The sequence below is a fragment of the Anopheles nili genome, chromosome 3 (assembly GCF_943737925.1).
Source record: "Anopheles nili chromosome 3, idAnoNiliSN_F5_01, whole genome shotgun sequence".
In the NCBI taxonomy this organism is placed as follows: Eukaryota; Metazoa; Arthropoda; class Insecta; order Diptera; family Culicidae; genus Anopheles; species Anopheles nili.
The window spans coordinates 65,344,480-65,596,271 of NC_071292.1; the positions used below are offsets into that span (position 1 = coordinate 65,344,480).

General features: G+C 48.7%; 16 protein-coding genes across 17 annotated transcripts; 8 read left to right on the plus strand and 8 right to left on the minus strand.

Moving 5' to 3' along the window:
• Window positions 1–21,726: 21,726 nt before the first annotated feature.
• On the plus strand, window positions 21,727–24,666 carry LOC128723548 (ras-like GTP-binding protein RhoL). The gene is made up of 4 exons (XM_053817301.1): window positions 21,727–22,152; window positions 22,288–22,402; window positions 23,503–23,617; window positions 23,690–24,666. The coding sequence occupies exons 1-4, from the start codon at window positions 22,040–22,042 to the stop codon at window positions 23,911–23,913; spliced, it is 567 nt and encodes a 188-aa protein (XP_053673276.1). The 5' UTR covers window positions 21,727–22,039; the 3' UTR covers window positions 23,914–24,666.
• Window positions 24,667–24,805: 139 nt separating this feature from the next.
• LOC128726049 (nuclear pore membrane glycoprotein 210) lies at window positions 24,806–37,011 on the minus strand. Its single transcript, XM_053819833.1, has 8 exons — window positions 36,845–37,011; window positions 35,515–36,637; window positions 33,285–35,445; window positions 31,296–33,220; window positions 31,090–31,228; window positions 30,831–30,881; window positions 30,405–30,566; window positions 24,806–24,915 (listed from the first exon to the last, which is right to left on the minus strand). Exons 1-8 carry the CDS (start codon window positions 37,009–37,011, stop codon window positions 24,806–24,808), a joined length of 5,838 nt encoding a protein of 1,945 aa, XP_053675808.1.
• Window positions 37,012–37,587: 576 nt separating this feature from the next.
• LOC128724826 (angiogenic factor with G patch and FHA domains 1) lies at window positions 37,588–40,264 on the plus strand. The gene is made up of 6 exons (XM_053818548.1): window positions 37,588–37,743; window positions 37,813–38,049; window positions 38,107–38,238; window positions 38,512–38,905; window positions 39,003–39,512; window positions 39,577–40,264. The coding sequence occupies exons 1-6, from the start codon at window positions 37,588–37,590 to the stop codon at window positions 39,978–39,980; spliced, it is 1,833 nt and encodes a 610-aa protein (XP_053674523.1). The 3' UTR covers window positions 39,981–40,264.
• Window positions 40,265–66,818: 26,554 nt separating this feature from the next.
• Window positions 66,819–112,287, plus strand: LOC128724827 (uncharacterized). Its single transcript, XM_053818549.1, has 7 exons — window positions 66,819–66,999; window positions 91,441–91,635; window positions 91,699–92,738; window positions 92,817–92,949; window positions 95,169–95,396; window positions 110,478–110,599; window positions 112,111–112,287. Exons 1-7 carry the CDS (start codon window positions 66,819–66,821, stop codon window positions 112,285–112,287), a joined length of 2,076 nt encoding a protein of 691 aa, XP_053674524.1.
• A 2,354-nt stretch (window positions 112,288–114,641) lies between these two features.
• LOC128724828 (uncharacterized) lies at window positions 114,642–118,260 on the minus strand. Its single transcript, XM_053818550.1, has 3 exons — window positions 118,240–118,260; window positions 115,874–116,039; window positions 114,642–115,816 (listed from the first exon to the last, which is right to left on the minus strand). Exons 1-3 carry the CDS (start codon window positions 118,258–118,260, stop codon window positions 114,642–114,644), a joined length of 1,362 nt encoding a protein of 453 aa, XP_053674525.1.
• A 1,816-nt stretch (window positions 118,261–120,076) lies between these two features.
• LOC128724829 (cuticle protein 8-like) lies at window positions 120,077–122,041 on the minus strand. Its single transcript, XM_053818551.1, has 3 exons — window positions 122,036–122,041; window positions 121,566–121,706; window positions 120,077–121,478 (listed from the first exon to the last, which is right to left on the minus strand). Exons 1-3 carry the CDS (start codon window positions 122,039–122,041, stop codon window positions 121,206–121,208), a joined length of 420 nt encoding a protein of 139 aa, XP_053674526.1. The 3' UTR covers window positions 120,077–121,205.
• Window positions 122,042–143,902: 21,861 nt separating this feature from the next.
• LOC128723660 (sarcosine dehydrogenase, mitochondrial) lies at window positions 143,903–147,602 on the plus strand. The gene is made up of 7 exons (XM_053817421.1): window positions 143,903–144,044; window positions 144,728–145,977; window positions 146,045–146,242; window positions 146,310–146,452; window positions 146,514–146,619; window positions 146,678–147,268; window positions 147,337–147,602. The coding sequence occupies exons 1-7, from the start codon at window positions 143,903–143,905 to the stop codon at window positions 147,595–147,597; spliced, it is 2,691 nt and encodes an 896-aa protein (XP_053673396.1). The 3' UTR covers window positions 147,598–147,602.
• Window positions 147,603–149,232: 1,630 nt separating this feature from the next.
• On the plus strand, window positions 149,233–152,346 carry LOC128725973 (basic helix-loop-helix neural transcription factor TAP). The gene is made up of 3 exons (XM_053819748.1): window positions 149,233–149,311; window positions 149,968–150,212; window positions 151,759–152,346. Exons 1-3 carry the CDS (start codon window positions 149,233–149,235, stop codon window positions 152,344–152,346), a joined length of 912 nt encoding a protein of 303 aa, XP_053675723.1.
• A 550-nt stretch (window positions 152,347–152,896) lies between these two features.
• LOC128725894 (glutamate-rich WD repeat-containing protein 1) lies at window positions 152,897–154,333 on the plus strand. Its single transcript, XM_053819668.1, has 2 exons — window positions 152,897–153,893; window positions 153,955–154,333. Exons 1-2 carry the CDS (start codon window positions 152,897–152,899, stop codon window positions 154,314–154,316), a joined length of 1,359 nt encoding a protein of 452 aa, XP_053675643.1. The 3' UTR covers window positions 154,317–154,333.
• A 74-nt stretch (window positions 154,334–154,407) lies between these two features.
• Window positions 154,408–157,331, minus strand: LOC128724831 (mismatch repair endonuclease PMS2). Its single transcript, XM_053818552.1, has 5 exons — window positions 157,227–157,331; window positions 157,001–157,160; window positions 155,653–156,938; window positions 154,588–155,577; window positions 154,408–154,527 (listed from the first exon to the last, which is right to left on the minus strand). Exons 1-5 carry the CDS (start codon window positions 157,329–157,331, stop codon window positions 154,408–154,410), a joined length of 2,661 nt encoding a protein of 886 aa, XP_053674527.1.
• Window positions 157,332–164,462: 7,131 nt separating this feature from the next.
• LOC128726205 (regulator of G-protein signaling 17) lies at window positions 164,463–182,911 on the minus strand. The gene is made up of 7 exons (XM_053819998.1): window positions 182,887–182,911; window positions 182,608–182,799; window positions 182,365–182,373; window positions 165,285–165,365; window positions 164,811–165,039; window positions 164,618–164,739; window positions 164,463–164,553 (listed from the first exon to the last, which is right to left on the minus strand). The coding sequence occupies exons 2-7, from the start codon at window positions 182,796–182,798 to the stop codon at window positions 164,463–164,465; spliced, it is 723 nt and encodes a 240-aa protein (XP_053675973.1). The 5' UTR covers window position 182,799; window positions 182,887–182,911.
• Window positions 182,912–191,152: 8,241 nt separating this feature from the next.
• LOC128722919 (ribosome biogenesis protein BOP1 homolog) lies at window positions 191,153–194,333 on the plus strand. Of its 2 annotated transcripts, XM_053816612.1 has the most exons (6): window positions 191,153–191,364; window positions 191,454–191,579; window positions 191,628–193,014; window positions 193,089–193,576; window positions 193,655–193,950; window positions 194,016–194,333. In XM_053816612.1, exons 1-6 carry the CDS (start codon window positions 191,233–191,235, stop codon window positions 194,167–194,169), a joined length of 2,583 nt encoding a protein of 860 aa, XP_053672587.1. In that variant the 5' UTR covers window positions 191,153–191,232; the 3' UTR covers window positions 194,170–194,333. The 2 variants fall into 2 exon arrangements, with proteins under 2 accessions (XP_053672587.1, XP_053672586.1); XM_053816611.1 differs by having other exon boundaries at window positions 191,454–193,014.
• Window positions 194,334–194,707: 374 nt separating this feature from the next.
• On the minus strand, window positions 194,708–195,289 carry LOC128724832 (myeloid zinc finger 1-like). Its single transcript, XM_053818553.1, has one exon. The coding sequence runs from the start codon at window positions 195,287–195,289 to the stop codon at window positions 194,708–194,710; it is 582 nt and encodes a 193-aa protein (XP_053674528.1).
• A 1,120-nt stretch (window positions 195,290–196,409) lies between these two features.
• LOC128724833 (uncharacterized) lies at window positions 196,410–200,827 on the minus strand. The gene is made up of 3 exons (XM_053818554.1): window positions 200,777–200,827; window positions 198,749–200,714; window positions 196,410–198,694 (listed from the first exon to the last, which is right to left on the minus strand). The coding sequence occupies exons 1-3, from the start codon at window positions 200,825–200,827 to the stop codon at window positions 196,410–196,412; spliced, it is 4,302 nt and encodes a 1,433-aa protein (XP_053674529.1).
• Window positions 200,828–203,381: 2,554 nt separating this feature from the next.
• On the minus strand, window positions 203,382–207,290 carry LOC128723536 (tyrosine-protein phosphatase non-receptor type 4). The gene is made up of 9 exons (XM_053817290.1): window positions 206,609–207,290; window positions 206,334–206,542; window positions 206,114–206,266; window positions 205,892–206,046; window positions 205,479–205,823; window positions 204,765–205,399; window positions 204,045–204,672; window positions 203,790–203,967; window positions 203,382–203,713 (listed from the first exon to the last, which is right to left on the minus strand). The coding sequence occupies exons 1-9, from the start codon at window positions 207,288–207,290 to the stop codon at window positions 203,426–203,428; spliced, it is 3,273 nt and encodes a 1,090-aa protein (XP_053673265.1). The 3' UTR covers window positions 203,382–203,425.
• Window positions 207,291–213,376: 6,086 nt separating this feature from the next.
• Window positions 213,377–216,734, plus strand: LOC128727842 (AP-2 complex subunit mu). Its single transcript, XM_053821789.1, has 5 exons — window positions 213,377–213,558; window positions 213,657–213,819; window positions 213,893–214,622; window positions 214,698–214,836; window positions 214,916–216,734. The coding sequence occupies exons 1-5, from the start codon at window positions 213,382–213,384 to the stop codon at window positions 215,021–215,023; spliced, it is 1,317 nt and encodes a 438-aa protein (XP_053677764.1). The 5' UTR covers window positions 213,377–213,381; the 3' UTR covers window positions 215,024–216,734.
• The last annotated feature ends 35,058 nt before the right edge of the window (window positions 216,735–251,792 follow it).

Here is a 251,792-nt window from a genome sequence, read left to right on the forward strand (position 1 = left end):
TACCGGGTAGTGTTCGGCCTTCGTCTAGGCTCGATGCCCGGCGGACAGCATCAATAGTAACGGGGCGGTTATTTCTGTCCATATATAGTTGCCCCGTGTGCCTGATGCGCTTTCTTCGCCCACGTCTAATGCCCACATACGCTGCTAACGCTCGCAAGCGGTCCAACGAGGAACTGGCTGCTCATAAGCAGTAAAGTAATTGAACATTAATGCTGCTTGAATATTTACGATTACAAAATCTGACGCGTTTATTTTACTCCACGGTACGATTACTCGGATTTATATTCATTTGCGCTGAGCAACCGTAGCAGCAGCACCGACCAGCAGCAGCGCAATCGTGCCCGAAACGGAAACGATGCTGTTACGTTGTTTCGTCCTGCAACAGCGCAGCCACCCATCGACGCCACCAGCGCCACGCAGCGCAATTGGGTGGGCAAGAAATCAGTTTACCAAGAAATTCCGTGCCGCCATTGCAGGGAGTATAAATTCACCACCGAAATCGCCCGGGCTGAAGGCACCATGTACGCGTGTAAGGCTATGCCAACCAAGCGGGCTAGTTCGCTTTGGGCCAGTTTTCTTTGGCTGGCGCTTCCACACACGCGCACGTGGGCAGCCTTTCCCAAGGGTGCTAACTCAATTGAAACAAGAGTAGTTGCCCGAAGCGTACGCTAGATAAAGCATATTTTCCCTACTGCTTCCCGCTGCGGTGGCCGATTGCGTATGCAGGTTATGCTCGCCCCGGCGAGAGTCCTCGACGCGAGTCCTCGCGCGCGCGCTCGCTCGCCCGGTGCGCCAGTAAGAACAATCGAGATTACGGCTCGTATAAATTCCGTTCACAATCTAGCAGCAAATCTGATTTCTTATCGAAGCGCACCGTGGCGTGGCATGAAGAAGCTGTGGAAACGCCATGGCAGCGCGGTGGCACACCAACGCGGATTTTGACGATATCCGCTGCCTGAAGCCGAGTGGAGCATTATTGAGTGCGCTTCCGAGGGACGAGCAGAAAAAGAGGTGGGTTCGCACTTTTTCTTCTCCTTTATTCGGTGCCGCAGCTCGCAGTGCAGTGAAGCCTCGGAAAGGACACGAGGCTATTTATGCTACCGTTGACTCCAGCGTCGATAGCGATGCTGCAGTACTTGCGGCTGGTGCAAGCCGCTGGGATAAAGCCAGCAAATGGAAAGGCATAATCTTTTACTGACTGCACATTGGCTATTAATTTCGCTCCAGTTCGTCTTTTCTATCTCGTCGGAGCATATTGCATTACTCGATGGAATTGATGGAACGCGCAACTTTTACTACGAGATGACTTTAATTGAAATGAGAGTGCAAAATTGCGTTAACCTTTAAGAGTATAACTTTCCAACCATTCAACGAATGCAAACTTAACTCATGCACAAATTTCATTCGCTAAATGTATTCTCCTTCAACGAAATTCGACGTAAAACTAATTGATGGGTTCAGAAAAGCGGTAACAGCATAAAAGGTCTCTCGTACAGACTTTTCGCTTTATTCGCCAGAGCGCATTATGCAAGGGTAGGCTAATTTATAATGCATGCACAACCACAGAAAGACACGACACGTGCGCATGCATAGTGCGGATCCATGATGGGTCCTTTTTGTCCCATAACGTAACCGACGACAACGATTATGCCCGTACCGGGCGAGTACATAACATTCGTTCTAGTCCCTTCATTTTCTCACCCGACTGGTTCGCAGCTTCCGCCCGAAACGAACGCTCGCCTTCTGGAGGAGAAAATTTAATAATGACAGTAATGTACCCTGCCACCCTGCGACCGGATGTGATCGGACTCGGCGTTTTGGGGGGCTCCAATCAGTGCCAGCAGCAGAAATAAAATACAAACAGTAGCACGAACTTTTGCGAACGTTACAAATTAGTAAAATAGATTAGCTACGCTTCGAAGCAGGCGGAAAGAAAGCCCGGTACTGACAAGGGAGCAAATCTTCGGTCTACTTGCCAGCAGCACCAGCCTGGCTCTCGTAGCAGGCAAAGCTACTTTTCTCGCACGGAATTTTCCGAGTCCTTTCGGTACGAAAACTTTTCGGACCACGACCGACGGACACCGAGCTCGGCACCACAGCCCGGCCCTGGTCCGGTTCCGGCGTCAACGCAAACGCTTGCCAGAGGGTGGGACAAATTTTGATCGAGCTTCGGGCACGATATCGGTCCAGAAGCTCAAATCGAAGTGGCCACGCTGGCGTCACACCGAGGTCAACATACATTATGTAGGGCTGGAAGGATACTCGCCGCCCCCATCGCCGGATGCTCGGGTGGATGGCTTCCGTAAGCTTGTTAGATTACACTTTAATTGGATGGGTTTGACCGTACGAATGCGATAATCGAATCGAGTCGATCCTGCAGCACGGTCACGGTGTGGGAAGAGCACGATGGAAATTATCTATTTTGTATGCTAGCGAGCATTTCGGAATCAAACAGTTTCGAAGTGCATTTGTTTGTTGCTTCTACCAATCACAACCTTCAGTCGACGAATTAAACCGTCCCACAATCTGTTCAAGATTAAAGAGCATGGCGCGAAGGAAATTGATTTCAATGTGAAGAAAAAATAGAGGGCTTTGATATGATAAGCGAAAAAAAAACTCTTTAAAAAACTATGGAAAATTGACATTCTCGCAACATTTGAAGGACGAACGGAAGGATGCTTATCTTTTGCGCATGTTATGGAATAGTTTACTCACAACTGCTCGACTTCAAAGAGAAAGCGATTCACATCGTGAAACGAGGCATTCTCGCTTACCAAACAATACCCTACCAGACATCTGGCCAATCGATTCCATTTCGCATGCATATTGTTTTTACAGCCCTAACAGCCTATCATTGCCCACTGATCAAGCACATGCAAAGGTCAGGGTACCACCCGCAGATACAAATACGCTCGAATTTCCATTCGCTTCTCAACCGTATTTGTCGCTGGCTGTCCACCCCAATGAAACTCGATAGTTTTCACCAAGCCATACTCAAAAGCCGCCCCCGCTTTGGACCGCTTTCCTTCTGCCGCTGCTCCTGCGAGATCATCCACCGTACGTGGAATGGAAACATGTTGGATTTTATTACATACGCTTCATGCCGTTTGGATCGTCATCCACCCTCCTGAGCCGTGTGTTTGTGTGGGGTCGCAAAATATCATCCACAAACAGGGCGCAATGGCCCCACATACAGCGCTGACCGGTGATGGCTTCAATTTCCATACTTTTCCCACTGGCTAACCCAAGGCCATTCGCCGGCCAGGAACCCCTGCCGGTCTTGGGGGTCCGGGTTCGATCGCACTACCGCGAACAATGATAAATATTTTCCTGGCAAACTTTTCGATTATGTATCCGGCCATGCTTTACGCCGCCCAGCTGCACTCACACGCACACGCCACGTGGCGCGCTGGGGGAACGCTGTGTTTGTTTTAGCTCACCAACAAAACATTGCCCGGGCTTCCTTTTGTAACCATCCCGGGCGAAGCCCTTGGCCATCCTGGACTTGTGCGCACACTTTGGCACTGTGTAATTCGTGCACCGGGCGCGTAGTGCTGTGGGTTCTGGATAGCATATTACTGTGAGGTGAGGTCGAACATCACGAGAGCAAAGAGAGAGAGAGAGAGAAAAAAACACGGAATACCAAAGAAAAACGTGTGAAAAAAAAATACATCACTGGGACTCTTCAGTGCTTGATTAAAAGCAAACACATATCAGCAATAAATAATGCCTAGTGATGCCACTTCGTTTCCTTTCTGCCATGGTCACACTGCAGGCTGCGGAAGTGAAGTAAAATGGTAACACATTTCGACGCTAAATGGCTCCCGCTTCCCAGTTCAGCAGCATCCTCTGACGGTTGGAGGTGTTAACTTGCTTTGTTTTTATTGATTCAATCATATTTATTGTGCGTTTATGCAGTGCACGAGGAAACCATCCAACGACGGTAGTGCAGGGAATTGCCAGTTGACATTTAACAGCAAGTGAAGGCTAGTCGTTTGAAGTAAATAAGCATAGTTTTGAGGGGGCTGCTGCAGCAGTTACGGTCCGTTCGCTGGCTATGGCAGCAAATTTCAATTAAATGTAAAAAAAAACAGCATAACAATGTCAGTGTACAAGATCAAAGGAATTTTGCGTGAACAAGCAACAACAAAAATTCGATGCATGATGACACAAATTTACACACATCAAAGCGAAAAAAAAAATAACTATAATTGCCTCCCGCATGAACTTCCATGGTGAGCTTGATTTGCGAAAAGAAAGGTATCCATGCGTTAAATCAAAATGTTTATCAACGTCAGTAACCCTTATCTCGGGGATAAATTATGCGTGTGCTTCTTGAAAGAGTATTTAAAAAGCGTTATTACAAAAAATTATCCCTAAATATTCAAAAGCGCACATGAATAATAGTAATTCCATCCGGTTATGTCAAATAATCGATGGTTTTCATTTTAAATGAAGTTAGTACAATCCGCACAAAAAAGTTAAGTGAGCAAGTTTTCCTTTAGCATCAAGCATGGTGACCAATAAGTGACTTTTTTATACATTTCCCTTCCATCTCTAGCGGCATTTGCGACGCAGTTTCGCATTGCTATCTTAAGCTCGAGCTCACTCGCACGATGGAAAAGATTATTCAAATTGTCTCCAAAGCATCGCCTGCGTTTTGCAATTGGAAATTTACCCACGGAGCAGCAAAACCGCTCACAGTGAGCCGGAGCTCGGAACACACGAGCGACGTAAAGTGATCTCGACCGTGGTAAAATGATATGCGAATTGATTTCGTGGCGAAGAATACGGTCGCGAGCGACGAGTGCTTTTTGAGGAAACGATTTTCCTTCAAGCGCGCACACCACTAACAATCGCCTCAAGTCGCCTGCTCAACATCCCTAATCCTTCCGACACTGAATCGTCATACGAATCCTTCCCGCCAGCCCACATCGACCGGAAACACTCTGACTACGGCCGTTCGACGCAAATTGCCATTTGCAAGCGAGCTTCAATAGTCAATCGCGGCCGGTCGCGCCACATTCGTCCGTGCGTTGGGTTGCGGTGCGGTCGGTTTGCCGGACGGTGGCTCGGGACAATAGCGAATGAAATTGGCCGCAAAACGGAACCGAACCGGAAACGATACGTACGGATGTCACATTTGACGTTCCGATCGAGCGATACGGTCCGTCGATGTGGCGGCCTTTGTCGGTGATTCTCCAGCCCTGAACGCAGGTGATACCGAAGCGGTGGATCGTGTTAGATACTACCTTCGCAGAACGAGCGAGCGAATAGTCGACGATGAATGCAGGCTCGTGAGGTACAAGAAAGCCTTCACGCACAACGTAGCACTCGGAAGGCTACGTAGCAAGTTCACGGTGGTAACATAATGACACCAATCGATAATCACAAAATTGACACATCTAACGCTGATAACGGTGGTGGAAACAAATCTAGGAAGCGTGGGGCAATGTGGTGCTAAATTGTAATAATGTGATTAAACAATAGTGTATCACGTACCGTGGATATTGCTTTGAAACAGACGTAACAATGTTGGTGTGCTGCTACATCAATCGATTTAAAAAACGACAAATAAATAATGTCCAGCAAATGGGATTTTTTTCGCTCTCTAATGAATAGAATGCTACATTTATATGAAAAACCCTTGTAACAACAGTGCGCAATGTATGCTAAATACATTCGCGTTATTAATTATCAACGGCATATTCAGCGGCTAGTGTAGCTTTGAGTGCGTTTAAAAAGCGCTTTTCACTGTTTGTTCATGCTGTTGCTCGGTGCCGGCCACGCGCCCTTGATCAATATTTGCCCTCTCTCATATCAATTGCGCAAATATTAAGGTAATCATTGCACCGCAGCATGGCGCCAACTACACCGCACACGAACAGCACTCGTTTGGTTAGGCCAACCAGACCCTCGCGATCGCACAGCACGCGGCTGACAAACACAATTCCAAGCTAAAGAGGGAGCGAACGAAAAAACGATTCCACGTGCCATTCATCGGCGGTGGTAACGGCTGGGCACATCTGGTCCCGCTGAAAGGCGAACAATCGGTGGCATAATATTGAACTATTCCGCTTAATTAGAAGCAATATCTATTACCATTAGAATTGATATGAGCCAGCCCGGTTGGTGGTTGGGAGCGACAGCAAGCGTGACGTAAAATGAGCCACCCGTGATGCTGAGAATAGCTTGGTTGGTATGCAAAAACGGTACTCGTTCATTCACGTACCGAGACGGTTAAAAAAATCGACCAATAAAAAGGTCCCTTTCATACGTGCTTCATGAGAGCGGAAGAGTGTTGCAACGATAATTCAGCGAATACTGAAATTGATTTTATAGATATACAAAAGCCCTACTGGTATAGTAATATATTGGTAAAGTAAGCCCTACTGGTATAGTAATATACTGGTAAATAGTAATTGTATGAAAATTTCGATAAATGAAAATTTATTTCCATTATCTATTAGGTGTTCAGCATTGTAAAAGTGCTTTAATAAATTGGTTATAGTATTGAATTGTACATAACTGTAGAGATTTTATATCTACGAGAAATCAGTCATTGCTTGCCATACCTCATATTACTTGCTAATTTTATATCTGTACCGATATCGTAACCCAACGATAAATTTAATGCGAATCACGGTAAAACTCCATAACGGTACGCATCGCCGATTATTAGGTTTATCTATTCCCTCCGGTCGTTACTTACGCTTAGCTTCTTCGCAACGATTTCATCTTTTCTCCCGGGCCCGGTCTTCAAATGCCAGCCGAAGGGGGACGATTGGCCATGTTCAACAAATGGCACACTTTTTATTCCACCGCCACGACCCGAGCGACGAGCGAATCGTATGACGATGAAATAATCTATCACTCGGGGCGTCGAGCGGCGGATTCCGAGCGGAGATGGAAGAAAAAAAAGAAGAAAAAAATGGCGATTGCAAAAACGAGGAGGCAAAAATTGCAGAAAGGAGAAAGTGATCAGTGATCAGCCCACAAAAGCTGTCCCCCGTTCCAGCTATCGAGCGTCCGGTTGGGCGCACGGGATTTCCGGCTGCCCGTGCCCTAATGGACTGCCATGTACATGAACCCGGGTGAAGGTCCGGCGCTATCGTGGAATGATAAATATTTCCCATTTTTTACCCGTTTCGAGCAGGTGCGGGATGGCGCAGCGCATCCCAGGACGCCCCAACAGCTGCTGCGTGACCTTTTTCTACCGCCTCAGCCTCGCCATCCAACCCGGAGGGATGTCCTTCCGTCATTATCATTTTTTTTGCTCCCATCTCCCGTCACTGCTGCGTCCCATTTTCCCATCGTGGTCCCGCACGCCATCTTATCTACTCCCGCCTCCGCTTGTCCCAAGCATGAGCAGCAAATCCTGCTTCACCGCACGTACCACGATTGTCGCGGTTCATCAAAATTAGTCATTTGTATGCAGCGCAGCCAGCAGCACTTGCAAGTAGGGATGAAAGTCTTCGCTTTATCGCAGTCTAATGACCGTCGGGTTATGCTTCGGTTTTGGCCACATTGACATCGGAGCCAGTTACAGACGGGTGGTCCCATTTCAGCCACCGTCCTGGGAGGACGGAGAAAAGGATCAACTGGATCTAGCAGCACGTGCCCGGAACATTAGGGCAACGATCAGGATAGCCAATTCGGGTCGAAAGCGCCGTCAGCTTGCAGTTAAAATGGGAACCACGCGTACGGTTGAGCTCTGATGCGCTGGCCTAATGAATGGTTTTTGGTTGATGGATGGTTTGAAAGTTTAATAAATAACACCCGCGAGAAGCGAAACTCCCGCGGCCAGGCACGGGAAGGTTGATTGGCTCGCAATAAGTTGCGCGAAGGAAAACATTTGCAATTTGGTTGAAATATCGCCCAAACAGCTTTCAGGCGAGCCTTTTCGTGTAGCCGTTCGCACAACGATGCGCGAAATTTGTACATTTAATTGCAGAAAAAGCACGCACATGTTGAACTGTTCAATCTGTAGCGAACAAAAATGAAATTCGTTCTTAATGAACACGGCTGGGGCGGGTAAAAATGAGCAACTAACAGGTTAGATGAGGTGATTTTGCCTCTATCCAAATATGATTAATCATTCCAGAATAGAGCCAGCGTCCATATCCGATATCATTTTCTGTCAGGGACAATCAACAAATCAATAGTGCTTCCTAGAAACGACATTGCATAAGGTAATCAATCAGGGTTCAGTAGCTAATAGAGAGGCAAATCACCGATAATCACAATAATGCCTAATGATGTATACCCTGATACAATGATTCTGCATGATTAGATACGTGTAATCACAACTGGTGATGAGATGAAGTAAATGACAGCAGCATAATGTTTGTGAGGGCATAGACGATTATTTGCTATGAAGCGAAACGATTAATCGGTAAATAAAAAGCACAAAAGCAAGTAAAATAATTGAATCATTGAATGTTTAAAATATAATTCACACGTTCAAGTGCAGGAAGCAGCACATTGTTTTCATATGCCAGCCGAATGTGAGGGACTGGGCGCCTCCATCGTAAGCCATAGAGCAAAAATAACCAAACCAATCTACATCGCCTACTTATTCCACGCCTTCCAATCCATAACCGATTTGCAAAACGTGTTTGAATCCCCAAAGTAAGGCTTCACTTACTCGCTTTGCGATCGGCTTCTATAAACTTTCCGTAAGCACCGAGTGGTATCCGGACACGCTCAGCCTTTGGGCTTTCCCAAAAAACCGGCACCCGAAATCCACACGTACAAACAGCCAGCCGAGTCGGTGTGGTTCAGCAAAGCATTTGATGCGGACAGCCACCCTTTAACCGGTGGTGCCAAGTGCCAAAATTTGCCACAAACAGAGAGGATGGTTTATGGATGGAAGTTGAAAGCTAAAACAGACAAGTTACACAGCTAACCAACCAAAAGCCGGAAGCCATTCCGTGGTGCACACATTTCGAATCAAGCTGTGATCGGCTTGATTGAAAGCTGCTTATCGATTTTGGATCCATCCGTCAGCCGGAAAGGGTTCGATCACCCAGAAATATTGCTGGGATGTGAATGAGAGCAATGCGTTCAGTTCGCCCTCGCTGTGAAGTCTCAAATAAGCATTTCTCAAGCAACTCTAAAGCCAACAGACGATGAACTGCTGTTTGTTTTCCTAGAATTGATTAAACCCAGATTAGAATTCCTTGAAAACCAGCATTTTCGAACAATTAAAAAAACTGCAACAACCACGGAGTGGATGCACCTATGCCGCACAACTATGTGTTTCAATATAGGTCCAACAAAATTAAAATATATGCAATGCTGTACCTTTCGGACATTAAACTACATTTTTTCAATCTTTTAAGGACTATTTTACTTCCCTGAATATTAAATCTCATCATCGATAAGTGCATAGCAACGCAAAGTAACTAATTCGTTGATCACATTTAAAATTCCAGGCAACAAAAGCTTTCAACAATTCTTCTTAATTTTATTTCTGGGTCCTCCCTCAGAAATTCTATGAATTGTTTCAGATTCAAAACATTATTTCTCCTCTTCTGGCCTATCGCCGTGATGGGGCGGATTCCCAGCTATGAATGTGAGTGACTTTAACGGAAAAATCCCTTAAACGTGACCGAGACGGGTGCCTGTGTGGACAGGTGCGTTAAATATTCAACCGACGTTACAGCGCATTTCGTTTTTACTGTCATCATACATCAAACTAGACCCATCAATCCATCTCGTGATCCGAGGGAAAAGGTAGGCGTAAACTCAGTAAATATAACACAATACGCAAAATTGTTGCTCCTTTCCGGTGAACAACACCAAACGCGCTCGCTCCGTATGTTGTCCGACTGACGCAGGAGGCGTTGATTTGGAACATACGGTGAATCTCTTGAGTACATACTGACACGGCTCATCCAATCCGGGGAAGTACGCGTGTAATGGAAACGCGCCGTTTTATGGGCTGCATGTGTATCGCAGAAATTGGCTACCATTGGAGCTCGTTTTGATAGTGAAATATTTTGACATTTAACAACGGCTTGATTGACTAATGACCGACAGTTTGGCGAATTGAATTATGACAGAGAACGCAGCGAAGCCATTTTGGTGAAGGGGCGCAACGCTACACGCGTCGTTGGGACGTTTGGACGAAGGGCATGATAAATCAATGCCAACGATTGATGTGTCGAAGCGAAGCGCTGCGAATACGCGAGTGGATAGTTAATTTTGTGTTGATTTGCCTGTTAATTCTCGCCAATCATTTACACACATTGCGGAGGCACACAAAGTGAACGTCGCCGGTAAAGACGGCTTCGTTCGTTTACTTAAGGTTTGTGTGTGCTCCCATTGGGAGGTTAATTAATGGCACTGGATGAGGCGGCAAATGACTGTCATTTCCATTCCCATCCCCAGGGGCCCGTCCGGTTGGGTAGGGCAAGGATTTGTCAGGGAGATAATTCTGTTCGTACAGTGGATGGAACAGAGGAAAAAAAACTGAAAGCTCGTAGTAGATGTGCACCGTAAATAAGGCAAGGAGCTTTAATTTCTCATGTGACAAAGCATAACACAAGCCCATTTTCTTTTTTGACGAAACCCTAAGCATTAAAGAATCCTAGAAGCAACCCAAGACAAAATTCATTAAAAGATAATCAAACAACAAATTATATTGCTTAACTCTTGATTATCGAGCTGATTAGCTGGAGGTATTACCATCTAAATTAATCCTGCCTAAACAAGCACCTCTAGTAGAACGTGTAAAATTCATATCCTGCACAGGACACGCCACGAAAGGCCACGGGAATAAATCGTTCCGAAGCGGACCAGCAGCAGCACCCCGAAAACCAATCTCACCAAACTGATGACACGATCTTCACTTCTAATGCACTCATTAGTGTCGCAAGCAGGCGAGTTATAATTCAACAGCCGCAGAAAATAGTGGCTTTAAATAAAACATGCCCTTTGGGACATGCCCTGCGGAACATGCTAGGAATCACCGAACCGGTAATGGTAGGTCTTGCGAGTAGAATCGGAAGCTGGGAAAAATGCTAGTCCTGCTAGCTCATTTACTGCTTCCCATCTTCCATTAATTTTTGCGTACATTTGTGGTTGCATTCGTAGTGCGATGTTTCGTCTAAAGCCCTTCAATCTAAAGTCACGACAGTCCAGCGCAGTTCGCTTGAGAAAACCGCAATCAACCAGCGTTTGTGTTAGAATGTCGTTCGTTTAGAAACCTCAGCATGCAACCGCAGCCCAGCACCAGAGGGACAGACGCCGCTCCGATGCGCTCGTAGTGTGTGTAGTTAAAGTAAATAATTACTGCTTAATTATGTACGAGCGCCGAGCAGCGGTAAGAGCGTTCGCAGCAACTCCCGAGTTTCCGACCACCAGCTTCGACTGTTTCGTGCGCCACGTGAACATGAGCGCACACACACGAATGTTGCGGTTGCAGAAATTAAGCAATCATCGTTATAGTCAACAGGCGAAAAAAGTGGTCATTTGTGGAACAAAAATTTAATAATCTTTACGAACCGGAAACAGCAAACGAACGCGCTGGTTGATGTTTCGAATTACTCCGATTGCACGGAGCGTAGCAATTACAGCCGTTACACGTTGCAACATGGGTTTTTGGAACCCATTACGTAAATATTTCGAGCACAAGCTTAACGAAATAAATGAGATATACGTGTGTTCTATATCGCTTTCCCATTCGCACCTCATTTCCGTGCCCGTCGGGTCGCTGTTGGTTTTCATCATCACATCACTAACATGCCATTTCTAGCTCAACAAAGGCAGTTCTTGCAAGCATTCCATAACTAACCAGCAACGGCCACCATTCGAATCGTGCTCGTTATGACGAATTCGTTAATTCCGAAACATTCCAGCCAGCGCATTGGCGGTCTCTTGGAAATTCTTGGAAAAACGCGTCATTACGGTTGGATGGGTGAGTTTGTAATTAAATCACATACATAACCCAGACGCTTCTGCATGAAAGGTGTAGAAAAATATGGTTTACAATGTTTAATACGCTTTATTTGAAGGTTTTGCAAAAAGTACAATTTCAACATTCGCTCCATGCACAAGTCTCATTTTCTAGCCCACAAAGAGCAACTGATTCGAACACTTCACTTCATCTGCAACTACCGTATATTGAGATTCTGTTGGGTACAACCAATGGCAAATGGCACAGGTGTGAAGTGCGGGATACGAACGATTGCAGAACAACTTTTCCTTCCCATCAACATGCTTCCAATTCGATCTTCACACGATCGCAACCCACTACAAGGGACTGCGAGAATGCAATGCAACCGATGTGGGAAGTTCTCAAATGCATGCATGCACTCGGTGCAGCTGTGAAACAGTGGTGCAATAACTACAATACCCGAAAGTAAAGCTTGCCAACCAACCCGACCATGAAACGAGCCGTGGATAAAGTTTAGCAGGATCCATGTTCTGTTACCAGTGAGGGATACAAAAGACGACACGGTGTTCCTGCTCAGCTCCTTCTCAGTTGCAGGACGTTACAAAAGGAAGCACGACAGTCCGTAAGCAGCGCCAACCAATGCTGTTATCTTCTTCTTTTTTCGAAGGATTCAAAGGCGAGCTTCAGCATTGCCGCCTTGCTTGGTTGGGATCTTTTATATTTTGCTTCCGTTTGTTTTCAAACCCACACGAGAACTGCCGGTTGCAACTAAACGAGCGCATACAGCAGCTCGTTGATCCCGTTCGGTCATGTCGAATCCTCTTCGTGATGCATCCGCGAATCTTGGTTCGCTCGTTAGAGGTTTCTGATGGCATGAGCTTGGGATTTGTATCGAGACAATAGAATTCACGTTTCGGCCACCCGTCAGTACCTCCACGACCATGATGTTTAAATTTGTAAAGCAAAGGCAAATGAACGAAAATTGAATCATAAAGCTTCCTACTACTACCAAACACGTTCATATCACGTACGGTAAATATCGCTATCGTCTTGCGAGCATTCTTACATTGTCGCTCAAGCGTTCTAAAAACTGTCACGATTTTACGGGATAGTGAAAAGATCGAGATCCGGCTCCCAAAGCAACTGTTGAACGAGTAATTTACGGACTGAGTTTGAAACCAGACTCATGGATTACCTAGTGTAAGCAACCCCGAACGATGCCAGATTGAGGAGATTGGGTAGCGCTTCAGCCGGAAGCACGCGGACATCATTCGCCAACCGGGCTTCCCTTCGGTGCTGACACCGAGAAACTTTACCGTCGCGCTACGGCAAAGCGCTCGAATATGTTTCAGCTCAAGCAAACGAAATTTCCGCTCAGCGTGTACCTCCAGACCGGAGGTCCGTGAAACTCGGCGCCACGTGCACGGAAGTGTAGCGTTAGTTTGTGCTCCATAAATTAAAAGAACCGAACAGGAAGGGATACCGTGTGTTTACTCGCGTCAACGTCGCCAATGCTGTGAACATCACGTGGCAAGGGGTTTGTTTTATCCCTCAGCGCCACCGTCACCGCCGTGTCCGTAATGTGTAAATGAACACTTTCGCTGGGTGGACTCCGGCCTTCGGGTCGGCAACGGAAAAGTTGCACAATCGACGCGCGTCCAGACAACCGGGCCCAAAGCGATCCGGCGAGCAAGAATGAACTTCTCCGTTCGTCTGCCATCGCCAACGGGTCTGGCAGATGGGGAATATGTTTTCAATTTTCTCGTAACAATGAGACAATTGGATGCGGCAACGAGTCCGTTTGCTTCGGTTTACATCATCAGCGAAGCAGATTGTCGGAGTGAAAGAGTTGCGAAAACCTCGAAATTGAATGTGAAACATGGGTACTATTATAGATCGTCAAATTCATAAAAAATTTAAGCTGCAAATGAGCTCTAGGTCCAGTTGTTACCGAACACAGCATCGTACAGCTTCATCAGTATCAATGTCACATATTATCTCGTCATCCATTCGGTTGGCACAACATATATCGCCGACTCTTATCAAGATGCACTCTGTTGCTTCACCTGACGGTAACACGGCATCATTGTATGAAAATGGAAATATAAAAACTCTACCTCACACGTGTCAGTGCCATTCGGCAAGATTAAATACAGAAACAGGTACTTAATTTTCGCAATACCAATTTATTGCTACCCATCGATGACCGTCCATTAATCAAAGGCGTGTGTCATTTAAACGAGCCCGAGGGTACGCTCATATCTTCCACCTCGCTGAGTGCCCAGCGGGTTCGAAGAGAAAAAAAAAATTCCCACCCACCGGGGCCGCGAATGGATTTCCGAGCGGTCACTTAAGCACATAACAGCGCCGTTAAAGTGAGAACATCCACCGCCGTCCGCGGTTCACCAGCGGAATTGGCGCCACCATCGAATCCCAACTCGCTCCCGGGGACCGGATCTGGTTGGGGGCTCAACAACTGTAAAACAATAACCGAACAGCTGAACCGCAATCGGCATACAAACCGGCGCACGCAAGACGGAAGTGGAAACGAAAGCATTCCGGGCTTCTGAATTATCCTATTAATTACCGTTATTATCTGCATTAATCACGATGACAGTTTTAAATTGATTATTTTTCAAACGCGTGACGGGGCGCCCTGGGTTCGCTGCTGGACCACACGATGGTACCTTAAACGTCCCAACAACGGGGTTTGGTGTTTGCGAGCGGACACGGATTTTGTGATATAATGAATTGATAGTGGCCCATCGTGCGTAAGCCCGGTCGCGGTGGTACGCCCACGGAGGATGGTGGAAGTTTTCCACAATCGACGGCTTTTCCGAGGTCAGCTTTCGTGGCACCTTTTCCCCTGGAAAAAGGGCTTGTGGGTGTGCCCGAGAGAGGTGTTCCGTCTACCTCCAGATTTACCGGTGGAGATAGCAGCCGGGGATGAGTTTTTGCGTCGCATTAAATGCTCATTTCATGCCGACTCAGTGGCCAAGTGGCGCCGGGAAGCCTGGTGTTGGTGCTGACTCAGTGCGAACACCTGTGCGATGGTGGTTCCGATTATGGAGTCGGCATCCGGAAAGTATTGACCCTCCTGGAATTGTGCTTTGTGGAAGGGATATATGAAGGGCTGGTGAACCGTTCGAAAGAATAAATGACATATATTTAATTGCAATTCAGGGCAGCAAATGAAAAGCAACTATCAAAAAGTTTTAATTTAAGCTATTTAAATTAAATTTAACTTTACCAGTATTCGTTATCAACAATTAGAAAACAACCACACAAAAATTGGAACAACAAATTTTCTCCATCAAGTCACCATTACACAAATATTAGAGATGAGTTTTTTTTTCCAAAAATTGCAATTCTATCTGCAACATAAAAGGCTTTTAACCGATGGATAGGACATCGCTTAATATCCTACAAAGCATCTCATTGCCCTGCATAGCTCCAAAACAGGTACTCAGTACGTTATCGTACCTAAAATTGGCACTGCTGCTGCTCATCTGAAAACACTCCAGCGACCCCAGAGCGAGTGTTGTTTTAGTACCGCTACTATCTGCCCATCACAGCATTCCCTAGCCACTAGCTTGCACCAAATCACCGTAGCCACTCGCCGTTTTCGGTTCGATCAATTTCATATACGAATAATTTTCTGCATCGACACGTGATGCACCGGTCCTCCGAGCGCAGGTGCACCTGCAGGTACTCGATGCAAAACGCGAACGCGAAGGCAGCTTTTGCCAACCGTAATTACGCCGATAATGTTAATGATGTTTAAAATCGAGTCCATCGTCTGCACTAGCCGCTGGTTAGCTGCATAAACTCCGGTCTAGCTATAAACCGACCGACCGACCGACATAAACCAGCCTCAGAACCAGCCAGCATCATGCACCGGTACAACGTGACCCGCAAGAGTGTGTCCACCTTCAAAAGCAAAACCAAAAAGAAAGCCCACCACCCTTGCGCATCGGAACGGCAACCACATTGACAGCTAAGCGGTGAAAAATATGACAGGCACACCGCTCATCATCCGCTCCACTCGGGGGCACGTAACGCAATGATGCAAATGTGGCTCCCGAGTGCACAGGAAAAGCGACCCACGCGAGAAGCATATTTTTGCGCGCCCAAGCACTTACCGCCCGCTACAGGGCCACCCACGGGCATCGCTTAGTGGCAGGCTTTCCCGGAGGGTGCGCAAAGGTGTAATTGGTCGCATGGAAGCGGAAAAAAATAATATCAATTAGGCTTTCGCTCTAACCGCACCGTATGGAGGGTCGCTCCGTGGTGTACCGACCCGTCGAGGCTCGGTGGCAATTCTCTGCAACTTTCGCTTCGGGCTGGTATGCGGTATCGTTGACGTACCACCGGGACCATGGTCGGGTTTCTCGCTCCTCGGGGTACACAAACAAACACACTCAACTGTGGCCAGGACCGTGGGTAGGCAAAACGAGCGCAAATTGAATTGCGCTTTCTGGAGAGCTGATTTAAATATTCCTATCGGCACTTTATTCAATGACCGGTAATCGTGGATAATTATGTTCATGCAGTGCAGGCAAATTTGAAATGCATTTTCCTCATGCAGTGCTCGTTGGCCACGTTGCACTAGATGGGCACATTTTGTTGCATCGTTCTTCCGCGTGTTGTACACCTGTATCGGGAAAATTGAGCTTGAAGGCGTAACTGGTATCTAGTGTAGATTTATTTTCTTATTGGTTTGAAAGCGCAAAGCAATACGACGAAAAACTAACTGAGTTGTAATAAATTGGTTTAATGTAAAAGAAAAAAAAATTCTAATAGCAAATTTCAATCTTGCCAACACCATTTTTGCTTTGTTGCCAACAAGCGCAGACCGCAATTAGTTGCCGCTCGGATGTAAATCACTTCAATTATAATTTTTCCTCTATTTTCCTATGCAGCATGTTCTCAATTGATTTATATAGTACATTAATTATTGCTGAAAAATGGCCACGATCATCGCGCTCGTTTGCCACTGCGCACTGTGGTCAGATAGTTGTATGAATCAATGTCCAAAGCAAAATGCCACAAAGCAAACTGCAAACCCCTTTCGCATTCAAATAATGGCTTTGGTCGTTTCTAAACAAAAATAAAACGCACACAAAACTCGGCATTCAATGCTACCGATATTGAAATGGGACATAAATGAAACGATTATTACCGTCAGCTCATGGCCGAGCGCGGGATCAACATCCGGCCGTTCGCCCGTTACGGTGCGCAGATCGAGTCAAGATAATCAATTATTGCACGAAACCGGAGCGTAATCGACGTTAAAACGCGGTTACCGATGGAGGTGTAAATGTGCCGATGCGTGGGCATAAACATCCACCTCCGGTGCCGCAAATCGGGACTAATAAATATGGATTAATCAAGCTTACAGGGACGCGTGGAACGTGAGCTTGCGCTACCCCGGGGGAGCAGTTCGGGTTTCCGGTTGGGCGCGTGTGGGCATATAAAGTACCCTGCAAATCGTTGGTTTTTCATCCCGGTTTCATTCTAGGAAAACGTAGTGCAAAGTTGTTTTTTTTTGCATTTGTTTGTTTGACCGCCCATACTCTCCCACACGGTCCCGGGGACCTATGGGGAGGTTGTTTTATGGAGCAAATTAGCAAATATTTATTAGCAATTGCATAACACAGCCCATAAACATTCGCGGGCGACAAATGGTTTTTTTGCTTGGTTCATCTCGCTCGTATTTCGCTTCCCAAAGCTATGAAAAGGACCGCGACCAGCCGGGACAGGTTAGCCATGTTTTGTTCCTTCCTTGCGCACTATTTACACCGATGCCCAATTAGCCATGATATCGATCGATCGATCAGCCAGCCATCGGACCGCGAACCCGGTTGGGCCATGGGAGCCATATTCGTGCGAATGCGTTCACTGTTTGCGCCCCATTTTGTGCGTCTACCGTGCGGTCAACCATTTGTTAGCACGTTAATTCATGTCACTCCGGCGAAGGGAAACCTCCGACCGAACGCAATGCGAACCGAAATCCGGAGTGTATGCGGTTGATGCCCGTTGCCACGCGTTGGGGTCATGGGGCTCTGCCGGCGTTCTGGCCACAAGCTAACAAAACAGCCCAAGCTTTGGTCTGCCTCGAGCCACCCCTTGTTGTCCAAAAAACGCCCCCACCATCTCTCGACGGTGCTGAAACCGGATAGAAGCACCGGAATCGGATATACTGGTGCACCAAAAATCCACCGTCGACGAAGCTTCGTGCGAGAGCGAACGCATTCGAATGACGGCGCACCGGTGTACGAGTGTGGTTTTCGCGGTTCCACCCGCCGACCTGGACCGGCACGTGCACGTGTGGGGCTGAGAACCTGCTTCCTAGTGCTGCCCGCGCCTGGTAACTGGCCCAGTACGATGGCGTGTTTGCTTTTAATCAAATTGTTTCCCCACCGGTACGCCATGAATTGACATACGCCACAAAGGGGTACTCTGGCCCGAAAAACCCTTCAGTGTGCGCTGGTAGCAGCACAAGGCACATGCCGACATTCCTCAAAAATGAGGTTAAATTAACACCTCACCGGGGAGGGTGCATAAGCACAAAGTTCACGAAACATGAAACGGCGTTACACGTCATTAGACACCGAATGTGAGCACAAAAAAGCCTCATGATTATAGCAATAATGAAGTAGGCCTTGTTGTTCACACTTTTTTCTATGCCTTTTTTTGCGTTACAACCACCAATACGACCGACTGCCTTGTTTCATGTATTTCGAAGCAAGCAACCAAACAGACTATAATCCCTGCAAGGGTTTTTGACCGGCTTGTGGTTTTGATCTTCAAGTCCGTTTGGTTTCGTGCGGCCAAACGATGGAAATCCCGTTTCTCGGGAATTCGCGGGAAATTGTGCGGCACTAACATCGATCCAAGGGAATTCTGGCCACCGTGTGTTGTTTACACTCTAGCCTCGTCGAGGATGGCCAGTGAGCTGATCGAGCCACTCGATGAAGCGCGCTGCTTCGTTTATCTACTTTCGAACCGTCGGCCAATCGAAAGAAGTTTGAACAGCTGCAGCTGTCTGCTGCGGGGATAAAATCCATCAGATCGCACGTTCGCGGAAAACCCGCGTACTAGAATCCCGGTCGATGGCGTTTCGAAGGCGATATGCATCTCGCCGTTGATGAGAGCGAGCGGATCTGTTGGATGCCACGTCGATGCGTCTGATTGTTACTCGCCATCCCGAAAGCGCACCGGAAAAGTGCTCCCTGTCTCTTGGTGTTGCATTGACGCAGCATCGCTAAAAACCATCCCGGACACGTTCGTCACGACACGGTGGAAATCTCAACCCCGGAAGGTAATCGTATCACCGTCCGGTAGCCGCGTATCTCTGATGGAAAGGATCCGCCACCGAACGCCATATCCCGGAGCCCATTTCAAGCACCACGCGTAATAGAGTTGAACGGTTTCTCGTCGACGGTTGGACACACGCGAATGTCACAGCTCGCGTTGCCGTGGTTCCTCGCCCCACGCTAACGCAGAATGTATGGATACAATCCTTTAAGGTACCCCATTTGCACCCGTCAAACGCGAATGTCCGACTCGGTTCGTGTCGTGTGCTGCCATGTAAAACGGCTTCCACCAACGTGCTCGAAAAACGCGCGTCAACGTGCACTTGCTCACCTGCAGAGCTACACCTCCATAAAACCCGGTCGGAGGGTCAGTAATGGATGGCCTATCTAATGCGATTAGCGCCGGATCCGCCGCTCAAGCCGGCCAGCGTTCACGAGGGCGCTACGCTGCGGCAAAACCCCTTTTAACCCGTACGCAAAGTGTGCACCGGGCGGGTGGTTTGCAGAACGCGATAAGGCACACTCATTACCATGCAACCTTACCGTAATTCTTTGCGAACCATCTCGAACCCACCGGGGTACCGCTAATACTAATCCGGGGCCAGTACCGAGACCGGAACAGAACCGCATGTTAGCTAATTGCACGGTGAGATCGCAGGATAACCGGGTACGGGCTTAATATCCGAGTCGGTAACCGATCAGCTATCTGCAACCAGCACGTAGTGCCGAATGATTCCTCTCACTCGGAGAATAATGGATGCGGGATGCATCCATCGATTGCAGGCTTTGAAATTGAAAGAATATCAAATGGCTCCCATCTGGCGGAGGTTTGTAACGTTGCACGAGTGCAACTGAAGTAATTCACTGTTGTCGATGGAGGCGCCTGGTGGTTTGTACCATTCACTTCGTGTTGCGGCTCTACAAACCACCAGGCGTCTCCATCGACATCATTGATCAAGTTGAATGAATTTAATTACTTTACAACGCTCTTCAACCGGTCATTTTTCTAACGAGGCATTATATATTTTAAGCTTCGATGAATAAATCTTATTTACATTACAATTTTACATTTGAATTCTTTTCCGCTTTTTTTCGGATCGGAATTGAAAACTATCGAAAAATCTTTTCTGGGATATTTTTAACACCTGAAATCATTTGTCTGGTGTGATAAATCTGCAAAAAAGTATTTTGATCATATTCAATCAAAATTATGTATTATTTTAAACCGCGGAAACAATTACAAAACCATGTGAAGCAACATAACACCCTTTCCAAAGCTTATTTCACCCGGCCTTATTATGGAAGTATACTAATCTGGTACCGGTTATCGTCGAAACAGTTTTACAATAATCGCGTCACTCAAAGTCACTTTTGCGGGTATAATTTATCACTCAACGCTCAATGCAATCGCTTATTTTATCCCATCGATATCGCTTTGAAGCGCAAGGCTCGCTAGCTTTTTGCCCTCCACCAGACTCCACAAACGTGCCAGATGAGCTTTCCAAAGAGAAACTACTATCCAATGCTGGCCAGCATCCGGTTCGCTGCTGTATAGCTCACAGCGATAAGCCCTATCAAAGGCATCGAACGATACGGTGCGCGTGCGTTGAGCTGAAAACGAGCATGAGAATGCAGTAGCTTCCCACAATCTGACCTCATGACCGGAGAACGGATGCATATTAAACGCACACGGCTGGTTTGTGTTTGGGTAACCCCGTTTCGAGACGTTCATTTAGCACTCGCTTCCCACAGCTACAGTAGACGGCCAAAGACAACAGGAGAGTGGACCTAAGCAATGCTAATTTGACCAGCAATGTACTTTCTTCGTACAGGACTATCTAACTGGAACATACATGAGCCAATTTTTGACAATCTTCCACAACCCTTTCTAAGTGCACCACAGTAACTACAAGAGGAGTATGCACGTTTATCACAGAAAGTGCGAAAGATTCGAACACCACTGTGGCACAACATTGTAACGCCTTTCCTCCCACGGGTGCCCGTCTTATCGCTTATCTTTCCCGCTAACTCACACCGACATCAAACGTGAAACGCAGCCGATAAACGCAAACAGACTTGGTTCACCAACGGTCACTCACCACCAACCACTACCAACAACATGGCCGGGTGATTCCCGAGCCCGGCAACGGTAGCTAAACGCGCGCACGGATAGATATTTATGGGACCGCATCGAGTTGGCCCAGCACGGGGCACGATGGCACGAAAGGTGCGATGTTTGTTGTCACAGTTTCCTTCGTTTCGCTTATCGCACAACCACTCGATTAGATGCCGAGTGTGTGTGGGGGGTGGCACACTCATATTAGTCACCGTCAGTTGCACACCGTGGTGGCCTGGAGGCGTAGACACCCCCCCCCCCCCCCTTTAGAGAGCGACCGAGACAGGGTGATAGATAAGGGCACAAACGGCCTGCAGGAAGTGTCGGTCGGCAATCGTCCGGCGCGGTCAGTGTGTTGCCACTGTCGACGACGCCACCACAGTCGATAACGGGCCGGTGGGCAAATTTCCGTACATTAGAGCTGAGCACGGGATTCATCGGGTTGCATCGGGGTTTGATAGTCACCCGTACAGGAAGTGAGTGCCCGCAGTGGAGCGAGATCCGATACGAGATTCGATCACCCGGAAAGGCCGCTTATTCGGCCGCACGGTAGCACGCCTCAGCTTAGGCACTGTTGCATCGTTCAGCAAATTAATGTGCCGGAGTTGCATCGTTCACCAAGCATTTTGCATTGTGCCGTTGGGGAGGTAAGCATAAAGCCACCAGGAAACAACAAAACACCTCACTGGAGAGGCGGAAACTATGGCCACGCGAATATTCAACATCGTCGTCGTCGGGGATGGTGCCGTGGGCAAGACCTGCCTGCTGCACGCCTACACGGACAAGTCGTTCAAAAACTTCTACGAACCCACGATGTAAGTATGGCCCGGAGCAAGAAGGCAAACTCACGACGGCAAACCCCATCACCCGAGTGAGTGCATTTGTGTTTTCTCCTTTTGGCTGGCATCAACGGACGGGCGTTTACGATCGGCGAAAAACGATACACCCAGATATGATAAGGAATCAATTGAAATGATACTCGACGGGCAGAAATACACCATCCAGCTGCATGATACGGCTGGCCAGGAAGAGTACGACAAAATCAGACAACAGTTTTACAAGCGGGTAAGCTTTATCACACTCTACGTGATGTTGCGTAAAGCATTAATGGAACTTTTTCTACGAAGTACCTACATGCTGTAATATACGATTGTTTCTTGCGTGCACAATCTAAATTGCACCTGCATGATTTGCAGAACATCTGAGCATCCTATTTCAAATCTAAAGATATAAATATGATTCGCACAATCCACGCAACAATGTAGGGTAATCACAGCGCACAAAAAGGAAGGGTTTGAATATAGATTTAAAAGAAACGCTCCACTTGTATTCCACGTACAATATTTACGCTTCATTTTTCTACGTATATAAATATTTCACAGAACACAAAGCCCTGCAGCACAAATTGATGTTGCTGGGAAGCAGAACGTCATAAGCAGATACTCTATAGTGTCGAGCTAAGGGTTGAGTGTCTCGAGTTTTCTAGCGAAAAAGCTCAAATGTGTTTTCAACTCCACTGCAACTGAATTGAAAAGAGCGCGAAAAGATCACTCTCAAGGCGAACAACAAAGACGCTGTTACACATGTGGTTTGCCACGCACATGCTAAGAAAAGAAAAGGCTACTAGGATGAAAAATATCTACCTTTGATGCAAGCCTTCCCGCAGAGTACTGCTACAAGTGTCTGAAATAAGCTTTCGTCGAGCTTTTGATCTTTTAAATCAAATGCAAACATCACTCACTTCCTTTGAAGCTTTCTAATTGTTATTCTTTGCAGAAAATAACTGCGTTATGTTTAAAACTATATAAGATCAAAAACATAATAACGTCACAGATAAGAGAATTTTTTGTTTGAAGGTTAGTAAGTGATGAAGAATTTCCTTGATATCAAGCCACTTGTGGAACAACTTTCGACAGTTTTGTTTAGCGCCTGAGTTTGTATCCGTTATGCGGATTGCCCATCGTTATGATTAACCATGCGCCTCCATCAACCCAACTAGGATGGGGCTCGTGCGTGTGAGCATTGCATAGAATTGCACAGAAGTTACTATTTAACCTTCCTAGAGTCTAGGTATCCTTAAACCGTAAACAGAACATAAGTTCAACACGCAATTCGCTACATTTTCAGTTGATGATTATTTTTTTTTCTTACATCTCCCCCCGCAGGCCGATTGTTTCCTCCTGTGCTACAGCATCGACAATTCGGTTTCGTTCGAAAACGCGGCAACGAAATGGATTCCCGAAATCAAAACCAACCCACCCATACCTATCGTGCTCGTCGGTAAGAAGCCGAAGATTCAAACTCAATTCGTAAGGGACTACTGACGTGAAAAAGCATCCGTTTCTTTCGCAGGCACCAAACTGGACAAGCGGAAGGGCAAAAACGACGAGGTCACTACGAATGAGGGTGAGAAGCTGAGGCGAACGATTAACGCAAACTCGTTCGTGGAGTGCTCCGCGAAGGCAAACATCAACGTTGAGCTCGCCATCGAGGAAGGCGTGCGGGCCTGTCTGATGGGTGTACCGATACCGGAACCAGAGGATAACTGTGCCTGTTGCGGTTGCGTTACCTCGTAACCGGCGGAATATGGGGAAATTGTCCTCTCGTCGCTTCTCTCACGTTAGGGTTAATGAACGCTTGACCACCACATCCACCGACGACAACGACGACGACGACGACGACGATGGCGGAGATGGAAAACTCGACACGAGACGCTTTGTTTTAGTTTGGAGGAAGTTTAATTGAATTTATTTCCTAAACTAGCGAAGAGTCTGAAGTATGTACACACCGCTGCTGCTTATGATTTCAGTACGTTTACATAGTTGCCCTGCCGCAATCTCCTTCGAACAAATGAGCACACGGTCACGAGATGACATTTTGGCGCCGCCGTCGTTAGCTCCCGCAATTAACAGTATTCCAGGATCAAACTCAAACACCAACAACTTCTTAACGCTAGCGGAGAAACGCAAGCGAAGCCCCCGAAGGGAGAAGAACACTTCACTCCCCGTGAAAAACTATAACTAGGACACACCAACGCAAAAAATAAAAAGAATTTCTCGCCGTAAATGTTTGCCACAGCAACCAAGTACGTAAAAAAAGAAACTGTCAGAAACGTCCAATAGATAAATCGGAAGGAATAGGCTTACATATTAGAGGAGAAAAATAGAAAACCGTTTGTGGTAATTAGGTAAGTTTGTCAATTCGTTTTCGTCGAATTACATTTCCGAAAGAAATCCAATGGTTTAAACACGCACTCAAGAAAAAAAAAGAAAACTTAAATTAATCCATGCTACATTGAGCTGATAGTAACGAAATGCCTAACGGAAATTCCCTCGAGTTCCACGATACCATCATGCGATCTAACGCAGGTTAACGACATGAAGCGGTGAACGGCTTTTTACCAACTTTCTCAAATGCTCCTCGCGAGGCTAGATGGCTGACAGGGGGAGGATACTTCCTGTGCTATATTTACAGGTAACGTCGGTTTACTCGCTTCTGGGGCGAGATTATGGTCGCATCGCCGTATATCGGTGACCCGTGGGAGCCTCCGCTCGTGTTGAAATCGTGACTTAGATTGCCTTGTAGAGGAACAAAACAGAACAACAAGAATATTAAATTACTAAAGAGTTGAATGAATGATATATCGCTAAAAATAACCACAAATTGAAAGCTGTGAATAACACATCAACACAAAACTACTTCAAGCGATGCTTCCTTGCAACATAAATGTAATTACGTTATAAGCTACTGTTAATTTTTAAAATGCCATGCAATGATTGATTTATATTCAACACAACACGCACCGACAGCGTTCAAAAATATATTGCGATCAATAAAAAAATATTGACGTAACGATACTAATTGGTAGGCAGCAGCATACGGGCAGCAGATGATTGACGTACGATGACGGCAGCGATACTAAAAAAATCGCATCATTAGCCTTTCAATCATGCCCAATGGCACACGTCGTAACGAGCCGAACGCTATTTTTTCGTTCACAAAACCCCTCTAACAACAGCTTTCATCTTCGTTCGCAACAGAATGAGCGCATCACCGGGTGAATGCAGTTTCTCAGATTTTTCCTGACATTTTCCTGAACGAAATTAATTCAAACAGGCGCGTGTCAATGCCATCATGCGTACCTAAAGCGCCTCCCACGGTAGGCACCGCGGTATTTGTCAAGTGCGGTTTCGTGCACAAATTTCCTCGCTCAAATTTCTCGACTTTTTACCGGAAATCAACCTTCCGGCGCATACAGAAGAGGGTTGAGGGAACTAAATGAACTCCCCCGCAACCCGTACGTACCGAAGAATGGAAGTAAGATAAGCTTTTATCGGAAAGGGGGAACGCGCGAACGCCGCGTTGTTTGGTTTGGAAAATAAATTGAACGGAGTAAATATTTTCCATCGCAGCGCACGCGTTGTTACGCGCTTGGCTTAGTGGTGGTTTTTGGGGCAGAACCGAGCCAAACATCGATCCGGGGTACGTGAGAAAAGGAGGCCTACCACACGTACCCGCCACCACCCGTGTATCCTTCCGGAAACAAACAAACTAGACAATCGGCCGTCCTTGATTTCACGTTCCACCGAGTTCCACAGAAACCACACACACACACACACGGGCGCATGTTGCGGAACTCGGTGGCTCCGTGGTGAGGGAAGTTTTCAGCGCACACTGCAAACCGTAATCCTCGTGCCAAATCCCGTGCCAGTAGCGTGCGAGCTTTAAGTATTCCGCGTGAGTGCGATGTTTAAATCTTGTTTACTGCGCACCACGTGAAACATCTGGAATGTCTCCACGATGGTTTGGGGTACGCCCTCTGCCATTCTTTCACCATTAATACCCTTCCCAGCGCTAGAAGGGCTAGGCACTCTGCACTGCCCGCACTGTGTGGTTGTGTATTGCGCACTGATTATGGGCCCGGTAAAATTATTACTCCATTCTCCGGACGCTTTACGATGGGAACCACGGGCGCGTTCAATCCGGTTATGACCGGCATCATAGCCCGTTTGCTAGGATGGCAGATTGATCAAGTGGTGCTCACGTAAAGCTTCCGGCACACCAAATCGCATTTCGAGGGCGAACAAAAATACCCTTTACTTTACGAGAAACCCGCCCCGCGGTATGGGAGATTTTTTTTTATTACCAACTAACGGCATGCTAATGCTGGGGATTGGCTTTAAATGCCGGGTGCATTTAACCGTACTTGCAAGGTGCAGAGAAAGGGCACAAAAAAAAACAGTTCCAACAAATAAAAGCAAACGTGCCGTACACGACGACGAGGTTTGCAACACAATTGAATAAAGCGGCACATATCCTGTTGGCATAAATCTCGTCCTGACGTCTCACGCACGCAATCAGAACAAGGACCCTTCGGGAGGGAAAAAGGGCAAACCGTAACACAATCGCGCAAACGCTTTCACGCTTCCCGGAAGGTGTAACCGTATGTCATCAAAATCCAATCAATCAAACTTTACCGCAAAACTACAACAACGAGGCCGTTCGCGTTGTTCGTGTGGGCCAAGCCACGTGGTGCTGTAAATCACCCGACGGCCCTATTTCAGAACCGCCCGATTTGGCGGGCCGACGTAACAAACGCCTACACCGACCGAATGTGGTTCTGCTGCCGACATCGAACACAATTCGAGACATGCCCCCTATTTGCGTTCGAATGCAGCCCCCACACATCCAGTGCCGGATAAGCCGAACGCGCTTTTCCACCAGCGACACCTACGTTCGCCACCCGCGTCTCCGTACACTTAATCATCCAGGATACACAGCACTCCAGGATATACAGCGAACTTGGTCTCTCGGCCAACAAAAATCCTACACCCTTCTCTGCAAAGGAAACAGCAGCGGCGGCGGCAGCAACAACACGACCGGTGCCGTTTTTGGGCGTCCCGCTTTGAAAGCTTTCAAGTTTTTTTTTTTTTTCTTACGCCACTCCACCCCCTGCCAGGACCTGATGGTGTCAAAAAGGCGAATTCCGGACGCGAAGGCGCGTGTTCGCCACGCACACGCGTGAAACGCCTCACAAGAAAACTTCCGATTCTACGCGACCGCATATCAGCGAAACGTCAGCAAACAAAATGAAATATGTAGATTTCTGGCCGGGCATTAGAAATCCGCTGGCATCGAGGGGGAAACGGTGCACATACGCACACACGGCAACAGAAAAGCATCGAAAATAAATACACACCGATTTCTATGCGACCAAACAAAAAAAAACGATCCACTTTACAACCGGAAGAACCCACGGTACACCACGCACACCGCGACGATCCCATGGAGAAGCAATTCGGAGGCGAATTTTGTACCCCCCCTTTCTGTCGGAATTGCCGCTGAATGCTAAATATATCAACGATGTGACACGTTAAGGGAGAAAACTTGCTTCCTGCTTCTTTGTCGCCTCCTTGTGCTTTCTCGCATCGCGGCAATTGTATCGAACTTTAGCGTGGAAGAAGACACCGGCTCTTCACAGCAAGCTTGCGACAACAACAACAAAAAAGCACACAACCGAACCGAAGTAGATCGACTTTAGCCCGGCACGCACACACGCGCTTCCTTGCATGCGGAAACGCACGGCACATACGCATTTGAAATTCAAATGTAAACGGAACATAAACGACAAAAATCAGTGCCCAAGGACCTGTGCTGGCTGTTCCCTGTTCGTGCCATGTGCGCCCCTGGTCCCTGGGAGCCGCACTCGTCCTGGGAGATTCGTTTCCTAGCCTTCCTTCGATATGCCTGCGAACACGTACAGCTGGTTACGCATTGAAACATTTCCCACACACGCGATAGGTATGCGCCAAACACGCGACCAAACAAATAAATATATACAACGGAAGCGCTTGAGAGCGAAAGAAAGAAAAAGGAAAAACCCCGAGACGCAAACAAATGCTAGGCGCGACTACGGACGAGGAATGGTAATTGGTTTATCAATTGCGTTCATTCAACGCCCGATAGACTGCACCACGAGCACCACCAGAATGATGGTGCGCCTTGACGAACTGATTAACAGTGAGCAGTCACTGCCGCCCGGAAAGCGCCATCCTTTTCCGGCAAGTTCCATCCCCCACGGGCTGCACTCGGCACAAAAGGCACGTAAATGGAGGGAATGGTAAAGCAGAACATGATGGGATGGAAATTGTTTCCCTACCATCTTGTGTTTTCGATGCTCTCGTACCTTTTGCCACCCCCCTCGGTGGCGGTGGGTGGACCCATTTGATTGATGTCCACGATAGTAAACAAATTATCTTCCACTTTACGAGGTGACAGAACAAAAAAAAATCGAGCTTCATCAACCAGGAACTCCGCTCCATTAACTGCCTTCGTTAAATTTCAAATTGCGCAATTAAATTTTCCACCACCCGGTCGAGACAAACGGGGACTCGGGAAAATAACGAAAACAAAAAAAAAGCAACACGAGCAGCACACGCCGCCGCCGGCTAAGCCTTCCTAATCAAATAAACGCGCTCGTTTATGAATTTGTCAAGCATGCAATCAACTCTGAGGGGCAATTCCCGCCGTAAGCGCAACTCCAACAACAACGGTTGATCGTGGGGTGTGGGTGTCTGTGTGTGTGTGAGAGAGAGAGAGAGAGAGAGAGAGAGAGAGAGAGAGAGAGAGAGAGGTGGTCAGCCGGATCAAGCCGAACCAGCGGGAGGTCCCCGCCCATGTGAGGGGGTGGCAAAAAAAATCAAAGAACCTGCACTCATCCATTACTCGCAGCTCAGCAACGTTAACGCCTACACTAACGAGCCCCAGATCTCACGAACCGACCCCTCCCCGATGCCACGGGGTGGTTCCGTGGGAAGGGCGAAGGGGAGGAGAAACATTTTAATTTATACCCGGTTTTATTTTACAACCCACCCGCGGTAATGTACCGGACAGCAGCGCGCGGCAGGAGGTGTGAACGGAAAATATAGCGTCCATTTTTCATCGTCCTTTCCGGTTCCGCACGCGCCTGGTGACTTTGGCCCGGTTCCGTTGCACTTCCACAGACCGAGTGTGGCGGGAACTGTGTGTTAAGCTTTGCAAACCCGGGAAACGCTTATCGCTTTTGGAATAATTCCGCGATCGCCCGAAAGACCAAAAGAAAAGCCACGCGGTTCAGTGGATGAGGGTACAAATGGGGGAGGGGGTGGACGAAGGGTTACGTTCCCGGGCGGGGAAATTATGGCTCCAGAAAACGCCCAAAACCCTCAGTGGGTTGCGCCGCTGGCGAAGATATGGATAGCACGAAATATGGCTTGCCCCACTTCTTTAAACGCTCGTTTTGGACATATTTTCCCGTTCGTTGGCTTTGTTTCGTTCCGTTCGGCGAAGGAACAGGATTCATTACCTGCGGGAGGGTTGTTTGTGGTGTATTTTTTCGCGTACATTTTTTTGTTGCTCGCAGCACACTAGCACGGTGTAAATAATTTCTATATTCAATTTTCAACACCCTCCGGTGCCGGGAGGGACAGAGACCCCAACCTTATCGTGCATATAATTTAATGTACCGAGCACAATGCGGAGACGAACAAAAGCACGGTAACGGTACAAGGAAAACACCGCCCAATACTGCGTCAACATCCAAAAAAGGGACGAAGAACAACAATTAGCACCTAATAGGCGGGATAGTGGAAGGATTTAGATGAAAGTCATGAATATTTTTGAGCAGATTTCGTTCGCCTTGCCTTGCCTTGCCTAGGTACCCCGACATTTTTTTTTCTCCTACAAACGATCTTCATGGGCTAATTTATTCCCGCCGTATCTCGAACGGTAATCGGATTAAATGTGCATACATTTCATTTGCGTCCATTTTTACACCCTCTTTACACACTGCTTCCTTCGTTCGGGCTGATGTCTATCCTCCTTTCGGGCTGAATGCGAAATAAGGAAACGAAAACAAACCGTGGGAAGGTTTTCAACAGCTCAAAAAAAAAATCATGTACCAAGAATACCCCAACTCTTTCTGTGCCACGAAACAACAAAAAAATAAAATGGCGCCGGAAGAATGGCGCAAACAAACTATAAACAAAATAAGAAAAAACAGGCAAGCTAAGATGGCCCTCGCACTTACCTTGCGATCCGCTAAAGCTCTGACCGGGACTGCTGGCGGTGAACGGTGACGACGACTGCAGGCTGCTGCCACCGCGCTTCTCTAATGGACTAGCAAATGGACTGCCGCTCATCCTATTATCATAGGATGATAAATTGTGCTCATTTTTAAACGGCGAGTGCACTGTGCGGAGAAACCCGTTTGCGAAAACGAAAGGAAAGTAAGAGAGAAAATCAGATGAAAACAGTTGCAATAGTTAGTAACGGTGTGTAAATTGGTAACCACTTCAAAGAAAAAGGCGGAAGGAGGCAAACCCGCGCTATATATCCATCACTTAGCGAAAAGGATGCCCAGGTCGGTTGGGGAGCTTCTGAGCCTTTTCATTATGCCATTTTCTTCCTTGCCTTCATAATTGAAAGGAAACAAATGAATTGTTTTGTAACGTACCGTTTCCGTTCGCTGCCATCTTCTGTCGCTGGGGGAAGCAAAACACGATGACTGAAGGGAGAAAAAAAGAAGAAGAAAAAACCCTGGTCAGTAAAAAATAGCCACTGTAAAACGCTTCCGGATAATTAATGGAATCGCTCGCTCCGGTTCAGGCCTTCAAATGTTATTCTCTTAATACAGATGACATGGCAAGATTCAATTTGAAAAACAACTTCTCCTTTCTCGAGATTGCCTCGCAGAATGGGAACGACGCGCTTACCCCAGACTGTTGCGGCGAGCACAGTTACAGCGGAGATCAGCAGACCGAAGTTGCTCACGTAGTTTACAAGCAGATCCGGCGCGCTGTTGAAAGGTTGGGTTGAACATTTTCTGGGCACCATCGGTGAGTGTATCGGAATCTGAAACAAAAAACAATGTTTTAATAACTGCCTACATTGCTTCCGCTCAAAAACAAGAGCTACACACCTCCACGTTCTGCATCGTGAGCGGAGAGCTGACTTGCACGGACAAATTATCGGCCCATTCGTCGCGGTAGGTTTCAAGCAGTTCCAGACGATATTCGAGTGCACCGGGCTGTCTTTGCAGTTGACGGACGGCCAGTGCGGATGGATTTGTGGAAACCACCTGGACCTTTTGCAGCACGCGATCGAGGCCGGTTATCATTAGGCTTTGCTTGCCGATCTGATCCACGGGGATCTCCTCCGGTTCGACGCGCACCGCCGGGACGACTTTCAGCGTCGACGTGTCGGTTAGTCCGGAGGCGAGCAACCGAACCTCGAGATCAAGGGTGAATTCGCTCGTTTTGATCACGTTCGCTACGTCATCCAGCGTCGTCAGAAGATCGATGTTGCAGCTGTACGCACCAATCGTAGGATCATAGCCCGGGCTCGTTCTTAAATGCTTCAGCAGATCAACGGTACCCTGTCGTACTACCAACGTACAAGCAAACAGACCTCCGTACGAACGTTCGACTTGTTCGCGGCATGTGCTGACGTTCATCGCGATCACGTTCGCTAACTTGTCGAGCTGTTGGTGGTTCTTGATAACTAAGTGTCCGCGATAGGATTTTCCATTAAAGATGTCGTAGCTTTTGAAGAATTCGACCCGATCCGCTTCGAGCACGTCGACGTTGAAAGTGATGCCACCGTTTCGACGATCACCGTGCCGAATCGTCACCTTACTATCGCCGCCTTCGCTGGCACTCGATGTGGAAGCGAGTACCTGTGCAACACCGCTCTTAGGATCGATTTTCACCAGCGACTCATCCGAGCTGGTCCATCGAGCTTCCATGTTGAGCAACGGTGAACCAAAGCATACGACATCACCGACGGAAAACACGCCTCGGTTAGGGTACGCCATTCCACTCGTCTCATCGCTCACGACCAGTTTGAGGAAGTCCTCGCCAAATTTCACGCCGGTCTGATCACGCAACGCCACCACCATCATGTCGGATGTTTCGCGGATCAGCTCAAGTCCGACGCTATAGTTGCTGCCCGTGTTGATCAGTACGTTGCCTCGTTTCGAGAGTTTGTGCTTCAACACCGAAACGTCTTCCAGCCCGTGCGAAAACTCATTACCAAGATTGTCGTGCAGTGATACTTTCAACTTCAGACTGAAACCTTGCGGAATGCTGTTCTCGATTTGCTTCAGCTTCATCGATCCCGTTTGCACCGACGTCATGATGTAGTGTACGTTTTTCACCTCGAGCGGGATCGTTAGCGATTGATCGTGCGAGGACGCAACGACCTGCACGCGACCGGCTGTTTCGCCACTCCGTACCAATCCCTCCCGGGATACCTGCACAACTCCGGCAGACGCTTCGCCGTCTATCTGAAACACTGCGTCGTCCAGATTTGCCTTCAGCTGAATTGTGGCTCTCGGTGGCAGTAGAATCGAATCATACCGGATTGCTTTTGGTGCCACCAGCTCGAGCATCCGGAACACAGTTACATCCGATTTGGCGGTTAATTTTGCACCCGATGGGGTCACAAGCGTCACGTGAAGTGTTGCTCTTCCTGGTGCCAACGTTTTTACGCGCATCGCTATTGCATCGGTCTCCAGATACTCGACACCGACATCTTGGAACACGCCCCGTACATCGAGAATGTCCGCGTGGTCCGTGGACCAATGAATCTGCAGTCCCTCCACCGTACCGAGCACAAGTGGAGAGATGCCTGGAACGGCCCAAACAAATGCCGGCATTGTGGCTCCTGTCTGGATGCGCTTCAGTGGCGTTCGCAGTTCGATCGCTTCAAGCGGAACCACTTGGATGGTGATCGTATCCTCGGAAAAAACTATCTGTGCTCCGGTGCTGGGATTAACTCCGACGCAGCGACCCGTCACTTTCGATCTGCCGACTTTGAGACCACTTGCCACACCCGATTCCACATCTGAAATGTTGGGAAAAGTAACAGTTAAACATTGCTATGACTTTCATTCGTGTGCGAGACCAACCTATGACATCCCCGTTCTGCACCGTGTAGAGGATATTCGTGTCGGGAGTCGGACCTCCCTTGGACTGGATCTGTAGCGTACTTCCAACGAGAATCGTAGCATTACGCGGTAGCAACATCAATGGTGGAAACACTTGAACCGTTGCCGGAGCGCTGGTGATCAGTTCTTTTCCAGTACCGGAGCTCACGCTAAGCTTAGTTTCACCCAGCTCCATTCCCGTCACGATGTATCGAACCTCACCAACGCCTAGTTGAGCTTGGCTGCCGAGGGCAAGGCTCAGGATAGCGGAATTGTACACCTCCGTGCGTAACTCGTACAACTCTAACCGATCGCGCTTGATGTCTAACAAACGATCGTTATTATCGTACAACCGCACGATCGCTTCAATCTTCTTCGTTTTCTCAACACGATCAGGTGACAGGATCGTGATGCGTCCCACGGTTACGACCGATACGTGCAAAAAGCTGGGCTCCGTGCTCAGGCACTGATCGCTTATCTCCAGCTTCACCTCGCCAATCTTGCGCGGAGTGATCAGCAGTTGCCGCGTAGTGCCGTCGAACTGTGTCGACACGATACCCGCTTCAGAGGCCTTTATGTCGTAAAACCCGCTGCCCTGAGTCACCCTAATGCGCTCCAACGCATCCGGCGTAAGGAACACCGTTAGACGATCGTACGGAAGTAAGGTGCGATTAACTGACACGAAATTCAGCTCGTTTTCGATCGTCGGCTTTACAAGCGGTGATCCGGCCTGCTTCTGCACGCCAAATGGTGGGCTTTCCGGTTTGATCGCATACTTCTTGAGCACCTCCGCTCGGTAGTCCGTAACTATCGTTCGCACTTTCAGGCTAGCCTCCAGTTCGCGTGGTAAATTCAAGACCACATAATCGCGACCGGGAATTTCGACACCTTCCAAATACTCCACCTCTGATTTGTGCGCGTAGTTAAGCGAGAGCGGCGTTTCACTAACGCTGGCCGTTGTGGCGGTTGATGATTGGGCATCAACAGAGGTAAACTTCCACTCCAGGAGCAGCGAAGAAATGTTCGCCAACTTTCGATTCTGCACATCCAGCACCTCGATATCGATCGTCATCTGTTCGGCACTGTCCGCCGTCTTGACGTGCATCATCGAATTCCGGCGTTCCAGTGGGCAACCCATTTTTACTTTATCGGTCGTGAGAAGGTTCACGAAGCGTGGTTTCACGCAATAAACCTTCGTTACGAATTCCGTCACGTACGGGATCACGTTCGGTGCGTTTAGCGTGTTAAACACCTCCAGTTTTAGCTCAAAGTCGCCAAGTTTCTTGCAAAGTGTCCGGAAAATGTGTTTGTCTTTGGAGAACCCACTACCGACCTCGGTCACTTCAAGTGCCTTGCGATCGTACACTAACTGACGTTGGAGCTCCGCTTCCGAGTTGTACATTCTCTCGGGTCCATTGTAGTAGAATAGGTTGCGAGAAGCCCCGATTGGGAGCACGACCTCGTTCTCCAACGGGTTTTCGATGGCCAACTTCTCGAACACATTCAAATTGACGTGATCACTAAGCAATTTGTCGAAGTAGCGATAGGTAATCTTAAGGCTCGTTTGTCCAACCATCGTTGATCTTAGGTACAGCACACGACAGGCCCCATTCGCTAGCGGTTCCTCAGTGTCCCCGCTCGATGAAGAAAGCGTCTCGGTCATGAAGATGGGATTGCTAAATTCCAACTCGAAATGAAGATTTTCGCACGACGTGAACGGCTTCAGAGTGCCATTGTAGCGCGCCCACAAGCCCACGTGTAGCCGGACGTAATCCTTCAGCACGGTTTCGAAATTGTAACGCACCACTTCCAGCTTGATCGGTGGAAGGAACATCACCTGCGCTGTGACGAAGATTCGCACATTTCTCGACATGGACACTTTCACCTGCGTGACTTTGGCTAGCTCGCTTTCCCCGGCCAGATCATTGGCACCTTTAATCTGATCAAGCCGTGCCTCAGCCAGTCCCGTTTGCGTAATGGATACTACATTCCCATCTTGCGAAGACCAGGTGTACACTCCATCTCCACCGGTGGCGGTGAACTGAAGCTTCTGCCGTCGCAGGTTCGGATCGAACGGGAGAATAACTTCTGGCGGATTGATGCCTAGTCGTTTGTACACAACCATTTCTGCCTTTGCCGAAAGCTGTCGGGAATATGAAAAGGATAAATGGTTAAGAGAAATATTCTACTCGAAAAACCACATCGCACTTACTTTTTCGTACTTGCCCGTTACCGGGCTGCTGCCGGTGGCGATAGTTTCTCCAAAGATGCTGCTTCCGTTCGAGGTAATCCGCAGAGGATAAAACAAAGTCTCGTCGAACGTCGACTGGATCTTATACTTCGCGCCCAACGTAATCGGATGATCGTCCTGTGTGAACAAATTCAACGCAATCTCGTGGCTCTCGCCCTCGACCGTTACCCAATTGTAGTGAGGTAACAGATTAATGGTCAACTTTTTAGGATCCACTACAGTCAGAGACGCCTTCGGCAATGTCGCTTTCGAGTTTGCCTCGTCGTTCACCAAATTTGTATCATGCGGTACGTTCCGATCGCGCAAAAGTACGAAGGTACGTCCAACGCGTAGACCCTTCGCCTCGTTTCCACCCATGCTGGCGTACGTTTCATCTTCGATTTCCAGGTAGTACTGACTGTTTAGCGCGATCTCGTGTAGTTTACCCTGTTTCAGCTGGAGTACCTTAAATTCGATGGTATCCCCGGGTAAAATGTACACGTCGCTTGGGTCCAGGATCAAATTGGCTAGCACCATAATGTCTACGTCCACAGGTGGCACGTGTGAGTATTCGGCATGCGGCAGCTTTGCTTTCACCCGAGCCGATCCGGTGTTGATGCCATCGAGCAGCACCATATAACCCTGCACACCAGCTGCCTCGAGCCGTTCGATCGCTCGGGGCACCACATGAAACTTGCTCTCGGAAAAGGTGAGAAATCGTAGTACCTGACTCCAGCTGCTATCGCCCGCAACGCCATGCCGGGAATCGTGCGAACGGTGCGATGCGATCTGCCAATGAAATTCGATTCCTTCCAGCGTGGTGAAAGCATTGCCTTGCGCATCCTGTGCCCATAGCTCGAAGGTTTCCGGTGCTTCCTCTAGGTAGAGTTCGCGTGTCGTCGTCAGCACTCCCAGCTGATCAATCACGTCCAAAATGACGTCACACCGTAGCACCTCGCCAGTGACGAGATCCTCCGCCAATACGATCGCGGTGTTTCTTCGCTTTTCTTTATTGATAACGGTCACCACCACGCGGTACGAGCAGTCTTCGTCGACGTCGTCATAGGATGGTGTTATTTGGATCAAATCTAATCGTGACGAAGTCCTAAAAATAGAGCGAAAGGTATGAAGTAAATGACAATAGATCGCCGATGGAGAATGCTAATTTCTAGTTCGGTGACATCATGCGTGTACCAGCGCCCTCCAAGGTCTCGTTTGTTTATCCGTATGATGTCACGGTGCGGTCTCTTGAGGACCGGTTTTTCTTGGACGCGAGTCTCAGTTCAAGGTTACAAATGCTTAGGACACTCACCATTTGAAGCATCCCTTCTCAACCACCTCAAGCGTGAAGTTTACCGAAATGTGGTCAAAAATTGGAAGCAAAACACGCGGATAGTTTAGCTTGGTGGCAGTGGACGAGCGCGTGGCTGTAAGAACAACTGTGGCCACAAGCGTGAGCCATAGCCAAGATGGCTTCATTTTCCAACCACTGGCTCTGCACACTGCAGGTTCGATAAAATCACGTCCAGTTCACAAGATAATGGCACTTTTTTATCAATTCTCCTACCAAATTCTACCACGCACACGACAGCGTGACTTTGCGGTTGGTATTCTTCTGCTTCTTTCGTCTTCTAGTTCTTGCTCTTGACTGAAATCCGTTGTAAACAACAGCAGGATGCCGGTAGCGCGCTTTCCAGCTGTCAGCTTATGTGTCTAGTGGTGGGCATAGCTGAACAGGCCTCCGAAGTTTTCTAACTTATTTACAACGGAACACGTGGACAAATTTTTGAAAAAATATATTTCAAAAATCTGTATATTTGTTTCATAAATAGCATCAATCCTAAACATAATTTGTCTAGTTCTAATGGCTAATTACATGACATGTTTGCGGAGCCAATCTTTCCTCGGATTTGTAGGTTAACTCTCCGAGGAGTTAAATGCTCTAATGTCAGTTTGACAGCAACCGCCAAAAAAACGAATACGATTTTTTGTAAACAAATCGTACCGTAATGTTGCGATTCATAACAGTTTTGTAATAATTAGATCACTGTAATTATGGTGAAAAAAAGTAATAGATTAAAGCTGCTTCGTATAACTAACCTCTACGATGTGTCCATCAACCACCTGTGCATCTACGTGCAAGGTTTGCATAGACACATTAGGCGGCAGTGCATTCGAATACAGAGGCTAAAAAAGAAAATACACGGATTGGTACATCAGCCCTTAAATATATGTCATTAAGCTTACGAATCTAAAGTATTTTGCTTTTTTAACTCACAGCGAACGTTACAAAAAAGCTACTGCGATAAAAATGCGACGAATAATGAAGAACAAATCGTAGAAGAGGAACACGATTTCAATCATGATGATCCAGTGTCGACAGAGCCTTTGGACATCAAGGCGTTCGTGGATGATATCAAGAAAACAGCTCAAGATGTCGACCTCCAGAATAGATATATTTACGAACCTACCTCTGGGCTCTACTATGACCCGGCAACAGGATATTATTATAACTCGGTTAGGTGAAGCTTGAACAACAGATGAACAGATTATAATTGAATCTTCTAATTGCAGGTATACGGATTGCATTACGACGGAAACCGAGGATGCTATTTGAAGTACAATGAAGACACCAAGGAGTACGATTTTTATTCACAAGTCATTCCGGAAACTATGCTAGAAACCGAGCCCAAACCCAAGCAAAAGGTATCCTTCCGGGCTAGCAAAACGAATCCTTTCCTCAGCAAGCGCTAATGAATTTGTTCGAATTCGTATCTTACAGGTTCCTACCACTTCACCCTCTCCCTCACTAGACGAGAGTCTTATTGCCAGATTCTCCAACCTAGAGATCGATCGTTTGCGTGCAAACGCATTAGGTAGGTGACCAGAGCGGCGTTGTTAATAGCGGCCCCTTTTCTTTTTTTGTTTCTTCCCCTTTCTATTTCTCTGCGCGACCGCATCGTATCTTGCACTAAACAGAAGGCAAAGCGCACAGATGTTTCCAAGGATGACGGCGGAAGAAAATCCCTTGACAGTGAGGACAGTGAACGGGTTAAACGACGACGAAAGCATAGTCGGAAGCACAAAAAACGACACCGTCGCAAGCATCGCCGCCGGTCTCGTTCACGATCGCGTTCGGAGTCGGATTCGAGTGATTGTGGCAGCAGTTCTTCGCTGCCCAAACGCTCTAAAAAGAAGCGCAAGTCAAAGCGCCGACGCCGTAAATCGAGTTCCGATGAGGCCGTGAAGGAAGAGGGTGAGCTGGAGAGCAGCGAAAGCAGCGATTCGAAATCGCAGGAATCGGTCATAGTAGTAAAATCGAGTGCTGAAGATAGCGCCGATTCGGCAGAACAGTTCAGCACAAACTATAAAGGTACATACAAAACAAAAGGGGCCGTTAATGTTTTCTCATCTTCACAGCACGTGTTCCATCCCAGAGCTGCATAAACTTTATCATGTTTTGTTTGCAGATGTAGCTAAAAGGTACCCACCGTCCCTGCGCATGGTTGTGCAGGAAACCAATATTAAAGATCTTAAGATCGGTTCGCTGTTCATCGTCACCTGCAAAGGCGGAACTCTGGGACGGGAGGGAAATCATGATGTGATCATCCCTGACATAAACGTATCCAAAAAGCACCTCCAGTTCACGTACGACGACCGGAAGGGGATGTATCAGTTCGTGGATCTTGGGTCTCGCAACGGAACGATCTACAACGGCGTCCGGATGAAGATCGACGAAGCGCAAGGGCAGAGTGAACCGCAGCATCTGGTGCACGGGAGCGTGTTGCAGCTCAATCAAACGAAACTTCTCTGCCATGTGCACGAAGGAAACTCCACGTGCGGAAAGTGTGAGCCTGGGTTGCTCGTGAGCCGCACCGAACCTGTGGCGCCGGTGGAAAACAGCTCGAAAATCACGAAACCCGTCTCTCACAAGGAAGGCTTGAAGCTGATCCAGAAACGTTTCGGATTGGAAAACGAAAGTGAGTAGCCTTTTTGTGACCATTCACGAGTCCAATCATTGATGATTTCTTTCACTTCACGCAGAGTACGTGTGCACCGGTGAAGCTGGGAGCAACAGTATCGACTACAAGGATCGGGCGGCTTTTCGGCGAAAGGTGAAGGGAAGCTCAAATGAACACGAAAAGACGCAAGTCGCATCGCTAGATCAATCGATCGCTAGCAGTAACAAAGGCTTTCAGATGCTATCGAAACTGGGATGGAGTGAGGGCACAACGCTAGGCAAGAACGACGCTGGCCTAAGTGAGCCTATACAACTTACCTCGAACGTCGGTACGTCGGGACTCGGAAGCCAGAACCAGATGGCTATCGGTGGGCCGAACAGTGGCCTCCCAATCGATCCCAAGCGGCATAGTATCTGGCGCAAAACTCAGGAACGCTTCGAAAAGTCGAAGGTCTTCGAAGTGCACAGCAGTGAGGATTCCGAATGAGGTCCTTGTAAAGAAAAAATTGCACAGGTTGAGATTTGAATTTAATTCCTATGTTGTATTTATCGAAGTACAAGTTAAGCTGCCAAAGGATGTAATTATTGTATGGAAAATGAATTATTGCAGCTCATCCTAAACACTATCCCTAAATCAACAAACATAATCATTTCGAACATCCCATCAAATACGGCATCCCTTTAGCTCGACAACAATGGTGCGCTTAGGAATCCTTTTTTGCTTCGCATTCACACCACCCTCTGGAATGAATGAAATACAAACAGTGAATAAAAACGCATTCACCCTCACTAAAGCGTAATAGAATTACTGCGTAACGACACTTCTTCTCGTCCACGTGCTCGTTAGACGCAGCACCGGGGCGACCCAGACGATCCGTCTGCCTTGCAAAAATCCGTGAGAAAATAACGTCTCTTCGTGCGGTTGCTCTTTTTTTTTGGGCGTCCTTCTGCTGCTTTTGTTTTATGTCGTGTAAGTTTGCATCGTCGTGGTGAAAGTGTAGGACGTCAACGGCCGAGAAGGGAGGCGGACATCGAAAAGAAGGGAGAAAAAGTTTATTAAATAACTACACAACATGCCAGAAAGATGATGGAAATTGAACTTGAACTCCATCCCACAAGACGACCCGGACGATGACGACAGCGTAGACGACGACGGCGAGGACGAGGACGACGTAGCCGACGTCCACAACTTCAAAAACTGGAAAACCCGTCACGCTCGCCTTATTTTTTTTCCGCTCTTGTTTTCGTTCAAGACAAGTTTTGGCATTTCTCCCAGGACCGGTTACAACGTTGGGTGGGTTTTTGTTTCATTTTATTTCGGTTCCGTGGCTACTTTGCCTATGCCTTCGGGTGGTGTAATTTCTGGGGTTTGTTATCCTTCTCGCTTTCTCTCTCGCTCTCTTTTTCTCTCTCATTCACCACACATTCTCGCTGGCTGGCGCGCCGTGGATAACGTCGCTAAAAGGACGAGCACGAAGCGGTTTGGGTGCGGTTGCTGGACGGAATGTTGTGTCTGCCGTGGTTCGTCCTTGTGACGAACGAAGTTAACCTGCGACGACGATGGATGGGCTCATATTTTTGGCTTCCCAGGAATGATCCCAAAAACAATTGTCTGTGACGTACGAAAGTACAAAGGTCCTTGGAAGAAATCTCGTCGCCTTACAATACGCAAACCTGGCCAAAAGCGCCTTAAAGCGAAATATTACCAATCTTTTGTTTTCAATTAGATAAACAAGGGGGAGGAGAAACAAAAAAGTACCATTTGCATTTTTCACATCGTTAGGAGTCACATTAATGTGTCCTAACCGATTTGCAGCATCCTTCCTCGGGCGATCTGACGTGTTCGCTGTGCGGACATGGCAAGAACGTGGCCCGCAACCGATGATGCTAGCAAAAGCTGTTGCAGCCTGCCAAAGGTTTCAAACAACACACTCTTTAACCATTCCATCCTTTCGGCCACCATTCGCCCCTGGGGTCCTTGATATTTGATTCCATTTCATTTTCATTTGACCGCGAACCGTACACCGGTTTCCTTTGGTGCCCTCGCGCGCCTCGAGCTCCACCCGGACGACACCGTGCTGGCTGCTCGCAAGACGTTCCACTTTCGTGTCGTCCTTTCCCTCGCAGGACGCAAGCGTTTCCTTTTTCCACCGTTCGCAACCCGTTCCACCGAACCAACGACGACGGCAGCCGTCATTTTCATGCGTCTTTTTTGGCATACATTTCCGTCACCCGACGCGGGTTTTGTGGCTTTCGTCCTGCGTCGCCAAACCGTACCGCAGGAGAAAAAAAAGGGGACCCAGCAGTTGCCGCTTCGATGACTTTCAGTTTGGCGAAAGAGGCCCCAGCACGTTGCGTCTGCGGCCACGGTTCGGCAGGTGGAACCGGTGGGCGGGATGGTGAAATGCATGTGTGCTTGTGCGTGAACTTGAACTTGACGGCGGGAAATAAATGACGTAAGATTGTAACCGAGCGCACAAATTGAATAATGATATTTAATGGACGGAAAGCCATGCCGTCGCATTGGCCACGCTGTGCCTGGTTCTCTTCGTTTCGTTCGCTTCCTTTCGCACCCCTTGGCCGGTATCCTGGAGGTTCTCTCCCCTTTCGACAGCATATGCCGTTGATGGTATCAATTCGGGGGGCCGTTTCAAAATTGTCCTCTCCTCCCAGGGCTGGAGGGCCCGCTGCATGTGGCTCTAATGCGTCTGGGTTTTGTGGAGGAAAGAAAAAAAAACACGATGGAGCAATTAATCGAGCCACGTGGCACGCAAACATGCCCCCTCTTGGACGACCCGCAGTGGTTGGTTGTGGTTTGAGGAGCATGATGTCAGAATTACCCCGGTGAGAACGAGCATGATAAGCTGTTTGGCGTGACCGAGTGCATATGGCGCGAGGTTTTTTTGGGGGGTTTTCATTTTTCTTCGCTCGCGCGCCAGCCTCTTTCGGTGATATTGAATTTTGCCCTTAATTGTGTGCTTCTCCTGGAGTGTGATCGTCTCTGCGTGGCGTTCGGCCTGTTTCCTGCGCGAAGTGTGCAAAGCTCTTGAAGGATGTAATTTGCAGCGTGCATGCGCCCGGAACAGTATGTACGGCGTGTGCGAACCGGTAATGAAACCGATTTCGCGATAAGATGATGCAGAAGTCTCCTGCCAAATTCGCTGGGTGCATTCGAATGCAGGCAACTGCATCAAAATGACACATGTGTGTTTTATTTTTTGAAGAACGAATACTTGAATGGGTGAACTTTTAGAAAGGTTTCATATATGTCACGAAACAAAAAAAGCGCTTTTAAGTAGACAATACTGAAACTTGGCGTAAAATATGTTTCCCAACATGGGCACTCGTAAATTTAAATGCTGTCCTGACCGTGCTAATTATTGCAGCAATGTTTTACTGCACCGCGCATATTATCAGCGTTGTACGAAGCAGGAAAATGCCACTCTACTGCAACCCGTCAACCAGGACAGGAACGTCAGCAATGTACCTTTTCTCTGCCCCATGCCACCATGTTCCAGAGCCAGGCACGGTCGCATACCGCAGCCCTTTTGCGCGTAACGGCTTACAGTAAATAATGAAATTAAACTTTACATCTACCCTCGCGCGTTCCGGGAGTGCGGAAACGGAACCCCAGCAACGCGGGATGAAACTGAAAACGGGCCCTACGCCCTAGGGCCAATGCGTTGACCCGCGTGTGCCGAAGGGAAAAGGGTGACCGCGGTGCAAGTGGACATAACAATCTTATCGATAAATATTTATGGTTAAAAATGTTTGCTCGCAACAATTCCCGGCCCTTTTTCATAACGAGCGTGTGGACAGCGAGCCCTACGGGATCGACGCCGCTGCCGTTACGTTGCACTCGTTGTGCACTTCAGCGGCGCATGCATTCACTTGCATTGCGCGCAACCGTGCCGTGGGCCGCTTGTTGAATCAATAAATTTCGAGAATTTATTCAAACCCGGGACGGGTCTATTGGTACCGCGGAAGCACCAACCGTGCATCTAGCAAGGACCCGGTTCCGACCCGGGCCGACCGGATCGCGTTCGAATCGAAAGCATAAAAGCTAATGGCGCGCTCTGGGGGAGATAAATCTTTATCAGCTGACTTGCCGCCTCCCGCCGGTTCCAGGCGGCCTATTGCTAATGATTCTTAAGATTGTCTTGCAGCTGGAGACGTTCACTAGCACGCGAAAACAAAAGGAAACGAGACGATACATGTGAGCGAAAAGCAGCAAACAATAGGGCAAGCGTAGGAACTACGTGGTCAAAGTGCAGCTCAAAGGGGGGCTCATAGCAAAAAAAAAAGCTTTATAAAGCTTTTTCGCCTTTCCGCAAAACGGCAAACGGAAACATATAGCAAAGTAAATTTAATTAAATCACATGCCAACATCTACCAGTTGCAGGTTTCTGCTGAAAACGATCACATCCCACTTTCGCGAGGCTGTTTCATTATCTTCTGGAGGGCCGACAGGAGGCTATCACAAATCAAAATAAGAACCCGCCTGTTCGTCCGCCATTTATGCCTGGCCCGTCTGGTCAGCAACAATTTACAACCGCCCGCATTAGGGGCCACGATCATGGTGGCGCACCATCGAACAGCCGAAGTGGCTAGTAATCATGGTAATAGCACACGATCCGCTTCGATCTAAACGGCTAGACCTACGGCCCGGTTCCGGGTGCGAAGATAAATTGGGAAGCAAAAAGGGCGGGCTGCATCGCGTCGCGTGAAGTGCAGCGTGAATGTAAATATTTATTAGGATCAAAAGGGCCTTCGGAGCATGGGAAGATTTATCGATCCACGAGCTGCGGGTCTCGCGCACCCAGGTCGGGGGGGTTGTGATTAGTTTTACATACGGAAAGGTAAGATTTATCTCCGGCCCCGGAGTTTGGGTGGATTCCGTTTTCCGCCCTCTTCTTCGGCTTCATTAGCCGCATTGCTCTCAGCGAGCAGCGTCCAGCGACGTACTTCAGTGGCGGTAAAGCAACGTAAAGTTGCAGTTATGCGCCCCCGGGGAAAGAGTGCACGTTTGCCCCGAAAAATTGAGTCCCCTTTTTACCATTCCGGCGTCCTCGACGGCTCCGCTGAAAGGAAACCGGCTGAAGGACCCAGAACGGTCTCGAGAAGCATCATCACCGCTTGGCTGCACGAACGTAACGCGTAATGAAGTGTTGTCTGTCGTCGAGAGGACCGGCCGGGAATCGAGGATCAGCCCTGACTGGAGACTTGTTGAATCGCCCTCCGGCGGTGCGCTGAACTGCTGGCTGTTCGTGCCCAGTGTTGCGATCCCTCCAAACCGTAGGGGTCACGACCCTGCTCGTCAGCGTTCAAGAACGGGTCCAGGATCCACCACCGCTTGGAGCATAATCCGCCCGGGAAGATGCTCGCGACCGTGGTTGGCGTGATCAAAGGGTTCACATTGGGAGGAGGCAATCCATCCACAGGGCGCAACATAGTTCTTCACCATAATTTACTCAGCAAGCGAGGAGGTTCGTAAGACGAGCACTGGCACATACGGATTATGGCATTATTTAGTGCGGCAATTAACGGGTTTGTGTTGGTTTGAGAAAAAGAATTTTTTTTCTTTTTTTTTTGAGTTAATTCTACTACTAGAAGCGTGATTTCTTGCTAATTTTTGCCATCCCTTTAAGAGGGCTTTCCCGGCCTTGGCGAGACAACTTCACCGGGGCTATATTCGCCTAATTTTATCACGAAAGAGACCGAAAAAGGCACCCTTAACACCGCGTCAACTGTGGCAGCCACAGCTGCTAGCTCTGATTTGATCATTATTTCGTCCTGACGCGTCCGCCCTCACACCTACACAAACATTGGGAGTGCACCACCAGTGGCTCGCCCTCCGATATCAGCGAGCTGCATCTGTGGTCTGGTTTACTCCAAATTTATCATTAGCATACCGGGTGGGCATCATTGAAGTTGACAAGGGTGAACCAGCTGGCTGAAGCATGCGCCAGACCGGCCCCAATGGCCCCGATGGAGGGTAGGATTCGTCCGCGAAAAACAATATATCTCACGATCTCGCATCTCGACCGAGAGACGACAGGGCAGACAACGTGTCCTGCTCCCGGGTTCGGGCTGCCGTTTGCTCCCAGAACAACGACGCTTAAAAAAAGTGGAAAGGAAAAAAGGGAACCACCTCCGTCTGAAGCGATTTTCGTGGAGACGGTACCGACGGCACTTAGGAGCACCGTGTAATATCTGTTAAAATACCTGTCAAAGGTAAACCACTTGTAAAGAGCGAGGGTCACCGTTGAATTGGGGTGGCACATCCTGCGGGAGAAGCGAGAGGACACACGTGCGGCGACCCTTTCGGTCTGGGGCAACTTTCTACGCCCGAAAAGAAGCCACGCCACAAGTGGTCGTCTCAATACTGGGGCAATTACGTTACTTGTTCGTCGTAAATCAGTCGAACCTGATGGGACACCGGGCAAGGACAGCGGTGAAATTGCATTCCCATCTGGCACCGGTGGGAAGCTCGAGGGTTGCGTTTGCTTAAAATGTAGGGAATGTTTAAATGAGAAGTGTTTCTTTAACTGCGAAAGATGGTTCGATGTTTTTTGCGAAAAACTATGGAGCTTGAAAGCAGCTTGGAAATCTCACATGCATTTTGATATACAAATCTACACTGACGATTGAATGATGTTTTAATCAGTGTAAAGCTTTACGTCCTCAATGTTTTGTACTACCCACCAACGCCAGGATTAGTTGATTTGGAAAGTCATTCTTGGAAAACTCTTGATACCCAAAGCGTGGATGAGAGTTGAACAAAAATAGAATTTCGAAGAGAAAAACTTCCAGAACATGCTTTGTGGGAAGCCGAAATACATTCATCAAAACTCGCCCGAAGGCTTAACAAATCAAAAGGCATACGCAAAACAAGCATTCCTCGCATTCGGTATCCAAAGCCGGGACTTTCCTTTCCAAAGAATGCCACCCAACGTGGGTTCATTGAATCGTGATCTAAATATATCCTCGCTGAAAAGGACCTTCTGGCACCGTGCGGTAAAAGTACACCCAGGGCTCCGAGATGAGTACGCTTCACGAGCAGAACATACACGACCCATCAATTACGAGTTTGGGAGCACTTTCTTCCACATGCGCTTCGTTTGCGTTCGCTGGCGCAAGTGAAACAATTACACCGGTGAGACTCACGGCCAAGGCCAACGCGGGCTCGCAGAGTTCACCCGGCTGCACACTCGATAAGCGCGAATGCAAATGCAGATTCATTGCAGCGGCACTAAAATTAGCCAGCGAAACACCGGTTCTCTCGGTGGTAAGCTTTTACCTTTTGCTGCTCGCTAAGCAAGGAAGGAAAAAAGCCCTTACTAGGCACTGGGCGGGTGCTTTTCGCTGCTTTGCTTCCATCTGCGCACAAAGCTGCTCATAATCTGCTCGGTCAAGTGCCACGCAGGCAGGCGCTCTTGTGGCTTGCTAACCGGCAGATAAGACCGGTCACGGTTCACCGACGGACAACCGGACGTTCAGGACGTTTTCTGCGAACCACCTGCTGATGACGTTGCACTTTCCGCTGCACACGGGGTGCGATTAGGGTAATCATGGGCCCCAGCTCCGCGGGCTGGATGATCGTTACGGCCGATGGGTTAGGTTTTTAGGTGGAAACGTTTAAAAGAAAAGCCCTAGCCTCAGCCCCCGGGGATGGGCTAGATTTACGATCTAGCGTGCTTCGGTTAGCGCGCGCGTCGGTGACGTACAAACGGCCTGGGTTTCCATGGAAACGTGGAGAAAAAATGGAAATTAGTGCAGCGCGAACAGCAGCCGGACTGTTTGAGGTTATGCTCGGATGGCGTAATTTTTACTCGTTTTAGAACTGAAATATTCATATGCTGATTTTGGTGGGGGAAAAATTACCATCGGCCGGTAGTTGTTCGTCATAAATTGTTAATTTTACCACACCATGAAGCATGCCATTGTAAACCCAACCAAAAAGGCAGCGTACTTGAGACATTCAGTGCGTAATAATTCCTTCGAATGAATGTGTTGTACGTGGTTCTAACGTAAAAAAAAAAAATATGCACGTATCAGTAAATAACAAATCATTAGCAATTGTAATGAGTTTCAGTTGATGTGCCTTGGTGCAGCTAAAAAAAACATACACACTAAAACTGCATCGTTAAGCTCACCAACCGAAAAAACAAAAACCCTGCACGGCTCGGAAATTGCTTCGAAACCGAAAGTGTCTCAAGGGTGCCCATTTGAAGGTTGCTTGAATGCATGCCTCACGTTGCGTTCCAACACGTCTGGGTGCATTTTGGGGGAAAACGTTGCAGACACGCGAAAAATAATGCTAGGGGAAAGCACTTCCATCACACGGTGCTCTCTCTCTCTGTCTCTCTCTCTCTCTCTCTCTCTCTTTGTCTCTCTCTCTCTCTCTCTCTCTTTCGTTCGTTGTCCCTGCCTGTCTGTCTGATTTCCAGCCTGATCGCTATCGCGACACGGTGCACTTACTGCAATTGGCCGTTTGCACTTCCCAAGCGCGATCCTCAGCCGGGGTGCGTTCGAGACGCAAGCCGGAATGGGGCCAACGTCATACAATATTCATAAAATAGGCACTGAAAATGAGAGCACGATCGCCGAGCATGTAAACGCAAAACGAAACCCCCAAAAATATATAAATGCGTAAAAAATGAAATGAAACCCAGCAAAACTCGCACAACGGCCCGGCCTGGAGCAAGTACCGGGTACTTGCATACTTTCTGCGGCACGAAATAAAACCCTTTTGGTACTGGTAGGAATAAAACAAACCAAAGAAAAAAATATCTCCCATCCGATCCTTTCCTTTTCCGCTTGATTGCGCTCCTGCACCACGGCACGAGCATGGCATGTGGCCGAATAAATGTGACCATCAAATATCACCGAAAAATAATAAACATTACAAAAGACGAGCCCCAAAAAGGCTGACCAACACAGGGAATGAGAAACGCAATGCCAGACCCCGGGCAATTCCCCGGACGGGCCGTTGCGTGGGGACATTTATGAGCCAGACCGCGACCGTTGCCTCTCTTTTGCAAGTCGCTATGAATGGTAACGAGAAAATGGCAACGAAAAAGGAAAAGAATTTTAAAACACTTCACCCTTGCTCCCTTGGGAGTCACCTCGCCCAACAAAACTAAACCAAACGCATCCCAACGTAACCGAAACTGCTCGAAACGGCTGGGCGGCAAATGATACCACACACGAAAAAAACAAAAAAGCTTCCAAAACCACACACCCATACGAGAAAAAACCGCCAGTACGGCGTCGCCGTAAGGGCCCAGAAAAAAAAGGAGGACGAACGAAAGCGCATCGAAACTCGTCGCAGCAGGCAGTGGTACTTATTTCGACGACCGGTCGAAAACCGCGAACTTTGGTGGGCTGCCAAACGTCCTGGCGGATCCGCGACATCCTGCACGCGATGGAAGAAGAAGCTCGCCTGGAAGGAATTCAAATGCACACCGGACGCTGCGAGTATGGTATCTCGGGAATGGCAACGGAATGGGCCGAGTCATGATGGCACCGATCGCCGGTTGCTTAGGCCCAACGGAGCGGAAAAGTTGTCCCATTTGCCCAGCCGTTATACACGCCGAGTAACAATAATAAATTGGCGCGTTTACATTTTTCGATGCGGTAATAGTGCCTGCATGCTGTCTTGTATACACATCACCAGTTATCCTAGATAGCGCGTGCGTTTACTCAAATTTTGTGTCTAAAAAGTAATCCTGGTAAGGTTAGTGTACCACCATACGACGCCATGAGCAGAATTCGATCACCTGCTCGAATGCGCTCGTAACCAATAACGACGAGCTAATCGCCTGCTCTGATTTTACATCCTGCAGGCACCATTAACGAGGCAGTTAAAATAGACCAGCTCGATAAAGCACGTGCTACATTTTCTATAATTGCGCCTAAGTGAGGGTTTCCATCCCAAAAATCGAATCAAACCCCCCGGGTGGATTAATGATCGAAAATTTACGGAATCACTTCGAAAAAAAATAAAAAACAAGCACTCACGCACATCATCTCCCAAGTCCCACACCGGGACCTTGAAAGCCGTTGCTGGGCGTAATATTATCACTAACAAAAAGAGTGTGTAACCATCTGTTGGTACCCTCTGCGTGCTCCAGCAGACGACCGTATGACTTTATCTCGACCGTTCCATCGGACATAAGATACCCGGGTACGCGTACCCCCACCACCCTTAACTCCCTTTCCCACCCCCTCGAGAGGGTGGGGGGTGTGCATCTTACATACAAGCTCCACCTGCCCCACTGGTGCCACCTTCAAACCACCGGTGAGCTCCCGTCGTGGTCCCCTGGAGGCATTTTCTACGCGCCCGCTACAGAACAGGCGGCCAGAAAAACGGTTCCACGACAGGGAACGGCCGGGAGCGGATACGACCTCGGTCCAGGGCCACGGTATGCCGTCCACGGTGAACTGTCAGCTGCAGGCAAATTTTTCGGATATTATCTCGTCGTCGTCGTCGTCGTCGTCGCCGCCATCACCGTCGTCGATCGTCGTCCTTTTTCCTCGGCCGGACACAGACTTGGTTGGTTGGTAGAACTGGCGGGTTAGCGGACCGTAGCTGACGAGGCTGTCCGGTTTGGGTTTGGAGTTGTGGTGGAGCGCAACTTCTACCAGCCAAATGAGAGGGGGGAGCGGGCTGTTGGAGTGGCGGTGGACAGGGTAATTGTATTAAAAATTCAAATTACCTTTTTGCGCAATTGCATCGCAAGCGTAATGCATCCGCCCGGGTGGATCGCGTTAGTCAACGTTTCGGTTGTTCGAGAATTCACTCTCTCTCTCGCTCTCTTTCTTTCGCCCGGTAGTGTGTGTGTTTTTGTTTTTAATTTAATTTTTGGCATCCTCTTATCCCACCCCAAGTACACGGTGCAGGACGAATGGCGCACGAATTGCACTTTTACACACAGATTGCGTGCGCTGCAGCGCGAAGACAACGCGTTCCGGCTTAAAAAAGGGCCCCCGAAAAAGGTGCAGCCGTGTGCACCCTTGACCCTGCACTTGAACCGTCAGTGGAATGGTTGGTTGCCGAAAAAACAAAGAAAAGAAAATACACGTGCACACATACCCGGAAGGAAAAGTTCAACCACTGCCCATCCTTTTTCCCGGCCGCTGGCAACCATCCGGTGCGGTTGACGCGAGAACCAACGCCACACACACACACACACACGCGCATTTGCGTAATTATCCATTTCGGTGGGGGGGAGATGCATCCCAGGATGGGTCTGTCATGCGTGCCGTGGGTTTGCGCAACAGCAGCAGCGCAGAACGTCACTCGGATGCAGCCGCTGCAGCGGAAGAAAAACGAAATCGCTCGCATTGCGATCATGCACCGATGCGCCGATGCGCAAAGTGAGCGCAAGTGGCGAGAAAACGTCACCGACCGTGGTGCACCCGCGGCCCCCCGAAACACTTTCCTTTCGGGAACGTGTAATTAGGCGGACGGAAGGATGCGCCTCGGTTTTGGGTGTGTTTTTTTTTTCTTCGTTTTTCTTCGACCACATTCAAGATGCTCGCACAAACGCTCCAATCGGAAAAGGAGCGTCCGCTTTCAGCTGCGCACTTGCACTTGAAAATGCTGCCAGGATGCGGTGACGCGGGCCCTGACAAGGATGCACAGGGTGGCGCGTCCAGGATGATGCAACAGAAAGGGTGATGCTTGCTTTGATTGAATAAAATGGCGAATTATGCAACCTGTCATTAAGTCACATGATATTGTTTTACATACCTATTGCACATAACAAAAAAACAAATGTCCTTAATATGACAAAAACTATTGCCTTTTTGACGGGTTCTCCTTAAACTCCTTATATGCAAAATGATTAGTTGTCAAAAAAAATTAATACTGCTCTATTGAAAATGGTGTGCAAAGAACGAATTTCCATTCACCCTGTGTCACACTCCACAAGTTTCAACACAAAATGCACAAACACACGCTCGAGAGTAATAAAGCGAAAACAGAACCGGAAAACAACCCCGCTTTCGCATGCGTTCACTAGGGCGGCAAGCAAACATGTGCTCAGGACAACGATAAACCGACATGGCATGTCCGTGATCTTGATCATGAAATTTCTCTTTCCTCCCTTTTCGACTTTGCACCCCGATTGGGGACTTCGTCTTTTTTTTTGCTCTTTCTGGCCCACCCCGGCCAGAATCCCTCGATATCCGGTTTGGTGGTCGAGATGAGATCCCAACCCGATAGATGCCTCGGTAAGAACCGACGTTAAGTGCGCTTGCGCTTGGTAGGTAGGTTCAACCGGACGCCTTTTTTGTCACTCGAAAGCTCGCGAAGGCCAACACACCACTCTTGCCCCCGGGTTTCCCGAAAAACCCCAAGCGACCGAGGGAGGAAATTTTAATCAATGAAATTCTCCATCCAACCTGCCCAACCAAACCCATGCTTGCGCGCTCGGAAAAACGTGTGCAGAATTGCAGAAATTACGGCAAACCGGTCGAAAGATTCAGACCTTCTTGTTCGTTCTCGATCCGGCGAGAAGTTGAACGAAAGGACGAAGGATGTGCACGGGAGGAAAGAAAGAAAAAACCGGACGTGGCAGTGGCCACGGGATCGCACAAAACAGGGACACGGCAGGTGAATGCCGTTCCCTGCCGATGGAGCGGAAACCACGTGTTGCCAAATATGGTTACTAGCGTGGTGCGTTTTACTGCCTGGCAAGGGTGGCACGTCTCGAACGGGAAAGAGGTACAATTACTCATCATCGTACACGGCAATTGATGGTTTCCTGTACGAGGTTTATTCCTGTCGGATGTCGGGTTTTCGGTTATCTGGATTGTCGGCTCCGTTGGGTTTTGGGTGGGAACGCGTTGTTTGAATCGTTCGCTTAGCTGTCTCTGAGTGGTTTTCGGAATAACTTCTCGGTAGTATGAAGAGCATTTAAGAATGGAAAATGCAATTGCACTTGTTTGGTGTAATGTACATAATTAGTCAACTCGTTTTAGTAGTCCATTTCCCACTAGCTAAGTGTTTCAGACCGTACTAAATAATCGTGGATTCTATCTTCACACAGCGCTTCTCTTAATTGGATCTTGAGTTTACAACTCAGCCAGAGAAGTAGCCATAAATTTCAAGCAACTTACAAAAAACACAGCTCCGCTGATTTATTTCATAGCTTTAAACTACTCTTTGCGATTTGATTAAGTTCTTATAATTATTGCCAAACCCAAGCACTATAAAAGCACTAAAAGCAGTCTTCGCACCGCCACAGGGTGCAGATTAATGCTTCGCAATTAAAAGCGCAGTTTTAGATTAGAAACGAGTTACCCTTAGCGGCACCGAAGAAAATGCGCCTTTCGTGCGGGCTACTTGCGAAAGGCTTATCCCTTAATCGTTGCACACGGCCGATCGGGTGACGATTATAAAAATCGCACTCCCCAATCGCCTCCAAACCGAGCGGCTAGATTAACATGGCCGTCGACCGTGGAAGGGAAGGTAGAAAAGTGCGCTAGATAAAAGTTGAACTTCAACGATCGCTCCTAATGGTACCGCTAGCATATACCGTTCCTGACCGAATCGGTGAGTTTAACCGCGTACACCGCGGTTGCCGGGAAGCAGTTATGCTGTGGCTATGCTGCACATTCCAAGCACCGATCGTGCCTTGGTCGATCGATTGATCACGTTAATCCACCGCGGGATCGGTTGCGCGATGCATTTTCGCTTCCGACCCGTTCCGTGCGGCTGCCTTGGGTGTGATTGATACTACCCCTATGGCGGCCGTTTCATCTTCTCCGGCGCAGGGTCCGGATTCCAGCGCACTAATCAGCCCCCTTAGCTGGCGCGGATCGTGCCGCTAATCTGCGCCAGAAAAGGGAAGGTGAAAACCTATATCATATCATATCTGCTTTTAATTAATTACTTCACCGAGCCGTACGCGCGGACCTGATAATTACTGTCACGTACTCGGTCAGGGGCTTCCATTTATAGCACATGTGGACCGCGTGCTCTGTCCGCACCCAACCGGGCGGATGCTGGGGAGTCGCTTTTCATGCTTTAATGAGCCGAGAGGTGCATGCAGAGCTGTACTTATGTTCGAGAGGGGATTTTTTACCGCCTGACTGGTATGGAAGATAATGAAGAGCGTAGCGACGGATGCGATTCAAAGCAATGATGACGACTAAGATTGTCCTGGTGGAGGTGAATAGTGATCTTTTTTTTTTTTTGAATCAGCTGAATCAATATTTAACTTTACAAATGAGGGTGCTTTCGACAGAGGTTTCTTGTGAGAAACGTTCACCATTGCTGATTGAAAGCAGTTTCTTATCATTATCTAGCCAAAGAACGAGGTTCATAATACTCTAATTCTTTAAAAAATATCACCACAAATTTTGTCTCCATTAATAGCTTTACGAGCTATACTAAATTGAATTAAAGACACCTTTTAACGCCCGATCAGTACAAACAGCTGATAAAATGAACATAACTTCCCCACACAAGGCATCGATCGTTAGAATCAGATGATGGAAAAGGGATAAATGACGGATCGGAGCCCCGAACGCCGGATGCCTTCGGTGCGAAATAAGTCAGATTCGCGGGAGATTAATAGCGCCCCTGCCAAAAGGATACAGTTAACATTCCGCTCGCTCACGCGCGCGCCGTTTCCCACAAGGAGCTCGTTAAATTTCTCCACCTGATCGCTTAACGATCCAAGGCAAACGGCCCACGTTCCTTTCGCGGCTTTCGGAGATGCGAACGGTTGATTGAAATTAATGATATCTCCGCTCGGCTGCCGCTTAATTGGACCATTTTTGCTTAATCCACCCGGGGCGCGCGCGGGAATCCGGCCCTCATCGACCACACCAAGTGTTCAGTTGCTGCTGCAATTGATCCTCGCTTCGACTTAGAGCGGGCGGGCGCGCGCGCGCGAACAAACACCGACTCGGTTCGCGGGCTCAAGTTCTTTCCGAAGCGCACCGAAACGGAAACGGCTTCGATGAGAGTGCAGTTTTAAATTAAAACAAATTAAACCGTGTATCACTTTTTTTAAGTTTGCTGTTCTTTTGCGCCACGCGGCAGACAAGCAATGTTCCATCACTTTCGCCAGTCGTGTGTGCTGTGTTCGAGGGAAGATGCTTTTTCACCCCAAGTCGTTAGTGCGCCGAAGATGTGCACTCGCTTTCCGATGCATTTCCGCCAAACAGGCAGACAAAAGTAACATAAATCGAACAAAAAGCCTCACAAATGCATTCGACAAACGCGCGCTAGCGCACGAGAACTATTTCGGAAAAACTCGCGCGATCGAAACAACTTCCGCCCATTCGGGAGCAAAGGACGAGCGAAAACTATTCACCGACCTGGGCCTTGTCCTGGCACCGAGCGCCATATCTTATGCTCGGGCTGCTCTTCGCCGACAATTTATCGCCTGCAATTAGCTGCCGTCGCGTTGTCCGGCCGCGATAAGATTGTTAACGTGAAAAGCGGCCGTTTATTGTGACCGGGATTGGAGTGCATTTGTTCTTCTCGGTTGTGGTCAAGCGTCGTGTTTTAGGCGGTGGCGAGGAATTTCTATCTCCATCCGAGTGAAAAAGGGACAGGAAAAAATGTTTCACTTTTCCGCCGGGAAGCCATTGAAAGAGAGATGAGTTTTCAGGCTGCTGCTGCTCGTTTCTATTGTGCGAATGCACGCTGTCGAATGCTGTTGCTTGTTGGCTGGTGTAGCCGCAAAAGGCCATTAAAAAACTTATTCGAAATACTTGCAGCGCTAAAAATATTCTCCAACAACAAAAAAAAAGGCTGCGAAAGCTCCGAGCTTTATGCATTTTGTTTTTGTGTTAGAGAACGAACGATGAATGCTGCTTCACCAACAATAATTTAGTATTTTTAAATTCAAAGACAAATGGAGACTTAGAAGAGAAGAACTCCCAATCCCGCTTCAACCGAGCGTAACATCCGTCCGGTAATTCGCTTGTCATGCAAATAGTTTACTCCACCAAATAGCACCATAAACTGGGACCATCTTCGGGTGGTTGCGACCGTTCCGGAATGAGCCGCTTCTTGGCCAACCCAGCACATGAAACGTGCTGCGCGATGCACATTCGGTGGCAACGAACCGTCAGCACATTGAACCGTGAAATCTGGGTCTTGCTCGGCGCGTCTCCTTCCCGGTGGCGTAATGTGGCCACCCTCTTCGCCTGTGCCTGTGCCCTCTTGCCGGTGTCGATTTATCAGCCATCTTCTGCACGGCCAGCTTCCACCCAACCGGGGACAACCGCTAGAAGGAGCGGAACCATGCCCTTGCGCAACATTCCACGCCGTGTCTACGGTGCGGTTTGTTGATTCTAGCAGACTAAATAAAAGATAGCCCGACCGCCTGAGGTACGTCGTGAGGTCTCGAGCCGCCAAGCAGCACGATCGTAAACACCGGAGTCAGAGCCGTTCGTGTGTGTGTATGTGTACGTGTCTTGTTCTCTTCTTGAGGCTTGGGAGGGTTGTGAAAGCTTCAGAACTTCTTCAGCTTCAGCGCAAGAAAAGACGGGTTGTTGTTGTTGTTGGTGGTTTGAAGGAAAGGAAGGAAAAAATCGCATACGTCATGGTGGGCTTACGGGACGGATTGCTTCTTAGCGAAACACCTTTCCGACCCCGTTCTAGACGGGTCTCAAGTTCACGATCATCCGCCGACGTGAGACGGAGGCTCGACCATCCTGTCTACGGTGGGTCGGTTTTGTTTTGTCTGGAATCGTGACGGAAGGGACGAATTCCTGGCACAAGCACACATCCTCCAGGGCAACAGCGTGACTGAGATCAGGTGGGTCGGGACAACGGTGTTGAAGCCGGAAGGAAGAAACGTTGGCTCACGTTCCCGAGGTGTCGAGCCCCCGGGCGAGCCACCTCCGATGGGCCAATGAGGCCGCGCGGAAGTGTCGATGGACTGCTGACGGATTCTGGATCTTGAGCTGGATCTTGAAGGTGCTGTTGTTTATTTTGTGTCACGATTTTTCCCCGGCATCAGCGAACTGAGGATCGCTCGGGTGGGACGAATTAGCGTCTGACAGACAGTTTTGCTTGCGAATGAGCTATTGAGAGTGCAAATTTTGAAAATATTTCACTGCTTCCATTTCAGTAAGGTGTTGATGGTAAACGTTGTCTGAGTAGAGGTCTACCTTTTGAACCTGCTCTGAAGCACGCCACTCTTGGACTCTTTGAAAAAGATGGTCCAACACCAACCGGTTCGCTATGTTGATCTTGCGATCGTGGCATGAGCATAAGAAGTCCTCGTTCGCGCAGGTTCCACGGTCACCTTCGGTCAAGCAAACCAGTAAAGTACCGTTGCGTTGGTTCGCGGGGCCAATTTGCAACACCGTGAGGTCGCATAATCCGTCGGTGGGCAAACGAATTCCTGCAAAGTTCACAATCCGCCACCATAGACAGCGTTCCGGGTTGAAGGCGTGCCGCGAAATGGCACTCGAGACGATCGTAAGAGCTACGGGGATGTTTTCCCTTTTTGCTGAAGATCCATTCGCCAGAAGCAATCGTGGCGTGGAGTGGAAATGAAACGATGGGTCTAAAAATACGCGCGAATGCACAAACATCAACGAACTGCGCCACCCCTGTCCGGTGGGTGGGACTATTATTTATTTATCTAACGAAAGTTTTTTTTTATATAATTACTCTCACCATTACGCGCCATTTGCGATCGACTGAGCCGGAGCTCGCCTGCGTACGCGCTGCTCTTATGCAATCTCTTTTAATTTTTTTTTTTGTGAATAGACGCAAACAAGAGAAAATGGCGCAAAAAAAAACCGCGCGCACATACACGCGGCCACTTGCCATCACGTTCGAAAATATGACTAATCCGTTCGCTAATTTTACCACCGCTTACGCGTAACCCGGAACTCGATGTGAGGAAAGGACGTTTTTTGTGTCGCTTTTGCGCGAACGGAAGACAATACTGCACGCTTGAAAACAAAACACAAACCCTTCCCATACAGCTAAAGAAAACACAGCATCCAAGCAAGCCACGCTAATGGCTGCACTTTTGTTCCACCAAAGGCCGCTTGAATGCTATGGAATGATGAAATGATTCGGGTGGAACAAAAAGAGCAAGGAGTTTTGTGCGTTCCGATTCAGGCAGGACAAACGTGCAACCATGCAGCGCAGCGTGTGCGAGCTTCCGGTCGCGCATCCGTACGACATTTTGCACTTGAGCTTTGATTTGTGGTTAGGGTGGAAGGAGTCCATGATCTGGCTGTGCGGAAGCGAAGTGCATAGCCCATAAAACGGTTCCAAACGAATGCAACTCGTGGCGCTGCATGCACACCGAACGGCCCAGCGGTAGCTCTCTTTACGGAACAGCTCGAGAATTCGGAGCGCGTTGACTCTCGCGGCTGGATTGGTGGATTGCGCACTGGTTGGAAAAACTTTTCAATGTCGTACGTTCAGCAGTTTCGCTTCGATTCGATAATTTTTAACTCGCTAAGTTTTTATACTCATTTTTTGATTATTCAGCAATATAATGAGGCTATGTTTGTTTAGCGTAAACCACTGCGACTACTTATCCCGAAACGTAATGTAAATTAGTTCAAAGCACCAGGGCCATGTTTACGTTTTTTAAGCTTGAAAAAGCTTCAAACTTTCAAAAGTAAATGAAAACACCGCTTCTATAAAACCACCCGTGGAGATACACAAAAACCTAAAAATTTTTGATAAAAATACAAATAGGTTTACGAAATAAAAAGAGCAACTTTATTCATTTCCTCTAACAATGATTTCCATAAACGAACGAACGAGTTTTATAGGCTTTATTATCAGATCCTAATCTTGGCCTGTAATTGGATATATTTCTTGCAAAAAAAAACATCATCTTGAATAACGCCTACATTGGGTTTTGCAAGCCCGACTCAGTCAAAAAAAATGTGACGTCCATAAGCGTGTGAGCGTGAGGGTGTCTTTTTTTTTGCGCAAAAAACTATTCACACCTAGAGCCACGTCCACCCGGTTTCTAGCCTTCAAGCCACATCCCCAACGACGATCGCCGTAAGAAGCCGTTCCGTTCAACAATGGGCCAGCCTGTGGGCCGGCGTGGTCCCGCGAATGTCATAGTCCATACCGTGCGGTGATGGTCCACATGTATATGGGCATATATGTGCCCTCTTGGGTGCGAATTCGGGTGCGCTTCGTATAGGGAGCTGGAAAACAGGTTTGCGAGCTCCAACATAGCTTACGATCGTTAACACTGGCGGGTGCGTTATCGCGTGGAGACCCGCGGGTGCTTAACCTTGTTCGTAACCTGTTTGCCTATGAACTAATGCCGGGACGCTTTACTACTGCTTCCTAGCGGCAGGTTGCTAAAGATCGAACCTCAACGTCGTACCGATATCGATAGGAATGGAACGTAGGCGTGTATCTCGGGCCAGATGGACGAGACCACGTCTTTTGGTATGCCGTCTGATCGAGAAAGTTGATCGCCATTTGGATTTTAAAAATTTTTGGGGTTTATTTTCATATGATGAAAATATTTTTGTATTTTTGAGCGATTGAGTATATTGGAATGACTAGCAAAAGCTTGAATAATTTGATATAAAGATGCATTTGTAATGATTCTTTACATTTCTTATTAATAAAATAGGGCGATTTGAAAATACCTTTTGACTTTTAAATTTAATGTAAAAAAAAATTTGCTCATCTCCACCCAAAGGTGTGAGAATTCATCCCTTTTCCGGGGGCGGCACAAACCACAAATTAGTAAATCAAGTCATCAATCGTTCGCACAAGCCGAACTGATCGATCCACGCAACAACCGTGCTCCACGTGCGGGCTAAACGACGCTCTCGCAGCATCCAGGATCATCTTCAGCACGTCGAGAGTGGCCACAATTTCGCGCACAAGCTGAGTGACCTGTTGTGGTTCGTCGTCGTCGTCGTCGTCGCCGTCATCATCGTCGGTTTCGCTCGCGCCACGAAACGCCCGATTCGCAACGTGTCGTTTGGCGCGCGAGTGCCACAGTGTGGCGCCTTTAAATTGGGGTTTTTCTTCCCCGTTTTTGCCCAACATTTTCGAGGAAACGTGATTTTTAATCATTTACTCGATATGCAATGTGTAGCAGCATCCTTCAACAAAAGCTGCATGATTCTGCAAATCATCACGAGAAGCATCTTTTTCATTAACTTAATTAATTTAAAATGAATAGATAACAAATACAAGTGAATGGCATTCCAATTGCTCAGACCACTTGCGCCGTGTGCATTGTCATATGTTTTGATGAGCTGTTATTAGTTCAGGGAACTTCCCGTAAGCTACCTAATGAAAACATCGACAAGCAAATACCAAAACTCACCCCTTCAGTCAGCAGCATCTTTTCAAAAGCCCCTAAAACGCAACCCCAAACGCACCGGCACACACTGTGGCGCTCAGGGTGACTTCGGGCAGGCAGTTCGGCACAGTGCGCCACTCACAACCGCACACGCCGATGGCAAAAGCGGGCCCCCAGAGTGCATTCCGCTTGCATCGAAGGGCGCAAAGGGGCTGGCCCTGCCCGGGTGAGGGCAGCGCATGGGAAGCGAGTGCTCGAAGCGCGTGCGATCGGGAAGGAAGATCTCAGCAGACTCTGGCCAGGCGCCGGAGGAACGGCGAAGACCCGATGGAGGCCAGCAGCACCAGCAGGTGGTGGAATGGCTACAGGAAGGGACGATGGTGGGAGGGTGGGAGAAGGCAACGCAAAAGGATGCGGGAAAGAGGGTGGTCGGGGTAACAGGGAACGCGCGCGCGAGCGTGGCGGCGTCGGCACTGTTGATTCTTTTAGCGCGCTGCCCTGGCAGTAATCGCACAGTTTTTCCTCGACCGTTCGTGTGTTAATCTCGCGCGCGCGAGAGAGAGATTCTGCCCCGACATCGCATAGCAGGGTAGCAGCCCTGTTTTCGAACTGTTTTGCAAGGAAGGCGTGCGCTCGCGAACTCGCCGTAGTACGTAGTCTTCTGGTGGCAGCCCGCCATTGGGAAAGGGAAAACCTTCCGCGGACACGACGCGCCGCGTTATCGTTTCGCCCAATCGGTGCAGTACGTTTGCACGGGGTTTTTTTTTCGTTCTGGTGCGTCTTTCGTTCGCTTTCGTTTCGTTGGACCATCTTGTTCAACTTCCGTTTCCCGAACCGCGTGCGTGTTTGCGTTCGTTTCCGTTCCGCGGACTGAAACCGTCGTGAACCGCCGGTGAGAGTGTGTTTTTTTTGTTTGTTTGTTTGAATTTTTCTCTGCCCTTGTGAACGAGCTGCTCCGTTCGCCGGTGGACTTCGCGCCCGGCCGTGCATATGCAGATGCGTGTCGGGAAACGCGGGCATGTGCGAGCCGTTCGCGCCTGAAAACCGGTGAAAGTACCCACCAGAAAGGGAAAAGTGTGCCCGCGTGTGGCTAGCGTTAGAGGTTTACGGGAATCATCCCCCATTCGCCCACGCGTGTGCTGCAATCAATCAGCGGATGGTGGAGTGGCTAAAATTTAGAGCACTCTACGTGGCTCTCTGTCACGAGATGGAACCCGATCGTTCCGGGTGGCCGTGGTGTAACGTGTAACGATCGTGTGACGGATTTTCCGCACCGGCGCCGGCCGTTGCTGCGGAGGTGTGAGTAAAAGTGTTACGCGCGGGTGGCTGTTGCAGTAGATCGAGACTGGTAGAATTTTGCGCGAGCGTTTTTGTTTTGCTTCTCTCCGGTGAACTGATACAGGTTAGTTGCTGCGAAGCAAAGTGTGGCAAAGTGTTTCGGCGTTGGTGATTCCCTTAGCAAGCTTTTGCGAGCTTTCATGGCCAACTTGTTGAATTCATAGCAGGCTCGTCGATGATGGGTTGTAGTTTTTCTTGTTTTTTTTGTTCGCTTTAACTACATGGTCGAATGACAAAAAAAATGCTTCCTTCACACACCTTCCAAAAGGCCCAATAAATAGCACAGTAACAGCGCAACAACTCAGGTGGAAAAAGGAGCCTACCACAATTGCGCTGTTTGATAAATTTCGTTTTTCAGTGGGCATTTTTTTTTGCTCTATTACATTCCCATACCCCCGACATGTGCATGTTTTTTCGGCGTGGCTTAATAATGTTTTGAGATTGATTATTTTGTTTTTGTTTCTATCGGCAACAACCCAAAACGCATTCCAATGTCCACTGCGCTATGCCAAGGCCTACCGCAAATCGTATGCAGTTTTTCATGTTTGTTGTCGTTTTGTTTTTTCTCCTTCTTGTTGTCATGTGTTTAAATTCATGTCACTCTGCTCACCATAACCCTCCTCGTCCCCCCCCCCCTCCCTCCCACGCCAAAGGTGGGTGGATATTGGGAAAATGCGAAAAAAAGCAGTGCAAAAAGTGCGAAAGAAAAGAAACAACAAAAAAACAAAAAGAAACAAACGCCAGCAGCAGCCCCTTTCCAGACAGGACACGTTGCCGTTCCGGGGCAGGGCCGCAGCGAAATGCTTCTGCAGCCGAAATTTTCTGCCAACGCGCGGAAGAAAATGTAACGCTTGCCACCTAGCCGTGGCGGCATTCACGCCTCGCTTGCACATGCACGTACGCCCGCAGCCCGTGCCGACATGTGGTTACATTTGTTCGCGTTTTGTTGTTTTTCCTCGCGTTTGTTTGCTTGATTGTTTGATTTTCCTCTCGACGTTGCGTGTTGTTGCGTGGTAGAGTTCATTTTTTTGTTGTTGGGTTTTTTTTTTGAGGGAGCAAAAAGTGTCGAGCCGCGTTTGGGACGTTCAAAATTTTACTGCCCCAGCCCGAGCTGCTTGACGCTATGTCGAGAGGCAAACACTAGCCGTGACCAGGGAAGCACTTTTAACGAGCCCGTTGCTGGGGTTTGTGTTCTCTTACGCGCCCTCATCCGCGAGCGCAAAACCCCTGCGCTGTAGACAGGCAAACACAGAACAAGAAAACTATTAACAAATGCCTAGCTAACGTGTGGCACATGTGTGACACACCGAAGGGCGAGATGACGGCTCACACCAGACACAAGACACTGGCGAGTCCGCGTGACGATGCAGATGATGCGAAACCCACCACCAGGAGGCATCTCGCGTTTTTCTTCTACCATTCGCGTTCTCCGTTCCGCGTTTAGCGTTGTCGTCAACGCATCGGCTGGGTGGTGCGTTTTTCGTTATGTCGAATTTGGGAATTTTGCGGCCAGAAAATCGCTGGCCAATCCTTATGCGCCCCCGGTTGACACTTAGTTCGTTCACCCCCCGTGGATGGAATCGCTCGCTGCTCGCTGGCCTACTGTGGTTGGTTGTGAGTAATTCCAATCAAACAACAAAAAGGCAAGCAAAATCTCTCTCTTACCCGAAACAAACTAGGAAGCCTTTTTTGATGGGGAAAAAAGGGGAAAAAAATAATAATTAGCAACAAATGTGAGCCAGCAACGCGGAGACGTTTGGAGGGACTCGTTTCGAACGCCATTCGTGTGTTGTTGGCCCCCCAAAAAAGAGAGAAAAAACACAAACACCAAACTGTCGCATCCCATTGCGTAGGTTAGGGCCCGGGTTTGGGTCCACATCTGGCAACATTCCTGGCGGGGGATGGATCAGATGTCCACCGAGGGGCTTATGTTGATATTTATAAACCACCGTAAAACCGCCTCTCTATCGCGCGGTACGCGGTCATTTCCCTTCGCTATCGTGCGATGTTCGTGTGTGCGGTTTGTTTTAATTTTCTTTTCTTCCTGTGACCCCCGTTTCTGTCATATCTCTCTTAGAGGGTGGCTTTTGTTTTGCATTCCACCGCCGTCGCTGCAGTTTCGCCGCCGTGCACGAGCACCGGCCACTGGGAGTTGTTAAGGAATTCCACCGAGACAACCGGCAAAACAAACGGTGATGATTTGCGGCGTCCATCGTATCCGAGTCCCGCGTCCGGCCGCACGGTGCACGTGGAAATGGAATGTTTTTGCTAACCGATTGGCCGTTTTTTTTTTTTTGACTTCGAGCGGTGGCTGTGAAGGATCCCAAACCGGCAAGGCGGCATAATTTATGCTCCGTACGGTTTCCACCCTAAAAATAACCACACTCGCCCACCTCTATCGATCGTCAGGTGCGAATCTAGTCAGGCGCAAAAAAAAGGAACCTCTCCAACCTGGCGACCCATCATTAAAATGTACATAAAAAGAATGACACAAATATCGAATGTTTTCAATCGCAAATTTTGCCCCCCCACCACCCTCCATCACCGTTCATCGAAGGGGTATTTATTTCCCGCCCCACTCCCACGGAGAACCCCCACCGAATGCGTGGAAAAGCGCACACGATGGTGGCGCACACGCAGCATGACTAAGTGCTTCAATAAATTATAATCTCTTAAAACAGCTATCTCGCAGCACTCCGCGCCTTTATCTACTTAGATAAAACAACTTATTTAACACAGCCATATAAATTCCACTACACCGGCATCGGACGGGGTGGAATTGGGGAGAGAGGTCCACCCTTTTCATGCCGCCGTCTGCCTTTTTTGCATACTTGCGGTGTAACGATCGCGCCCGTCGTCGTCGTCGCCGTCGTCGTCGTCGACAACAACCGGCGGTCAGGCGGTGCTCACGCGACCCGATCTTGTCAAAAATGCATTCAGTTTGATTGAAGTTTTTAATTGAATTGCAAGTTGCAGTTTGCAGCCCTGGCCATGGTTTCGCACCATCGAAACCCGACCGCTCGGTTTGGGGGTATTTGGTTTTCGGCTCGTCCGCGTGAACCGTTGCACTTTGCAGCGGATCGTGGCAAAACTTTGCCTTACTTTGGCCTGATTTTTTCGCCCCGTTTTTTTTTGTGCATGTGCTCTTTGCACTGTACTGGTTGTCTCGGTTTATGCGGGGTTGTTTTTTTTACTTTTTCATTTAAAGACACAGAGAATACACGCCACAGACAGGTCGGTGCATAATACGTGACAGTAGAGCAACCGCGAATGGGCAGTTCGTTTTTGCTTGCTAGCTTTTGCTGCTGAGTACGGTTGCGGTGGGAATGACAAAACGCCCCTTAACCTAGGTCGTATCTATTGACAAGTGGTGATAAAATGGGTGGCAATGCTTCAATCTGGCCCATAAATCATAAAGCACACATGCAGCACATCACCCTTTTTTATTCCAATCAAGGATCGCAACTAAACATGCCAAATGGTTTCCAACGTCTACCCAAGAAGATTTTCTTTTTATTCCCACCACTGCAATGGGGGTTCATATTTTTTTTGTCAATCAAATCATTCAGAGTGCATCACATGCACCTTGTTTGCTTGCGTTTTTTTTTACTCTAGAGCGCTCTTTTGGAAGTTACAACGTGAACAGGGTTTGCTTTTTGCCTTAATTTTCCTACCCTTGCGCAAGCTCAACCCCCGAAACATTCCAGGCATCGATCAAACCGGGCCCACGGACACTTCGCTTACTGCAGCGTAGCATCGCTAGAACCGCAGAACACCGCCACATGCCAGGGCACAATGCACGCAAACGCACACGACGAAATGTAGGTTTCTGGTTTACGAGACCGTTCCGCGCTGTTTTGTTTTTGTCCCCATTCGGGGTCCCATTCAGCCTGGTCAGGCGCATACACACACACATGCACGCACGCAGGCATACACGTGCGGTTCCCTGGTGCAAGGGCTCGTGAGCTGCACTCCCGGTTCGGGCGTGCTGCAGTTGCACCGTTGGTGACGTCGCGATTCCCGGGTTGCTTGAGTCGTATTTTGTTGCTCGACCTGTGTATTAGATTACGGTTTGAGCCGTTCCGAACGCACGTAAACACGCGACTGGCAGTGGCGGTATGAATGAACTCGGGGTTGAAAAAAAAAGGGCCTAACCTAATCCGGAAAGGAACTCGCTCGAGAGGATTTGCGATCAAAACTTGCATCACGCTGGTAAAGGGTTACGATGAGATGTTAGAACGGGAGGATCATGGAAAACACAATGAAGACGGCAACCACAGGAGCAACGAATTTTGCCCCCCAAATGGATCGGGTTACAGCAATCGAAGTTCTGGAATGTCCCCACTCGTGCATGAGCTGCAAGGTGTATTGGTGCGAGACATTTCAGCGACAAACAAATTCAACATTTTCTCCATGCTGCGAACGAGAGTAAACATAGGGCGGGTTTGATTTATGCTTCACCACCCAAACCCCGGAACCAAAACATGCTGAATAAGGTCCCGGAAATCTTCAGATTTAATAAGCCACCCTTGCGTTTCCATTCACCCGTCGGTTTCTCTTCTCGTTCCGCGTTACAATGTTGCACCCGCTGGTGTGTTACATTGTGCAGTTTTATTTGAAACGGTCATTGATATGCATGCTCCATCCGTGGACGCCACACCCAGAGGCGATTTTATTGCGATCCGTTGCCATTTATTGCCACCTCGCCCGGACGTCGGTCTAGAGGATGGGCATTTGCCTTCGCTTAGGCCACTGATGAGCCATCGGGTGGCATCGTCCGATGATTTAGTGGCGTTTTTTTTGTTGCATAAAAACACACAGAAAACAAACACGCACGATCGGAAGCAATGACACCGGCGATCGTTCGGTTCGTTCGAGTGCATCCAATAATGTCACCTAAACCCCTTCAGGTCGACCGATGCGTGTGCCCGAGGGTGCAAAATGTTCGCGCCCCCGGGGGCTCGTAAAACTGCACTTAAGATGCACTAAAGCAATACGCACCGGCCGCGTGGTAAACCCACGCGTCGGTTACACGGTGCGGGAGGTTCGTCGACGGATGGATGGGTGGGCCACGGTACCAAACGCCACGTTTTGCAGCCACGAAATGCACGATCGTTCACGCCTGCAGAGGAGAGGTTTGCGTGCTCCGGGGGTGCGATGATTTATGATAGCGCTGAAATGGCCGACGGGCGCGCTGCATTGTCGCTTATTAACACACTTGTCAACCGCGCGGTACACGCGGATTGTTTGGGCTGGGCGGGCATATTTTTAGCCGTCGCTGTAACGATGCCGATGGGTTTACGGCAGGGTGGAAGTTATCGTGTTTTTCTGAATTCATAAACCACAATTAAACGATAGAGAAGCGCGTTAGAAAATGTCGCTTGAAATAAACAAAGTGACAGTTCTAACATGACAGGAGCCGGGCTACTATGATCTCTGTTTTTAAGATCGGAATGTTTATGATCCTGCCAAAGAGCCGCCGTTGAAGATGACTTAATTTCTATTCCTCTCATTCGTTTCAGAAGAGCAACGGTGTTCTCGGTGTTGCTGAATGTGGCGTTGATCGCACCCGTGCACCCCCCAAAACAAGGACCCAACCAGCCTCCGAACGCCCGGATGGGGCGCCAGCGTCCGTTGCGTGGCCGGCAGTGACTCGCGACGAAAGATGCACCGCCCCGAACCGGCGACCCAAAATGAGCAACAAAACGGCCGAAGTGCATCGACAACTCGGCCATGCACCGAGCCCGTCCACCCTAGCGCCACCCAGCCCGTGCCGTGACCGGACCGGCGGCAAAATGCTCCCAACCCTGGACGTGAAGGCGAAGCTGGCGCTGCTGATTATGCTACTAATTGCCGTTATTGACCACGGTGAAGGTAATTTAGCTGCGTGCTTCGCGGCTCCGGAGGCTCCCTCGCAGGGTGATTCAGTTCGTCCTGGCGGGAGGACAAACCCTCCCCATTCATTTGCGATCAATTACAGGGCTGGGATGAAAAGGAAAGAGCGAGAGAATGCTGCCCCGTCGTAGTCGTCTGATCGCGAAAGTAATTTTCTCGCCCTGCACGGTGTTTGCTGCCTGGGGAGTTTGAGTTGGGATTGGTTCGTTTTTTTTTTTGCCCCACCACAGCTAGAGACCCCATTTTCCTTTCGTCGAAAGCCCGTCCCGGATGACGGTGGTGGATTCGAGGTGTATAAAAATGGTACATCCCGCGTCGTCCCGCGGATTCAAACGCACCACGCGGCCGCGGGCTTTTGATTTATGGCACGCGACGTTGGTGAGGCGAAGTGCCTTTCTGGCCCGACCAAACATGGCGACTGCACATGCTCCTGCCACGGTACTCCGTTCGAGTGGTGAGAAGCAAATGGAGGGAGTCTTTGTGTCTACAATCGAACATTAATTAATTTAACTGCAATCCGCCACCGATCGATCGGGGGATGCGAAATTGATTCGACCTGGAGGCTGCGGCCGGTTTAGAACTCAGCAATGGTCGCTTCTGTCGTGCAGTTTTGCCATGAGCATTGCATTTGCATAGCCGATTGCAGATGCAGGCATGGATTTATGTGACTTTTGTGACATATCTTGCGATCAGTTGTGCGATTTTTCTAACCGAAACACCGTTGCATAATAATTGTGCAATTGGAACGAGGCCTTGCGTGCATTACGAAAGAGGAGTTTTTTTTCGTGATTTTGCTTTACCCACACAAAAAAAACACGCAGCTTTATGGATACACCGCCTTAAACCGTGACAACCTTGCCCCGATAGCCGATTGTGACATCCAAGCTGGCGTCCAATTTTTTTTCAAGGCCACGACAATGTTTACCCACCGCGCGGTTCGCCACCGACAGCTGCATCCGCTGCATGTGCAAGCGGTGCGCCATCCCCATGCAATAATGCTTATTTTTAGAGCATAAGCAATCCTAAGCCCGCGGCACTAGCTCCCTTTTGCTCGGGTGGGGGATTTTTTTTCTCTCTTTGTTTTTGTCTCGGTTTTATTTCGCTGCCCAGCCTAAGCAACCGGCTCCATACGGGCGGCAGCTGTGCGCCTCCGGTAAATGTCCTGATCCTTTCTCCCGAGCGTCTCTGGACCCCCTCGGCCGGCCTGTGGCCGGCCTGTTTACTTACGGCGTGCAACCAAAACCGTAAACCCAGCGCAAGGGAAGGAGTACATTCGCAACGCAACCTTGACACTGTGCCAAACGCGTGTTCTATCCGCTGTGCTAGCCACCTCGTGCCGTTTCGCGCTGCAGTTTTATTTTCCATGGAATTAGCTTTACTTTGGCCTTTGCGAGGTGCATTTTGCGTCGCTGTACAACTGCCCCCTTCGACATGGCAGCGACAAATTGCTGACAAGTGTTGGAGACCCACGCGAGCGGTTTTTAACCGATCGAAGAAGGTACGTTTTCGGCAGCAAATGGGTGGCTGGATCCGAGTGGGTGGGTAATCGGGCAATGGAATTGGCGCAGGAGTTGGCCTCCATCGCCATCACCAGGCAGCCTTGAACCAGCCTCATCAACAACGCCCGACCAGGGTTCGGTTGGTGTGCTTCCGATTTGTTTCACGTTTGCTGAGCTGCATTCGATGACGATCACGGAACGATGCACATCAGCTGCGACACGAATGGCAACGCCAAACCGGATGGCAGCAGTGTGGCGTCGTCCGGTTTTAAGGTTGCACTGTCGTTTGGGGCAAAACTATCGCTACGGATCTGTGGAATTACATCCGCGGGAGGAAAACATTTTGATGGGCTGTCCGTGCTGTCCTGTCGCCGGTGCACGCCTACGAAAGGTGCATTTAGCGTGTACTCGTAGGATTCCAAAACAACCATCTGCAAACATGACACTCGTAGAGGATTTGTCTTCCTGCAATTTTCACACCGTACATCTCCGAAGCGCGGTGTGCAGCGCGTGAAATATGATCGGTTTGCTTACGCATGAAGCTGCTTGCTGTTTTGTGGTTTGTTTTTTGGTTTCAGCAGAAACGAACATCAACTAGATGGTTATGATCACCTACGGCGTATAAACGATGATACTATTCCACTTCAAGCATGTTCCATCGTAGGCAACAATGTTAGGTTTCTAATGGTTATGCTTCTATATTTTCCCATGATTGATCGCCGTACAAGGTTCCAAACAAGCCCTTAACATTTTCTGCGCCATGTTTTGCAATAAAATAACCAGTCTATTATCATCCACTTATGCTGTAAATGAGCATTTCCGATCTTGCTCGTTCCACCTCCTGGTCGCTAACAAAATGGCGCTGGAAACGATGCGCCATGCAACCCGTTCACCAAAGATCTACCGCGTAGATGTGCCTAGCCCAACGGTTAGCCGGGTCTTCAGACTCCAAAAACTAAGCCTTACCTCAGCGCCAGACACGGTAAAGATCATCGAACCTTCAGCGCATCTGAGAAAAACCGTTCCTCACCGTGGCCGCTATCTGGATGCTGTCCCATCGGTTTTTCCTTGCCAGCTCTCGTAAGGAACCGTACTTTCCCCTGCGGGTCTTCGTAGCATAACGCGGGCCCGGCCGTGTAATGGCCGCCCGTGGAAGGCTCCGAACTGCAAATTACCGCCGCGACCGCGTGTCAAGATGCGACCGGGAGATAATTTTACAACCGCGCGATGGCGGCCGCACTCGTACGCGAGCGTGCACACACACACGCGAAGACGAGCCGCCCGCGTTCGGTGTGGTGATTTGCGCTTCAACCACACCGACAAGGAGCGCAAACGAGTGGATCAAAAAGGAAAAAAAAGAAGCGAAAAGAATGGAAACCATACCCGCTAACTACCTTCCGCGAGAAGCGCAAAAGGTTTGCTGCGTGATTTGCGCAAGATTAACGCGAGGGTCGCGCCACCGCCTGGAGCGTTATGCAATTCTGCTGCGCCGCGCTAGTCGAGACGATTTTCGACCGGTTAGCTGTTTGGGGGGGGGGGGGGGGGCTGGTTTGTGTGCCCTGTGGGGTGGCCATTTTGGAAAACGGGGTGGCAAAAATTCCTCACCGGCACACCGGCGGATGCTGGGTTGTGGTGAATTATTCACGGTGGAAAACAAAAATGCCACTTAAAATGTGACGGGAGGTGTTCTTCAGCGCCATGATGAAAGTGTTCTTTAAAAATAATAACGCACAAAGTACAGAAAATCAAGCGTCATTAAACTAGGAGTACTCAGGATAAAAAGTGTTGAAGCCACAAATAAATTGATGTAATTTTTTTGTAATATCTTGCATGGGTGAAATCGCATTAAATATGCTATTCATTTTATCAACACATTTATTCTTGTGCAGTTACGAAAAGCAATCCCGCAAATATTGAACTCGTTCTCAAGGGTTAACTCCCTGAAACACAGAATATATTCATAATATTTCATGTCCCAGCAGTAGTCATCATAAATCCGTTCGCATACGATTTCTGACCGCCTCCCAAAACGAAAAACCCATGGCCTACTCGTTTCGCGCCCGTACGAGCAAAATCGCAACGAGGCGCGCACTACTTGGATTGAATTTATGTTGCAACATCGCACGGTCCATTGACGATGCCGCCATAATGAGCATGCTAAACATTTCCGAGCCGTTTTAGACCAGCCGCCCATCCATCCGTCGGCCACGGGGACACTAAGGCAAAGCCCGAAATGTGGCATTTCCAAGCGGACGGTACTCCTTGTGATGGATGGTACCTGTTGGTTGGCCACGAGTTTACCATGGAGCTTCGCCATCGATCGCGCTAAAGGGTGCACTCTCAGGCGCGGCATTTTCACGTCGGCCGCGATGGCAAAATATAGGCCAGCTCTTGCGGCCGGGAGTCGGAAGTTTAATGGCACCATCCATCATGGGAATGGGGCGCGAACGATGTCACGAGCCAGGGATGATGAGCAACCGGTAACCGGTGCCGGTGCCACTAGGTGTAACTAGGTTAAATGCAGATCAACCAGCAGATTGTCAACATGTCAGCCAGTGGCCTTTCACCCGCGTTGTAACCCAAAAAACCGGTCACCGGGATGGCTCGCCGTGGCTAGGTTAAGGTGCGAAATACTTCCAGCGATGGTGAAGTTGTGGCGCGAAGTTCGCAAAGGAGTCGTTTATGGGAGGGTTTTCTAACGGGAACGAGCTTTGGGTTGGGGTGAGTATTTGCTAGCTTTCCTAATGACACTCGAATGCCTTTTTGCAGCGGTATACTCGGTCAAGTGCTGGATGAGGTGTTGAAGATTTTTGCACAAACATACTTTCCCTTGAAGGAGCTATGCATGCATGAAATATTTCACTTAAAAATTACAGCATCTAACACGACCGTTTCACGTGAAATGTGATCATAAATTCACCAAATCAAAGTAATAAACTGCACAGCAATTGTACGATGTAATTGCAGTGCATCATCGTCATAAACCTCCATTCAACCGTTCGTTCGCGGCCAAAATCCCAGTACTCACCCCCATCCATGAGGGTATAAATCGAACAAATCTCAACCTCCATCTCGAACCGACTCGGCTCCCAGAAGCTAAATATTTAAAGAGACAAACCGGCAGAAAAAAAAAAACCCACCAATCTAAGCACCACCGGCCGGCATGCACTCAGCCTCGCTTATGTCTGTTTTGACGGTGGATTTGTTCTTCTTCTTCTTCTTTTTGCCAAAACCGCGCCGGTTTTGTAAATAAAACGTCTGCGAATCCGCCGAAGCAGGGAGAAGGTCGTCCAGACAAACCGAAATGCAACCACGAAGCGTCGGAATTTCGACCCATGCTTGGAAAACCGGCCGTCCATTGGCACGTATTTATTTTGACAGCGTCTTAGGTCCATTTTTGGCCACCCGCCGTAAACGCTAAACGATGTAAATATGACACGAGACGCGGATTAAGGCTTTCGAAGCTTTGATTTGAGCGTGAAACGTAATTAAATTTATGAAATGATAATCAATTATCGCCCCCCTTCACAGTCGATGGGTGGGTGGGTGGAAATGTCCCGGCCCACACCGTGCCAAGGATTAGGCTGCCGCCCGTGTGGTAAGTGAATTAAATCCAGCGTTCAAATTGCCCAGAACGGTGCCGTAAGGCGTATGGAAATTGTTGCCGTGAAAGCACACCAGAAAAAAAAAGGACACACACGTGCCAGACGGACGACCAGACGGTGGTTTTTCGTTTCGCCTCCCACCGAAGCGTACCTTGGGGTGTGTGGGTGGTGGGAAAGTCTGCCCGAGGGCTCGTTGATTCCCATTGAAGGACTCCCTCCACCGGCCTTAGCGGTGTGTGTTTTATTTTCTCTCGCTCTGGTTCGCGTTGTTTTATTTTTCCTCTGCCTCAACCGAAAGCTCCTGCACATCCTGCGCTCGCAGGGAGGATTTCCTCCGCGGCCGAGCGCTTTTCTTTTATTTCTGTCCCCACGCCCCAGTCTGGGACGAAAATATTTCGTCGTCCGGTCGGTCGGTCGGGGCAGGTCGCCCCAAAAACCTGCCATAAAATTCCCGAGCACCCCGAGCGCGTTTCGGTGGCTCGGATCCTTCTTTTTTTTGCGCCTCCTTTTGCGTGCGTCGAAAGCCAGGGAGCAGCAACAAAAAACCGGGTAAAAAAGAAGGTCGAAACGAAAAAAAAAAAGCTGACACGAAAGCCTCCACGTTTTTCCAACAAGAAAAAAAAAAGAAGAAGTAAAAAAACCACACGGCCCGGAAATCCGGCGGCCGAAAAGGTGCGGATCGTTTCGGTTACGGCGCTGACGATGACAGTCGCCCGTCAATCCCGGCACCGACGGCGGCTGCGGAAACTCGGCTAATACAATTACGCACGCGGGCAACTGGAACACGTGGGCTGAAAAGGGGTGTGAAACAATGCGCCCGAAAGCGCGGGGGTGCAAAATCCACGCCCGGCAGACGGACCGCCCGGGACGAACGGAATCGCGGCGTTGGCGCGACGCAGGACGATGATGAGGATGATTTCACGGTCACTCGTCTGGGTGAAGGTTACGTACGCAACCACGTCACCCACGACACCCTCCCCCCCCACCCACCCTCTGGCCGACCTTCCGGACGGACCAGTCCTGCTAGACCTTGGGACGGCGACTTTAATACACCGGCGGACTCGCGCTTTGCGTATTTGTGTTTGTTCCTGCGCGCTCCTTCTGGACCGAAGGAAGGCGGATTTTCGGCATTCCGGATTTATTTTTCGCCTTCGTCCTTCGCCCAACCGTGTTTCGGGGTTTTGGCTTTTAACTCCCCTTCTTCCACCCATGCCACGTGCACACACGCACACGCACACATACACATCCCTGCCGTCAGCCCGTTATCGGATATTACGGTGCGCGCTGTTAACGCCGTCTGTCTGGCTTTTGGTGGCCATCGGAGGAGGAGAGAGAGAGCGCAAGGAAAATCCCGAAAGACGTAATTTAAATATTTACTCCACCGTCTGGTATGCCGGCGCGAGCTCGCCCGGGACGCCGAAGCGTATTATAAATATCGTGTTATTGATGAATATTTAATATTCGTTCAATCTCCGATTGGAGGATTTTGGTGTTATTTTTTTGTTGTTGTTGTTGTTGCCCCATCCCCATTCTGCTACTTCTGGCAAGCGTTCGAGTTAGCTGAAGGAAAATGCAATTGCATACACACGGCCGCACGCGAACGGCTCACCTTCAGCGTTCGAGTTGATTTCGTATTTATGAACTGCTGTTGGCCGCACCTTTGGAGCTCCCGCTCGGGTGCGATTGGCGAGTGCAACAATTTCGTATCCTTTCGCCGCTCATTGCATTAATAAAATTAATGTTCCCACCGTCAAACGCGAGCCAGCTGGCGGGCGAGATTTCGTTTTTTCCCCCGAGCACAGGTTTTTGGCACTGGGCAGTCAAAAAACAAAAATCGAACAAAACGCACAAAAAACAAAAGCGATGAGATTTTCCCTCGCACGTTGGTGTGTTTTTTTTTCGTGCGCCAATCACGCCCCGAATCACGCCTGTCTTAGCAGCGCCATGAGTGATGGTGGCGTGATTTTCGCGCCCACAGCTAGCATCTACCGTGACTCGTGCAATGCAATGCATCCATGTTTGCACCATTCATCACCGGCCATTGCCGCTCGTACGATAGTAATTATTTCAGTTGTCCTTTTTTCGATCGCGCGATCGCGCTCGCTAGCCGCCGGATATACCGCGAACGGCGCCTGAGAGTGAAACGACCACTCGTATGCACTAAACTGCACGCGCATGGATGCGCCACGCGCCTAGCTCTAGCATCGGCGGTGGTGCAATGATGCAAGCGCATCGTCCGTTTCGACGCAGGAAAAAGCGAACCCGGAGGCGTGTGGTGTTGAATTTTCTCTCTCTCTCTCTCTCTCTCTCTCTCTCTCTCTCTCGCCACGTTATTCTACAATTATTGCGCTGTACGGACAAGATGTTTTGCATCGCATTATTTAGTGTCAACGCGCCGGTGGAATGCGGCGCTATTCTCGCTGCGTAACGCCGTTACGGTGAAGGTACCGTACCGGGACGAGTATCGTAAAATGGTTCGGCACACTCGAAGGGTCTTGAAGTCACTTTTTACCGCAATTTACGGCGTGTCATAAGATGCGTTATGTTTTTTGTTTTGCTGCTGCTGCTGCTGTTGTCCTTTTTGGTTTAGCCAGTTTGAGGCGGCTCGTCGTGGGGCTTGATTTTGTTTTTTCCTTCGAAAAAGCTCACAAATGTCATGCGGGTAATTTATTTCAATATAAATAATGCTCGCGTAGTGTGCGGTTACGCGAAGACTTTCACTTCCTGCATTTGAGCGGCTCAATTTCACTGGCAACTGACACCAATAATGTATGGCGCTTTCGGTGATTTAATTCCCTATTTCGTGGCTTTTCGTGAGCTCACGGTTGATGCCATCGCAGGGCGCATATTCATCACCGGGCGTCACTTTTCGTGGCGTTACATGCAAATTTAATCACGAACCCAGCGGCGCGTCCAGCTTCCTCCAATCGGTGGCACGACGATTCGCTCCCGCTTCCTTGCGGGCGTCGCTTTTTTTTCCGCATATCGCACACTTCAACAGCAACTGCAATGGCCACCCGTTCGTGACGAAACGTTGCCCCGTTGGGTCCCGTGGGGTAGCACAGCGGGACGTCCATGGACACAGATCTCGAGTGTCATCCAACACGCGGCCCCGGGTACAGCACTCGACCGGCGATCGCTCTCGTGTCGTGTGCCAAAAAGACAAAAAGGAAATTAAAAAAAACCCACCCCCAACCACACACACACACACGCGCGCTATGGTGCAACCCACACGTCGCGGGAATCGGCGCGATTTCACCACTTAGACACGCAACCAGAACCTACCCCAAGAATAAAATCGACCTTCTGCCGCCGGAATCGAGCGCCCGAGGGGGACACAGTGAAATATTGCCCTAATTTCAGCGTTCTCACATATCGCCGGCATCATTAGCAGCTCCGTGCCATCCGTGCATCCGTGGAGGGGATCTGTAACGCCGGAAGGGCCGGGCACCGGAGCATCGGCGCAGTGTGGGTGGGCGGGATGGCGTTACGAACCGAGCGGTGGAAAACTAGTTCAGTGGGGAAAAACGATAAGCATCCCGTGTGTTCCGGGTAGGGCGGATGCACCATATAGCCTCGAATGCAGATAGAAAACTCCCACCACTCTCGGTGTGTGCGGACAAAAAAACACAAGATGGAACCGGAAATGAAAAAACCCGTACCCGTTCTCCTCGGCCCGAGGGACGTGAACGATGTCGTTAACTTTCGCAAAGCGTGGACCGGTGGGGATGGTGTTAGAATGGGGTGAGGGAAGACTTTTCCGACCCACCCATGGCGAAGGGTACGATTTGGGGGGGGGGGGAACCTGCAAACAAACGGAAGCAACCGAGCGGTGCTCGATCCGGAACGCGACCGTTTTGCATGTGAAAGCGTGAAGATGTGATAGCGTTTATCCTGGCGCGCGTGAATCCGTCTCGACGGTGGTTTTATTTATCCCTTTTTTTTCTTTCCACCAAACCGTTGGCGAAAAGGAGGTGTTCTTTTGGGGAAGTTTTACTGATGGAGAGAGTGAGAGTGTGAGTGAGAGAGAGAGAGAGAGAGAGATGGTGGTTTGTTTTTCCTCGAACAGCTTTGCGATATTGCGATATGCGCGAAAACGCACACGTGCACTTTCCTTATTGCCCTTCTAAATAAGATGCATTTTGTGGGATGGTTTTACACGGATACCGTCGTTGCATGTCTTGCGCGTTAACACGACAGCATGTAGCAATTTAATCTGTCAAATCTGTCGTCGTTGTGTGCAAAAAGGTTAGCGATGTGGAAATTGTTTGCCCAAAAACGTGATATTACATTTGCTAATGGCGTTACAATGGAATCTTATGCTACGCAACCGTTTCCATTCACACGACTCGTCGTAAGAGCTTAGCTCCAATTTTTCAACAGTTTTCTAGGGTTATCGATGGAATTACGAGTAATACTGAATTGAACATCAGCTGATAGATGATACCCAATTCAAATCGTTTACAGTGCGCTTCTACTGGGCGACAGATGAAGCGCTAATTGTGCCAACCGCAGCGCGCCTAATTGGTAAACGTTTAATTCGAAATTCATGGAAGACCACAGCGAGCTTATAAACACCCAGGTGCCAGACACGGGATGAGCTGTTGAGAGTGGAAGTTGATGAGAAAACGGAAAAAAGTGGTTGATTTTGTAACACCGAGTGCGAAGATGATGCAGTCCGACAATCGTCGTCATGCTGTGCCGAGTGCTCTCGCGTCCAGCCTCAACCAACTGTCTGGCGAGCTGCTTAAAATACGCATTTTTTTTTTGAAGGAAAAAAAATCCAACGAACGAACGAACGAACACACCACCCCTTACTAATTCCGCCCGGTTTCGGTTTAATTTGCGTTCGCGCGGCCAGTTTGGTCAGTCCACCCGCGCCACGGTTCTTGCGTGACTGGTTTAGAGGCCCAGACAGGGGTGCGCTTCTTTTCCGTGACGCGAGTGCGTCTTTTCGCGTCTACACACATTTTTTTTTCTTTCCTCCCTCCTGTTTGTCTTCCTTTTGTGTGATCCTCATGACGATCCCGGTCCGGCAGGAGCATTCACGGATCAACACCAACGCGAAGCCCGTCACCGTGCGGTGGTGCAGTTCGATCTGATGGCTGTCAAAGTGATTTTAGCACGAACCATAGACCCAAAAGCCAATGCAATGGCTTCCTTCTCGAATAAGAAATCGAAGCACACAGTGCGGACACAGCGAAACATACCAAAAAAAACGGCGGTAATGCTACGAAAAGTAAGCCAATCGGGTTGTGGATTTCCTTCTCTTTTTTTTTTGTCGCACCTTCGGCATCTCGTAACACTGTTCGGGTGTTTTTTGGGGGGAGTGGATTTTTTTTATTGTTTTTGTGAGGGAGGTTTTTTTTTTGCTCTCCCACTTGCCCTCACCGCAGCGGTGTGTCTTTCGTCACTGGACTCGCCCACGCCAACGCAACTGCGGGTGGACGCGTATCGCGTGTTTATTCGCTTGTTATACGGTTATTGTTACGAGCGTGGAGCGTGCTTTTCTTTTTTTTGTTGCGGGCATTTTTGCGCTATTTGTTTTATTTTCGGCTGCAGATGAGGCTGGTATTTTGCCATTCCATGCGTTATTGTTCGCCCGTTTTCCACCCCTATCTCTTCTATTCCGCCGTTCGCTCGTTTGTGCGATTTACTCGCCTGGCGTTTGGGTTCGGCCGTTGCGGAGGATGTTTGGTCTGGTTCGGTTTTGCCGGCGTCCGATATGATGATGTTTGGGAGGTTTTTGTTGCATCGTGTCGATTGCATCGCGTAATGCACGACGTGAGTAGTGGGGGTGGGAGGGCCGTGCGGGTTGCAGTTTCAAGGTCGCCATCGCAGCCGTTTCGCGAGTTGATCGTCGCTAGCCACGTCATCTTGGTCCGGCGCGCGATCGGAGGGTTGTTTTTGGTATGCCGTTGATTGTTTGACGAGTTTTGAAGGAATGATTTGTAAATTTGGATATCCCGCAGACTGTTTGCAGAAAATGAAATACGCATTTGATGAGCTTTAAATCAAATACTGTCATAAATCATAAAACAATATTTGTATTTTGAACTGTTTTTTTTTGACAACTGTACAAATGTGAATTTATATTTCAAATTAAAAGAAAATCATAACCCCTCGGTTTTGCCGTCCCACAAAATTAAAAAGGAAAACTATGTGTCTCATCCATTGAAAGTTAAATACCTTTACTAGTACAGTAATCGCTAGTCTCATTCGTGAACCCATCGCTCGTGTGCTTCAGATCGCACCATTTCTTAAGACAATCCATCATTCAGGCCCAAATATTTACGGTTTATGCACATATACGTTCGTCTTCAACCGCGTCGATCGACCTCACTCACTCGATGGGCCGTTTGCCACGTTCCTGTGCGCCACCATGTGCATCCAAGGTGTCAGACTCAGGCAGACAAAACACCTTTTTGTACGGCTGACACACTGTCGAAGCGCGCGACCTGGCGCCGTTAGAACGGACAACCCCATGCACCAACCGTGCTCATCTCTCTCGAACTTGCCGCTTCCAGTAGCTTCTGCACACATTAATAATCATGAAATTTGGATATATATCCCTCCTTCGAGCCGGAGCTCCGCGAAAATAAACGTACAAAAATCGATTAAAATCGCACGTCAGTGCAACCCGCTCTGCGGTCATAAATCGCGGGCTGATTTTTCGTGCCTCTTTGCCGTTTTTTTTTTTGCTTTCGTATACCATTCTCCCAACTTTATTGCTCACCTTCCACGCGCATCCGTCCAATTGATTTTTGTCCTCCCTTCGCCGCCGTCTGTTTAACTTTCGGATGACTTTTGCGAACGCGGCGACGGCCACCCCAAGGCGTGAAGTGGATGAGCCGCGTGTTGGCGGCCCAAAAAGGAGAGAAGAAAAACGCGCCAGCTCACGAACGCCCGATAAAGACGTCTCCGGTGCAGCGTGTGTCGTGGGATTATGTCGTGTTTGGGGTGTCGTGCAGCAAACGACTACCATTGCCTTTGAAGTCCGCTGGCTTTCGCTAGGGCGTGTAATATTTTCGAGCCCCTTAGTATTGGAAAACATCGCCGAACTGCACGGATAAGGAATTTTCCACCCGTGAAAAGCGTTTTTTTTTTTGAAGCGCTTAACTCCATTGCCACCTATTCACGAAACGGAGTGATTGTGACCTTGAAATATGCTCTCTCTCTCTCTCTCTGTCGCTCGTTCTCTCTTTCTCTCTGTCTCACTCCAGACCTCCCAATCCCCAGCCGGGACCCAGGTTGGGGATGAACCGGTCCTCTAGAACGAACGGCTCCAGACAGTGACGTGACATGGTTTACTCTCTCGCGGTCATATCGACCGAGGCGGGTGCTGCTTATCGCTTGTCGTGACAGGGTTGCATTCCGCGCCGTGGAGCACCGAGTGGATCGTGCCGGGGCGGGTTATTTTATTTATTTGATTGAATTTGCATCGGCGGAAGTTTGACGGTCGCGAAAGGATATTTGTCTGGCGGTTTCGGTTCGCGGTGTATGTTCGTTTGTTCGTTGATGTTTTGCTTCGAGCAGATTTTTTGTTCGTACATTTTTTCGACGAGAAATCAAAGCTTTTTTTCCTTCACCATTAGCCTCTTCACACTCGAGTAGGACGCAATACGCTTAGCGGAGGAATATGGATGAGGTGCTATTTTCAGGAGAGCCTCAGTTGGGATTTATTTAAAGCGAGATTCTTCGTTCACCCCCAAGTGCCAATTAATCATCGGGTAGTGTGAAGCAAAAAAAAACCAGCGGGATTTATTATGATTGAGATTTGCAAAATTGAGGTTGCGTTGTGCAAAAAATATCTCAAAACGCAACATCTTTATCGCCCTTCAGCGTCCCCAGCAGTTGCTATTTGTGGTTCCATTTCCCGGACCACTGGCCAGGAAGTCGGGAAATAAGTCCCCAACACGCGGAGGAATTTAAGGACACAAATGTCTTCTAAACGACAGCTGGCCATTTGTGCGCTGTTTGAGTCTCGCGCGTGCTGAGTAATGGAACGTAATTAATCTTTTTCTCTTCGCGACTAATTTGCCTGATTAACAGGGGTAGAAAAAAAACCATCATACACGTATGTCCTACGCGAGAAATCGGTCCATCTTAGTTCACTTTTGCCCGACGACATTTGTTAACCAGTTTGTCGCGAAGGTATCCACTGCAAATTGGCCGCTACCGGGTGCTGTTCCAGCGCTCGGTGCACGAGCGAGCGGAATCTGAAGTCGAGTCGATCGCGAATACCGCGGTACATATGTTATGTAATTATCGCAGAATGCTGCCCTATCAATTATCGGGCGGAATGTGTTCGGACCGTGCGGGCAGCCAGCGGGTAATAAAGCAAAAACCAACAACAGAGCTGAACTTGGTCCCGGTACCGGTTTTGGGTGGTGACTTGGGAGGACAATTATTCTAGCGATTTGCAAGCCGCCTAGTGACAACGCGGGCTGCGTGTTTATTTGCGTCAATGATTAACGCACGATTAGATCACCTCATAGCGCCTGTTGCCGATTGGGTCGATTGCCAGTCGAACAGGGTATGCAAATCGTGTCTGGACGGTGGACGGAATAGTGTCGGTTAAAAACAAATATCTAATTTTGTGTAGCCAGACGCTTGCCAGACGATATCCAGAGTATGGAAACGCAGCTGCAGCTGGCCAGCTCAAGCTAACGAGACACATTCTCGGTAGCAAACGTGCTTCTCGGATGGTGGGTAATAATTCATTTCACTAATTAAATAAGAGAAAAACTTAAACCCAACCCAACTCAACGGCTGCGCATCACGCTTTGAGATTCGACATTGAGCGACCGACCGATTATCGTGATCTGCGCCTTGCCCAAGGACAATTTTGCGCAGGTCACCAAATGCCCCAAGGAAGTCGTTAGTCACATCCGATAAACATCTTTATCTCGCGCGTGTTTACGTTCTCGTTCTCCGGTGTGTTTTGTTGCCCTCGCGATCACGAAGCCCAAGAACTCACCAACAGCTAATTTAAAGCTTCCACGGCCGAATGAACGGAAGCTGCACCCGGACGGATGGTTACCAGTGAGGCCGTCCAGCAGGACGCCTCTCCGAGTCCCTGCTCGGGCCACACGGGCTAATGGGAGAAGCCGAAAGCATAAAGAAGCGTCAAATAACGACCCCCGTACAGCGAACGGTACAACCCTCCTGCCATATGGGAGAAATCCCCGAAAAAGGCGCCATAAAACATTAACTCGTCTGCGTACAACAAATCGTTGTGACATGATCATCGCTACTGGTTTTGCGCGAAAGGATGGACCCTTACGGCATGGTAGGGGATGGTTTTATTGCACTGCTTCTTGCTAGTTTCGAGATTGCTATCAACCGTGTTCGTTCGTATAGATGCTTGGCTTTGCGTGCCTCTAATTGGGAAGAAATGAATTATGGATATACGTTTCTTGTTTGAATATTTTAATTGCCTAATGTATGTACATGGAACCTGTATTAACATTTTTGTTTGGTTTTTCTATCGAAGATGTTTTTTATACTGCTAATATTCTCACCATCACATTTCTCAGTGAGGCAACGCAAATTGACGCGTCTAATTCAAACTCTACAAAGCAGAAACTGCGATTTGTTGAGCGCTGCATTTATCAAACTTTTTCGCCTCATTTAATTACTCAGCTGTTATGTAACGCGCGGGCTGTCAGATAGCGAGCTCGTTATATCGTTGGTCTCACGAAATGTGTGCTAAATGACGCCGTACTCCAGCGAAGGGCACATAGTTACGAGGAGTACGGTTGCCTCCCAAGCCACCTGTTGCTATCGTAGTAATTCTGAGAAGTAACTTTACTACGATCCAAACCGTCTACGGGTGTGTTTGTAAATCAATCCTCGCCACAGTCAATAGGCGAACGAGCATCACCGTACCATCATCGTTCCGAACCAACCCCAGGCATCCCCAAGGGATGAGCGGATGTGTGCCAAACCGGGTCGGACCGGCACGATGGCTGGGTGGAGATTGAATCCATTGATTTACGGTGCAGCTTCTCCCCGGGACAAAGTAACTCGATGCGAGAACGCGATGGTGTATCGATTTTTATGTTTTTATGCTGGTCTGCTTCGCTTCACGTGCCCCAGGGAGCGACGACACGTGGATGAAAGCAGTGAAAGTTACGCCACATGAAACTCAATTTACGTTCGCAATCCGCGTTCGTTCAACTTTTACGATCGTGCACCACGCGAGATGGGGGTTGTGCACCGGTTGCAGGCTGAATGCAGCTCACCTGCAGCCAGGGCTGGATGGGGTTGATTCCATTACAGGAGTTCGTTTTGCGGCCCGGGGTCGAGAGTCGTACGGATGCGAGAACAAGCGCATCTGCTGTGTCGGATTTGCATTCGGGTGGGTTCAACACACCATTGCAGCGGATATAAGGACACGCGACAAGCAATCTATCGTGGGAGAAACAATTTGTCAGCGAATCGGCCCGATGGGTATTTGCGAGTGTGCTCCTTAAGCCACCGTCGGTCTGACGATTTATTGCAATTTTACAAATCTCCGAACATCGAGCAGATCCCCAAAGCGGAGCGATATTGACAGCCCACCCTTTAAAAAGGTTATTAAAACTCAAAACTCCCCCTGACAGGTTCTTCCAGCATGAGCTCAGTCAATGTGTTACCTTATCGCTTCATCGAACAGCTGACGAAGGGACGACCGTGTCGCGCCGAAAGCAATCGAGCGAGTGCCGGTGAGATTGAAACCGAAATCAGGGACAGAATGAACCATTAGTCAATTTAGTGCAGCTACCGAACGGGAACACGGTTTGCGCTTTACCGCTGCACCTGCAGCCACAAGCCGATTGGGGTGTGCCGTCAGAGGGAAAAAGGAGAACGGGCCAAATCGATCGAGTTTAATGCAATATTGTGTAAGCTTTCACTCCGAGCAGCTGGCGGGAACCGTAACGGCGGTTGGCATGCGATTGGGAAGAGAGTGCACGGATTCAAATCCTCGACAGCTCGGGTCAAAATCGAATTTTAATGCACCTTGCCAGAAGCTGTTAAACCGAGTCCATGTACCTGCTAATGCATCGTCTGATGGGAAACCCTTGAAAGTTGTTGAATGTTTTATTAACAGAAGACGACACATGATTTTTTGCATGTTTCGATTGGGTTTGAATGGAGTTTAAATAACTGTAGAAATGTCGAGATTGAAGCTTGTTAGGTAGACAAAATGTGTTCGTCTCTAACAGTTCGTCTCCAAGGAGATTTTCCCATCGAGTGCATTCAATCCTAGCAACCAACCAATCGTTATAAATGTATGGCGACGTTTGTATGAGACTCTTACTCGAGTACTCCGCTTCTAGCTTCGCATTTAATTTATCCCATCCAATGCACCTTTTGTGCACATGCCACATTACATTCATCGCGCTAGCTTTATGAGACCTCCTGCACACCGATGCACGAGCCACAAGCACAATAGCTGCACTTACAATGGGCTAGAATGGCGCGGTACTTTTACAGCAATCGTCGTGGAATGGTCGCCGGGATTCATCGACCATCCGGTGGTGGCAACACTAGTGCCACAGAAATGCACTTTCAATCTGCCGCTCGCCGCACCAGATGAAGATCGTGCCCCCAGCGGGAGACAATTTAGCGATGCACTTTAAGCGCGCCGCGTACGATTGTGCCCGCGTAAGGATGGAGATGTTTACAGACCACCGTTTCTGGCTCGTACGGAACGGAATTCGACGATCGCTTGATTATTATTGAGTTGTATTTTTTCAATTATGATGTCTATAATAACCAACAAAGGCGAAGGAACGAGGTTCGCTCCTCCGCGTGTGTATACAAACACTCCCTCGGCGCCCTTTCTGTGCGTAGTTCTTGCTTTTTTTTTTCATTGCAGTTCTGCGAATGACAACGCTCCCGTCTGCCGAAGATGCCTCGATGATCACACGATGCTGATGATAATGATTATGTTGTTGATGTTGATTACACTGATTGGAAGCGAACCCTTCCCGGTGCCCTTTTCGGTCGGAGATTCACCGGCACAGGCAGCTGTTGTTTGTCGGGCGGCACGAAAGGGTACGCCATATCAGTTTACATCATTGTCGGGCAATTGGTGGAACTTAATTAAAACCAATTTCTCGGAGCGAGCGCCGAGGAAAGCGATACCGGTGGGCTTTTGCTGCCCAGACCCGTCGTTGGCACCTCGGGAAGGGATCTCGGCGGTTCGCCAACCAACCCCAGGACCGGTCACCATGGGGTCGAGCGGAATTAGTGCAATTTAAGATTTATTTCCCCACAATGGTGTGCCTCTTTCTCGTCGGCGGTTGCGATGTAACTTGTTAAACCGTTACGCCCTAGCCGGAACGTAGGACAGCGTGGAACGTAAGGCATTTTAATTCAAAAATTTGAACCGAGATTGAAAAATTTAACATCCTCATAATTTAGCAGGAATTTCAAAGCCAACTCAGCAGCAGCAGCAGCAACAGCGGCAAATAATCGGATGCATTACATCGAAATGACGGTATAAATGCGTTCCGATGGTTTTATTGTCGACCCGGTACGGTGTGAAGCGACCGTTCCGGCGCCGATTACGTCGCAATTTACTTCGGATTCGCGTGCAAATAATTACCCAACGTGGCGTTTGTGTAGAGGTCTCGCGCGTGGTCTCGGGGCGCGTCATAAACACGCATCGAAAGCGCCCGCTTCGGATGCACTGTTTGGATGCACTCAGAGGCCACCGATCGAGCTTCCTCACGTACCACGAACTGACGATCGGTGCGAATGCGTTTATGATCAATAAACCTTCATTTTTATGCTCCTACGCGATGTCGGCATCCCACACACCCGTGGCATATCAATGGCCGTTTTTGCCAGCTTGGTTTAGCTATCCGCGCTCACAAAATGGCTATGTATTTTCTTATTTAGCCGAAGAATAAACCCAACCGAGAATTCGATCCAAAGCGATGCTTTGGGTGGATTATAATTCCAGCAACATTCGATGATTTGTCGATTAGATCGTAAATCTCTTGCCTTCATTTCCTTCCTCGCGCGAAGGTGCACTTCCTCGCGACCCAGCGAGGGCATCCGCGATCTAGCCGCGATCGTTCTGGACAAATTGGCCTCCCGTCCAATTAACCACCGAACGCGGTACGTCGGCACCGGATCACCAGAGCTGCAACCCCACGCGGTGCACGGTGCAATTTGTCAGTCAAGTCGCGGTTCCCCGTTTCACGCTGGCAGTTGGCTTTTCTGATTGGCCAATTGACCGCAGCGCCGTTGGCAAGCATCGTGCCGGGCACTTCTCGGAAACCGCCATTTATGCCGCCACCGAAACCGAAAAAAAACGCACGGTGCACGCATGTGCATTTATTTACTTTTATTTACTGCATGTGCCTTTTCGCTCCTGGCCTGCCCACTATCGAAGATGGCTTAAAATGATTAGGTAGCATAAACATCGCACTTTACGGCTCTTCTGCTTGGCGCGGGCGTCGTTAGCGCCAAACCGTACGAAGGCACAAAATGGGCGCCCGCTTTCAATTAATTTATGACGCGGCACGGTCACCGCTAATGTTGCGATGATGAATTTAAATTTCGCTTTAATAAATTTGTGGTGCAAAGAGCAAAGCCCACGATGGGAGAAAGGCAAACCCGCCAAACCCAGCGAGACACGCTACGAAATCACCAGTGGAAAGGGCGAAAAAAGGCAACACCGAAAAAACTGGGAGAATGGAAATGACGAAAACCACCAAGTGCATCATAACAAGGTGCATAAGCAGCCGGTGGGATTGGCAAGCGAAACAACCGCCAAACGGTTGAAGGAGTGGGTATAAATGAACGTCATCACCAAAAGCCGGTGAGTGTTGGGCGTCGTGCCCAAGTCTCTGGCCCAATGATCGTTTACCGATTCTTTTTTTTGACATCACGATCGACCCACCTGTGAAGGTTCGCCAAAGCGTGGGTCTGCGAGAGACTGTAGCTCATAAAAAGAAAACCCGATGCTCGGTCAGTGCGCTTCATTTGCGTATTTGTGTCGTGACAGGAATCGACAATGATTGATAAATTTCAGCGATCCCGCCCCATAACCGTCCGAGCGTTGATCGTCTCGAATGCATCATTATAACGCACTTGTCAATACGTGAAGAGACGAGCGTCAAGAAGTGAATTCAAAATGCGACTGAACTGGGTCCTTTGCTGGATGCGTTTATTTTTGAAACTTATTGCGTATTTGAGCGAACGGACGGAGCGTTTCCATTAAGGTTAATTTCTTGGAAGATATAGCTCTATGTTGTAAAGTTTATTTTACCCCAAAGAGACTTTTGTACCGTTTATGTTTTTGCCATTTTCTAGAATTATTTAATTCCAAATAATTCCAAACAGGATGTATATAAGCAACGAAAAAGGGTATAACGAAGAACTGTTAATAAGTAATGCCATATCATACAGAAGCGGGAATGTTTGCCTGTTTTTAATTGCGTTACAAATTATATCCGCAAAGAAAAATCATCGTTGAGAGTTGCTAGGCGCCTCCATCGTGCGCGTAGAGGTTTAAACATGATCCGATTAAGGCAAAGCAATCAAAAAACAGAATATGCAATATTGTAGGATTAGCTCTCTAGAGACCATTTTCAATGCAATTAATGCTCAAAACTATCATTGTTTTAAACAACAGCATTCTGTCTGATTCGGATGTGTTACGACACCAGCGTTACGACTTACGTCTTTTAAAGTCACGTAACTCTGTGCTCTCTCCCTGTTTGCCTACTAAAATCCTTTGACAAACTCGGGCTCCCTGCATTTTGCATCCGCTCGTCGTGCGCAAAAAGGACTTGTATTCTTTTTTTTTCACCATCCTCCTACCAAGGCACGTGAGCTTTACGGAACCGTTCCAAGACGGCAGGCCTTTACTGCGGCGGGCAAACAGTTTCCGTGAACGTCTGCAAAGTTTTACCATACAATCGCCGGCTTCTAATTGAAATGGTTCGTTCCAGGCGATCTTTTCACAAAAATATATGGCCCATCTCGGTCAGCGCCGGGTCCTTGGTGAACCAACCTCTGTGGGCATCGTGCCGCAAATCCGCCGCTATCTATCGCTCTGTTTCATCGTTGAGACTCGCGACAGACGTTGGATGCCTTACAAAAGTCCCCCACTAAGTCTCGGCAGCTACCAGCAACACACAAAAAATGGCCAACGAGTGTGCAAACTTCCACCGACGAGCGTCATTTCTTCGCAGTGAAAAAGTTTCATTACACACACTTTCGGGACGGGAACGAACGCATTCAAAGCGGCCCATTCAGTATGGCTTCCCGTGCTGGAGCCCTCGCGTTACGGCGTGTCTGACGAATTTCTATTTACCTTTTTTTTTCTTTCCTACGACTCTTTTTTAATCCACTTTACGCACAATTCTCACCCACTGGTGGATGGGGCCCTGTCGTATCAGTACTCGCGATGGCGGAAACACAATTTATCAACAAATTGTACGCGCGAATTTTTGACACATTTTAGATCATTAATTTGTGGTTGATTTTTCCAGCGTGCAGCGAGGCTGGCTGACGCTGGATTTAAACTTTAACTGCCCTACGTGGGGTGGTTTTTGGGCTTATTTTACTTCATTAAAAAAAAGAGATGGAGCATGGTTTGTGAGCGAGAAAGCAACGATGAGTAACAGCATTAAATATGATTGATGACGCACTCGCACCACACGTTGCCGCATGGAGTTACGGATAAGATGGGCCTAGAACAAGCAGGGGTACGTTTTCCTGCGAACGACGCAACGCTCGAACATACATCACTGCCATCACATTAATGTCCGCACATTAGCATGCATTAACTGTGAAAATATCTGCCAATCGCGATCACGTCGTGAGCTGGGAGTTTGTTTAACGGCTGGCAAGCTTGTGAGAACTACAATTCATTTGACTTTTGAAATGAAAAAAAGATTTAAAATAGATAACATTAAGCTGTTACACAAATATGCCGATTGTTGGTTAATTCCAACATATGTGTAGTTATCCGAAACCGCTCACCATCGTAAAGACTCTTCATATGGATGAGTTTTCACGCAACAATCTAATCCGTTATATATCCACACATAGCGATTTCAGCTCCATTTCAACTAAATTGAACCACTCTCCTTGGCCCTAATGATAAACCGACCAGCCGAAGTGTCTCACGTAAGCCGATCAGTGTCAGCTCGAGAATGGGGGGCTTTTTCTAATGATATCCCTAATGAAATTACCCACTAAAGCACGCAACAAATGTAGTACGTACAAGCCGCTTGAAAAATGCCGACAATCGGAATTTAAACCCCAACTGCATGCGACGTGCAGCGCGATACCCGATTGAGCTTAGGCTCTAATAGATCCATTCCGTTTATTAAGCTATCGATCAGCGCACCGGCAGACTCATGAAGCAATAATGAAACGGCAACATTGATTGCTGTGCTAATGGAGACAGCCTTTAATGAAATAATTAATACGGTATCGCAACAGTGCCAGCAACATACCGAACATTGCGGGCCGATGTTGTTGTGCATTCCGAACAGTCGTTAAATTGTACAACAGGACCTGTTAGCCGGCTGCACAGGGCACGGCATTCCCCGAGCTTTCGAGGGAAATGTCAATTACCATTAGGAATCCGACTGATGCACCGCCGCGAACAAAGTTGAAATGAGATCCAGTTTCGTTGCACCTCTGCCTGTGGCCAGTGCTCTAGCGTGCAGCTTGTCGGAGGGGTTTGGCGTTGATCACCAGCCACAACCCACTCGCCGGCGCAACGAAATGCCATTGCGCAACCGAATCTATTTCGTTTTCTCCCGTGCGCGGTCGGAGCTGTTAATTGAATGCGGACCACCTCGCAAGCGCAGTTGCGGTTTGCTGTCAAAAGACATCAAAGCACTGGTTGTCTCCGGTTGCGGCTTGGCTATGACTGCCCCCAAGTGTCCCCTGGCCAGTCGGTCATCATTAGTTTACCGTTAATTGACACCGTTCCGGGGAGAAAAATCCATTTTTCAAACAATTAACCTTGGCGGACCGTGCGCCTCCATCAGCGCCGGGCTGGTGGAAAACATGCGGTGTCAGCGACGAAAGCTGTGCGATATTTTTTACCCCTGATCTGTGAATTTCACTCCCCGGTTTGGGGTGTGGATCCGATCGAAAGAACATATTAATCGAAGGTGAAGTACCGCTCCCACGGAGTAAACGAATGCGAGGACGATGTGTGGTCGAACAACAACGAACAACATCATGCTGCGCAGTATGATCTAATTCTATTTTTTTTGCTTGCATGATATCGGTAAAAAGTGGACGATTGAAGAAGTTCTCTAGAGCTCTAGGCTGATGGGTGGGGTTTAATTGTTATGGAACCATTTTGTGTTTTTCTCTAATCGTTCATTTAAGCTAGAAGCAAAAAAAAGACCTTACATAAAAACCTATCGTTTAAATATACCTTTTTCCCGTGCTAGCAATATCGTCGATCAACTCGATCGTGTAAATGAACGGATCGATAATTAATGATACAATTGAAGGCAGTGTCTAACGGCGGTGAAAAAAAAACGACCACCAGCTATTTATTTTCCACGGCGAAAAACCAAACCCCAATCCTAGCGCATAGACCAACCGCAATGCACATGCACTGCAGTTTCCCACCGGAGATCGCGCCACAAAGCGTTTCGAATGGCTTCACAATGGAGCCCAACTGCCCCGGGGACGGCCAGCGAATACTGGCAACGAAATGGAAAACTAATCATTAAAATACCACCGACCGAACCCTATTATCGATCCCAGTGATCTAGCTTTTCCACCGGCCGTGTCGCAAAATGAATGAGCCATTGTGCGGCAACCGAACGGGCCCACCTCGTGCGACCCTTTGCTCGAGAGGCCGCCGTGAGGTGATGCATACTTGATCAAACAAGACATTTTCAGACGCTGTGTATGCACTGTAATTGGCGCGCGATCGCGAACGCGTGCTTCCATGCCGGGGGTCGGGCTCTTTTATGATCGGCCCTAATGATGCCTTCCCGGGATGAATGCAATCGAAGGGTGCAATGGTGTTGCTTTTTTCCTCATTTTGTCCCATTCTCCGCGTAATGATTCTGCTAGTGGGATGGAAAATGAACGATTGCAATCGGGTGGAAATGGGTGAACGTGAGTGGAATAAAAGCGGCACAAAAAAAAGCGACATGCCTGCGCCCGAGATAATCATTCGCACCCATCGGGTGGGAAAGCTGGCAGCGATCGCTGAGCGTCCTTCGTCGAGAGTTGAATGACTCAGGAGCCGATTACTTTCCATTCGTGGTGCGGCTTTTCCATCGCTCGCTGCTTAATGGAACAAATGTCCACTAACAGTAGATAGTTTATTGTGATCCATTCGAGCTTTTAGGCGAGGTTTTGTTTAACTTTCTATGGGAATTACAACGTAATTTCTTTTATTCAAAGCGGATTTTGAATAATAATGTACATGAAGGAAAAACACCAATGACACATTATGCACGCCTGTCATACGAGGCAAACGTTCACGCTTCAATCGTCAATGATGCGTACGTGAGCTACATTTTCCCAGTGGTTTCACCTAAGATCAGCGTCATCTTATTATGGTCAGGTTTTGTACGTGTGTCACACTTTTCGCGTGGTCCTCTCCAGCCTCTAATTGATCGTATTCGATCCGAATTAGAAATGAAAAAAACACAACATCAATCGAAAGACCGCAACGCCTAAAACTCTCAGCAAAATGAAATCACTTTCTAAGCCCTGAATACGTGTGGAGAATGCAAGCGGCGCATAATAAATCCCACGTTCAGGCGCCTATTTGAAGGATACAGATCGTCGGCCGTACCGCCGTCCGTTTGTTGATGGAAATTCGAACCAGCGTGTGGTTTTTTCCGTCACTTTCGCACACACACACACACCCATGCAGTCGACTGTTGTGCAATGCCGGTGCGATGCGTTCGGTTTCAATCAAAAGGACCGCAGCCCTTCGCGAAGGGCACAACACGTGCTACGGTGCGACACTCTCCGGATCGGTTCGCGAAATGGTTCACACGGCGATGGTGGTCCGCTGGTCGCGATGCAACCACGACCCGGTGTACCCGTCCGCCACCATGTTCGGCTAATTGATAGCGGCATCTATGATATTGAATTTATGATTTCACTACTCACGATCGAGCAGACCAACCGCGACCGTGTGAACGTCGTGTCTTCCATCGAGTGCCAACCCATGTGCGCGGACCTGCTGCACGCCAATTCTATAGCCAATCGCCTGCCCTTCGTGAAGCATTATTGATGATTGTGGACGATCGCCTTCCGCCTATTCACGTGCAAAAACAATTGCCTTCTTTTGCTTCCCATTACAGCCGGTACCTGTTGGTTGAGGCGGCTCGAAGCGTCGGGAAAGTGCAAGCAGCTATTCGCCAGCAACGTGACGCGGGAAAGCTGCTGTGGGGCGGGTTCGAACGGTGGCAAGGGCTTCAGCGAGCGGGACATTTCCGACGTGATGCGGTTCTTCATGAACGCGTACAGCGATGGAATGGAGTGCTCGTCTTGCATAGGTAGGAGTCACTGCTCGCTCCGTGCGGCCTGAAAGCGAGCTTGATTTTTGTCACTCATTACAGACACCTGCGCTCGGACAAAGTGTGGCCCAAACAAGCGGTGTGTGATGCGCCGGAATCGCCCCAAGTGCATCTGTGCACCGACCTGCAGTGGAGGTGGTGGCAAACGTCAGCCACAGCCTCCGAAACGTCCTAACCGGCCACATCCGTTCCAACACCAGCAGTTGCACCAGCAGCAGCTGCACCAAGAACCACGCTTTCACCAGCAAAACATTAAGGTGATCAACCTGAGCGAGAGCCAGCGAAACCGCCAACAGTATTTCGCCGACGCTGGGCGGCAACCGAGGCCACGCCAGCTACGGTACACCGGCCCGGAGATGCCGACCGGCGGCAGGAGTGTAAAAAAGTCTAGCCTAAGTGAGAACCGATCGCCCGGTAGCCAAAGAGCGAGCGCCAAGCACGGCGCTAAGGATAGCGGTAAGGATAAGCAGCATAATTTATTGGCATCTGTGACATTAGTGAGTAGTAGCCGGGTTGGCGATGGCAGCAGCAGTAGTAGTAGGAGCACCGGCACGTCTAAAAGCACCCACCGAGCCGGTGTGAACTGTACTGCGACCACCAGTGCTGGCCAAACACCTCCAGGATGCTCTTGGACCGGTGGTGAACGGATGGTTCTCATGCAGGACGGTCCGCTGCCGAATGGTTTAGCTTTAAACTATCCCACCGGTGGAAAAGCAACGGCAACGTCCAAGAGTAAGGGCTCCGTTAGTGCGGCTACAACGCCCCGGCGCCACCACCGGAAGGACATTCCACCGGTGCATGGCAACCGCACGATACTCGAGCAAACCCACCGAACAAAACCCGGCTCGGGTGGAAAACCCACCTCGACCGTGGTGCCCCCGTTTGTCGCCTTCGGAAAACCCAAGCTACTGCATGTTGGAAGAACCAGCCGGAAGAGAAATGGCACGGCTGCTGTGCGAGTGCCACGCCGTGAGCCACAGTATATGGACGACATTTTCTTCGTGGACAATTTCCACCCCCAACGGGATCGCGCTCACCAACACCGGTTGCCCGTGGAGGATTTGTGGGGCAACGAAATCATGGTAAGAACTACGATCATATCGCAGTTGAACACAGCTAACCGTTAGCCATCTTAATATGTGATCATTTTTGATTCCCAGCATCAGTCTAGCTTCTATAACCCGGTCTGTGGAACAGACGGCAGGACGTACAAAACGGAGTGCCAATTGAAGAAACGAGCCTGCCGACAGGAGATCACTTCACTGATGGTCGCCTACAAAGGACATTGTCAGAGTAAGTACGTGCTGGATCCAGCATTAAGCTCTAGCAAATCAAATCAAAAGCGAATAAGTAGGGTTATGAAAGACCAGTCATGCACACTGATGTGCTCTGATTAGCGTGTAAGCGTCCCGAAAATCAACTTTTACTCAAACGAAGCGTCATTCTCGCCACCGTTTTCTGCACGGCTCATCAAATTTGACAAGCTTTCCACCCGACGAAACCAGTCACCAAAAGCGATCGCTCAGTCAGTTGGTGAGCCGCATAAACCTGGCGAAAATGATATCCCACTCTGCAAGCTAATTAGAGCACCTCCCTCACGGGGAAAAATGTACGCCTGACTGCGCGTCGAAATTCACGTCCTCGACGGCCATCACTCGACGAAGGTTGTCAGCGGCAATAAGCCAGGACCCTATAAGACCCAGCTACATCAAACAGGCCTGCGTTCTCATGCGTCCGTACTTTGATGACAGAACGCTTCGGCACTTTGGCTAAACGCACGCTTGCCTCTTACGGTTGCCAGCAACCTGACGACGCCGGTGGATAAACCGCGGCATCAAACGCATCTCTGCTCCATCTCAACCTCAGGTCGCCATTACGGAAGACGTTCGGCCAGCCGTCACGGGACCGCGACCCAGGCGGTCGTAAATTTCACTCTGATTTATTTTTGCCCCATTCCACCCCAACAGTGGCGTGCGATCGTACGATCAGACTGGTGCGTGCATCGTCGGTGCAGCGATCGCTTTGAAGCTGGCCATTTTAGTTTGTTTGCCGGCTCGTGCTAGGAAATTGGCCCGATCGTTCGGCTGCAAGGAACTCCACCCTGGCTGGAGGATCCGTGTGGAGATTATTGTTGTTTTCCTCGGCCCCGGGACCGATAATTCCGGCCGCACGTCTGGCCAGTATCGTGAAGATTGAAGTATTTACGGCTGCCATCAGCTTCCGATCACCGGCTTAGCAGGGGTGTAATTGCACACCGCGAGAGAGGTTTAACGATCCCGAACGATCACCGGGACGCTGTGTGATGGGTTGGCTTTTCCGGCCGTCCGGCCGGGTGAGTTATTTGTGTGCCTGTGCATCCACCACCCGCGGGGGAAAAATGCTCGTTAGTGCAGATGAAAACCGGTAGTTTTACAGCGAAGCAAACAAATCGTGCACCCTGCAAAAGGAGTACGACGGTAGTTGTTGAATCGGTTGGCTATATTTATCGCTTCGTTGGCTCTCTATTTGAATTGGATGGGGGTGTTGCGATCGAGGTAGCCATTTTAAAACGATCGCAAACACTAATCAGCTACTTTTCAAGTAGAGCTTATTTCGAAGTTTAAAAACAAAACAACAAAACGATACCATGCTGCTTTCGAAAATTAATAACAGTAAAATAATTCTTATCAAAACCAACCATTCAACAGGCTTGTAGGTTAAGCACGTAATTGATCTGACATGGCCCAAAAAATCGCACGCCAAATAAACTACCACCCACCGAATCGAGGCCAAGTTGATATATCTCAATAATGTCAGCCCAAACGGTTCTACATTCACCGTACTGCACAGCCACGCATAAATGGCTCCTTCTTGCGGGAAGATCGAACTTCAAGATAGGCCCACCAATCCCGCACACCAGGTGTCTTTCACTCACCGCGCTCGTGAACCGAATATTCAACCACCCCAAAATGCGGCCCCAAATGCACCGAAACATTAATATGCCGTTTTTTAAAAATTGCGACAAATAAACGAAAAAAAATCACGTCTGCCCACCTTTCACGGGCGATTCAGAGGCGAGAAGAAAACCACCAAGCTTGGGGCTTTCCGGCGCCCCGTGGCAAGTGGCTTTTAGCGCGAAGGCCCTCTGAGAGTGTGTGTGTGTGTGTGTAGGACTTTTGTTTTTTTTTTGTTCGTCGTCCATTCTGCACTGTCACTGCAATGCACTTGCAACGCCACTGCAACTCATCAGCGGTTCGGTGACTTTTGGCACACGCCCGTCCGAAGGTCTCCGGTTGCCAGGTGATTAACAGCGGTACAGGGGTGGTTTACGCGCGTCAGGGTGAAACACCCCACTGGGGGCCGTTAGTTTGCACCTCGGGCGTGTGCCGTGTCCGGCATTGCACTTGACTGCATCGCTGCAACCGAGGTTTGTTGCCTGCGGAACGTTTTTTGGCTCGTGCTGAGATGAAACGGCCTTTGCATCATCGTACTAACCGGGATTCAATAACACCTTCTCGTTTCTCTTCGTTTAGCATCCTGCAAGTTCGTGCAGTGTCCGGACGGCAAGCAGTGCATCGAGGATCAGAATGCAGCTCCACACTGTGTGTCCTGCGGTGGCGCCGAGTGTCGCGTGGATCGATCCTCCAAATCGCCCGTTTGCGGCACGGATGGAATCACGTACCCGAGCATCTGCGAGCTGAAGCGCCAGGCGTGTTTGGTTGGCCGTGCCATCCCGATCGCTTACCGAGGTCGTTGCAAGGGTAAGTAGCAACATCGCGAGAGGTGTTTTTTTCGTAAACTGCACTTCACGACCTAACGATGGAGGTCGTTTTAAATGCATCGCGCTCGTACGAATTTGAGCACTGTCGTGGGTCACACCTTCCAAATCGGTGCCTATCACCTCAACCGCACACCAAAGACCGTCCAAATTGGTGTCGTCAATAAATAAAGCACACCGGTTTGGAACGCGCGTTCAACCGGGATGGCTTCGGAATTGAATGATCTTCCGCCGCGACATCGGTGCGACCCATTTAAAGACGTCCACGCGCGTGCGTCTCGCGACCAAACGAGCCCGTGGGGAGCAACAACATTGAGAGAGAGAAAAAAAAAGCACACGCATATGGTTTTTTTTTACGAACTGGCTTAAGGCAACACCACACCACTTCTTCTTAATGGGCAGCGCACGCAAAGCGCAAAGTGTCAAAACAAGATTTTAAATTACTCCAACCGACCCGAGGGCGGCCCGCGGTGCATCGCGTGCTGCACCGGCAGACGCCGACGACTGCAAACGCACGCACGCACGCACGCACGCGTCGACCCGGTGTGACCCGCTTGCCCGGTTCCGTTTATCGGCCGGACAGGCGTGTGCGCCTGCGACCGACACACGGACCCAAGGGGGTGCAGTTTTATCGGTGAGTCACTTACGCCCTCGGATGCACCCTCGGATGTTGGCAAGCTGTTGCGCTCGTTCACGCACCGGAGCGGCGCATTAATAAGTGCTGCGCTTAAATGCATGCAACGGGAATGAGAAGGAAAAAAAAACAACACGAGCAATAAAATAAAATAAATATTAAGCGTCCTGTTGAGTGCGGGCCACGCGCTTACCACGGTGCAAGGACTTTCGCCCGTCGGTTTCGTTCCTCGCAACCGAACCGACATTGTGTAATTGGATTTGTTGAGTGCTACTGGGAAATTATTTATTTTTGGAGTTTTTTTTTTTCGGTCGGTGGTGAAAAACAGAACCGGTTGCAAATACAATGTAAATTTACTTTTCTTGCGTGACATATGTTGTTTACTCGCGAGGCGGCTTTCGGTGCGATCGAAGCAGGCGTCATTTGTTGCACTTTTGCAATGCGCTGTTTATTTGTCGTAAAGTCAATACTCCTGCAGCGCTTGTTTTTTAAAGGCCATGATAGTTTGTTTGATACAAATCGGTGTTTGCTTTTTCACTAAACGAAATTTACTTGATTTAGCGACCTGGAAAATTGCATCAATTCCAAAATTTCATGACCTACACCAATCGCCTGATTTGAAGTTTGACCAGCGAAATAGAGCACCCGGAAGTGAGGTCAAAATAGGCCGACATTTGGTGCTGATTTAGTTCGTTTCCAGCCCCAAAGACCTTCACCGAATCTGGCTTCATTTGCGGCAGGAAGTGAGCGCATGTGTAACGTGTGAAGTTGCCAACGTCCGAAAAAAAAGGGCACCCAAGAACCCGAGCACACGCTAGCACGAAACGAGGTTATTTCCTCAATAAATTCTGGTCTCCGGCGCATCACCAACCGGCCCAAACCAATCGAGAAGATAGAGGAAACCCCATCGGCACGCAAACAACACAACGGAACAGAAAAAAAAAACATCCAACGCGAACTGCAACCCAATCCCGCCCGGCGAGTGCATCGGCAACGATGAACCCCATGCAGCGTTTTGCCCTGGAAAAAGCACACACACACACACACACACACCCAAAAGGGCGAAAGGAGTTAATTACGTTCGCACGCTCTCGAACCACGATTCGCACGCTAGTGACGGTGGTGTTCGTGTTTTTGCCTGCCGGTTGGTTTTTGCGATAGTTCGGTACTATCTGCTCGACCTTCTCCCAATCCACTGCACCGAAAGGTGCATGTTTTCCGGCTCGGCCCTTTTACACTGTGCCTGATTTTTGCTTTCTGCTCGCTGCATCCGTACCGGCGCCCATATTTATGGCGAACGCTCGAGCTCCCGGAACAGCTGCTGTCCCGGAGGCGGTATTGGTTGAAGGAAAAATATATCGCATATCGTAAGGAAGCAGTACATAGCGTAGCGTACAGCCACATTTTCCTAGCTTCTGCTGTTCGAAGCATGCAAACACGAGACCGCCCCGAGTTATGAATGGGCCCGCCTGACTGAGGCCCTTAGTCGCTGTGTCTCGATGCCGGCCTACGGAAACCGATCTTCCCTGGCCGTACCGTGGTGCACACCACATGCGGCCTGCTTCCGATTCCGAGTGCTGTGTGCATGGCCAGCAACAAGAACATGGATTGGGCCGCATGCCGAGGAAAAACAGCCCTAACCCAAGACCGGCGTGAAGCCTTCCCAGCCATCAATTAGGGCCGATTGCGTTTCAAAATGCAATCAAACTTTGATCACTGGTGTCGAGACGGGCTGCACTCTCGCTGCATGCGCCCACCGGTCGGGCTGCCACTCGGGAACGCGTGTGTGGCTGTGTGCGAAAAAGCCGCGTCTGGCTACCGAGCCGGCATCGCTGTGCAATTGATGTAAACTTAGACGGACAGAATTGGGTCGATCGGTGAAATGCCGCTGGCAGGCGAACGCCACGTGCAGTCCGTCACGCTCGTGAGCCGGTGGCTGATGATGGGTTCTAATTTGGGCTGGCTGGAGAAAAAAAATTAATATCCCGCGATCAGATCGGGGATTTCGCTGCGTGTGCTGGGGTTGAGGTTTTTACTCCGCCTGATGTTCACATTGGCAGGAGTGCATTTTCTCGGCATTTGCAATGCGTCGTGTGTTGTCTCCTGCGGTCAAAAGTACTCACGAATGGATGCAGTTTTTAGCTAAAATTTCTATCAAACTAAAATAAATTAGCATAACTTTGCGTTTTAAAAATAATTACCACACCAAACCGTTCTCTTAAATTGCTTCCATTTTAGCTTGTTTCAACATCATGTTTTAACGTAATTATTTTTCCATCAATGCACCCATCACCGCGCACTCGTAATGCTAGACTAAAGCATTATAATTTTACGCAATAAAACATCTATCCGAACGCAACCGAATCCAATTTCACCGTTTCACCAGCTGCATGCGTAATCAGTTTTGGCGTTGCATTTTTGTTTCCGTTCCAACGAAACTGCATTACAGCGATGCAGTTTGCGCTCAAGATATTGCCAACATGGCAGACACCCCCCACCCGAGGGCATGGCAACCCACCGCAGACGGTGCCGAATGATAAAAGTTGCATTTAATTGTTACATCAAAAGTCATGTCTCGCCGGTCTGTGGACCGGTGGCCCCGGGTCTGCACCGGGAGTGCATCCGTGTCGCTGCGTTCATCCATGAACGTGCAAGATTCCTCCGGTGCATCGCAGCGCTGCTCGCTCGCCTGTCTGGTTGAACGTCTCGCTCGTTTCTGATGCTACACCTCCATTCGTAGCCACTTCGCACACCGGTTCCCCTTTCGAAAAGGTCCGCCCGGAATGATGCAGTTTTTCAAACTAATTTTACGTTCCATCTACACCCGGCCCTTGGGGGGGAAAAAAAGGTTGGCCCTACTGGTGGGCTGCATGCACGGTAAACTTCCCACGTGCCGTGCACACGAGACCTTACTAAGCCCCAACACAAAAGCTCTCCGATACCGTCATCGGTCGGGGCAGTACGAAAAATTTCCATACACCGCTGGGCGGTCAAACTTTCGGTATGAACAAATTGTTTTCGATAGCCGAGGGTTTTGTGTAATAACAAAAATTATATAACAACAACGAAATCATTAAGAAGTCTAGACGGTTTGCGTGCTTTTTTGTTATGCTCTACCCTGCCTCCCCAAGTTTGTTTGTTTTTCTCTTCCTCTTCCTCCCGAGTGCAGCGAAAAGTGCATTCAGGCGGGCTCGGTGCATCGCTGCCCGTTGTCCCAGCGATCCCGTTCCCGGTGGAAGCGAACGAAAGCAAGCAATGATGGATCGCTCTGCTGCGGGGTTTTAATTGCAAACCGGGATATCCCTCGAGCCCGCAGACCCTGGCCGCTGGTAACCAACGGCGAGCGTGCAGCAAAGTGCATCTTCCGCAAGTGACCTTCGCAGCCGGGCCGGTGTAACCTCCGCAACCTTGCTCTTTTTGTTCGCCCGGGAGTGTTCGCATGTGAGGCGTTTCTTTTTCACTCCCTTTGCATTACCTTTTGCTGCGTTTTCTTTTTTTTTCATCCCCGTTACCGTAAAAGCGTTCCGAACCACCGTTTCCTATCGAAGCCGAACGCAAGGCCACGACACCGGTCGCTCAAATGATGCACACGAAAGTGCAATCTGTGGCGGTTGGCTTTTTTTTTTGGTTGCAACACGCGGTGCATTCGGAACCGCATTATCCTTCCGTACCGAAGGGCTAGAGTGAGACCACACATCAGATAAAATGCAGCTGCCGGACGGCTTGGGGAGAATGGGTACCGCTTTTCCGGGGGCCCATGCGACTCGAGCCCTCTTCGTGACAGCAAAACCCTGGCGTGCTCATCCCGAGGGACCTCAACCACATTCCCAATTCAATTATCCTTCCAAATAAAACAAAGCAAAACCACCGGACAAAACGTGAGCGATTACGAGTTCCCCCAGGCGGTTCTTTCCCTTTCGTCCTAGCGCGAGGCCAACTACACCCACTCCCGGCGGCGGGTGGGCGAGTGGCCGTAAAAAGTAATACAAATTTGCAACGAAATTGCACTTCGGCGCACAGAACGGAGCATAATTTTGCGCTGCCGGCGCACATTCGGACCTCGGTGCCCGGTATGGTCAAGATGGAAAGATTAAGATGGTACGGTTGCTGTCGCCCTTCGTGGCTTACGCACGCATACACTCAGTGGCCATGCCGGAGGTCCTGACGCGCGTGCTTCGAATGGCACGACCGTAATTGCCTTCCCATTGCTGTGCCGTTGGAAGGAAGTGGCAGCGTTGGAACCCGCACCAAACAGGCGATCAACCGTAGCGACATTGTGTGTAAGGAACCGTCCGGAACAGAAACCTGGAACAGCTGGGCCGAGTGGCGCCGACGATCAAGGTGGATGGAGCAGAATGAATGCATGCAAGAAAACATCACTTGCTTCACCGATCACGTCCCAAAGGGGTTTGCGAAATGTTCTAATATCAATAAAAATTAATTGACTTGCTATCACTTCAATCATCGTAATTGCGGTGTATAATAAGAACATAAAAATTCCTTTATTTCAATAAATGTCCCGCGTTGGGGGCCCTATGCCCGCAAGGGCTGGATTCCACGCCGAACATGTTAATTGGCACGACGATTGCTCAGCGTTGGCAGCAGTGCAAATCGAAGGTTTTGCGCCGACCAGTTGGATTGTTTAATCATCATAAACCATGCATGGATTTATGACTGGAAGGGCTGCGTTAAATTCTACGATCAATTAAAGTTCTTGATAAATGTTTATTCACAAAGCAACATAGAGGAAAATTAATTCGATACATTTTAATCATGCAGTTTTTCATGTCGAAAACGATAGTAAGTGAACTAAATATCTAAGTATTCCATTCGAAACAATTCAAAATTTATTGAGGAAATGTATAAAAATAAACGCCTGCTTGATGAAACAACCTTGACCTTGGCAGCGGTCATGATAGAAAATCTTCTCGATGTGCCATGGCGATCATTTGTTTCCTCTCAGCCCGAACGGAAATTGAACTGTGGGAATCCTGCCTAGACGGTCCTTCTTTCTTTTCTCCTTCACGATTTCCCAACAACACTACCTCCCGTACAATACGCCTCGTCGTTCGTTGATTGCAAATCGTCCAGGCTTCATTTGCCGAGATTAAAATGGAACTTGCCGTGTACCGCACACAAAGTATAGCATAAAGCAACGCAACGCCGTACCTGGCCACTACACTAGCGTTCAGCCCCAGTTCAGGTGCTTTCCGCAACATCCGGTCCAATCCTGCCCTCCGGGGACACCATGCAGCAGCGAAATGCACAAATGATAATAACAGTAATCGCAATTGTAACCGCCATCGAGCGCACGAGTTTCTTCATCGCCACACCAAGAAACCAACCGAGGATGCAACTATATTGCACTGCATACGCCGGGGCATGAAAATGAGGGACCCCACTCACGACCCCATCGCCACACAAATTGCGCCATTTGTTTTTCTGCTTTTCCGTCCCACCACCCTCCGGCCAGTTACACCAAACGTCCCGCCCGTCAGGGTCGTTCGAGGCCATTTCAACACCTTCCCAAGCACCACACCACACAGGCTGATGAGCCTGGTGCCGGCACGATCCTAACGTCGGTGGCAGTGCCGCTGCGCAGGATTATCCCGCGGGCCGGTTCGCGTGACGGTTTTTGAAGGGCTAAATGTGTGTGAATTAATTGCACTTATTAGGAAACAAATTACCCCCCGCATGGCTCATTGGAAGGAGCAACGCGAACCCGCGGTCGTAATAATGGCTGGGCTCATAAATCTGCAATTAACCGGGGCGCTTGCGGCGTGGCCGTCGTGTCCGCATTGCCAATTGCCATCTGCCGGTTCGCAACCGGTGCCGGTGGATGAGTGACCACCTGAAAAGGGTGTGCTGTAGATGACCGTGACGGAGCCATCTTCTTGGGCCATCCGGTGTTGCGTGCGATCTCGCTCCCTGCTAGCAGGGCAAAACCGGTACCGGACTGTCGCCCCCAGGGATCATCTTACGATCAATCATTCGCTAATGCCCTTTTTTTTTATACCGCTCTCGATCTCGCTCTTCGAAGGCGTTTGCCCTTCGCAAGGGTCCCATCTCATTAATCCCGCTCGATCGAATCCCTGAGCGGTCCGATCCGGTGCTGAAGCCATTCCGATCGCGAGAACTCTGTTCCTCTGAAAGGAGGACGCATCTCGTGTGATCGTTCCGGCGACACTTGGGCGCTATTAGACACCACGCTATAATTTGCACCTCATCAGGCCTCGAGACAAACTGGCTGTTGCGCTGGCGGTTGGGCTGGTCAAGGTTCTGACAGCGGCACCGTGTGGCCACCGTGAGCCGGCATCGTGTTACGATAGATTTAATCAACCGGAGGCTGGCCCAACTTATCATTATTATCATTATTTTTATTACAAATCGTCTCATTACCATAAAGATGTACGTCGTATCGCTCGATCGCGGTGGTTCTCCACGGCAGGCAGGTCTTCTCTTGCTCACGCTCATGCTTATTTTCTCGCCTTTTCACCCTCTCTGTGTCACTCTCTGACTGGCTTCGTGTAGTTGATTAGTATATAGAAGCCTGTTGCTTACATAACTCAACAAGGTGCGATTGTTTTCCTGCGATCTGAACCGTCACTCACTGCGTCGACAAAGGTGGCGCACGATCGCACCGCTCGTTATGATCGATTGCATTTTTATGCAAATCGTCCAACGCTCTGCCAACAGTGGAGTGATTGCACGCGGTTCGCAGCTCTTTGATTTGGCGGAAACGATCTGATCGGTGAGAACGTTGTGCTAGGAAATCGTTAAACGCAGATCGGTTTCAATCAACCGATTTTGATCGATATCGTTTCCAATGCAAAATTCTCTTAACATTTAAGGCGCATTTGATACGATGCCATCTAATAAACAATTTGATACTCATAAAAAAAATGCTCTCTTTAAGGATACTTCTTTTTATGCAATTGAAACAATAATTCACATAAATTGAAATGGAATTTATTTACATTATTGAGCAGATTATCTTTGCTCGTTGTTCTATCCCAATGGATAGGACACACCTTAGCGGCTTTCTTTACCACACCTGGCTTTATTCCGACAGGGTTATTTCCTTCACTAGCCCGTCCACAATAGCTAAGAATTCAAACGATTTTCATCAATTTCATAACCTATAGACTCGATCGAAAGTTCAGGCGATAAATCAAATACAATTGTTTGCCATTGTTGCGAGGTGCATTTGACTGCGTCGCTCTTCTCACGCCCGGCTATCGTTTCCCTCAAAAGCTTCCCAGCTTCCAGCATCCCTTATCGAGGGTGCCGACATAGTATTCGAGTTTGTGACAACGAGAGAGAGAGAGACAGAAAGAAAGAGAACGAAAGAGAGAGAAATTTTGTATTCGTTTCCGAGATGATAGCTAGCCAGGCATTAAATCATGCGAGCGTACTCCGCCCGGCATCGGCAGCGCTTCGGTTTTGGTTTTGCAATTCGAATTCAAGACCGAAACCTGCTGAATAATGCATCACCCGGGTCGGCAGTATCCGCACGAGCGACCGAGGGACGTTGTCGCGTCGTTTTCCCGCCCCAAACCATGGCCACAGTCAATGTGTTTCGAGTTGCCCGTACTCGACCAGACCCGGCAGGGAAACCGGGCCGTGTGGGAATCGCCAGTCAAGGATGCGCGTTCCGGAACGAAAGCCAAAGTTACTGCCATCCGGTCGGGCAGTCGGTAACCGGCCAAAGCTACCGGACCCGGACCTTGACGTTTGGCTTGGACAAACGGGCTACAAAACGGAAATATTTGAGTAACAAACGTGGGTAATTGGAATAGTTTTAAACAATCGTTACCCGGTGCAGCATGCTAAACAAATCATGCTCTCTTGTCTCAATGTGCACCGCAATGGATCATGCACTCGATGTTGCATCCAGCGCTAGCGCTCATCCGTCGCAACGCAAAGCTAAGAAGCCTTCCCTTTTCACCTTGGAAAGCCGGCACCGTACGCCGGCTTTACAGTAGCACGCAAGTAACCGGCAATAAGGCCACATCTTACTGCACCGGGAGACAGATGTGGATTCGTGTTGCAGTAGTCACCGTCGTCACCGTCAGCCACACGCCAGCCCCTGGCCGAATCGCACGGTAGCGCGCTCGATTTGCATAATTGATTTCACTCTCGGTTCACTCACCTGAAGCGCCGCCGGGCTGCACTTTGCTCGTGCCCGAACACCTTTCCAAATTGATTTACGGCTGGGTAATTATTCACGCTTCATCCTGCCATGGGAACGTGGCGTGTCGGGTGGCTGTCTGCGAACCGGGTCAGCACCACCGGAAGGGGCAGCTGGAATTGGTTCATTCCGAACCGGAAGGGCGACATTTACAGACTGTCGCTACCGAACCGGAACCAGTGCGAGCTGTTCGATTATATCTGGAGTTCAGGACAAACCGGGAGCGAAGAGATTGCTTCATGTAAGTGCGTTTCTTGATGGCGCTTGAAGCCAATCTCGAAAAGCGGTGGAAATGACAATATAATATGATGGCCACTTGGTTTACACGTGAGGGAGTTTATATTCCTGAACATGAACAACAATCATCGAGCAGCATCGACTCTCGCACCAACTACACTCACACAGCCCGGTCCGTCAACTAGCCTAGCTCCGTACACCTTGTCAGCCCTTTTTTTAAATCATCACAAACAACACTTGATCGATCTTTTCGAAAATAGCTTCAACACTCTTAACCATCGTAATTCTAATACCGTTTTGTTGAAAACTAACTCGAGCAGCATCCGCATCCGTCTAGTAACATGGATACCAGCCATCTCTCCATATTTTACCAACATGTTCGTGAATTACGCACTAAGCCAACTGATTGCTTCACTGCTACTTCTGTATGCGACGATGAACTCACTGAATGAACTATTGTGCTCACTGAAACTTGGCTTGATGATTCGATTTTTTCGTCGCAGCTGTTCGATAATCGCTTTCAAGTATATCGAACTGATCGTAGCAATCGCAATAGTGCGAAAAAAAAAGAGTTGGAGGTGTTCTCGTCGCAGTTTCATCTAAACTCGTCTCGGCGGAATGCTTCAAAATAATCGACTCCGTGCGTGCACGCAATCCTGCTCACTACTAATCGGCGTGGTTTACTTTCCCCCTGGTATGAGTGATAACGAGACGCATAGTAAGAGAGTTTCGCTCCTCTCTTCGTCCTATCGGTTTAAACCATCACCACGACAACGCTTTACCAACAAGCATATAATAGATATGGCAGTCAGTTGGATTGTACAGTGTACAAGTGTACAGTGAATTGAATGGAGGTTCTTTTAGATGTTGATCCGTAAAACCTGATATTAATATCATATCAGCGATTGCCAATGAACTGAATTAGTTCTGCTTTATTTGCCTTTAATAATGCCAATTGACGCCCAGGGGGTAAAAAAAAACAACCCAAGCCGTCATATCTCGTCACCTATCCGAGGTGCTCGTGCACTGCCCGTGATCGTGTTTTTTTTGTGTGTGTCTCTTTTGCGGTGGAAAATTAGTGTCACTTTCAGTGCTGATAACTGCCGGTGCACCCGCGGCTGACGATCATCGGCAGTGACAGCTTGCGGAATAGCTTAGCATAACTTAGGTTCGCGCGCGCAAGACCTTCACGCTTGGGGCACCTCGCCACCGTTGCCACTTGCTCGCCCGCCATGACACTGATTATCATTTTTCCGAGCCGGGAACGCAATCAGAGGCAAATAAAAAGCGCGATAATTAGCCCCCGAGTGAAGTTGTCTTTTCGCTCGATACCTTCGCAGACTCCTGTGGCTTGCCGTTTTGTAGCCGTTGTTCGCACATCGAAGAACACGGCTCGGAGGCGCTTCGTACTATCGATGGAGAGCGAGCTTGAGACTAGTGTGCTCACCAGCACGAACTACCCGCGAACGATCGTTAACATAATTATGCTAATTAAGTTTGCACTTGCGGAACAGAGCCAAACGCCTCCTAGGTTGGGTGAGAAAAAGGCTCCCAATGTAAACATGCGCCGTCAATTAGGAGGATCGAATGTCGCGACCGATCGAGCGGCTTCTAGCCGGCTGCTAATTGAAGCTCTAATTGTCGGGAGGATGCAAAGGAATCTATTTTTGGCTTGGCAAAATCGCCTTCGCATTTTTTGCCATTTTTTTTTTCAAAAACGATCACGCGAAGGTCGCCACAATTTGTTTGCCGGTCGGTCGTTCGTCACCTTGCAGCCGCACTTGATTGATCCATGGCGAACCAACCGACGGTTAAGTCACGCATCCGTGCGTGTGCCGTCATTTGCACCTGACACTCGACAGCTTTATTGACGATTGCATCGACAGCCAGCGCTCGAGCGGGCTTGTCATCGGCGACGGAGCACGGGTTCGTCGCTTGCCGCCAGCGAGATCGCCGGAATGGTTTGCTCAGCTGCGTGTTGCGTGGCGTGCAGCAACGCGCCGTGTCGCATTCGAAACGCCCGGGGTACATTCACACGTCTGTCAGGTGTCCATCAGTGTCGGATGGCTGAAACAAGAGAAATAAATTTATCTCTCCTTCAGCAGCCCACCACTGGCTGGCTTATGTTGATAATCCTCAAACGTGTTGAATTCTTCCTCTCTTTTTTTGACTACAAAAAAAATGCAACAAACAGTGCAGTGGACAACTCATTAACGTTCTATCGGATAGAGGTAGCAAAGTGAAGCGGAAATTCGTGCATAAAACGATCTACTGCAGTTTCTTTGCTACACTTTCAAGCACCTCAAGTACACCACGCCATAAAACAGCAACCTGCTGGCCCGGAAAAGACTGTTATGTTCCCTTTACCGGGCTTTTTACTTTTTTTTTGCTTACACCATTGTGCACCAATGTCGTTTCTCGGCTCGTTCCATCTTCGGAAGGGATCAGAAGCTCACCCGGAGGATAATAAAAAAAAACTATCTCCCATCGGAACCTCACGAGACACCATAAGCCGATCAGGAGACTGGTTGAGAATTACAAAATCGTTTCGTCGCACAATCGTGGAATGTCGTCCCTGCGGGTGCAGGCAAGCGAACGGCAGAGCCCGGGAATGCGAACCGATTTTCCACCCATCCGTGGACGGTTCCAGTGGCCTCATTAAAAGTCCCAAGCCAGCAGCTAGCCGCCCGGTGACTAAGCAGCGCGCAAAGCCGGAAGTATAAAAATAGCGTAAAATCATAAGCCCGTCCTTACGCGGCGTGGTACGGTTCCCCTCAGAACCGAGGCATTCCGTCGTGAACGGAGCACTGCATTCCGTAGGGGCCAAGTGGCCATCGTCGGGCAGAATGTAATCGTTCGCTCAATTCGCTCAAACAAAACTGTAACGAAAGCGAGACGGGCTGAACAAGCTCATACTCACCCCCGGGAGGATGTGAATATGGTTTTTTTGCTTTTCCATTCCGTTCGCTTATTCCCAGTCGAGACTTGTATACCCATCGGAAAGTAGTGCTTAACTTGTGCAAAAATGTACAGTTAACGTTTAATTTTACACGCTCCTACCCGCCTGCCATTCTGCACGTCAACGCTAAGAGGAACGTTTTAAGATAAGGATAAGGATTGACATATTTATTAACGGTGGCCCAATGGCGAAGGGAACACGAGCGACCGAGCGCAAGTTATTATCCTTCCGGGACTGGCAACATCTCCAACCTTACGGCAGTATTTATGGGCCCAATTTGACGCTACACTCGTCAGCGAGCGGATTGCGAAATCATGCGCATAATTCGCTGTCAAAATGCATCGGCAACAATGTTGCACTCGCTCTGGGGCCAAGTGCTTGACGCGTGCGGACAGGCTGAACCTCGTGCGTCTGTTGTAAATATGTTTCGATTTAACTTTTGGCAAAGACAAAACGAGCGAGCTGTAACGGTCGCCACACTGAGCGTCCTTCGCGTTTACGCTCGATCCTCTCCTAGAAGCGTGTGGGAAGAACGTGAGCACGTTGGAGAACATGTTTTATTCGCTTGCCACCATTAATTTATTGTGCAATCGAGAAAGAGGTTAACACAGCATTCATAATTCAGCTCTTCAGCACTTGTCTGTTACAACTGCGTTTTTAATCGTTTAGATACGTACTATGGGTTTATTTCACAAAAGCGTAGCAATCATTTTGTAGAGTGTGTGTGAAAGCGTCTTATGCTTAAATTAACTGGTAAATCAATTTTATCCATTATTCTTTGGATACAATAAAACTGGCGGTCATAAAATCCGTGCTCCATGCAGCATGCGATGCGGAAAATAACACATTAGTCGTACGCGCAAATGCATCAGGGTGCAGCAAACGGACGGTCTTGGGCCAGCAGTACCTCCAAACGTGACGTAACAGATGCATACAAAACCTCACCCCTCATGATCCTGAGAATGTAAACGATTGAAGCAGGCATTTCAGGCGACATAAAAAGTACATCTCCAACCTAACGCCGGACCAATCTGACGCCGGTCCGAACTCCAAATGCATTCCTCGCGCACGGACGACATCCGAGACGCAGGAGAACGGATTCGTCGATGACGCTCGGGAAGGAGTGCCAACAAATGCAATTCCACCGTAGGCCGGTGGATGGGACCCACCAGGCGACACACACTCGGCCACGCTCGAGCAATCGCCAATCTGTATGCCGAAATTAGACTCGACATTGCCCGAATCATCCCACACCGGTTAGCGTGCGAATACATCCGACCCTGCACCGTGCGACCGATGATGCACTTTGCATTTTTACGCGCCCCGATCGAGCTCGATCGGTGCAATAAAACGTGAAACGACCACCGGAAGGGTGCCGGGCATCGTTGCGGCCCACGCGCAGCTTCATGTAGGTGTGCACCGGGAATAGTCACGAGAACGGCATTACGGCACGATCGTCGTGAAGGTTGCACCGATTTCGGCTGAACAAGGACGGAGAAAAACGCTTGCGAAACAGTGCACACGATGATGGTCCAATTTAGTGGACCAATTCGGCATCACGTTACGTCCTTGTTCCGTCGATCCTGCGACGCACTATCGCTACTTAGTGGTGAAATTTATTGGCCTGCCTTTTTTTTTTCTTTTGGCGTGAGGTGCTCGAATCAGCAACATTGGTTGGCTTTTTAAAACGTGTGTTTCCCGGAGGCATTGTTAAAACCCTAACGCTGTTTTGCATTCGTAAACGGCGGCATAACTTTTACTCGCGCGTTTGTGATATCACGCTGGGCGTAATATTTTAAGATCGAACTGCGTTGCGATCGTAACTTCAACCGAACGATCGAACCTACCCGTGATGCTCCGTTGGAAAAGCAATTCCGCTGCAGCGGATGTTTATACTTTACGCGAGCATTCGTCAGATTTTCCGAGACGCGCTCTAATGGCCAATGCATAATAGAAGCGTAAATCTCTCACTAATCCGTCCAACCTTGAGCGCGTTGGGTTTTTTTTTCCTCAATCATCTCAGATTGATCATCCCAGTCACAACGTACAGCTGGGGCAGGATAATTTACAGCGCGCGTTTTGTCGCTACGGAGCTCTCGTTTTGGGGCAAGCGCATAAATTTAGAAAAGCATTTCCATTAGGACACACACAAACACTGCCGATGATATCGAATATTCGGCTACCTCTGGTCACCATTTTCCGATCGCAACAGCTGCAGAAATATTACGCTAAAAAGCGCGGACGGTATGCAGGCGATAAAATGTGATATAAAATATAATTTTGTCGAAAACCGCACCAAGGTGCGCCTTTTTTTCCCCCCGGAACCGTGCTCGAAGAAGACGCTAACTGCTATTAAAGCCATTTTAATAGCCGTGGTGTCTAAGGTAGAAATAAAATTGGTCGTAAAAATATTGACAGCCCCGGCAGTGCCAATCGCAAGTAGCCCAGCGCTCGATCCGAAACGCGGTCCGCGATCGAGACGAGATCTAAGGCGGTGGATGCGCACGCGCTACGTGCCCACGCCGAAATTGGCTGCATTCGGGTGCACCGAAGGGCCCGGGCTGGAAATTATGTCTACAATCTACGGGCCGAGCATAAATTAAATGATCGTGCCGTAAAAATCGCCATTCACCGGGCGTTCGTTCCCCGAAATGGAAGCCGGAAGAAAGGTGACGGTGCGTGGTGGGCCGACGCAGCGGTTCGCTTCGCATATCCTCCAATCGCAGGATGCGCCATAAACTGCCAACCACCAACCAAATTGCCTTTTAATTGGGATCTTCCCCCTTGCAATCTCTCTCTCACTCTCTCTTGCTCTCTCTTTGCCACCGGTTTGAGGCGTCGGTCGATTCTTGGATGCACTTTTGCTTGTGTTTTTTTTCTTCTCTTCAATACAGCCGTTCCGGATGCCTTGGGGAAGGAAACAAAAACCACATAAAAGAAACTACAAATGTATGACGGAAACCGCACAAAAAGTACTAAAATGTGCATTTGCTCTTTCTCTCCTTCTCTCCTTCTCTCTTTCTCGATCTCTATCGGACCTCAGAAGCCGCCACATGCGAAACGATCAAGTGCAAGGATCGCCAGCATTGCCTAACGGACCTGAAAACGCATAAACCGCGCTGCGTCAGCTGCAGCTACAAGTGTCCCCGCACAAAACGCCAGCAGGTAAGTGACGCACCCGTAGCTCCCCCCAATGCATTCCCTGCATCTTCCCCACCACCCCTACACCGACTGTTTGCCGATGTTCTATCGATGAAATTGCAACCGTGATTGATGCATTCTGTCTGCACCGCCGGCCGGTTCGAGTTCCGTGTCTGCGCCGTTTGCTCACCAGACACGGTGTAAGGGCATCGGTTGAGGCAAGAAACGGGCTGTTTTTTTTGTTGATTTTCCTCCTTCTCCACTGGCCACCTTCCCTTCCCGGCTACAGCTCGATTGTGAGCCAAAAATGCAAATTTCATCTGCGCTCCATCGAGCCGCCCCACGACGAGCCTTTCCCTGGTGGTTTCGAACGTACGTTAATCCTTCCACACCGCGATCGGGGAATCGTGGCTCGATTCCCTAATGCATTCCCGGATCGGCTGCCGATCGATGCTCGATCGAGCGGTGAAACCACGCGCGCCGAATCGGAAACGCTGATTCCCACACGCGGCTCGAATCGATTTGTCGATTGCTTTTCAATGAGCGTCCATTATGCTTTCAATCGAATTTGGCGTTTCGTTCGCCCGATGCGCTTCGATGCGCCGGTTGTGGCTCGTTTTTTATTGACTTTTTTCTCCCTTAGCCCCTGGCCAGGGAACCACGGCCATCCGTAACCTTTGATTTGGCTCCTGGTGCGGCGTTTCGAAGGGCTCGAGCATGAGCGAGCGTTAGCGGAGATCCTTGTCAATGCGATTGGGCGTGATCATAACTCATGCCCTTTCGATCCTGCCTCGTGCGCCGCGATCCACGGGTTGCATGGGTTTTCTGGTTTCAGCGGGAGCTGCATATTTGCATTCCTGCAACCCAGCCCAACCTCGAGGCCCTCGGTGCGCCGTTTCACCACACAATCGATGCAAACGCTCGACAACCGAAAGAGTACTTCCTCCCCGGGCGAGTTGATGTCGTAAAAAGGTGCCACTTCTTCCCTGCGGAGGGTAGGCTTTGCTTTTTTTTTGCTGTTCCCGTCCAGATTTCGTCTGCCGGTGCACTGCCATTTATTTCGCCGTCCATCGTCCGTCGGCCGTTTGACACGAACGTGAAGAAGAACACAAACGCACAAAAAACCCGGGCGAATAGTAATGTATTTATGGCCCGAAAAATGTGCGCCCCAACGCAGACACCTGCTGCGGCTCGGGGCGATTGATTGCATCGCAGATGCATCGCGCTGCGGTGGACGCACGCTGATGGACGGCGACAGTGATGGAAATATTGGAAAGCGCTCGTCCCCGGGTCGAGATTTATGTTTGCCCGGGCGGCTATTTAGGATTTCGTTGGTCGCATTTTTACAAGCCCCATTGTAGGCTTTGTCATCCTTAAGTCGGGACGAGGCATTTCGAGGATGAAATATTTACGCACTACCTTCGAATCGAGGCCTTGGACTCTTGAGGATTGGGATATTCAAAGTTGATGCTACGTGACGTAAAAAAATGCATATCAATAGTATTAGACTCAACGGCACTCTTCACGTTTTTCAGGGCCATGGTAAGCCGTTCCGCGATGCCAAAAACTCGATTTACAACGAGCACAATGTGAAGCTGTGCGGTACCAACAACCGAACATATCACTCCTGGTGCCACATGCTGAAGGATTCCTGCTCCACGGGATTCTACATCGACGTCTTGCACAGCGGCACGTGCACCTTTGGAAGGTAGTTTCTAACCCTTATTCCTGCATCTCCTTAGAATTGGATAAGACTCACAATGTTCGATTCCGCTTCTCGCTACAGGTAAACAACCTTCAACAGGATCTTGAGATCGCATCTGTCGAAGACCAAATCTATGAAAGGTCTAGGTCGAATACCTTTACACCACCGACGATGGTAATACGGTGCGCAGCCATGAACGAAGACAAGGGAACCACTTCAAATGATGTAAAGAAATACTTATTCAAGGGTACATATTTAATTGTAAATTCATAACAAAAAACACACACACACACACACACGCGCGGAAACAGCACACATTACCGAGCATTTTATTTATGAACCAATCCGTCTTTCCGTTAAGTTATTTATTTGCCAATCACGATAGTAGGTGAACTGCATCTCGCTAGAAGTAGGACAATGCGGAGGGTCTATGTGTATATATAAGAAGGTTAACAATTACGCAGCATAATACGTATTTTAGCAAAAACCACACGCAACGCTAGTAAAACGATGAACATTTGAGAATAAATATATTTAACAAACCCAGCGCACGGACGAATGAGGGAAGAGGTTATGATTTCAGCTTTAGCAAAAACATGTTTCAATTTCGAGCACTATTTATTGTACCTTATCGGAGAGCCCTTGAATGGCTGGATCCTATTTGAAGTAGTCTTGGCGGTACGCTGAATATCCCAATCTAAGAGTAAAGGTTCTAGTAGGCCTTGGACAGCCAGAAATAAAGCAAGCAGTAGTGAAAGGTAAACTTGGATCACTCGGACCGACTGTCGATATGATTTCATTGGAATCGAAACCAAAAAAAATTGAAACAAAAAACGTAATTTAACCGCTGATTAATTTGAGAAGGATACAAAAGGGTGAGTAAAAATTACATCAAAGAAAAAGACAGTGCGCTAGAGCACGCCTTAGTAGGCAAATTTTGGGAGAAATTGGGTAAATAGAAACAAGCAAGAGATCAGCACGCATCTTAGCCGGTGGTCTGGTATCAGCAGAGCTCTAAAAGTCTCCCATTCGCTTCTGTGGATAAATGCATAGAGCGCTCCAATCTTTCCAAGGAGTAAACATTTAGTCGGTTTCTACGATCCGGATTAGCCCGGAACTATTACGCAGCGTGTCAAAAACCGAGCCATACAAGCATTTGATGGTTTTGGAAGGAAAATACAACTTAACACAAACGCAACCAGTATGAGAAGTTTTAAAACAACCATAAGCAAATACCCTTATCTTAGAACAATTCATTGGATGTCAGAGACGTAGTGTTTTAGGCAAACTGAATGGCAGCAGCTCTTAATGTGGCCGTGAAAGTGCAGGGCAACTGCGGGCGATATCGTATTGAGTAAAGCCATTGAAACGGTATTAAAACATTTGACTGATTTTTAGACAAGCAAACAAACAAAACTATCCATTCAACTATGATATAATACAGTATAGTACCACCACAAACCATTGCAAGTAAACAAGTAGCATAATACAGCATGGCACACCGGGTAGGGAAAGTGTTAGAAATGTTGTTGGCATTAGGAAAATGTTCGTTAAAATTAAATACAGAATAAATAGCACATACAAAAAACGCACATGACTCGTTGCGCGTAAACGCCCTCTTCCCTGTTGGTAGATACACATAATGGTCGGATGAAGTCAAGATCGCTCAAGTCCGCCGAAGTTAGGGCTCAATCTCTTAAAACAAAAGGAACACTGATAGAGGATTAATCGAGCACGAGCTGCCCTACAGTGGTAGCCATTGGTGGTGACTTTCGTACCAAAAATTAAGCAAAATAAATTAAACTTAAATTTACAAACCTCCCGGTCGAAAACGTGCTGATACAATACTCCCAAAGTCGCACCGATATACAACAGAACACACATATGCAATGCTACAATTTAACACGTCAATTTCAACTCTATTACAAACGGCACCGGATGATCAATCAGATAAGGCGCAGAGGCGACGCCCGATCAGCCCAAGAGGCCAAACAAAACCCTCAAGTGGGCAAGAAATCTAGCAAAATAAATGTTTATTCATGTTGATAAAATTATAAGCGCCCTTTCCAAAACTCCCTTCCTCCTGATCTTCCTTCGATCTTCTTCCTCTAGTATAATTTATGTACAGCGCCGAGCAGGTTATTGGCCTGCTCCCGCTGAGGTGGGCTTACTGGATCCCGAATAAATAGCGCACTGGTAAAGAACGATTTTTGTATTTTTGGGTTGGCGATAGGACTGGGAGGCTGTTTGTCGTAGGCCCCAAACATGCTCTCATGGGTCGTTTTGGTTCCTGATTAGTCGTTTGGTTAGGCGCAATAAATAGTTACTTAATAAATACATCCCGATGTTCTGCGGCTTCCATCACTCGCTGTGCTCTTGGAGTGTCTGCTCCGTCATCGTTTCCGGCGTAGTTGCCGTGACCGTTCCGTACAGGACCTGTCGCTTCCGGTTCTCGAGAAAATCATCGAACCAGTCCATGCCATCCCGCGTCTTCAGTTTGTTGCGTTTCTTTGTCGTGCCCGTCAGCTTCCGACGTCTCGTAGTTGGCACGTAATGCTGCCCTTGCTGGTGCATCATCATCGACCCCATCGAACCGGGTCCCGTGACTGGCATGTCTCCTAACACGTTTGTCGGTCGGCTCGAGGAGAAGATTTGCTGATGAGGAATCTGCTGTGGGAATCCATAACCACCTGGCTGGAACTGCTGCTGCTGCTGGTGTTGCTGTTGCTGTAGTCCTGGAACGCCTACCGGAAAGCGGTTCTGCCCAAACCAGCTACCGACACCCTGTGGAATCAACTGCTGGAAGGAATTCTGCGCGTTGCCAATGAAGTTGCCGAATGGAGGTGGTCCTTGCTGGAAGGCACCCTGTACACCGTTTGCCAGCTGATCAATGGGATTCTGCTGGGGTAGTACCTGTGGAAAAGCGGACTGTAGGTTCTGGTAAACGTGGTACGGGTTCAGACTGGCCGGGAACTGGCCGATGAAGTTGGACACTGCGTTCGAGGGTGTATCGTAAAGGGGTGCCTGCTGCAAGTGTGGTAGGTGCTGGTGCGGTGCGATCGGTGCGTGTGGAATGCCGTACGGGTACTGAACCAAACCTTGGCTGGGGTTGTATTGCTGATCGCGAATGTGTCCTAAGATGGCGGCTGCGTACTGAGGATCGACCACGCTCGGATCAAGGATGGGGTTGTACGTTGGATTAAGATTCATGTGCTGCTGCTGCAGGGCCGCAGCAATAGCTGGATTGATCGTGCTGGCTTGCTGATCATACGGTGGGAAGTAGCGATCTTGCGCTGTAGATGGGGCAGGAGCTGGGAATGAAGCAACCGTTTGTCCGTTGGCCCTTCTGATTTCTGTCTTCGCTCGATAACCACCGTCATCCGCAATGAAATTTGTGATGATGACTGATCCGTCCGGTTGCATGTATCCGTACGAACCGCGTACGGTACCGTTTTTGAGCTTTTCCTCGTCGCGAAACTGCACGTTGCCGCTTTGCGGGTCCTCGATTTCATATCCAAACGCGTACGTACCGGGACCTGGAAAAAGGACCAATGTTTAGTCCCTTACAGGTGTACTACTAATGTGGGCCTTACCGTACGGGTCGATGAAATTGTACATAGGGCTCTCGAGCGTTTGAACACGCTGAGTAACGGGTCCATAGTCAGGGTAGTTGCGTACCAGCTTCGCCGTTCGATGCCGTTTCTGGCCTGGTGTATCGTCTGTTGCATAAACGCAGGCGAATAACGCCAAAAGCAGCACCTGTGGTGAAAAAGTACCTTGCAGATCAAGTGATCGTTTTCAACACATCAACAGTAAACTCGTAATCGGTGCATTTCAATCCAACGTGATATTTGAACTAACTACATCTTCTTTTCTGAAACTGCCCGTACTTCTAAAAATCCACCTAACAGAAGGTACCTGTTCCATCTGAATGTTAACCTGATCCATATAAACGTTTTCAAAGTGGTGTAAGATGCATCATGCTTTTAAAATAACGATAATGATTTTCTGTATTGCCAAATAAGTCGAATGCTGTGATAAAACAAATCACAAAAAGCTGTTTCTCGTAAACATTACTTATGCCGAGCGATTCACTATATGTTATTACCATGAAAATCGATGTTATGGTTTGAATTTATTTAACTGCCTGATACCAGACAGGAAATTGAGAAAATATTTCTGTAAGCCTTTAAACTTGTTCATTGATATTTAAACAAAAATAGAATGTTACGATCACATTGACTATACGTAATTCCATGGTTCTGATTGATTGGGTACCCATCAACTTTCTTATTCTACGTATGTGACACCGTAATTTTCGCACAATTGATGACAACGGCTCTGTATTGCAATTATAGTATCACCCGATCTCCACCTCGATCATCTGCTTGACGCCGAGTGCCCTCAAAGACCGCGAAGAACAAAACGAAAGCCAAGAAACAAATCAGACACTTGAGAGTCAATTTACAAACATCTCATCTGCCGCTCGAGTGATCGCGGTCGCGTGTAGGCTGCCAGCAGTTCCACCGAATCCAATTCAACTACTCAATCCACCCACTGTGACCGACACGTTGACCCGATCGGCACGGTGCGTGTTCGCTTCTCGAGCCTTTCTCGCTCCAAAATATCTCACAATCGCGGCATCTGCTTTGGGTTTCCAGCAAACCGAACGAACGAAACGAAAGAATAAAACACACACCTTCTTCCTTCGAAAGCCGATGCATCCATTTGGGAATTTCGCAGGCAACTGTTAGAACCGTTCCCATCCACACCCATTCGGTCGGGTACTTTCACAGCGGGGCACAACTGCACCCGGTGATGCATCCGAGCTGCATCGTTAATTGGCCGCACCACCTACCTCCGGGGCAGCTTGATCGCTCAATTCGTAATTAAAGTTCGCACCAATCTTCCGACGCAAAGCTGACGTGTGAAGGGTCAACGAACTTCCGATCGAGGAAGTAAGGCGCGATCGCTCGACGAAGACGCGGAGGCTGGCGATCCGTTGCTCATTACGAGCTGTTGGTTGGTGGGATCGTAGCGCAAAAAAAAAACCTGTTCTAGAAGCTAGAGCGATATAGGCCACGTTCCAAAAATGGACGTGCCCATTTGAGGATGACTGCTGGAGAAGCAAATGTTTGTAGACACGATCGTTGGCGTAGAACGTTAACGCCGTGGTTGGCGGGAAAGCATCTAAGAACTGTCTGTCGTCACGTTCGAGCCGAGTCATTCAGATTGTCATTCGCCACGCTCATTGGAGCCTCTAATCCGCAATTATATTCGACTTAGAGCGGCACACGTCGTTACCGGTGGAAAATCTGCTCAATCTTCTGCACTGGGTCGATGCCGAGGAATTCTTGGCAAAGAATAACTCACATATTCCCGATTGGAACAGATACGTTTTTTACGACATTTTTGGGATCTGAGGTCGTAAAATGTTTTATAACTCGTGAAATTACATCGATCTTGTCATATACGGTGTGAGTCTGGATCTGATCACGTTACTGTGTCAGGAGTAGTTCTGATAAGCCAATATCAGAATAACAGTGGCAAAATACATGGATTATTCAGCAAAGGTGAATCTGGTTAAGATAAACTAGTAAACTATAAAGATAAACTAGTATGAGGAACAATAATGATACCAACAAAATTTGTAAACTCGAAATTAAGAATGAAATTCACCAAACTATTAATAAATTCAAGATTTTATAGGCATTGATATTTGTGTTTAAATTTATTCACAACAATTTGTTACATACATGCATTTAGTACCATAAAAATGAACAACTATCATATGAATCTGAATATATTTCGAATAAACTATTTTCATGTTCAAATTTCAAACAATATTTCTCATGATTCCGCACACACCAATTGTCTTTTTTCATCTCCTGCACAAACTTTTCCACAAATAATGCTCACAGAAAAAACAGCCCTACATGAATAGGTTTTCATAACTCACCTGACACTGCCACCTCATCATGCTTCCGGTACCGTTCTATACCCCTCACTTTGCGCTAAGCTTGATCGTGATTTCGATAAAAAAAATGAGTTCACTTTGTTCACAATTCTTGCACCTCTACGCTCACGCGTTTGTAACGTTCTCACCCCTAATTTGCGTGACTTTTTTACACTCGTCCGGGTTCACCCTCTCTCGCCCAAACAAACACAGACTCCGAGAGCGGAAGCTTCCAGTTCCTGTCGGACGTTCGCCCTCAGTTATACTGATCCGCGACGAAGGTTGGGCGTGTGTATTTATAAAAATTTTGGCAGTTCGTCAACCGTGTATTCAGAGTTTCGCGGGCAAGAAAATGGGAGCTTAAAGACACCGAGACACCGTTTCCCAGGCAGGAGGCGAAAGCACGAGTGCGAAACGCGTTCTCCTTCACACTTTCTATTGCATCCCGAGAGGTGAGATGGGATCAAAGGAAAGCATTCTCCAGCGGGAGGTCACATCTGTCGGGTGGCCGGTTGACAAATTGCGAAAAACACTCGACCGACGTTTATGGTCCACGTGCGTGCGCGGAAACGGCCCTTTTTGGAGAAATAACTCAACGAGCTCGTGTGAGAACCGCGCAAAAAAAGTGGCACACGCAACCTCCAAATGCTGGCAAGAACTTTATTGTTACCAGGAAGCCAGGATCGGCTTGGTCATCAAAATATTTTACTACCCATTCCGAACCGTAACGGTGCAGGCATATCGTGCAATCATATCGACATCCAGCCCCTTTTTTGCACTATTAATTTTATTTCTTTATGTGTCAGGACTCCAAAGCTCTTTCCCACGATGGTGGCGCCTTGAGTCGGTGTTCGATCGCATCACGCTTGCATCCTAAAGTGCACCCTCCGTAGAGGTTTGCGATCCATCGTCGATTGGGTGGGCGTAAATGTGCGGTCATCTCGTTCGGTCGGCGGCTTTACTCTCTCGCCAGCACGATCATCGGAAGCCAAAGTGATGCCTCGGGACACAGCACGGTACCGCTGGTTTCGTTTTAATGGTCAGCGTTTGGGGGCGCATTTAAGCGACAGCATGACAAATGTAACCGATGCGTGTGCCTTTCGCCCGTAGAACAATGCTAAGTGACGATCCGTTAAGTGGTGGTGCGATTTGCGGTAGAATTAATAAACGTACAAATAATTTACCGCGTTCGTCCCATCTTTCGGCTTAAGCCAAAAGTGAGTCATCTTTGGCGGGTGGCAAAATGAGCACATACTTATTTATGATCCTGCCCGAGCGTATGTGCCCACAAACAATGCCGGCATTATTGTGCCCGTAATTAAAATCAGTCATTTCCGGGTAGTTCGTAAGTAGTGGATGGAAGGTAGCTAAAAATTTGGGACAAACGACACAAGTTGAGGTTCATCCCGGCATGCAGCATGATTCATAGTCACTGTGACAATTACCGCTTACGCGTGCTAAGGAGCGGTTAAATGTTTCTCTTGTACCTTCGGTACAACCTCTTGAAAATAGGTTGTATTTAAACAAATAATAAAATAAATCACACGATGGTTAGAAGTAACCAATCCTACTCCGGAGGCACTTTCACTGCTTCTATGTTGTGCTCGCTAGTTTGCTTTTGGACGAACTTTCCCTGGTGGCTGCATATTTCTTAGGATTTTATAAAGAACTTATGATGATTAATGACTACGAGGTGAAGAAAACGAGTTCTCCCTTTGATGAATTTTAGCTCACCCCAACCAGTTCTTTCACAGCTCGTTCAGTAAAACTACTAGGGGTATGTTGTTTTTATATAAAAAAAAACATTGATGGTTTTTATTCATTATTTACAGTTTTGATTCTTGCATCTGGTTTCGCATGGATGTAAATGATTGCTTCGTTTATCGTATGCATTTTTTTTTTTGGCTCTGCACTCCCATCCCTCTACCGCAGTGGCAGCACAAGGGCGCCACGCGGTGAGAAAAGAGAGCGCGATTTTTGTGCATTTTGCTGCCAACGATTCGGAAAAGCGCCTGGCGTCGCTCGAAGCCCAGCCAGTGCGCATTGGTAGCAAATGGCAAGATAGTACAATGGTAGTAAGTAGTAAGTAACAGTAGTAGTAGTAATAGCAGTAGCAGTAACAGATAGTGATCACAGAGAGATAGAGTGTGTAATATCGAGTTACCTACGCAAGGAGGTACGAAGGGCCGCCCGGGTGCGTATCAACGCCCCGGGCAAAAGATCATTGGAAATCGGCGAACCCCCCGTGAGAAGCCGCGGTTGCACATTGGGTGCGTGCAGTGGGAAGGAAGGACGAAAGTCACTCGACGCACGCCGTACTCGATCGAGATCGCAAACCGATCGCGACGGAATGGGAGCAGAAGCTCGCAAAAAAAGCTCCGACTCCGGGGGTTTTGATCGATGTTTGGCGTGTTGCAGCAATGCAGGCGCACCGCAGCATGTCACGTGACACAAACCCACACGATGTCGAGATGGCGTGCGTGCGATGCGTGGAAAAGCGCGTGGAAAAGCATGCGAAGGAACCACACGCGGATGGGATGGAAAACAAAATGGGCGAGAAGCAATACCGAAAGCGCTCATTTATATCCACCGGCTTCGACGCATTGATCGCAAATGCTCGAGTTCGTCCCTAGTCTCGCTTGGCTGGGAACGTGTCCCGATCCTAGCACGAGAGCGGCAGGATGGGGCTGATGGTACCGCCCCTACCCACCCGTTCTCCCGATGCGTGAGTGTGTGAGTCGCTACGCTACATCCTTCCTTCTAAACTGCTTCGTTGGCCTTCGTTCTACGCGGAGACAGTGAGAGAGTGTGACTACGATTCTAGCTGAAGTGGATAAATTGGCTTGAGTTGTGGTGAGTGCTGGTGCGTGAGCCTCGAAGCGTCCACAGTGCGGTTACAGGACACGAAAATCAGGCTCGCACCCGCACCGACTGGGCCGCAACGGTGTCCGAAGGGACAAGTGCACGCTTTAGTGCACGTAGTGGCTCAGGACCGGAGCCGGAGCGTAGTGAGCAACTGGGGCAGCGATCACCTTCTGGACAGCCGGGGCAGACTTGTGGACGACCGCGTTGAAGCCGTTGTGGTCATCGGCGGTGTAGTCGACGGTGCGCACCGAACCATCAGGCTCAACCAGCGAGTACTGTCCCTTGACGACATCTCCGTCGCGTTCCTCAGCCTGCGACTTGATGTCTCCGGTATGCGGGTCCTTGATGCCGTAGTTGAACGAGTACTTCGGGTAGGCCTGAATACACACGCACGCACAAAAGCACAAGCATCAGATGGGCTGTTGGATGGTCGTTCAGTGGTTAGCCGCAGGTTCGATACTTACCACCGGCTCAGCAACGACGTGCTTCAGCACCGGAGCATGGACAGCCACCGGGGCGTGGACCAGAGCTGGGGCACCATAGTGACCGTATTCAACGGGCGACGCACTGACGGCGACGGCGAGCAGAGCAAGGGCAACGAAGCACTACAAGGACGGGGAGAGATAAAACGAAGCATTTAGCGATCATTCCGACGAGATGCACTGGTTCACTGGAGTGGTTGGATTGAATTAAATTTCGCATTACACGTGTTCCCCGTCGAAGTACCACGATAAGGAAAATAAACTGAGTTACGTGAGGCGTAACATCATTCACCCGGAAAACGTGATTAAAGGAAACAACAACAAGGAAAAGCGCTCTCAGGAAACGTCCCATCACTACCCCATGGGGGGGCCATCCTCTAGCACTGGACCTTTACACCCTTAGCACTGAATTTGCGATCGGAATCTCTCGATTTGCAGCAACCGAGCCGTACCTTCATTTTGAGATTTGTTGGTGAGTTGCGTTTGGGTAAACTGTGCAAGAAAACTTTGCGTTTGCGTTTGTACCGCGGCTTGCTGTGACACTTCAGCGAGAACCAAAACTGAACTGATGCTGATTCCGATGGCCAAAACGTCTTTTATACCGAAAAAAGCCTCAAGCACGGTGCCCTAGAATGGCACCGAAAGGAGACCCGGTACGGCCGCCATGGTGGGGCAATGACGCCGTTCGTCTTCGGCCGGGTCACCGCCGGGAGGCTGCATTCGATCGATGTCGTCGGGGGAAGCAAAAAAGCTCTGCAGCTCGATCACAAACCATTGGCCAGGGGAGCCGAGACTGGGCCGAGAGGTAGGGTCGTTGGGCAAACAAATCCAAAACACTCCCACGAGGCCCGTGCCCAAGGTAGGGGTGCATGGTGTTCGCGAAAAGGAGGCTTCACGGGTACGAGTTTTCATTGAAAACTTCCAAAAGCTCCGGTCCGCGAGCGAGCGAGCGTGCCAGAGCGGCCCACAAGCGCCATCGTGCATTTTGCTCACACCCTGCTGCGGTATGAAAGCGAGAGTGAGATCGAGAGCGAAAGTGTGGCCGCCCGCGAGTGGGGTTTGTGAGGAATTGCAATCAAACGTTCGACCACCGACGAGTCTCGCGCGTGCACGATTGAAAGTGAGAGTAATGAGTAGGACCCTTCGGTAGTTCTGGTGGTGGCGAGGACGAAGATCGCGTGGAGGCTGTGTGGTTGTGTTCGCGATCGCGATAGAGTAGAACCGTCAAATGGCCGTCGGCCACGGTACGAAAGCTCTCCCCACCGATGGCGCGTGAAATCGCGCTGGGTGGAGGGTTTCGTTGTGTCTCGCTTTCGCGTTCGGGCTTTCGCTCTTGCTCTATTTTTCCCGCTCGTGGTGAGGATCGGTTAGCGTGGATTTGGTGCGATTTGTTTTCTAGCCACCAAACGCGTACTTCATTCTGGGCCGTGGGTCCCCATGGAAGGATCGATCGATGCTGCTGCTTCATGTGCTTTCGATGCGCGGTACGTGCGGAATAGCGAAGACGGTTTGGCGTCAGGACTGGGTAGAGTTTTGTGTTGTGCTAATGCAGGATAGGTTGTTTGCTTTCTCTTAAAATATTCGTGCAACACATTAAGCAAGAATCTGTCGTTTTCTATTTAACTTTAACTACCGTGATTCAGTGCTCTATTAGATCAAGCTTTTGATCAAGCCAAGCAGTGTCTTGAAAATTGCTAAGTGTAAGAAAATTATTAAAATTTATAATACGAAATTGAAAATGAACAGTGTGTATGTTTGATGTCTTTGAATTTATTAACAAGAATTTTTAAACGTAATCTTCGAAAAAGTTACCATAATTTAATGTACTAGTGCCTTATCAAAACTTTTGATCGGTAACCAAAGCTTTAGATTAGCTCCGATTAGTTTGTAAATTAAAGTAAATTAAAAGAAATAATACAGCTTGCTATAAATCATTATAAACATCATAGAAAAAAATTGGCTAAAGCGTTGATATATTCAAGGAAATATCGACTTTGAAAAACTGTTGAATAATTGACATAGAATTAAAATTCTTGTATACAGAAACACATTTATTTTTATATTAAACGCAAGGACTTTTCAAGTCGATTATTTGATTATTTATAGTTATAGAAAAACTATAGCTATGGTAAGAAGGAGTTAGGACGCTGGTTGTTGAGCTGGCCAGAAGAAGAACTAACTGGATAATTCATAAATTAAAAAAAATCCTTTATTGACTTTTTTAGATAATGGACAAAACACCCTTTATCTGATTTTAAAATTTCTTTCAACCATGCTGTACTGTCCAGATATTTTATTTATTGATCCACAAACTAATACATACTTTTGAAATAGTCATGCAAATAATATTCTCAATTTTGTTCATATATGAAAAAAGAAGCATGAAAAAGCTCTCATGCTGAAATTCAACCCAAAGTCTCCTGTCAGTCCTAATTTTAGCTAATGGGTTTGAGTTATAATTTATTAGATTTTTTTTGCGATGATTCATAACCACGAATCGAACGATACAATCTTTAATTAGGCTATGATCTCTTAATTAAGCGTCGCTCCCTTGGCATCATAATTGATGGCAACCGAACGAATCAGCGAAAAAAAAACATACGAGCATCCTTTCGACCTACTCGACGCTCCATTCATCGCTCGGGTTTTTTTTTTGCGGTTCAGTTCATACCAAATCGAATTCGGTCGTATGAGGTGCAACAAAAAAAAGCTTCAACTCCCATAACCCAAAGCAAACACCGGCTTGGCACCCCGCTGGGTTGAGATTCGTTTACCACACACTTTACAAGGTTTCAATTACCGCTGAACGAGCCGCCACCACTAGAACGCACATAATTGTGTCCAAAACCACGAAGCCCCCTGCCGATCGCGGTTCGCAGCTCGGTTGCCCAAGCGCGATCCATTCGACCACCAGACCGACCAAAAAGCGACCCAAACCGAAACCAACCGCGATCGCGTACGCTTCCCCATTCGCACAAGCCGCAACACATCACGGCCACATGTGCCCGGGGATGGAAGCCACATTCGTGCCTGCGACTAACCGATGGCTGACCAGCAGAAAAGCTCCGTGTAGCACGCCGTGAATGAGCTGTCCGTTTATGTTGCGTGCGAGTGTTCCAACACAGCCGGAGTGGATTCGATCGAACGAACGACGAATGCGTCATTTCATCCTCCGCACGGTTCGTTTGGTAATTATTGTGCCGGGAAGCGCCAGGGACGCATCACGCGGCGGTGACATTGGGCCCCGGCGGGCTAGCTGTGGGGGGAACCGAAATTGATTAGAAACCGCGAAACGATCTTTCCGATGCGAGCGGGCGCGTGGAGAAAAATTAAACAAACCCCCCGAAGAGCTTAAACCAACTAGCACGGCCCAAAGAAGGATGCGGCGGAGATTGATTTCCTCCTGCGTCGTTCTGCTCCCGCTCGTGCATGATACCGATTGATCTTGATCTTGATGAAGTCGAATGGCCCGAGGAAATGGCATTCGTTTTTTTTTTCGATCGCATCGCAAGGGCGCACGGGGTGCACCCGCCCGCCTTGGGGGTGAATGTAAATGGGGAAGGTTTTTTTCAAGATGAAGCCCAAGAATCGGCCATAATTTCAGTCACGATCGATCGGTGGTTTTATGGTGCGCATCTCGCGCACAGCTTCGTTTGGCCCGTTGTGCCAGGCCGCAGGGCTAAGCCTACCTTGGCCGTACCGCTAGCTTAACACTATCGGGTAATCGTTACGCTTCGGTGCTCGATCGATGGAGCTGTCTCGTTAGGCCGCCGCAGCGATTGTTATGCGACATAAAGTGCATCTGCGCGGCATTCGAGCTCAAATGAGCCATAACTAGTAGAGAATTTTAGCGTTTGAACAAGGCTACACAAAAAAGAAACACTCTAACGAGCTTTAATCTGGCTGTGATCTTGCTTTTTGACAGTGTAGCGATACGTTTTTTTTTCAGCTTCGCTACAGTCACTTTATTGTTGAATATTGTATACTATATTGAAATGTTAAGACCAATTATATCCATTTCGCCACTAGCAAAAGACGCACCTTCTTTTTTTGTGCTCGAAATAAATTTACACGAACACGTTAGGTTGATTGGTACACTCTAAAATTCACACATTAACGGCCTGTTCCAGGTGACCACCGGCGTCGTTTAAAAAAAAAATAAATCAACCCCCGAACGAACCCTTTCGCACCCGCGATGGCACTGCTCATAACCGGTAGCCGTGAATGTGCTGAGTGAATAGCATTTTTTTGGATCATAATTAATCGTTCCACTAGCGCGATAACGGCAGTGCCGATCGTATCATAAATGGAGTCGTTCCTACCATAATTTCTCTCTCGCTCTCTCCCGCTTGTTGCGTTTTCGATTCGCCCGTCGATTCGCTGCGTCATTTTGGATTGTTTTTTCGTGCAACCGAAGGAAGGGCGGACACCGAAGGGAGTGCACGATGGGGGCGATCAAAAACATGTACCCAAACCCATCGATTAACGTTCCTTCGCCAAATACGGTGCCCGCGGTTCGGCCTCTCGGCACGAGTTGCAGCCCATCGGAGGGACGCCCGATCGAAAGATTTGTGCGTTAGAGCAAGCGACGAACCCTTTTTTTTTGTGTTGTTGTTGCGGGGTGCGTTTTGATCCGTCGAACGAATGGAAACGATTTGGGTCAAGGGCTGTGGGAGGAGTAAAAACACAAAAAAAATAAAAGCTCCACTCGGTCGCACCGTGCAACAAGGAAGCTCACTCGAAACGCACCGTCCCACCCATGGCGGTGTCTGCGCCATTGCCATCGAACGAACGGATGCAATCCAAAGAGCTTGGGCCGCCCTCGGGACTAGCTGACAATCGCATACCAACGCGAAAGGGGTGTTGAAGAGATGGAGATTTATTTATGTCCCCAACGGCGGTCCTCCCGCCGGGCTTTGGAACTTGGTCGCGGTCACTGCAACCCGCGCTGGTTGCACCGTCCCGATCGAGAAGCAGCACGCGAGCACTGCAGCGCTTGTAGCGAAATTTCCCAATCCATGTGAAACTGCGACTGCGCCACCATATTATTGCAGTCAAACTGCTGCTGCTGCTGTTGCTGCTGTTGCTGCCTCCATCAGTACCGCTGCACGATCACAGCCGTCCACCCAACGGTTCCATCCGGCAGTCACTCACTCGACACGAGCCGCACCATGCGCCTGCCGTGCACTGGTATTGAAATGAAAGATGAAGAGAAGAAAAAAAAAAGCAACTGAAATTTCGTAATGCATCCATCCCGCTGTTCTTTTTTTTTCGTACTCATACTCCGTTCTCCATTTTTTTTTGCCTCTTTCTCGCCCTGCTTTGTCTTTGGACCTCCTCGCACCTTCTGCTCTCACACTGGGTCCTACACACACTGGGCACGGTTTCGGCAATAACGCGAACCACGCGAACACCCGCCGCATGATCGATCCCATCATGATCGTCGTGTTCGCTGGCGACATGATCATAGGTGCGCACGCCGGCCCCGAGAAATGGGAAACGCAAGCCTAGATCGATCGATTGCCCCACGCACTTCGAAATTCGCACACTTCCACGGCCAAAGCGTGGTACCGATTGGCGAAAAGCTCCCCGAAATTGACCGAGCCTCGCTGCACCGGTCCACTTTGCCGGTTAGCGAAAACCGATCGATGTCGATTGGCGATTTTTTTTTTGCTATTCGCGTTTTCTTTCTCTTGCTCCCTGAGCTTTCCCATAAAATTGTGAGCTCCAAAAAGCCTCTCGCCTGAAAGGGGGCCCACGGCAGACGAAAAATCGTAAGTAGACGCGTCACGGTCGCGCGGTCGGTTTGGCTTCGTTACCATTTTGATATCTTAATGTGCTGAGATATTGCCTTACATTAACCCCCGGTGTCAACTGGCCACTCGCCAGGTGCGAGACATAAACCTACTTCGGAGCAATTTCCTCCGATGGTCTAGCGGCGAAGGCTGCCCGGGCCAAGTGGCCCCATTTAGCCCAACCTGGTCCACGCAATTGCATCGCGCTGTAGGAGTACGAAATGCAAACCACGGCAACGCATAGGAATAAAATTAGAACCGACATGTTCTGAGTGGCACTGGAAATGGTAAAGGTTAGAATGTTTACTGATTTACGAGCCTGTTTTGTATCCCATCTAATTGCTGATATTTCAAGCGCAAGAATACTTCCCCTATCAGCATTGTTTCGTTTCCTTATATTCCTTCGCAATAAATCAACTAACCAAAACGTGCGTTCGCAAAAGACTTTTGGAATTGAAACCCACCGAACGAAGCAAAAACAAGCCAGTTATCCTTGAACGCTAGCCGGCCTCCGGAGCGCGAACTTAATCAGCTGAATCTAACGTAGCGAAAAATTACCTCGATTGCGGTAAATCTCATGTCGTAAAACTGATTTATGGAGAAGATTTGCCTTCCTGCGTCGGCCGAATCAGATGTCATGCTATGCTGGGCTCTTTTTATTGTGCTCGTTGATGGAACGCTTCGGGCCAAAAATCCTGCACCTAACGCTAACGCACCAAACTGCACCCAATCGACGGTTCCGCTCCGGTGTGTGCCCATTAAGCGGTTCGCTGCGGGCATAATTCAGTTTGCTCTGCCAATGAAGCTAAGCTCTCGCAAAAACTCAGCAAAGCTGCAAAGAGTCTCTGCCACTAACGTACCACGGTCAACCGATAGAGTAGCGTGCGGAAAATGCGATTCGCACAATTCCCAATGTCGCGAAGTTTCTATGAAAGAGATTTGCAAAATCGTACCAGCGTACAATGGCTTGCAAAAATAAATGACCCACCAGTGACGGGCGTCAAAGGTCACGTGGGAAAGTACAAAAGCACAGTCATCGGCAGGAGCTTCCGGTGCGGCTCCACGCGGCTACCGTGAAATTGGCACGTTTCGGCACGCAGCAGGTCACTTCTTTGCAAACGACACCGCCTGACGAGTGCCCGTTTGCGTGTGCTGACAGATTCAGGTTGCCATAGCACGAATGCGACGTGCGAATGACAATGACGGCCACATTTAGTTACCGTGCATAATATTGAATATTGTGCGTTTTATTTGCCTGCACATAAGCGATCGAACGGAGCGTATCAAACTCGCAGTTCAGAAATTGTAACAAAGCATTCAATGAGGCCAAATCTATCATGCCAAAACTTGTCAACCCGTACAATGCGGGTCAGCCACTGGCCTGACGGGCATCGATATTAGTCAACGTTTGACCCGTGCAAGCGTCCCCTTCGAACCGTCCGAAGCGCAATGGGGTCATCACGATCGCTACCTGTCGCCTGTCGTCATCCGAACCGCCCTGTCTGATTTATGGTTGTGCAAGTTGTGATTTCTTAAAATTAATATCTTTTGCCCTCCATCGCCCTGCACGGCGGCACCGTGAGCCCGACAACCGGCCTCGATCACACGCAGCATCGCGTATTGGCGATCGTTTGGTGCGGGTGGTCGCAAAAAGCTTCGGATGAAAACGCGGCCCACCGAAATTCACCCCCGAAATACTGTCGTTTCGATTGACGGAGCGGATAAAAACCATCCAAGGTCTGCAGCGGGGCGATGCTAATTCATTCCGAGACCCCTCCGAATCAGTGTCCACGTCCTGACAGGAGATTACGTTCGTGGCCGTGGGTTTGCATTATTTTGGGGTTGAGCTATTTTTAGCTCTCTCTTGCCTTTTTGTTTGCCTCGTGAACAGTGAAAGGTATAATGGTTTTGTGAAATTGTAACGCACCGAATAATAATCCGCAAGCAAATCGCTGATTAATAAGCCGACATTATTCGAGCTTATTCAAGGTCTCAAATTCCATCTAGAGATTTTATAAAACACGTAATCTAAGTTCTCCACCGAATAAATGCTTAATCCTGTTACTACAACGCATTCGTTTCGTGGCTTTCTCTTCGGTGAATCCACTACCGCTTTTCGTGCCGTATCGCTCGATTACACCATCTGCGAAGTACAACAAAACATTAGTGCGATAAAGTGAAACCAACCGGCCGTTCATCCACCGTCAGCCCTCAGGCCGTCTGCTCAGATTGGCAATTTGCGTAAGCCTTCGCGGTGACGGGGTCAAAACGCGACTACCAACGCCGACACCAACGATATAGGCCACTCAATTACGCCCTACCGAAAGTGTCACACGTGAAGCCCCATCAAGGGACGGTTCGGTCCGTGCGATGGCGGCTCCAATTCAAGCGGTTCCGTCTGCGAACGGGCGAAAGCAGGAGAGAGCGATACACGCGATCGGCACGGTGCAAAGTTAATGCACGTCTGCGCCCTTCGGCGGGTGGCGAGCTTTCGCGGAAAAATAAAACCTAACCGATCGATTCCAGCCTCCGAAGCCACCATCACCGCCGCCGGCCATCGATCGCGATCGCACTCGTATGCAAATTCTGAACCATTTGAACTCCCGTGCACAATTAAACGGATTACATAATGCCCGCCAACCACCGGTAAGGGTGAATTCCGTCAGCAAAAAGGGTCTCGGCAGCTCGTTCAACTCGCCTGCCATGAACCTCGCGCTTGATCCTCCCCACACGTGTGGGTTTTTGCTTCACAAAAACTCTCCTTGCTGTTGGCTTCCTTGCCCGGACTGGCGTGCTCGAGTGCTTTTCGTGCGAATTCTACCCTTCCCGAGGCTCCCGTGAGACAGCGCACAGCATTGCGCCCCGTAATGAAGGCACTGAGCGCAAGGCCCGGTGTAAAATCAATAACGTCTGCCACGGTTACTGGGCGCGATCGTAGGGCTCGCGCAAAAGGTTACCGCCGTGACTGTGGACGGGATCGGACGGGCGATACTGATCTCGCTGGGGTGCCGGTGTCGTCGTCGTCGTCGTCGTCTTTCCGCAGCAGGTTTCGTTGCAGGTTCCCAGGACTATAGCGAGTCGGCCTCTAACCTTAGCCACGGCGATCGACTCTGCCACGGCCTACAAATGAATGATCGCTTTCGACGATAGTTAACGTATCGGCAACTATTAACGTTTGCAAACCGTCCCATCGCCATGCCAGAGCGTCAGCGTTAATCACCTCCAACCGGCACTGGTTGACCCCCGGATGGATTAAGGTCCTGATAGTATAGGGCGAGCATGGGGTGGGAATTATTATGCCCTAACGCTATTCATCACCTTTTAATGCTACTTTTTTTTCCTGTAATGTTGCACGTCAAAGCGATGTTATTGATGTCTATTTATAAGCATAATCATTATCGACTTCCTTTTATGAGGTCTTGAATGCACAAATCATGTTGGGAAATAAATTTTAAGGATAATAACATTCTACTAATTTGACGCTAGTTCCACTGATGATCGTTTTATAAAGAATATTACTTTAAGCAGCAAAACTTCTTTAGCTCAGTATACTTGAAAATTGTATGATGGCTAACAATTAGTAGACAAAAAATCCATTCACTTCTTCTTAAATCCCTTACAAATATAGTACATATAATATATAGTACCTCGCAAGCCCAATTGCAACGCGGCGTCTCTCATTAGTAAGCCTTTTTTCGTTTAGGGTACGAAATGGATTGCAAGCCAGAAAAGCCTGTCCTTAAGCAGCGCGAAATTTGCTCGCATTTGGCCCTGACACGTCGTTTATTAGGTGCACTGGATTTTGCTCCCCGCTCTGCTATGTCAGTGGGTCACCAGCGCGGACGCGCGTACGTTCGCACCGATCGAAATGGCATCTTGTCCAATCAATTGCCGGTCGATCGCGATGGATCGTTACCCGGCTCTGGCGGGTTTGGAGCCACCAATCGACGACCTGGTGACAGCTTCCACCCGCATCGCTCCAGTCTAGCCGTCTCCAAGTGAAAAGAAATGGAGCTCATAAACTTTGTCACCAAATCCGACAGCCAAACGGCCAGACACACCGACCCTAGCTTGCCCAAGTTGCAACATTCTGCCCCACAAATCCGAACCGTGCCTGTTCCCCTGTTTCGCATTCGCACTCTTTCTCTTCCTAGACGAGCCGCTTAATCTGGCAAACCACACCGCAAACCTGTTCTTCGACGGACGGGCGAGAAAGAACCACCGCACGTACCCAATTGCACTTTCAGCTGGCGCACGCGGTTGGCCACGCGAGCGGAGAAAAGTTGCCCTCAGCGGTCGCAAGGAAGACAAACGGGCCGAGCGATTATTAAACCAACCGAGGGCCCAGTATGTGGCCGATCGGGCATGGGCAATTTTTGCTGGCAATTATCAAATGGGTAATACCATAATTTTATGTAATCATAAACGTATCGCTCCTGTCAATTAGCAAGCCGATTTTGCCCATTCCTAACGAGATCGATCGGGCTAGAAATCGCGCCGTCGGCCATCGGAACATGGAAAGCCTTTTCCCCGAATGGTTTCGAATGCTGGCTGACCACGCTTCGTGCAGGCGTGGTGTGAATAAATGTGGCAGAGCAGGTAATTTATTCGAAAGCTCGTGAATCTAATAAATCGCTACAAAGCACTCGTTTTAATTATTTGAACGTGAACAAGCGCTTATATTGCTTTACAACACTGTAAGCACGTGCTGGAATGATTTAATTCCCCTTTTTTATGTGCCAATCTGGCTTTATAGAGCAAATTATAAAAGCTTTAAACATGTGAGAAACCGTCATGAGCTCCTTGCGCTTTTGTCTTAAATAAAGTACACGATCAACATGCACTTTTCACCGTTGCATCTTCTCCCAAGTGCATTTCTCAACCACTTGTGACATGTTGGAATCGTGATGCAACCACATACGGCACCGATAGCCGTCGGTACTCCATCGCAAGTCAGCTGACCAGACCCATCGATCAATCAATCAAAATTTTCCTCTTCCAACCAGCGGGCTTCTTCTCTCTCTCTCTCTCTCTCTCACGTCTGCGCGTGTGTCAAATCCAATCAATTTGTCTTGTCTTCATCTGGCGCCTTATCACGATGCCGCATCGAGCGCGAAACGTATGCACCGATGTTTCCGACTGCCGCTCGAAGCACGTCACCGCCTTTCCCGTGCGCATAAAATAAAGATATCCGACCATTTCGAAGTGTCTCTTAATCACTCTGCGAAGCTTCCTGTCACCTGCCAGAGGCTGAACGGCTGGGCAAAGGCGAGCACGGGCGAACTGTAAACGGACCGTGCTACACGGTTGGTTGCAGGGAGCTTTTTTTCCTTTTGAATGTCTTCTTTTTTTGTTTTCTTTCCGCTCAACGGTTGACATTTCACTTGAAGAGCATCGCTCCGCGGTGAATCACGGTCTGTCATCGACCGAGGTGACGATCGTGTCGTTGGATCGCTGTCGTAACTTAGGCTGGGGAAATGCGGCTCGTTGGAAGCTACAATGTTGCACGGAGTGTGTCGACTAAAAGGAGCCACCGCTAGGTGTGTTTGAGTGAGTCGTTGAAAGTGAACGCGATGAGTACAGACGTTCGTATATTATTATTCAAAGGAAGTTATAGTTTTCACTAGAAATAGATTAAAGGGCTGAATGGAATAAGCAAATAGTTGTCTAATGTGCTAAATAAGTTGGTACTCTATTGGTCTATTTGGTCGAAGGCAGTAACATCCAGGATAAGCGTTAGTGTTTCAATGAAGCATTGCATAAAACAGTATGTTTTAAACTATGCTTACAAGCAGTTGCTTTGCCCATTTCCACAGTAGCCACAATCGAGACTGCCGTTGGAAAAAGATTCCCTCCCATAAGTCAACCCATTGCTCAACGCGTCTTGTTCGAATTGTGCTCCCCAAAACTTGTCCCTCAAATCGTGATTGCGGTCCGTGTCCTTGTACGCCCGTAAGTATGATCACCGTACAGTCACCGACAAGACAAAGCAAATCGCTCCCCGCGAGTCGTTTTGCACGCGGTGACCCCATTGTTTAGGCGGCCCAACAATTAGCTTTTGCCGAACCTTTTGCTCGCTCCCATCAGTCGTAGCCCAGCACGACGCCTGCGACCTGGTGGGTCGTTGCGGTTGTCACAGGTGCAGCAGCTGCTCGACATGGTGCTGCATCTGCACGTGCAAACCGTCCCAGGAAGGCCAAACCGGGGTAAATTACCCTACAGCAACCCGATCGATTCCCTCCGGTGGCGGCCGGTGAACTATGCGAATGCCATTACGCGCAGACCGATCCGGTACAAATTGCCGCGATCGAAACGCTTACGTGTAACCTCATCCCATTGACCCTTGGTACGGAGCCGTTACCGGGAGAGTACTGGCTGATGAAATCGTGCCATACCAGAGGTCGGTTGGCTTTTCTTCACCCTCGGCGCAGCGCGTTGGGAATTAATTGCTTGGGTAATGAGCGTGATTCGCGAATGCCCTAGCTGCATCGTGCCTGCAATGTGATATGCAGTCGCAGCATCATAGTTGTTTTTTTTATTTTCGTATTGTTTGCATGTGCGTTCACGATGCGAGACTGTTAAAATTTATTAAATTACCTCCAAGAGCATATACGTTATTTTTGCGTGCCTCTTTTTCCTACGCTCCCATTGCGTTTTCCCACTAGCGGCCTGATTTATGGAACGTGATGGCTGGCAGTAATTATCCGATTTTAGCGTATTACTTGGACAAAATTACTTAAACGCTTCGGTATCATCTCGCCGCACCAAGGTGCAGCTGCACTAGTCGGTGCACTTTCAACGTTGACCGTTGCTGCAGTTCACTCACAGCTCTTGAGAGTACGACGTGGGTTCGCGCAGGGGATGGAAAATCCGTCCATTCCGGCCTCGGATGTAGCATGACTTACTGCGGTCAGACTCCCCGATCCCGTACTGCCGTCAAAATCACGGCACCATGGACGCTCGCGAAACGTAAAACCACGCAGACTCCCACCGATGCTTCTCGTCGGTTGGGGAGTTGCATGTGCAGCCTTTTCGTGACACACTGCATAAGATTTATGGCATTTCGAAATTCGCGCTCGTGCTCTCCACCAAACGGGCGGTAGACATTTGCATGGCAGCGCGGACGCGCACTCACACGCGCCAGCGAGACCAACAAACACCGGTAGACTCGGCAACACCAGCCGCGAACCACGCGTTCCAGATGCCAATTGGTTTTACTAAACGCTGCCCATCCTAGGCTTTTGGCGTGAGTGGTGCTGCATCCGCTATTTTACCACGCTTCCAACAAACGTCACTTGACGGCGCGTACTGAATAACGCCGGTAACGCAAAGGGCAAGACAAAAGACTTCAACGACTTGGCCCAATAAAAAAGTAAGCGACGAACCCTAGCGCATGTCGGCTGAAGTAGCTTCAATGGTGTCTGGTGCCTGTTATTTGTGTACGAGTGGGCTTTTAATGGAATCCGTATTGGTTTGTGATCGATTAATCCTTGATTGATGAAGTAACAATTGGAAATTAATTCGGAAAAATAAATGAATAAATTCTTCTTCCCACACAGCATAATTAATTGGCCAAATTAAATTGTCTATTGGGGGATAAAATAAAATGTTGTACGATGGTATACTTTTGAAAGTACAATCTGATTGAATTATTATTTTGAAAGAAACATATGTGGGTATCTTAAATTGGGTTTATTCAACATTCTAATTCAACAGACATCAACATCTTCTTCAGGTGGGAGTATTAAGCACCACCCAACAGCTACATGATTCATCGCCACATTATAACTTGCAACGTGCCGCAGACAATCTACACGCGATTCTCGAAACTCAAAAAAATCGACCGCATATCGAACGAAGGGCCAAAAAGGCCAAAGCTACACCATCGCCTATTTGCACGCTAAATGCTGGTTATTTATTTTCACCCACCCGCACGACTCGTACCGTGTCCAGCGTCCAAGCGAAGGCACTTTCAAGGCTCGGGTTGACATAATTACTCGCTGTCCGACCAACCACGCGATGGGCAACATTTCGGACGTCGTTCTGCGGTAATTTCGAGCTGCACGTGTCAAGAACCGACTGATTCTATCGGCTTGCAAGGAGCGTACCTGCACGGCGAGACGACGATAGACACAGGCGGGAAAACAGCAACTCACTTTGCGCAGAACCACGCGCACCATCACACCGGGCACATGACGCGCAGTCGAAATAATCATAATCGTGACTGCATTAAGGTTTGATTATTAATCATCAACCCCTTCGCAAGGGAGACCTGTGTGAATTCGGGTAGGGTGCGGATTCACGGTAACCTCAAAGGCCCCCGGACGCTACACCGTTGGCATTTACGACCGTGGCCAATCGACCCTTAAGAGAGCGAAAGAGAGAGAGAGATGGTCCCAGGCCACCGGCGGAGTCAACTCTGCGGTGTACCTTCTTTTCACGCGCTGGCTTTGGCGCGAGTCCGCGTGCAACCGCAAACGAACCGTAGCTCTTTAGCGGAAACTAGCGCCGTAATCAACGAACGGAATGGGTCAAGCGATGGAAATGAAACTGCCCCGGGTTCGACGCCGGAAATCGGTGGCTGTGATGCAACTCCTATTCGCCTGCCAGGCTCGTATCGGTGTGGTCTCGGCAGGCGTGCGAATGACAACCCGCCGGTTGGCCCGCGAGCGCGCCCCTTGCGTATCCTTGAACTAACGAGCGGTGATCGTGAATTATTCGATGCAATTTTATTGCATCGGTACCGCCGGAGCGCCTCACGCGCTTGGCTTTCGACAAGGTTACTTATCAATCGTCGTGGCAGCGGACAGCGACGTGTCAAATCAGCGTATAATTATTTCGCTCGCAACCGGCGCTGGAAGTGATCTTGCGTACCATTTACCCGCGGAAGGATGTATTGGAAATTGGCGCTGTGGTGCTGTGCGAATCTAGCACATTCCGGTTGTGCCATTACAGAGGGTTTCATTTTGTATTTATGGTGTCACTAATGCTCTATTACCTTGGGAAGCTACATCACGCATTCAGTTTTTAAATTATCATGCAGATGTTAAATGCCATAAATCGGCTTTAAAAATATAATTTCAGGGAGCTGTCCTAAGACGAAGACTGATATTTTAAACATTTAGATAAGAAAATTCAAATGAATTCAATAAAAACAAATATTGGTAAACTTTTACAGTGTATGTTGACGTCCTTTTAAAATGCATATTTCTAATGCTTCTACTCCATCTGCAACACGCGAACATTATGCTTCAAATGTTATTCCATCCACAAACACCAACCGTCCCCATGCTAATGGTTGCGGCACTTCTCACGTCGGCTTCCTGCGGCCGGACTTGGAAGGGTTTCTTGCTTGCGGCTTCTTGGGCAACCACCGATCAATCCACCGATCAATCTTCAACCCGATCGGACAAACTTTGACAGTCGTGACGGCCTGAGCCAGTTTACACCGCTGTCCCATTAGTTTGGATGGGATCGAGCCCCGTCACCGTCACCGGTCGCCAACTCGCATGGCTCTGACCTACCTTTTCCCCAATATTTACAACCGCAAACACAATCCCACGGCGCGCGCGTATCCACCGATCGCGACCGCGCGTAAGAATGAAGTCATTTAGAGATGTGCCGAGGCGCTCGTACCGACAAAATTTATCGATTTATTCATGCCAACCGACAAAACCACGACTGGCACCGTTGCCCTGTTGCAACGCGGTGCAGGCTGCATCATTTGCATCCTTCTCGTGGCTAACGACAAACCGTTCAGGTGCAGTAACAATCGATACATTACACACGCGAAGCGATGGTGCGCGGTAAGCTCGATAGGGCTCCGGCTAGTTTCAGAGCGTTCCAGAGACCACTGCTAAGTGAGCGATCGGAATGAAATACGGCGCAGAATAATCCGAGCATAAATTAGCATTAAAGAGTAGAGTTCATTAGCGTGAAGCCCTTTGGAAGGGTCGCGAATTTTGCCCAACCATCTTGCCGCTTGCTGCCCAACCAGCAGGCCACCCAGCGCACTGGGAGGGACTTTGTCAATCGTGGCCCTCTCGGTGGAAATCGTTAGAATGGGACTAATGGTTCCGTATCCAAAGCGGGCGCAATTTGTTCATCTTGTTGCGCTTCCAGCAACTTGCTCCAGTGTGCGAGCTAATTTTAAATGACCTTACAAGCACGGGATTGGCATAAACACAGCGTGTGCAGTTTTGTTTCGATTTTTACAAGCACTGTTTTCTTTATACTCGCCCATAAAACGGATGCCTGCTCGAGCCGAGCCCTGTGCTAAATTTCCATTACGAACGATGCAGCGAACACACTGCACCGAAATTCCCTTGCGGTTAAATGCAAAACCCTACGGCAGCGTGACAGCGACACTTCGCAGCCTCTAGAACTTCGTCGGTCGTCCGTCGTGATTGATGTTTATTATGAGATCGCCTCTTTTACCCTCCGACTCCACCGGACTCCTCTAGCAGCGATCGTGTCACGTTTCCCGTTCGCCACCACGAGCCTTGCCAGCACCATCCTGCCGGTTGCCTGAAGAGCCAGTGCTTCGAAACCCAAAAGGAAGCCTCGTTACGCAACGCACACGTTGCGCGCAATGTTAACAAGGTCCGCTTGCGTTGGTATACGAAAAAATCAATACGAGACGTGTCGTGGAACGAAATCAATCCGTCGACAGCCGGTCGGCGTATTTTTGTAATCAACCCACTGGGGGCTAACCGTGCCGTACAATGCGTACTCTCCCACCGGATGGCTTTTGAGCCGGTGCCCGTGAACGACTAACCTTGGCCAGCTGCCTTCCTTCGCGAGCGCGTGATTAGATCCACCTCGGTGGGGCTTTCGTTCCCAGAATGATGGACACACGCATTTATGGATGCCTTTTGTTGATGGGAGATTTTTTTTTCTCATTTCAGTGCGTCTCATGCGCAGTGCTGAATCGGACGTATCTTTGTCACCTTCGGCCATCCTCTTCAACAGAGGTCAAGGTATGTGATTCGCTGCATTTACAGTGATCACGCTCATGATGCGTGCTCAGGTGCCATAACCGAGTGATCGACCAATCAGTTATCACTTCATCAGCGCCCTGTCGCCCTGCAGGAGACTTTTAATGGGGTTGGATTGCGTTATAAAGTCAACAGTATTTTTCACAAAACAATCGATGGTATAAAGTTTCTAATTACGCTCACAGTACATGTTGCAGTTGAGTGAAATTCGATCGTTTGTATGGTGGATTGGTAACCCAATACATGCTATGCGACTCCAATATCTATCCCTGGGCAAAAAAGACAGCTGATTGTCTTAATATTGATTCATAATTCAACAGTGGAAATTCTATGCCACGGTATGAAAGTCTGAATAACATATAATCACGCAATACAACTGTCTAAGAATATGAAGTCGTTAAAGACTTTATTGATCGCGAGCTATATCATTTTTGCTGCAAAATGTATTCATTTTTCGCTACTAAAATTACTGGATAGTGTGCAAAATAAATTTGAAGAAATGGGCTACAGCCTGCAAAATATGTTGAGCATCATTCATCCAAAGTTAGGACTAGAAAAGGAATGGAATACTACAGTAAAAGCCCTCATGCGAACGGTGAATGTGCCAAATTTGATAACCTAATGTGCGATTTACATTGTAATTATGCTCGCTTATGCAGTCCTATTACCACTCCGTGGCAATACCACTTTCCGAATGCTTGCGTCTCCTGCCTGCGAAACATCCACAGCTTCAGTTCTAATTATTGCAAATGATCGAAAAATAATGACTCGCCCATACCCGTTCGTGGTACACACAGCCACGGCCTCAGTCCGGTCCGAATGTTGCAACGCAGTCACCCGTACGTCCACGGCATCTCTCAACCAACCAACACGATTGGGTCGATTGCGTTCTCCGGCCAGCAAGATGATCTATAATTTTCGATTTTACGACAATCCGAACACCCGAACCCACCGAACGCCACACACGCAAACAGCTGATCCCGCTGAAACTGCCGCTAAAACACGCGAGACGGCAGACGGCAGACAGAATTCCCCACGAGACAGACAGCGCGTTTCGTTCGCGTCTCGAAAAGACCTCCCCCACCCCCCCGTCAATGCTCCCATTCAGGGAGACCCGGGAAACGGTGTACAGCAACCTAAAAGGGCCCGCGGCCCCTTTCGCGCACACAAACCCAACGACGACGGTGACAGTGTCACGCGGGCGGACATTGCATAATCTCGCATCCGTGCGGGCCACGATCGTGGCGTTTTCAAGTTTTCTCCACCGCTCCAGTGCCCGTCGACGCACGCGGCCCGGAAAATGGGTCAGGTTGGGCCAGTCGGCCAGTGGAGCACCAACGGCGCGTGTGTTCCTCAAACTCGCGCTCGGTGGCCAGCTGACCAGCTCGTGTATGTTGCCCGGTTTGGCCCTTCTCCGGTGCAGCATCGCGACGCATCGATCGAGAAACCAGGCTAATGAAAACGGTAAATGGAAATCGGCCGATCGGTGTGTTGAGAGGGTTTTCTCAGGCAGCGGTTTGAGACCACCGCCGCGTGTCTCCCGAAGTGCATCTCAAGAACACCGCGGCCACCATCGGCGACGTGTGGCTTCCGAGGGTACGCACGTAAATGGTAGCAGCTAATGGGCATTATCGCGCGTCAAAAAATCGCGCGGTTGGGCACAGCTCACACAAAAAGAAAAGCAAAAAGTAACCCCTCAACGGTCGTGTGTTGCCCGGCTGCTAACTTCATCACCATCATTATCATCACGAGCAGTAACAGCAGCAACAACATGATCATCTCAAACGCACCGCCCCCGGATTCCATTGCCCGTGGTTGGTCAGTGCCGATCCGATCGACCAGTTGGCCTTCCTTGCCGGCATGGTCCAAGCATAGCCCGCCACCAGCAACACCATACAGCGACTGTTCTGATGTGTAATGAGGATTTCAACTGCGCGACGTTCGACATGGGTCTGTGAGTGGTTTCTTTTTTTTTCGTGGTTGTCTCTCTTCCTTCTGTCGCGGGGCTTCCTTCGAACGTGGGCTGGAAAATGCCTGAAAAGCGGTACAGGTTTCGCGCTACAATGTTCCAGCTGGACGGCCCCTAAGGCCATCCACGATGATTGATACTCGCGATGAGGTTCTGGAGTTAATCACGAGGTGATTCAACATCATAAATCAACGTGAAACTCCCACGATGCAGCGGTAGGCATTCGAGAAGAACTCGGTTCGATTTATTCAAAATACCCACATTTGAGCGTAATGATGTCAGTTGAGATTAGAAATTATGGAGTTTTTGTTTTCCTCATGCTTATGATCCTCAGTACCTCTCGGAGGTAGATTCCAGCGTTGTATTGCCTGAAAAATGGCATCCATAAAACGACGATTAGTTCGCTATGAAACTTTGCCACCCAATCAGCGGTAGAATTCGGCAGGAACGGCGTCCAAAGCGTGGTGAGACTTTTTTTTTGCTCACTCCAACACCGACATGCCTGTGCTCACATGCCAACATTCCGTGCGGTTGTCGCTGCCCAGAAAACTAAGCAACCCAAGCCAAGCTGCACGGCGTTTCCTTGGCGACCGAACCCTGTGCAATGCGTTACATAACGCGCGCAACCCCAGCAGCCACAAGCGCAACCCTTTCTGGCAGCACGAACACCAAGCCGCATTCTGAGTGTGCCAGCTCGTTCTCCACAACCCAGCGCCGTTTGATCCCATTTGACGTTTTCCGTGCCCCAACCAAACCAGTCGGCCGGGTTCGACAGCTAGACGGTTGGTTCGCACAGTTCAACGTCTTGTGTCCTTTTTCTAACGACGGTAACGCATTGCAGCGTTGTTGATGGCGTTGCTTGCTGGGCAGGAGATTGACAGCTTTTACTAATTATATTAATGCCGAAGCAGCGGCGATCGCAGGCGACATCCTTTTCGCACCGGCTGGCCTCAGTTCCTCGGACTGGGTGGCTTTTGCTCTAATTAAGTCATAATAAATCAGCCGCGTGGTGCGTGCCGGCGGGGTTTTAAAACGCATTTCTTGCTTTCGACGCGCCCGAGGAGGTGTCGCATTCCTTCCAAACCGTTTGGTTGCATAAGCGAACATTCATTACATTGGCAAAAATGCAAAATAATATTCATGGATGCATGACGCATGCCCAGTTGGATGAAAAACTGCAGCTTATCTCCCTACACACGTTGTTAGCATTAAAGTACATAATTTCGATCAATAAATTTGCTGTCGTTACTCATTCGCCATGGATTGGCCTTCCGCCCGCAGCTCAGTTCAACAACTGCTCCCGATCTCGTCACGGCGAACGAGCTTTGACCGTTAGTACGCCTGAGCCGTCTTTCGTAGGACGTTTTATTCTTTATGAAGCTGTTTTGATTTAGAGATGTAAAACATAATTTTATTCATTTCAAGGGACGGATTGAAATTATATAATATAAACTGCTTCGCTTATAATACAAGCAGAGTGAAGAGTTCTAATTAGAAACTTTTAAAGTGCATATGTAACAAATGCCGAACAATCCAAGGCTCAACAGCTGCCCATAGTCTTGCAACATTTGTGCTCCTCCTTGGAAATCTGGCTTCCTATGACAATTTATAACCTCGATTGCTCTACATTCATAAATCAAATCTTTAACGTGCCAATTACTGTATTGACTTTTTTGCGCATTTTTCAATACGATCGGAAGAGGGAAGGAGCAAACCCCCCAAACGATGTGTAAAATCACGGCTGTAAAAGATCAAAGCCCCGTGTGCAACCCGGCGCCCAAGCGGCCGATGGTAGCGGTTTGCGAAATAATAATAACCAGCTAGTCCTAACGCTAATTACTACCTTATTCGTCGCTGCGTTGGCCGTGCGCTTGGTTGGCTTGATTTGCGAACACTGGACCGGCGCGCTCGGGGACCTAGAATGTGCGATCGACCCGATCGATCCTCCCGGCTATGGGACGGTAAATTGTAACGTACCAAAATGGTCGCCCGGTTGTATCTCGATCGGCCGGTGGGCTATCTCCATCACATCACGTTTACGCCTTCCCACCAGAGGGGCGAACTTATGCTGCGATTGATCAGACTCGTTCTATCTGTGGCCACAATGAACACGGAGAGCGCCAAAAATTGCTAGCTTCTCGTGTAATGCAATTCAGCGAGCAATACTCGCACGCTATAGCAACTCTTGGCTTATCTATTGGGAGAATCAATTCCGTTGCCCACCAGGCTGGTCGAAATCGTCAATCAGCCCATTCGCGTTCTTAATCAGATCATTTAAATTAATTAACAATCTAATGAAGATTAAACAGCGATGGGAATTGCGATTAAAATTGCTTGCTCACGAGCGAGAGAAAAAAAAACCCATTACGAACCCAAACCACGATCGACAACCGTTAATTAGCGCTGCTCGGGCGAACCTATTGCTGATCTACCGTCACCGATTGGACGTATGCAGAATACCCTTTTTCGATGCGTGCAGCTGATTAATGCTCATTGCCTAGCGACTTAAATGTGCAAATATTTATTCAACAATTCTGCCCCAAAAGGAATGTAAATCTGCCTGCTGCGATCACAGCTGTGCAAGGACGCAGGAAGGGATTTTACTGACGCTCGTTCGATGCTGCACCGCTGCGTGCATGTTGCAGGCAGGATTTTGCAACAGATGAAACTCCAGGGGATTGCAACTTGCAGTTTAGTATAGCGTTCGAATGCAAAGCTTTTAAACCAGATTGCATTCGAACGACAGGCACGACATACTGCTCGATCGAGACGATCGACGCCTAAAGTTATGCACTGCATTAAGATGCAGTTACACGACAACAACACTACAATTCACATCTCAAAATCTAAAATTCGAAAAAAATAGTAAATTTTTGAAAAAGTATATTTTTACATAAATTTTCATCTACAGATATATCACTCTTCGACCATTTTATCGACCATTTATTTGTACTGCTCACCTTAAACGTCTATGATAGAAGCACAAACGTCTATGGTATCTGATTTGAAAAGGGCACTTCAGAAGGAAGTGATCTACTAAGAGGGCCAGCCCAAGGGTCACTACTAGCCCCAGCATCGATGGGTAGTATCGTTGACATCGGGCAAGGTTATGCCGTCCGTTGAACGAGCTATCTCCCGTAGGGTTTGTTTTTCTTCGATGCGAAGGCTTCAGCTTCCTTCCAGCTGATTGCTCATCCCAATCAGCACATACCGTGGCTTCTCCCCTGCAATGATTGTTCGCTTCGATGGACACGACTGTTTGCTAGCGTTATCACTGCCGATCCTGGGGTTGCGGCGTTTGCCGATTTTGATGGAGCCGTGGTGGATCTTCAATGCTCTGCACCACGTCAGTGTCGTGCCGCATCTGGAACAGATCGCTCGCTATAGGAACTAGTGTGTCAACAATTTAAGCTTCCGCCCAAGCGGCCCAAATAGACTAAGCTACTGAAAAAGTACCCGGTGCACAAGAGCAGTAAAACACAAGAGAAAAATAAGCGCAACTACGAACCATTTTTAAGGACAATTGTGAGTGAAGGCTCTCCTTCTGGCGCAGTTAAAATGCTACGATTAAGAAGAAGTGCAATTGCAAAGTTCAAAAGCCACTTCCTAGGTGGGGATCAACGCGCTGTCAGTGCTGCATCCGCACGGAAGTTCTCCACAGAAAATTCCTTTCCAGAGAGCGCTGATGTGGTCATCATAGGTTCGTAGCAATGGTGTTTGTCATCGATAGGGTAGCTTAAAAATCAACACGAACGGTACCCATGAATGCGGCTAACGCGCCGCGAACCCAAACTAGTACAACACAGATTACGATGCGGTCCTATCTCATTCCGGCCGGTGAACATTTCCGCGACCAGCATTTTCGTTGCCGGTCTTGTTTTATAAAAAAGTGAAGTGAGTCCGCGAAACAAACCGGCTCATCGACACCAATCTGGAGCGACCCGACGCTGCTCGATAACACCGTGACCCGCGGAAAGATCGCCGTTCGCCTCCGGACCGCGTACAATCTGTGGCGCGTTCCGGAGAATCGCTCGATTGACGTTCGACAGCGGACGCCGGTGGCGTTAGTGGTTGGTGTTTTTTGTCGTTGTTTTCGTCATTGTTTACCCCGAACTATGTATGTTGGAATAACTGCAACTTGTACACAAGCGTAAACGATCGCCACCGATCAAAGGGCGGCACACCCTTTCTTATCAACCCTGACGATCAATTCTGGAGGTTTTTATTTCGTTTTTCGGCCCTTCGGTTTCCAAAGTAGGCATCTTTGCGCTTCCCATCGTCAGCTGGAGCTACACCACTTTAAACCTAGATCCACGATCGATCGATCACCATTCTCCAGTGGTTGCATCCTTAAAGTTAGTGTCCCGTTCCGTCTTTCCACAGGTGGAGGTTCAGCCGGCTGCAATGCTCTGTATCAGCTGGCAAAGCGAGGTGTTCGGGCGGTGTTACTCGAGAAAGCCAAGCTTACCGCTGGCACTACCTGGCATACAGCCGGGCTTGTGTGGCGTCTACGACCCAACGATGTCGAGATCCGGCTACTGGCAGCGACTCGCGATCTCCTGATGAATCTCGAGGAGGAAACTGGCCACAACTCTGGCTGGATCAACAACGGTGGCCTATTCATCGCACACTCACCCGAGCGGCTGGACGAGTACCGTCGATTGGCCACACTCGGCAAGTGTTTCGACATTGAGTCACACATCTTCAGCCCCGAAGAAGCCCAACAGGTGTTTCCACCACTCGACCCAAGCTCGTTCACCGGTGCGCTTTACTCTCCCGGTGATGGTGTCGTCGATCCGGCCATGATGTGTACGGCCCTTACGAAGGGTGCTACCGCGAACGGAGGGCTTACGATCGAGAACTGCACCGTGACGCAGATCGTGACGGGTGAGAACTTGATCGGCATGAAGGATGTGCGTGGTGTCGTCACCAACAAGGGCATGATCCGTACGAACACGGTCGTGAACGCAACGGGTGTGTGGGGTCGTGATCTGATCGAACCACTCGGTGTCTACCTGCCATTGATCCCGATGAAGCACGCGTACGTCGTATCGGAGACGATGGAGAGCATCCATCAGATGCTGCCGAACGTACGAGATCACGACTTTTCGCTGTACTTCCGCATCCAGGGCAAGTCGATCTGTATGGGTGGGTACGAGAACAACCCGATCCTGTTGAACCGCGTCCCGGGTGACTTCCATTTTGGGCTGTACGATCTCGATTACTCGGTGTTTGACACGCACATCCAGGGTGCGGTGAAGCTATGTCCGGCTTTTGGTAGCGCTGGCATCAAGAGCACAATCTGTGGACCAGAATCCTTCACGCCCGACCATAAGCCACTGATGGGACCAGACCCGACCGTGAGTGGGCTGTTTCACAGTGTCGGCTTCAACTCAGCTGGTATGATGCTGGGAGCCGGTTGTGCCGAACAGCTTGCCCAGTGGATCCTGCACGATCGTCCCGATCGGCCGATGTTCGCTTATGATGTGCGAAGGTTTTCTCCCAAGCAGAAAAAGGCACTAAACTGGGCAACCGAACGAAGCCACGAGGCGTATGCGAAGAACTATAGTATTGTGTTTCCCCACGACGAACCGCTGGCCGGGAGGAACTTCACAGTCGATCCGTTCCACAAGGTGTGTGATCCTGCGATGTGGCTCTTGAAGGACACTTTCAACACCTTCATGTCCTTTTCCTTTCCAGCAAATGATCCAGTACGGAGCGGTGATGGAAGAACGGCACGGTTGGGAGCGACCGGGATACTTCCTACCCGAGGAAACGGTCGTAGTGCAACCGTATGACTGGTACGGTTACTACGACTACCCGAAGAACACTAACACGCACTACGAGGAAGCGCTTAAGGGTGATTACTCGTTCGGGTTCTCCGAGCATCACGACTTGGTAAGGTTCCCGTGTGTCGCAGTTGGCGAAAAAAAGGCTCCAAATAATTGATCCAATATCTTTGCAGATTGGCGAAGAAGCACTCACCTGTCGCCACGATGCGGCACTGTTCAATCTTAGCTACTTCTGCAAGCTTTTTCTCACCGGTAGCCAGGCAAAGGAGGCTGCCGAGTACATTTTCACTGCCAATTTGGATAAGCCCATCAACAAGTGAGTGCGTAGCATAAGACGTAGTGTGTTTGTAATAATAGTTTTCTTTTTTACCTCACAGAACTGTCTACACGTGTGCGCTCAACAAGCAGGGAGGCGTTGAAGCCGACGTGACGGTTAGCATCGTCGAGTCTGGATTGGGTGGATTGCATGATCCCATCTTCAAGGTATGCATGGTGATGACTCCCACAAAGACGTTGCACTGACGATGGCTGGTTTTTACAGGGCCGTGGGTACTACATCGTGGCGGGTGGTGCTTCCGCCTACCACACCAAGTGTCACATCCTTTCCACGATCCAGGAAAAAGCGTTCCGAGCCGTGGTGAGCGATCACACTGAGGAGCTGGGCGTGCTGTCACTGCAAGGTCCAAAGAGCCGCGAAATTCTGCAGAAGATCACCGACTTTGACCTATCGAACGATCAGCTGTTGCCACCGAACTCGACCGCCATCCTGACCGTGAAAATCAACCCACACTACAGCTGCAATGTGCGCGCGCTCCGTGTCAGTTTCGTCGGCGAGTTGGGCTACGAATTGCACATCCCGGAGGAGTGCTGTAACGATGTGTACAACGCGCTGATGAAGGCTGGCTACAAGGAGAGTCTTCGGAACGCTGGCTACCGGGCACTTTACTCACTTAGTAGTGAGAAAGGTTACCACCTGTGGGGATACGATCTGCGCTCGGATGACACACCGATCGAGGCGAATTTGGGCTTCGTTTGTAGGAAGAACGGCGATTACCAGGGCAAAAAGATCATCGATCAACAGCTGGAGCATGGTGTCACTCGGCGGCTCGCGTTCTTCACCCTACGCGATCAGGTACGATCAGATGGAGTTTTTCATCATCTACAAGCCACCGTTAGCTCACCATTTCTCGCGTTCAACAGGTACCAGTGTGGGGTTTGGAAGCGGTCTACCGAGACGGCGAAATCGTGGGACATCTGCGACGCGGTGAATATGGGTACACGCTCCAGAAACCGATTGGGCAGGCGTACGTTCAGCGATCGGATGGCAGCCCGATCACCAGCAAGTTCCTGCAGTCAGGCCGGTACCAGATCGAGGTGATGGGCAAGCTGTACGATGCCGACTGCCATCTGAGAAGCCCCTTCGATCCGAAGGGTCAACGGTTGCTTGGAATCTACAAATAAATAACTCCGCTAGCCAGTAACTGTCGCGATCGTTCGACTTACTTGATCCGCACCGATGCGACATCCGGGAGGGTTGTTTTGGGGTGAGAGTTTTTCGGAAGGATACCATGAGTGGGATTTATAGCCAGCAGCAGCAGCAGCAGCCGGGTCGTCCGACGTTTGACCGGGTTGCATAATTTATGGACGGTGCTTTCACCCCACTCGAACGCGTCAACCGATCAACCACAGTGCGGAGAGTGTGTGGGACCGTCATTCGACACGTTCGTTCGATCACGTTCGGTTCGGGAAAACGAGGAAAAGGACTTGCGCGCACTTGCGCAGGACACTGCGTGGTAACAGGATCCGTACGCGGAGCGGACGATCACACAAAGCAGAGAGGCGAGAGAAAACGCTCGCCAACGAGGTGATGGACCGGGAGTGTAAGAAAAATGCGTTGACATGCTTTCTTTCTCCGCGCGCATACTCCGAGCGCACGGCCGGGACCAGGGGGTAATAAATTGTGTGTAATTTGTCATAAAATTTTACAGCTCATTCCAGACCGACACGCGACATGAGCAGAGTGTCGAGGATGTTGTATTTTTCACCGTTGTTCGGTTTCCGATGACTTTTCACGGGCTTTCATCGATCGCTTTATCTGTGGTCGATTTTAAGATGTTCTTACGCGTCATGGATCTTTGCCCTAAATTAATCCGAAATGAGTTGTTGTACCAGCAGATGCACAATTAGTACAGGCATTTATCAAAGGTATCTGCCCCAGTTGTATATTATTTATTAATTTTTAAGCATTTTTCATTGTTCATCTGGAACACGATTCACTATACTTTTTGCGTAGCACACGATTTAACTGTCATTTTGTCATTATAATACAATTTTCACGAGGTAACAAAATTCTATTTCAATGTTGACTTTTATTCAACGCGTTTGCAATATTTTTACACACGATATCTTTCAAATTCACCATCAAGAACGATTAAATATTGCATATTTCAACACTAAATAATCATAATCCTTAACTCTTTCAAGCGAGGTGTTTAAACTAAATCTATTTCTAAGCAATCGGTACAAAATCCATTCAGACACAGAGCGCAATGAACACATCTCCGTTTCGCTTTTTTCCGACTGATATGCGCTCGAGAAATTAGTGGGCGTGCCTTCAAATGAACGCGCTTCCTTCGAATGGAGATGATCTCGGATCATATCCTCCCCGATGGGTTTCCCGTTGTTTTTCCACGCCGGCTGCTGAAGCTGCTTTATGAAAAATTCCGTATGGCGTGAGAATCCATCCACCCTGCTAAAAGTGGCCGCCATTCAGTCGAATCTCAACTAGTTCTAACGACGGCTGGTCCGATCGCCGATCGATTGGTTAAGGACGTTTCGCTACCATTGCGCAACGACGATAACCCACAGGAAATTTATCGAAAGTGAAGAAAAATAGCAAAGAAAGTGTTACTACGGAATTTGAAATACAATTTTCAAAAGTATCAACGTCGAATGTGTATGATTATCCGTATGGTATTGTGTTAAAGTGTGATATTTATCGAACGTGTGTGATCGTATACAGCCAAATTGAAAGGTGTTGCTGTTCAGTTTGATGACAATAGTGAATTAGCTTTCAAGCCCTGACGAAATACAATCATGCCAAAGCGAAAAAAGGCTCCTTCGCCTAAATTTGATCTACTCGAAGATGGTTTCGATGACGATCTCAGCTCGAATGGTAAGCTATAAAACGGAAAAAATGAAATCTAGAGTCTATAGTTCTAATAAATGCACGAGAAGAGCTACTGTTTTCATAAAAAATATATTTGTGTTATGAATGTTTATGGAAGAAGAAATAAGTCTTCAATTTTAGTAAAAACTTTCCAATCTGTTGGGCAATAGTTTGAGTTTAAATAGTTCAAATAGCTTACAAACCATCAACTGTGAAAAAAAAGGAATTGTTTAACGTTTTAACGGATTCATTTCGATCATATTGATCACATCTTGTCGTGACTTTTCGTGTAAAAGCTTTTCGTATAAAAACAGATTGGCTTTTGACTCTGTTTAAACGCGAAAGATGATCACCTAGAGGGTTTAGCTCTTATTTCCATCGTTATCTGCTCTTCGCAATTTGATACTACTTCTGTGCAAATAAAATCTAATAATTTGAATATTGTGAATCTATTAGTGTTGACAATAACGAGCGAAATATTTAAAAATATCGTCCTAACGCGAAGTTAAGAAAATCGTTCGAGCTACCGGTTGAATCCCAAAGCAAAAATTTATAAAATTCTCCTTCTAACGAGTATCATTTATGAGCCATCAAATGTTGCGATGTTCAATCGATCAATAACGTTTTCTACTTCCTTCTCTTCGTCGAACATCCCGACACAGACGACAAACCAGGAACGCCGATCCAGCGAAACGCAGCCAACGCACGCGAACGAGCGCGCATGCGAGTCCTGTCGAAGGCATTCTTCAACCTGAAGCGCAACATACCCTGGGTGCCGGCGGACACGAAGCTCTCCAAGCTGGACACGCTCCGGCTGGCCAAAAACTACATCACCTACCTGGCGGCCACACTCGACGGCCAATCGGTGGAGGACTTCTCCACTAACCTGGCGCAACCGCCCAAAACGGTAAGGAATGGCCACGGGTTCCCGTTCGCTGGTGGTAAATTTAGCGGAAACCCGACGAAAAGTGCTGTGGGAAAACGAACGGCACGAAACGGCGTCATCGAAGCGAACGTTCCAGGTGGATTGTCTCACGTCGACGACGCCTCCTGATAGGCAGCCGCTCGCTCTCGCTCTACGTCGGGTGTTTTCTTTTTCCTGGCACCACCGCTTTCCCGCGTCCAAATGGGTGGAGTGTGCGATCGCGGAGGCTATAACTTTTCATCTCGAAATGTGATGTTTACAAGTCATTAGGAGGCGAACAAATAGCCGATGGATCTTGTCTTTCGCCCGGTCGCCCTTAGCAACGGGGCCGACCGACTAAGGGTGCCGGGAGTGCGACCGAACGTGACTCATTAGTAAGTGCATTCAGCTCGAAATGGAACCAATTTCGATGTGTGCGATAAGGGGAAAATTTTCCACGTCTGTAATTGCCTCCAGACGGGGGTGGATGTGGGAGAAGCGTAAGTGAAAACCAAAGGGAGCCTCTCATCAGGATGTGACAGCGGTGGAGAAGCCGACGATGATGCGCTGGTGTAAATCTGACTGAGAGTCGGTGGAAATTTGATGCTTTGACGCGCTTTTATGATGGATGCCGGCTGCCATTCGAAGGTCTTGTGACGTGGATGTGCTTCCTATCCGTTTCTTCCTAGCCGGTTTTCTTTGCTGCTCTCTCGGGCGTCGGGCCTTTTTTTTTGCTCCTGGTGCACCGAACACAATCCTTTCACCCACCCACCCACCACGCGCCCGGAACCGGACCGCACAGGCCGGATTAATTGTTTAACAAACGCCTTGTTTACGGGACCGCTGAAAAGCGATATCCAAACAAACACTTTGTACGCCGCGTAAACACATGCACGTAATCGGTGGCCAAGGGCTCTTAAATGAAACGACGCAGGAAGGGCTTCGTGGGACGATCGCGAGCATGTGGCGCGCTGCGTGCTGGGAAATGGGCAATGCGCAAGGACGGAAGAGAACGGATGCGCCAGAGCGAAGGATGCATGCGATTGTTTACGGGATCGTTTGTGAGTGAGCAATAATAATCATCATTACGTATGTCGCAGCTCATGCTAGGGATGCACTAGGAGCCATTAGTATGGCCTGTTCGTTGACAAACGTGGCAAACAAATCCGTACTTTTCGGGATTCATTTGCATCAAACGTTTGCAAGAGAACAAACTAGATAAGACGTTCCGGAATCACACTACAGAATGTACCAATTTCCGGTACCGATGCGACTTCCGTTGTTTATGTTGCTCATACAGATATTCTGCTATCTTTGTCCATCTCCAGGGCGAGTGTGATGGTGTTGGAATAAAATATCGCATTACCTCGCGACAGCATCCTTAAGTGAGGTCCTTACGCTGAAGACACATCGCATCATATGCGTTTTTATTTTGGTTTCTCGCATGTGAACAAAATGATCATTTGCATCATACTTCATTTGCGCTTGCCTGCGACAATCTACTTTATATATTAAATTTCCTTCTTTCGTTTTGCTCGCTTTCCCAAAGGCATGGCCGTTCATCTTCCAGCAAGTTCAGCCTCACGAGACAAACAAAACGAAACAGCACCAACAGCAGCCAACGGCGCATTCTACGACGTTTTCGGCGACGCCACCGAATGTCGGTCAGTCCACATGTGCGACTGAGCAGCAGAAGTGGCTCGGCTATCACCAAAAGGAGGCGATCTCCGGTCGGGCTCCGACTGGCGGTGGATCAGAAAATATCAAATCTCAAAGTGTCGCACCCCCGTCAAACACTTTGCTGGGGTTCCCGGAAAATCATGCCACCTCAGCCGGCAGTATGGAGGGTGTGAGCGAGTTCGGTGGGTTTGGAGATGCGATGGGAGCGTTGGTGGGCTCGGGGACAACCCACGGGGGTCACCAGCACCATCACAATCTGCCACAGGAGCCCCATCACCGGCAACAGCACTCGCTCATGCAGCAGGATCAGCACCAGCTCCATCAGCAACCCCATCATTATGCGACGACCGGCGGCGGCATGCCAGTAGTGCTCAATGACGGGTGCCACATGGGCGGTGCCGTTGGAATGTCCGGAGCGTACCACCGGCAGCATATGGCCCCGATTGGTAGTGATTGACGCGACCGGATTCGATCGGTATCAGGCGCACTTCTTACGTACTTATAGTATTTATAAACGGTCGTCATCTATAGCAATTATTTCTGTCGTACTCACAAACCAAAGTATTATGATGTATTGTATTACGAAACAAAAAATGCCAAATAATATAGCGAAATAAAACGCATGTCCAACGCGTCTCATGTGCTACCATACAGCAAACGTTATCGCATGTGTACATATTTTGTTAGTTTGAACTAAACAAAACTACAGCTAATAAATAACGTAAAGCTAGGCAACTGAAAAAACAATGCAATATATTTTCTTACTTTTTAAATTCGGGTATGAAATAGGAATACATTGATATTAGCGTAATCTTGCGACATGCACTGTAGTGAGAATACCATAGTGAGTAGATATGAGATGTGCTCACCTCAGCTCACTATGCATTCACCTTGGTCGAAGAGTCATGCTGTCAAACCAAGCACATGGAGATGTTTACATTGGGTTGTTCCTCTAAAATTGTGCCGGTTATCGTGTTGTACGCATTTATTTAGTAAAATTCTTTATCATGTCGGATGCCGACGAGCAAATGGAGGTGGTCGAAGACCAAAACATCGAGGACGCCGTACTGGAAAACGCCAGCGACGGAGAAAACGAAGAAGGGACGGAAAACAAGGATAAGGCTCAGGTCTACTTACCCGGGCGCAAGTTGTCCGAGGACGAGGAGCTTGTTTGCGATGAATCCGCCTACATAATGTTGCACCAGGCTCACACAGGGGCACCTTGCCTCAGCTTCGACATCATAGCAGATCCGCTTGGCGAGGATCGAGAGGTGTTCCCACTGACGTCATACCTCGTAGCCGGTACGCAGGCGGCACGCACGCACGTCAACAACGTGATCGTGATGAAGATGTCCAACCTCACGCGCACGTCGAAGGAAAATGACGAAGAATCCGACGAGGAGCTGAGTGACGACGAGGACGTGGGCGACGAGAAATCGCCGGTGTTGAGCTGCGTGATGATAAAGCATCCCGGTTGCGTGAACCGGCTTCGAGTGACCACCTTCGGTACCTCGCAGTTCGTGGCGTCTTGGAGTGAGATGGGTCGGGTGCACATCTACAACATCAACGAGCAGCTAGCGGCGATCGATGATAGCAAGGCGCGCAAAACGTACCAGCAGAACAAGGTTGGCGACGGTATTAAGCCAGATTATACGTTCTCTGGTCACCAGAAGGAGGGATTCGCCATTGATTGGTGCCCGACAACACGTGGCATGCTGGCCACTGGGGATTGCCGGCGAGACATACACATCTGGCGACCGAACGATAACGGCTCGTGGAACGTAGATCAGCGACCACTCGTAGGACACACGGATTCCGTCGAAGACATCCAGTGGAGCCCGAACGAGGCGAACGTGCTTGCCTCGTGTTCGGTGGACAAATCGATACGCATCTGGGACTGCCGAGCGGCCCCGTCCAAAGCGTGTATGCTAACGGTGGAAAAAGCGCACGAGAGTGACGTGAATGTGATTAGCTGGAACCGGAACGAACCGCTCATCGCCAGTGGTATGTAGCATATTTTATACAATTAAATAAAACCATATTTATGCTAATTTCTCGCACCCAGGTGGAGACGATGGTGTGTTGCAAATTTGGGATCTACGCCAGTTCCAGTCGAAAACTCCGGTGGCGACATTCAAACACCACACCGATCACATAACGACCGTTGAGTGGCACCCGAAGGAATCCACCATTCTAGCATCGGGCGGGGACGACGATCAGATCGCATTGTGGGATCTATCCGTTGAGAAAGACGACGTGGACGATGCGAACGATGACCCGAGTCTGAAGGACCTGCCGCCGCAGCTACTGTTCATTCACCAGGGCCAGAAGGAGATCAAGGAACTGCACTGGCACCCACAGCTAAAGGGTGTGATACTATCGACGGCACACAGCGGGTTCAATATTTTCCGCACGATTAGCGTTTAAGCAAGGAATACAGAAAACGTGGGAAGAATTATTTGTTACAAACAAAGTTTAACATTTATGTAAACGTCATATTTGTTTCTTTTAAGCTTCGTCATTCGGTGTCAATGGAAAGTTTTTCTTCGCCCTGCTCGTTCGATTTGTCTCGTTGGATCGGACTTATCATCGCTAAGTTTACCAGATGTCGCATCGTTGGTCGACCATGGGGACAATTCTGAAAGGGGGGTGTAAACTTCGTAAATAAGTTTGAGCGGATATAACAACTCGTACTTACCCACGGCTGTTCGATTTCGCCCATGTGCCGCACGAGCCGTTCCATCTCACGCACCGAGAGCGCTTTACCGATCATGATCGACTTACGGCAAGCGCGCGAAGCAAACATAGCCCTCACGCGAGATGGCCGGCAGACGGTGTTCGGTGCGTCCTGCAACATGAAGATCAGCTCGTCGATGTCCTCTTTGCCGAACTCCCAGTTGCGACTGTACGGTTTTGCGGTCAATCGCACCTTTTTAGTGGCTGGCGCCGCTCCATCGACCTCGAACTTGAAGCCGTTCATCTCGAAGATGTCTAGGTTGTCGATCAGTATCATCTCGTTGACCGCCGTGAGCTCGAGTGGTTGCGGAACCACTAGCCGTTGGTTTTGCAGCACCGTCGTGCGCTGCAGATCCTCGAAGTTGTACTTCTCATCGGTGGCGTGCTGATCGACGATGAACAGATCATCACCCAGCCGCACGATGATGAACCCGAGATTGAACTGACCAATGATTTCCATCGCCGCAAAGTCCTGCTTCGTTATCTCCGTCTGCAGCTCACTTTCCGCTGCCTTGTTGCTGGAGGGATTGATTTTACTTTTAAAACGGAGACGTGACATCGAACGTCCCTCATCGGGCCGCTCCGATTTAAGCGTTTTCTCCCGTTCAATCAGCTCCTCAAGTGAGTCCTGTGTGACGACTAGCTGCTGCTGATTACGATGGCGAACATCATAATCATCCTCTCCTGGCGATTCTTCGTCGATCACGATCGTTTGCCCGGCTATGGACGAGCTCGTTGCAACGGTTTGGTCGTTCAGCTCCTGCTTGACCGGAGCAGTGAACTGATCTAGGGAAAACATTGATTCGGTGCTAGAAACTCCCTGCCCGGTATCGCCAGTAAGTGATCCACTAGAACCGGTAGGCTCAATTTTGCAGCTCACCAAGGACATTAAATCGGTGACAGATTCTTGCGATGATACGCCTGCAGGGTCAGATTCATCGGTTGTTTTCTCCTGTGAGAGCCGTTTTTGAGAACAACGAATGACACGATGTGCGTCTTCAATGGTAGATTCGTTTGCACGTTTAGCTAGATGCGGCTCGTTAAGTATGGTTAAATCGTAAGGATTATCTTCCGTTTTTGGTTGCTTCAATGACGGCATTATTTCATTTTCATCGAGCGATTCTTCCGCCTTGCTTTCACCCGTACTACCTGAAGTTTGTGAGACTAATAAAAATTCTTTAATTTTAAGCAAGCCTTTTTGAGTCACGCTACGCTTGCGTTTATGCCCGCTAGTTCCACCGGCAGAGCTACTCCCAGTCGGTGGTTGGAAGGTAAAATTCAATTCGCCTGTACTGCATTTTTCCATCGTGCTTTGTTCGAAAAAATCTTGCTGCGCTTCATCCTCATCGTCCCGATCGGAAGGGACCGAGATGTTCAACAGACGACTCGAGTCGCTTAGATTGAGATTCTGTACCTTAAACGATGAAGGAATGTTGCCGAACGTTTTCTTGATCGATTTTCGTATTGCCAGCATGAGAATTTTCTCGTTGTTCACCAGCACTTGGCGTTTGTCGGGTGTCAAGTTTACGTCCACATCCGACCGATCCAGCATTATATTCAGGTACACGAACGGTTGCTGGTGAACGTTGTATCGATGGTAAGCATCGTTGATGAGCTTGCTGATTTGCTTCGGATCACACGGGCGCGAGTTGATGTAGTAAAACTGTCGATCCTTGCTGCTACGGCCGGATCCGTGCGCACAGCTCGAAATGTACCCTTCGATTTTATACTTGGAAAGATTAAAGTTGTCCACCTCCTCCTGCGTCAGGTGCATGCTATCATCGAAATCGCTCGCATCAAGATCTTGTATTTTTCCATTCCCACCGATCGATGGCACGAGCTGCATTAGTTCCGCGGTCTGCTTCGTTCCGAAAAGGGCGGTTATGTTGTCCAACACACGGGGCGATCCTTGCGTGCTCATTACGACCGTTTTTGCTCCTTTGGCCGACAGGTTTGAACAGATTATGCGCACATCAACCGACACCAAACAGTACGCCTGAAGGATCTGACACATACGGATAAACTCTCGCTTAATGTTGCGCTGAAATTCTTTCTTTCTCACTGGCAATGTTGCAAAAAGGTTGCTCAAGCTGATGGTGGTTCCAACCGTTCGGGCACAGGGTGCTCGTGATTTGATGCGTCCCTCGTGATCCAACGTCAGCTTTGTCGCGTGTGCTGCAGTGCAGTGGCGCGTAGTGATTACCATGTCGGAAAGCGCACACAACGAACTGAGTGCCTCACCTCGGAAACCAAACGTTTCGATCGACTCCAGGTCGGTAAACTCTTTCAACTTGGAGGTATGGTATTTGGCGGCTGTAAAAGAACAAAGCAGTATGTTATTCTAATTCGATCGCACGTGCATATGTTAATCTTACTCAGCCCTTCGAAGTTTCGTTCCTCCACTCCGCTACCATTGTCGGAAACTTCAACCAAATCTGCCCCCTGTTCGCGGAGTTTCACTTCAATCAACGTTGCCCCTGCATCCAGGGAATTTTCCACCAATTCCTTGACTGCTATAGCCAAGCTGAGAACAACCTGAAGTTTGCAAGAAACGCATAAATAATGTTGCATTCAAAAATTCAAATGATAAAGTACACTTACCTGACCCGAACAAATTCTATGGACCGTTTCTTTGTCGATGGCATTTATTTTGCTTGATTCAGCATTTGTGGCTGGTAACATAGGCGAATCACATTCTTCGGCCATGGTTAAAACGTGCGTAGCAAATGTAACAGATTAAAAAACATAAATCGTATCTAAACAACTCCAATTAGACTCCACCAATAAACCTGTACATCCAGAGCCAGACTGTAACACTATCTACAAATTGCATTAAATTGTATTTTTTAACTTAAGAGAAACACTTTAAGGAATTGGCAAACAAATATTTCGATTGCCTAGCATATTTATGTTGCGAAAGAATAGATAAAGTTGACATTTCAAATGACGTTTGTTGTTCAACAATTCAAAAACTTTTGCGTAGAATTTTAAACATTATTGATAAATTATAACAAATTATTTTATGTTAGATATATGTATGATAATGGATATAGTTCTACACATCGATAAAAAAAGGTCTTGATCGTGATTCTCATAATAATCATAATTTTCTTTTAAATAAAGGAGCATCGTTAATAGCAATGTGTCAAAACACGTAACTTAATTTTGGCGCGTAAACTTATTCACACATTGCTTTTTACTGTCAAGGATCTGAAATGGTTCAACATCAACAAGGATAATTGTAAATAACAGGAAAAAATTGATTCCTCTTCTGAAATTTATATATGAGAGTGATATTGTTGCTGCAAAATCAAATTCTTACCATGAAAACAAACATAAGAAATATTTCGGAGTTTCAGCATTACAAAATATTTTTCAACACCCTCTATTTTTCGATTATTTTTTATTTTTTCCATAATTTCTCCTCCGCCTTTCTCCACCGTCTATCGAAATCGGCTCACTTAACTTTTATTTATTTCTTTTGTTTCCTTGCTTTGCATTTGTTGCTGTCCTGATCTTTTAATATTTCTCCCTTCTCCGCCCATTACTAGCAGTAAATTATATGCATCTTCTCATTTGTTATCGTTTGATTTTTATCATTTAAATGGATTTATATGCTGTAAAGATGTGATAGTATGTATGAGCGGTTCTGAAGATTGTGTGTGTGTTCTTCTCTTTTTTATTTATGATGATTTTTTCCTCTCAATCTCTCTCAGTGTGATTAATATTCAGGATCATTTTCGTTAGATTCTTTAGATTTTTTTCTATAGTTTTATTTATAATGTATTTTTGCATTGCTAGTGTTTTGTTGAACTTGAAGTAAGTATAATTACTTCTTGATTTCGCTCACATATTTGCTGAACTTACGAAGGAGAGTTGGTGCACGTTGTTATACGGGGGACACGGATCACTTGTGGAGGAGTGCGCGGGTGTCTAAATGAATGTGTGGGTGTTACTTTTTTGTAGTATTTTGTGATTTGTGCATACTTAGTTTCCCTTTCCTACTAGCGCACTCCCGCTCACTTCCGCCGTTGGCAAAACGGCCCTTAGTTTACCATTTCCTTCGAGAGAGTTCTCCTTTTGCTTTAGCTAAATGCCTTTCGCACTGCCTTTGCTTTAGGTTGATGTTGTCAATGGTTTTCGCTTCGCTTCAGTTGCACTATGCTGATTGGTTCCAGTTTTAGCTAGATTAACTTACGATTTGTTTTAATTTCTTGTCGCTTATTTTCATTATTTCTTTTGCTCTAAAAATTGTTCGTTTACTACCGTGTTACATTTATCCGCGCTTCACCGCTCGCAGCTGCTGGCTCCATTGTATAAGCTACTTTGTTTTATAATGCTAAAGGGACCTATATTTGCGAGTGTACGTGTATGTGTGCGTGTGTGTGTGTATGCCTGTATGTGTGTTCTCATATTTGTGTGGATGTGTGGGGTGTTTGAATCTGTGATCAAAATGTGACTGTGTTCGGTTTCGGATGTTCCTTTAAAATAGTTTAGTATTTTAAGTGTTGAAAAATGTCTATGATAAACTAGTTTTATCATGTCACTGTACTACGCATAAAGTGCCTTTGCTGTCCGCCACTATGTTGTTTGCTTTTAAACATATTCGTTTTATGCGCCCCACCGTTGCCCGCTTGTTTGTGGCTTGCCCTATACATTTACCTCGCGCTTGTTTATTTTATTATTTTTTTATTTAAATGTTTGCTCTGTTTGACTTAGTTCCTACGTGTTACTGCTACTGCTTCATCAGTTGCAAAACGGTACAGAACGGCACGAAAGCAAGTGATTGTTTATTCATACCTGCAGCAGAGAAGAAAATAGCACAAAGTAGAACGAACAGTAGACGAAAATTTTAAACAGTCGTTGCACTTTGTCGTATTGGAATGAAACACGGGCGATATTGGTGTGTATGAATGCTGACGATAAAGGAAAGAAAATAGCGGCCGTTTTTTAAGTAGTCAGATCACGGGAAAAAGGCGCAATTGCTAGCATTTGCATGAGATTATTCCGTCCCTTACCCATTCCCAAGGGTAATGTATGGTTTACACTTAGAAGGGAAGTCTATTTCTGGGGGGGTTTCTTTTTCTCAGCTTTCTTCGTTGTTTTGCATCAACATTCACACATACACACACACTCACGTAGGCATACGCGAGGGTGAAAGCTAGCATGCACTAGTGAGTAGAGATGAGAAAAAGCGCGTCCTGTTGGCGTATAAGGAAGGACATACACATAAAAACTGTTCGCTACAGTAATGTGCGCACGATTCGCACATCGTTTAGAGCCCAAAGAATCAATGAGATCGCATTGAAGTATCGAAGTAGGCCGGGGAGGAAAAAAAGAGGCCATAACGCGTGAAGAGCGCGTGATCTACTGGTGTGTTTTCCAAAATGGGGTTTTCTCGATCGTTGATATGCTGCATTGTTCACACCCACGTCGGATGTTCGAGCGAAGAGATCTTGCCGCCTATTGCGCGCGATTGTTCATATAGCTGAGTTGTTTGCTTTAATTTTGTTTCACTACTATCTTAAGTTAACGCCCACTATTACATTGTTCCATCTACTATTTTGAGGGAGAGGTTCACTTTCCCGCGTTGTGCATGCATGCAGGCGAAATATTAAAAAAAAAAAAACAGAGAACAACATACTTCCTCCGAGCTGTAGCAATCGGGTAACACACAAACATTGAACCGTATGAATTAAGTACAACAAAAGTATGAACGAAAAATGGCACTCATCAAAAGTCACGTTAAACAATGAAACATGCAGCACAAGCTGCATCGCTAATAAGAAATACATGTATACGCTTTCTTCCACTCCATTCAACCAATCGCTGTATTGTGCGTTAGTCTATTTAAGTAGCTACGGTATTTTAAACTTTTGTTTTTTTTTGTTTACTCTTGGTGCTGTTACAATAGTTTTCTTCCACCTTGTCCTCCTGCCTTCCTAGTATCCTGCCGGAGAAAATGTCAAGTTCTTTTGCTCCTTGTCCAGCTGCACGGCCATTGGTGAACCTCGAACCATTCGCTCCGAGGATGTTGCGAAATGCAAATAGTTTTTGTTAATTGTTTACGTTTGTTGATGTTTTTTTCTTCTTTTTTGATTTGTTGGTTTAGTTTCTTTACAAAACACTACCCCGGCGGTTTCTTACCGGCCGAAACCGCCGTGAACTCCACCTGGAGGTCCTAAACGAATCGAACGTAATCGTAAGCCGACCGGGCTCGACTGGTCCACCGTGAGAAACGAACGCAGGGCGCTAAACCGAAATAGTCCACACGAAACGTATCACAAGGATACACCCTCTCCCGGGGGAAGGATAGTACCCGAACCCAATCACTTATAATACACACACACATACACACACGCACACACGCGCACACACACACATAGGGAGCAACGGCGCTACAACGTCCTCGCGGATCTAGATAAAATCACTTACACATGTTGTATAAAAGAGTAAGTTATGCTACGTGTGATTTTGTGTATTGTGCGCTTGTTCACGTTCTGTTACGTTTTTTTTTTATGTTTTGTTTTGCTAGGTTTGTTACTGTTACGATAATTATCATCTATCATCTCTCGTGCCCGGTTTCACTACCTGCCTTTCATGATCGGGGAGCAGAGGGGTGATCTTTCCGGGCCCCTGTTCCATTGCCGCGCCGTCACGGGACTGGTCCTGATGGTCTCCGGATTCCTCGACAAGATTGCTTGCATTTCGTTCCATCGCCTTACGGAACCGCTCGCCTACGGTCCTCCAAACGGTCCTCGCTTATAAAATGTTGCCACCCAGGCGGTGCCTTAGTTCGCTACTAACGCACGCCGTCACTGGTTGTGTCTGAACTGCTTGGTTTTGCATGGTTTATTATTGTATCTGCTTTATTTACTTCTTATTTGTTTCGTCATATGTGTGTATGTGCGTTGGTTTTGAGTTTTCCTCGATTCCACCGTCGCGGTCTGCATGGGGGAGTTTTTCTTTGTCACTATCCCTATCGGCCGCGCCTAATCTCCCTGCCAGCCACCGGCAACTCAAGCGCATTTGTAAATTCGATTGCAAAATAAATACCGAAAAACCGAAAACTATTACACATAAACGGGGGGTCCACTGGTGGCGCTGTGCACCGCTACTGAATCGCTACTTGTTCGATCTTATCTCTTAGCTCTGTTGGTTGTTTGAACGGGTTTTTCGTTAATAATAGGTTTGTTTACCTGCTATCGCTTAGTCCTGGCTTCTATGTATTGATACCTTTCACCCTCTGCATCTCAGGACGCTGCTCAGATTGGTACCGCTATGGATCCCAGCTTGGGTTTGGGTTTCCGTTATCGCTTCTGATATAGTTACGTGTATACTGTGGGTTATATGATTGGTTTTACTGCCGTGTTTTCTGTTATTGCATTGTTTCGTGCCATTCGCATCCCCGAACGCGTGGTTGCATGGCAATTGCATCTGCTTCGTTCAGGACACCCGTCAACACGTGCCAGGGTGAAATGTTACTATTGGGGGTTTGATTTCTTTCTCTCTCTCTCTCTCTCACGGTGTCCTTTCGTACTGCTCTAAATATTGTTATGGGGTTCATTTTCAACATGGAGTATGTTTTGCTTTGCTTGTGCTACATTTGTTTGTATGCTTTGTTTTTATGTCTCGTTATTGTATGCTTACACGATAGTTTATTTGCCATTTATTACTTGCCACCGTCCCTACAGAAAGGAGTTTCGTCTACCGTTCGTTTTGTGCTCCCTCGTTCGTTCCATTGCATTTGCTTATGTGTTTTATTTTTATCTTTGTTTGTTTGTTTGTTTGTATAACTTTAATTCATAACTGACGCTAGCTTGCTGTTTGGGGTTTCGTTCATTCCGTGTCGATAGAAAAAATATAAATCTTATAAATAGACTACAAATCTTGAACCGCCCCTCCGGTGATTTGCCCTGCCGGATGCGGTACACTACTGTTTGAATTTTTCATGCTATGCTTATTTTTCTTCTGTTTGTTCCTGTTTAACGTCCCATTGTTTCCAACCCTTACCAATTCGACCTCACATCGCAACGTAACCGACACGCCTTAAGTACGCTTAATGTATGCTGATAGGAAACTAAACAAGCCAAGAAAAACAACACAAAATCCAGCCCCGTGTCGTTTCACTATCGTCTCAACGTCCGATAACAATTGATTCATTCTAATTTGCCAAGATGTGCCCTATTGTTCCCACCAGCTTCATCTACTCTCTCGTTTGTGCTCTCGTACGTCCCCGGCCAAGGTTTAGACCGCTTTTGAAGCCTCTTGTTGCACGAAATGATTTCCTAGGCCCACTCAACGAGACTTTGTGCCGCAAAAACGCCCACCGAACGTGGCGCCAGGACTAAATGAATCTGTTCTAGTGTGCGTTTGAGTGTGTCAACAATAATACTAAATACAATAAACAGCTTTAACGACCAGAATAAACTATCGGCACACAACGGGTAACAAGCGAGTAGTAATAATAAATAAACTATCAGCCCGGCGTACCAACAAGCGCTTTTTTTACCCACGTGACTAGATACGACGGAAGAAAACTTTCTACTAAAGTGGACATTCCAAAACGTAACATAACCGGTTCGTCGTTGTAATTAGGCGTTTGTGGCGCCGTTTGTAATAGGACCAAGAACATCCCTCTTCCATGCGCTTGGCAATGAGGCGTGCCCACGAAAAACTCGCTACCCGTTTTAGAACAATCTACGTAGGTAAACGGGAAAATGAATACTTTAAATTCTTACAGATTGGTACAGATTGTGATTGCTATTGGCATGGCGCTAGGGATTCACGCGAGTTGAGGTCCGCTTTCTTTCTCTCATTTTCTTACTTTCACTACATCTCTCTCTCTCTTTCTTCTCTCTGTTCTAGATTGTACTCTACTCTCGTTTCTCACATCGGGTCTGATTATTTGGTTTCCGTTTCTCCGATCGTGTGCTTCTTATTCCGGTACAGTGAAAAATGGCAAAAATAACTTCAAGTTCCCTGCACCTCAAATTTAGCATCCTGATTGGGGTCTGATTGTTTGGTTGCTGCATATACTGTTTGTTATTTGTTTCATTATTATGATGATTCTGTAACAATTCGACGAGCAAAGTGATATATGTGCTTGCCGTAGTGACCTTTTTTCCCATTGTTATTACTGCTTCCTTCAAATTGCGCTGCCTTCCACCGTTTCCGTGTGCTTCAATCCGTTAGGGGCTTGGCATTTGCTGGTTGCTGCAGGTGGTAGGAGTTTTACTTAAACTTTTACGTAAAAAAATGTTGCATTCATCAGCCGACCGTCCGGTTCGTGACCGTCCCTGGATTGCTTTTGCTCTTTCGCTAGGTTCTACTTGCTTTGCGCATACATTTGCTTATTACGATTACGATAACTAGTTGAACATTGCGTGCCAGCCTGCCTGCCTGCCTGCCTGCTCGTCCCGTGTTCTGCGATCTGATTATACGCGACCCTATGCGTTGCAAAAAGAAAATATCATGGCGGAGGAATTTTACGCCTCGCTGGCATAAAGGAGATAGTCGAAAAGTTTGGAGAGCAAAAAAGTACGTCCGTACGAGATGCGCAAGTACACCGATAATAACCTAAGCAGCCCACCTGGGGGAGAAGCTGTAAGGCGAGCCAAGGATGTGGGTGGCCCTTACAGGGTGGTACAGCATAGCCATTGTGCCGTTGTTCTCCATCATGATCGCTCTCAAGACGCTCTCGGGCGCTTGGCGGTACAGGTGAGAAGGCATGACGGTCTGGGTAAAGTGGCGGGTGAACATATTTGGGATTTTTCAAACACCCCGCGTGAACTGAACCACGGAGCAGCACCGGAAAATGGGGGGGACCGGGGATCCCTAATTGCTGGGACTTTCTGCCGTCGAACCGGACGCCGACACACCCTCCGGAATTTGGGCCAGCGTTTTGAATTGAGGGGAATTTATAAATCTGCAACAGAGAAGAATGGCGTGAGTGTGTGTTGGAATGCGTACCGTGTCGCGGTGCTGCTTACCTCGGGTACGAATCTCTATGCATAAGTGTATAAATTTGTAGTTGAGCTTCGTCGAAAGTGTGCGGCGTTGGTTCCACCATATTTCTATTAACTATTTCTCTTACACGCGAATCTAACGATACCTGCGGTTGAAGAAGTTGTGAGATGAAAATTTGAGGCTCAGTCGTTCCGAGGCCGAACAACAACGCCATACCTCTTTCGGTGATAAAATCGAGATATAGTCTTCATAAATAAACCTAGCCTTCTCCTCTATCGCTTCCGGGTTCGTCTCCTTCTTCAGCTCTTCACAGGCCAGCCAGAAGAGTATGTTTTCCTCGCTGTATTCGCAGCGCAGGAACTCCCGGAACGCTTTCCGCCCGCTGGGGCTCCGCATGAGTTTGTCAAAGCTCTTGCCCCAGCTGCGAATTTCCTCTAGCGTTGGTCTAAAAGAGTTGATAAGAAATGGTGCAAGCGGATGAGTTTGTAATATTTTTACGAGAGATTATGTGCAGTTTCTTTTCACGATGTACAGTATTTTACGATACAAAGAAAACTCTTGCTCAAATTATATTCAACCGAATGGAAACAATAACCTCCTTAGCAAAGTATGAAAATAAAAATCGTTCCTCAAATAGCAAAAATCGGACATGTTTATATTGATTCATACGGGCGCAGATAATCTACTCACTGTTCACCATCGAATAGCGTATCGGAACTAGCTTGGTCTTTTTTCGTAGGCCCATTGTCTTCTGCATTTTTTATAGCCAAACTGTAAATATAAAAAATAGGAAAAAAATCAATCAGGTATATATTAAGCTGTTATTTGAGCAACGATGAACAAAGGATGCTAAACGGGTCATTGTTGTTCCGGGAATAATCACCACCCAAAAGTACGATTGAAATTGATCATGTTCTAGTGGAGGCATTTTTCATTCCACTTTCCGCTATAAAATACTCCAAAACACATTCTCGCATTTGTTTCGGATGAAACCTGAAAAGCTCCTTCCTGCCGTCTCTCGGCGAAAGACGCGCAATAAATTATGGAATGTGACAAAACGCTTCCTTCTTCCGGGCGGCCTGGTTCCACCCGGCCCGGTTTTCCCCGTGGACGGTAATTTTCCGGCACGGAACGGCTTGAATTAATCAATGGACGGAATCTGTCAGCCCCGTCAGCAAGCAGGCCAGGTTAGCCGGTAGGCGACTGGCTCGTTAGGTTTCCGCTATATAAAATTTATGTACAGCATCCTCACGGCCCGAACAAATGGGGACGAAAAATATGGAGCAGTGACAAACGCTAGGCAAACTAAGCTCACCCAGCGTCACCCGCCTCTTGAGGGAGAGAAAAAGTCACCCACTTGACACTAGCATCTCGCTGTCGTCGAATATTTATCAATGATGCTCCATCTCGCCTCGTCTGCCTGCCTTTGTTTGCGTGCACCTTCGAGAAGGCGATGTATCCCCGAACGAGCAAAAGGGCGGATTGGTTCGGGGCATGAAATGCAATCTTTTACCGTTATTCTTTATTCAGCAACCCAAGGAACGAAAGATTTGTCACGTAGAGTTATTATTGAATTTATGCCGCCACACTTTCGCTAAATTTAACGAAACCATTACGTCACCGGCGACTTTTTCACGGGACATCGAACGAGCCGCAGGGATGCCACGTACGTTTGCGTTATTTTCGCCTCGATGCTCCTTGAAAGCTCCAGCGTACAGCCCCCGGATGAAACGGGAATTTAGATATCAACGAGCGAAGCGCCCAGCTCACGGTTGGGTGTTCCTTCAAAGGGCATCCCAGACGGATTGGAATAAATATTTAATTTGTAAAAACGTATCATTCACGTTAAATTGCTCCCATGCTATTGATATTTTACTAGCGTTGTCAATTGGTTGAATGCGTGGGATGCGTGGGATAACAACAACAAAAGATACATTCGTAGCATAAAGAATTAATTGGACTTCCGTAACACAAACGAAGTTTGCATCCCAAAAGGTAAATTTCGTACAAAAATTTACATAAAATTACTCATATCGTGTCAAATAAAAAGCGTAAAAACAGCCCAGAAACGTAGAAAACGCGATTATCCTCTGTAGCAGCGTAAAAGACTCCTGACATTTAACAACGAAAACAGTCAACAGCAATCAGTATAACACATCAAATGGACCGTACCACCGTGCGCCTTCTAAACGGCGTAACAGCATTATTTCGGCTCGGAAGCGGTAAAAACGCGTCCAACCACCGCTCGCTTACCCCTTTCGAATTTTCCCAATCGCCAGGCGCCATTTTTCGGCCATACTTCGGGAATAGATGGACCGCCGTTTCCAGCGGAAACCGTGGACGGTCGCGGCTGTTCGTCGGAAGGATGCTCACTCACACACACACACTTGGCGCGGCACCGCTTCACCGGTTTCGTCCGTCTCACAAAATGGATGCAAACACTCGAATACGCCGCGGTGGCGGTTTCACTGGCACTTTCTCACCGTCGCACCGTTTGGTGAAAAACGTGCGAGAACGAGACGCACGATGGACGTTGACTCCGGACGTGTATCGTATACGGCAACCACGGCGTGCCGTCTATTGTTTCGACATGTTTGCGCAGCACTTAGGGTGTTGTGTCTTTCCGCCCTTTCGCGAGCACCTGCCGGGGGTGCTGCGGGTGTCCTGCGGGTGGCATCTACGACGTGCGCCGCAGGAACGAACCTCGAACAAACACCCACACACCTTCGTCACCACAATCACGTCCCCACAGACACACACACACACTCGCTTACACGACCCACAAGGGATACACTTTTAGGTCGCTGATTTCTTGTTTGGCTTTTAGCACGCCGTTGCGTCCGTCCGGTGCTCCCCTACCGGAGGCTGCCGGGTTTTAATGCATTCACAAGTAAGCTGTAATCTAGGTAAGATGTTTGCTCTACTGTCCACACTGCTGTCGTCGGAGGTCCTTCAGTGGGATCCTTTCCGAGGGCGCACCCTCCTCGAGGACAACCGCACCGTTTCGCGAAAAGCACTGTCGCCGTACGATCGTACCGTTCTCGATGGTCGATGCACGAGTTGTCACCATTGAAAGCTCTGCTGTACGGTGAACGAGTGAACGAATCTCAATATGAGTACTGTCGCTTTCCTGCTATGCGCACGTTCTTCCACTACGAGCTCTTTGTGCAGGGGAAATGACCCACAAATGCAATAAACGAAGCAATGCACCATTTCGCCCCGTTTGATAAGACCGATTGCAAATTGCATCCCATAAGCGTTAATGTGCCTTAGTCGCTTTCGCTGAACTTTTCCTTTGAATGGTTAGATGATTCTTTTGCAAATATGAATGTAATTTTATTCACTTTCCCCCAAAAGTTTATCCAAAGAGAGAACAATTACACGCAGGTACGCATTCGCTGAAACACTGCGTGCCGAACGGCTTAATCGCATTTTCCGATGCACAATGTGCTCGTCAACACACCGAACCTGGTTCCGTGCGAAACGTCCTCGAAGAGAAAAAGGGTGCCGACGGCTGGCAGCTAATTACACACTCTTGAGCATGAATAAAATTAGCCGAAGAGAATTTTCCTGCCTAATCAGCAACACGGGCCCAGCGGCCACCGTAACGATGGTGGACGTCAGCCATGCCTGCCCGTGTATTAGTGGCAATTTAATGATTGTCTGCACAGCCCACCCTCGGGCCAGTGGTGTTTCCGGGCGCCTGGAGCCACATCCGGCCCCCTAGCTCCACTTGTGTCAAAAAGGACTGGGCGCCTCCATCGACGGCCCATAGCTCCGAGGCGGTGTGAAGTACTGGGCGCCTCCATCGATGGCCCCGCGGGTATAAACACGTTCGATGTCGCCTACTGCGATGTCGAGTGCCGTTGCAGGACAGTGTAAGACGCACGCCGCCAGGACGGTACCTTTAATGGCTCACAGGAATCGGTTCGAGGCGGATTAATGAGGGCGATGTTTTTTCGGGCACAAGCGCGCTCGCGTAACGATGCTGACTCCCACATAAACGCAGCAAACCACCATCGTTATGCTACGGACATCTCAATACCGGGTGAGCTATTTTCAGGACACTACACTGTAGCCACGTTCTGTAGCTACGATCGCTTTCCACTCGAGCGCGTCGGTAAAGAACCGACCGTGGCTTTTTGCGAGCGCAGCAACACCGGAAATCTCTCGCGCTCGTCCGTGGTACATGCAGGACATTTATTGACACATCTGCCCCGTTTCTCTGGCTTCGTTTGCTCCTTCGTCCCTTCCACACCACATGTTTTCTAATCGAACCTACCCGGGTGCCCCCAGCTCGCGGTCCTCGCGCATCATATTTGAGGTTAATTACTTTGATGACGGGTTTTCCCGGATGGCATCGATGATGTCAGTGTGTGCATGTGTGCCAATCCCAACGCCAGGGGACATACATGCACACATACATCCCCAGGCACACACATCCACATATTCAAGTGATGCCCACGTGTGGGTGGCCGTTGTACGAACTGGGAAGCAAAAACGACAAACCAGCGGGCAGCCGGCAGCCGGCACGGTTATTGGTAGTTGGTCGCAAATGTGTGCACATTATTTCGGGACGCTCTGGTTCGAGGGGCTAGCTCGCGCAGTGACCGCGTTGGGTGATGATAATAAACTTTTAATGGGTTTGTTTTGCTCGGAAGTGCCGGATGGGCCGGATGGGCTGCATGGGTTCGGTTGTGGCGATCGGATGGGTTGTCGTAAAGTCGGCGGGTGGAACGGCGTAAAAAACGTCCACACGTTGCTGTTCTCGCCTCGACACGTGGATTTTCGCTAATGTTATTACTATGCTTTTTTTTCGTGCATGTCTGTGTGCTAAGTTTGATCTTTTTTTTCAGATTCTCAAACCAGTGGCTTCCTGCTCGGTCCTGGTCGTACGGACTAGGGATGGCACAAAAAGGCTGCACGGGGAAATCACGAGCGCTGTTAAATGATTCAACATCATAATACAGAATTTGTTTCGATTGCTGTTGAAAGGTCACTTGGAAGAAGCATAAAACCAGTGCACTAAAGCGTACGACCGCGAATGATGTGAAGAGTGCGACGATGTTGGGTGCGCATATTTAAAACACTGTACCAAATCAGATCGTTAACCTTTTGCGATTATATTTCGCACCATCATTTTTTTTTGTCTAGCAAAGAACAACCATTAACAGTCTGGAATTGGTCCGTAGGGAGCAAGCAGTGATGATAAAGTTTGCTTTGCTGGTTTTTAGCGGTTTTTGCTGAGGTTTCTGCCCTTTAATAAATTACAGGATTGTCTGCTTGGATGTTTCTTTTTCATCATATGCACGTTGAATAAATCAGGCAGTTATAACGTGTGAAAAAAGCACGATATGAGCAAATGATTTTTATTCTTTTCAACAATGACATCCTAAAAAATATCTTACGAAGACCATCACGATTTTAATCTCATCAAGTATAGAAATAAACTCATTTTTTGTGTATCTCCTCTTGCATTACCATGTTAGATCAAAGCCGAAATACCGAAGTTCCGAGCTTTCAGCAACAACGCAACGAACACAATGTGAGCCGATGTCCTACCCTCGGGAAATGAAGGAGAACAATCAAATCTACCCCGTTATGGGTGGCTCGTGACCATCATCAGTGTTTCATTCAATTTGGTTCCATTTCCTTTGACTCTCTCCGTACCGATATGGCACAGTGCAGTGCAAGAATCACCCCGACACTAGACTAGACGGGCGAATCCGGCACTTTAGCTATCCCGAAGACACCGAAGACCAACCGGAACCAACCCTCGGGTGGAATTTGCTTTGCTGATCACTTCCAGCCAACGCAGATGAACTCCATCTGGGCGCGACCCTCGGCTTATCGTGCACCTTTACGGGTTCCAGCGTGGGAAGAAATGTACGCCAAGGGTTGAATTTTTAATCCACACCGAGGCCGAACGAACCCAGATCACAATCAGGTCGATGGAACCGAAGTGCCCGTTTTGGTTAGGTTCAACCAAAAACGGCGTTCCAGATTTGTGCCGTCCCGAGCGCACCCAAGCATTCGAAGGAAAAACACCCATCGTTTGCGTATTTCTTCATCATTTCCTGACCCCTTCCAGCGTGAATGGGGGTGTTTTGTGATTTTGTTTTTTGCCCTGTTTGCCCAACGCCACCGAAGGCCACAGCTTCACCCAAAATGCGCACCGTTGCACCCGGGCAAGTTGACCGTCAGGTCACCGCCGTGTAAAACCTACCCCGAAGGACGCACACTTCGGTCGGTCCTTCCCGGGAGGCATGCAAACGAGGCGCCTGGAAAGCGCGCGCAACAACAGCTACAAAAAATAAGCCCCTCACGAAACAAAGCCAAAAGGGCGCCCACATGAAGGGCCACCGTGCGGGAAACGGTCGCTTCCGGTGCTGAAGTTTGCGTTTGTTGTTTTATTTCATCCCTTCCGTCCCGTGGCGAGTGGGGTTACCATTGTTGTTGTTCGGTTGGTGGTTCGCTTCGCTGCCACCCCCGGGTTGACGAGGGAAGGCAGGAAGGATTCACTAACCCACCCACTGGCCACTTGCCCCCTGCTCGTGTAGACCTTCGCCGGTGTTGCCGGTGCGCCGGAACACACCGGATCCGGAGGTTGTTGAATCTATTTGCACTGGGTTGGTCTTTATTTAGCTGGATAAACAATTGTCCTTAGGGCAGGTTAAGTGCATTGAAGCGTGCCAGCCAATTCCTATCGCTAATGTCCTTCCCGTCGCTCGTCGGCGACAACACATGTTTGTGTCCTGCGGCCGTACGTGGACGTGGTGTGGAAATTGAGTGGAAGCGTTTCAGGCTTTTTTTTTGCCTCTCTTTCTTTTCTGCCTCTCTTGTTTTCAAAGAAAACAGCAATACCCAAGGGTTGCGGGACACATGCTTTGCCGGGATGGAACGCGGACGGTTGGGAAAACAAAAACGTTAAATTTTGAGCCGTGATCCTTGGAACATGAAAGCCGCCTCATGAATGCGTCATTATGAGGCTCGGGAGCGTCTTCCGGTGAAAGGTAGCCCTTCGCTCGGGGCTGAGACAAGTACAAAGGCGCAAGTGATGGCTTGGTGAACGGAAACCTAGGCTCAGGTACAATGTTTAAATTCTTGATGGAGCGCAAATCGCGAAGGACAGCTTGCTTTTAGCGCACTCAATCGATTGCGCTTTTACGTGATTTTTATTTCCCATCCGAGCCCTGTTACTGCGTTGGTGGTAAAAGAGAGTTGCATATTTTAAAAAGCAACGAATACGTAATCTAATTCCGTTTGACACACCAGCTTGCGTCCTTAAATAGATCCCGAAGGATCAATCCGACTTATTATTAGTACAACAACGCAGCTTTTCTTAGATAATAAAATTAGCAGATAAAAATACCCATTAATCCGTTTTGCCATTCCTTTGAAGTTCGGTAGACACGTCGCATACGAGAACCTACAGGCCACAAGCTCAGCCAAGCTATGGCAAGGAGATAGTTTCGAAAGGTAGGCCATACAACACGGTCGCTTTTAGGGGTGGCTCGATATGTGCGGGTGGAATCAAATTTTCCACCCACGACCGTTTATTAAAAGGGCCATCTTGAACCAAAGCGAACCGACCGCTCGGGTAGCGGTTGGCGATCGAAATAGAACCATACTGCCGGTACCAGTGCCCGATGTCGGCCATTTTCCCACTCACAAGTTCTTTTCGTCGAAAATTGCGCGACATAAATGCCAGTCATCCCGGTGCGCTCATCAGCATCGTGCGCATCGCGAAACAAGCGCCTTTCATCAATCAACTCTTGGCCCTTAGCTCGGCAACCTGATGAGCTCGCGGAAACGCGTTTCTCGGTGAAAACACTTCAAGCCATTAGAACCGCGTCAGTGAATCGGCAAAAATATCCCACGAATCTGTGTGCGTGTGTGTGTGTGTGTGTGGTTGGCGACCGTTCCGCCAGGGAAGAATTCAATTTAGCTCCCGTGGGCTCGCTTTGCCTTAAATCTTGTATCATTTGATTTTTTTTTTCTGCGACCTCACTCGACCGGCGGATTTCGCTTGAAGTAAACCCATTGGAGCCTCGGGACTAGAGCAGAAGCACAAGCCGCTCAATACGAAGCCGGACGATGTCTTGCCGGTGTGAAGCGGCTCTCGGAAGGCTCCGGTGGGCTTTCGAATAGGCCGCTTGCCGTGCCAAATCGAGGGCAGCGAGTGGGAATCACTTCCTAGCGGCACAAGGTTCAACCTTACGGAAGAATGACAATTTCTTCTTCCACCCCCAAGGGAGCTAATCACGATGGAGCGCTCTTCATCGCACAGCGAAACAGAAAGCGAGCGAAAGAATAGCGAACCCTCGAGCACCGCACGTTCGACTCACGCCAGTAAAAAGGGCTATCGAATCCGTCCGTTCGTTCGACCAGGGTTTGAAGTGGGTCCTCTGATCGGAAGCTTTTGGCTCCCGTGCGTTGGCTGACGAACGGATTGATCTATTTCTTGCCTCCATTGGCACCCGGGGGGGCATATGCCAGTCATTTCGATAATCACACGTACGGGTTTGAGGCCTCCTGCTAACCCAACAGTCGTCTTCGGGTGAGTGAACGATTAAGCGGAAAACTGACGCTGGGTGCCCGCCGTAAGCGTTGCCGCTAGAACAGCTAGACGCACCGATGAGTGAAACGAAACGCATTCACTGACAGCTTCGATTGAGAGTTTTGAAGGTGAAATATTTCTAATTTACCTCAATCATGTGTTGTGGGGGGAAAAAAACGAGCCGGAATGTGGCTTACCGTGGCTCAGCGTGGACGGCAAGATGTTCCCGGAATAAATATCAACCCGAAAAAGCCATTACTTCTCGTGAGGGCGTAAAGACATTGCGTCAACTAGAATTGGAATTAAAATACACTTAAATCATATTCAGAAATGGTTTCACGTAATTTTCTCAGCCCCTGTTTCTCGTTCAAACTTAACACCATCGCCTTAAAGCAGGAAGTAACAACTTAATTTGATCCTTTGTAGCTGAGCTTCAAACTTTCAGACAATATAAGTCGCGTTCAAATGGTGTAATACCCTGCAATCTGGAATCGTGTTTAATCGATGTAATAATGGGAAACTCCACACAAAACGAGTACGCATTGAACAGGTGGGTGGCAGCAGTTTTAACGAGTTTTTCAGGGCACGCGAACTGCGGGACCAACTTCACCGTAGCGTGGTAATGAAACCCAACCCAGTGGTTGAAAGTTAGACATGAGCTGTGTTACAGGACGTAAGAATAAACACACGGGTTCAAATGAAAAAAAACACACACACACACACACACACACGCTCAGTTTGCTTAGTCCCGAGCAAAACTCAAACAATCCTTACCCAACTTGACGGTCGCCCGATGCAACAACTGTGTGGTTTAACCGACCGACCTAAAGGGAACCCTTTGCTTTAAGGGTGCTCTACCAACATTGCACCCGACTTGGGCGAGCGGAACGACGAGATTTTGAAATTAATTTTTAATTGAATTACACTTCGCACCGACGACAAGCGTCGAGTGAGCCATGCCACCGACCACCGACAGCAACAGGTGAGCCGCTCGAGTCGTGGCAGATGCAACCGGTGCATTTATCGACAGGTGGCAGCTTTGAACGACGTTCGAGGCGACTGCATTCCAAGCGAAATGGGTCATTTATTAACACTTCAAAGCGACGGCTTGACGCCTCGCTCACCGTACGCCGTGTGCCGGTAGGCTGTTGCATTTGATAGCATTTAATTCGCTTCCTCCTCGAACCAGGGTGGTTCCTTCCAGTGCCGATGGGCTACCGAAAGGGGGCAAACATTTTCCACCCGAATGACGCTGGCCAGTCGCGCTTCCAGCAGCAAGGGAATGAAATTAGAACCCAGACCCCGGGGTTCGTAATCGCGCCGGAACGTACGTGCCTTTCATCATCGTGCGGCGCAGCTCACAGCGAGCCCGGATTAGTAACGCCCTTGATGCCGTTTCAATCACTCAACATGGAATCAGACACCTTGGGTGGCACTGCCGGGCAGCAGTACTGTGGCATGAGAGCGGCGGTAATCCTCGACGCCTCGCATGCAGGCTTTAGTGCTTTCATTGTTGCGGATGAATGGATACATCTTGGCACCGCAGATAGCGAGCCTTTTAGCGCGTTACACACGAAAAGCGGCAAATCCCTACGTAATATCGCTTGAGCCCCAAGCGCTCATCATGTGCGACCGTGTGCGCGTTGCTTTCAGCATGGATTTAAGTGATGGAAACAAATTAATTGAAATTATGGATGATGTACTTCCTGCAAATATGAAATATGCAAGATACAATAAGCCTAACGCGCACACGTATAACATTCACAGTTTCCCACATAGCAATAACTAAGAATTTTGCAGGCAACAAGTGGAACTCTCAACACGAGTACAAGACCAAGATTGCTTATGCATATTGCACTGATCGCGAACCATGTGCCATCGCGAACAACCCTTGAGCAGATGAAACGAAACACCATCGCAAAACCAAGAACCGAGACGCCAAGAAGTTGCGAATGCATCATTTCACCACCCACCAGCGCGTGCACGTAATAATCGCCGCGTGATAAATGAACAACGAAATTGCGACTCCAACGATTACACCCATACCGTTGGGGTAATTCAGGAAGACGCCGGAACGAAACGGCACCCTTTATGTTCGCGTTGAGCGATGACTGGAAGGGAGCGAAACCACACCAAACGCCCTCTTTGCGTTGCAATGCATTGCGAGCTGCACCAGACGCCCGCTAATATATTCTATTTCCATCCCCCGTGCCGTAGGATAATAAGCAGGGACAAGCTCGCGCATGTTCTACGCCACCAAGCGCGCCGTTCGCGCGAGCGGCAGTGCTTTAATCATTTTCATGTTCACGCGGTACATTTTCACGAGCCACTCGTGCCATGCTTCATATTCAAAGTCTCCCGGGCGCCTGAAAATGAATGATGATTATGATAGTGCACATTTCTTTACGTTATATTCGAAGCGATAAAAACGACTAATGTACTGCCTGGCACTGGGGCGGACTTAACGCCACTGCAATGAGCTTGTGCAGTTCGCGATGCAGTCGACCGTGCCGTGCGGTTGTTGGCGCCATCGAGTGATGTCACTTTCGTCTGTTCTTGACCTTTATCTTCGATAAGTTTTTCGTGCGTGCCAGCGTGAACAGCAGATAAAGCATAACTAAAGCAAGTGGCGGAGGGAGATAGCACGAAAAAATAAGCGCCCTTTTTCGGTGGTCCATTTCTTTTGTTTGTTTGTCTGCTGGCATTGTTCGCGCCGGCGGTTGTTTGTGAAAGGAATCGGTTTGTCATTTGGATGCCCACTTCCCGAGTGGGTTTTCGCGGCACCAGTTCGTTTTTTTTTGTTTTTCTTCCTGTCGGCTCAACCATTGCGTGACCGCTTCCCAAGAAATGGATGACGCAAAGGTTCCCGCATTCGTAAACCATTAACGGTCGAAAGCCTGCAAAGAGGTTTTCTATGGCAACAAACACAACAGCGATGGTTTGTGGACAAAAAAATACCCTCGCTCAATGGCGGCACTTTACAGCGGCAGTGCACTGGGGCACTGGGTTTGATTGTTTCGTAAAGCACCGAACCGAGAGCGAGTGCCACCAAAGAAAGGAATGAGAAAGGTTCCACCCCGCGCATTACAAGCTTAATTCATCTTTCCGGCAAGCATTACGCAAAATCGTCATCATCGTTAGCGCCTAGCGTCTCACCGGGCTGGCGCCTCCATTGAGAGACCGCGTGGTGGGATTTTTCCTCTTTTTTCCACGCCATTCCAAGCTTGCGCTGGCATTGGGAAACGCTTAGCGGTGCTGATACGATGTGCGAGCTGGAAAGGTAGCATTAATATCGCAGTCCCGGTTGCGATTGTGCGGCTGTGAGTGTATGAAAGAAGAAACGAAAAGCACGAATGGAGGGAACAAAAAACCTCAAGCCTGTATTAGAAACGCACAATCGCCATCACAACGACAATCGATAAAACCGTCGTTATGAACAGCGGTGGCGACGGATGACGATTGGCGTCCGAAAAAGCTGTCCCCATCAAGGCCTTATGACAGATGTTCACGTTCCCCCCGGAGAAGATTTCGGAACGCGCGCTTTCAACGGTGATGGCAGGGTTGTTTCGGTTGTTTTTTTTCTTCTTCTGCTTTCTTTCACAACGCTGCGAAATGGTGCGCATCGGCAGTCGGTGGGGATTAATGGGATTTGTTTCAAATAAACGTAGCAAACAACGAAAAGGCAAGGCCACTATTAGGCAGCTCATTCATTAATCATTAACGCCACATATATTCATGAAATCCGCAAGCTGTTTCTTGCTGACTAGGCTTCATTTAGTTACAAACGTGATTCTTGAGCGATTCAAGCCGAGAAAGAAAATTGCTTTCACTGCTCAATTCAACACATACGCAAAAAATGTGTTGCCTCATGTGCCTCAAACAAACGTTACCAGACGTTCCGTTGCCTTTCAGTTAGCAAATCGTATGTCATACAGTTAACATCAGAAACCACCATACATCTTCACACCCCATGAAGGCTGGATTAGATCCTATTCAAAGAACGTCCCAGCCAGATGCGCATTAAACTAGACCTCGAAAAATGAGTATATATTTAGTAGGGAAATATCTCACACGCCAACCGCTCCACATCGTCGGGCCATGCATGTGCATAAGGGCGGGCCATGCACCCGTTTGTGGCTTGGTTGCCATCGTCTGCCAGCACGGAGGCGTTCGGTGCGACCCCACACATGTACACATGATAAAATTAGAAGCCGTTAAACCGACCGACACTGGCCTGGCTTCGACTTCCGGCTGACGGACGATCGTGGCTTCACCGCATGTCAGCCGTGCAAACAACGCTCGGTTGCAAGGTTGCCTTCCAGATGCACTACTTGTTGATTAGTTGCAAGTGCGCTTCATTGTCCTCTTTCGCCGACTCTTTCTCTCTCTCTCTTTTCCACTCCCTGTGGCCATGATGAACAACCAACCGCTTTGCGCCATCGTTCACGTCAGGCATCAAACGATGTCCGCAGCAGACATTCGAGCGATGGTTGATCGTACGACTAGGACCGTCTTAGTCGCCCGGTTGGTGTGGCAAATGACACTTGGAGCAATCGATTATGTCACCCTGGCATGACGCGGCTCGGCAATGCAAACGCCCCACCGGGTGTTTGGAAAGCTTGGAAGAGGCGGTTAAGACGCTTTTGATAAATTAAACACCTTAACTACCCGCCAGGAACACAAACGCCACCACCTATTGTCTAACGATGGTGTGCAGCTCAAGCTCGAGAAAGCAATTGACGCTCAATCACGGTGATGGATTTGAGCAAACGGAACGGATTGTGGTGGTGAATGGGTTCTGGTGCCAAAGAGGAGTGCTATTTCATTGAAACCGATGTGGATCGCTTAATGTCAGTGAGTGGTTGCTCATAAAACCTAAAAAACATTATTATTCTCCCTATGAGAAGCTCCTTTGTTGAAGTAAGTACAATCGAGAACGGAATATTGGAATTAAATCATGCGTAACGTCATAAAAGCACTTCATACCAAGCTGCTATGGAGCATTCGAAAATTTAGGTAAATGTACTGATTTATTTAAAACAATTTCATTTATGGTGCATCAAATTGATTCCATTGGAAGTAAAACACTGGGCGCCTCCATCTGATTCAATAAAAAACTAAGTGCCTTTATCTGACTTATAAGTGGTTAATAAAGTAATGTAACGATAAAAACATGTTCCCTTGATCTCAATAAGATAAGTAAACATGGATTTCCCACAAAATAGAGCAACAGGTTACTGAGCCCACATAAAACCCACAATCGTCAAGTACCAGGCGTCTCCATTTCGATATGAATTTTTATAATCTGTCGTAATGAGACTGTTTACAGGGTTTTTTTTATGTTTACGCATTTTTAAAGTGTTTCAAATACAGTTTCTTAATAACACGATACGCAATTCATCAATCGCAGCAAAAGGTTATGCTCAAAACTAACTCAAAATCAAATCACAGGTTCCGACAAGTAGCAGCCACGAAACTGGCGTTTACTTGCACACTTCATCATTCAAAGCTGTCGATCGTGCAGGTATTTGGTCATGGGCGTACCAACTGGCGAAGTGTTTGTAAACCTCCCCAGCATCTCGGCATCCGGCAAGGGCACGTACGCAACGGCCCACACCGTAGCCACATTCCTGCTAGCATTTCGTAGCGCAATTGATCTGCGATCTTCAATCCGGGTGCTGGAGCACTGGGTAGCTGCCTTAAATTCGGCACCAGCACAGTAATAAACATTATCACGATCAATCTCACCGACCACGATCACGGCTCGTCCTTCTAACCCGTCTTCAACCGAGGGAATATTGGTGGCGAAATGTTTGGTGATCAGACGAAAGATTACGCCGAGGTCACGAGGTGTGAAACGCGAAGAGAAGGGATTCTCAAAATTTACATTCTATATCGTGGCAATCATTTGCACTAGTCAGCCATGCTTCCCCGCTTCGAAGCTTGCTGTGCTTCACGCGTATTATGGGTGGTGTTTTTTCTTCTTATTTCCAGCTTTTTTTTTTGGTGCCTCTGCTGCGCCCCGGAAAATTCAACAAGATCATAGCGATCTGTTCACGCGTGTGCTTCACCGTCTCCGCCCACCGACACACCTTAGTCATGGATGCTCGCACAAACAGTACGATCAAGCGGCCGTGTTTGTAGATTTATTTTCCTTTCATTCAAAATATACTTTATAATCGGTTGTATCACTCATATAAACGAAATTAAACGATACTCGATTCATTTACGATGCTAGATTCATTTACGCACAGTACGACACCTTAATGCACAGTTTAGCATCACAATGAGGATGAAAAAGTGATGCCAAATCCTTTTGAATTTTGTTTGTCATATTTTTGCACCCCTAGCTCACATTGTAAACATTCACGAATTATTATGCCTTAGGAAGCTCTGCGTCTCTACGTATCACTTTATTTTGGCCCGCCACAAACGCACTGTATAACACACATGCTGGAAATTGGCACGTTCCATACCAGTTTCTGGCACGTTTTTTGAAGCAAACAAGTATGCAACCACCTCAACCAAATGCCGTCGATCGGTTCAAACTACCACACCGCTAGAGTCACCCTTTCGACGAAACGTCGCTCGACTGTTCGACCCTGACCAGCTCCCGAGCGGACCAGAACTGCACGCCTAGAACGGTGACCAGCGAATGAATTCGCCGACAGACAGGCGCGCACAGCAAACCCACCACACGACCGTTCCCGGTGTCGTCCTTCGCACCGCGCTCCCGCGCGGATTTCCTCCTTACGCTTCCAGCGGGTTCAAGCCTGTCTCGGTGCGGGAGTTTGGGTTGATGGATTTTTGTTTACATTTTTACATCGCCACCGATCGGCGCGCCAATCAGTGAAAGGGGAAGGAAACGATGAGGCAGAGACGTGCCATCGCATATCATCGCCATCGTGTTGGCCCAGAGCAAGGGAAAAGCGTCGCTTCGCATGCATTTCCACGCGACGCGACTCGTACGCAGCACAGCAACGCAACGCCCGTTCGCGTCACGCTGACAGACAGAGACAGCATGTAGCTAAAATTGTGAGAGAGAAAGCACGAACGCAAGCCCCTTCGTGAGGAAAAGAAACGTTTCGATCTCCCCACGTAGCGCGGTAAGAGTGAAAGTTTCGTTCAGTTCGTTTCCAGTTCACATCCCGCGGTACTGTGGGATGTGACTGAGAGGAGCGAACAACTTAACGAAAGCCCGCTAGTACGCAGGAACCGCTCGGGAGTGCCAAGTAAAACGCACACTAACAACGCAACCGAGTGGTGGCGCGTATTGTGGTCTTGGGTTCAGCGAAAGAGCGCGAAAATCTATCCACCCTTGGTGGTGTGTCCTTCGCCATTTCCCAGTCATGCCGTCGCAGCATGGCCCACGCGAATCGTTCTCTCTTTCTCTCGCTGTTCTTTTATTGCTCTCTCGTGCACTTGAACTAAAAGTCACTCATACAGGTGTGATTTTTTTGTTGAGAAAAAAATTGGAATCAACACCAAGCACGTTTGAGCGTTGTGGAGAACTGGACGAGAGATAAAACTACACAGTCCAGCGAGAAAAAAGAGGCATCTGAGTATTGAAGAGAAGGCGTGAAAAATATCAGTTATTGAGATAAAAGGAGATTCCCGTTTAATCCCTTCTTTAGATTGTTATCTAACGAACATTGATAAATATGGTTTAAAAGGATAATAAACACGGCAGAACTGTCTGATGAATTAAATGCTGGATCTGGGACTTAGCTTCCTGAGCGAGATAGCTTAAGAAAGAGAGTGAAAGTGAGAGAGGTAGAGCGATTGAATGGAAGCACACACACATACCTTGATCAGCTTGCTCACCCTTATTTTCCCAGAGAAGAAAAACAGACACCTCGAAAACTCACCCTCGGATCGTGTAAGAGAAAACATCACAGAGCAACAGAGAGAACGAAGAGAGAGAGAATGAAAGAGCGAGAGAACGAAAGTGAGAGCTAAAGGGCACTAGCATGCGTTTGTCATCTAACGCCAGGCATGACATCGCCAATCGGGAAGAAACGCAAGAAATCCTTCGGAAGAAGCAGGCTTCCATTCATTCATTCATACAATACCCAGGCATGGCGTAGCGGGATGCACACACTCACACACATACACCTTCACCACCTCCCGTCGTTTCCCCTGCCATGCGATTCGCATGCTCTTTCATGCGCCTACCCCAAAAGCATCTTACGGCACTGCTGCTGGTCAATTTTCGCCCGGGTGCTCAGGGGGTAAGCTTGGACGCGATGTCCAGGAGCTGAACACGGTGGGACGGAGGATGGATCACTTCCACCGAAGCAATCATTGCGTATTGATTAGCGTTGAACATCGTTTTCGCTTCGGCATGTGCAACACGCGGTCACGCTCGCCATTCACGGCAATTGCATGCCAACTAGAGCACCGTGTGATTGGAAACGGTTCAACTCTGAGCGCTGCTGAGCCGAGGACTTACATGCAAATACACTACATCGCAGCATGTACAATGGTGTATGGAACATTTCTCGCTCACGAAACAAGGATGCAGTATAGCACGCCTGAAAGGTAGGCAACACGCACCACACGCACGTGCCTTCAGTGAGCTGAAGTATTGCATTCGCATCGAATTTTGATATGCTGGTTGTCCACCAATTTATCCTACATACTTGGAGCTGCGCTTGAATTTATTATTTGATCAGTTGAGTAACGGTAATGCCACTCATTCAAACTAATTGATGGTATGGCATGGGTCGTTCCTTCGTCATGTTACGACCGAACCGGGCCTTAAAGCCATTGTACCGCGTTGGGAAAGGTAATAAAAAATCACCCTCGCTGCTCTCCTCCTTCCCAAATGACCCGCTTCTTCCGGTACGGTATTGATTGATCACAGTCCTCGTTCAGGAAGACGACGTTCGGTTACCGAACCCTTCAGACCATCGGTCCAACGGCCACCAGCTGGGTGCGCGTGTGATTCATGACGTGCCGTGAGATACGAGGGGCTACTTTTTCTAATAAATATATTCATTACTGTCTTCAACTGGGCTTGGGCGGCTTACTAGCCTACGGTAAATTATGAAAACGGTACCGCCCGGTACCTCGCAAGCCCCCATTCAACCGTACCGGTGATCCAAAATCCGTGATCTCTCTCTCTCTCTCTCGTGTGGGTGCTATTCCCAGACCGGTCTACCAGCGGGTGGTATGTTTCAGGAGCCCTGCTAGTTCAATAACACTTACCACTTAGCCCTGTACAGCGACACGGTGCAGTGGTTGCGGCATTCCGTTCAGGTGCGGTGCGGTGCGGTTGTTGAGGTGCCATTTCCCGTTCGATCGATTCGATGCAAGGACCCCGGCGGCGAGTTCCGGAACCAGGCAGGAGGCGTGAAGATAGCGAAGCAGTAACGGAACAAAGAAAATATAAAAAAACACGACACATGTTAGTGAGCCTCAGGGTAACCGGCTGGGAACGCAGTGCCTTACCATGAACAGGAGCAGCAGCAGCACCAGCAGAAACAGCACGGTTTCTGCGATGGTGCACGCTGTAGCGGCACGACATTGTTGCTTGATTCCTGCGCCCCACTCAAAGACGAATTAAGTGGACCACTCTGAACGGTTGAGCCCATGCCCCGGAGTCTACACCCCGCCGGCAGCCCGTCTACGCTGCAGGACATTCTGTGGATGGCAGAAAGAACACGGGCATGAGCCGATGAGCGGGAACTTGGGTGCATGGATGATGCGGTTGACCCGGCCGTTACTTACCCAATCTCGAAGAAGCGGATGGAAGTTGTTTTGCGTGTCAAACAACTTCGGCTTAGGAGCGTATCGTTAGCGAGACAGGGCTGACACCGGTCGCCCTTCGTACCACAAACGCCATCGCCCACTCGAGCTCCACGGAATGCTTACTGGTAGCGGTGAAAGGAGAGAGAAAACCAGGGTAGATATGGATAAATTTTAGTGATCAAAAATCACATTTAACGTCTAAAATGCACAGTGACCGGAACACACGTGGGGAGCCGGTTGGGTAAACAAAACGAAAAGGGAATAGTGAATGCAAAAAGCCCCAGGCCACCATCGGTTGGGGCTGAATTATGAACGAGAGCACAGGAATCTGTGCGATGCTGCAATCGACAAGTCATACGAGCACCCTAGCGTGATGCTCATTGCTGTATTATGAGCCAAAACCGATCGATTTCATCCTACTGCTGAGCGTAAAAAAAAAAATATATATATATATATATATATATATATATATATATATATATATATATATATATGGGTCTCATTCGAGTGAATGACGTTTGAAAATGTTTTTTTTTATTCCAAAGCCAAAGGCCACATGGTATAAGCATCGAAAGACTTTCCTGGAATCAGGTCAATGCGGTTAATTAGGGAACAAATATGTTTGTACGATTTTTTTTTGCTCCCTTTTTGTTTCTGAGCTGTGGTACCGGTAATGATATCTTAAGGGAAGTTTGTTTTTTTATGAACTAAAGGAAAAGAATCAAAATGTCAGACGAGTAATTTGTTTGCTTTCCATTTAATTTAAGAAATATACCAAATCATTGAAACTGTTTTATGTATTTCAAATCGATCGACCTATCGATACAAAGAATGGATGAAAAAGGTAATGTGGGTCGATGACGTCATTTGAAGATAGCTCCCATAGAAATACTTTACTTGATAACGGCTCTAAGTGACGTCATATGCCAGGAAAAAATGCTTCACAAGGATATTCCGACACAAAAAAAAACATTTCCACTGTGATTGATGGAAGTACACGTTTTTTTTTTCATTGCTACGTATCTTTGAAACATTTTATAAGCGTTCACGAGTTTACGGTGTACCTAACAAATGCTACAAAACAAAAGTACCGCAACGATTCTCAACCCTTTTTTTAACACGTTTAAAAATAAAATATATTAATTTCTACGGCAAATACAGTTTCCACGTAAAGCCTGTTTCATGAATATTTACTGGAACCGCATCGAACATAATTACTCCGTGCATGATTTATATCTGTTTAATTAGATACCGAAGCTAAGGTATGCGTGAAGCAGCTTTTTCTCGCCGCCCTCATCGATTGCACTGAGCCGGTGCGGAGTCGGAAGCTTAGCTGCAACCCGAGCCTAATAGCTGAACGACAGCGTGTATCGCTAAATTAAATCGATCCTCGTGCAAACCACCAGCCACCTCACCAACGAATCAAACACCCAACCCGATGGAGGCGCCTGGTGCCTGACCGCATGGGAAGCCGATGGAGGCGCCCAGTACCGCACGTGCCGGCACCATCAGCCGGTTAGTAACGTCGGCATCGGAAAGGGGCGGATATTTGCCAAGTCAATCGATACCATTAGCATAAACACAACATAGTTTCGCGCAAACGCTAGTGATTGCATAAACGACAACACGGCATTAATCGTTTTTCCCGCCGACGATCCACGTCCTAACCAACCACCGTTTGGGTCGTTGGGCACACGAACGAGTCGATCCGTTTCGCACCTGGCTGGCTCGATGGTCCTTGGGATTTCATACGCGTCCTGGGGAGCACCGGGAGCAGGGCGCACCATTAAAACATCCACCACGTCACGCCACCCCGTCATTGCGGATTAACACACATTCAAAGTTCCCGCTCCCGGGCGGCTCGGTATGGCTCTGGAGCGGCTTTAAATAATTGAATTCCGTGAAAAACACCAACGACGCATTTACACCTTCCCCCTTTTGGCGCGCCCGCGAGCGAACCGGGCTCGGGATAAACTTTACAAACCGTGCCTTATCGATGGCCGGAACGAGTACCGGGCGCTTGTTTTACGTTACACGCTTCTCGGAAGCGGCTCCCGCTGGCTGGTGCGCGCTTTTGTGACCATAAATTCCCCCGATAAGGCTCTCATCGGTATTCACGCGCATTATTAAGTGTAATTAGGTTTTCCCTCATACTGGGTGACGAAACAAAGCGAAATATGGGAAGCTAAAATTGTACCCAACATAAAATTGGCCACCTCAACGACGGAGCTTTAGAGCTTTCGCACACCAAGGGAAAATGGGATGGCGGACAAAACAAACCATGGACCAACGTCGAAAACTAATACTAGGCAAACAAAAGCCTAGAATCCTTGAACCTGTTCCCGTCAACTCACCTTTCTTGGTGGGCACGAATTTTTGCGTGCGTGAAAATTCCTCCAGGCCGAATACTCTCCGTGCGCCAATCAGCCCCACCACAATGTTAGGACCGTTTTTGTCTACGTTGTTTTTTGTGTACGCTTTTCACGCGTCCCGCTGCTCCAATTGCTGGCGTCCGGTGCTGGTCAATAATTCAGCAGAAACCATAAACCTAAAACAAGGCCCGTTCCTATTCACTGTACGTCGTTGTTGCGTTTCACCCGATCGTGGTGTATTGTGTGGCGGATGCCTGGCCTCCCGGATGAGTCATGGGCCTCCTCCGGTGACGGATTGGTTCTTTTCTCGCGCCTCGCGTTCTCTTCGATGGCTCGCCCTCTGGACTGCTACCAGCCCTGCGCGAACAGCTTCCCCCAGCGACACAGCACACACCGTTACCGTCGGTGCATAATACGTGGCAGCAATGGGTAAGCAAACGAACAGCTCCAGTCAGGATAACGATCCCGCGTCGACGGATGCGCTGTGTTTTTTCGCTGAGCTCGCGAACCTACCAGCTGCCAAGGGACCCCGTGTCTTTGAGCGGGGTTTAATGGTGCATTGCCGGTTGCCTACCTTCCGGGCGGCGTGGTCGATAGCATCGATTGGCGAAGGATTCGTTTGCAGATCGATCGAAGGCTACTGGTGCATCGCTGTTATCGATGTTCGAGAGGCCGAGATTGAACCGATACGTCCACTAGTCCACGTTCTAGGCTTGAGCGTTCTGAGGATTGTTTGCCGAAGGACGACGGCATACACACCGCACTTTATCACACTAGCCACGATACCACGATACGATAACTACCCGCGCGCACTCACTCTAAGCCCGATCACTGATAAGCCACTGACTGCAGTAGTTGCACTACGTTCTATGTTCTAACCGGTTTGCACTGCCACTGGACCAGCTGTGAAGAGGCGAAAAAGGGAAATGAAATGTAAGAAATCAGCCCCTTATGCCCCTTACGAACCCATCCGTCGAAAGCTCGTTACAGCCGATGCTGCAAAGCCCGGGCCAGGCATCCGGATCTATCCCACGCCGATGGTCATAATGATAATGGTTGCCGATGGAGATAGGCTGCCGATATCAATATATCTCCTTCCGGTTGAGCCACGCCACCCACCCAACGATACCCCGGACGCAACGGCAACCCAAACCGAACCACAAGCCACCCAAAACGGTCTCCTCCGGGAGGCGCACATTTTCATTTCACCCGCTTATGGGTCAGTGGGCCCTCATCGAGAATTAAACCTGGCCCGTTCTCGTCGGGCCTGCCACTCATGGCTCACATGCTCGTCCTATCGGGGTTTTGTCTCTCCCTCACTCTCTCTCTCTCTCTCTCTCTCACTCTCTCTATCTCTCTGCCGTGCTCTGGTGCCGTCTTGCTCACTCGCGCGCTCTTACTTTCTCCGCTATCTCTTCGACCGCCCTGCTAGATTGAAGCCGGGCTGGGAGGGTGGCTTTTCTCTATTATTTTTAATCTCTTGTACCACTGGCACGGTGTTCCGTTTCGTTCCGTTCTTTCTCTTTCTCGCCCTTCCCACCCACCCACTGGAAACGAGCCCACCGTCGCAGATGTTCAACATCGGATGTGAAGCTTTTTGAAAATGCCCCGCACCAGTTCCTTCGCCTTTGTGCAAGTGCCATTTGCCTCCGTTCCGGTGCCGCCCGAACCCGTATTGTTCCGCTGGGTGCATGTGCGCCTAATGGCGTAGGTACGGTGGGTGGCACCAGGATAGAACACGAGCCTTACTAAAGAGCGGTGCCCTGCGCTGCGGGGCCAACCATTATCATTATCACCATCATCATCAACTTCCGCGGCTTCGAACGGCGTGGAAATCTTCATTTTCCACGGCCTCAGTTTCGGATGCTTGCACAGCACACGTACACACACACTCGTACGTGAGCGCGCACACACTCAGAGCAGGAAAGTACACACAGCAGGGCTCGTGATCACTGATATTATCCTGTGCAAGCTTGAAGGATCCCGATGCTGGAATGTGATACGTTCCATGAAGCCCGCTTCACTTTCACCGGGCGTAAAAGGAAACCTAGCACAAGGGTACCATTCCTCGCAATCGTACACGATGCTGCTCACTGGCTTATGGGTGGAAAACCATGCGGAAAATCACTCCACTGCCCATTCAAAGGTGCAAACGACGTCAGGATGGGAACGCACCTTTTCCCAAGCTGTCAGATTTATTGGAATCCGGCCACTGGTGGCACCACAAAAACACACACTCTAATCACACAGGCACCGAAAGGGAAAAGTAATGGGAAAAGCAAAACACTCTCACAAAATCACCCCCCCATCCACGCTGGCAGGCACGGGCTAGGCACGGGAAATCGCAACCAAAATGAAATCGCGGCACCGAGAAGACACTCGCCAGTTGATGGAATCACGGCATTACGCACCGAAACATTCACGCGCGTGGAATCACACGGGTGCGTGAGTTGCTGCTGCTGCTGCTGCTGCTGCTGTCCCTACGGCATGGGACGGTCGAAAAGAGGCTACCACCGGAGGAATTTTCACGCGCCATCCGACCTTCGCACACGCGAAACAAAAGCACACACGAACGGGCAGGGCAGAAATTTTTCACGCTTCAATTTTACCGAAACTTGTGCGAGCGCCCAATTGCTGCCGTTTCCGTAGGGCGCAACAAAAACCAATATGGCGTTAACTACTACACACCACCTGCACGGCCATGCTCGCTTGCGCACGCACACACGCGCACACGCCAAACGCGGGCCCCACGGCACGAAACGAACGGGGACCCCGCAATTGAACGTTCTCGCACACAGCCACACCAGATCGCACAACAAGCGACCAGCAACAACAATAACAGAGGAAGAGAAGCGGCCACATACACACACACACACAGACACACGAACATACTCGGAAAAATGAAAAACAAAACGAAAAATAACACACTAACGTATGCTCCATTCAGGCGCGCACTCGCTCTTCCTCGCCTAGGCGGTTTTCCACGGGGCGCTGGGCCAGGTTTCTGGCTTTTCCTGTGCGTGCCTTTCGCCTGTTCTTGGTCACTCCCGGGTACACATTACCTTCTCCCACCTCCCGCTTCCCCTCTGCTTGAGTCCCTGATCTTGGTTTCCACACCGTGCTGGAGGACGAAGCGCCATTCCTGGCCCCAGATTCGCCTGCTTTCTTTCTACCGCCTTCGTGAAGGGCTACGGGTTTTTTTTTTTCTCGAGCAAACGGGGCGAGCCCCACCACGAGCACCGGATGGGGTTGAAAATTTTTGGAAATTCCGTTCACCTGTCGCCACCGCAACCGCACCCCACCGGGTTCTCGGTTCCGTTTCGGTCAGTTTCCCTGCCTGCTCCTTCAGCTGCGCTGGTGCCCGAGCGAGCGCTGGTCGGCCATAAAGGTGCAATTATTTTTAACTGCTAACACTGCACTACTTACTAGTCCGCTGGCACTAAACTAACTCCAATCGGTTTTCCCTAATTGACGAGAGGATTTTTCCGAGGAAAACTCCTTCGCGTTCGCTCTCTCTCACTCTCTCACTCTCTCTTTCTCTCGCTCACACGCGCAATCCTGTCCCACTGTGCGCTCTCAGGTGGTTTTGCGCTTTTGCCTCACGTCTGTTGTGTTTTCATCGCGTGCGCTCGCTCTCTCTCTCTCTCGCGCGCGCTCTCGCTCTTCCTTGCTCTCATTTTCTCACCCCAAACGCACTCACACAGGGCGGTCGTCCGCATTTCCACAAAGAACGCCGCGCGCTCGCACGTGTATGGGGGCATAATTTTTCCCGAGCTCCAAGTTAACAACCCACACCAGGGCGCCTTCGATCGTGACGCCGTGTCGATGCGCCAGTCCGGTGGTGGTAGTTCGCCTCATCTCCTATACGCTTCGCTCATCAATTTTCCATTTCTCACCCACTCTCGCGCCGTGTGTGTCAATTTTCCACACTCGCTCGTCCTCGTACTGCCGTGGGCCGAAAAATCCCGCGCATCTTTGATGCCCGTGTCGCGATTTGTCGCCTTAACGCCTGTTTACAAGCGCATGGAAATGCTACGGTCGCGAATACTCCCTCTGGCTTTGTCGAGTGAATGGCATTTTTCACCCCATTTTTCCAGGCATTCCGAACTCGGCACCGAAAGCTTCCATAGGGCGCAACCGAGGATTCGCCTTGTTAACCCACCCAACGGCCAAACGGGTTCGAATTCTCTCCGCTCCCAGGGCTATCCGTAACGGACGCGGACAATTCGGAAGATTCGGATGCCCGCCCTTCGCGTATTTCCCACACTCCTGTCAGTCTTCGAGCGGACCCGATGTGCGTGCGCCTATGGGTGTGAGCTGGTGAGGGAATTTTTTGGGAGAGAATTTTACTGCCCCCGTCGTTCTCATTCAAGCACGCGTGTTAGCTTACATCAACAATTGGAAAATTTATCACCTCACCCACCGCCCACTCGTCCAGTGGCAGTAGCTGGCAAACCCGTCCCCAAACCAATCCCCAGAGCAGCTGCTTGAATGGAGCACCCCGTCGTGGTGTGTGTGCGCGTATGTGGTGGAAAAGGGAAATGGGTTGGAGGGTGAGGGTGGTTTAGTGTTATTATGAATTCCTTCGAGTGATGCTGGCAACGTTAGAAATGTACAAAAACGCCGACCCTGTTCGATGAAGAGCAATGTTGAACTGTTATTTTGAACAAAGCTTCGAACTTTTCAACCGTCAAGAAAAATAAGTCTCCATTCGCCAAAAAATACCAATAAATTTTATTTGGATGAAGAAAAATGTTATTATATGCCAATAAGCTGTAAAAATTATGGTAATATGCTTCCTAAATTGATTATTAAGTGATGATCTTTAATTATGCATTCTGTTTTACTCTTCATTCAATGAGATAGGTTTATTTTAATTCTAAAATTCGTTCAGTACTTAAATCTACGTGAATGGCATTTATTAACGCTAACATATGTTTCTAATTCATGTTGGAAAGGTAAATGATACAACATGAAGACAAATATGATTGTAGTTAACCACATGCACTATATAGATGAAATAATATGAACAATACTATGTATGGTACAAATAAAACAGGAGATAAATTAGCATCGATTCCTATTTCTTGTTATTTAAATACGTAATACGCTTACGTGTATCAAATAACTATAAAATGCTTTCTGAATGCGTTGTTAAGTTATGATTTTTTGTTTTGGCGTTGTTCACTCATCATTCTAATTTGTAGAACTATTTCAATTCTGAAATATATTCAATGCTCAATTTTTCGCCAGTCATTCGTTTTATCGTTAGTATATGTTTCTATAGCATGTTGGAAAGATAAATAATAATATTTGCAGCCAAGCATGATTTAACGGCCAAATATTTGACAGCGGCGAAATTTTCAAAATGAACATGTGCGCCTAGAGCATGTTCGCCATAACGTCACGTAGTCGAAATGTCAACATGTGTATCAGCACGTTTGTTTTGAAAAGTGTGTTTCTCGGTGAGGTGGTCGCAATTTTTACGTTAAAAATTGCGGTTAATTCTTTCAATTTTGTTAAGCAATAGTTTTCCTTAGTTTAACAAGGCATGGAGTTACCCAAAGTGAATGTTTGTTGACGCATATAGTTCTGAATTTGCATGCAACAGCCATAAACTGCTGAACGTGTTTAGACGATTACAACGGAACCACACGGTTCCATCAATTGAGCACTCATTGTTTAAACCATATTAGTCAGGTTTCCGTTCATTTGTTAATGTAGTTTTCATGCATCTCTGAAACTCAGGCCTTTTGAATAAGCCAACGTATTTACATAGACGTAATTATTTCGTCTCGTGCATTGTTCTTGAAGTAGTTTGAGGTTATGTCAGTTGTTGCTTTGCGGCGTGCTCAAAGAAAAAAACAAATAAACTTGTGCTACACGTGCGCCGCCGGTTTGTCATTCCAAGTGATACAAATAAGAGAGCTCGTTGGATAAATTCCTCGACATAATGGTAGCTAACAAGGAAAAGGCTGTAAAACGGAAAGCTTCCGATAAAGAAACTACAGAAAAACAGATCATCCCTAAAGAGGATGCACCCAGTGGGGAAAGCAATGAGGAGAGTGACTACGAATCGGATACCGTAAGTACCGAGCACCAACCTAGATTGTACCAGGGGAGATTGACTTTGTTACCATTTGCAACTGTTCAACTCTTTGCTCTTTAATACAGGATAACCTTCTAGGAAACATCGAAAATGAGGGAGATGATAGTAGCGACTCGGATAAAGAGTACACCACGGACGATGACGATGATGAGGTGCTGAGCTTTGAGAGTATTGATTCTGATTTCGATGATGCAGATTTGGGCAAAATAACGCAAGGCAATGGTGTCGCTGATGAAGAGGATAGCGATGAGGAGGAAAACGGGAATGATGAAGAGGATAGCGATGAGGAGGAACCCGAGGACGTTGATTCTGCCGATGACGTTAACAGCGATAGTTCACCGGAAGAAGATGAAGGAGACGAGGAAAGTAGTTACGACGAAGAAGTCGACGAAGAAGAAGATGAGTTAGCTGCAGAAGTTATGGCGGCCCGAGCAGCGAAACAGGATAAAACGAAAAAAGAGAAAAATGATATGAAAAAGAAAGCAGCTTCCACCGGTTCGGACGAAGAATCAGATATTCCAGAGGATTACGAAGACGACGAGCCAAAGCTAGGTCGGATTGAGGATGTCCTTGGTAGCGGAGAAAAGAAAACGCGCGGTTTGGGTGTGTTTCCCACACTGCCAAAGAAGCATGGAAAAGCAAAGGACGAGTATGCGGGTGGAGACACATCCGATGAAGAGGATATCCGGAATACGGTCGGCAACATACCGATGCATTGGTACGATGAATACAAACACATTGGATACGATTGGAACGCTAAGAAAATCATAAAGGCAAAGAAGGGCGATGCGATTGATGATTTCCTGCAGCGCATGGAGGATCCCAACTTCTGGCGTACCGTTACCGATCCTCAGACGGGTCAAAAGGTGGTTCTATCCGATGCGGACGTTGGGCTCATCAAGCGCATCATGAGCGGTCGTAACCCAGATGCCGAGTACGACGATTACGAGCCATTCATCGAGTGGTTCACGTCCGAGGTGGAGAAGATGCCAATCAACAACGTGCCGGACAGCAAGCGATCGTTCTTGCCCAGCAAAGCGGAGAAGCTGAAGGTGGGAAAGTACGTGCATGCGATCAAAATGGGCTGGCTCAAGACTAGAGCCGAAAAGAAGCGGCTAGAAGCGGCCCGCAGAGCCACCAAGTTCTACATGCTGTGGGAAAGCGACCATGGAAAGGAAGAAATGCGGCGCATTCACGATCACGTTGCGGCACCGAAGCGTGCACTGCCTGGACACGCGGAATCGTATAATCCTCCGCCGGAGTACTTGTTCGACGAAAAGGAGATGGCCGAATGGAAGAAACACGCCAGCCAACCATGGAAACGGAAGCGTCATTTCGTGCCGAGACAGTACAACAGTCTACGAGAGGTTCCGGCTTATTCGAAGTTCGTCAAGGAACGCTTCCTGCGCTGCTTGGATCTATATCTTTGTCCGCGTAGCAGACGTACGCGCATTGCCGTCGGTCCGGAGTATCTAATTCCGAAGTTGCCGTCGCCACGCGACCTTCAACCGTTCCCGACACTGCAGAATCTGATCTACACTGGCCACACGGACATGATCCGGTGCATGAGCGTGGAACCGAAGGGAGAGTACCTCGTCACAGGATCAGACGACAAGACGGTGAAGAGTAAGTATCACGTGTCAGCAGTTAAGCACGAGTGTAAGCTCCAATAATGTCTTCCAATGTGTGCTTCCTTTCAGTTTGGGAAATTTCGACCGCACGTTGCATTCGAACGATACCAACAGGGGACATTATTCGCTCGGTTGCGTGGTGCCCGAACAGCAAAATATCGCTCGTTGCCGTCGCCAGCGGGAAGCGAGTCCTTCTCATCAACCCCAAGGTCGGTGACTACATGCTGGTGAAGAAAACGGACGATCTGCTGGCGGAAGCGCCCCGTTCCGACACGATCGACTCCGAACGCATCCAGGCAGCCGTCCAGTGGAACGAAGTCACGGAGGAGGAACAGAAGGCGGGCGTACGCATTGTTATCACGCACTTCCGCGAAGTGCGGCAGGTTACGTGGCACGGTCGGGGTGATTATTTCGCCACCGTTATGCCCGAAGCGGCCTACCGGTCTGTCATGATCCACCAGCTGTCTAAGCGCCGCTCGCAGCTGCCGTTTTCGAAGAGCAAGGGAATGGTGCAGAATGTACTGTTTCATCCGGTTAAACCGTGTCTTTTCGTCGCGGTGAATAAGAAATGAAGCACGGCAACGTGTTATCAGGTTCAAGAATGTCTCCTCTCTCTCTCTCTCCCATGACTTCAGACCCAACGGCATGTGCGCGTGTATGACCTCGTCAAGCAGATGTTGCTGAAGAAGCTCTACCCCGGCTGCAAGTGGATCTCCAGCATGGCCATCCATCCGAAGGGCGACAATCTGGTGATCGGCACGTACGAAAAGCGGCTTATGTGGTTCGATCTCGATTTGTCCACGAAACCGTATCAAACGCTACGAATTCACAACTCCGCGATACGTAGCGTTGCGTTCCATCTGCGGTATCCGCTGTTCGCGTCCGCCGGTGATGATCGCAGCGTAATCGTTTCCCATGGCATGGTTTACAAGTAAGTAGTGGGACGGTAAGCAATTGAAGCCGAATACTACATTACCACGTTCCGGTTCGTTTCAGTGATCTGCTGCAGAATCCGCTGATTGTGCCGCTGCGGCGGTTGAAGAATCACGCCAGTGTGAACGATTTTTCGGTGTTCGATGTCGTGTTTCATCCTACCCAGCCGTGGGTGTTCTCTAGTGGTGCAGACAATACGGTGCGATTGTACACATAAATGAAAGCGTCCGATTTCCCTCGATTCCGAACGTTTGTTTTTCCTTGGCGAAAAGTGTACTAATAAACTGATGGAACTAGCAGACAGGCTTAAATAATTTCGGCTTGATCATTGTTCAATAAATCACTACGAGACCGGTTAAATATCTGCTGTTCCGTACGGCACAGCTATCATTACAAGAATGCCTTTATTTAATATACTCGTTTAATATCACATTAAATACAGAAAGTACCTCATGATTGGGGTAGAATTCATCACGTGCGGGCACTTTCTTGAATTGCAACCGGATTTGTGTGCCGTAACATCTCTAGCGGACGATTCACGGACATCATTCGAGCTCCATGTAGTCGACTAGTTTCTTTCGGACGTACTTCGAAGCTTTGAGCACATCGCGTTATGTAATTTCACTGAAGTTCCATTATATTCATTGGGGTGCCTCCCAAAGGAGTGCATTCGTGCTGCTGAGACGGTACTCCGTGAGCCGTCACCGTATGAAGGTTATCTTGCAAAGTTCCCACCATAACGGGTGCAGCTCCTGTTATGCCACTGGGACTGAAGGAACCATAAACGGTAACAGATCGGTAAGCTTCAACATCTGAGGCTGCAATAGCTGTGGCTTGAAACGTTTCTCGTCCGAATGTTTGGCCGAATGCGACTGAAGTAGATAACGCGTTTTAAAGACCATGCCACACAGCAAACAGCGGTGTTTGCCGGCGGTTGCTTCCGGTGCGTGCTCAACACCATCGGCAGGGTGTTTCGCATCCATGTGGGCACGCAATTGCCTTTTACCGGTGAACCGTAACCCGCACTTGACGCATTTCATAGCCATTGGTGTTGGTCTCGTTTTTTGATGGTCTATAGCCGCTCCTGCCGGTGGTTCCGTGTCCATGCACGTTTCACTGCACACGGCCGGATCGGTCGGAGATGGGACCTCCTCATCCGGAGGATCCACTGCATCCGGTTGCTGCGGTTCCCGGTGCCACCTTCGATGGTTTCGGAGCTGCTTGTTGTTCTTGAAGGCTTTCCCACAAATAGCACACTTGAAGTTACGCTCCTCCGAGTGGATCTTCATGTGCGTGTTGTTTAACCGGTACAGGATGGGAGTTTTAAAGGACTCCATATCGACGCCATGGTCACGCCACAGATGAGTGTGGAGCGTGTTCCAGTTACGGAACTCCAGCGAACCACACTCGGGACATCGAAAGGCGAGCGAACCACCGGCTTCACTGGCCGTGTTCGATTCCGTTGGGATATGACACTTCCGGTGATACTCGAGCCGATCCGGGTGTCGAAATCGAGCCCCGCAGTCTTTCTGGTCGCATTTGTAGCCTTCCTCCTCGGCCGTCAGATTAGTGTACAGTTTCTTGAGCTTCGTAATGTCCGTCTGCTCAACTCATTTCGGTCGTCCTCTGGCTCGTGGGCGATCTGGTTCCGAAACAATTGCTAGTGTAGGCTGCTCGACAGCCGTCTCCCCAACGGGAGTGTCTTGCAGTGGACCTCCAAGCTCTTCCGCCGGACTTTCAGTGGATCTCCAGCATGGCCATCCATCCGAAAGGCGGCAATCTGTTGATCGGCATGTACGAAAAGCGGCTTATGAGGCTCGATCTCGATCTGTCCACGAAACCATAACAAACGTTGCGAATTCACAACTCCGCGATACGCAGCGTTGCGTTCCATCTGCGGTATCCGCTGTTCGCGTCCGCTGGTGATGATCGCAGTGTAATCGTGTCCCATGGCATGGTTTTCAAGTAAGTAGTGGGACGGTAAGCAATTGAAGCCGAATACTACATTACCACGTTCCGGTTCGTTTCAGTGATCTGCTGCAGAATCACAAAAATGAGAGCGTCCGATTTCCCTCGATTCCGAACGTTTGTTTTTCTTGGCGAAAAGTGTACTAATAAACCGATAGCAACTAGCAGACAGGCTTAAATAATTTCGGCTTGATCATTGTTCAATAAATCACTACGAAACCGGTTAAATATCTGCTGTTCCGTACGGCACAGCTATCATTACAAGAATGCCTTTATTTAATATACTCGTTTAATATCACATTAAATACAGAAAGTACCACATGATTGGGGTAGAATTCATCACGTGCGGGCACTTTCTTGAATTGCAACCGGATTTGTGTGCCGTAACATCTCTAGCGGACGATTCACGGACATCATCCGAGCTGCATGTAGTCGACTAGTTTCTTTCGAACGTACTTCGAAGCTTTGAGCACATCGCGTTATGTAATTTCATTGAAGTTCCATTATATTCGTTGGGGTGGCTCCCAAAGGAGTGCATTCGTGCTGCTGAGACGGAACTCCGCGAGCCGTCACCGTATGAAGGTTATCTTGCAAAGTTCCTACCATAACGGGTGCAGTGCTAACAGGAGCTGCCACTGGGACTGAATTAACCTCACATGGTAACAGATCGGTAAGCTTCAACATCTGAGGCTGCAATAGCTGCGGCTGGGGCTGGTATCCATAGCAATTGTCGACCTTGGAGAAGTTATTCGCAAACATTGCCGGCCGGATGATAGGATGCTGGATGATCTGCATGGTATGGCCTTCTTCAGGATGCCGACTGATGCCATCCAACGAATGGACGTCCATCGACGGTGCAGCGTCTGCGGTGGGTTCATACGAATTAACGATCATTACGTCGGAACTGGTACTCTCGCATTGCCGTTGTAGCTCTTCCGGTTGTCTCACTTCGTTTCCCGTTTGATCGTGCACACGAGCATCTGTCGAGGAAGCCGGCACATGATCCGCTCCCTCATGCTTTGCCCGATGGAGCTGGTACTTCAATTCGCTAATCGACACAAAAGGACATTTGGCGCATTTGTACAGCAACGCCGACGCAACCTCGGCATGCATCCGCTCGAGATGCTTCCGGTAGGTCGTACTCTGGATGCTAGTGTACTCGCAGTAGCTGCACTTGTACATGTGGCCACCCTTCGCACTGTGGCGCATCTTATGCCGCCGGAAGGCGTTGTGATCGTTCGTCGCATACTCGCAGTGTTCACACTTGAAGCGTTTCTCGTCCGAATGTTTGGCCGAATGCGACTGAAGTAGATAACGCGTTTTAAAGACCATGCCACACAGCAAACAGCGGTGTTTGCCGGCGGTTGCTTCCGGTGCGTGCTCAACACCATCGGCAGGGTGTTTCGCGTCCATGTGGGCACGCAATTGCCTTTTACCGGTGAACCGTAACCCGCACTTGACGCATTTCATAGCCATTGGTGTTGGTCTCGTTTTTTGATGGTCTATAGCCGCTCCTGCCGGTGGTTCCGTGTCCATGCACGTTTCACTGCACACGGCCGGATCGGTCGGAGATGGAACCTCCTCATCCGGAGGATCCACTGCATCCGGTTGCTGCGGTTCCCGGTGCCACCTTCGATGGTTTCGGAGCTGCTTGTTGTTCTTGAAGGCTTTCCCACAAATAGCACACTTGAAGTTACGCTCCTCCGAGTGGATCTTCATGTGCGTGTTGTTTAACCGGTACAAGATGGGAGTTTTAAAGCTACACAGGTGACACGCGTACAGCTCCATATCGACGCCATGCTCACGCCACAGATGAGTGTGGAGCGTGTTCCAATTACGGAACTCCAGTGAACCACACTCGGGACATCGAATGGCGAGCGAACCACCGGCTTCATTGGCCGTGTTCGATTCTGTTGGGATATGACACTTCCGGTGATACTCGAGCCGATCCGGGTGTCGAAATCGAGCCCCGCAGTCTTTCTGGTCGCATTTGTAGCCTTCCTCCTCGGCCGTCAGATTAGTGTACAGTTTCTTGAGCTTCGTAATGCCTGTCTGCTTAGCTCCTCTCGGTCGTCCTCTGGTTCGTGGGCGATCTGGTTCCGAAACAATTGCTAGCGAAGGCTGCTCGACAGCCGCCTCCTCAATGGGAGTGTCTTGCAGGGGACCTCCATGCTCTTCCGTCGGACTTTCAGTTGGTTCTTCATCACATGATTCTCGCATTTCGTTCGGAGGATCCAACTTGATCACCTGTGAAACTGAAAGCAACAAATCTTTCTCCGACCGCTCGCAATCCACCCCACTCGGTATGATGGCGCTCTCTTCGACAGGAGACAACTCCAACGGTTCCAAAATGTCCTGCGAGAGCGCCGATGTTACAGGCTCAATCAACGGCCAACTCTCGGGTGTGATCTTTTCGCTCGATTCCAGATGCGGATGGAACAGCATGAGTTCGTTTCCATATCCCCCCTGGAAGTTATCACAATGGCTCAGGTCTCCGAGCATTCCATTGCCGATCGTGTTGCCAGTATCACCGGCAGGTTCGTTCATCGTACCCGGTGCCACTTCAACTGGTTCCGCTCCAATACCACCTCCCGGATCGTCTCGTTCGTTAAAATTGTCCGTAAAATCGCACTCTTCGCTGAGCTCACCGTAACCCAGATCCGACTCGTGATACCCATCGATCGTATCGTTATGCGACGGATGGTCCAGCTCCATCTCGATCGTGCTGTCGAACGGTTTGGTTAGTTTATCGACATCAATCGGCTCACCATTCGCTGCCGCCTGATGTCCATCTAGGCTTTCCATTTGTAACGCAGTTACATCTAAACTTTCGTTAGTCGTAACGGAAGATACGCCTCCAGGAAGCACGTTCTGCAGCTGCAACTCATCGTACGTCATGAGGTTGACTTCATCCACTGATTTTAGATGGATAGTCGGTTGCTTCAGGACGCTTATATTTTTGATGAATATTTTACTTTCCCTCGGCCGTTGCGGCTGCTGTTGCTGCTGCTGCTGCTGTTGTAGTTCGTTGGAAGCGGCAATCGCCGGCTGAGGATGACCGGTGGCGCTAGAGATAACACCACCATCCGCAGGTCCCATCAGCGGACCGTGGATTGTCGAGTGTTGAGAACCACCAGTTAGGTAAGAAATACCTCCTTCAGTGGACGTGTCATCGGGCATGGGTGTCGAAAACAGCATCAGTAGGTTCGACGAACCTTGATCGACCGTTAGGGGCAACTGCTGGGAAACTGGCATCGTACTCAACACTCTGTCCATTCCGGTTCCCCCCGAGGAATAAGTAATTTCTGTGCTCAACTGCGACTGTTCATCCACAGGCGTTAGCTGCGAGGGAGCGGACAATATCTGCGAGAAAGCGGTAACGGATGCTGATACGGTTGGCAGGGAAGTGACTGATTGTTCCGAGGATGCCGGTGGAGTCGATGTACAGATGATGCTTTCGCAGCTACTAGCCCGACTCGTGACCGTTTCGTCGAAGGTGGACACGTGCGAGGATGCGCTAGACGTCGTGACCGATTCTCCTAACGCAATCAAAGGGTTCCGGAGTATGTCGACATTTTTTATGAATATCCGGCTGCCTCTCGTGGACGATTGCACAAGGCTGTAATCATCATTCAGCGTATCGATCCGTACGGAGTTGTTATTCTCGCAATCCATGCCCATATAAGGTGCGTTATTGTACTTGTTCCCATTCGAGAGAATGTTTTCCGCCGATGGGATAAAATTTGCGTTCTGGAGAAGCGACACGTTGCGGATAAATATTTTGCTTCCGTTCATCACGTTCGTTGGTTCCGAGTGCTGTTGATTGGCCTGCGAGGTCAGTGGCAGCTCCTGCGGTTGCCCATGTGCTGGCTCTCCGTTCAGTAGCTGGCTATTCTGCAGATTCTCGTGTGCTATCGATTGCGACGGTTGCGACACCTGCGAAGCCTGATTGGGAGGGAGTAATTGGGGCCCTTGATGTGCGATGTCCTGTCGCGTTTCTTGAGCGATTACGTCGGGTTTTTTCAGCAGCTGAACATTCTTGATGTAGATACGGCTTTTATTCTGCCCTGCCGTCGCAGCAGCCGCCTGTCCTGCTGAGGTACTGCTGGCTTGGGTTAGTGGCACGCAAGTGTCCGTTTGTCTGGAAGCTTGGCTGCTGTGGAGGCTTGATATCCGGTTGCACAGTGTCTCTACCTCACTGCGTATCATTTCGTGATCGACGGAAAGGTGCAGCTCCAACACGGAGCTTTTGTAGAACTTGTTTTCGCAAACCGGACATTCTAGTTTCTCCGGCAGTGTCCTGACACCCGACGCATGCCTTTCCTGTATGTGCTTGTTGTGGCGCGTCTCGCAAAGAGTGGCGTAAGGACAGTAGTCACACAGCAGAATGGGAGTTTCAGCTGGTTCCGCGGCATCCGTGTCGTTTAGAAAGTTATCGATTACGTCCGGCAGCCGGTCCGAGTTGATTGCGCTAGCTAGCTTCACGCGCGTGTCAGCTATCTCACTTTTGATTGGTTCCGCACGATATTCGCACTTGATTTCGTAAGAGGCGCCGTGGTTTGTAGGTAGACGGTTTTCCTGCTGATACTGCTGGTTAATTTGGGTGGGAATCTTCACGAATATGCTCGGAAGGATGACATCGTTCGGTCCGCTCGTGTGCACACTGGCCGAGCCGCACGCAACGCTCGATTGCTGCGAGATTGATGCAAAATACGGCGAGGAAGGGGCAAACGTAAGCGGGTTCGGAGAACCCGGACAATCGTGCAGCGGGGAGTTCAGATGATTCGATGAAAGCTATCGAAAAGGAAAGCATTAAAGCATAGGAACGCATTCCGCTACGTGATCGTGAAACTCACCATCGAATCAAAGCCCAAGCTTTCGCTACATTGATTTTGGAATATATCCATGGTGAGCTAATTTTACCGACTACAAACCAAAGCTACGGGAGATTGTTTTCCTCCAGCAAAACGCTACAAACAAGACGCCACTTTAGACCATGCATGAATGCCGCAGTGCTTCTGCCCGAATTGTTTCTTCGCTCTAGGCTAAAATAAGTCGTATATTACGGCATTTCCTCAACTCATTAATCTTTGCTTTAAGACACAAACTGCACGCTATTTTCATACGAAACTATCCAACCACAATTACGTATAAAACAAAATTAGCTGGCTGCTCGTTGTATGTCAACAAATCTCATCTGTCAGTTCAAGTTGCATTGTTTTTCCTTCAACGTAAACCGAGGGGTCCATCGATGGCGTTTGCCGTTACACATGCAACAGGTTAATGCATTTTCAACCCCTAAAATGTATTGCTTAAAACACGCATGAACACTGCGGATCAAAGCATTTGTTTTGTAGTATCATGTGCGTATTAAGTAACTGATACTCTACAGTGATAATCATTGAAATTATGGACCAAAAATTATGTCAAAAGTAGAGCAACGTGCTGCCCTATAACTACCCCTATTGAGACAACAACTGTGGGGAGAGACACACAACACAACGTCGTATATTGTGCTATCGCAAATTTGCAATAGCAACTCTAATAAAATTCGTAGAAAAAATAAATCCCCAACAATTTGTAAGATACAACATCTGCTGGGTGAGTCATGTGATTACGGACGACCCAGCTAAGAAAATCCTTGTGAAGCAGTCCACGGCCAGGATATATGTAGATAACAACACTCGATCACCAGCGATCCCGGTTTTTCCTTGTGCAGATCAAGATAACACTTGGAACTTGTTTCTTTCAGTATCATAAGTCACAATGGCTGTATGTTTTCTTCCATGAATTTATTTTGCTTACGTTCGTTCTACTTCCATTGTTTGTGCCAATCGCTACTTTTCCGCGGGAATATATTCACGCCCCGTCTAAACACTTGCAACCGTTTTTAATGATCACTCTCCAAGCATACATTCTCCAATTATTTTCGCATATTGCTATTACAAGCGCCTCTTTACTACGCGCTTCTAGTGGTGATAATAATTTTCTTCACTCCGTTCGGCGTAACAATCGCTCTCTGATTGAAAATATGGATTCTTTTCTCTCCCTGCGCGCAATGAACAATACCGTTTTCCGTTTTCTTATTTCGCGTAGTTGTATGTAGTGTAAATTTAGTGTGATAAAAAACATGCAGTCTCCCTTTAGCATGGCTGAAAAATGCAAACCTACCCATCCACCCACGGAAGAAACCGTACGATCGGTCGAAGGACTTATTGTTTGTCGTTATTCTAGCGGCAGGCAGTTGGTACAGGCGATTTTTCTCCCGCTGCATTGTCCATGCATGATTGCTGCGACACGTGGTAAGTTATATAAAATTTCACTCATTTATCTCCTGCCCTAGGGTTGTGGCTTTTGCGTCTGTTGTGCGTTTGCTCTATTGTATGCTGTTTTGTTTGTTTGTTTGTACGTGCATTTGCATTTGCTGAACGGTTTTTGCTTATCATCTAGTGGTGTGGCCGCTATCTTGTACCAATGTTATTCGTGTTATGCACTTTTTATTCAATTTTTCCAACAAAAAAAATGAAAATCACTTTCATAAAGTTTATTCACGAATCTCATAGCAATGACGTAAGCAGTGCGCTAAAAATGTTGCGATCTTATTGTTGTTGTAGTTTGCATTTTAATTTGCAGTCACATGCGCAGCGCATGGTTAAGGTTTGTTGTTTGTTATACGCATAAATTCGGTGAAGATATATCAAAATGAACTATATCATAGTAATAGAGTCTGAACCGATCACACCCACATATCGTACGTTCAGTTATAAATTTTATAATCTTGATGGTAAATTAAAAAAAATCCACTATTCCAAACATCCATTCCATCGTTCAAACGAATGGAAAATGATGAAATTAAGGTAAGCAGCTAGTATATTGGCGCTATTGCACCAGCATGCGGTCACAGTTATTTCTTCTCGTCGCATTTTTTGTTGTCGTTCGCTTGATTATCCTAACATCGTTTTGCATGAACGGTATACTGTTTAAATCACAAATGTTTTTCTCTTTTTACTTCACGAGTACCCCTCATTAAAACTACCTCCGAAACTCCTACCGTCGGCACCATTCGTTCCGTCGGTCGGAAGGTCAAGCACGCAGATGAAACCGGCATTTTTTTTGTTTCCCCTCTCTCCACGAGCGAGTGCAGTGCATGAGCCCAATCGCTGGACCAATAACTGTGAACATTGGTACGCGTACGCGTGAAAGTAGACGAGTAGTTTGGAAAAGAAACAGATTCATGATATGGGGATGGAGAGAGTGATGTACGCCGCAACGCGCCACGAAGGTATAGTAGAACGATAGTCGAATAACTTTCTAACTTACATCCCGAAGGGGCTCTTTGGCGGGCCGGGGAAAAATATAGAGATATGAATGAAATAAATTAATACCGATTACAGAAATACGGAGACACACAGGCTAACAGTAGACCCCGTATTCCTACACCTCGTCATCGTCGTTCTCCTCGTGAAGTCTCGTGAGCACAGAGTGAGAGCCGTTGTAAGGAGAGCCTAATCGCCCACCTGGTGCCCGTTGGTGGGCGATACCGTAGTTGTGCTGATACTGGTCGTTTCAGTCGCCAACGGTGCTCTTCTCTCGTTGTCTGCCGGCGTATCGAGCAGCGTTTCTTCCGGTGATGCTATACTCGGAACGGGCTTCGATACCGGCGAACCAGTGGGTGATGCTGCTTTGCCTCGTTCCATTGTGCCGGTAGGAGTGCTCGAAGCAGACTCTGCTTCCCTGGCCGCTTGTTGCAGATAGGCAGCACAAATGCATTCGCAAACGAACCGATACTGACTCTGCGGAGAGGAACACGAAGGAATACGTCAATGGATGGTTTGTACTAAACCAGCGGGATTATTGATTCATACTTACCACATTCTGAACCATGCACGGTCTTTGATCTCGCATCGCTTGTACAATGTCCAGCGGGTAGATCGGTTCCCGTACCTCCATTAGTGCGAGTGCGGTGTCCATCAGTATCAACACCCCCGTGCGGCCAATTCCGGCCGAACAGTGTACGATTATGGGAGGGTTCGAGGCACTAATATACCTAGCGTGTGAATGAAACCCAAAAAAAATGATGTATTAAAGAGTGCATTCCCACGACCACCACCGCGTGTTACTCACTGATGCACCGACGTTGAGGAGGGCATATCATTCGGGCTATCGTCGCTGTCCGTATGTACGATCCGCCGCTCGGAGTTATCCAACCCGCCGTTCTCGTCGACATTGCGCAGCTTCACATTCTTGAGACTCGCTTCGATCTCTAGCGGAAGGGTCGTTTCCCGTGCCGATCGAACGCGCTCCGTGAACTGCAGGAACAGGTTCGGATCGGCCGGCACGTCGTGATCCGGCCAGGCCAGATACTGCATGTGCTGGATGGTGCGCGTTTCCTTCGTGCGCTCGTCCGTCATGACGAGATCGCGAAACACGAAGCTGCCCGTCTCGTCCGGTTTCTCCGTCAGGCAGTTGATCGAGAAGCCGGGCGACGGCACCAGCGGATCGTCATCCGCCGACGGCCAGTACTGATGGCACTTGGTGCTGCCGCTTTCCTTCACCGTCGTCAACATCACGACCAGGTGGCTGCTCTCCTGTTGCACCATCCGCCAGAAGTCATTCACCGTCGAAGGAAGAGGTCCTTGCGTGGCAATGTAACGGTTGGTCTTCCGCGCCGGCGGTATCTCCATGTTGACGTAATTTGCATTTATATAATCACCGCTTTCGGCATGCTGAAGCACGACGCGTGTGCAATCATCTACGAGAATACGGAAAGAAACGAGGTTACAAAGTGAGATTAAGCATCTGAAATCTGCCGAGAGAGAGAGAGTGATGCAAAGCGTTACTTACATGGGGATATGTCACGATATCGATTCTTGCCAATGTTTTCCGTCTTGCGCGCCTCTGAGATTGTTAGCTCAGGATTCTTTCGGTAGAGCTGCTCGTACTGCGCCAACAGCGCCCCGGAAGCTAAACCATCGCGCAAAAGCAGCAACGATTGGGTGAACAGCTGATCACCGTTCAACAACCCGGCTCGCACGATGTCACTTTCCTCCGGGACGTACTGGTACAGTGGTTCCTCCTCAGTGTAGTCGACTAAGGCGTTCGGTTTTAACGTCAGCAGCAACTCGCCACCCTGATACTCGCGCGAAGCCCGAATCAAGCTCACAACCTGCTCGTACGCCATCGTACTAACGTCTCGCCCGTTGATACGAACCACCTGGTCGCCCTCACAAACACGTGGCGTGCTCTTATCCGCGGGCGTGTGTGGCGCAACGCGTGACACCAGTATCGGCATCCCGTGATCAATGCCACCCTTCACGTTGAACCCAAACCGACCCTGTTCGTCTGCCACGAGGTGGATGGTCACAAGACCTCCGGCCTCTTCGCCATTTTCAGCGCCGGAACCGTTGAGACCGGCATACGCGGGAGGTGAATCGTACATTGACATCGACGTACGAGCGCAGTGCTCAATAAACGCAGGCCTACGAGTAAAGTTGAAACAAAACAATTCGTTAGTCTAGGTAGCCAGGCGCATCCTGTAAGTTCGGTATCGGAACTTACTCGTCCGTCTGTTGCTCCCAAGCCTTTCTCGGCATTGAGGACGGTGTCTTAGAGGTAACCTTATCGTACGTGCGGGTCGCTTTCGTGATAGAGAGCAGCGTAAGGTTTTTGTTTCCACCCGAGGAGTTGATGGTCGCTCCACCGTTGCTGGTTTCGTTGCACGATCCGGCACCGTTACCATCACCGTTGGTACCACCTCCCGCCCCATTGAGCTGAGGCGATTGTGGTTGGGAAATTGTCGCCAGTAGCCGGCGACTCGGCGAGCGGATAAATATTTTTGCCACCTTACCGCGCTGCCGGCTTTCCATAACCGCTTGCAGTTCGGTGCGGCCAGAATAGTGAAACCTGGAAGCGAGAAGAAGCATTATTCCGGGTGAAACAATTCGATCTTGGGCGCATAATGCAGGACGTACTTGGAGCGCAAAGTAATCGGCAGGAAGGATCGCGGCGAGCGATGCGGTTTCTTCAGCCGGAAGAAAGAATGATGCTCGACGCAAGCCTTCCACAGCAGCTTGGCGTTACGGTGTGAGCCCATACTGAACCCAAGCAGTGTATCATAATGTTCGGACTAGGGAGAGAAGAGTGTTTAAGTAAATGTATGAAATAACGAAATTGTCAGATGTTCCATTACTTACCGGTTCTCTGGCGAGTTGGATGAAGAAATCTTTTCGTTTGAAGGACACCTTCACTACCTTCGACCACGAGAACGTGTTGATTCGCGTGCCATTCTGATAGACCAGCAAACCGAGCGAGCATACGCCCAACGCTAGCTCTTTCCCGGAAGAGTCCTTAGAGGGGAGAAAAAAAAGGGAAATTAGCATCTATTGGCTTCCTGGACTTTCGTCCGTCGCTTACCGTGGCCCAATGAAAATCGATCCCGTACAGCTCGAGCCGTTTGGCATGATCGAGATAATTATACTCGGCATCCGCCGGAAGTTGACCGCGATGCAGCTTGTGTAGCTCCGAGATACGATGTTCCGCTTCTTCCGTTTGCTCCGGCAGCAGTTGCAGCTCGCTCAGATATCCGGCCGTATGCTCCAGCGGGTTATAATCGCCAAGTTCAGCTATTGGAGGAAGACACACATGTAAAGTGTTATGAGAAACTTATTGCTTATGTCGATTATACTCACCCTGAACGGTGAAACTAGCCAGCAGACAGGCAGTGTTAAGGCCAATAGGCAACCGGCCCTGATAGACATCCCGACGGATTTGCAAATAAAACTGATACCGCGTATATTCCTCCTGCAGCCGGCTCGGATCTGTGACGTAAAATTTCACCCGGAACAGCAATAGCGGCACGTGCGGACCCCCGTCTTCATGCTGCCTTCCCACGCTCGTCCTCACATCATTCAGCTGCTTCCGGAAGGGTTTATTCGGATCCAGCCACCGAACCGGTTGCCTCCCGGTTGGAAACTGAACCGCAGACGGTCCCGTGCCAGCAGCCCCATTCGCACCACCTCCACTACTGCAGCTGCTCGAACCCCCGGACGCATCCTTGCCGTGTCCAATGTTCCCATTCCCCCCACCGATGCTGCCCGTCGTGCTGTTTCCACCACAACCGATCGAACGGTGATCCTCCGGGAACGGAAACTGCAACCCGAAGTAATCCCGCTCGGACAGCTCCACGTGCTGGAACACCTGCTCGAGCAGTTCGGCGCCCTTGGCGCGCTTGTCCAGATGGAACGTGTGCGTACTTTCATCGAGGAAAAGTACGGTCACCGGTTTGGTTTGCGTTTTCCTGTCACGAGCCAGCTCGGCGCCCCTTACTTTGTACGTGCCGCTGAAACCACCGAACCGGACGCGCTCAAGCATCGCTGGCGCGCATCGTCGCTGTCATCGGAATCGGGGCACGGGGTGTGTTGTCGACGAGAGAGTCCTGCGCGGGGTTTCGCGACGGTCCGGCTACCGGAAGTGAATGAAAAACCGCAGGATGCGACACAACAAGCCAAAGGTTCTGAAAAAAAAGAAAGAAGAAATTGCAAACAACTCGATGGACAAACAGGCCCGGTGGTGGTGCCACTAAATTGCAGCATGATGTCACATTGGGATAGACAAGGGTGTATGAGAATGCTCTCTAGACTGCATGCTACCATTCGGGGCTTGCTTCTCGATAAGATAAGGACGCATCGAAAGCCCCGGCAACGGAATCGCGGAAGATCGCCGTAATGATTGCAAGGGTCTTGCGCCGGAATGAAGGACGACTGGGCAATGGAAATGATTAACGTATCGACACCACGTTTCACTCCTGAGCCCCCTTATAGCGCATCCGTGCAGATGCACACGAGCCTTTTAATTGAATTTAATGGATACGCGCCTGTCTCTCGGAACGGAAGGAGCGCGTGAAAATCACTCGCACCGCCAAACCGTTTCACGTGGTCGCGAAAACTAATCAATTAAGGGACGCACATCGCCATCCTGGCGATCGTATCTGTTGTGGGGGAATAAATGTAAATTTCTATCAACACCTTGTGGCGAGAGAATTTTATCATACAACTCACCCACTCTATCAGCTAATTGGGCACGATGGGCCATCATTTTAGAGGCATCGTGCGGGACGCGAAAATGCTTGGTGGCTTTTTTCAATGCTGAACGATGTGTTTTTTTTCGCCTTTTTTATCAAAACGATCAGTTTACCAATTTAACAAAAACCAATACGGATGATATGCTTCCAGTGGTAAATGAAGCTTAATTGTTCATCGGGCCGTAAGCTAGCTTCCCCCAATCGACGGATTCAAGATCATCCCGAAACAAGCCTGCTAAGAGGGTCCGATCAGTTGCAATGACAACGGACCGTTGCGGTGCTGATCGTGAGCGTTTCCTACTTGTTATGCGTGCCTGTACGGCCACTGGATGAATGAAATAATTAAGGTCAATTACTATCACAAATTAATTGCTGCCCCTGACACGGGTGAAAGGAAGTAAAAGCCCACCACCAGGGGATGAAACGCAAACGCAAAGGAGCGTGTTTCGGCGAGCTGGTTAGTAGTACGTTCAAACATCATTCTTCTGTTACTGATTAATCGTTTTCGTTACAACCACTTTAACACACGTTTAAGCGAAAGAGAAAGACAGTAGCTTTAAGCAAATCGATGAATAACAGTGATCATAAGATCAACCATTCCAAGCAGCAAGCTCGAGATACGCATGTTTGATAGAATCCTGTGTAAAAAACCTCCCTGGAAACGCAACGTCATGTTGGTAGGTGACGGAACTGTCCTACCGTTCTCCTATCGAACAAAGTGGGCAGGTTTCGTGAAGGGACTTCAGATATAATCGTCCCCCACAAGGGGCCAGGGGATTCTGGGTGCATGTGAGCACAAAATACACTATCAAGTTCCGCCGGCACACACGATGCGGTCCGATAAGAGGAAGAAAAAAAAGAGGTGATGGGACAGAGACTTTATTCGCGATTTATTTATTTTGCTTTTATCGCACAGAGCACCAGCATGATGGAATCGCATCTACGAGGGTGTGGCGATGTCCATTAATCGATTAACTGCCCTAAGGGCTAAAGATAACGAAAGAGACAGAGCGAGAGAGAGAGAGAGAATGATAGGACAACGCTCGACTAAAGTAGCCGAGTAGAACAAAATTCCCTGTCGTGCGGGGTTGAAATATTAACTATGGGCAACCGAGAACGTGCAAGGCTGCTTGGCGACAAACAAAATAAAGCACATCAATGGGCGTAGTAAGCTGGCGGATGCATCATCATACACTTCGCTCGAGTTAGATAAATGTGGGAGGCTTGTAGGATGGATCTCCAGATGGATGCTGTTTGAGTTGGATTTCAAGCGTCAAGGCGACGACGGACACGCCGCACGGGTTCATTCCTTTTTCAGCAGTGTGTTTCATCCAGCAGCCACATTCCTTTCTATATCAGCCCGTTTCCGGAGACCTTTTTCGGACCCCTCGTGCATGTACGTCTCACGGGGTCGATTGTTAAGGAGAAAAGGCGACGAATATGAAACTACTCTTCGCTTCTCATTAAAAAGCTTCAAATCCTCTTCACGACAGGTAAATATAGCATCGTTTAATCTAACAGAAACAGTCCTTCCTCGTCGGTGCTGTACGATTGTTTACGATCGTAAATAAACCTTATCATGCGTCCACGACAAACCTTCTGCGAGACATTACTCTCATTACCCCGGCGTTGGCAAGTGAATGGGCAGTGAAACGCGGCGCGAGATTAGACCGCTAAAAGGACGCACGGTGGGTGCGAAGGAACGTTCCATTCAACAGTCGTAACGTAAAGGAGCCAACTCGCACCACCCCGGGGGGATGTCTTGATACTCCTGCTAAATGCAAACACATCACGGGTGCGCGTATGGCGGCCAAGAGAGGCGAAGAAAAAAAAAGCCGCGTTTCGTGAGCAAAATCTATTTTCGTACGTCCTTTTCTTCACAACAGCTAGGACGGTAATTTTTTACCCCATCTCGATACGATGCAACACGGTACATAATTCATCTCTTCCGCAACCCGTTTCCATCGGTCGCTCTTCTTGCCGGACCCAAAAGAAGGGAAAAATATATACTTCAAGAGCCAGATAAAAAAAAGAAGCGTGCGAATAACAGGACAACCCGTAAGTGGTGCGTGTTGGTTGCGCATCACCCGTCCGTTTCGTCCTGTGGCCGTCATTTATCAACCATCTCGTCCCTCCGCCTGGGTGGTACGGGGGTGGTAAGGACAGCTTTTCTCGCTCTCGCACATTTTCAAACATACCCTCGTGCGCGCGTTTCGGAATTAGTTTTTCCGCTAATTTAAACCACCCCCCAAATGCGCGGTTATTACAGCTATCTCCTGGTTCGTTAGCCGATCTTTCGATCGATATTCGGTCCTTTCGTGGGGGGCGTGAGGCCGCAATCCCTTCGGGGGTTAATTCTTTTCGCACCCTAGCTCCATCCCTCTCTCGCTACGAAAGGGGGTGGTTTTAATGGAAAGTGGGTAGAACGCGAACGAATAACTTACCGTTATTGGGTCCTTCCGGTTGGTGACGAGCAGTAGTAGGAGGACGGTACGCAGGACGAGCAAACAGGATTCCCGGCCGCCGAGAAAAGGACCAGAAGGATCAAATATCCGAGCGTGCGGGTGTACGGTGTTTGCTTCGTCGGGATGGAGAGGTAATTGACGGATGGACGGACGGTGTTCAAGTATTTGTTGAAACACTCATAAGCGCAAATCTACACAAGGGCAAAATAAAAAAAACTGGAACCAACTTGGCTTGGCTTCCAGCCCCCGAGGCTAGAGCTTATGCAGGAAAATGTTTCTAGACATGTGCCGCCCCTGAATGGTTGCTGGATGTTTCCTTTTTTTGTTGCTCCTTGCCGTTGGTATTGCTTGCATTCAACTAGAAAAGCCACTAGAGACGAAAGAACGTGTTTCAAGAGGGCAGTGGTTGTTTTTCCATGCACCAGCCTCCTTAGATCGAACAGGTAGCCGCGGTCCGGAACCGTGTGCCGTCTTTTTCACTCAACCAATTCTAACATCTCCCGTTCGCCCACAAGTGGGTGTCGACAGTGCACACACGCTCACACCCCACTGCAAACTCCGAGCTGCATAGGGGCATATACCACTTGCAGCAAATGCGGACACGGACTGGTTTGCGCTGCCTGATTCAGCGATGCACCGGAGCTGGGCGTCGTCTAAGCGCACAATTCACTGCAATGCCACCGCGAGTAGATTAACGCAGAATTGAGCCGCGCGAGTGGCAACACTGGCCGTGATGGAACGGGATATGCACTTAGCCGAGCACTGAAACGTACGCTGGTTTTCTTCACTGCGGGTGCCACAAACCCGGTTGCTGATGAACCCGTCGTCGTCGCCGGATAGAACGCACAGGGATAGCAGGGAAAGACGAGCGCACGGTCCAGAGGCGAAAACAAAAGAAAAACACTCCACACAAGCTAGCGCCGCGATGGGTAAACTAACCTAACACGCCACTGAACAAACCCTGGACAAGAAATACACTGCACGGACGTCGGAATCGAACCGAAAGAACGCAAAAGAACCAAACTCCAACAAGCGACCGATCGAAAAAGCAGGCGTACGAAAATGGGCTTCTTCTTCTTCTTTGCTTCCGGTGTTGTTTACACTCAGTCTGTGTCTTCTTCTTGCTCGGTTGCTGGACGAAAATTGAAGCTATTAGCCGCAAGAAAGGTACCGTGTACTCTCGAACAAGCTCGTCGATCACTTTGGGGACGTTGCACTGTGCACTTGCGTTACGTAAAGGCGTTCAAATGAATATAAATTTAATAAATTACAAAATTTCGTTCCAACGATGCCCCTCAAAACAATTGCACACGCACACTGGCTTGCGCTTTGACGCATTTAACGTCAAGCATAAAACGTCAGCTGGGTCTGATCTCTTTTTGCATTCAAATACGTAGTCGTTTCTTTCAAGCTGCGTAATTTACTGCTGCCATTCAACAAAAGTAAGACAATAATTTCATCTTAAATCACAATTCTTAAATCATCGAGCATATAAAAGAACCATATTAAGCATTACTATCGTGAAAACGTTCATATGTTCTTAGAACTTTACATTCTTCTCTGTACAGCAATATTTCTCTTTTGCTTGGTTTTATTGGATTGTAATTGTATGTTCAAACACTTTTTCGATCTATCGTTAACTTGTTCGACCAATTTTTATTTCACGTAAATGTTTGTAAAGATTTTAATTGTTTTTGTAGCCTTAACACTCTGACTGATGTCAGAAAATCTGCAGTCTTATAGGTTATATCGCTTGCAGCTTCATAGATATTTTACTGCAAGCATTGAACATGAATTATAGGCAATTAAAATATGTGTTGCAGATGCATTTAGTTGCATCTCGGATATGTTCGACATACCTGCAACAGAATGCAGTCAGATAGGGTTGTGCTGTTTCGTCGACCCTTCGATTCCGACCATCGCTGACGTTTGTGATATTTGGCGACATCGTTGTGCTGTCAGAGAAATTGGTTGTGTCATTAAAAAAAATATAAAAAATTTTCTTGTAAGTGAAAAGGCTGCCCCGATAGTGTTTTCGCTCGAATTATCCATAAAAATGGATTAATTCCAACACGTAGCGCTTGCAAAAGATTCGCAAACGGTTGCGAGTGAAGGTAAGTTTGTTGTGGCAAAGAACGCACCTCCAACCGACGAGCATAGTGGCGCTGGTGCTGGGCGTAACATTCCGCCGTGTTGGAAGACATATTCGTGTAGCCGTACAGTGTACGTGATTCAATGCCCATTGCCTTAATAGAATGACCGTACGCAATGCGAGTAAAAGTACTTTCCTTTAGTTCGTTGCTGGTAAAGGTTCTAGTTTAAAGCAATAACGCGCCATAAAATGTAATCAGCGGATGCTATCGATTGCCACCCTTCCGGATGTCTTCCCTTTGCGTTGCATATCATGCTGGGCATGTTCCGACAGCATAAGCGTACTTGCACTCGCAGTGATTAAGTGGCATTAATCCGACCAATCAGCACGCAAACGCACCGGAGTGGTGCCGGTGGGTGGTGGACGATTGATGAAATGTTGCAGCGGGAGAAGAAAAGCAAAAAAAAAATACGATTGCTCTCTTAGAAGAGAACCCTCGTCAGCAAACCAGCCGCTTATGCAAAGTGGGCGTTAACATATCTCGTTATTTCTTTCCGCTTTCAGTTCGCTCCCCGGCGGAATTGATAAGGGCCACGACCGGCAGACGGTAGGCTGTGGGGTGCGGGAGCGACCGGCTCGACGAAACGAAGAAGAACAAGAAGATACCGGCAGAAAAGAAGGGCGACCGCAGTACTGCACGTCAGTCTATGCTTTATCCGCCCAGCTAGAGCGACGGAAACATTTTTTGTACGTGGTTCGGTCCGCGTGTATGTGTGACCTTACTTGACCAAGTGCAGCACTGGGAACAACGATAGCAGCCTCGACATGATCGGCGGACTGTTCGTGTACAACCACAAGGGCGAGGTCCTGATATCCCGCGTGTATCGCGACGACATCGGCCGTAATGCGGTGGACGCGTTCCGGGTGAACGTTATCCACGCCCGGCAGCAGGTCCGCTCGCCGGTGACCAACATTGCCCGTACGAGCTTTTTCCATATCAAGGTAGGCCATGGGCGACGACAAAATGAGCTGCTCCCTCGGCTCCATTATCTAAATTAAATAATCATGCTTTGGTTTGGGGGTTCCTTCTTTCCACGCAGCGGGCAAACATCTGGCTGGCGGCCGTAACGAAGCAAAATGTGAACGCCGCCATGGTGTTCGAGTTTCTGCTGAAGATCATCGACGTGATGCAGTCGTACTTCGGCAAGATTTCCGAGGAGAACATCAAGAACAACTTTGTGCTGATATACGAGCTGCTGGATGGTAAGTAGATCGCAGGAGGCTTTGCCTATCAATTGTTACGACTAATCGCGCTAATCGATCGTTTACATTGCAGAAATACTCGACTTTGGTTATCCGCAAAACTCGGATACGGGCGTGCTGAAGACGTTCATCACGCAGCAGGGCATCAAGACGGCGACGAAGGAAGAGCAGGCTCAAATCACGTCGCAGGTAACGGGCCAGATCGGTTGGCGCCGCGAGGGCATCAAGTACCGCCGCAACGAGCTGTTCCTCGATGTGCTCGAGTACGTGAACCTGCTGATGAGCCCGCAGGGCCAGGTGCTGTCGGCGCACGTTGCCGGTAAGGTCGTGATGAAGTCGTACCTCTCCGGCATGCCGGAATGCAAGTTCGGCATCAACGACAAGATCGTGATGGAAGCGAAGGGTCGCAGTGGCATTTCGGGCAATGCAGACAACGAGGCGTCGCGGTCGGGCAAACCGGTGGTCGTCATTGATGACTGCCAGTTTCATCAGTGCGTGAAGTTGAGCAAGTTCGAGACGGAGCACTCGATCAGCTTCATTCCACCGGACGGTGAGTTCGAGTTGATGCGTTACCGCACCACCAAGGACATCTCGTTGCCATTCCGCGTGATACCGCTGGTGCGGGAGGTTGGTCGGACCAAGATGGAGGTGAAGGTGGTGCTGAAGTCGAACTTCAAGCCGTCGCTGCTCGGGCAGAAGATTGAGGTGAAAATTCCCACCCCCCTCAACACGTCCGGTGTGCAGCTGATCTGTCTGAAGGGAAAAGCCAAGTACAAGGCTTCCGAGAATGCAATCGTCTGGAAGTAAGTTTTCTTTGGTTTAGGGTGATTTGTCTTTGTTGCTAAATGTGCACTTGTGTTTCTCGTTTCTCGCATCAGAATTAAACGTATGGCTGGTATGAAGGAAACGCAACTGTCGGCCGAAATCGAACTGCTCGAAACGGATACCAAAAAGAAATGGACTCGACCACCGATCTCGATGAACTTTGAGGTCCCATTCGCGCCATCCGGATTCAAGGTAGGCTTGTTTGAGAATCGTAAACTACGAGATGATGGATGATTGTGATGATATATTTTCTGTGTTTATCCCTGCTCAGGTCCGCTACTTAAAAGTATTCGAGCCGAAACTGAACTACTCCGACCACGATGTGATCAAATGGGTGCGATACATTGGCCGCAGCGGGCTGTACGAGACGCGATGCTAAGCGGGCGCTTGATGCGTACGATTCGGTGGTGTTTACTGCCCTGGAACTTCTTCTATGCTCCTCAGTTAAAGCAAAACTAACGTTCAGCAGAGTTTACAAATTAGCACTAGAGCTGCAGGCGCGAACACTTTAGTTGTCGAGTATTATGTTGTGGTTTCGACGTATTGCTTCACTCTCTGAGCGCCTTTTTTTTTTTGTTCGATACTCTCTATCTGTTTATTTGTATGGCTTTTCTTTTAGGGAATATATAGCAAATGAAGAAGCGTTAGTTGGTTCTTTTAGTGAAAAAAGGTCTGTTTTTTTGATTTCATAAGGTGCACCCTTTCTATGGTGCACGTTTCTTCTGCAGTATATGAGAGCAAAAGCGGTAGTGTTCGTTAGGAGATGATGTGATCCGAGTCATAGCCACTCGGTCACCTGGCAGCAATGGTTATTCCTATGACTAATCGTATGCTAATAACGCGAGCCAGCAGAAAACGAAAGTAGTATGTTATCCATGTTATTATCGAAACAAACAAACAAACAATGTGCATAATCGACGCGTTCGCGTGAGTTTAGGTTCCATAGATGATCCTATCGTAAAAAAATATACATAGCATATAAATCTTACTAAGAAACAAGCTTGCTCTAGCTGAGAAGTAGCTTAGTAAACGTGCATATATGGAAGCAGGAATGTTAGTAGAAAAAAACCCGTCAACTCCTTTCCTTCCGCTTAAGATCACCGCGCGCGATACAACGTGCTGAACAAACGCGACGCAATGGCGTGCATAATTGCGGACGAATCTCTAGACGGTAGAACGCACGCGAGAGGACTGGCACTGGCTAGCTAGTAGCAAGTTGAGACGAAAAAAAGTGCATAAACATACACAGACGCGGATGCGCGTGGACCTCAGCGTGCCAGCGAACGCATCGCAAACGGCGGGAGTATTATTGGTCCGTACCGAAATTATTGCTTCTGTATATATGTAACCTCGTATCGCCATCCATTCCAAACGCCGTTAGGACATATGTTTTTTTTTGTTTTTTTTTTCGGTTCAATTCAGAGCATTCAATGTATTGTTTTGGTGGAACATGTCCCTGAAGAGCATGATGCTACATATAGAGGTACGAATTAGATTGATTAACGCGTTTCACTGCGTTTGGAATAGGTAGGATCGTTTACTCGTTTGCTGGTTAAGCAGTTCGCTGAATAGAAAGGCTACATATTACACCCTATAAGTTCACCGGTAACATACCCGTTTACAGACGGATGCAATGAAATTAAACTTGAAACTATGAATTTTAAATAAGCCGGTAAAGAGAAATGCAAAAGTAAATAGTTCAAAAGATCTTTAGTCTAATACGAGAGTGAACATCCTACAAGCATTTCCAGCTACGCAATGAACATGCGTTTCGATGCAGTCAAGTGAGCTATCGTTCGTTAGGTTGATCCAGCTTTCGTAGCAATGCATATTTTCTATTCTTTCGGCCCAAGATGCTTCTAAACGTTTTCTCGCCCACTTCACATTGACAAAACGTTGATTCCCGCTATTGGATTAAAGGCATGAAAACACGCTCATCAACACTATACTATAGCAAAGAGCAGAGCAAATCAAGCGAAGGGTTGAATAAGAGCATAATACTGTCATGAATATAATATTATTGCGTAAACTATTAAGACGATAAACTTAGTTGTTGAAAACAAAAGGAAGTAAAATCGATGAAAATGAAAATGCAACACCAGTGCGTCCCCGTTCGTGTTCAAAAACAGAAAGAAACCCTTGAAATCGGTTCCCTTCGATCAGCAAAATGCTCGATTGAATGCTTTGATTGCGATGTCGTCCGTAATGAGCGATGATCACACGACCGGCGTTGAATGGTTTCACCCGCCAATCCATATTCGCCGATTATGCTGAGCTGTACGTTTAATGAGCCGCGCGATAGTGACATTCTCTCTGTCTCTCGTTCTCGCACGCTCTCTCTCCTTCTCTCTTACGACACGTTTACTAAATGCTCGCGCGGCACAATCTGACTGGGAAGGGGAACACTACGTGATGCGGTACGTGTGCATCGGTGTGTGCCGTGTGGCCAGCTGTCAGTTTCGTCGTCGGGAACGTTAGTAGGCGACGGTCGTATCGACCGGTTTTCTTTTATTTCTCGGTCAGCTTCCCGCCTGCTTAGATTACGGTGTTGGGCTCCGGGCCGGTGGGTGGGTTGTTCAATAATTAATCAATCGCAACGGTATTTCACGCCATCTGGAACCAACCCGGTCAGGTGTTGACGTGCGGTAGTGGTAGATAGTGTACAGCTGTGTAGCGCGAATCACCTTCGCGTCTGTGCTTGGAGGATTAAGTTGTTTACGTTACATGGGGCTTGCCACCTGGTCACCGGGCAGCCGGTGTTGATCGAGAGAATTCGTCCTATACAGTACGGTGCGTTACTTTTTGTCCACAACTGGGCAAAGGAAGCTACAGTACGGGTGTGGAAAGCGAAAATAAGGGCAACCTTTCCGGGGCTGCTCCGGGTTCGAGTGTGGCCAATGCAAGCACTAGTGCTCTAGTCGTCGTGGGCGAATGTCCGTTTCGAGTCGGCCAGCGAGAGAGTGAGAGAGAGAGAGAGTGTGTGTATTGATGGGGAGAAAAGTGCGAAAAACTCGGTTAGTGGATTGCGATCGTATGAATGCTCTTGCCTCAAAGTCGGCCCAGAGTCGATAACCCGGTCACGGGAAAAAAAGGGCAAAGGCGAGAGTGAGACGGCAAGGCATGTGCGAAAGTGATGCGAAGCACACCACGAGAGAGCGAGAGAGCGACCGAGAGCGAGAGCGAGAGATCCGCTGGCTGGGGCGCGAGCTTCGCTCCACCATTTGCTCTGGGGGTGAATCGGTGAGTTCGCGAGCTGGATCAATCAACCCCGGGGTGTGAGTGACCAGTTTGGCGTCTCCATCGAGTGCGAGTGGAGGGTTCGCGTGTTTTCGTTTTCGCACCAGCGCCGTTTTTCGGTAGGCACCGTACATCCCGGGTATCTGTGAACTGTGCCATTGACACGTTGTGGATGCGTTTTCCCAGGCGTTCGTTTCGGTGCGTTTTGCGCTTTTCGTGAATTCACGCCACAAAAAAGCGCACGGGGCGAATTCTGTGCACGCATTTTCAGTGAGTTCGTAGTGTGAACGCGTGTGAACGAGAGAGAAAGAGAGAGTGTGAGCAAGTGAGCGAGTGAGAGAGAGAGAGAGAGAGGGCACACGGCAAAGAGCGAGAGCGTTCAGGAGGAAAAGCCCACGAGGGCTTTTCCACAAAACATGGCAAGAAAAGGTGCCGCAGGCAGGCAGAGGTTGAGCTCCTGACGTTGTGTGCGACTTGTGGTGCGTGAGCGAAGGACCAGAAGTACTTAGCATCGCGTCAGAACCGAGAGTGACGTGAGTGGCACCACCTGCCCTGGGGGTGGGTGGTGGGTGGGTTGTTGTGATGCAAAGATAACCAGTCCGATCAGAGGAAGAAATGAAAAAAAAAAAACAAACCAAGCAAAAAGAGAAACAAAAACAGCCGTCTAAACAACGGCGGTACTCCATGGCCTACCTGAGATGTCGTGTCAAATGGCAGCTGGGGAAGGAAATAAAATAAGGATACAACCGATTGGGGTGGGAGGGTGGCGCTCGCGGAGTGGCCGCGTGGAACCGAGGCTGTGTGTGGCGAAGGTTTTCCGTGAGTGGGCCGTGCGGCTCGCCGATCCCATTATCCTTCTCGCTGCCGAGGGTCGCCGCCGATGGTGGGAGCACCTATTTTTGGAATTGTTTTGTTGTTATTGATTGGTCAGCCACCGGGCTTGGTTCGGTGGAAAAGCGAAGGCCCTTTAGGCCCGACGTGCCGGGAAATGGTGGCTTGTTTACAACCGCACCACACACTTTGATCCTGACATTCGGATTCCGTGGAAAGCTGAATCCTTATCTCGCTTACGCTCTCCTCCTGCTGAATCCTTCTCTCTCACTCTCTCTCTCTCTCTTTCTCTCCTTCTCTCACGCCTTCACGGAGGCTCGGACCGTGCGTGAGTGCGTGAATTGCGTGTGCTTTTCCCTCCCTGGGCACGCTCGGAAACCATTCATTGCGGAGCGTTCGCTTCGGTTCGTCGGTTCGGTTTCGTTACGCGCTCGCACGCCGCCAGACGTGTGGGCTTTTCCCGGTGAGCACTCGCGCACCCCTTATCGGCAAGACTCAGTGACGGGTTCAGGCTCGGGTTATGTTTTTTTCCTCCTTCATCGTAATTATTTCCTACCAGGCCTTGCGTGCGTGTGTGCGTGTATGTGCGGGTTAGTGTTGTGCGATTTCCACGCCGGGACATCATCGTGTCGTGGCTTCCCGGAAGGGTTTCTCTAGGTGAAGGTGGATTAACAGCCCCCAGAGCCAGATAAGGGTGCATTTTTTTCACAAAAGAAAAAACCCAAAACCATGTGACAGCCAATAGTGGTGGCGAATAGTTTGCAAAAGTGCAAATTTTGGAGGCTCTTGCTGCTTCTTTTGTATCCTTTTGTTCGCTCTTTCTCACATCACGCGCACGTTCTGGATTTTTCAGTAGAAACCTGTACCTTCCCACGTTCCTCGGTGCACCATCTCGCTCGTTCCCGCGCGTCCCGCTGTCGGGAACGCTCTTTCTGTCCTTCGTGGCTGGGAAAATTGCGGTCCCCTCTAACCCCTGTCAGTGGGCTGTTGCGTTGTATCCTTTTCCAGCCTACCGAGCCACCCGGGCCATCCTTTGTTCGGTCGGTGTCGCTGTCTCGGTCTGACGTGGCCCGATCCCACCATCACCACCATCACCGTCACCGCTGGGGGCTAGGCTCGGTAGGCCGTTTTTCACGCAAACCACGGTGGATGGGAACCGGAACCGCTCACCGGCTGGCTGGTGCTCCACGTGGGAGTGAGTGGCGTGAGTGCACGCCTCAAAGGTGGGTGGGTTGGAAAGCTTACCTCCTCATTTTACACCCTCGCGTTTCACCTTTTTGGACGGTGCTGGAGCTCGGCGGCGCCACGATTTCCTGTTGCAGAAGCCCGCACACGTATGATTGCCGTCGATGTTAAAGCCAATTTTATGTCCCTTTCCTCCCCATAATCCCCGCAATTTCCTTTTTCAGTCCACTTCCCACCCACCCTCAACCAGCTAAGGGTGAACTGGCGAGCAGGTTGTGGTGTGATGAGCTCTTTCAAGAGCACCACAGTAGGCACAGTGCTTGAGTGTTGAGCTAAGTGCGTGAAAGAGCAAGAGCGAGAGCGAGCGAGAGAGAAGCGGCGTGCGCGAGCGAGAAGGAATGAGAAAGGAAATGAGTGAGTTTCAACGTGCCCGTGAAAGCCTTACGCGGAAATTGAGAGTGTTTTCTGCGAGGTCCTCGGAACGCGGACCGCGGGAAGAATGCAATTGTGGTCGCACAGGGGGCAGTACAACAAAAGAAAACCGAAACAACCTCTAGCGGGGGCTGGCGTTGGGTAGTAAAATCGAATTAAAATAAATATATATATTCCCCCCCCCCCCCCACACAGCAGGAGGAAAGCAAAAAGATAAAAGGTTCGTTACACGCGTTCACTCACGGCCGGAGACAACGACACAAAACCCGAGAGAGTAAGCCAGCGTGTGTGGATACGCTCTCGTGCCCGTGTGTGTGTTTGTGTGCGCGTGTGTGAGGATGTGTGCTAAAGCGAGAGTGGAAACATAAGCGGCAGGCACATGCAGGCTGTCTCACTGTACCACTGCAAAACGTCAATATTATCCTTGGACTTGGGGATTAGCGCAAATCGAGCGAGTAAAGCGAACAGCCCGAACAGTGCGAAGTAGGATCGGACACAAAAGCTCCCTTCTTCCTTCACCAGCGACAGCACCAACATCAGCCTGAGGTGAGTTTACGGCAGCGGGTGGCACTGAGCAATAGAAGCGAACAACCATCAACAAGCGGGCTGTTGTCGGTTGAGGCTGGAATCGCTGGAACAAAAAGCAACATCAAATCAACTCCCACACCGCGGATGGGTTCAGTTGATAACGGGGGCAAGAAGAAAGCGGTGAAAAGCGGGACATTAAAAAATAACATCACCGCACGCCCCGTGGCTGAAGAGAAAGAGATCGGGAAAGAGAGCGAACAGACATCGAACGGGGAACAAACAGCAACGGAAAGGGGATGCAAGCAGCCAGGAAGGATCCGCTCACCGAAGAGATGAAAAGAACTGAATGAAGTTTTTCCCGCACGGCTAGCTTTCCCCCTCCTTGCGGCACATTTTGACAGGGAAGCAAGGGTCGTTGGAAAGGCGACCTTTTTGATTGTTGCTTTCGGGCGTAAGGGGGAGTTGGAGTTGGGCTCTCTCTTGTTGCGCTTTTCCACGTGGAGGGGAGCACAAGGTTACACCACAATCGCTTCCGTGTTCTGCTTTATGATGCACGATCTCGAGACGCCCCCGAAGCTCTTTGTTTGTTCGAACCCGAACCGAGCCGCCAACGGGGGCCGATTGTGGGTGGAAAATCGTTTGGTTGGCTTCGGGAAAATGGGTTCTTTTGGGCAAATGAAAAAAAAAACAACGATCGTGCCGGGTTGCATGTAGGTGGGGTACGGATTTTGACGCGCCCCCGGTGGGAGGGATAAAATTGAAAACGGGAGCGAAAAGGGGAACCAACAGAAAAAAAAATCGCACAACTCCAGAATGGGCTATTTTTTGTAGGCTTTTCCGGGTTGGCATCGACGATAACGTTGTGGTTTATTCCCCGTACCGTCTGAACGGCATCGTAACGAGCGGGTATTTTGGGGTATTTACATTTCCCGCTCTTAAATGCTCCCCTTCCCCGGTTAAAGCTAATGCTCACGATGGTGGGAATTTTCGTTCCAATTAAGCGTGGGGCTTTCCTGTTTTTTTTGCACTCCTTTCCAAGGCCTGCGTTCACGTGCAATGAGGCATGATGGAGGGTTGGTTTGGTGCTTAATACCTTCGATTATCAGTTCGATTACGCCGGGCGTCGGGTTCGGTCCCTTTTATAATTGGCGTAATTCATTAGACGTGCCCGGGCCCATGCAATCACTGTCCATCACGAGCAGCTGCGGGAAGTTTTTGATTTTTCCTTCTTTTCGAGGCACGCCATTCGACGAGGTGCTCCTATTCGCGCGGGATCAATCAATGACGGGTGGCCCTGAAACGCCAGCAAAGCCAGCGAACATCAAATAATCAGCTCAAGATGGCGAATGGCGAGCAACGCCAAGGTGCCACTGCCGAACATAAACAAGCGCATCCGTGTGAGAAATAAACACCGGCTGCTTCACCGACCAGCTGGTGACCCTGGAGCCGGGCGTTTAGCTAGTTTTGTTGCTTTCATTTTTCTCTCCCCCCCCCATTGTTTCACCGAACAGAACACGAACCGAAACTTTCCCGCAACACACGAGAACCCGCTTATTATCTGCTCCATCTTTCCGGCAGTTGTTTCGTACGGTTTTATGATAAACTTTTTACGAGCCCTCGATCGAGACCCCCTGGCGCTACCGTTCTGTGGGTGGGTGTATGTGTGTATATGAGTCCTTTCGAGTGAGGAACGAGGGTGGGCTGATGGCGTGGGTGAAGTCATTTTGTTTCCCTGTTTGGTTCTTTCACACTTTGCGTGCTTAGCGTTATCTTGGTGCTTCGGTTCCGACCTCGCTAGCAGCGTTGCTTTTTTGGCCTTTCTCGATTATCGTTTCAAAAGCTAGTTGCCACCAGGGCCTCTCCCACCAGCTGACGTCCGATTGTGGGTGTCGGTGTGACTTTTCCGAGGCCGACAGCGTTTAAGTACATTATTTTGGTGTTTTTCTGATTCTCTCGCTGCTTTTGCCCGCACTGACCGGTGGAATGGCAGGATGCGGATTAAGTCACAATTAATAAAAGATTATGACCGTCTCTTTTCGCTCGGTTGGAGTGGCCAACCGGGCCAACGGGTACGCTCGCTCGAGGGTCACTCGAGAACGCTTCTTTTTGTTTTCTCCTTTCCCGTTTTTGTTGCTCAGCATTCTCACGCCCTATATGGCGGCTCGGCCACACACACACACACGGTTCAATGATTATGGCGGGCTGCATTCCTTCATATGAAAACTCACCCTCTTGAGCCAACAAAACGCCCCGATTGTGCGGGTGGATGGTTAATGCTATCACGGACGGGCGTTCTTGCTGTCCTCCTGATGCTGATGCGGCAGGCTGTCGGCATAAATTTAGCCGACGCGCCATCGTTTCATTCGTGGACATTTGTTGCCAAATCTGGGTTGATAATGCTACTTTTAGCTAGCACCGCATTAGCGTTACATTTGTGAGGGGTTTTCCCAAGAAATGAGTCATTGCAATGATAAGCAGTAATATCGCAAAAATATCACGCAAAATGTGTTGTCCTCCATTAAGCATTGGAGCGTTCTAGCGTCACACGCAGCCTCGGGTTCGTCGAAATGTTCCCATTTGCGCAGGTCGACCGACAAATTTAGTGCGAGCGAATGGGAAAACCGAGCACCCCGCGGGATGGCAAGAGCTGGGCGGCATTTTATTCGATGCGATTCGAGTGTCCGCCTGCGCCGAGAGCTAAAGGCATGCCCGATCGGTGCTCGATTTCGGCACCAATTGTTGCGATACCGCGGTGCGTGTGGGGTGGTAGGGTGGCCATTCTTTTCTATTCTTAGTCGACACTAGCGGCTTGGCATTTTCGGGCCGGCTTAAGATGCAGCCAAGAGAACAAAAGAGATGGGGAGACGGAGCGAAGAGAGAGAGAGAGAGATAAAGGAGCAACGAAGAGAGCAAAAACTGCAAAATCACCGAGAAAAACTGCGAGCACGAACGTTAGAATGGCGGCGTGAAAATCGGTGTATATTTGAAATCGTGATAGGTGGAACAAAAGCATTAGAAGCGAGAAAAAAATACTAACCCTTTCAGCGTGGGTGGTTGGCCTAGATTTGGCTCTCCTACTCGCGTTCAACTAGCAGTGTTTATGTTTCGCACATTAAACATTTTTCCCAGCGTAACACGCGGCGGCACCAAACAATCGGCATTCACGCTCGATCCGGCACGATCGGGTTGATTTATTGAAAACCGTTGCGAGTGCATTTTTGGTGCACTGCAAAAGCGCCTTTTGCCATTTATCTGTGTTTGCTATCTTTGCGCTAAGTTTTACGTTTCGATCGCTGGTTTTGCGTTATTATTGCAAAGAAAGCAACGATAGCGGCTTGTTTTTGCGCCGCTAGTTCGGTCGTTATTTGCAGCTGACATTATTTTAAGGCATTTTGCAATCCGTCTGGGAATGGGTTCCGGGAATTGTCGCTGGCACCCGTCCAGTTATTGTCGAACAGAAAATTAGCCGATTTGTTGTGTGCGCATTGTTGATAGCAACGCAAATGCTATTTATACGAACGGACAGAAGGGATAAAGTGTATGAATAGCGAATGCAAATGAACATGATTCACCGTTTCTTGATACATTTTTGCGTATTTTTATATGAAAAGCAAATTTGTTGGTGTTTGTATCGACTATACAATTGTATGAAGTAATGCATTGGCGACAATCATCCTTAATAATAGTATTTTTTGGCCCTATTTTTTTTCCATTGCGTGAGCCTGATACTTTATTCAAACACATCATGCCAGCAATGTGTGATATATAATGACACTCACGTGATGGAGGCGCCTGGTGGTTCACGCACCTATGAACATAAGTTGAACGTTTGAGCACTAGAGTATAGAACGTATGTTTTGACTGTAGTACAACATGATTGGTGCAGTCTTACAAACACTTGTACAAACTTTCGTTATATTTAGGTGATAGCTCTTCATGAAAACTACGGTGTCAAATTGAGTGTCGTTCATTTGATGGAGACGCCTGGTGCCTCACGTGTCTTAGAATCTTTAAATGTTCGGGTTTTTTTCTGTGTTACTGTAAAATTGTCGAAGTTTAAGCGAGTTGAATATTATTTTGTCATATTGAATTTGTTTAAAATTTTGACTTGTAAACATAGTTTTATTCAATGTCTCGTTGAGTGTCGTTCTCTTGAAGCGGAGCGTGGTGATTCACGTGCTTTAGTACTTTGCGCGTTTGATGTTCATTTCAGTAAGGTTTTGGTATTTCACTCAATTTTACAATCAATAACAAAATAGATGAAGCTCGAAATTTCCTAAAAGCCTTGAAGGTCGATCTATTCGTTTCTTAATTAAATAAATTTCTTATTGCTCTTACTGTCATCAAAAGCACACGCTCTTTATCCCCCCGGAATTGATATTTTTCTACCATGAATTTCTTCCTCTCCTTGCGTGATTCAAACACTACCAAATTCAGCTGTAGGCGCTTCATGCAAACAATGTTTGACATTGAATATCGCTAGCTTGAAGCAGACTGCCTGGTCGTTCACGCGCCTCAGAACGTTCACCATCGAGGAGGGTTCGAGGATGGCTTTTGGTAAAGCGTTTACGCTTAGATAAAAGTGGATTATTGCGCTTGCAGGCGGCTTCTTCGGAATGTTTCATCCAGCTGCCGACTGCGAACGCCATGTGCTGGATGGCCGAAATGTATTCGGCTTATTCGATCGAGCACACCCTCGTCCTGCGTGTGCCTGCAGCCTCCGTACCTCGACCCGTCCGTCGCAAATGGCTGAATGCTCACCCCCTAGTGAGGAACGCTTGCTTCTCCGAGTTTGGTTCCACCGGCTGGTCACAGCAACGGGCTAGTTTAAGTGTTCCGTTTTGTCTCCATCGCTTACGGCGGTCCTCGGGGCCAGATAGCCAAATTTTATGGCCGTAAACTGGCCTGGCCCAAAATGGCTGTGTCGCAGAGGGCAGCTGCTAACGGAAAAAAAGCTCTCGGGAGTGGACCGTGGGGCACGTTTTCCATTTTAGTGACAGTTGTATCTAATTTTCTGACTCGAGCTGCGAAGGAGAAAGCAGGAAAGAATGAGAGAAAGAGAAAATGAAAGAGAGTGAGAGAGAGAGATAGAGAAAGAATATAGAGGAAGAAATAAGCGCAATTCCGTGACGGCCATAGGAAGGATATAAGAACTAAGGGGACCTTCTTTTTGGGTTGGGGTTTTGTTTCTTTTTTTTGCATCACAGCTTGGGGGAAGTTTTTGCCTAAAAAAAATCAATACCCGGCAGGATGTCTTCCGAGATGCAGCTGCAGGAAAAATAAAAATAAACTTTCAATGCTGAAAAAACACGGCTACACATAAAATGCACCCAAATAATGAGCGTGAAATAAAGGAAGCGTTTATTTTTGGGAGAAAAATGACGAGAAGTACAGGTATAGGGTGGAAAAATGGAGCCGTAAAACGAAACTGGTTGAGCCAAGCGGATGAAAGCAGAGGCAACGAACCGATCGAACAAACGGGGAAGCGTTTAAATCGAATGCAATTTGTATTTTTTCGTCGTTAATTTCGTCCCCTCGAAACGATATCAAACGGAGCGAATGGCTCACGAACTCGATCGAAAGAGGAACCACTTTTCTTTGGTGGTGTGGAATATATTTTAAACCAGAAAAACTCCTTAAAGAGCTTACCCTATTCGCGTACCGGTCTATGCAAATAGAGTGGGGCTGCTACGGCGAACGGAAGCAGACATCATTAGCGCCGAGGAAAGATTCGCGTGAGCTACGGGAAGGGCCCGCACATGCTGATTTTTTTTTTGTGTGTGTGCTTAGCGGAAGACAAATTCACACCGTAAACGCACCAAGGACATTTTCGCCGTCATCGTCACCATCATCGGCACCCGTTTGGCGAGCGCAATAGGGGTGAATCGAAATTTCGAGCAAAAATTCGTTTCCCTCGTCGTCGGAACGCAACATGCGATCATAAAAAACACACACAGACACATACACCCATAAGGGCGCTTAGAGAAAGACGCTCCCTTTCTGCGCTGGATGGTGGCGTGAAAGTGTCCTTAAGACTGAAGCGGATTTCTGTGTATGTGTGTGTGAGTGTAGACCGATCGCCCTTATTTGGCGGCGGGATGACATTGGCACAGTGAAGGCACGATATCGTTTCGTGTTGGCCACGCTGTTTTATTTTTCGTCCTGCCTGATGGTGCGTATTATCATCGGTGTCGTTTTTCGTGTTCGAAAACATCACAGAGCCACAGGGATGGAGGTGGGAGTTGGAGTGAGAGAGAGAGAGAGAGAGAGAAAAAAAAACAAACCGTCATCACCGTCAGCAAACCGATCGGCGTCGGTTCGATTGGAGCGAGTCGGAAAGTCCCAACAAGTGAGGCTCCGTAGGCCGTTCGTGCAAGCGAGTTTCGATTCCGAGCCTCCCGATTTGGTGGGGGCTGTTTTGTGAAGGTCTGTCTGTGTGTGTGTGTGTGTATGTGTGTGCATGTGTATGGTGCTACGGTGTTTTCTTTTCATTCGCCCTTTCACCGGAAGCCCTCGGGTGATCACAACGACCGTGTACAAAGCCGGCAATCGAGGAGAAGCGGCTTTTTTGAAGGGACCCTGGGTTTTGTTCTCCCCCCCCCCCCCCACACACACACACACACGCCCAACGGGCACGTTTAAAGCCCTCCCCAAGGGAGTTATGAAGGAGTCGAAGGGATGGGGAAAAGTCCGCTTTTTCCGTTTCGGGTGTCAAGCCGAGCAGCGAACCGTGCATCACTATCTATCGTGGTAGCACTAACACTAGCGTTCCGAACCGCGTGGCCAACCGCGTAGGGTTTTTGGGGTGATGCTCTCTTCTGGTCTGTTTCACTTTTTCCCACTCCATCAGCCTCTCCTTGGAACGTGAACTTTTACCCACCCGAAAAACCCACCCTCGGGGTGGCGCTGGTGACACATAAACGCATTCCAATGCCGGTGCCCGGTTTCGTGGCTACGCGATGGTTAGGACCATTTGGCTGAGGCTGGAGGGTTGTCGGAAAACCACCTTACGGCATGTCCCCATCACTGCCACGCTTCCCCGGTTCGCTTGCTGTCCCATTTGGATGGTTGTGAAAATTCCGTTCCACCCGAAGCAGGCAGGGCGTGTGAGTGTGAAACGCTTCTGGCACTTTCGGCCATTTGTTTCGTGGCCGGGCACCGACAAAGCTGTCCTTCGGTCCAGCTCGGAGACGCAGGTCACCGCCAACGGGGCGGTCGGAATGTGTGCGATTACGGAAAGCAATGCGAGGAATGTTTAAATTGTTGTAACGGATCCGCTATTTATTAAGAAGATTATGATGCAGAAAGTGGGATCGGTGCCTTCGGCGTTTTGGAATGGGCAGGAGACATGTAGCAGCCAAAAAAAAAAAGGCACCGTTGAGCCCTTCGGAGTGGGTCGCGTTTGGGTTTTTTATGCTCTCGTTTCGCTCTGCGTTGCGCGTGGGGGATGTTTCAAGGTCACGCATAATGGGTGGCTTCGCGGTGAAGACGCTGCTGCCGCTGTTGTTTCGAGCCCTCGGAGTAGGGGTAGCTTTTATTGGGGCCAGAGCCAGAGGGCACGCGGAACAATTGATTGTTTATTCGCAGGATGTAGAGAAGCATTTTATTTATTTTATCGCTGATATAAACTGCGTACTGGTAGCCATGGTGCCGAATGTAAACTGGTTCCATCTGCGACTTAATACCGTTTGGCGTTCGTGTATGGAGAAGAGGATGTTTCATCTTTTTTCAAAGCTCCGTATTTTTTTCAAAAGCTAGCATCATTTTTAACTATCAGGAACTGGGAAGAGGTTTGAATCGTGTTGAATATCGCTTTAAACGTTGAATATACCGGCGTATGAAAAGTATTTACATTCATTCGATGAAGTTTGCATAACGAGGAGTGAATAAATAGCTGAAGCTAAATCGAGAGTAATTAGCATCATATTTAAAAACAGCAACCCTTAATCCTAGCCTCTAACGCTGGACTAATGTGGTGGCTTTTAATCCAACCATTTTCAACCCGGTGGCACTTGATCAAAACCTCATTTGCATCCAACTCGAACATCAGTAATCCATGCTTACATGATAAAATTTAAATCATAGCATGCCGTTGAGTGCTGCTGTGTGCGTGTGTGGTGGAGAATGTAATAAAAAAGAGGAAAGAACGCCATCACCACCGCCGCTCGGAAGCTGGTTAATTTAAATTGCCACCACCCGGTTCGTAATTCGCGTTAACGACAAACAAATAAACTCCCAAATGGGACCCGATCGATTATACCGCCAGCGAGCGGTTTCGAGAAACGCTGGCCTTCGGGTACGCCAATGGCTTTTGCCATCGAGGGCACTTTTGGAAATGCGTGCCCAGTCTTGCACTTTATGGCTCCGTCGCTCCGGTTTCGTTCCTATTCCGCTCGATGGCTATTAAACTTTCCAATGACCCGAAAATGGAATCAAGCACCATGCGTCTCCATTATTCCCGAGGCGCGTGGTCCTGGGATGGGAGAAGGTATTTTTTCATCATCCTTGTTGCTGCCTTCGTGGCTCATCCACCCGGTCCTAGCCAGCCAGTCAGCCTGCCAACGATGACGACGGTTGGGCTCGCGCGAACAACATCGATCGCGTTTCATTGAATAAATTTCTTGTCCTGCTCCGGCACCCATGGCGAATAATGTGAAACGTGTTTTCGAGCTTCTTCGCGTCTTGCTGATTTTTTCTTTCTCTTACTGCCTCATTTTCTCTCTTTCCACCTCGCTCTCTCTCTCTCTCTCTCTCTCTCTTTATATTGTGTTTTTACTTGTGTCGTTTTATCGTCCCATAACTTGTTCCGGTTCTCATTTTGGGCTCACATTTCCACGAAGGTTTCGCCGGGGGCTAGGCACATCGAGGCAACCTTTTCCATCTCACTCCAGCGCATGTGGAAAAGCGTTTGGAAAATGAGCACCCAGCCGTGCGTGTGCGTACCTTTTGGGTGTGTGCGAGACAAAGAAAAAACAAATAAACAAAACGCAACCCGAGCGCCACCGTGAGTGCCGGCGTGAATTTGGCGCTTCGAGGCGCTCGCAATTGTGAGTGCCGCTCAAGTCACCCATTCGGACCAGCCGTTCGGGCGGATCGATACGGATTATGTTGAGGCGCTACCGAGCTACCAATACCGAGCTAACGCGCCTAAAAATGGCCCCAGACACACTCGAACCGACCGTGGGCTGTCGCGCGACCCATTCACCGTACCGGCCAGCGTGGCACACGCGGTGATTGCGTTGGTGGTTGTGCCGCCTAGTGGTGCCATGCTCGTGTATCGCACATGTCCTGTGTTGTGCGAAGCGACCAGCGAAAGAGAGAGAGAGAGAGAGAGCGAGAGCGCGCGTGTCCCGGGGGCGGAAGCTAATAAATAATGACGACTTCTGTCAGCCAGCGGCATAGGTTTTCCCTGTGCGAAAGCGCGAAGGCGAGTGCGTTGAGGAGGCACCCTGGTGGTTGTTGAGGAAGGGCTCTGTGGCTGAAGGCGGCAACACGTGAAACGCCACTCAAGGGAAGGCGAATGCTACCGTTCGTCGCTCGTGGCCGTCCTGTGGCTCGTGATTGATTTCTCGGGGCCCGTTCGGTGGTTGTAAATGGTTGGGGTGATGTTGTATTGCTGTTGTGGTTTTTTTTCTTCTGCTCCTCACTTTTGTTCTCTGCGCATTGCTCCGTCTTTTGCATAGCAAAGCAACCGCACGTCTGTCCAATCCAATCGCCGGCATGTTTTGGGGTTTGGCGAGATAGGACAGGGCGATCAAAAAAAAAAAAACTCACTCAACCCATCATCTGAGTTGTCGCGTTGGGCCTGATAAAGCGAACTTGCTTCGTTTTTCGGTTTGTGATACGTGCAGGCGATAAAATGGTTGAGCATGTGTGGTTTTTGCGCCATAATGGGAATTGGGCTTGGGATAATGCACGTAGAAAAAAAAAGAGCAGAAGCAAACCCACGTAGCCCGAATAAAGCGTAAGGAAGCGATCCTTTTGCATAAGGCGGCTCTTTGTGGCTTTTGTTCGGCTCACGGTGTAAACGACACCACGGTGAACAGCTGTACACAGCTTTTCGATTAAGCAACGGGAAGCTAGTTCGCTCGCAGCCGACACCCACACGTCCCTAGAGACGCCCCGAGAAAAAAAGCCCTACATCCTCGTGGAAAAAAATGAAGGCCTTCTAGGCCTGAAAGGGCTGGCAAAGGAATAGATAAAAAAATGTTTATATATATCGCTCCCCGCTGAGTGTCATTCTCCCGTGCAATGACGCGTGTTGGGCGCTTCTGCACGAGCCTGCGCTTCCGGGTCGGTGTTGCAATCGACCGTGCCGAGGTTTTCGGCTTTCTTGGCCCCCAAAATGCCTCCGACTTTCTGCGTCATCGATGCGTGGCGCTTTCGGGTGGTGTCTGCTGAAGCGCCGGTGTCATTATCGGCATCATCACATGCACGGGGCTGGCTGTGGTGTTGTCAACGCACGAACGCTCTCGATGCCGATGGAGACGCCTGGTGGCTGGTACGGGTAGAGGGCTCCGGATGGGTGGGTGAATAATTTAAAGTCATAAATAAAATGCAAATAAGATGAGGCTCCCGCATAACGCAATGCTAGCGAAATGTGCCCACTAGACTTGGAGTTGCCATTATTGAAGGTTCCCGCTCCTGCTCAGGCTCTCAAGCCAAACGTTCTCGCTCGAGCCGGTCTTAGCGCACGTTATCACACAGCGTGCTCTTTAGTGGTTCCTTCAGCACCGGTGGTAAATAATAATTTATGCTAGAGGGAAAAACAGAAATGGCCCCTCCGGTCTCGGGTGGTAGTTAACTCTTTAACTTGAACGGTGTTGCTATACCACGGCGCAGGGATGGTATGTTTCGCTTTCGCCCGTCTACAATGTGAGCGAAGAGTTGTTGGCGGCACGAGACGGATCGTGGTACGGTTTTATTATTGTTTTTAATTATTTACGGAACTAGCAGTTATGGCTCATTGTCTCGGGGTGGAAAACAAAATTCGCGAGTGTAATAGATCCGGCGAGTTGTGTGGGGTTTTTGCAGCGGAACCATTACTATTTCCGTGAAAATATGGAGATGCAGCTATCTTTTTGATATGGAGCCTAATAAGTTAGAAGCAATTTATACGAATATAACAATGAATTAGTTTTGATAAGCTATTTTAACGATGCTCGATTTATGCGTTTTCATATTTTGAACAAACATTCAATTTTGGGAGCCCTTTGCAAAGCGATCCTTTTGGCGCATGGTAAAAGTTTCAATTCATGGAAAATAAATATGCATAAATAAATAAATAAATAGTCGAGTGATCGCTCATCCCGGGCCCGGTTGGTTTAATGCAATTTTGGTCAATTTCACTCGCGCAAACTTCACCCCACGAGAAGCAAAGCTCGAGCTTCTCGGAACCGAGCGTGACAGAATGACAGCGAATAAATTATGGCGAACAGAATCCACCCTTCCTTCACACTCTTCGGATTTCAGCTCCCGGCACCTAGACCATTCGTCTCCAGAGACCAAAAACCCAAAGCAAACACTGGCGTAAAGAAACGGCAAAGGTACACAACGAACGCCGGGAGAGACGCCGTGTGTAGCTTGGGATGGAAAATTCTAACGTGCCAGAACAAGGGTAGTTCAACGCAGAACAGGAGAAAAAACTCGCACACACACACACAATTCACCTCGAGGCAAAGTGTCGAGTTTTTGCGCCTGTCCAGAGAGCAGAACAAAAAACAAAAGTGCCGAATGCCGTTTGACTATCAAATTAAAGTGCGCTCCAATTTTCGGAGTTTGGTGTATTAAAAAGTTTTCCCACCGTCCATCCACCGGCACCTGGCACCCGTCGTGCGGATCGGCCATCGAGAATGAAACGGCCTAAAATGGTACGTGAAAATCGATCGAGCCGGGTACCTTGGTCGCATGCCTAAGGCCTCCGGTGACGGACGAGCCCGGTGTTGGGTTTACGAGCGGTTGCCCTCGTTGCCGGTGCGTCCTTCGTCCTTGCTAATCCCTTACCTCTTGTACCTTGTACGCTGGGTTCGGTTTCTAAAACGTGCTCTCTCTCTCTCTCTCTTTCTCACTCTCGCCTCCATACCCTCGGTTAATGTCCGGATACGCCATCACTGTCGGGGTTTTTCGGTCGGCGAGCGCTCGAACCCCAGAAGCCACCATAAAACTGCTGACGAAAACGCGCCCGATCGCCTACACGGCACTCTAACGGGGTCGGGCCACGGTACAGCCTTGACCTACACGGAAATTAAGCAAAACTTTATTAGCATTATAAACAGCGGGTGGCCTCAGTGCTGGACCGGGGGCGAGCAGTGTTTGGCAGGATGGGTCACGGAGCCGACCGAAGGGGTCACTTCAACTTCAACCCAACTACGCAAGCAAATACGGCTCGCTGGTGGGTCAGAACGGTGTGCCAAGAGGTGATGTTCCATACACACATACACACACACACACACGCAGATAGCTCGTATGCAATTTCCGATTTCAAATACCGAAGCACACGCCGCCATCCGGTTTTATTATGCCATTTTCCGTTTGTCTTTTAATCCGACCGTGGTTCGGCCTCGTCGGTCACATAGCCCGATGGTGGGTTGTCCAAAAGCGCGCATACCACATCACACCTTCTCTTTTCATCCACTGCTCGTGCTGTCTCTCTCTCTCTCATTCGCTCTCTCTCATTCGCTTTTTCGTTTCTGTACTGTTTTCCGACGGTTTTAACGACGGCACCGAAAGCCTCCGAAGGATGGTCAATTCCACGGGGAACTATTTTCGATTGACCACCGTTTCATCTAGCGAACGGACGGGCCTGCGAGAAAGAGAGACGGAGAATGGGATCGCGTTACGCAGCACGGTGGTAGGCTTTCGCGATGCCAAACACGCGTGGACAGCTGTGGTAGAGTTGCGCTGACGGAAGGATAGCAGAAAAGTGTGTGGAATGCGTGATGAAAAGCTTGCGTACCTTTAGCGTGGCATCGCAGAAAGGATATTTCATACACCTATAAACTATCACACCTTCTCTTGAACAGGGAAGAAAAATTCGACTTATATCCTTTTTTTAGGCAAGAAAATGTTCGAAAAACCATTTCCACCAAAACTCACCGATGCATAACGCGTTGCTGCTCGAACTGTGAAGCGTAACTATTTGTGAGTCCTTTTGAACAACAAACGGTCTCCGGTCCTTTCCATGCACTGTTCGATCAGTACTCCTCTGCACACGCACGAGGGACTCGCGCTCGCGCGCACGCATGCTGGTGTGCGTAAAGTGTGGTTTGGCACACATAAATCCTCCACCGTGCGTCATCTTAATTATTTGCACATGCACTGCGTGAGGCGGGAGAGGCACTCCGTGCAGGCGAGCGAAAACGTACCGTCCGTACATAAAACGTGTGGTCCTTATTTATGGCTGCGACGGACCGAGACGCACTTGAGGGAGTGTGGAAAAGGCACACCCAACGGATGCTCATACACATGGTGGCAGCAGCTGCTGGCAGCTCCCGGTGAGGTGCAGGGCACCCAATCCAACGGTACACCCACACATGGGCGCATGCACACCTGCAAGTACATAAAATGCACACGTGCGTGGACCGTGTTTTGGGGATTTCTGGTTCGTTGGTTCGTTGGCCGCTCGTGAGGTGGCACGCGGAACGAACGAGAAGGGTTGTTTGTTTGCGCTCCAGAAAATCCGACACGCCAGGCTGATGCTGTGGTAGGAGGGTGGAAAATTAGGTCCACCCACACCCCACTCCCTGTGCGGTTCACCGAGCGATCTTTGGTGTTTCATTTCTGCGGTCTCTTCACCGGGCGTCGGACAGACTAAATCCGGCGATTAAGTCCTTGTTTCGCGTGGCAGCGAGTGGCTCGAGCGGAAGGGATCGAGGTGGGATTTTTGTTCCCTGCACACATACACACATGCACACATGCTCGCGATGACTTACAGACAGATCACAATCTAGTTCAGTTCCCGTCGAGTGCCTTTTGGGGGGAAGAACAAACAATGGAATCGCACAGACGGTGGATGGGAATGTATCGAGAAACAATTAGCCAGCTTACGGAAGGTTTCTTTCTTTCTCTCTCTCTCTCTCTCTCTCTCTCTCCCTCTATCAGCTGGCTACAACCCCTATCGTGTCTTGTGAGCCTTTTTTTTGTATGTTTTCGTTTCCTTTTCTCGTTCGCGATGACCCAAACACGGTGGCCTTCCGTCCGGACCGGAACCGGCGTCGACGTTCGGTACGACCGGGGATGATGGATGACCCAATGGGTAAAGTTAATAAAACGGTGGATCCGTGATTTACTCCCACGCTCTCGCACGGAAGGCGCGGGACAAAATGGTTCCCCGTCACGAACGATTAGCCGTTTGGGGTTCGGTTCCGTTGTTCCGTCGTTGGGCTGGAACGGGGAATTAGTTGTGGTTGATGTTGAGAGCTGACACGAGATCCTGCCGTGGGAGCGGTTGTCTCGGAAGAATTGGAGGTGGTAAGTCAGCGTTTTTTGCTGGAGCATTTTATTGCGAACAAGGAAGCTGAATCAACCATGCATTAGGACGAACAATGAAGGCGTCTTCCTTTATGCTTCCTAATGAAAAATGGTTGGCAAAAGCAGGACGTTAGTTGGAACGAATTGTTAGCAAAAGTAAATTAATTAAAAGACCATAAGCAAATGGAAAAATGTATATACTAGTTCAATCAAAGTGATTGTTGTTTCCCGTAACAAAAAAGTAGGTCAACAAAATAACGCAATCAAGCGACCGATTGGCAAAAATGTGTTTTCAACTCGTTAGGGAAACTTTTCCCGCTCGTTCGCAGCATTTCCGTGGGAAAACAAAATGCCACTGGGTTTGCAATTTCAGCCCAAAACAGCGCTCCCTATTGTGACTTGCCTGTGTGTGTGTGTGTGTGTGTGTGGTTGTTTTCCTCGTTCCATGCGCCGCACATCAAACGGCTTGGTGCTGTAAATTGGTCGTATTGATTTGATGTTTCCGGTTTTATTGTTCCTTCGGTCGCGTCGGTTTGCTTTTCCCCGAGCTAGCGTGGGCGAAAGGACATCCGACTACGTCCGCAAGCGCAATCGATATCGCGTTTCCTGCGTGCCTGTAGCTTGTCTCGCCTGTCCGAATCTGGTTTCCGGTGCGAACGGATGCGAACTTTTCGCACCATTCCCTGGAAAAACCGACCATTGTTGAGACGGGTGAAAACCGTGATTATTATTGCACCCTTTTCGGTACGATGCTTCGGAGCCGGATTTCGTAGCCCATTGCCGTTGCTATATTCTCCCACGACCGTAGGGAAAAAAGAAACCCCTTTACGAACGCTCTTTATGCCGATTTGTGGATTCGGAAAACTGACGGGTGATAGGAAAAGTTTATCGAGCTGTTTTCACCTCCTTAGCCGTACGGACGCGAACGTACATTTGCTACTAGATTCCCGAGCCCTGCGGGTTGTGCTTTTCTTCATCCATATCGCCGGGGCCCCAGCTCGACAGGTTGACCTTTCGTGGTACGCTAGCGAGATTCCTTCGGCCCGGTCGGCTGTCGGAAGTAAATTTATGTGCCAAAACAATACCACCAACCGTCCGTATCGTCCTTTTCGCCCTTGGCATATTGGCAGTGATATCGTACACGTCGAGTGGCGGCTGAAACACGAACTGGTTAGCATAAAATTGGAACACGGACGAGGGTTCGTGTAAACAAAGATTTATCCGCACGGTGCCCGTCAACCGTCAGGCGTAAACCTGTCCGTCGGCTGGAGCGTTCGTTGGTTCGGGAATTATGAGCAAACGCGATGAATCTCGCTTATCAAGTATCACTCTCGGTGTGCTTTTGGGCGTGATCCAACCGCACGCCGTTCTAGTACTCGGTGTGATGAATATTGGCTGCTGGGTGGAGGCTTTCATCGCAGTTGCAAAACTTCAAACACCTCCGACAGGCTCAAGCATCCTTGAGGCGAGTATTCGCGTCGGAGGTTTAAAAGTGCTTTGCTGATACCTTGCGCTGGCAACCGTTTCCTTCTGCTGTGGTGCTTTTTGCTTCGCGGCGTTGTACCGGTCGTTGAGGTAAAGATTTCTTCTTTCTTCTTGTGCTGGATGCTAACGAAAGCTTTAACGTGTTTTCGGCGTAGTATTGGGAAGACTTGAAGTTTTTTTTTACAATACACTTTTCTTTCATCGTTGAGCGATCAAATTAAATTAATTTCATTAAACTTCTCCGAGCCGGAGAAGAGTTTTGGTGGAAATTAGAAAATTACTAACGGGGATAGAGTCTAACGAGATTTGTTGAGAAAGATCTTGCAAAGAGTCATGAATCTTTCTACCAGTTTGGAGTAAGCAGTCGTGTTTAATTTTAATACATAATACTTTCGCCACATGGTTTAATGATAGCAGGAGTGCAGATTCATTCGTTACGATTCACAACGAACATTAGCGTAAATTTTTGTTTGGCTACCAATTAGACAACGTGCGAGACGATTAAAACGATTCCTTCCGCTAATATCGCGCATCGGTTCCACTACCAGAATTTAGTGTTTTGCCGTACCGATGGCAAATCCTGCCGATTCTTCAACACCACCTTCTTCGCACCGGGGCCAGATTATGCGTGAATCATAAAGCAAACTAAAGCTTTGCTTACGCTTCCCGAAGCGTATTTGCAAGTTGTGCGGGCGCATAAAAGTGAATTGGTTTATCTTTTCTCTAAATTGTCTCCAACCACCCGGGTGCTGCCGAAAATGTGAATTTATCGATAGTTTCTACCGATAACCCGAGCTCCTGTGGGGCGATCAATGCCGAAGCGCACCGAGGCGAGACTAATAATTTAATCTAACAATATTGGTGCCGTTCGGTGGCGGTGTATTTGAGCTCGAGAAGAAAGCCATCCGAGCGGAACCGGCTACACCGAGCCGGGAAAAGCCTTTTTAAACCAGTTTATTATTTGTCGGCAGTGGTTGTTGGCGGTTGGAATAAGCCCTAAGCCTTATATTCAAAATAATCTAGCCCGTGTTCGGGGTGGCGGTGGTTCGAGTAACGATTCGTGCTTTTCCGGTGCGCATTCCATCGAGGCCTTTGATTTTCATGTGTTTTGTTTTATTTTTTTTTGTTGCCCGTGATACCGAACCGAACCGAACCGAGCGATAGTCATTTTCCCATAGGTTGTTGAGATAAGTTTCTCCATTTTCTATTGCCGGCGCGATTGGTTGGTATCCTAGGTATCCTAGCCAGGCACATATGGGTGATTTGGATTCGGTTGATTTTCCGATACCACCGCGAGGGACCGGAGGAAATTGGTTAAGAAAATGGGCACCCTAACCTAGCCGTAGCGGGTCGGGATTAAAACTCGATGATTTCCCGGGCTCCCAGAGGCCGTTGTCTTTTGCCGCAAAGTCGGAGTTGCGGATTGTCAACGGCACACAATGGTGGGTGTCTTTTTCCCGAAAAGTTTTCCTCCGACGCGCCGTTTGGCGTGCGGATATTGAACCGAGGTGGGTTTTCGGGGAAGGAAATGAGCCCAATAAAGACGGGGGACGAGTTTTTCGGGCCTCCGTTTTTCGGTGAGGATGAGGACGAAACTCGCGGGATCCTTGTGGGAAAGCCGGCAGTCAGCAAAAAAGCCGTCAAGTCCTGCCCGGTAATGATCCTGGCGCAAGAGGATACGCTAAAGGTGCGTTCGGTCAGGTGTGTGGTGGAAAATGTCGGAAAATCGAACGCACGAATTCCCTCGGTAGGGGTGTAATTTTCGGAACGGTGTGTCACCAACCGCCTCCTGGCGTACGGTTGCGTAGGCTTCACCGCCTTTCGGGAGGTCCTTTTTTGCCTCGATTCCATTCACCGATCCCATCAGCTAGCGGGCAACGCGTAATCCTCGATTTTTAGCCAATCGAGCGGAAGAGATGTTAAGCCGACGAAAAGCAAGACTTTTGCTACGGATGCGACTTTCCATCCGGTGTGTCTGGGTACGTCTGGGAGGAGAGTTTTCTTTTTCTTTCATTTCTCTTGCTGTCTCCCACTCTCTCAGAGGGTTTGTTGGCGGTAGAAATGGCGGGTGAAATGTTTTATCTAGCGTAAATGGGTGGCCTAAACTCTGTCGGTGAGGTTTTCCACGCGTTTCGTGAGGGTTTTGTTTAGGATTTTCCACATTTTTGTGCCCTCTCGATCCAGCCCTGTGCGGTGGCCATGCGGTTGAAATTAAGCAAAAGTTTTAGACCATCGAGATTTGAGGGCATGCGAGCATAAAATCCGCACATCCGGATCGAAGCTTTTGCCGGTGGCTTAAGGCTTAAATGAGCGTAAGCGACCACCAATATTGACAGTTTTAGGGCGTTCACGGTACGTTAGGTTTGTGTGCTTTTTGATGTCGTGGTGATGTTAAAAAAAATGGACGGTTGTTTCTTTGCCATGTTTGGTACAAGCTGCAAAAAGCGGAGCTTTGATTTGAATTGGAATTAAAATTCAGTGAGCGAACCAATGAAATGGATTATCATGTTTTTGAGCTGTAAAATATTTCCTGCAGCAACGCTAGTAACATATGAGTTAAATATTTATAGATGCTTCAAACAATTAAACTTAGTTTAAACACTCTTTTCATCGAGATTGCAAGATTATTCACATAAACATCACTGTTCTAACAACCCAACCCGTGCTCAAACATGCACCTTTAAAATACTTCCAAACCAAGCTCGAATGTTAGGTGCTAGCTCATGTTTAATTCACTCCCAAATTACCAGTGCCGTGGGAGTGTCCTCGTTGCACGTTGCCTTCCGAACGTCTGTCACATGTCACCGGTGCAACCAGCAGCAGCAGCACCAGCAGCAGCAGGACACTATCGTTTTGTCGTGGCTAATTGAAAATAAATATTGTTTCATTTTATTAACACACACACACATACGCGCTTCACCATCGGATTTGCAGCTGCTCATTTCGCTCGGTCGAGTGTGCGAAAAGGGGGTTGCCCACGCGAACGTTACAAATCCGCTCTTCAGATAGTTTATTTTCGATGGTACGCTCGTCCTCCACGATCAGGCGCATAAATCTACCCATAGCGAATGGGTGCCGATGGACGGCAAACGGTTGGAAAATCAATTCAACTCTTCGAGGACTCGCCCCCCCGTCCCTACGCGAGTTCTCGGTAATCCGCAGTATTACGACGTGCGTTTATAAGCTTCCCCTTTGCGTCGCGTGTTGGCCCACCCAGTCCAAGCTAACTGTTATTCTTAGCGCCCATTTTGAATCCACGTACACGTTCTGTTCGTGCTAAAAAGCTCCACGCGCACCGAGCTAAACGTGCGTTCGTGCCGGGAAAAGGAGGAAAAGCCAACGCGCCAACGATGGCAAACGGCAACAGGAAGTTCATTTTGGCGGTGACGCAAAATTCCATTGTACCCGGTGTGTGGCGTAACACATCCCGGGGTTTCTACGCCGCTTGCTTCTACCGCTGGCCTGCCGCTGGTTGGACTTGGAAGCACATAAATATCGCCGTTACATGCGATTCATTTAATGGTAATTTATTGTAATTGTTTTCATTGCCCGGGAATAGGCGGAGGTCCCGGTGTTCGTTGGCTGTCGGCGAAAGGGAAACCTCGGGGAACCAGGACCTCGCGCAAGGAAACTCCGTCCCAGGTCGGCGGTACCGAGCGGCTTTTCCGTTCACTCGCGGGCGTGTACGTGGCGGTAGAGAAGAAGGCACGTTTTTCCTGCCCACAATAGAGGAACTTATTTAAAGTTTCATCAAGTCGCCCAACAATAGCACTTTCGCTGTTCCGGGGGACCGGCGCACCGGAGCTAAATGAAGCACTTTGCGAGCGGCTTCGCTTACAATAGCAAAAGCAGATTAAGGCCAAACGGGGGCTATTAAAGGCAAGAGACGCTCGATCTAGCGGCTCGATGTCGTAGCCGTTTCCTTGCCGTTCGCATGGCGGCTTCGGTGAGTGGTGCGCGCGAGGGTGCGGATGGAAAAGTTTGGAATCACTTTCTCGCTCGGGCACGACGGGATTATTTGTGTTAAATCTTACAGCCGCTCGATGGTGTTGCAAGGTCGAGTTTGTTCTTTGTTTTCAGGTGGTGATGTTTGTTCACTCGCTGTTCGGAATTCACTCTTCAAAGGGCATCTTACTGTCCGTCGGCGAGGTTTTCGGGTTATTTTTCTAGGTTAGGAAAAACTCTAGCCCATAGCATCATAAATGTAGCTAAGCTTTCAACTCTTGTTAGGTGCGAAGAAGTGATCTAAAATGCTCGCTATATCTCTCGGCGCGGTCCCGCTTTGTTGCCTTAATCGCTTTACTGCATCCAGCCGAGCCTTCAATAATTGCCCACCCACACCCTAAAGGGCCTATCGCTTGGTCTGGGCGATTTAAAACAATTCCAACGTTGCCCGTGCGCACGGCTAAACTGCTTCACTCGAGCGAAACCGGCCACCAAACCGCAGTAACCTCACCGTGCTGATTGAAAGATTCCAACCCAATTACGCCCGTCCCATCGATCGATTCAAGCGGTCGGTCCCGTTTCCGATTGCCGATGGTTCACGCCTTATCGGAGTCCGTTGTTAGCACTGTTATCACCCACCGCCCAACGGTGCAACCGTGGCCGCCGGGGCCATCTGCCCACTTATCGGGTCGCTCGCACCCCGACCTGCACCAGGCTGCAGTGGGCTTTAGGCTTACCTGCAATCGAAGCCGAAGCCACCACCCTTATCGCTGTTACGTCAACCGAACACAATCCCGGGGTCTCTCCACGCGGGTTCCTAACGAGCTGCCCTTGTGGAAAGGGTGCGCTGGCCGATGATTAGGTTTCTACCCTGCTCGCTTCCGGTGGGGTCTTTTTTCATCCTTCTGTTCCTGCCCTTGCTTGCTTCTACTGCAAACAGCACCCGTTGGTCGGGATGGGTTAGTTCATAAAATGTTTTTTGCAACACCACCGACTGCCGAGGGTGGGCGTGCACACATGAACGAGTGGGTGCAATCATGGTCATCCATCGTTGAACAAACAAAGGGTAAGTGTGTGTCCGGTGCTGGGTGGGAAAAGTTTTGCCCCTCACGATGGCATACGGTGCCACTGCTGGAGGTCTGGAAGGGTGTAATGTTTCGGCAAATTTGCCACTATTGCAGTTTTATCGCTTTTAATCGATTCGGAACACACTAATCACAAACCGGAGCGTGCGAGCGCGCTGGCCAGGGCAAACGGAACGGAAGGTTTGCTTCCTGAGAGCGTGTGTGTTTGCGGTCGAATTATGTTTATTGTATTGGAATTTATCATACACCCGTTGGTTGCAATTTAATCGCCCTTTTCCGGAGGCTGGAGTAAACTTGATTGCGCACTCACATACAGACACATACCTGTTCGGGTGAAGGGTAATTTATTCGCTCCGAGATGAGCGTAATTATGTATTTATGCCTTTTGGGAAGGTTTATGTGAGACGATAACGATCACACCGGGATGCTAGCTTAAATCCAGCTCGTGCTAGATCGGTAGTGGTCTAATCGCATTTATGTTTTACGGAACCTTTCTATTGGCTGTTGTTGAATTAAGCTTCATGCGCTGATACCGCTTTTCAGTTAGAAGTTTCTTATCGTGATACACTATCACACGAATGTGCGATAAACGCAATAACTCTTGTAACAACAAACACTCGATAAGTGATAACCGAGGTATGGTTTGAAACGGCAGAGTTGCGATGCGAGTTGTGGTATCGATTACCAGTACCGTGTGAAAAACAATCCCGCGTGTAAATTATGGGAATTTGCCAGCGAAATACCCGTATACGAGCCGCCCGGATTAAAGGGCTTTCAGTGGTGAGTCCCAGGCGTATTTTTCCTTCGTAGGATGGAATTTCACCTCTCGTAGCGTGGAAGCCGATTGGTGTGATTCGATCTCTTTATTTTTTTGTTTGTTGCCCACGGCCTTGGTGGGCTCACGGTTCCGGAAGCGACTTAAATTAATAACGAAAATAAAAACACCCGGATCATGCTGGGGACCGCCGTTTTTGGCCCCATACTCCAGCTCGATGGGTGAGCCTTTCCGTTATTGTTACCGATCTTCCCGATTGTGATTAAATATGCCAGCCAATTTCGTACCGTAGGGATTGCATTTTTCGATGTTTCGATGCCGTTAAATCCGACACCCGTCGAAAATCAGATTGCGCTTGTCCGGTCTGGCTTTATTGTTGGGGGTTTTTTTTTCCCCGTGAGTGGGGTGGCGTGAGAGCGCAAAATAATGGCGAAAATAAAACGCAACGCTTCCTGTGCATACGTGTGCGTTTGAATGTCGGACCACCCCCCGGAAGAGATAACAGCTGTGTTAATGTGGCTCGTTATTGTGGATTAGGATGCAATTTGTGGCAATAATTGAATTGCGCCCGTTGCGTGCTTAAACGTGCGATTCCGCGCGACACTCGGCGCGAAGCCCGACGGATTTTCCCCTCGGCACGCAGGAACCGATCGGTTTTCTTTATTGGTGTGCAAACCGTGTGCACCGAGTCCTGACCCGTACCAAAGCCCACAGGGGTGACCTACACGTGACGTGGGGTGGCTTTATTTGCATACTTGCAAACGTGTTTGCTTTACATTGCGGTTTATTATGGGTCGATTAGTGTGGTTTACATGTCGGAAGCTCAGTTGTTGGGTGGGAAAAGTTTTTCCCGGTTATTGAATCCATGGCGTGTGGGAAAGCGTAGCGGTGCGATCGGCTGTCGAATTGGCGGGCCGAAGGATTAAGGGTAGTTTGTGTGCTTCACTGAGTCGCTCGTTTGCGTTGGAGGTTTATTGACGTACGATCCCAAAGAGCCGATATGAATGGGAAATGGAGCTTTTCAAGGTGCTAGAAAACTTACGGATATGCATCATACCGAGCTGGTGATTCGCTTACGTTCCAATCCTTCGTTTTTCGTTCAACTTCCGCAGTGATTGACTTATATAAGTTTGAGAAATTTTAGATAGTTCTCATGATTTTTTTTTGTATCCGGATTATCTAACGGTTTGCTCGTCGTTATTATCGTTATTTCCGTGTGCTCTTGGATATCTCTATCAGCTGGTGGAAGTGCAAAACGCTGAGTAATGCGGAGATGATTTTGTCTCGTCGAAGATACTGCCCGTCATTGGGTCAAGTTATGATGCTGCTTAACGAACAAAAACATATTGACAGACACGATAAAAATCACGGACGATGATGGGTGATAAATTTTGTTTGCTTTAACAGCTATCGGATGGGCAGCCGTTTGTCACAAACAAGAGGGACAGCTGAACTCATATCAAACAACGTCTGAGGTATACTGTTTTATATAGGTGCTGAGATATGCAGTAATTTTAAAAGAAATATGACACGTGTCTCAGATAAAAACGGTGCCGTGTATAAAAGAAGTAAGCCAAACTACTAGCGAAGGTGATGAAGAGAAATGCTCTCAGCACAGCATCACGACTTTTGATTGGTTCCCTCGACCTCGATAGCTTGAATCGATGGCATCAATACATCAGCCACGTCAAAGGTCGGGCAAACTTCTTCATACGTGAAGTGTCGAAAGCCCGTGCGGAATCGCAAACGAGAGTCATTTTATTACACTCATTTGTCGACGTCGACAGCATGCTAACATGGTGACAGCACTACCACTGTGCGGTTTGGAGTGGCACCGTTATCATACGTGCCGATCGTTCGTTGATGGCGTGACAGGGTTTCACTCGCTTGACTGCTGAACTTAGGACGCAGGTCTAGCAGCAGCAGAAAAAGAAACGATATTGAGCGACTGCACGTGGTGGTGGTGGTGGACACGATGAGACGTGCACGAAAACAGCTTCAATTGCGTTCGATTTTTTAAATCACGCCAAAAACTCACTGAGGTGTATTTTTCACCGGACGACTGGAAGGAATAAAACTCATATTGACGTTCAAGTTTACACTTAACAAGACATTGAATGATACACGAGCTTTCAGGAAGCATTACTTATTCAATTCCGGCCACCTCCGGCCGCTCGTTCACCTGCGATGCACCCCGGTCTGGTGAGATTAAATATTGACGCTCTGGGGCGGAAGCTTTTAAACCAGAATCATAGCTCATTCGTCTTTGCGTGCCTTTGGGGTTATGAATTTTTCATCAAACTCCAGCGGTACCCGAATGTCGATGGCTGGGTCTGGGACGGAGCGGACTCGCTGTGTGCGCTCTATTAACATTTCGAGGTCATTCCAAGCACATACCCATACGCCTGTGCCAGGAGAGGATGGACGGAATGTGAGAAAAAACAAACGGCACGATTGCATAAGCGACATGCACGGGAGCAGATGTTTTGTCACCGCTTAACAGTTGCCGAAAAAGTGTTCGGGTGTGGACAGTTCATACAACGCAGGAAGGGTTATAGACTGGATGGTAGTTTTTTTTTCTTCCTGATCATGAATTGTTCATGCATGGTTGGAAGGCGTGTACCTACTGCATGAACTCGAGCGCGAATGATGTCAACGTTTGTTTTTTTCCCCTTTTTTTTCGCGTATGGAAAATGATTGCCCTAAAAAAAGGCACTATGTTAATAACTGTTAATGTCGTTTAATTAAGTTCTTGCTTTTCTTCTCGCCACACGTACTCAGGTGACTTTTCCGTTCGGTTGTTGAAGCGAATTTTTTTCGACCCTGAACGTGCATCCAGTGCATCCACACGGTTCACGTATCATGCCCATTCCACGGTACTCTCGTGAAAGACTGGGCGCCTCCATTTCCGAACCATGGGGACGAGATGCATGTTGGCATGCCGTGTTCGGTGTCTACATGCACCTGCAGGCACGCTCACGGCGCAACAGTAAACAGTATTGCATAACTGTATACTGCCAGCGGTGGCGTTGCGGGTCACGAAAGCATTTTCCCCCGGACTGCTGACTCACGCGTTGGCTGACCGGCTGGTGGCTCTCGTAACGGGCTTGAAATCGAACTCGCAACCCTGGGGCACAACCCCCGGGGTCGATTGGTTTGTGGCCGTTTGGTCGCGGTGCGTGTGCAAGCGCTTGTAAGCGTAATTATCACTCTCTTCGGGATAATTGTTGCGATGCCGACCAGTGCGATCCTTCGCGTTCGCGTCGAACCGGCCATTTGGCGATGTCGCCCGCGTGATTAGATGGTTCGCTCGGCTGCATGGGCACCTTGCCCATTGTTGCACTTTGACATGGCAGCTATTGGAAGGGTAGCGAGCGAGCGATAGAGAGAGAAGGCTGAAAATGGATCCGTTGTAACGCCGGTGACAGCGTTTCACCAGGACGCGCACGTTTCGCGTCGATATGACACGCCGATGATGATGATTATGTTGATGGGGATTTCATGTTGTTCGGGTTTGGTGCTTGGGGCTGGTGGTTGACCGGCGCAGGCGAACATAGGGCGTCACACAACCAGTCGTTACCTTGTGCTGTGTGCAAGCTGCATGCATAAATCAATGGTTACTCGAGACTTTCCCCCAGGGTTTTAAAGGACATGGGTGTGATTGCTCCTGGTCGAGCGCTACACGTCCGTGGGTCATTTAATTATTCGATCAGCGTGGCGTTTAGTGTTTTTATTGCGTTCATTGACTTTTACCGATTCAGGGATATTCAATCATTTTGAAAGCAGTTTGAATTGGAATTTTTATTGCTGATTTTTTTTCTATAACATTTCTCATCGAACCGCGTGTTGGATACTTTTTCTATGCTTAGGTTGGTCAATGTTTGATAGAGTTTTATGGAAAATATGTACGCCGCATGATCATCTCACTGTGAAAATGACAGTTTTTTTTACCTTCCTCCCGGTTAAATCGCTTCGAAACCGAAAACCGTTCCACAAGCATTTCGTCAATCGTTTCGTCGCTGGCAACTGGCGCTCAAATTTACAAGGACCCACGGTGGAGCGCAATTTTCACAATGAAATACCACCCGGCATGCGATTCGCGTCCGCTAGATCCAACGCAAGGATGGTGTTCGGTATCGCCAATCACCCTCGCAATGGCGGCTGGATCGGGCGCCAACACGGGACCGTGGGTCGCTTGGTTAGGTTTGCGTTTCACGCCATGGTGCTATTTTTAGGGGCAATAACGGTGTTGCCTCATGCGCTCGCAGGAATGCCCCTGACGCGTGGCCGATTGTTAGTATCATTTAACGGCGCACTAACTGTTTTGTTCATTATAATGCTTACGCATGCACGCCATGCGCACCGGTTACGGTTGAGATCGATTTTCGCCCCGCCTTTGGTTGGGAGTGCTTTTTTTTTTTTGGGGGGTGAAATTTGGTGTTACGCGTGGATGACTAGTGGTTGCACCACTCTGGAAACTAGTGAGGTGCTGATGACAGTGTCAATGTGCCCTTTTCATTGGTAGTTGAGGGGGAAAATGTGAACGCATTATGGCAATTTCATGGTTTAAATAGTTTCATCGTGGTCGGTGTACCTTTACCGTTCTTTCAATAAATAACGTCGAGAATGTGTGCAGTTAAATTTCAGCATGGTATTCGTTTTGTGCAGTTAGCTGATTTATTCAACTTTTTTTTACTTATCGACTTCTCTTTCAGAGAACACGTTCGATGATTATAATAAAATATTCCGAGAGAGCTTAACAATTTTTCACGCTTTATGCCAGTACTTTTACCCCTTTAATGACTTCCTTGGTAATGCTCCTTTTTCGCTGCTTTTGTTTCCCGGTTGCATAACAAACTGGAATAATGTGCATCTGTAGCAATGTTTCCGCTTGGCCGTAACTTAACCTTTTACACAAACCTAAAAGCCCGATACGGCTCTTTCTCAGGCAGGACCCGTAGCCAGCCGGGACGCGACCGAACATCGTCATCATTGTCGTCGACGGTGTTTATGGTGTTATTTGTCGCGTGCGCCAGCAGCGATGTTCGTGAGTCCTTGCCTTAGCCCTACACACCACCTTGAGAGCGTGCGTTCGGGAGCGGTAGGTTTCGCTTCCTCAAAGAACTAATGTCCTTTGATCGTCCTCTCGAGTGTGCACACACATTATGAGGTGCATGGGGTAGAAAATGAAGACACCCGAGACACCGGGCGACACGGCGAAGGACACCGGTCGTTGTTTGTCTGGCAGGCATGTCCTGACGACGCGGACGACGCTTGTGACGCGTCGTTTCGTGACGCGCTTAACCCTGCACTATGGGACCGTCCGACGATCGGTGACACGTCAATTCCGAAAGTGCGGAAAGTGAATGACTCCCTTCTTCAGGCGCAGCACTTTGAATGTAATAATCCGACGAGTAGTTCGCCGGCTTTTATGTGCCCTTAAGCAGGTAGTTGTCGGTGGCGCTGTTGCCGATGGTCGGGACAAACTGGGACCTCCGGAGCCACATAAGAGAGCTTATTTTCTCTAGTGGGTACCTCCGGAGAAGCCGACTACCTGTGATGAAGATGAAGATGAATCGTTGAACGGCGCCGAGTGGCAAAGTGTTAAATAAATTAAACGCCTCGCTCCGCCAGCTTGTGACATTAAAAAGCGGTCGCCCGACCGTCGACGTCAATGAGCGCGAGGTGTGGCATTAATTAGATCTCGTGTACGTGGCCAGCCGTGGGCAAAGGCTCGGATGGTAGGGTAATGAGCTTAGTTAATGTGCTTATTAAGCGTGCAGTTGGTTAAGTGGATGAAGTGCGCTTGCCGGGTTTCGTGTGGATAAATGGGTGTAATTTAATTTCCCAACCGACAGGAAATCCCCGAGTGGATGTATTACTTTTCAATAAACAGCACAGTTTATGTGCCCGTTAATAATTGTAATCATTCACTCCAGATGAAGTGGTTAATCAGAGTTGGTGTTTAACGAGTTGATGGGCAATTCCGTCGACAAATTCCCTTAGTTGTGTACTTATCTTTTACCCAAGCCTTTATTTGTCCCTCAATAAGTCCACTGTCCCGGGCCAAATATTTGGTCAAGTTCCTTTGCACGAGTCCATCTATCGCATAAACTCACCCCCCCCCCCCCATCCTCCCCATTAGCTTCGGGGGTTGAGAAAAGCACCGCTAATAGTTCGCAATGAAAATGGCACTCCCACTGGTGCGTTCTGGGGCCCTTTTCGGAGCATCAAAATCGGGTGCTATCGGATCGCATCTAAAATTCCACCGTCTCGCGCGCCCCGTTTGCCCAGCTCACTCGTTCGGGCGTGTTCGAACGCGTACCTGGAAAGGTGTCCTTGCTGGCAAGGCCCTCATCCCTCCGTCCCATTGCTGCGTATCATTTGTGTAATGGCAGGCGAACTGCTGGCAACACACCCGGACCACCAGCGGGCCGTATCGGAAGGTTGGCGACTTAAATTAGCAATAAATTCGCCATAATTAATATTGAAGTTGTTTATGCAAATAGCGGAACAGATTTTAGCTACTGTTTATCCCTTCCCTGCTCGTGTTGTGGCCCCGGGGCCGGTGCAGCTCGATCGTTCTATTATTGTGGTGCGTTTATTGTACCTTCGTGCATCGTGGGTCGCGTTTTACTCCCGCCCAGCAATCGCCCGGTCCGGGATCACGCGGGCATGGCAAAATTATTGGCAATGCGAGGGTTGTGGCACAGCGAGCCGCTTACAGCGAGGTGCTTCGGTGAGCGTGTCTTGGGGCGCTCGTTCCAGCACGCCGGTTGGCCATGTTTGCAACCGGCACGGTTTTGCACGCCACCTGGCCATCGGGTGCACGAACCACGGCCAAGAGCCGGCTGGTTTATTATGTGTGCCATCGGAATGAATCCATCGCCGTGGAAGACTGGGCGCATCCTTTTACGCTGCACGCGCGAAGGTGTTGCCACGGTGGAGCTGGAGCATGTTCCTTGCCCGTGAGCAAGGACCTCGCACAACCTGAACCGCTTTGTAACGTACGGCCGCAAGATGGTGGGCCTTGTGTTTTGTTGCGTGCTGCTTGGGAGCCTTCGCTTAAATTACGCCGCGAAGGACAATCACTGTGCTCGGTCGCTGTCGGAGCGGAACATTGTCCCGGTGGGTGGCCAGTAGGAAGGTTTCGTGGTAAGAAGGAGCTGAAAATTTATTCCCCTTTCAGGTCGAATAACGTTTCAGCACGGGAAACGCACGTGGATTGGACGTGTGCTGGAGATGAAAAGGGGCTAAAAGGACGGCAACGGCGTAGACACACATCTACGGGTATCGAGTTCACAGTTGTTTTTTTTAACAGTGCATCTTTTATATTTGGTTGAAATGAAACAAAAAAAACTCACTTTAAAGAGTTTTAAAGAATATCCTTTTAAAGATTATTCCTTAAACCAATCTACTTACCTTTGATTCAGCACTTTTTTTTAACTGAAACATTGCTAAAACTGATGTGAACGTAAAGCTCCTTACCTAGTGTTTAGTTTTTGGATGGCATTTTACTAACTAAACTCTCACAGTCACAGTCTTTCGTTCACTTTAGTAGCCACACCCAAGCATTCGGAGCACCCAAGATTAGAGCTCCAAATAGTGCCGAAAATTAAAATTAATGTTCCCTCGCAACGTGTCGCTGGCCGGTCATTTTCTAATCCCTGCAATCGATTAGCAAGAGAGGCTTTAGAGCTCCGGCAAAACCGAAAACGCTTGCCCAGGTTCGGCCATCATGTTTCATTAGTTTGCCATCGGACCAACGGAGGCGTTTATTTCCCCCATCGATTGCCGGGATCGATGCTCCCAAAACCGGACGGTACCGATTTTGATCGAGTACCATCGAGACGTCTCAGCGTCTTTGCGGTCGGTTCAGTTGGAGGGCTCCACTCGAGCAATAAGCGAAGCGCTTAAATCTTCGTTCCACACAGCCGGATGGTAATTCGTTTTACCCGAGCTTATCCACAGGGTGATGCTCGGTTTCGCCATACGGCTATACGTGCTCGGGTTCGTTAAGGGGGTTTACGGTCATATTTTTGACCGGGCACCCTGCCGATCGAATCGATAATTCTATTGGCCCCGGGCAGGGTTGGGCCCCGTTTGCTCGGAGCCCTATCGAGGATTCGCTTCGCATTCACCAGGACACGTTGATATTTCCGTTCCAATCATGCGTTCGCTTGGCTGTGCCTTTACCCTGTGCGAGGGCTATCTTTTCCGATCGAAATTGAGGGTGGTAGAGAAAGTTGAAAGGAACGAAGCAAAAAAAAAAAGAAGAAAAATAAATAAATACGACAAACAGCACCGAGGGACGCCGATCGGCGTGGATGGAAGAAAATCCGACAAACAGCGATCGGGCTGGGCCGTTTCGTTGACGTCCTTATCGCGGGGGATGTTTCGTTTACGCAATGTTTGACCGAAAATTGATACTGTCACTAGAGAAGGCAGAGCACCATCGTCTTCCTGCACGGTTCTTTCACACAGCTCTCCACCAGGAGGCAATCTTTCTTTTTACCACTTGAAACGCCCTCCTCCGGACATTACTCGTAACGCACTTCAATGGGAACGAGCCATGTTTCGATTTTACGACCGACGAAGGATCAGCCCGATGGCTTTGCGCCGGCAAAGCTAATTTGTCTTGCACGACGCAAACCCGGTGCGACCGTTTTTGACGGAAAAGTAGCCGGGTCCGAGCTTTCGGTGCGGCACTGCCCGGCCCGGAAAAGCCCGTCCGTGCGTGGGACGGGCCGGAAAAGTTTTCGCCAAACTTTGCCCACTCCCCGGGGGACATTGACGGAGCGCCGAAAATGGACCCGCCTGTCAGCGCATTAAATCGCGTGTCCTGGTGGTGTGTTTTGCGGGCCCCTTTCCTCGTGTTATTGGCATCTTTCTTTCCGACTCGTACGATGGTGGCGCTTAATCTGCCCGTTGGAGACAGCCCCGGATCGGGATCGGGTTGCCTTGCCTGGGTGTCGAGTGAAGGGTGGATGAGCAACACAAAATAAAACAAAAAATCGAAAGGAAGGAGAACAAACCGGATGTCACGCACAAAAACACACCAGCCACCAGTGGAGGCTGGAAATCCCGATTGGCTCCTTTTTGCGGCACACAGCACGTGGAAGAGTCGTTCCCAAATTCGTTCACGCCGTTGACACAATGGACTCCGCTCGGGCGAT

Coding starts and splice junctions, on each gene's coding strand:
- LOC128723548 (XM_053817301.1), top strand. CDS start 22,040: ATGGCCACGCGAATATTCAACATCGTCGTCGTCGGGGATGGTGCCGTG. Junction 22,153..22,287: donor AACTTCTACGAACCCACGAT/GTAAGTATGGCC, acceptor CGATACACCCAG/ATATGATAAGGAATCAATTG. Junction 23,618..23,689: donor CATACCTATCGTGCTCGTCG/GTAAGAAGCCGA, acceptor TTTCTTTCGCAG/GCACCAAACTGGACAAGCGG.
- LOC128726049 (XM_053819833.1), bottom strand. CDS start 37,011: ATGAAGCCATCTTGGCTATGGCTCACGCTTGTGGCCACAGTTGTTCTT. Junction 36,638..36,844: donor GAGAAGGGATGCTTCAAATG/GTGAGTGTCCTA, acceptor CTCTATTTTTAG/GACTTCGTCACGATTAGATT. Junction 35,446..35,514: donor TAACGGGCAAGTACGAAAAA/GTAAGTGCGATG, acceptor TATTCCCGACAG/CTTTCGGCAAAGGCAGAAAT.
- LOC128724826 (XM_053818548.1), top strand. CDS start 37,588: ATGGTGAAAAAAAGTAATAGATTAAAGCTGCTTCGTATAACTAACCTC. Junction 38,239..38,511: donor AGCCCAAACCCAAGCAAAAG/GTATCCTTCCGG, acceptor TGCACTAAACAG/AAGGCAAAGCGCACAGATGT. Junction 38,906..39,002: donor GTTCAGCACAAACTATAAAG/GTACATACAAAA, acceptor TTTTGTTTGCAG/ATGTAGCTAAAAGGTACCCA.
- LOC128724827 (XM_053818549.1), top strand. CDS start 66,819: ATGAGCAACAAAACGGCCGAAGTGCATCGACAACTCGGCCATGCACCG. Junction 92,739..92,816: donor TGTGGGGCAACGAAATCATG/GTAAGAACTACG, acceptor TTTGATTCCCAG/CATCAGTCTAGCTTCTATAA. Junction 110,600..112,110: donor CCCGCACAAAACGCCAGCAG/GTAAGTGACGCA, acceptor CACGTTTTTCAG/GGCCATGGTAAGCCGTTCCG.
- LOC128724828 (XM_053818550.1), bottom strand. CDS start 118,260: ATGATGAGGTGGCAGTGTCAG. Junction 116,040..118,239: donor TGATGAGGTGGCAGTGTCAG/GTGAGTTATGAA, acceptor TTTTCACCACAG/GTGCTGCTTTTGGCGTTATT. Junction 115,817..115,873: donor CAATTTCATCGACCCGTACG/GTAAGGCCCACA, acceptor TCCTTTTTCCAG/GTCCCGGTACGTACGCGTTT.
- LOC128724829 (XM_053818551.1), bottom strand. Junction 121,479..121,565: donor ACGTCGTTGCTGAGCCGGTG/GTAAGTATCGAA, acceptor GTGTGTATTCAG/GCCTACCCGAAGTACTCGTT.
- LOC128723660 (XM_053817421.1), top strand. CDS start 143,903: ATGCTACGATTAAGAAGAAGTGCAATTGCAAAGTTCAAAAGCCACTTC. Junction 145,978..146,044: donor CAGTCGATCCGTTCCACAAG/GTGTGTGATCCT, acceptor TTTCCTTTCCAG/CAAATGATCCAGTACGGAGC. Junction 146,453..146,513: donor TTGGATAAGCCCATCAACAA/GTGAGTGCGTAG, acceptor TTTACCTCACAG/AACTGTCTACACGTGTGCGC.
- LOC128725973 (XM_053819748.1), top strand. CDS start 149,233: ATGCCAAAGCGAAAAAAGGCTCCTTCGCCTAAATTTGATCTACTCGAA. Junction 149,312..149,967: donor TGACGATCTCAGCTCGAATG/GTAAGCTATAAA, acceptor ATCCCGACACAG/ACGACAAACCAGGAACGCCG. Junction 150,213..151,758: donor TGGCGCAACCGCCCAAAACG/GTAAGGAATGGC, acceptor GCTTTCCCAAAG/GCATGGCCGTTCATCTTCCA.
- LOC128725894 (XM_053819668.1), top strand. CDS start 152,897: ATGTCGGATGCCGACGAGCAAATGGAGGTGGTCGAAGACCAAAACATC. Junction 153,894..153,954: donor CGAACCGCTCATCGCCAGTG/GTATGTAGCATA, acceptor TCTCGCACCCAG/GTGGAGACGATGGTGTGTTG.
- LOC128724831 (XM_053818552.1), bottom strand. CDS start 157,331: ATGGCCGAAGAATGTGATTCGCCTATGTTACCAGCCACAAATGCTGAA. Junction 157,161..157,226: donor ATAGAATTTGTTCGGGTCAG/GTAAGTGTACTT, acceptor TGCAAACTTCAG/GTTGTTCTCAGCTTGGCTAT. Junction 155,578..155,652: donor TACTTAACGAGCCGCATCTA/GCTAAACGTGCA, acceptor CGGCTCTCACAG/GAGAAAACAACCGATGAATC.
- LOC128726205 (XM_053819998.1), bottom strand. CDS start 182,798: ATGTCCTGCAGCGTAGACGGGCTGCCGGCGGGGTGTAGACTCCGGGGC. Junction 165,040..165,284: donor ACGCTATTCGATGGTGAACA/GTGAGTAGATTA, acceptor CAACTCTTTTAG/ACCAACGCTAGAGGAAATTC. Junction 164,554..164,617: donor CATAGAGATTCGTACCCGAG/GTAAGCAGCACC, acceptor TCTCTGTTGCAG/ATTTATAAATTCCCCTCAAT.
- LOC128722919 (XM_053816611.1), top strand. CDS start 191,233: ATGGTAGCTAACAAGGAAAAGGCTGTAAAACGGAAAGCTTCCGATAAA. Junction 191,365..191,453: donor GTGACTACGAATCGGATACC/GTAAGTACCGAG, acceptor TCTTTAATACAG/GATAACCTTCTAGGAAACAT. Junction 193,577..193,654: donor AACCGTGTCTTTTCGTCGCG/GTGAATAAGAAA, acceptor CCATGACTTCAG/ACCCAACGGCATGTGCGCGT.
- LOC128724832 (XM_053818553.1), bottom strand. CDS start 195,289: ATGGAGTCCTTTAAAACTCCCATCCTGTACCGGTTAAACAACACGCAC.
- LOC128724833 (XM_053818554.1), bottom strand. CDS start 200,827: ATGGATATATTCCAAAATCAATGTAGCGAAAGCTTGGGCTTTGATTCG. Junction 200,715..200,776: donor GCTTGGGCTTTGATTCGATG/GTGAGTTTCACG, acceptor CCTTTTCGATAG/CTTTCATCGAATCATCTGAA. Junction 198,695..198,748: donor TTCCGTTACGACTAACGAAA/GTTTAGATGTAA, acceptor ATCAGGCGGCAG/CGAATGGTGAGCCGATTGAT.
- LOC128723536 (XM_053817290.1), bottom strand. CDS start 207,290: ATGCTTGAGCGCGTCCGGTTCGGTGGTTTCAGCGGCACGTACAAAGTA. Junction 206,047..206,113: donor TCCAACTCGCCAGAGAACCG/GTAAGTAATGGA, acceptor TTCTCTCCCTAG/TCCGAACATTATGATACACT. Junction 204,673..204,764: donor ATATCGTGACATATCCCCAT/GTAAGTAACGCT, acceptor GTATTCTCGTAG/ATGATTGCACACGCGTCGTG.
- LOC128727842 (XM_053821789.1), top strand. CDS start 213,382: ATGATCGGCGGACTGTTCGTGTACAACCACAAGGGCGAGGTCCTGATA. Junction 214,623..214,697: donor GAGAATGCAATCGTCTGGAA/GTAAGTTTTCTT, acceptor TTCTCGCATCAG/AATTAAACGTATGGCTGGTA. Junction 214,837..214,915: donor TCGCGCCATCCGGATTCAAG/GTAGGCTTGTTT, acceptor ATCCCTGCTCAG/GTCCGCTACTTAAAAGTATT.